Below are 288,358 nucleotides of genomic sequence, written 5' to 3'. Positions count from 1 at the left end.
CATTGGTTAGGAGGGTGGTTTGTTTTTTTAAACAGTCTCTTTTATTCTATTGAAGATTACATGCAATAAGAATCAGATACTGGGGCACTTGAATGGCTCAGTTAAGCCTCTGGCTCTTGATCTCAGCTCAGGTCTCAATCTCAGTCGTTGAGTTCAAGCCCCACTGTTGGGCTCCGTGCTGGGCGTGAAACCTACTTTTAACAAAAAGAATTAGATACTACTCACAAAGTCTGTTGGCCATCTGGTTGTTTCTTTGCTTTAATTGTCTCCTATTACCTAGCAGTAAAGACCCCACCCCAAACCAGGTCATGCTCCCTTAGATGAGTCTTGGCTACAGATAAAGAGATCTGCTTTGCTCTTTAATATCTAAGATGATTAAGAATAATGACCTCTGGGGATCCCTGGGTGGCGCAGCGGTTTGGCGCCTGCCTTTGGCCCAGGGCGCGATCCTGGAGACCCGGGATCGAATCCCACATCGGGCTCTCGGTGCATGGAGCCTGCTTCTCCCTCTGCCTGTGTCTCTGCCTCTCTCTCTCTCTCTCTGTGTGACTATCATAAATAAATAAAAATTAAAAAAAAAATTTTTTTTTAAATAAAAAAATAAAAAAATAAAAAAAAAAAAGAATAATGACCTCTGATATCCAAAGCTAATCTGATATTCACAACTACACCTCAATATTTTTACAAGCTCATCTAATACAGCCAGGACATTTTTTTCTCCTGTCGGATATAAACAAACTGACAGAACACCAGTCCCAAACAAGGTTACTCTGAGGTCATGACAAATGAAACAAGACAAGACTACTTCATAATTTTGATTAAGTACAAACAGAAACAAGGTCACCGTGCCATCCATGAAACACCCAATCACAGGATTACCCTTGCTTTCTGACAGCATCCAATCTAAACTCCTGCTTCCCTAGACTCCCCCCAACTCAGCAACTGAAGCCCAAATCCTATAATATATCATTTCTAACACTCTCTTACTGGGGGTACCCCATGGTTCCCTGCAATGAGTAATAAACCCAACTTATTTTACTAAGTGTGCTTCTAGTAGTCTTTGGCTAAAGGGCACAGACACCTCCAAATACATCTTTTCCTCTCTCATCTGGAACACCAAGAGCCAGGCTGATAGAAATATTACAAAGGTACAAATGTACAAAAATTCTCACCACATACAGTAAGCTACAAACATTTGGCAAGAATAACCCTGCACTCTAGTCATCCCTTTTGTAACTTTTATTTAATTATCTCTTAGAAATGGAATCTCGGGCAGCCTGGGTGGCTCAGAGGTTTAGCGCCTCCTTCAGCCCAGAGCATGATCCTGGAGTCCCAGGATCGAGTCCCATGTCGGGCTCCTTGAATGGGGCTTGTTTCTCCCTCTGCCTGTGTCTCTGCTTCTCTCTGTCTCATGAATAAATAAATAAAATCTTTAAAAAAAAAAAAGAAAGAAAAGAAATGGAATCTCCCAAGCCTGATCCATAAAAAGAAGAAATTGGACTGGAAGGGAATTTCTCAAACTGTGCTCGTTGGGAAACCAGTGTCCTTCAAATGCTGATAGGCGTTTCTAGATAGGATTCTGCAGGAAAACAAGTTTAAGAAACTGCATTTTAGAGTAAATCCCCTCCTACAGCTCTAGTCCTAGCTCTATAAGCTACTTTGAGAGCTTATAGACTCTCTTGACTTAAATCTCAGTTCCTTATCTGTAAAATAATTCTTAGAATATGCTCTGCCCATTCTCCAGTTTGGGGGAGCAAATGAAAAATATGACAGACAACTATTTCAAAAATAGGAGAGCCCTCTGTTCAGGCAAGACAGACACAGCACTGAATCTGCTGAAGAGATCCTTCAGGGCAAACGCCTGGTCCAAAAACCAGGCCAAGAGGATGTACATGTATACTAGAACTAGCATATTGAGGAAGGAGAGGCTGAGTATTCCAGGGCTATGGCTAGGTGATAAACCATCTGAAAACTTGCATAAAAGAGCCATTTATTATATTCACAGATTTTGTAGGTCAAAAATTTGAACAAGGCATCATGGGGACAGCTTACCTCTGTTCTAAATGTCCAGGACCTCAGCTGGGGAAGTTTCAAATCCAGGAGCAACTCAATGACACAAGGTCCATTTGTTTATTTTGTGGTTTTTTTTTTAAAGATTTCATTTATTCATTCATGAGAGACACAGAGAGAGAGAGAGAGAGGCAGAGACACAGGCAAAGGGAGAAGCAGGCTCCATGCAGGGAGCACGACATGGGACTCGATCCCGGGTCTCCAGGATCATGCCCTGGGCTGAAGGCAGGTGCTAGACCACCGAGCCACCCGGGCTGCCCCATTTGTTTATTTTGAAGGCTTCTTCACTTCTATGTCTGGTAGTTGTAGCTGATTATTAGCTGAAACACTTACACATAGACGCTCCATGTGGACAAATCTGAGCTTCTTCACAGCATGGTGGCTGGGCTCTAAGAGAGCAAGAGGAAAGTGGATGGCACATTTATGGTCCATCTCAGAAGTCACATAGTGTCACTTCTGCCATAGTTTAATAGTTAAAGAAGTCACAAGGTTCATATCAGTTCCAGGGGAAGGGACATAGACCCTATTACCCAATAGGAGGAGTGTCAAGGTCACACTGTAAGAAGAGCCTATGGGATGGGAGACATTGTTGTGACCATCTCTGGAAAATACAGCCTCCTACTCTGGGGCAGATGCAAAGTCAATGAAGGAATATGGATTCTTAGAGCCCGGCTAAAGGAAGAAGAAGAAAAAATCAACACTTTTTTGCAGATTTTAAGTTTAGTTGGAAAAAAGAATAACCACAAATAGGAAGGTTTGAGTCAGAGCTAGTTTGGGGAAAAGATTATTTCAAAAGATGTTCCCTGTAGCTCTGCCCTTTGAATTTGGAGATTTGAGCATGTTTATTGGCAGAGATAAGGGCGCCAAGAGGAAGAGTAAAGATAGAAAATTAATAGGGCAAGGTTCTGGAGGAGGCAGATACGACCAAAATACTCAGATGGAGGTGTAATTTCACAAGGAAAAACTCTACTTCCCTGCAACAAGAAGAAACAAAAAGATGGGGAAAACAGCAGAATTCTGACACAGACATGACACTTTGAAATGGAGAGAAGGAAACATGGCAGAACGGCCTATCTTCTAGGGGGAAAAAGGTAAGAAAATCTACTGAAAAAGATGAGATTCCTTAAGGTCCATAAGGAGTAGCAATGACTAGGTGAGATACTGAATAGGACCTCTGTAAGATAGGACTCAAGTTCTTTCTTACTGTTGAACGAAGTTGAAAGACTGGAAAAACTACAATTACCGCTAATGCTGAATGATGGATATGTGGCCATGTATTATACTGTTCTCACTAATTATGTGTATATTTGAAATTTTCATAGTAAAATTTTGATTGATTGATTTACTTACTTATTTTTCAGAAGGCTCCATGCCAGCATGGAGCCCAGTGTAGGGCTTGAAGTCACCACTCTGAGAGAAAGGCCTGAGCTGAGATCAAGAGTCAGAGATTCAACCGAATGAGCACTGAGGTGCCCCTCATAATAAAATGTTTAAAAATATTTTTAGTTATTGAATAATACACTTATCTGTTTTTTAAAAAATATTTTAAATATTTATTTATTTTGGAGAGAGAGAGAGAAAGCATAGGGGGAAGAGAGAGGGAGAAAGAGAATCTCAGACTCCCCACTGAGTCTGGGGGGGGCCTTGACCTTATGACCCTGAGATCATGACCTGAGCCAAAACCAAGTGTCAGATCCTTAACGAACTGAGCTACCCAGGTGCCCATATACTTATTTGGTTTTTTTCAAAGAAACATCCTTACCGGTGGGTTGTCAATAAAAATGTTTCCCTTAAGTCAATGGCTCTCAATGGAGAAAAGATTTTCTCTTTGTCTCATACATATTACTGTCCCATACAAAAGTACAATCAATTCAGATATACCCATAAAATCCTCTGCCTGATGCTTTTTTAAATGCCAGTCACGTACCTTAGTCAAGTTCTGAAATAATTCTGCTTATTTCCCCTAAGAGCACATTATTACTTTTTGTTGAAGTAAAAAAATTCTCTTTATTATCCTTCTTATCATTATTATTTCTTTTTATTATTTCTTAAATTTTTTAAAGATTTTATTTATTTGAGAGAGAGAGTGAAAGGGAGCACAAGCTGGGGCATGGGGAGGGACAAAGGGAGAAGCAGACTCTCTGCCAAGCCAGAGCCTGATGCAGGGCTTGATCCCAGGACCTCGGGACCATGGCAGACGCTCAACCAACTGAGCCACTCAGGTGCCCCTCTTTTTGTTGTTATTATTACTTAAGACAAGTTGGTTGTGCTTTGGCTTCTATTCTATCCTCTCTACAGCTGTACCCAAGTGAAGAATATTATAGGGCTTCTACTCTTGCTAGATTTCCTCCTGGCATTGGAGAAACATTGAGCTGGCAAAATAAATAGCTCAAATCTCAGAAACATATTAGAGTGATAAGGAATCCTGTATGCTTCATAGCTCTAATCATCAACTCATTTATATTCTCAGAGATTGAAGGAAACATATTAAGAAAGGATATTCTTGCCCTGTACAAAACTGTCACAGTCAGCTAGCAAGAAAGATTGAAGACTGAAGAAATATCCATGAAGCAGCCACTTGGTTTCCTGAAGCATGTCAGTGACACCCAGAATTCATCAAGTTCATGGTTCCACATCTTGGATTGTGAAAAGTAACTAGGCAATGTACGTGATTTTGACCTGTAGTCAATATCTCTTTTCTGCATTATATTAGGAATAATGAATTGTCATAAACAGCATGTGACTCAAACCAATATTCTGAGAAAATAGCTAGTGGGTTTTAGAAATTCAATGGCAAAACCTTCAGATGATGATTTTTTGACATACTGCAAGTATCTTAACAGCAGAATAGCCTAGTTTTCTAACTTTAGCTTTCACCAAACTACCCATATGGTGACCAGGCTCCTGCTCAGGTAGAAAGTGCTAGAATGAAAAATGTAAGTAATACAGTGGATAAAAAAAGATCTGAACAGGATAGAAGGAGAGAGAGAGAGAAAACCGGGGAGATTAACAAAAGGAAAGACTAAAAATCGTGGACTCAATAAAGTATGAGGGGTGGAAGGCATCATGCATCCCTTGCTAAGAGATAAAATTATTTCTTTCATAGCAGGACAGCAATACAAAGACAGAAAACAGGAAATGTTTCAGGCAGGTACATTTGGCTAGGCAAATAATGCTTAACTTCACACTCATGGCCTTTGTCAGTAATTGGAAGAATGCAAAAGAAATATTACTGATATCAAACGATAGCACTTTCGGACACCATTCCTCCCTTGATTGACATTAATCACGAGTTACTGTCTATAAAGACATTTTTATTTAATGGAGAAAGAAGGCATATGCCACCTTCTCTTAGCATTTTACTAAACTAGTTCTGGGATTCATTTGCATGTACTACAGACTCTGTCTGGAGCCCTGGGCCTGATTTTGATGTCTTTTGTAAAGACGTATAATACATGACAAATTAGGGAAAAGGGAAAGATTGAGAGTGAAGTTGGGGTGGGACTCATGGTGATTTCTTCTTCGAGTCCCCTTGCTTCCTTAGTGGCTCTCAATTTTATCAGCTGAATATTTACATACACTCTTCATGGCAAGAGAAGAGTCTTCCCATCCTTTCCTTTTGGGCTTTAATGAGTTCCCAAAAGAGTTAGTCAAAGAGTTGGTTTTGGATGGGCCATATGGAGTTGCCACTCATGGTTCTGCCATTGTCAAATCGTCCCAGGAGAAAGCCTTGTCTAAGGCAAGGCATACAAGTACCACATAGCCGACACAACCCCATGGCCCCAATATTGGAGGCAAGGCCTACCATGGTCCAGCTCCAAGCCCTGACAGAGATTAACTCTTGCATTCAAAGAGTGAGGAGTAAATGCAGACATTATTAACTCAGCAAAATTGATTCCAGGCATTGAACATGAAGCAAATGTTGAAAGGCAAATATAACTTTTATGTCCAGGCCTCCCCTACATGGTAGGCTAAATAATGCTCCTCCCAAACTTAACACAGAGAACTTATGAATATGGTGCCTTATATAACACAAGAGATTTTGTAGATGTTATGAAATTAAGAATCTTGAGATAGGAAGACTATCCTGGATTATTTGGATGTGCCCTTTCTATTCACAAGGATCCTTGTAAAAGGAGCACAAGAGGAGTGAATCAGAGTTAGAGAGAAAGAGATATGAAAGCAGAAGTAGGGGAACAGAGAGAAATTGGAAGATGCTACACTGCTGGCTTTTAAGATATAAAAGAAGCCATGAGCCAAAGAATACACATGGCCTCTAGAAGCTGGAAAAGGCAAGGAAACAGATTTGCCCCCAGAGCATCCAGGAGGAATGCAGTCTTGCAAACCCATTTTGGACTTCTGACCTCCAAAACTGTAAGATAATATATTCCTGTTGTTTCAACTTACCAAGTTTGTGGCAATTTGTTACAGCAGCCAAAGGAAACTAATATGCCAACAGCCTGTGCAGGCAAGATGAGATCAATTTATTCCTGGTCCCTAAATTACAACAACGTAAGTCCCATCTCACTTGTCACTAGAAGTCCAGGGTCTGTTTGACTTCTTCCACAAATAAAAGGGAAGGCTCACTCTTTCTGTGAGTTTGCCCTGGTTGTTTCCCATTGACCTAGTCCCCCTCCTGGTTCAAAGCCACTCCTTCCCTCCACCCGTGGGGCCACTGGTGACCCTGCTGCTGGCCACTGTCCTCTCCCAGGATTCACTTACCTTGCATTCCTGCATCACTACTCCCTTGTACTGCTTTGCCCAAAGCATAGTCCTGATCACCTTTCTTAATTTCCAAAGTGAAATGCAAGGCTTTAGCTTGTGGCAAATACTAGTAAAAGTAATAGTAAAACTACAAGTTGAGGAAGGTACAAAACAGAGGTAACTGTCTTAGTCTGGGTTCCCTAGAAGCAGAACCTAAGATGAGAATTCTTGAGCATGTGATTTCTTAGGAGAGAGAAGAGGACTGAAGGAAGCAGGATGGGGCAGAAAGGAGTGAAGTAATCATGAGGTCTCACTGGGAATTCAGCTTTAACCTGATCCCACAGGGAACCCTGGAGTACAACTGCCCCAGAGGACAGTACTACTTTGAAGACAAAGGAGCCAGCCTTTTGTACCTTTGTGTCAGTCAGTCATTGGCCATTGCCACTTGGGATAGGGTAACATAACTGCCCAGATGAGGAGACTCCCATTCTTTTGAGGACAATTCTCCAGAGAAAGAGGCAGCTATGAACTGTTAGCAGGCAACACTCAAAGCAGCTAAGGGACGGGGCCCAGGCCCTTAAACAGAGAGGGATCTGGGTGAGTACCAACAGTATCCACTACAATGATCAAAATAGAGCTCACAACTAGTCCCGGAAGAGCACCTCTGCCAATCTCACTGGCAGTGTCTTTTGTTTTTGTTTTTAATAATAAATTTATTTTTATTGGTGTTCAATTTGCCAACATACAGAATAACACCCAGTGCTCATCCCGTCACTGGCAGTGTTTGAAAGAGTTAACCTTAGTCATCATTTTCCCACTTCCTTTCCACCAACAAAAATGTCTTTGAGCTAGTTCTTCTCTCTGGAGTCAGAGGTTCCAGAGACATTTCTTTCTCCCTTAAAGACATCATCCAATCCTGTTTCAATTCCAGGATTTTCCAAGATGATTGATAGCCCTATTCCCTAATCTTGATCCTAGGACTCCAAGAAGACATCGGCACACAAAAGCTCAACATTAGTTCATTTGACCAAGTCTGACTTACATAAAATTGAGTAATATGCATGTACGGTACCAACAATCCAACCTAAGTTGAGCCAATGTGATTAGCAGGGTTCATTTCCCTTTTATAGTCTTTCAGTCCTCCTTGGGGAGGTGAAGATTAGTCCTCCACTTCATTTCTGTCATACACAAACACCTCCATGAAAATAAGGATTAACATGAAATCTATATTAACTGAAATCTATAAACCCCTTCTTAGGGAAGAATGAATGACAAAGAAGTGTTATTCATACTGTAGGGGACAACCCATTAGTAGTCCTGAGAAAAAACTAATGAAAAAGGGTAGATCAGAAAGGATCAAAATTCATTTCAAATAATAAATGTACATATTTTTTCATGGATGGAGCAAGTCTTTGTTTCACTTATACCTATTCATATATGTACATTCAAACATTTGGATGTTCAGGGTCAGGACATAATTCTTACTATGAGCAGGAATTTTAAAAAGTTGGGAGGGCACTTGGGGGGTGTAGTCTGTTGAGTATCTGACTATTGGTTTCAGCTCAGGTCATGATCTTGGTGTTGTAGAATTGAGCCCCACATCAGGCTCTGTGCTCAGCGTGGAGTCCACTTGAGATTCTCTCTCCCTCTCCCTCTACCCCTCCCACTTGTGCACTCTCTCTATCTAAAATAAATAAATAAGTCTTAAAAAAAAAGTTGTGGAGTGATGCCTGGGTGGCTCAGTGGTTGAGTGTCTGCCTTTGGCTCAGGTCATGATCCTGGGGTCCTGGGATTGAATCCTGTATTGGGCTCCCCACAGGGAGTCTGCTTCTCCCTCTGCCTGTGTCTCTGCCTCTTTCTGTGTGTCTCTCATGAATAAATAAATAAAATCTTAAAAAAAAAAGTTATGGAGAAAAAAACCTTACCAATTTAAACACTCATTTTAATCCAAGCTTCTTGATGTCACTGGAGGTTTAGAAATCTCCATTTATTGTTGTGGGTCTTTGCTTCATGTCTATAGAAAGAGAAAGATCCACTGAATATTTATTTCCCCCAAAATGACAGAACTCTCAACTCCATTCCACATCCTAAAGGTGAACTGAACTCTAAAGGCTGCTTAAAGCTTTGACATTATAACATGGGTTAAAGTGGGTAGAATTATGTCTCCTAAATAGATATGCTCAAGTTCTAACTCTCAGTACCTGTGACTGTGACTTTATTTGGAAATATAGTCTCTGCAGATGTAATCAAATTAAAATGGGGTCATAATGGATTAGGGTGGGCCTTAATCCAGTGATTGGTATCCTTCTACAACAAGTGGGAAATTTGAACACAGAGGCACATACGGAGAACACCAGGGAATGATAGAGACAAATACTAGAGTGATGTATCTACAAGGCAAAGAATGCCCAGGATTGCTGGCAACAACCAGAAGCTAGAAAGTGTCAGAGAAAGATTCTTCCCTAGAGCCTTGAGAGAAAGTATGGCCCTGCTGACACCTTGATGTTGGACTTCCAGCCTCTAGGACTGTGAGAGAATAAGTTTCCATTGTCTTAAGCCACTCAGTTCCTGGTAATTTTTTATGGCAACTCTAGGTAATTAACACATGGCTTTTCCTACTTCTACCCTCAGCACTGTATTTTCAAAGATCTTAGGAAATATTTACATTACCTGTTTAAACATTCATAAAATATCTCTAAAAAAAGATAACCAAGAAACTGACAACACTGGTTGCCTTTGAGAAGGGCTTTTTACTAAAAGACTTTTTACTAAAATACCCTTTTGAATTCTAAATATTTTATTTATTTATTTACTTATTTAGAAAGAGAGACAGTGGGGGTATGGGGCAGGGGGAGACAGAAAGAGAGAATCTCAAGCAGACTCCGCACTGAGCATGGACTCCACGTGGGGCTTGATCTCACAACCCTGAGATCATGCCCTAAGCCAAAACCAAGAGTCAGATGCTTAGCCGACTGAGCCACCCAGGTGCCCCTAACTGTCCAGTCTTATCAAGAAATATCTTTAGTCATCTGCCTCTCTCTTTTAAGCTATTTGCTTGAAGATAGAAAGCTACAATGCTGGCAGCTGAAATAAAGTTGCTCTCCATGATATTCCTTAATTACTGACTTAAATGAAGAGCCATTGTTACACTTCCTCATTTAAAGACTTATCCTAGGGGCGCCTGGGTGGCTGAGTCAGTTAAGAGTCTGCCTTCAACTCAGGTCATGATCTTCAAGTCCTGGGATGGAGCCCTGTATCAGGCTCTCTACTCAGCAGGAAGTCTGCTTCTCCTTCTGACCCTCTCCCTCCGCTTGTGCTGTCTCATTTTCTCTCTCTCAAATAAATAGATAAAATCTTTAAACAAACAAAAAAAGACCTATCTTATGAGCAGATAATTCACATGGATGAATTAAGAACAGCAAACTCATCAGACAGTTTGAGACTGAAACCAATAAGGTATGTGTAGTGAATTATATAATTTGTAGTGTTAGACAAAACGGGCCCGAGGGCCTTTCAACATCAAAGCCTCCGGTAGAGAGGAATGCAAGGCAACTCAGGCCCTTCAGCAAAACACTCCTGTAAGACAACTCTCCACAATATTGGTGATCAATGCATATTTTATGAATCGAATCAAATTAAAAGGCTAAAATGAAGAACAAGAAGAGACTTTAGAATTCTCGAGTGTATGTCCTCTGTAATCCTCTAAAAATGAGCCCCAGCTTCTCCGGGTTGGAATACTGACTTAACTTTGCCATGATTTTTCCATGCCTCAATTTCCTCACCTGAAAAATAGAGTAACCATAATATCTGCCTCTTAGGGTTGTTGATCAGGGGAGGTGCAGTAGATGTAGTAGCTGCAACTGGTGCTCTGCCTGGCTCCATGGGGGGCTCCATCTTCTTTCAGCTGGGATTTCCCAGCTGCCCCCCCTTCTCCGCAGAACTGCCCTGGACTGAGAGCAGCCATCTCCTCCTTCAAGTTACCCAACCCCGCCCATGGTCCACAGCCAATGACCAACTGATATGAGGCTCAAAGGAGACCCTCTCCTCTCAAGACAGGAATAACTCAAGGGTGTGCCTTGCATTTCAGAGCCTCTCTGTAAGGAAACCACTTCCTTGCTCAGCTTCCCTCACTCTTTTCCTTTCTTGCCTTCCTCCCTTCTTACAGGTTATTCCTAAAGAACATTCCTGCAATACATCCCATACACCTGACTTCCTGCCGGGCTCTACTCCTAAAAAACCCAAGCTAAGAGAGGAGGTAAAGAGCCTCAAACGGTATAAAGAGTCAATCATTTTCATTGTTATTACTTAATTATTCAAATTTAGGGCAAGCAGAAAATCAAAGGACCTCTGACATGCTCTAATCCCACCGGAAGGCTTACATAGCAAAGTGGTGATATAAAACCCAAAAAGAAAGAAAATTACTTGAGTGAGTTTACTTCCAGTGTAACACTGAGGAGATAAATCGGGAGCCACAAAGAGCTAGACTAGCCCCACTTAGATTTTGTTTTTTAAGACCTGTGATATAAGGCCGAAAATGAATGTTATGTGCTGCCTTGACATCTGGTAAAATCAGAAAGTGGCCTACATACAAGTTCCTCTCCCCACTCTGCTTTGAAGGATAATGTCCTCTAGTCAAACAATTCTTCTCCTTATTAAAAAAAAAAGATTTTATTTATTTATTCACAAGACACAGAGAGAGAGAGAGAGAGAGAGGCAGAGACACAGGCAGAGGGAGAAGCAGGCTCCATGCAGGGAGCCTGATGCGGGACTCAATCCGGGACTCCAGGATCACACCCTGGGCCAAAATCAGGTGCTAAACCGCTGAGCTACCCAGAAATCCCTTAAACAATTCTTCTTATACAGGGATTGAGCACAGCTCCTGCTTATCCCTGAGTGGTGGGGTGCAGTTCTATGCCAGCCTTTCGAACTATCCAAATGAGCTGGGATGCCTGGCGAGCTCAGTGGTTGAGCATCTGCCTTTGGCTCAGGTCGGGATCCTGGAATCCAGTCCCACACTGGGCTCCCTGCAGGGAGCCTGCTTCTCCCTCTGCCTATGTCTCTGCTTCTCTCTGTGTGTCTCTCATGAATAAATAAATAAAATCTTTAAAAAAAAAAAAAAGACTTAAAAAAATGAGCCAATCACATCCTCGCACAAGAACCAGGGGTTGCCTCATCTTCTTGATACCATCAAGCCTGCTTCTCACAGCCCTGGGTTGTTCACTCTGCTCCTTAATGCAATCCCCATGTAACCCTACACGGCATATGGTATTATTCTCCTCCCCTAGACTGTGAGAATATGTGACCAATAAACTGTTGTCCATCTCATCTACCCAGTGGCTGGTCTTGTGTGTTCAGCCATTCCCAGAACTCTATGGTGGAAATTCCTCTATCACCAATGGGGTGAAAAGGAGGCAATTAAAACAGACCCTTGGGGCAGCCCTGGTGGCTCAGCGGTTTAGTGCTGCCTTCAACCCAGGGCATGATCCTGGAGACCCAGGATGGAGTCCCACGTCAGGCTCCCTGCATGGAGCCTGCTTCTCCCTCTGCCTGTGTCTCTGCCTGTCTCTGTGTGTGTGTGTGTGTGTGTGTGTGTGTGTGTGTCTCATGAATAAATAAAAATCTTAAAAAAAAAAAAAGACACTTATTGGGGCACCTGGGTGGCTCAGTGGTAGAGCATCTGCCTTCAGCTCAGGATGTGATCCTCGGTCTGGGGATCGGGCTCCCTGCATGGAGCCTGCTGCTCCCTCTGCCTGTGTCTCTGTCTCTCTCTCTGTGTCTCTCATGGATAAATAAATAAAATCTTTAAAAGAAAAAATAAAACAGACCCTTATTACTAGGGCTTGTAAGAATTCTTACAGTTTTTTAAACCTCTCCATTGTTTTGTTAAACAAATGGAGAATTATATATTTTCATATATGAAATAAAAAAAAGGCGCGCGTGCACGTGTGTGTGTGTGTGTGTGTGTGTGTGTGTGTTTAAGAAAGATTAGGGTAGGAGAAGTTGGAAGAATGTCTATTTCTGTAGCAAACACAGGAAAGAGGCTCTGTATGTGTATGGGAGGTGGGGGTGGATGAGGCAGGGCTCAGCTCTGGCCAGAGGGAGAAAGGAAGAAATGAACAACTTGATGCTGTGACAAAGTTGTGGCTCAGGTAGAAGCATCACTGCTTCTTGTTACATCAAAGTGCTTCCTACTGGAACAAAAACTAAGATTCAGTGGGAAGAGACCAGTGCTCAAAGGGTAAAGGAAGTAAAGGCACTTGGTCAGAAAAGAAAAATCAATGAGGAACTGGTGAAATATCCATTATTTGTCAAGAAATCCTGACACTGATTCTTATTCATGCAGAATTTGAGAGATGAGATATGGTTTCTCTCACCACTTTTAGCTAAGGTCATCAAAAATCTTGGCTGCCTCTTAAGCGTGCAATATCTCAACCTTGGTATCAGCATAGTTATGAGATCACTGGGGACAAGCTGAAGGAGGTGCCCGGTTTTAGAGGCTAATAGGAGAAAGCTTTCTGATAATTTCCAAAGCAAATCCCTCCTGGACTTCTAATTCAGTTCAACTCATGAATTATGCACTGAGTGCCTCTATTATACAATACCTAATGTACAGTGTTTCTCCATGTGTGCACCTATGATAGATGAGAGAATCTGCCCTTTTAACAAGTCCACAGGTGATTACTGTGTGTGAGAAGTAATACTTGAAAAGATACAACGGAGAAAAAGATACAGGTGAAGCCCTGGCATTAAAATACAAGAGCTCTCTGCCTCTCTCTCTCTCTCTGTGTGACTATCATAAATAAATAAAAATTAAAAAAAAATACAAGAGCTCTCTGCCTCTCTCTCTCTCTCTCTGTGTGTGACTATCATAAATAAATAAAAATTAAAAAAAAATACAAGAGCATTCTTAAAAAAAATTGGTTAGAGGGAGGGGGTTATTGTTAAAAAAAGAAATAAGTAAATTACAAGAACATGTAGACTGAGTCACAGTATTAATGGACCAAGAGGAAGGGCAGAAGCAGTCAAAAAGGTGATGAAGGTGATTGTTCAGCCTCCTGAAAGGTAGGGAGGTTAACCTGGGTTTTGAGAATGAGGAGGATTTAAACAGACACAGAAAGTATTCCACACAATCACGTGGTGATGGAAATGCACATGCAATTCAGCAAATATTCATTAATTACTAAAAAAACACCACCACCAAACATCACATCAAGTACAATGGTTGCCATTTTAATTTGGCTGACGCCCTATTTGAGGGAGACAGTTTTGGTTACAAGTGACAAAAAAAATCCACTTTAAACTCATTCAAATCATAAAAACTACAACTAAGAGGTCCCACAGTATTTCTTCATTCAGGTAAGACTTGACCCTGCAGCTCATGCAATGCCACCAAGGACCTGGTTTCTTCTAGTTTTCTCTCAGACTTCCATGGTGTTGGCACCACCTCAGGGCTTTCACGCCAATCCCTTGGCTTGCCCCTCATTGTACCAAAAGGGCAGCTCAAGTCCAAACCTCCCATCTTCACACTAACTCAGTAGGATGACAGATGTTCTCTTTCTCTAGCCTCTGCCTATCTTTCAGCCCCATCCTGAGTCATGTTCTCACTTGCTCTCTGCGATTCACTTCCATTGGTCTATTTCAAGCTCATCAAATATGCTATCTTACTTCTATCAGAGCACATAGATTTCCATGGTGTAGTCTTCCTCCTCTTTGCCTGGGTAATGCACACTCAAACTTCAGCTCCAAGCTTAAATTTTAGGACCTAAAGTCAGACCTCCTTGCCATCCCCACCTACCACATAAGTCAGCCCCTGGTATAGGCTCTCAACACTAGTGTAGTACTCCTTCATGGCAATATATTATTACAGCCATTTGATCAGTGTTTGTCACTTCCATGAGAACAGAAACTATGTCTGGTTTTGTTCACCATTGTATCCTTAATATCAAGCAATGTCTGGACAGTGGGAACTCAATACATATTAGTTGGTTGGATAGATGGATGGATGGATGGATGGATGGATGGATGGACGGATGGACAGACTTGGCTTCAAAACCTGGCCATGTAGCTAATTAGCCATGTAACCTTCAGCTTTTTTGAGATTCAGTTCTCTCAGTTGTGAAATGAAAAGGTTGGACTAGTTGACCTTTAAGATCTTTTCTGAATTTAAAACACTGAGTTCATAAAGTGTTACGGGCAAGTTTAACCACAGGCATCCCGAAACCAAACTGAAAAGTGATGCTTTTGGTTACTCTGTTATCTTTTCACAAATGTTATTTTTAATCTAATTCTGACTTTGTGTGGTCTCGTGCAGTAGTTAGCAATCTGGAGAAATTAGTATCCTACAACTGTTACCAAGCAGCTGGAATTGTCAGATAGCTAATACGAGTCAGAAAAAGATAGGCTGACAGTCTAGGCAAATGTTAAATGAAATGTTACTGAGAGCATTTTACACATGTTCCTTTCCCCACCCCACTCCACCCAACCTCAAAATTGGCAATATTCAAAGTAAAGGGTTGATTTGGTTTAACGCACTGCTAAAAATAAAATTTCCATCTTTGAGTGATGTTTAACACAAAACATTATAATATTGAAATAGTTTTATTTTGAATGTATAAAATAGCCTGAGTGTATTCAAAGTCATAGAAATTTGACTAGATCTTAAATATATTTCCATTCAGGGTCCAATTCATAGTCATCTATTTGTGCATTTAAAAAGAAAATACAATTCATCTTTTCACTTGACATGCCTATGAAGCACAAAATAAAATTTCCTACCTGCTCCCCCATTTAACATCTGGATCTGAACTATAATCTGCCTATAAATAAGAAATGAGAATTTTGATCAGACAGCTTTGCAATCTGTTCGAAGCAGTCTGGGAATACTTGATTGCATAACAAATCTCCGAGTAAATTAAGTGGTGTTAAGACAGTTTAACTACCATAAAATATTTTATTATATTCTATATCCCCTTAAAAATTTATACTTTATAATGAAGTGATGCAGCCAGAGTCCTGATCCAGAGGAAGCACTACATGGAAATGTCCCTGTAAAAAGGAACTCCCCTTTCTGAGGAAACCGAGGCCCCATTGTTCCTTACATTTCCTCTCCTAAGTGCCTGGGTTAGGAATTGGCTAACTGTTCCCCAAACCCATTTCCATTTCCTCCTTGGCTCCCAAGCAGAATACATTTCCCAGCCTCCTGTGTGATAGAGTCTTGACCAATGGAATAGAGGTAGGAAGTTATACACCCCACTTCCAGGCCCAGCCTATAAAATCCTCCCATGTATCCTTTACCCTCTCTCCTCCCACACGTTGAAGATGGCCGAACTAGGTCAGCCGTGTTTGCTGAACACTGTGTGGGGCAGAGCCTCTCTCCACTTTCTCATATTTTCTTTTTTTTTTTTTTAAAGATCTGTTTATTTGAGAGAGAGAGAGAGAGAGAGAGAGCAGAGAGAGGAGCAAAGGAATAGAGAAACCTGAAGTAGACTCCTCACTGTACACAGAGCCCAACATGGGGCTTGATCCCAGGACCCTGAGATCATGACTTGAGCTGAAATCAAGAGTTGGATGATGGGCAGCCTGGGTGGCCCAGCGGTTTAGCATCTGCCTTCAGCCCAGAGCCTGATCCTGGAGACCCAGGATTGAGTCCCACATCAGGCTCCCTGCATGGAGCCTGCTTCTCCCTCTGCAAGTGTCTCTGCCTCTCTCTGTCTCTCATGAATGAATAAATAAATAAATAAATAAAATCTTAAAAAAAAAGTTGGACGCTTAATGACTGAGCCATCCAGGTGCCCCCACCTTCTCATATTTTCAATCAAATTAGAGCTAGTAAAAGAGGGACTGCATTATCTCATCTCTCATTCTTAGAATCTCAAGCTTCAGAGCACAGGACACTACCAAATCTACAGTGTTGGTTTATTGTCTTTTTTTTAAGGTAACATGAGTTTATCCACCCTACCTGATTGTCATTTTGTTTCAGTAGGTTTTAGCCACTATGAAAACACAAAGGGTCAAGACCAGACCAAACAAATCTCAATGATGGGTCTTGTTATCAATTTTGCTTTTATCAGTCACCATCAGTGGATCACAGAGTGCTCCCCCCTTGAACAGAGGCTCCTTAACCAAGTTAGGATCTATATTCAGCTGCTAGTTACGGAGACTAGAGATAAGAATGGCTTAACTAAAACAGACGGTTATCTCCCTCTCCATGTAAAAGAAGTCCGTAGCTAAGCAGTGCAGCTCGATGGTGTCATCCTGGACCCAGACACCTACTATATTCCTATTCCTTCATTATTAGAGTATGACTACCATTCTCAAGGCCACCTCATGTTCCATAATGGGCACTGGGGATCCGGTCATCACGTCTGTGTTCCAGTCAGGATGAAGGGGAAGGAGTGAAAAGTATAAAGTACACATGCTACCTATCTATGTGTCCCTTTCATAAAAAACAGAAACAGACAAACACCCCACCTTTTACTGTGAAGTCCCATTGCATGCAGACAATTTCAGCATGCAATTCGTTGCCAACACCTTGCTACACAGGAGGCTGAGAAATGGGTTCTTTTAGCTGTGCAGGAAAATATCTCAACTGTTTTAATAGAAGAAAGAAATAGAATACCCCTAGAAGCGGGTCTTCTCTGTTATAGCCATTTCTTAGGTTTGGTTGTGAAAAGAAAGTTTTAATTAAAAAAGATTGATGAGGGGATCCCTGGGTGGCGCAGTGGTTTGGTGCCTGCCTTTGGCCCAGGGCGCGATCCTGGAGACCTGGGATCGGGTCCCACGTCGGGCTCCCGGTGCATGGAGCCTGCTTCTCCCTCTGCCTGTGTCTCTGCCTCTCTCTCTCTCTCTCTCTCTCTGTGTGACTATCATAAATAAATAAAAAAATTTAAAAAAAAAAGATTGATGAGATTTTTCCTGTGCTACCAGATGAATGTGTTCTATTTATGAGAGCTACCGATCGAATTCAACTGCCTTCCATAAATTTGCACATATTGTTTATTGATTGCCCTGTCTATATAACCTATTCATTTTGTACTTTCTTTCCTCTCTGGGTAAAAGTAAATTATTATTATTTTCTTCATTGTATTAGAGGGCTTCTAGGCTACCTACCCAGCCCACCAGCTCCCCTCTGTGAGAAGGGCTCTCTCAGACAAGAGTGGTTCCTGAGTCACATTTATGACTACCTAACCTGCCCTTTGGCCCTTGAACATTCGGGCAGGGATAAAAATTTACCCAAGCTGAGCAGACCTGTTTCTCTCTTATGAGAATGTGGAGCTAGGATCAAATTCACAAGTCAGTCTCCACTGGTCGTTTGGACAAAGGATATGTAGGGTACCTGGGTGGCTCAGTGGTTGAGTGTCTACCTTTGGCTCAGGTCAGATCCCTGAGTCCTGGGATTGAGTATCGCATCAGTCTCCCCGCGGGGAGCCTGCTTCTGTCTCTGCCTCTCTCTCTGTATCTCTCATGAATAAATAAATAATCTTTAAAAAAAAGAAATGAAATGATAGAGGCAGACATCTCCTACCATGTTTATGCCAAGAGAGTGAGTTTGCAGACAGAGGAGAAGGAAGCAGGGATGGTGCAGCCTTTGTTTTGCAAATCAGCATTGTCTGCATTTATCTCCCCAAATATTACATCCAAATAGAGGAACTGGAAGGACCATAAATAGCTGGTATAACTAGTGTCAAGACTGCACAAATGATTAAGACATGGACCCTATCCAGGAATTTATAATTTGCTATCGTAAGTGACTCTCAACCAACTCCAGTATTGTATATGCACATCAAGTCATATCTAGCAAGAAGGAACTCAGATCTCTCAGGTGGAAGATGACTCAAGGAGGGAGATGAGAAGGGGGAGATGACCCCATTGCTTTCTTAGAAGAAGGAAACTCTTTCAAAGGTTTTATTTTTTCCTCTCTGACCTGATTTTTACCTAGTCCCCTGTTTTTACGCATTCTGTATAGATAGCTCCATGGAGAAGAGCATGAAAAAGAATGCCAAAGCAAAGTAAACAAAAGAAAAACATCTATACATAACTATTTTTAGCTAGTTTTCAAATCAAAAAGCTCAGAATTATGCCAGGTTATGAAAGTCTATAAAACTTTTAATGCAGACACAAGAAAAGAGCAACACTTTTTCTTAGTCTTCCCTTTTCACTCTGATCTGCTTTGCTTTAAAAAAAAAAATTGACTTTCCTGCCTTCTGGAACTTTTTACCAGCAGGAGGTGAGAAATCATATAAATTGCTGGAAACGAATGGTAACAGTCAGTCATTTCTTCTATAATGGGCCATTAGATTGGTGTATTTGCATGTATCATTAAGATTTATAGCAAATTCTCTAATGGAATGACAATGCTAGAGATATAGTCTGTCTAATACAATTAAAATGTAGGCTTCTGGGGCAAAATTACTACACATTTTCCTTGGAGGAGAAAAAAATGCCATGAAAATAACAGTGAGAATAAAGAAGCTATTCTGAACGCTTTTGTCCAATTTTACCATTTTTCTATTGTAACAAAAGTCATGCATTTCACATTAGCTGGTGAGTCTTCTGGGGTGAATTTTTTTTTTTTTAATGCAGAACACAGGATAATCAAGATTAGGAGCATTATCTTTTATTTGTTGATGGAAAAGGCAAATGCTTTTGGGGTACAATTATCAGTGAAGACCAATGTTATGTCTCCACAAAAAAGCGTAGGAGCGTTCACCTGAGCAGTGCTTCCTGGTGGCAGATAAAAGCTGGAATTAGGTACAGATTCTCAAAGGGGACGGAACAAGAAGTGAGGCCTTGTTCAGAGACGCACATAGGTCTATCCCAACTTTGAGATTGTTTTTCAAAAGTTTCTGGTGCCAGATTTAATTTTCATGCCTCCTTTTCTCATCAGTACTTGGAACTACTGGTCAAACACCCCTTATCTCCAGTGGAAGGCGTCTCCAGTGAATACTGCTCCCTTCTATTCCTGGAAATGACAGAACTGCCCCATTACTCCTTGCATTGTTGCCACTGCTCCCTGGCATCTGACTCACTCCAGGGAAACCATAAAACCATACGGAAATCAAACCCAAAGTAATTCTACATGTGGAAGAGTTTGGGGAATACCTCCCCAAGCCTGTAGTTTTATACTGATTTTTTAAGTGAATCTAAGCATTTTGGAGACTGTATTTTTTAACCACAATATTAATCTAACATATTAAATATTATGCTTATATTCTACAGAAAGGTAGGAATTATAAAGAGAGGGAAGAGAGCTGGATTCAAAAACCAGTAGCTTTAACATGTATTTTTTTAATTTTTTTTTAAATGAATAACTGAAGTCTGTCTCCTGGCATCAGAAAAACATTGTAGAATATTTTTCAGAGGTGAATTTTGGTTATTTGAAATTTAGTGATATGATGGGTTTTAGCTATATTCAAATGGATCGTTATAAATGGAGTATGGCTAACTCAGGGGTGCCAGAACCCTGAAGGAAAGAAAATATTAAAGAAAAATATGTGGTTTATTACACATGCAGAAGCTTTGAAACTTTCTAAGTCATACTTGAAATGTCTATGGTGTTCTTTATTACAAATGAAGAAATAGAGTGTGAAATTAAGTGAATTACTGAGTGGTCAATCAATTTAAGTACATAAAGTGGAATATTCACTGAACTGGTTACATAATATTACTTATTATGTAGAGAGAGCCATTGTGGAATGCATATACTTTGAAAACAATCCTGAAGTGTGTAAAAGCATGTTATTAGTGCTTTCTGCAGATATTCTCCCAAATGTTACATCCAAGTAAATGACCTGGAAGGACCACAGATAGTGGTGGCTCTAGTGTTAGGTGCCTTCCAAACTACTCTTATTATTATGACCTAACCAATAGAATCTCAAACCGTTCTCTCTCTGGTCCCTTCTATATGGCACATTGAAATCAGCATGCAATTTCATAATTTTTTTTTGTCTACCTCATCCCCAGCCCCACCCTTATCTTCAGTGCATATTCCTGTTTACTTATTCACTTATGAATTTATTTATCAATCTATAAGCAACCTGAGGACAGAGACTATATGTAATTCATCTTGGTATCCTCAGTGCCTGAGACATGGTGGGTATCCAGTAAATGTTTGATGACAGCTTAATTATGAATCTCAGTCATTTGTTAGAGTTGGGATCTTGGACAATAAATGGAAATCTCGGGGCACCTGGGTAGCTCAGTTGGTTAAGTGTCTACCTTTGGCTCAGGTCACAATCCTAGGGTCCTGAGATCAAGCCCCACTTCGGGCTCCCTGCTCAGTGGGGACTCTGCCTTTCCCTCTCTCTCTGCCCCTCCTCCCCACTTGTATGCTCTCGTGCTCTCTCTCTCTCCTAAATAAATAAATACAATCTTTCAAAAAATAAAAAATTAAAATAAATAAATGGAAATCTCTGAGGCTCAGGTCTCCTCATCTACAAAGTGAGGATTAACAATAATACTCGCAAAAAAAAAAAAAATTAAAAAAAAAAACAATAATACTCGCTTACATCATGGAGTTACTTTTAGAAATAACGTTGTCAGAATATTTGGTTTTTATTACATTGTCATCATCTTTATTACTATTATTATTCTCATTATGAATTTTCAACCATTACCCAAGAAAAGTGATTGACTCAGTCCTCTCAAATGTATATGACTGAATTTAAACTTGAAAGATGAAGCTTGACTCATGAGAAGAGGATAATAATGGGCAATATGTTTTCACTGGAGAATCTGTGTTAGCAGCAAGAGCCTTGTTTGTTAAAATTCAGACACAGATACACAATGAGTATGGTACAGGAATAATTGCAGCGTCTCCATGGTTACAAAAACTCTTGTCAACACCCATTGTTCTATTTATACCTTGGGAGACATGTCACCACATTTCTATAAATAGAGTAGAAATTAATTCATTTCAACAATGATCATGTGCAAACCTACAATCCTCTGAGGAATAAAGGAACTGGACTGGAGTATAACGGAGGAATGTGTCATTTAATGGGTGTAATGGGCCACATGTCTGAAAAAGAGTCAACACAGCAAAGAAGAAAGTTTATGAAGGCAAATGAGGCTTCCCAAGATCTTCAGCAAGTGACTGCTTGGGGGAGAGTGATCTTGAGAAGCTGAGCAACCTTATACTCTACTTCCTCCTGACCATTCATTCAGTTGAGATACAAAACAAAATGATGATTGGGAGGTTTCAGATTAAATATGGCAGGAAAAATGATTTTCTAGAAAGGCTATGAAATTAGGAAGAATGAGCAAGATGACAGGAAATGAGAGATGGCCATAAAATTTTGAAAGCTGGAAAGCAGATGGCTAGGTGGTAACTGGAGTAGCATAAAGCTAAAACCTAAGTGTCCACTAGGATTCAGGGTCAGGTAGTAGTGGCAAGAAAAAGCCAATTTGAGTCACAGAAGCCCAGGGATGCTCAAAAATTGGCAGGACCAGGTGCTTCTGAAGGTTTTGTGGCAGAAGGCCAGAAAAGAGCCATAACTGAGGGCAAGGGTGCTGCGCTAAAACCAGAGGGATTAATTCGGTTATTACATTCCAAACAGTGATATGCTCCCAAACCCTTCTCCTACTTGGCTCTGAGAATATCAGCTGCCAGTCACTTAACTTCCCAGGTAGGATAATGATTCCTGGGAAAGCACTCACAGATACTAGTATATGGGAGTCTCCAATGGAACATTCAAGCCCCCTCTTAATCAACCTATGGTAAGGTCCGTCAACCGTCAAGCCTGACCAATGCACAGTTTCCACTAAACTAAGGTTTTCTGTGTTTCACTCCTAGACCACCAAGAATTTTCCTTTAAAGAAAGTTTCTGGGGGATCCCTGGGTGGCACAGCGGTTTGGCGCCTGCCTTTGGCCCAGGGCGCGATCCTGGAGACCCGGGATCCAATCCCACGTCAGGCTCCCGGTGCAGGGAGCCTGCTTCTCCCTCTGCCTGTGTCTCTGCCTGTGTCTCTGCCTCTCTCTCTCTCTTTCTCTCTCTCTGTGTGTGACTATCATAAATAAATAAAAATTTAAAAAAAGTTTCTAACATGAGAGACAAAGAACCAAAATGGAAAAAAAAAAAAAAAAAAAGAACCCAGAGAAAACAGAAACAATGCAGAGTGCAGAGGAAAACTATACCTCATTATAAATAATATCCTAAAACAGTAAGAGATTGCATCGGCCAAGGAGCAAAACAGCATGCTACACAGAAAGAGGCAATCTAAGAAGCAATAAAGAGTTCTCTGAAATTAAAATATAACAGAAAATAAATCAATAGAGAAGTCATATGATAAAGTGGAAGAAATTTTACAAATAGTTAAATAGAAAAGAAAGAAATGGAAAATACAAGCAAAAAATAAGAAAATCAGAGGCTCAATCTATAAGGTCCAAGATTGAACCATAAGAGTTCTAGAAAGAAAGATAAAAGTGGAGAGGAGAGGGACGCCTGGGTGGCTGGGTGGTTGACCGTCTGCCTTTGGCTCAAGGCGTGATCCCAGTCTGGGGATCGAGTCCTGCATCGGGCTCCCTGCAAGGAGTTTGCTTCTCCCTCTGCCTATGTCTCTGCCTCTTTCTCTGTGTCTCATGGATAAATAAATAAAAATATTTTTTTTAAGTGGAGAGGAGAAAACAATAACAACAAAATAATTAAAATTTCCCAAAACAGAATACAAGGCCAAGTTAGTGCCCAAGCACCTTACCCTTGCTAAGTAAGGTATTACTATAAAATTTCAGAACACTGGGTATATGGGGAAGATTCTAAAATCTTCCAGAGAAAAATATAGCTCACAAATAAAAAGCTAAAGAAGCAGACTGGCTAGGAGACAGTGGAACAATGCTATCACAATTCTAAAAAAATAGTTTTGACATAGAATTTTATACACAGCCATCTCATTAATCTGTTTTGATGGTAGTTTAAAAATATTTTCAGACATGTAATATCGCAAAAACATGTAAGGTCTCAAAAACCTCAGGAAACTACTGAGATGTTGTGATATTGTGAGTTATATTTATATTTATTCTTATTTCTTATTAGAAATATATATTTGGTCTTCATCTCAGTCCTGGCACAGAGTTCCTCAAACACTTGGAATCTCCTGTGAGGAGAAAAATAGAGATGTCATCTGTTATGCTAATGAGGTGGCTTTTGGAAAGCACCTAAGGATGGGGGCTGGGTGCCTCTGGAGCCAATCACGTGATTAGAGTAGTGGAACTTTCAGTCCTACCCCCCTAATCTCTGGGGAGGGAAGTGGGGCTGGAGATCAGTGTCTAGTCACCAATGACCAATGATTTATTTCATCAATCATATCTATGTAATGAAGCCTCCATAAGAACACAAAAGGGCGGGACATCTGGGTGGCTCAGGGACACTTGGGTAGCTCAGCGGTTGAGCCTCTCTGCCTTTGACTCAGGGCGTGATCCCAGGGTCCCAGGATTGAGTCCCACATCGGGCTTCCTGTGTGGAGCCTGCTTCTCCCTCTGCCTGTGTCTCTGCCTCTCTATGTCTCTCATGAATAAATAAATAAAACCTTAAAAAAAAAAAAAAAAAAGAACACAAAAGGGCAGTTCTGAGAGCTTCCGGTTGGTGAACATGTGGAGATGTGGGAGGAGTGATGCGCTCAGAGAGTATAGAAGCTCTGTGCCCCTCTCCCCATACCTTGTCCTATGCATCTCTTCCATCTGGCTGTTCCTGAGTTATAACCTTTATAGTAAACCAGTAATCTAGTAAGTAAAATGTTTCTGAGTTCTGTGGGCCACTCTAGCAAATTAATCAAACCCAAAGAGGGGTAGTTGTAACCTCCAATCTATAGTCAGTAGGTCAGAAGCACAGGTGGTAACCTGGACTTGAGATTGGTTATCGGAAGTGGGGGATTGATTTAAAATAAAGAGATAAAGCCCAGAAAAAAAAAAAAAAAAAAAACAATAAAATCAATAGTGCTTGACTCTTAGAAGTGGGCGATGGGTGGAGAAAGGTGGGGGAAGAGATAATTCATTTTCACTGAAAATCTTATAGAACCATATGTATTTGTAAAGTATGATAAAAATTAATTTTTTAAAAACAGCATTGCTGTACATCTTCCATTTCCCCCTCAGATCTACTCTTTGCCCTGCTCCTCACCATCGAGTATCCTGGGAAACTGACTTATGAGGACCCCACTAACAGTCTTAGCTGAATTGGCTAAACAGCAGAGATTGGAGGAAGAGGGGAGAGTGAGCCTAGGGCATTACCGTCACAACTCCCTCTGTATGTTGGCTCCACAGGCTGTCTCCATCCCTCCAATGAAGGTCACAACTCCAATTGGGTGATCCGTAAAGTTCTCTCTCCTCTTGCACTCCAGACCTAATAGTGGTCACAGCTCCACTGATCTATACTCAGGCACTGCACTCTCTCTTGGGATTTCTCTCCACTCTACTCCAACTTTTAAAAACAGATTCTTCATTAAAATTCTCTTCAAACTACCTAATTTGAATGTGTCATGTGTTTCCTGCCAGGACCCTGACTAATCCAGAGCTTTAGCTACATCTGCATCTAGATTGACTAGAAAGTAATGATAATTGTACTTTCTTAACAATTCATGCACATGTCTCTTCATTATAAATCTCTGGAATCATGGGTTTTTCTTAAGACTTACTGTTTTCAGAGTGCCTAGGTGGCTCATTCAGTTAAGCATCTGACTTGATCTCAACTCAGGTCTTGATCTTGGGGTTGTGAGTTCAAGCCCCACATTGGGCTCCATGGTAGGCATGGAGCCTACTTAAAAAAAAAAGAAAAAGAAAGAAAGACTTACTGTTTTGGAGTAGCTATGAATTCACAGCAGATTTGAGAAGGTACAGAGATTTCCCATATCTCCTTGCCCCCACACATGCTCAGCTTCCTCTACTGTCAACATCTGCACCAGAGTGGGACATTTGTTATAACTGATAAACCTATACTGACACATGATAATCACCCCAAATCCACAGTTTACACTGTGGTTCATTCTTGGTGTTGTACATTCTATGGGTTTGGATAAATGTATAATGACATGTATCCATTATTGCAGCATCCCGCAGAGTATTTTCACTGCCCTAAAAACCCACCATGCTTTGCTTATTCATCACCTCCACTCACACACACAACCCCTGGCAACCCCTGATCTTTTTTACTGTCTCCATAGTTTTGTCTTTTCCAAAGTGTCAGATAGGGATCCCTGGGTGGCGCAGTGGTTTGGTGCCTGCCTTTGGCCCAGGGCGCGATCCTGGAGACCCGGGATCGAATCCCACGTCGGGCTCCCGGTGCATGGAGCCTGCTTCTCCCTCTGCCTGTGTCTCTGCCTCTCTCTCTCTCTGTGTGACTATCATAAATAAATAAATAAATAAATAAAAAAAAAAAAAACAAAGTGTCAGATAGCTGGAATCATATAGTATATAGTTCGTGTCATTTTGAGATCTTTTTTTTTTCTAGTTATATACTCATTATAGAAAAATTGGAAAACAAAGAAATTAATCACTGTAATTCCACAAGCCTGAGTCAACAGATATTAACATTTAGGTGTGAAAACCTATAGCAGAGTCATGATTAAAGACCACTTCAGATGGATATTCTTTAGATGATGTTCAATGTTTGTACAGAGAAGAAGTATTGTAAAGGAATGGCAGGATATAGGGATGTTCAGTAGCCCCAGCCTCCATTAATGCTCCCAAGAGTATGACTCCAACCCCCAAATCCTATACTTCACTTAGCTATACTTTGAGTTCACCATCTTCACCTCCAAGCGACCTTGCAAAGTATTCTTCCCAACCATACATAGTGCTGTGCGCGAGAGAAGTTCTGTCAATACGGTTTTCTCCAGTGAAAAAGGTGACATTTCCAATGATGTTTTAGTGCTCCAATGACCTTTTACCCACCCCGCTTCTTAGCCATTTGTACCCCGGGATACTGCCCATGCCTTTCTTTCCACGCTGGTACCAAACTAAGCATGGTAAGAGGAGATCACTTCCGCGTTGGCAGCAGCAGTAAAGCTGAACTAAAACATGATTTGCAATTGTCCAGTTATCCTATAAAAACGTCAGCTCATCTTGTTTTACGGTCACCTCCACCAAAGTTTCTTCGTGAAGTGTTCACAAAGAGATATTAATTTTGATCCATAGCTGGTGTAAGGGGGGGAAAATCAAGTAAGAGTTATAAATACTTTAACTCGGATAAATGGAATGGCCTATAGATTAATGAACCTCATCGACAGAACATACCGTTAGGGAAAAGGAAAAACTTGTGTAATCAGGGAGTCAAAGTCTCCCTGCTGTTTAACTTTATATTGTTATTGCTAAAAGCACAGGAGCAATGGTGACATCTTGTGTCAGGTTAAAAAGTAACAGGATCTTAATTCTTTGTGGCATCTACTGGGAGTACTTCAGAAGAGCCCCAGCTGGCATTCATCTTTAGCTGCTCCTTTCAGCTGCTGATCGAATAATAAAACAGGGGCATTATCTTCTAGGGTGCAGAGATTATGCCTTCAGGAACAATGGAGGCAAACTCCAGGTGGCATTTGATGCATCTACCTGCCACCTCAAGATCGGGGCAACCAGGAGTCCCAGTACAGTTCTTCAACTCAGCCTTTCCTGGTTGCCAGGATATCCTGGGTAAAGCACCTAGGGTCTGGGCCCATCCACCATCAGCCTGAAGCAGCCTGGTGGCAGCTGTGGAGCTCTGTAATAATTGCCCTTGTGATCCAACTGCTTCAGACATTTTCTTGATCTTATTTCCATGGCATGCCTTTGAATGACACGGGGCATGGCTAAAATTTCTGGAACCATTCTGGAACTGCTGGGGAGCCACTGCTCGTAGCAGACACCTGAGGAGCCAAATCTTTTGTTTCACGCACTCTTCATGAGAGCAGTGGTTTCTTAACCCTGGCCACACAAAATCACCTGGGCAGCTGATAAAATATCAACACCTGGGCCCATTCCAGACAATGAACTCAGAATTTCTGGGAGCTGAAGACAGACATTCTTTAAAAGTCCCCCCGTCATACTAGCATGCGACTTTCATTTGGTTCTCTTGCCCTGGGAATCCAGCTGCCATGCTGGAAGGAAGCCCAAGTCACATGTAAAGGCCATGTGCATCCTTGTGTATAAAGATGTAGGCCAAAATTAGTGCAAATCTCTGATTACATTTACTTAAAAAAACAACCAAAAACTTCTTAGGTTTATTGCGGAAGAGAGTATCCTTGTAAAATATATATATTAATTAAAAATTATTTCATTTAAAAATTTTAATCATTAAAAATTTTAATTACTTAAAAAATATGTTGTCATATAACTTTCTAGGAAGGTAAGTCTTTCCTCAAAATAGTTCTCTATTCTTGCCATCCTCAATCCTTCTCCTATTTTCCATGAAACCCACCTCAGTTTTACCTTTGACCTCCTCAATCCACTGAAGCTGCTTTCCACAGTTCACTAATGATCTTCCCATTGCTGAATCCCTGGCTGAGTCTTCTCTTACCTGACCTAGCAGCAGCATTTTGCACAGTCCATAATCCCTCCTCCTTGACACCCACTTCACTTGATTTCCAGGACCCTGACCTCTCTCATTTTCCTCGTCCCACTGGTTGCACCTTCTCAATCTCCTTTGCTGGCTTCCTCTTCTTTTCCTATAATGCTCCAGGGCTCAGCCCTGGCTCTTTTTTCTTCTCTGTCACTCCCTGTACGATCTTAACCTGTCTCAAGGCTTAAAATTCTACAAAATGCCTTTAATTCCCCCTCATTATATCTCCAACCCATACTTCTTTCCAATTCAGGCAGGGTCATCCAACTGTCTAGTCAACGATTCCATGTGACAGACATCTCAAACTCAACATTTCCAAATCCTTTCTCCCCCAACCTTCTCTACCAGCAGCCTTCCCCATCTCAGGTTATGGCAATATCTGCCTTCTATTTGCTCAGGCAAAAAAATCTTGACACATTCCCAACTCCCCCCATTTTCTGCTACCCCATTCAAGAAATTCTAATGGCTTTACTTTCAAAAATATCCACAATCTTATCTCTTACCACCTCACTGGCACCACCCTGGTCCAAGCACCTAGTTTCTTCCCTGGGTAACTGTAACTCTCTGCCTAAACTATAGGTCTCTGCCTGAATTTTTCCTTGCCATACACACATTTAAGCAGCCAGGGTGGATGGAACCTTCTATAACATTTCAGTTCATACCACTATCCCTGCTAAAACTTCTCCATTGGCTCCTCCTTTCCTTTCACACTCAGTGTCCCTTTTCCTGCTCCACATTTTTGGTTTTCTACTGCTAGTGTAAGAGAGGAAGATTTTTCCTTCTACTCTTCTAACTCCTTTGGCTAGTCTAATCATTAAATTGACATAAGAAAGGTTACCAGGAGAAAAACAAATTGTGTCTGAAAGAGTGCCCCAAAGACATGAGACTCACAGGCAGTCAGGCAATTAAGGCTTACGTGCCATCCTGAGCTAAGAAATGGGATAGGGGTTGGGCCTTCAACGGGGAGGAGGAGGGACACCTGGGTGGCTCAGTGGTTGAGCCCCTGCCTTTGGCACAGGTCGTGATCCCCAGGTCCTGAGATAGAGTCCTGCATCAGGCTCTCCGCAGGGAGCCTGCTTCTCCGTCTGTCTCTCTCTCTCTCTGTGTCTCTTATGAATAAATAAATAAAATCTTTAAAAACACACACACACACAAAGAGAAGGAGGATAATTCATAGGACATAAGAAGAGCAGATGTTTGGTAATTCAATGTGTACCCTACCATACACGTAGGTCTTTCAGAGGAGAGTTATTTCTGGCAATAGCTCTTTCTGGGCCAGGCTCCCTCTCTAAATTCTTTTAGGCAGTTAAGGGAAAGGTAAAAGTTTTTCCTTGAATCTGCTGGGTCTTGATTGCCTTCGGCTCAAAATAATCCACATGTCAAAGTGGCACATTTTAGGGTGGCATGCATATTCTGCTCCCCCTCACTCATCTCCCCTTCTAGTATTACATGGTTTGCCTATTTATTGTGTCTTTTGTTTACTGTCTGTCTCTCCCCACTAGAATATAAGCTCTAGGAGGGCAGGGATCTCTGTCCATTTTCTTTGCTTATGTATTCCAAGCCCCTAGAATAATGCCTGGAACAATGAAGGCATTCCTTGCATATTTGTTAAATGAAGGAATGGATGAAAAGAAGGTATTGCTCTGTATGGCAGGATACCATAACTCCATTTACCTACCCCCTTAGAAAAAGGGCATGTAGACAAGATTTGTCTGCCTGCCTGACCCTCCACTTCCTCATGCAAGGTGTATTATCCTCTAGTTTCTCTTCAGGTTGCTCAGGTACACTCCAGTCAGGGCTCCTTTTTCTCATAGAGGTCCAGGCTACAAGATTAGGGCTTTTTCCTCTCCTTCCCCCATTTTGTTGGTCTCTTACCTTCCAGCTATGAATTATCAGCAAATTGTCAACAGGAAAGCCTCCAGTTAAACTAATTCCAATTAAACTAATTCATAAAGGTCTTTATGATATCTTTGTTCACTTTCCCAAATCTCTTCCCTAAACTCCCAGGCTGAGGATGAGCTATGGAATTAGCTTAATTTACCTTATCCATTTGTTCCTTAGCATTATAGTATGTTATTCCCAGGAATATTTGCATTTCAAAGATAAATGCTCCAAAGGGGCAATGCTTACTTGTTGACAAACTTTCATGAATTCCAGACCTCCATTATTCAAGATTCAGAAAAGGAAAAAATAAGATTTTAGCAATAGGAAAAGACAAAAAGAGGTAGTCCTTTCACTTATTCATTCATCAAATATTTTTTGAGCAACTATTATGCGTAGTCACTGTGCAAGGCATTGGGGATAGAGTAGAGATGAAGACAGACTGGGTCACACTCCCAGTGGAGCTCCAGTCAGATATCTGGATTTCAATGCTTTACGTAATGGCTTAACATTAATTAACATTCGTTCACAATCATTAATTTACACTTTTCTTCAAAGGTAAAAGCATGATCTCCTTAATTATTAGACACTGTGATCAGTTTTTCTTTGCTAGTCAAAGTACAAAGTAATTTTATGCTATTAATGAAAGGACCATTAAGATAATCCACAAGACAGGCTTGGGAAGAAAAAGCGTATATCCTAAGCAAAGTCAAAACATTACATTACCACTGAAGGAGAGCAGAAAATGCCACCTCAGAATGTGCCACTTTGATACGTGGATTATTTTGGGCCGAAGGCAATCAAGACCCAGCAAATTCAAGAACAACTTTTACCTCTCCTTTAATTGCCTATAAGAATTTAGAGAGGAAGCCTGGCCCAGAAAGAGCACTATTACCAGAGCTAACTCTCATCTGAAAGACCTACGTGTATGGCAGGGCAAACATGGAATTACCAAACATCTGCTTTTCTTATATCCTGCGAATTGTCCTCTCCCCCTTTGCAAGCCCAACCCCCTATCTCATTCCTTAGCTCAAAATAACATATAAACCTCAATTGCCTGACTGCCTCTGAGTCTCATGTCTTTGGGGCACCGGTACAGACAAAGTAAATTTGTTTTTCTTCTGTTAATTTGTCTTATATCAATTTAATGATTAGACCAGCCAAAGAACCTAGAAGGGAAGAAGAGAACATTTTTCCACCCCAACACGATCAAGTCAGCAAAGGACTTTGTTATTCCTCTTTTCTAAGCAGAAGGGTCAGAAACTGCATAAGCCAAAACTGACGTCTTTCTACATTCCACCTGTGTCGTTTTTTTAGAGTGATATTATGAGTCCCATTGGTCAGGTTGTGAACCTCCTCTGTTCCTTATTTTATAATGTGATTTTCAAGCCTTTCACACCTGACATAATCAGTGAGCCATCTTGTGAGGAAGGCATTGCAATCTCTATTTTGCAGGTGAGGAAATGAGGATTGGGAGGATAAAGGAATTTGCTAGAAGTGCTCACTGCAACATTTTAAAACCCAAATCTTGCTGCCTCTTAAGCTTATACTGTTTTCACTGTGACATGCTGCTTCCTGGATTGAGCTCAAAATTAATAACTTTCTAATTCTGGTGTGAGAATGGAAGGGGCTCTTCCTCATTTGGACAAGAAGAACCAAGAGGAAACTTAACTGGTTCTTGAATCTAACAGTAGTGGAAATAACAGCAGTGATAACAGAGCCTGGGTAAATCGTTTATTTTTTTCCTGCATCTCAGTTTCTTTAGGTGATGAATGGGAATAATGAAAGAGAAAAAGCTCAAAGGGACACCAGGCAAATAAATCTAATGTTTATGACAATTTGACAAAGGAACACTAAAAATTCTTACTAGTTTATTTCTCATCTATACTAACAAGACTATTATAAGAACACCTGGAAACAATAAACAACCAAGCTCATTCACAGACAGGACTATGGATAAGTGAATTGTGGTATATTCACCAAATGGAATATAAGAGCAGTAGTATAAAGGAATGAACTTCAGCTACAAACAGTGATATAAATGAACTGATGAATGTTAGAAACTTGAGTGAAAAAATACTATATACATTACAATGGCATTTTTTATAAAGTTCAAAATAAAGCAAAAATGAACTGTTCAGGAATGCATCTATGATGAAAGTGTTTTGTTTTTAATGAAAGGGAATAGAAAATTCAGAAGAGCAGTTATTTTGGTGGGAGAGGTAAAAATCATGGAGGAGAGCCCAGATATTAATGTTTAAACCCCTGTGTGTTTATATTTTAACATTTTCCACTGTATACATATGTGTCTATACACACACATCACATGATTATCCTGTATACAAAAATATTATGTAATAAAAATTTAAGATAAAAATGTTTTCTCTGTCATGATATTGAGAAGTAAATTCCTAAAAGATCTTAAGACCAACATATTTTCCTTGAAAAGTTCAGAATTTGTAAGGATTGAGAAGGAGGGGTGAAGTGAAGTTTCAATTCTGGCACTAAGGGCTCACAATACATTTCTCCAGCTAGCCTTTAGAGCAGCACTTATCAACTGATAGAGCAGTTTCTTGGAACTCAGGATCATCTTTCCAACCCAACTCTAAACACCTCAGAATTACTGACTGAACTGCCTCATTTAGCCAGCCAGCTCCCTTACACCAAATAAGACCATTTGACATATATGTAATCACCTTGAGGGTTTATCTTTTTTTTTTAAGCAAACTCAACCCCTAAAACATGGGGCTTGAACTCACAACCCCAAGATCAAGAGTTGTGTGCTCAACTTGCTGACCAAGCCAGCCAGGTGCCCCATTTGAGGGTTTATCTTTTGATTCAACACAACAAATCTTCAATCTGGAACACTGGACAAGCCAAAGACCAGGAGAATAATGATCATTATCAGCAATTTCCCATCATTCTTTGTGTCCTTAATGTTACAAGGAAAAAGTTCATGGAAGAACTCAGAAATACTTGGAAAAGCCTTGATTACAATTGAGAGTTTTCCTTTGGACTATAATTCTCAGAAATTATATGGTTTGTTTCCAAGGAGTAACAAAACCATATAGCATGTTTCTGCCTTGGTTTTAACCCCTCTTATCCTCATGTAAGTCTCACTGGCAGAGAAAGTGGGGAGGAGAGAGGGGAAAGTGGGGATGAGGAAGGGAGAGGAGAGAGATAGAAGAAGAAATGGAGAGGAAAAAAGTGAGGAAGAAGAAGGAGAAGGGAGAGGAAAAGAAGTGGGGAGGGAGGGGAAAGTAAAGATGGGAAGGAGAAAAGAATGGAGGGAGGGGCTGGAGGGAAAAATGGGGAAGAGGGAAGACAGGTAGGGAGGTGGGAAGACAAGTGGGAGGAGGAGAGACAGGTGGGGAGAAAGAAAGGAGCCAAGAGCAGGAGGAGAAAGTTACACAGTCTAAGGGACCACTCTTCCACATGCTGTGCTAGATTATTTATTATATACAAGTTATCTCATTGACTTCTCCCAACAACCTTGAGAGGTAAGCCAAGAAACTTGAGACTCAGTAAAGATAGAAGCCTTAAAGTGACAAAGCCAATAAGTGACTGGATTTAACTCTAGATCCTTCTGACTTTGAGACAAAGTTCCTACCAAGTGCCCACCTCTGCGATTTGGAATTCCAGAACAAGGTAATGTACCCAGGAACAAGGGCCTGGAGCACAGCAATAAGATGGGAATCCCAAATACGTGGACATCAGAAAGTTTCACATCACTAAAAAGAAGAGTATTTGATCATTATAGTCTAGTCTTACTAGTGATCTCATTGACCGGGAGGAAGACAAAAGAAATGGGACAGACACTTAATTCTGAACAGCCAAGAACAATCGATTAAACAGAAGTGTGAAGAATCTTTGAAGAAAGAGATAGCATTATCTAAAAATTCAAAAGGCAAGGAAGGTAAAGCTGGATGCAGACTTTTAAGAAAAAAAAAAAAAACATTTCTAGTGATTCACATAAGAGAAAATCACAGAAGAGATAGTATCAGGGACTCCAAGCTAGAAGCTCTAAAAATAAAATTCTGCCTATTTAATAGAATACTAAAACACCACTTAAGACTATAATAGGAAAAATTTTGCTATGAGCTCAGGTATTCAAAAGAATAAGAATTGGCCATACAATCACTCCTAATTCAGGGAAGAGTTCAGGCATCAAAAACAAAGTAAAGGAGGTTAATCAAAAATACAAAAAGAGGGACGCCTGGGTGGCTCAGTGGTTGAGCATCTGCCTTTGGCTCAGGGCATGATCTCGGAGTCCGGGATTGAGTCCCGCATCGGGCTCCCTGCGAGGAGCCTGCTTCTCCCTCTGCCTATGTCTCTGCCTCTCTCTGTGTGTCTCTCATGAATAAATAAAAATTTTTTAAAATACATAAAGAACTTGAACAACTCAACACCAGAAGCAAACAAACAAAAATATAACCCCACCATATAATCTAATTTAAAAACAAAGAGAGGACCCAAATAGACATTTTTCCAAAGAAGATATCCAATCCAGATGGCCAACAGACACATGAAAAAATGTTCAACGTCACTCATCATCAGGGATGCAAACCAAAACCACAACGAGATATCACCTGACACCTGTCAGAATGGCTAAAATAAAAAAGACAAGAAATAACAAGTGTTGATGAAGTGGAAAAAAAGGAATCCTTGTGCACTGTTGGAAGGAATGTAAATTGGTTCAGCCACTGTGGAAAATAGAATAGATATAACCCCAAACATTAAAAATATAAATGCCATATAGTCCAGTAATTCCACTACTGGGTGTTTATCCAAAGAAAATGAAAACACTAATTTGAAAAGATATGTGCACCCCTATGTTTAATGGAGCATTATTTACAATAGCCAAATTATGGAAGCAACCCAAGTGCTCATCGATGGATGAATGGATAAAGAATATGTACATATGCGCACGTGCGCAGTGGAATATTACTCAGCCATAAAAAAGAATGAGATCTTGCTATTTGCAACAACATGGATGGATGTAGAAGGTATTATGCTAAGTGAAATTAGAGAAAGATACCACATGATTTCACTTATTCATGTAACTTAAAAAACAAAACAGATTCCTAAGTACAGAGAACAAACTGGGGTTGCCAGAGGGGAGGTGGTTGGGGGTTGGGTAAAATAAATAAAGGAGATGAAGAGGTACAAACTTCTAGTCATAAAATAAACGGCGTGGGGAATATAGTCAGTATACCGTAACAATGTCCTGTGGTGGCAGAGGATGACTATGCTTACTGCGCTGAGCACTGAGTAATTTATAGAATTGTTGAACCAACGTGTCGTACACCTGAAACTAATATAACATTATATGTTATACTCCAATAAATAAATAAATTAAATATATTAATTCAAGGACTAGGGGCACCTGGGTGGCTCAGTCGGTTAAGCATCTGACTCTTGATTTCAGCTCAGGTCATGAGATCGAGCCCCGTGTCAAGCTCTGTGCTGGACATGGAACCTGCTTAAGATTCTCTCTGCCTCTCCTCTCTCCCCTTCTCTCCCTCTCTAAAAAAAAAAAAAAAAAAAAAAAAAAAAAAAAAAAAAAAAAGATATATAGATGGATATTTATATTATTTCAAGGACTAAAAAGAAAAACAAGATGAAGGTAGCAGAGACCCTGAGGTCAAAGCAGCTCTGGGTAGGAGGGCTAAAGGGCTCCCTTGGTTCTCTCTTGTGTCCCCACCAGAGTGCCTTAGTCACCAGTTGAGAGATCTCCTGTTATACTATATGTTGGCAAATCGAACTTCAATAAAAAAAAATTTTTTTTAAAGAGAGAGAGATCTCCATGGGGGTACAGAGGGGTCCAGGAGAAAGAAATGGGAGATAGCTGCTCAGTAGTCACTGGTGCCCAGGCCTTAAGTCAAAGGAGAAAAGGGAGTTCTTGACCTTTTTGCATAATCCATCCCAGGTTCCCAATGCAGGCAAGCAGTTAGGAACGCACAATATGCAAGGAGTAGGAGCATGTTTTTACCATTTAGGCTCCTCCCAGGAAACAGATGGCACACTCCCAGGGGGTAACTGAGAAGGGTTTAATGAAGAACTCTCTATAAGAACAAGGACAAGGTTAAGGGAAACCAACAAGGAATGGTGAGGTACCCTGGGGTGAGCAACTCCCTGAGAACCAAGCCCCGGGAGAGGGCTGCCCAGGCACCAGAGCCAACCTCAGTACAAGAATGCAGCTAATGACAATCCACAAGGAGGCAGGGAGGAAGTCAGAATATACCACCCACCTCCAATGTACTCCTTGAGCTTCCCACTGCCAGAGGGCAAATGAGCCCACTGATACAGTCCACAGAATAAGGCAAAGAAGAAGGGGAGTAATGCAGAGGGGCAAAGAGAGAGTCACCAGCACAATTATGGAAAAATTATGGGTCTATGCAAAGACTTACCTATGAGGATATTCATCACAGCATTGTTTGTAAAAGCAAAAATATGGAAATGACCTAAACATTAGGGAAAAAATTATGTTATACTCAGATGAGGACAGAGATGATCTTACCTATGATTATATATAAACTGCAGCAATTGGAATAGTGCCTTGCATAGCAAATGCTCCTTAAACATTAAAAACACTAGTGTGGGGGTATAGTTACAGATACAGAAAGACGTTCACAATTCAGTTTACAAAACAGGTTATGGGGCACCTATACAGGGGCTGGCTCGGTTGGTGGAGTGTGTGGCTCTTGATCTTGGCGTTGTGAGTTCAAGTTCCGAGTTGGGTGTAGAGATTACTTAAAAATAAAATTAAATAGAAAAAAAACAGTTACAAAACAATTCCATTTTGTTTGATAGATACCTAGACAGGATGCAGGTTTGGAGAAACCTGCACAGAGATGGTCGGAATGATTAATGATGCTGTGAGGGAAACTGGGTTGTGTTGTGTTATGTTTGTTTTGTTTTTGAGCTTCATTTTCTGATTTTCCTGTAATGAATACAAATTGCTTTGATAACAAGAAAATACATCTTTTTTCAGTCTTATTTATTATAAGACAGTGTTCATTTTCCTGGTGTTTTCCTTTTCCTTCCTTGTGTCATCTCTTGCTCCATAACCTTGAGAGCGGCAGCAGATGGCTGGGCAGGCATGTGGATGGAGGGGAGGGGAGGGAATCCCACCATATGGGAGTCATGACTCACAGCTTTCACAGCTTGTGGAGCACCGAGGGCCAAAATACAGAAGAGTGGCAGAGGCCTCAACAAACCTCCTGTTCCCAAGGCTCTACATCCTAGGAAGCTGAGAATTATAGTACATGCTGACGATGACTAAAAAGTATTTTTAAGCTACATTGGAAGCAAGATGAACAAACAGTGAAGAGTATCCGCGCTAGTGAAAGATGTCGCATTCCCAGATAGCATGGAGAAGTGGTGATTTCAGTTGTGCTTTAAAGCAAGCCATAAATGGGGCTTTCTTCTCCTTGTCTCTGCTTTGGCCATCATCATCATCATCCTCGCCATCATCATTCTTCAATTCTCCAAAGTCATTACCATTATCAACATCTTCAGCCCAGAGAGTAAACTTCCTAAGAGCAATAAATATGCCTTTTTCTTGAAGGTACCCGGAACACTTAACACATGATCCTACATAGGGCAAACTGGAATTGAGTTCACAAGGATAAAGGCACTCTTACAAAATGAGCAGATAACAGGCTGCTGGGAGGAGGAGTCAATACACTGCATGAAAAGTCAATAAAGTTCATGAGCCAGCATCCCAAGAGGTGGGAATTTTTAAGCATGTACCTCAACCCCAGTATATTTATATGCATTTATTTCCAAATTTTATACCTATTTTACTACTATCGTACAATGTCTTATACATTGAGAAATACATATAAGATACAAATTTTAATGAAAAAGGCAATATTTGTTTTCCACGTCCCAATTGATTATTTGGGGGTTTATGTCCCCTGCATGGGAAACCACTGCCCTAAATGACAGAATCAGGATCCAAAGTTTTTGAAACAAATCCATAAAGGAGGCTGTAACCAACAACAGGATATTAAATATAGATGAAGGTCAAATGTTGCATCTGAATTTCCAAACTGAGTCCAAGTTGAGGAATTCAATATGCAGGTACACTCTTGTAATGCCGATACACCACCACCAGATGACTTCTGGCTCTAGTAACTGAATATGGGTGGACTGAGCAATATGCGGCATTTAAAGAAAAGCCAACCTTGACAATTATTCAAACGTACCAGATGGTGCCCTGTTCTTGCTACTATTGCTATTCAACATTGCTGTATTAAATTAGTGTGTTTTCTTTCTAGGGATTTCTTGAAACAAAATAAGGTTTCAGAGGGCAAGAACAATATGTGCTTGCCTCTATCACTTTGGAAAACCTTTTTAATATCAAGGCGACCAGAAATTCTCAATTCCCCAAAAGAGCCCTGCTTTTCATCCCTTTGGGACCAGCATCGTAGCTGTGGGGTTATTAGTTGTGTTGGTTACTGACCGCAGCAGGACGGAGGGAGGGAGGGGACATCCTCCCGTGTGGTTTCCTTGCACAATTCCACCCAAATCTGGATGTCCGTGTCACAATTTCGGAGGCAAATGAAGGAACTTCTGCAGAAACTGCCACCCCCAAAAGGTGGGGTTGGGGTAACCAGAGCACATCCTGGGTAGATTAAGCTTTGGGTCACAACGGCTTTATGGAAGGTGAAGGGGAGCGGAATATGCAAGCCCAAAATGCCTCAGGCCCCTATCCTGTTGGTTAGCTCAACTTGAGTCTCACATCTGGAGCTTCCATACATACATAATTAAATTTGGTTTTCTCTTGTTAATCTGTCTCATGTCAACTGAATTATTAGACCAGCCAAAGAACCTACAAGGGAAGAAGGGGCGAGCTCTTCTCCCCTACGAAGGTAAGGTTTGACAGAGTAAAGGGAACAAAGGCTCTGGAGTCAGGCAGACCTGGGGTGGAATCCGCCCTCAGCTGCCTACTGCCTAGGGGACCCTGGGCAGGCTCTGGCCTCCCCCTCACAAACAGCAGATGGCTAAAGGTCATGGAGTTTTTCGGCCTATGGTAGACGCTGGAAATAAGATTTCTAGAGGACCAGGCACAGGACCCAGGCTCACCAATCACTCAGTCGTGCAGTGGATGTGAATACCTGAGGCACTTGCTAAAAATACAGATATTTCTCCCCTAGAGATTCAGATGTCATAAGCTCGGGGTGAATAAACCATAAACCTGGGTGAACGTTCCGCAATTCCCTGCCTCTGGGGAATCGATTTTGTTAAGCAGCCCCCCTCCTCCCCGAGGTGGCTCTTATTGTCAAGCGGGCGAGGAGTCCCGTTCCGGTGACCGCTGTCGCTGCTATTTGGCTCCTTCCTGTGCACCCCCCGGCAGCACCACTCTGCGGTGCCGCGGCCGCCCCGACTGCCTACTTTTCTTCCCCCGAAGGCGCTGCATTTTCTACTCCACTTCCTTCCTCCCACCTTCGCTCCTCAGTCAACCTGCTCTCTGCCATCTGGCGAGTTGGAAAGGCCCGAGTGGCTGAATTCACGTGAAGGCTTTGAACTGAAAATGACTTACTGAGTTACGCAGACCAGGCATATTTCATAATCAAGCGGTACGAACTGGAGAAATTCATCCCCAACAATAGCAGGCCCAGCCCAGCGGGAGAGGTTTTGAGAAGAGGGATCTCTCAATCCCTGCCCTTGCCTACGTGCTGATTCATTTGCATGTGTGTAGGAATCACTCAGAAGATCTTGTTAAAATGCAAATCATGCTATTATAGACTGTAGCGAAGGTGGGGCCCGAGGCTCCACACTTCTAAGGAGCTCCTGGGTAGTCCGGTGCTGGTGGTCCAAGGACATTTCGAGTGTCCAGGGCTGGGTAGTGGTGCAGAAATGAGAGCTACAGCCCTAAACGGCTGGCAACTTACCCACAGCAAGGGACTACTGTGATCAGGAATAGCTAGAGGCTCTTAACTTAGGAGAGCACCAAGAGATGGGCCTGTTGCCAGTCCGCCCCCACACAACCCACAAACCCCGAATCAGAGCTTTTCGACCTCAACAACTCCGCTTGGTCTTAAACCGAAAAGCGGAGAAGCCATCCCTCAACAACTTAAAAATCATTTCTTTCCACGGGGAAATAACAACTAAGAGCTCCCAAATTTATTGTAAAAGCATTTTATGCAGTTATTTTTAAATCCCATCTAAACAATTAGAAAAAGTAAGAAGAGGTAAGTGCACTTGTCTCGCACATGAAAGACAATACAGGAACACCAAGAGGATTGTTGACGGAGCCAGCGCTCCTGGAACAATGAAAATTTCCATTAGCCTGTGCGGCACGGTGAGCTCCAGGTGAGCTCCACAAACGTAAATGGTTTTGAAAACATTCAACTAGCTACTGCTGTTCGTGTTCTGTAGGAAGTTAAAGCACAGTATGAAACAATAAAATACTGAATGTGAAAGCTGGGAACAATGGAGCACGTCCCGGTGTTCCGGAATTGGGGCCGTGAGCTATTTGCAAAAACCTAGAAGGTCTCTAACAAGGCAGCCACTGGCTGGTCAAAAAGATTACCTGGAGCAAGCTGCTTCACTGCAGCTGGTTTTAAGAAGACAAGTTCCACCTTGGGTGTGTGAGTGTGAAGTCACTGGGGACACTGACATCCAGGCTCGCAAATGTATCACTTGACCCTTCAGCTCCGCACATTTATGTAGAACCAGCTTTGGCACTTGTGCAGATTCAAAGCCTCTTCCTAGAGCAGCTGGAACCTTCTGGAACGACGTGGTGGTGTTTGCTGACAACCCATTTAAAACTGCCACCACCCTCGAGAGGACCCTGGTTATACCCCTCATCTGCAGTCCACGTTGCCTCTTACGCAGAAAGCTTTCCTCCTGTCCCTGGAAACCTGGCTTTTTGGCCTCCAGCTGCTGAGCTACGGGGCTGAGAAAAACAGCCTCAAGCAAAGTCAGCCAGAAATTTTCCCTGTGTCTGCAGTGTTCCGCTTGTGCCCGTGGGAAGATGATATTATGCCCCACCTTACCCCAGCCTAGTCTTCTTTGTATGCGCCAACTCGGTAGATTTTAACCTCTCGTGCCTTTCTGAAGTAGAGAAGACAAAGGAGGAGCAGCCCGTTCGTGGTCTAGCTGGGGACACAATGGGACAATGGTGTAGTTTATCTCTGGTATTCAACACATTACTCCCATGTTTCTTTCATGTTTGAACTTTTGATTGACCTATGACACACATACAGTAAGGTGCACACATTATGTATGAACAGCTCAGCAAATACAAACTGATCCATCCTTTGAATCAGCACCCAGAGAGGAAATGGAGCACGGCAGGATCCCAGAAGCCCCTTTTGTGCCCCCTTTCAGTCACTCGACCCTCCCTGTTCCCTGGCATGACTATCCTGACCTTTTTTTTTTTTTTAAGATTTTATTTATTTATTCATGAGACACAGAGACAGGCAGAGACATAGAGGGAGAAGCAGGCTCCCCACAGGGAGCCCGATGCGGGACTCAATCCTGGACTCCAGGATCACAACCTGAGCCAAAGGCAGATGCTCTACTGCTGAGATACCCAGGCGTCCCCTATCCTGACTTTTGATACTCCACAGATTACTTTGGCGCCTTTTTGGATTTTTTAAAAAATATATTTTATTTATTTATTCATGAGACACACAGAGAGAGAGGCAGGCGCCCTGCAAGGAGCCTCATGTGGGACTAGATCCTGGGACCCCGGGATCACGACCTGAGCCGAAGGCAGATGCTTAACCACTGAGCCACTCAGGTGCCCCTGGATTTTAAATAAAACTCTGAAAACTTTTTTTTTTGAAACATAAAATTAAAAGGTAACAATACCAAATTTTTGTAAGCTGCTTTTTTCATGGTAATTTGAGAGTCCTATTATTAAAGTGTCTTTTTTCAGTCCAGTTCAAGTGCTATGTACTAGACTGTTTCTCCCCAAAATTCATATGTTGAACCCTTAGCCCCTAAAATGACTGTATTTGTAGACAGGAATTTTCGGAGGTGATTAAGGTTAAATGACGTTATGAGGGTGGAGCTCTAATCTAATAGGACTGAGGCCTTAGAAGGAAAGGAAGATAACTCTGCTCCCCCACCCCCACCCCATAATTTACCCTGTGAGGACACAGCAAGAAGGCCACCATCTGTAAACCAGGAAAGAGAGTACTCACTAGGATCCAGCACCTTGATCTTGGACTTCCTCCCAGTCTCCAGCACTGTGAGAAATAAATAAATTTCTGTTGTTTAAGCCCCCCACTCTGTGGTGTTCTGTTAGGGCAGCCCGAGCTGACCCATACATCAATTTTCTTTAAAATGCACTTCATTTTTCTGAGTAATGTGTTTATTCGTGAACACCAGCCTTTACATTTCAAAATAGCACATTGTTTTGCTTTGTGTTTTTTTTTTTTTTCAAAACTAAGAGAACTGGTACAAAAAAATTAACAACACTGCCCAGTAGGACAAGCGGGTTTATTAGATAAACATAATGAAACCTGGTGCACAAAGTGCTGGAACACAAAGACAGGCCAGATCCGTCTCTTCCATGAACTTCATGCTGTTCTCAGTAAGTGTCGGTTATTACAAACCCAAGGCAAATATTAATGGCATCTTTAACATACGTTTGGGTGCCCTGACTTGGTAAGAATGCAGTAAAAGCCCCTTGTCCTTGCTACTGCCTTTGAAATCAGGGTGGTAGCTGCAGCACCTCACGCTAAAAGTAGACATCGAACACATGTTGTTGATTAAAGAGGCCACTGGAGGATTCTGAAGTGTAGCTGGAGCAAGAGAGGTGCCAAGAGGTGGCTCTCTTTAATTAACACTCTGTTGGGAAGAATCGGGCTCCCAGTGGAATCACCCACAGTACCCAAAGAGATTGCAGGGATTCTATTTGCAAGCCAGTGTGACGAGAAGGGTTTCCACTGAGTCATATTTTCAAAAGCCATCATTTCCCCCTGCTGTAAACAAATGCCAATTAATGTGTAGGATGTGACTTTCTTAGAGTCGAATAAAAATAACACGGCAACCGGGTGGTATGCAATTTGCCACTTGTGCTTTTAATTTACAGACCTACTGCATGCCACTTGGGTCAGTCAAAGAAACAAGAAATAATCAGAAAGGTAGGCTAATGGGGAGAATAAGATGTTTGCATATCCGGGTCCTCCTCATAGCTCAAAAGGCACTGTTTGGTATCCTGCATCCAAATATAAAACAAATGATCTGTCTCCAACATAAACTATTTAGACTGAAAACCAGCCAAATGAAAGCAGCTGCCACTAGATTAAAAAGTCATTTTCTCAGCCAACTCAGATTAAAAAAGAAACATTTTATGAACATATTTCTTCAACTCAAGCAGATTTTTATTATTCTGTGTTTCAGCTGCACACAAAAATAAAAACAGCATCTCCTGGCGTGACCATTTGCCAGAAATTTAATTTCAGATAAACAGATGGTGCTAAACTAAAAATATTAGTAGGGTATCATCTGTGAAATTCAAATCATTTTAGTATATGTTGTCCTTAGTCTTTTTTTTTTAAACAAAGACTTTTTTTTCTAAACCTATTACACCAAAATACAGCTAATATTTATGTTTGAGGATGTTGAACAATGAGCAGCTGGCATTTCTCTTATGCTCCTTATCTCTAGGGGCCCTTGACAAGAAAAAGACTTAAAACATGCTGTTCCTTCTTCACTTCAGGGCCCCGAGCTAAATCTGGATCCAAATTTTGAAGACTACAAATTAAAGTTTGAATTCTCTTTCCTGGTGGATTTATTTGCCATTGAACCCTTGAGCATATTTTGTGCACCTGGGGGTCTAAGTTTTATATGGCCCATGCCAGTGAAATGCATGGAAGCAGATAAAGGAGAAGAGGGCTGGCACAACGAATAGCTGAAAGACAAGTTTCCCAAGTGCCATTAGTAATTAAAGCAAAGGGGCACCTGGGTGGCTCAGTTGTTTGGGCGTCTACCTTTGGCTCAGGTCATGATCCTAGAGTCCTGGGATGGAGCCCAGCAGTCAGGCTCCCTGCTTAGCAGGGAGTCTGCTTCTCCCTCTCCCTCTGTCCCCCCCACTTGTGCTTGCTCGCTCTCTTTCTCATTGTCTCAAGTAAATAAAAAAAATCTTTAAAAGAAAAAAAAAAAGCTCTAATGGACTCGAGGCCTGGGTTGGATCAGAGTGCATTTCCATCTTGAGCAGTCTTACCACACACCACACATCAGGTCGAACCACGTGAACTTGAAAACGTTCAACCAGTTTAGACCATCATGTATTTCAACCTAATATATTGAGACTGTTTCTCAAGACCACCTCATTTCTAACCCTGCTCCTAGGACAAGTCAAGAACATTATTCAATAAACGTAATTGAGTACAAATCTAATATTAAGTGGCTATTCTAATATATGCTAAAATACATAAGAATCGGAGTCTACTGCTGCTGCCAGCAGGATCTATAATTATAAATTAACTAGTTTGGATAAAGAAATGGCTTTGGCATTATTTTTCCAGAAAATGAAAGAAGGTCAAGCTCTATTTGGAAATATATTGGTAGCCTTAAAGGGATTTAAAAAAAAAAAAACCTGTAAATATATGTATATTTCTGGATTTATACTACCTTAGATGAGTAATTCTTTACTGCAAGATTTCTCAGCCTTGGTACTACTAGCATTTTGGACAAGATAATTCTTTGTTGATGGTGGGGGAGGGTAGTCCTGTGCACTGTAGAACGTTTAACAGCACCCCTGAACTCTACCTACTAAAGGCCAGTACCAAGCCCCGCTCCAGTTATCACAATCAAAAATGTCTCCACACATTACCAAATGTTGGGGGTGGGGGACATGATCACCCCCAATTAAGACTTGAGAAGACTCCTTCAAGGTCTTTACTCAATGGCCAACCTACCTCATGTGTTTTGAGGAGGAAAAGCCTCCCTAGAAATAATAAAGTACCTCCTCAAAGGTTTTGGGTTAAGATTGCCAGATTTAGCAAATTAAAAATAGAGGATGCCCAGTTAAATTTGAATTTCAGATAAACTTGAAATCACTTTTCAGTAAAACGTGTCCCAAATATTGCACAGCATTTAATCTGGCAACCTTATTTCCAGCTGAAGTTCTAATATAAATAAGTGACTGTAAGCAAATAGATAAATTACTAATTCACGACAGGGGAAAGACAGGATTAAAACAGGATTAAATACTTAGAATGACAAAGATACCACAGTTAGTAGGTTATAGTAAATAAAAGCAGCACATATGTAGGAGCCAGGCAGCTCTGAGCTGGAACCTGACAATGTCCAACCTCCAGTGTGGGAGGGGAGATTATAATTCTGTTCCTGAGTAGTTATGCGAGTAGTACGATGAAGTGAGGTAGCTCATTAAAGATGAAGTGAATGATACACGATGTTTCTAACACTTGGTACTCTCTGGAGGTGTTGGGTTAATGACCCAGGAGTATAAGAGCACCGTGGACAGAACAGGATGCTCATCTGGTACTATCACTACCCCAGATAGAATCTAATAGGTTCCAGGCAGTACCTGCCTGGGGCAGGAGGGGAAGATGAGAAGACTGAGGCTGCCTGTCCACTCGTAGCTGCCTGTCATGCTGAACCACTAATAGCTGAATGATCCACTCAAGGCCCCCTGAATAGGACTAGGAGCATATACTGAGCAGAGAAGTATACAAAGATCAAGAAAAAGAGAATTGCTACCTGACATATGTAGAGCTACAGTGTGCAACACCTAAAAGGCTCTTCTCAAAAGAGCTTTTCACTCCAATTTTCCACCTTGCAATTGGTCTGACAATGTGGAGAATATATTAAGCGTTTTTTTTAAAGCCTTTTTTTAAAAGGTACTTCTCAGGGCACCTGGCTGGCTCAGTTGGTGGTGTATGTGATTCTTGATCTCAGGGTTATGAGTTTGAGCCCCACTTTGGGTGTAGACATTACTTTTAAAAAAATAAAAAATCTTTAAAAAATAAAAAAAAATTTAAGAAAGGTATATCTCAATTTCTTCATCTGCAAAAGGAGGGGGCAGGGCAAATAAACTCTCAAATTCATTCCAGGTTTGAAAAAGTATGTGATTCCTCCCTCCAAAGGCCTTCCTGAAGTCTCAGCTCCTCCTGAAGGGTTCTGTTCTGGAAATCCTGCTAGCACTAGCTCTCCCTTAGCTTTTACTATCTCTACCTGCCATTAAAACAAAACTATCCACCATGAGTTACTTCATATTTTAAAAGATTGTATTACCTATATAAGGTATACAGAATAATAAATGTCTATGTAACATACCAATCTAAGAAATAATGCTGCTAATGTTTCAAGGTCCTTACCGCACTCCTTTTGCCCCCAGCGGTAACCAGTATCTTGAATTTTGTTAATTGTTTTCCTCCTTTGCTTTTCTTAATAGTTTTACAACATCTAAAAAAATAGTTTTACAACATCTATATGTATCCCTAAAAAATATCTGTTTAGAGTTGCTTGCTTTGGGTTTTTTTTTTTTTTTTTAAGATTTTATTTATTAGGGCAACCCCAGTGGCGCAGCGGTTTAGTGCTGCCTGCAGCCCAGGGCCTGATCCTAGAGACCTGGGATCGAGTCCCACGTCGGGCTCCCTGCGTGGAGCCTGCTTCTCCCTCTGCCTGTGTCTCTGCCTCTCTCTCTCTCTCTGTGTCTCTCATGAATAAATAAATAATAAAATCTTTAAAAAAAAAAAAAGATTTTATTTATTAGACAGAGAAAGAGGGCACCAGAGAGCACAAGGCAGGGGAGCAGCAGAAGAGAAGGAGAAGCAGGTTCCCCACTGAGCAGAGAGCCCAGAACCCTGGGAACATGACCTAAGATGAAGGCAGTCGCTTAACCGACTGAGTCACCCAGGCACCCCTATTAGTTCTCTTTGATGTGCATCTTCCACACTAGGTATTGTGAGAGTAAATAAAAATAATTTCTCTGTTTACAGGCAGCAAAGAGACCATTCTCCTCCTATTCCCAACCCTTTTCTCTAAAGACATCATGAATCAGAGTCCTTACTCTAACCTCTGGGATGGAGATAAATCTCTCCAGGCTCCCATTCTGACAATGAAGTTATCTGTAAGATTGAGGGCCAAATAGCCCCTAGATATGTAAATGTATGTACCTCTGAAGTTAGCTAACGGGCCTCTGGAGAGAGGCACAGGAGGCCTTCAGAGAGCTAAGTCCTATTTCTCCTCAGGAGATAGGAGAAGTCATTGTTTTTCCTTCTGCTTTGCTCTATAAAGATTGTGAGATTTTGTCCTAATTTCACAGTCTCTTGCATGGACTACTTGCATCATGTGTTTTCTCTCTCCTCTACATTAGTACAGAAGGGATCTTGCTGGCAGGACTGTTTTATTTTCTGACATATTCTTCCATCCACTAAATTTTTTTTTCTTATTTTGGAGTAAATTTTGATTTGCAGAAAAATTGTGAAGCTGATATAAAGAATTCCCATGTGCCCCTTACTTCCATTCATTGGACATTTTTTTTAGTTTAATACTTAGTATCAGGGGATCCCTGGGTGGCTCAGCAGTTTAGCGCCTGCCCTCAGCCCAGGACTTGAGCCTGGAGACCCGGGATCGAGTCCCACATCGGGCTCCTTGCATGGAGCCTGCTTCTCCCTCTGCCTGTGTCTCTGCCTCTCCTTCTCTCTGTGTCTCTCATGAATAAATAAAATCTTAAAAAATATATATGCTTTAAAAAAATAATAATAGTATCAACTATTGTTTGCATATATGTTATGTAAATTATATATAAACTATACTACATTACATATATCTGCTAATATATACATTTGTATCTGTAAGAGTCTGGGGAAGGAGTTGCTCTAGGTTTCAGTACTTACTATAAGGCCTTAGCTATGTGAAGAAAAGGCCTTAACTATGTGAAGAAAAGCCCTCACTGAATTTGGAGGTACAGGTGAGAGGGCCAGATTGCTCCCTTAAGAAAATGGAAGGAATGTGTGTTTGGCTCCAAAGAGGGACAAAACAGAGAAAGGAAAGAAGAGAGAGAGAAGTGAGCAAGGACACAAGCTCATGTGGAGTTGCAGAGGAGGCCAAGAAATTGTTTTCCAAATCTAGATACCCAATGTTAATTTTAAGTTTTGTCCAATATAATCCAGAGGCGCACAAAATACACGTTTTGGCCAAGTGCCCAGTGGCTTGAGCCAAGACCAGAAACAAATACAGTTGACCCTTGAACAACACAGCTTTGAACTGCATTAGTCCACTTACATGCAGATTTGGTTCTGTAAAGACATTGAAAAGTTTTTGGGGAAAAAAAAAAAAGAAAAGTTTTTGGAGATTTGCCACAATTTGAAAAAAAAAAAAAAACTGCAGACAAAATGCATAGCCTAGAAATACCAAAAAAAAAAAAAAAAAAAAAAAAGAAAAGAAAAAAAAGGAAGAACAAAAGGAAGGAAGGGAGGGAAAGAAAAAGTTAGGTACTATAACATGATAGTACATAATACATATAACAAACAAAATATATCTTAATTGACTTTATGTTATTGGTTAGGCTTCAGATCAAAAGTAGGCTGTTGGTAACGTTTCAGGGGAGTCAAAAGTTATGTATAGATTTTAGGGGTGTCTGGGTGGCTCAGTCAGTTAAGTGTCTGCCTTTAGCTCAGGTCATGATCCCAGAGTCCTGGATCAAACCCCAGGTTCCCTGCTCAGTGGGGAGTCTGCTTCTCCCTCTCCCTCTGCCTGCTGCTCCCCCTGCTTGTGCTTTCTCCCTCTCCCTCTGTCAAATAAATAAATAAAATCTTAAAAAAAATGTGACATGTGGATTTTCAACTGCAAGTGGGGTTGGGACCCTAACTTTCATTTTATTCAAGGGTCAACTGTATTTTATTCTAGAATGAACTTCTATATACAAAATTTTATTCCAAAATATTACAGTTTTATTTATTTTTTAAAAGATTTTATTTATTTATTCATGAGAGATCAGAGAGAGAGGCAGAGACATAGGCAGAGTCAGAGAAGCAGGCTCCCCACGGGCAGGCTCTCCACGGGGAGCCTGCTGTGGGACTCGATCTCAGGACCCTGGGATCACACCCTGAGCCAAAGGCAGACACTCAACCACTGAGCCACCCAGGTGTCCCCCAAAATATTACAATTTTATTATTAAAAGTTATAGTAGTCTGGGCAGCCTGGGTGGCTTAGAGGTTTAGTGCCTGCCTTCAGCCCAGGGCGTGATCCTGGAAACCCAGGATCAAGTCCCTGGGGCTCCCAGCATGGAGCCTGCTTCTCCCTCTGCCTGTGTCTCTGTCTCTCTCTCTCTCTCTGTGTCTCTCATGAATAAATAAATAAAATCTTTAAAAAAGTAATAAATAAAAGTTATAGTAGTCATTATTTAAAGTGTGACATTTTACTGTAGCTACAGAAACATCCAGGCTCAGACAGCTGCTGGACTATTCTTTCAACCATTGTACTACAGGCTGGCAATTTTGTACCAAATAGAGATTCACTTTCAAGTGAAATCAGAGCAGACACATGGTGTTTTTGGCCAGCACTGCCAGCAAGGACTTCTGCTTCTGGGGATGCGGCCACTGATCTAAGTTTCCTTCCTAATTTTGACTAAGGTCAAAATTTACCTCCTAGAGTTAAAGGTTAGGTGGATGGGGACAGTGCCATTTCACTGAAGAAGGATCACCAACCAAGCTTTTGTGCATGGTTTAAAGAAGATAATTTCTGAATATTTTCAGGAGCAACCTTAGGATTGTTTTTCTTGCTCTGGTTTTTTATTTCTAATATGTGTGCAGCACTTACATTGCTTCACATGATTACAGGAGATAAATTTGTCCTCAAACCTTGGATCTGGAAATGTGGCACTGGAGCAAGTAATTGGCTTTCAAGATGACAAAATTATCTCTGAATTTCCACCTGCATCTCAGCTTTCCTTGCATTCACACCAATTTCAGCTTCTGCAGTGGAGAAAAATGATAGAGGTATCTTTCCAGCAGGTCATGGAGAAAATACTTGCAGCTTCAAGGCACATCAGTCTGCTTAACTGCTTCAGCAGCTTCCAGCAAAGAAACAATCTTCACTGCAAGTAACCATTGGTTGTTAATAAGCCCTGTTATGTTGGTATCGTTATCTGCAAAGTACAGAATTAAGGTTCTTTTGTCCAAGTAACTTTCTTTTTTAAAGTTTTTATTTATTTACTTACTTAAGTAATCGCTACACCCAACATGGGGCTTGCACTCACGACCCGAACATTAAGGGTCTCACACTCTTCCAACTGAACCAGCCAGGCACCCTCGAGTGACATTTTTTTTTTTTAAAGCGTGTTATTGCTGCTTTTACATCTTGTTTGACCTGCAGTTTGGGAAGCGCTGTTGTGTCAGCACTTTGCACACTGTTAGGGAAAGGCCTTCCTGTTTATTAAAAGCAACAAGGAATTAAATTAGTGCTTCCTCAACTTTAGTGACCCCCAGGGATTCTGACTTGATAGTTTGAGGTAGGACCCAAGAATTTACATTTCTATTGAGCTCCCAGGAGCCCACACTTGGACTGGCTCTGAGGTCAGTAATGACCTCGCCTCCACCCACTGTCTTCCATTGTAGGTCTGGTTTGCTGAAGGGATGTCCGTCTGCTCTTCTTCATTGTGTCAATTTCTACGCTTCTTTCCAAGGAAACCATTCAGCCTTCTGTTGTTGTTGTTGTTGTTGTTGTTGTTGTTGTTGTTGTTTTAAATAGCAGTATTGAGACACAATTCACATACCATACAAGTCATCCACTTAAAGTGTACCATCCAATGGTTTTCAGCACATCGACAAAGTTGTGCAACCATCACCTCCATATACTTTAGCTATCACCTCCACTTCCCCCTGGCCCCTGGCAACTGCCAAGCTACCTTCTGTCTCCAGGATTTTGCCTATTCTATTCTAGACACAGAAATGGAACTATACGGTCACTCTCTATTCCTAAGTGTTTCCTTGAAGGGACAGGAGCACAGCAATATTTGTCATGACTGAACAAGATTAGAAAGACAAACTCTGTCAGGCACCATTCTTCAAGAAATGAGGCTCTCAGGGATGTTATCTCTTCCTGAGCAGGGTCAGTGGCATTAGCAGTGAAGGTTACTTGGATTTTGAAGGTTTATTATTTGCTGTTGTGGTGAGATCTACTTATTTTATGTGGCCACTACCCTGTCTTCCAACAACAACCCATTCCTTCTTCTGGAGGACTGTCTTCCTTGCTCCAACTGTGTGGTTTTATTGGTGCTGCTAATCATAATACCCTCCTCACAGCTCCCATCACCCCCTCTGCAACCCATGTTATAGACTGAATTTTGTGCCCCCACAAAATTTCTGTGTTGAAATCTCAGCCCCTAACATATGAGGTGGGATCTTTGGGAAGTACTTAAGGCGGGGAGGAGCTGCATGAGTGGGATTAGTGCCCTCCTAAGAGACATGACCAAGCTTGCTTCCTCTCCCTGCACTCTGCCAATGGGAAGACACAGCAAGAAGGTGGCCATCTAGAAACCAGGAAGAGGGGTCTCACCAGGATCCAACTATGCTGGCCCATGAAGTTCCTACTTTTTAGCCTCCAGAATTGTGAGAAATAAAGGTTTGTTGCTTTAGCCACCAAGCTTATGATATCCTGTTATAGCTGCCTGAGCTAAGGCAACCTGATTCATAGGAGAGGGTACATGACCCAAGCCTGCTTTGGATATTTTCAAAACAGCCCTAAGGGAAGAGAACTCTTTCTTTTCAGGTATCTGTGCTGGAAGGATGTGAGCCCTTAAGGTGTCATTAAGCAGGGTTTCAACACCCTGATTGAAACCTGCACAGAGAGCAGAGGCAGGGAAGGAGGTAGTCCTGAGGAGAGGGGGCATCCCCATCTTAATCGTGAAGTTCCCAGGGCCACCCAGGTTCTTGCTTCCCCAAGACTGGTTTGTTGGGTCTGATCTCTATTCTAGAAGTATGGAAGCAGGCCTAAAGGCTCAGAACCAGAAACTTGTGATAAATTAACCTTTACCATCACCAATCTCATGGCAAATGAGGAGTGTGCAAGGTTGTTCTGTGCCCATTTCTTATATCTGGCAAGTAGGCAGGCAGGGAGCCAGGCTCTCCAGTATGATTTACTAAGAGAGTAAAAAGACCTCAAGAGAGGCAGGCGAGAGTTTCTCCCACCCAACAAAATTGTCACTCAGTGCCCACTGGCCTTAAAGGGATCTTGGAGGAATCAAGGATGCCAGCTGCATAGTCTCCTAGAGAAGATGAAGCTAAGTTGCATGAAACTAAGTTTCTGTGGCTTTTCACATCAGAGAAAACACATTCCTTTAACTCTGTCTATGGGCATCTTTCCACCAACCCCATCACTGTCCCACTGAGAAAAATGGTGCAATGAATTATCCCAAGTTCCTTCTAATAGATTCCTTTTTATCTAAAATCCTTTTTGTTTGCTTTATCATTTGTTTTGAAAAGTTCCAACTAATATGACTACTGATGCTAAGAAATTTAGTCACCATTCTGCTTATCTAAAGATAACGCACTCACTATACTTTTGTACAAAATATGACTATATATCATTGTTGAGCAGAACAACGTGCACCGGCTATCAATCCAAGGGGAACAAAACACTTCATACCAGCTACCAGAGGACTCTATGCACTTCTGCCCATTACACAATGGTAATGGAGTTGCCAAGGAAAACACAACAAGGTCAAGCACTAAATGGAATGATGTTTGACTTACCTGGCAAAAAGGGCAAGACCAGTTTCAACAGTTGGGGTCGGTCCCCCACGACCAGCAGGTTCCCTGGGCAGCCAATGCAGGGAAATTGGCCTATGCACACCCCTCTCGAGTCGCAGCAGAACTCTGTCCATTCCCCATGGAGTCTGAAATACTGAAAGCTAGGTGTGTGCCTGTGGGCCGCTGACATACGGGTTTAAGCAGAGTGAAGGAACATTCATTGAGCATGAAACAGGGAAAGCTACTCCCACACAAGGTAGTAAGACAGGCACAGGCTGTGTGGGCTCTTTATCCCTTGGTAAGGAAGTGTTCCAGGTCCAAGGCCCATTCTTCTGTGCCTGAGTGGGGAGCTGTGTACATAAGTCTGCCTTTCTCAACAATAACCGTATCCACTTGGAAACTCTGACTTACAAAGTACAGAAAATGTAACTCAAACAGAATTGGCTCACATAACTGATAAGCTCCAGTAGTAAAGGCCCTAGGCTCCATTTATTTGTGACTCTTCGCTCTGCCTTCCTACATAATAGGATAACCATTTTAAGACCGGAAGCAGGGGATCCCTGGGTGGCTCAGCGGTTTAGCGCCTGCCTTCCGCCCAGGGCGTGATCCTGGAGTCCTGGGATCAAGTCCCACGTCGGGCTCCCTTCATGGAGCCTGCTTCTCCCTCTGCCTGGGTCTCTGCCTCTGTCTCTTTCTGTGCGTGTGTGTGTGTGTGTGTGTGTGTGTCTCATTAATAAATAAATAAAATCTTAAAAAAAAAAAAAAAAAGACCAGAAGCAAAATGGGTGCACATTTTGTCTCTCCCGACATTAGACTCTTCTCTAATTGCACAAACTCAGCATTCTTGAAACAAAAGGAGAAGGGATTAGGCTGCCACTTGTTGGGAGAGGCAATGGAAAAGTCAGCCACATCGACCCCAGTCTCTGTTGGGGCTTTGTTTAGTTTGATAATGGCTGCACTTCCATTCTGAACCAGGTATTATTGATGAATGAACAACAGCTCTGCCCAAGAGAAATGCACAGGCTTCTAATCAATTCATATACAGTTCTTTGAAGGTATTTGTACTTGAGACTTCAAGTCCATACAGAAGCTCCATGAGGCCTGACCCCACAGTATCCATTTATCTCTGGCAGGGACTGGCTCTCAGGCCACCCTCATTCTGTTCCAAAAGAAGCCTTTGCATAACTGTGTTTTAGCCCCTTAGAGGTTTTGTTTCCATTTTCAGCCAGTTGTTTGTTCGCTTGTTATATTCTCTTTCACTAACTTCTGACAGTGTAACTATCTTAGCCTGCCCTCCTCCATTTGTTCTTACAGCTTTCCACCCTCTCCTCCTACATATGAAAACTTAATTTTCATTTTCCAACTATGGAGACACAGTAGCACTTTTCAGAGCCAAGTCAGAGGGTATTGGGAAGGTGAGAACTGACATTTATTAAGCACCAACCATGTACTAGCATTAGAGTAGACTTTTTTTTAATCCATTTAATTCTCAAAAAGTCTGTGAGATAGATAGTTTCCCTGTTTTACAAATGAGGAAATGAGCCCAGAGAAGGTGTGTTATTATTCATGGAGAGTAATGCAGCTGCTTAGAGAAGAGGTAAAAATCTAACCCAACGCCATCTGATTTCAAAGTTTTTCCAAAGCTGTTTTCTTCCTTACCCAGTGACTTCAGTTTTGGCTGTAAGAAAAATCATCTGGAGAGTTAACACACACATACACACACACACACACGCACATGCACACGCACACGCACACGACTTGGGCTCCATTCCTAGACATCCTTATTTTAAATGAGTGGGGCCCAGGCCTCAGCATTTTCCATCAAAGCTCCTTGGAGGAGTCTAATGAAAACCCAGGGTTAGAACAAATTGTAGTAGAACGTGCTTCCTCCCAAACTATATCAATAAATTTCATGAAACACAGCAGAGGCTAGACAGCACTTCAACTTCAACGTCTAAAAATAGCAAATCATTGTACCAATGCACAGTATTAAGGGAAACCCAGAGTAGCTTCACCTGGGATGCCTCACTCATGCAAAGTGTTTATGATAGGCCTGGGACCAACATAACAAATCAAATCCCAGAAGCCTGCTCTCGACTTTGTTTCTGAGCCTGCATATGATGGCTGACTTCTCAGCACATACCACGAATGCCCTGCCCTATATGCTTTCAGCCCGCCCTGGATTCACCTGCAGCTACTGGAGAGGACAGTCTCCTACATGCTGATGGCTCCTCACCTCAGGCAGCAGACCCGTGTCTCTCTACATCTCTGCCTGAGGGCTTTCTCTAGCACCTTTGGAGCTGGCTCAGCCCCATGTACGGCTATCTAGGAAGCGCCAGGGACTTATTACCCCTGGGACAGCCCTTAACCAATGAGGGCAAGAAGCCTGTAGCTAAATACCTAGGGTTCCAAGACTGCTTGGTTCCCCTGAGCTTCATTTGCACTTGGCTAGAATGACTCATGGCTCATCCTTTTTGGTGACTTCCTCCTTTCCTAATAAAGGTCTCTCCATTCCCTTGCTTATGCTTCCTGGGATCACCTCTCCAGTTTACTCTTTGCACCCAAATCCTAGGCTTAGGGCCTGATTTTGGGGGAACCAAACCAGAACAACCTCTAGGTGTCTCGTTTTAACCTCAGGTGTAAATAAGCCTAAGCCAACAACGATACTAATTCACATACAAATACTACTTTATAGGTTACAAAGAGCTTTCTCAAACATTTTGATCACTAGAGGAAAACATTTCCTAATCATCACAAGAGGGTTGTGGGACGGTTTCAATGAGCTTTAATTTCTTAAGAGAAAAGCACACCATTATCATCATAAAGACAGGCATAATTCATTTTTCCCTGTATGCACATACCCTGCTGACTCTATTTGACTCTATTAGTGGGTCCTTCACAAGAAAAATGATCTATTCAAGCAAATATCAGACATAATTTTGTGGTTTTACACAGGGGATGCTCAAGTAATTAGTGCAACAACATCAGTGGGCTGTGGGTTGGTTTTTTTTTTTTTTTTGAAGTTTTATCATGAATAGTCATTCATGCTTCATTATGTAAAATTTTATGTTAAAAATATGTGTTGTGGAAACAGTTTTCATTGAGATAAAAGCAGTTTGACATGGGTCACAGACTAGGGATAACAGATAACATTTTTTTCTGTCCTCCTACAATTTAAATAAAAATGAGATAGAAAGGGGGAGACCACTGGGGTTGCAACATAAAGAATAATATTCCTTGGCCATTACTTTGCAACATACAAAAGATTCTGCTGGGTATTATAGCTTCTAGCAGTCCTAGCTATAGAGAACTTTAGATAAAATTGACTAGCTCAAGGAAAGGATATTATTACTGCGAGAATAAGAATGAGCAAAAATGCACAGCTCTCTCGGAATCTAAATCCCTAACGAAATGGATAATCCTGCAGCAGAAGAATTCGATTGAAGCTATTATTGTCCCTCTGTGCTGAGTCAGGGCTGGCCACCTTGCACTTTTCTTCACAGAAAGTAGGGCTCCTTTTTTAGTGGAATTGCAATCTTTTTTCTTTTTCTCTACAATTTGGACCTTTTTTATTGCTGGTTGGATTTCTATTATTCATGTGGTAAGGAATTTTAAAGCATTTCCTTAAAAACAAGATTGGAAGCTTTAAGTCTATTTAGGAGGGTGCCACCTTAACCAGGTAGTTAAGGTTCTTACGGTTTCATGTTTATTTTTTTAAGATTTTATGTTTAAGTAATCTCTCCACCCAACATGGGGCTCAAACTCACAACCCGAGGAGATCAAGAGTCATGGGCTTTACCTACTGAGCCCGCCAGGCACCCCTCGTATTTACTTTTCAAGAGTATCTAGATGATTTCTTAAAATGTCTAAGCTATAATACCCATAAATGAAGCTTTGAACTTCCAGAGTTTTTTCTCTTAGCCTACTGGTCTCTGACCTTAAATGCACAATTTCATTTTTCTTTTGGGGTCAGGGTTTGGTCTGAGTGGTCATAACAAACTGGGGTACAAAACATATGTTTCCTTATAGAGGCTGATAATGTAAAGGGGCAAACTATTCCTCAGGAAAAAAAATAAAAACAAAACAGGAAAAAGTGCTGATCCTAATTGTATGACTGAGAGAGAGGGCGGGCCAGAAAGTGATGCAACATCTGTCTAGGCTCATTGAATCAAAGGCCATGCAAACCGAAGAGCTAGGGATTTGGAAATACTTCAAGAAGTTTGAGGGGAAGGGAGTGGATGGGTAGAAAAAAGACTAGAAATCAGTGGTGCTCCTAGAGAGAAGTGGAATTTTCTAGTGACTGTCTATTTGACCACCTCAGTATAGTCAGACCTTCTAAAATACATAAAGAAGTCCTGTTTTAGTCCTCAATCCCTACCAGAACATTCTGTATAGGGATGGGGAGACCAGTGGGCTTGGCTCAGCCTATAGTCTAACATTTTAATTCTTGATAATAATAATATGGAGACATCCACATATTAATTAAAAATGGTGTCAATGTTCCAGATCATGTTGGTAATTACTACTGCAGGCTTAAGGATAGATTGTAAAAGGGTAAAATATAAAAAATGTATATATTTGCCCATTTTTCTGAGCCAACTTAGTATGGCATTATCTTGAGGAAGCAGTAAGATGTAATGCTCTTTTCAACATTTTCCTTTGGGACTTTTTCTTCTTTACTATTGGTTTTTAGATTGTGGCTAGAAATCAGTTTTTGGAAAAACTCAAAATGCATTCACATCTTCTTTGAAGCAGATTTTTATCTGAAAGAGTTGATTATTTGTTATCAGCATTCCAAAACATGTGTTTTGGGGGATTATTGCCCTCATCTGTGCTTATTTCTATAATGTATCAAATACCAACATTCTAGTCTGCAAGTGACTTTAAGAAAAAAAAAAAAGGTGTTTGAAATGGATAGAACTGAGATTGATAGAGCAATTTTAGAAAACTGAGAATCAGCTTTGCTGTTTTAGAATCATACAGTTGCCCCATACTGACCTGAATTTTTCTGTATTACTCACAAAGGTATCTTCTTATCTAGATATAGCACTTAAATTTTACCCTGGATTTTGCAACGATTCCTGTTGTTCCCTTTGTTAGGGGTAGACACATATTTTTGATATACGAATTTATGTTTCTAAAGTTTTAAGTAATCAGTTAAGTTCAAATACTACCACATAACACAGAACACTTGTTCGTGTTTTCAAACACTAACTATTACTTTAAAATCATGCCTGCTGTAGCATTCAGATGAGTTTTCTGTCAACACTTGGAAATTATAACGTTCTTGGATGTTTTATTTATCAGCTCCCTTTCTCCTACTGCTGTTTGCATGTTGGAGAAATAGTGCAAGCCAAAAGACGTAAGTTAGAGTCATGGAAACATTATAAATGATGGCAACTGGAGCTGGACAAGGGACAGAGATACTCCTAGGTCACTTTATGCATCTTGTTCTGGGTCTGGCTAAAAGTTAGGTCCTTTGATACCAGCTAAAACTTCAAAATTACTCAGTTGTGAAAATGCAAACCTTAGGAAGCATTCTTCATCTGAAAATCTGTGTTAATGCTAACTGTCCAGGCCCCCAGGAGAAAATCTGGTGAATAAGACTGCAAGAGCAGATTCAAATTTTCTAATGCATGTTTCCCAGTTGGAAACAAATCACTTTTATTACCTTTTTCTTATTTTTTCATTTGCAATTTGTGGACTCATAAATATTATACGTAGTTTAAAACTGAATGGAATTCTATGATTTACTTTTTCATAAATATTTTAGAAAGTAATTGGCTTGTTCTTTGGTGCTTTCCTGATATTGAAGATGAAAAATGTTATATAAGCATTTTGATGGATTTTGAGATTTTAAAAAATTTATGGGTAGGAAGTTGACTCTAGAATAATACCATTTCTGATTTGGTGTCTCAATTGTACTTTTTGTACTCCCACCCCTACCCTCATGTACACATACCACTCATTCATTGCATTATGTATGGCATCTGGAGGGGAACATTCTTAGTGAAAGCTGTTCCTAAAGAGTGGAGGAGAGATATCAGTACCTCAAGCAAAATGTTTGGTAACCAGTGGGTTTTGACTTTGCCAATTTAGAAAGAGACACATTGTTGAAATTTTGACATTCACCTGTTGTGGGATGTTGGAAATACATTCAAGCGCTTGATCGGCTACTTGAATAGCCTCTGGGTTCTTGTTAAGAGCACTAGTGGGGGATCCCTGGGTGGCTCAGTGTTTTAGCACCTGTCTTTGGCCCAGGGCGTGATCCTGGAGTCCCTGGATCAAGTCCCACATCGGGCTCCCTCCAAGGAGCCTGCTTCTCCCTCTGCCTGTGTCTCTACCTCTCTCTTTCTCTCTGTCTCTCATGAGTAAATAAATAAAATCTTTAAAATAAAAAAAAAGAGCACTAGTAACTATTTGCATGTTCATTTCTCTTAAGCTTTTGTTAATCTTTGAAGCAAAAACTAGGTCCTTAAGATTAAGCTTGGATTAATAGATATATATTGATGTGTTAACTGGCCTAGAAAATCCGAGTTTTTTTCCACAGGTGACCCATCTGACCCACTCTGAACATATAATACTGGAGTATTTAGACACCTGTAGGAAAAAAAAAAGAAGAAGAAAAGAAAAGAAGGGAAAAAAATCACAAACCTGGCTTGCTTCAATCTTTCAAAATTCTGATTTTGAATTTGGTATCCCATCCACTCAGGTACCATCTGAAAATCTTATCAACGTGCCATCTCAAGATAAATGGTCTACTGGAAGGGCCTCTGCCTCCCCTCAGGGCCCCTAAGGACAGGACGGACTTCAAGGTGTTCAGCCGACAAGGGTGGTTGCTTTGTACAAATTCCAAGATCAAGATGATCCTCGTCTCGGCAGGGCCATTCCACTGACCATTAATCCAGGTCTTCCTAACTCATGATCATGCACTCCCGACTGGGTGCCTCCTGCACGTCTCAAATTCTCCATGAATACAGAGGAACACAGTCCTTTTCCTGGAGCCAACCCTGGTGATTCCAACTGTACCCTACCCCTAAACACTTCTCTACAGGAAAGGGAAGAGTTGGGAGGAGGGCACATACAAATGCATTTGTGACATTGCCTGTCATATATTTCATTGGTCCTCCTCCCTGTTTCCTTAATAAACCTGATTTACCACTGCATTATGTGCTATGTATAGTATTTGGTGCTATCTTGGGATTTAATAGCTGGTATTCAATGTAAGGCAGATATCACCTGACCTAATGCTAGGATCTTTGGGAAACACAGAAGGGTTCACTCAGGGGTGAGATACATGTTGCCTGGGGTGGTTGGCAAGTTACCTGGCTGAGCTGGAATGACCAGTGATAGGTGATCACAAGGCTTATGCCTAAAGATTACAAAAGCCCTAGAGCAGCATATCTTCAATGAAAGGAAATGTGGGCTGATAAATCTGCCCATAACTTCATCCCCTGGTTCCTTCTCAGCAGTCTGAAGATCCTTTCAAGCCCTAAAGATGACAAGGAAGATATGGAAGGCAGAATAATGGGTTCTAGAAGACATCCATTTCCTAGTCCTCAGAACCTGGGCATATGTTACATTACATGGCAAAGAGGAATTAAGGTTGCTAATTAGCTGACTTTAAAAGAGGGAGGTCATCCTGGATTATTGGTTGAGCCTGATGTAATCACAAGGGTTCTTAAAAGTGGAAGAAGGAGCCAGAGGAGTCAGAGTCAGCTTGCGCTGGAAAGCCACCTAGTGAAGGGAGGAGTGTGTGCAGGGGCAAATACCCCCTGCTCTGTTTGGTCATCACCCAGGCCAAGTCAAGCAGGCCCTGCAAGGCCAGAGCATACAGCCAAAGCAGTTCCTGATCACCTCTTGGGATACTGTCTTGGGGATGAGTGTACTGAGAGCTTCATGGAGACATGATTGGCTCTGTATTACTTTTTTGGACTCTGCCTATTAATAGTGTCTTCTCTAACCTCTGACTTACTGTAGAAACCCTACTTATAAAAAAATAAAAATTAAAAATTAAAAAATTAAAAAGAAACCCTACTTATTTCTGCCCCGGAAAGAAAGCGTGTATTTATTTATTTATTTATTTATTTAAAGATTTTATTTATTTATTCATGAGAGACACAGAGAGAGAGGCAGAGACATAGGCAGAGAGAGAAGCAGGCTCCATGCAGGGAACCAGATGTGGACTCGATCCTGGGACTCCAGGATCATGCCCTGAGCCAAAGGCAGACGCTTAACCACTGAGCCACCCAGGGATCCTGGAAGCATGTATTTAATGAGCCCAGGGAGGAAGGTCTACAAGGTCTGATGCCTGAATGACAGAATCACCATGTATGCACTTGAGAGACACATAACTTCTACCAAGAAAATGTCCCTAGATAACATCAAAGGTAAAAAAAGTTCTCTGATGATGGAGCTCATGGGGGAAAGTGAGCAGTGTCAACTGACAGTCAGTAGATTGGTCTGGGAAACACTGAAAGAAGTCATGATGTAGAAGATCATGTTACTACTATAAGACAAACTAAAGGACCATAAAAAGAAGAAAATATGGGTAATTTTATTTACAAATTTATGTTTAAATCTTGCAAAACAGGAGGGCTGATGGTAATACCGTAGAACATGTTCAGTAGGCAGGTGCTGCAGATACAGAGGTCCTAATTGCCCTGTTCATATAGAGAATTGCCTTACTTTTTATAGTTTTGAAAATTTAGTGACAGAAACATGACTGGAGACAAAAGAAAAATCCATTACTGTGAGGAGCATCACCATATGGACGAGGGCCAAGTAATGGGTAATCAGGTCAGTGGCTTAGGCCTGTGATCTAGGAGTATGAAGATGCAGAAGAGAAGAAAAGCCTTGGGACACAGACTAATGCCAGCTTGCACAAAAAGGCATTTTTATATAATGTAATAATGGCACAGAGGAAACATTCTCTATATCTGAAAAAAAAAAAAAAACAGACTTCACATCATCAACGTTATTTCATTAGTTAAAATCATCACCATTATCATCATTTTTATTTCATCCAATTATCCTTGACTAACCTTCACTATTCATATAACTTCTTGGTAATCCAGCCTCTGCATTATTTTCTACGTCAAATAACTTACATATGTCAAGCACCAACACATCTACAATCATAACTGTATAGGATTTACAGTATATATACTATTATTGTATCTGGGCATTCCTTTCTAGAAGTCATACCTTTATGTTTTTTCATTATTTCATTTTATATTTGTCACCCCAAACTGGCGGACATACAAAATTACTCAATGGGTATTTGTTCAGCCGAATTAAATGAAATGTTACGCTAATATAAAATAAAATCATCAAAACAATTTTTTAAAATGTACAAAGGACTTAAATAGACCTTTCTCCAAAGAAGATGCAGAAATGGCCCATTAGCACATGAAAGATGCTCATCATTAGTCATTAGGGAGATGGAAATCAAAACCAGTGAGATCCCATTTTACATCCACTAGGATGGCCATTTAAGACAAAAATCAAAAAGCCAGAAAATAAGTGTTAGTGAGGATGTGGAGAAACTGGAATCTTCATATACTGCTGATGGAAGTGTAAAATGGTGCAGCTGCTATAGAAAACAGTTTGCTATTTCTTCAAAAGGTTAAACATAAAGTTACCACATAGGCCAGCAATTCTACCCCTAGGTATAGACCCAAAATAATTAAAAACAGGTGTTTGAACAAAAACCTGTCCACAGTCTTCATAGCAGGACTACTCCCAGTAGCCAAAAGGAGGAAACAGCCCAAATGTCCATCAACTGATAAATGGATAAACAAAATGTGCTCTATCCATATAATGGAATATAATTTAGCTATAAAAAAGAATGATGTACTGGCACTGGCTACAATGTGAATGAATTTTGAAAACACGATGCTAAATGGAAAAAAAATAACAGACAAAAAAGGCCACATATTGTATGATTCCATTTATATGAAATATCTAGCATAAGCAAATCCATAGATACAGAAAGCCGATTAGTGACTGCCAGGGGCTGGAGAAGTGGAGAATGGGGATTAATTGCTTAATGGGTATGGGGTTTCCTTTTGAGATGATGAAAAAGTTCTGAAACTAGATAGTGGTGATGGTTGCACAACATTGAAAATGTACTTAATACCATTGAATCACATACTTGAAAATGATTAAAACGGTAAATTTCATGTTATGTTATGTTTTACCACAATTTTTAAAAGAAATTTGAGAAAGAAAGAGCAAAGCCCCCTAATAAGGCATGTCTGTCCATCCTGACCGCAAGGATACCAAGACCTTGCCAAATACCTTGCAGAACTCTCTGTACACTATTTGCACCACATGACTTTGGCCAACCAGCCTAACATCATTAGTAAAGGTACAAGTAAAAGGAAATCTAATGACTGATGTGATGTACTTTGTGACCCCACCATCCTAGCTCCTACAGCTCACCAATTTCCTGTGTGGCTACTTATAAATCATTCTTTGAATATTATAATCAATCACCTGGGAGTAACATCAGGTATACTAGACTATTATTTTTGGTATTGTCTCATATTTAAGAATTAGGAACCCCCCTCTTCCCCACACCCTTCCATTCCTCTAGCGTCTCTCCTATTTTCCAACTGTAGGAATCCAGGGTCTCATTTGTAAGCTTTTGCTGATGGTTTATCATATTCACCAGGGCTCAAACTCCAGTACTTATGGCCAATCAGTGCTGTGTCTTTGTATGTCTCCTTCTCCTTCTTCTCCTTCTCCTTTTTGATCTCACCTCTCATCACTCTCCTCTTCACTCACTACTCCAGCCATGCTGGCTTCCTTCCAATTCCTTATATCAGATGTACCATGCTTCCTCCCAACGAGCTCTAAGATTTGGCACTCCTGCTCTCTCTGTCTGGAAAGCTTATCCCTCAGATTCTACTGGTTCATTTCCTCACTTTTTTCAAATACGTGCTCAAATATCACTTTCCCAGGCAGGCCTTCCCTGACCACTTTATCAGAAATAGCAACCCCCTCTGCCCTTCTCTGGCATTCCCTCCTGCTGTTTATCACCTGCTGATCTCTTTATCTGCTTATTGTGCATCTCCTGATGTCACTCCCTTCCCCTCACCTCTTGGCACTTCTCACTACCTGACAGAGTTATGTGTTTATTTTTGGATTGTCTAGCTCCCCTGGGATATCATGGGGGCTCTGTATTATTTATGTAATAAATCCAGGTTGGCCTTCAGCTCTCCCCTGACCTATTCGGTCAATCAACCAAGAGTTATTGAGCAATCTCTATATGCCAGGCATTGTGTCAAGTCTCTGAGACCCAGAAAATGGAAAAACGTGATCAATGCCGGTAAGGACTAGTGGGAGTGGCTTAGACAACAATAGGTCATAGAAGGGACCGTGATCTAGGGAATGCTGGGGTCTCACTGAAGAAGTGAAAAGGGCTGAGGTTTTCTGAATGCTCAGGAAGGTTTCCACAGATGCTCAGTTACTGAGGTGGAAGAGAACATAGGTCGTTCAAGGAACTGTAATATTCTGAGGCTGGAGCCCCAGATGCAAAGCACTTATCATCATCTGATCCTTTATCATTTATCTGTCTCTTATTCTCTCTCCCCTTACTTCTTGGGCTTATCACCTGAGCAAACCCCAGGAGCCTGGCTGTGAAGGGGCAGCATGCAGAGTTTGACACCTGCAGGTGATGGAGCGGAGCACGTGGTCAAGGAGACAGAAAGGGGGAGACAAGGCAGGGAGCCCAGCAGCTATGCTGTTTGTACAAAGCCCTCATTATTCCTGCTTGCAGATGGCTGCAGTACTTAAGAAAGCTGCCAAGTCAGATTAAAATCAATCAAGAATGTAGAATATGGGTCCTAGGTTCAACAGACAGAACCATGGGTAAGGGAGTCGTTGCTATACAAAAGCCTCCCTGTTTCAGCGTAGGTTGGAGTGGAGCAGGATTCAGGGAAAGGCTAGTTAACCAACCCAGCATATAATTGAGCCTGTTCTTTTCTCTGTTCTACTAATGATTCATTAAGCAGAATGTACCACTCACTGTGATCCAGACTCATGACTTCAAATCAAACAGAGGAGGCCAATTTCTGCAAAGTACAGGAAGGAAACAATCAGTGCCCTGGGCTTGGTTAGGGCAAGAACCCTACAATTGCTGTTCTCTGGGCAAGACGTTCTGGGAAAACTATAGCTTCAGACCTAGACACAGAGCTGGCAGGGAAAAAAGTCTAGGCTAATGAAAAACACATACCTCAGACTTGGTTACCATCACATGAATTTTTCTTTTCAATAAACCTGTACAAAATTACGATGTTAGGACATTTTAGTAGTAGCTAAATGATTAGAGAAAGAAATGGACAACTGGAACTAGATATTTTATTTTATTTTATTTTATTTTATTTTATTTTATTTTATTTTATTTATTTTTGGAACTAGATATTTTAAATAGAAATATTAGGGGCAGCCCCGGTGGCTCAGCAGTTTAGTGCCATCTTCAGCCCAGGGCGTGATCCTGGAGACCCGGGATCGAGTCCCTTGTCAGGCTCCCTGCATGGGGCCTGCTTCTCCCTCTGCCTGTGTCTCTGCCTCTCTCTCTCTCTCTCTCTGTCTCTCATGAATAAATAAATAAAATCTTTACAATAAATAAATAGATAGATAGAAATATTATAGTGTCAAGAAACTAATTTGACCTGTTACTTTAAGGAGAGCGGACAATTGTGGGAAAGTTGCTGTGTGAAGAATTAATAATATTCCCATGCTACTTTATACCTACTATGTACAAAGCATTATAATAGGTCCTTGGCATCCTTTATTTCATTGCATCTCCAAAATAACTTCCCGAAATATATCTTTTTGAAGATTTTTTTTTTTAGGTAATCTCTATATTCAATGTGGGGCTCGAACTTATAACCCTGAGATCAGGAATCAGACACTATTGACGGAGACAGCTAGGCGCCTCTCTGAAACATATATTATTTACTTAATTGAACAGATGAGAAAACTGAGGTTGTGAAAGATGAAGCAAGCTGACTAAGGTACAGAAAAAAGCCAAGATTTAAAGCCTGAGTCTGTCTGACTTGAAGGGCATACAGTTTTGTATAGTGCCCTGAAAAGCTTTCAGGCTTTTGTGACAAACACTGAGTACCTTCCAAAACAAAGCCCTGTTGGAGAAAGTATAAAAATTAGAAAAGTATTTTTACTAGGGGTGCCTGGGAGGCTCATTTGGTTAAGCGGCTGCCTTCAGCTCAGGTCCTGATCTCAGAGTCCTAGACTGGAGCCCTGTGTCTGGCTCCCTGCTCAGAGAGGAGTCTGTTTCTCCCTCTCACTCTCTCTCTCAAATAAATAAATAAAATCTTAAAAAAAAAAAAAAGGATTTTTACTAAATGTGAAATGGCAGCGATGGAAATCACAGTAAGGAAATAGTTCGTTAAAAAAAAAAAAAAAAAGGAAATAGTTCGTTAGCAGTTGCAAAAATGCATGATTCTCCACCCAAATTAGGAGATGCCCACAAGCAAAAAGAAAGCAGTCAAAGGAAAGATTTTTATTTAAGAGAAAAGAAATCACCTCAATTCAAGGTTAAGTCATGAATATAAATGAGGTATAAAATAAGAAAGCATCTTTATAAGAAACACAGAGAAGCTTCAAGAAAAGAGCCCCTCGGTTGAGTGCTTGTGCATTCGGCATTATGAGGGAGAACCAAAGGAAATTCTAGACCTTGGGCACCTATTTCTTTTGTGCCTGACTATTCTAGACTTTTGGTGGATAACTCCTGAAATATTTCGTTTCTGTTTAGGGTGGAGAGAACACCAACACACATACACAAATCCCAAAACAACGGCAGACTTGAAGTGGTCTCTTCAGGATCCCCAAATTGAAAGGAGCCTTAAGGCTCTGAGCCTTCACGTAGCTGGGGAGTCCCCTCCACCATGTCATCTGTTTGAATATCTCCAACCACCGGGAGCTCACCTACTTCGATTCCAGACTCCTAATGCTTAGTAGTACTTGTTCATATGTTATCTGAAATCTCCCGCCCTGTAACTTTCATCTGTTGATCCTTGTTTTCCTCTTGAACCAGACATAATTCAGCCTTATATTCCATCTCTTTCAATGCTGTAAGAGAGCCATCCTTTTGCCCCCTAAATATTTTATTCCCTGGGCTAACCTTCCTTACTCATTTCGGCTTTTGCTCCCGTTTCATGATTTATGGCACCATACGCTATGACTCCTCTGAAGGAGCTGAAGTTGGTCTATGTCCCTCGTGAAATATGTTTCCCAGAATTGAACATAATAAATCAAAGGATGGTAAGATTGATTATCAAAAGCATAGAACAGTCAGAATACTATATTTCTATTTAAACAGCTCAAGATTCCTTTGGGTATTTTTTTTTTCCCCTTTATTTTGTAGCCTCCTCACGCTCTTGGGTCTTACTGGCTTCAGGCCACTGAAATCCTCAAGTCTTTTTTTTCCACACGCTGCCATTTAACAAGTTCTCCCTGTATCCTTAACTCTGGTTCCAAGGATAAAACACTCAAACTTGTGGTACTTAAATTTCATTTTAATAGAGATGGCCACTTATACATTTATTTATGAATTTATCCTGCCTTATTCCAAAAGATACTGGCTGATACATCATCCCTGGGCCAATGCCAGTTTGCAACCTACTTTGTCATCTGATTTATTCACACTCCCTCCCAGCTTCTTGTTCTCCATGTATTGATAACCAGGTCCTCTCAGCCCATATTCAGGTTACTTAAGAAGGACCACGCTAGGAAATAATCCCTGTTCAATTCAGACCCGCAACAAAATTTGCTGATTTGACAAAGACAGATCCATTAATCAGGATTCTTAGGGTAGAGTGGTCATGCTGCTAAATTATCTTATAGCCCATCCAGTTTCTCCATCTCTTCTGCAAGGATGCCATGCAAATCTTTGAAAAATGCCTTGCAGAAATACAGAAACTCTATGTCCACAGAATTCCTTTGATCTACTAGTCTAATAAACATATCACAAAAGAAAACCAAAGCCTGCCTGTCAGGCTGTTTTTTCTTAGTAAATTCATGCTGGTTTAAGGATCTCCTCTTCCCTCCCCTGCAAATTCACACACCACCCATAGGATATTCTTAATGCAGAATTAATACTGAAATCCCTATTCATACTGGCATCACCCACCTTCTCCCCTTTTTGAAAACCAAGACATTTGCCCATCGCCTGTCTTCATGAAGCCCTTCTATTTCCCATAAACTGCAGATGATATTTTAAGGATCTTTTTTGAAAATTGTTTTCATCTTTTCGGTTAAGTTTTGTCCAAACCTGAAGCCTCACATTCTTTCAGTTTGTACCCTTGGAGTGGGAGTGACGGGGAGGGGGGGGCGGGGGGGAAGAGAGAAGAGGTACTGTTTTTAGGAGTGAGAGATGCTGGGCAAACGAGATTCTACTGCAGCAGTGAACCTTCAAATTCAAATACCCTTCGGCAAGTCTCTGTACTCTCGAGTTCTTCTTTCCTGCATTAGTGTTAGAGGTCTGTGCTGTTCTTGTGGTTTGAGCCTTTGATTGCTATCTCCTTCCTCCTGGGTTTTTAATGTGTCTCTTACAATCTGAACTCCTCCAAAAAGCTATAGCCCCTCAAGCCCCTCTTGGGTTACTTCTTCCACTCTTATTAATAAGGGGCTCTCGTGCCTTCATATAGACAACAGTACCTTATGCTGACTTGTAACTGACATTTCTTAGAGGTGGATGTGTTCATTCGGCTTTATTGCTGCTAGTAGGCCCTGATCCCATTTGCACAGTTTCTGTAACTAACGTGGTTGAAAATTAGCCAAAGACCAGAAAACATGAAGCCATCGAGGCCTTCCAAGGTCAATAGGCCAGGAAAGATAAAGTATTCCATTATCAGGATGAAAACTGAATCCTCACATTAACCTTCCTAATTGCTTGCTTACCTTGTTTTTATACTTTCTAAGTGAATAGGAACAAAGCCACTTGCTGTTGCTCTCATTAACACTAATGATCAATAAGTAGAAAATTTTTTTGCTGATTCTTATATTTTGTTCAACATTATGTATGCTTAATTTAGAGCTTATTAGGGCATTGCCAATTTTGCTCATTATCTCCTCTACAAGATGAATGTGTTTCTTAAGCAAGTAGTTAACATGAAGCAACAATGACTGACTCAGTCTTTGTAATTAAGCAATGTTTTCAGTTATATTTACTGCTGGGGGTGAGGAGGGAAGAAGTAAGCATTAGCACTTAATATTGACTTATTTTAGATACTCCCAAGAGAAAGAGGTACTTATGACAAACTCAACGCTGTTAATGAGCAGAGCTGACTTGGTGTTCAAAGAAGTGTTTGCCTTACATCCGCTAAGCTTTTTTGAGGTTCTTTCCACCCATTAAAGTCATGCTTTGAAATAAAATGCCGGTACACACTACAACATGGATGAATCCTGGAAACACTGTGCTAAGTGAAGAAAGCCAGACACAAAGGACCATGCACTGTATGCTTCCATTTAAATGAAATGGCCATAAGAGGCAAATCCATAGACAGAAGGCATATTAGTGGCTGCCAGAGGCTGGTGGGGGAGGAGGTTGCTGGAGAAATGTGTGTGGGGGGGTGGTAATGGCAAAGGGGTATGGGGCTTCTTTTTGGAGTGATGAAAACGTTCTGAAATTGATTGTGGTGCTGATTGCACAGCTCTGTCAATAAACTGAAAGCCACTGAATTGTACATTATAAACGGGTGAATTGTGTGGCATGTGGATCACACCTCCATAAAGCCGGTTTTTCAAAATGACACTCTACTTCTCCTGTTGCCATTATATACCACTTCCCCATCTTCCTTTGGAGTCTTTTTTTTTTTTTAAGATTTTATTTATTTATTCATGAGATACAGAGAGAGAGAGAGAGAGAGAGAGAGAGAAGCAGGCTCCATTCCGGGAGCCCAATGTGGGACTTGATTCCGGAACTCCAGAATCATGCCCTGGGCCAAAGGCAGGCACTAAACCGCTGAGCCACCCAGGGATCCCCACCTAATAGTTTCTTCCTTTGGAGTCTTTAGCAACTGGACCACTGTCACTTTTCCCATCAGGCCCTGCTGCCATCCCAAATGACTTTAACATCCACTACTCAACACCCAGGCCAGTCCCTTCCTTGGTCTTCTCTGCTCCAGAGAGCCTCACCTCTTTGCACTCCGCTAGCCACTCGGCCCTTATTTGTTGCATACTCCACCCTACCTCCTCACCCTACCCTGCCCTGCCTCCCCACCTCTCTATTGACTCTTATCCATCAGCCAGTCTCCCTCCTGAAGCAACAGCTACCTCTCTTTTTCCTCCTCTTTAAACATACACCTCCTAAAAAAGCTGTCTCCGCTTCTCCCTACATATGCTGCAATGAGTATTTCTACACATCACTTCACTCAAATGGCTTTTTTTTTTTTTTAAGAGACCGAGGTGGGGAGTGACAGAAGGTGGAGGAGAGAGAGAATCTTCAGCAGGCTCCAAGCCCAGTACGGAGCCTGACACAGGGCTCGATCTCACAATCCTGAGATCATGACCTGAGCCGAAACCAAGAGTCAGACCCTTAGCTGAATAAGCCACCCAGGCGCCCCTCAAATGGCCTTTTTGAATTCAGTGAGCTCCTTCTGTTTCTCCTTGAATTCTCAGCAATATTTGGCATATTTGACAACTTTCTCCTTCTTACCAGGATCTCTTCCTTTTTTTTAATTTTTAATTTTTAATTTTTTATTTATGATAGGCACACAGTGAGAGAGAGAGGCAGAGACACAGGCAGAGGGAGAAGCAGGCTCCATGCACCAGGAGCCCGATGTGAGATTCGATCCCGGGTCCCCAGGATCGCGCCGTGGGCCAAAGGCAGGCGCCAAACCGCTGCGCCACCCAGGAATCCCACCAGGATCTCTTCCTTTAGCTTCATGACTCTACACACTTTTGGATCTCCTATGCTTTTGGTCACTCCTTCTTGGTCTTCTTTTGAGGCTTTCCCTTGCCTGCCCTCTAAAAGTTAATATTCATGAGTTGTGCCCTGTTATTTGTGTAAGTGATTTATTACTGTGTAACAACCTAACACAAACGTAGCAGTTTAAAACAATATCCATTTATTATTTCTCAGCTTCTATGGGTCAGGAGTCCAGGCACAAGTTTGTTGGGCCCTCTATTCAGGTCTCACAAGCCTAAGGTCAAGGAGTTTAGGGATATATTCTCATCTGAAGCTTGGGATCCTCTTCCAAGCTCATTCTGGGTGTTAGCAGAATTCAGGCCCAGATATCTGATTTTGGAGGTTAAAAAATAAGTTCATTCCACCAGCAGTCTGCCTTTTTTGGGGGTTCCTTCTCTCAGAAAATCATCCCTCATTATCATCCTTGACTTTATGCCCACTCACTTTGCCCCCACATCAAAGCAACCTACACCAATCAATCCTACCTCCTTAAACTCTCCCTAATCTATCTCCCTCTCTTTTTTTTAAAGATTTTATTTATTTATTCATGAGAATACCCAGAGAGAGAGAGAGAGGCAGAGACACAGGCAGAGGGAGAAGCAGGCTCCATGCAGGGAGCCCAACATGGGACTCGATCCCAGGTCCCCAGGATCACGCCCTGGGCTGAAGGCAGCGCTAAACTGCTGAGCCACCTGGGCTGCCCTATCTCCCTCTCTTTATTCCTTGGTCAGGCTACCTTTACCTCTCGTGTGAATTATCCAACAGCTTCCGAACTGATCTCTTAGCCACCAGTCTTTTTTTTTTTTTTATGTATTTATGATAGTCATCAGAGAGAGAGAGAGAGAGGCAGAGACACAGGCAGAGGGAGAAGCAGGCCCCATGCACCGGGAGCCCGACGTGGGATTCGATCCCGGGTCTCCAGGATCACGCCCTGGGCCAAAGGCAGGCGCCAAACTGCTGCGCCACCCAGGGATCCCTTAGCCACCAGTCTTAACCACTGCTGTGGACATTGTGGACCTGCTTGTTCAATATCCACTCCAACCAGCACTTGCAGTGCTCATTCCAGAAAATGAAAACCAACATTCTTTAGCTAGGCTTCTGTTTGTGATATAGACTGTAACAATCGAGTGTACTCATGTAACATTTGGAAGAAGGAAGTGATTTATCATGGAGAGGGGGCCTTGCCTCCACCACATTCAGCTGGCAAGCTTGGTTATGGAAGCATTTGGCTTTCAGTGGCAGTTGTAGAGGGAGTCCAGTGTCTAGTCCATAGCCATATAACTGAAAAAAAGGCAATACCCAAGCATCCATTTCACTGGCAACAGCTTCCTGATTTCTTGAACACAGCAGAGGAGGTATAGTCCTGAAGCCAGCAGCTATGGAGACAGCTTAACATTTCAGCTCACTGATCATGGCAGATACAGTAGTTCCCTGGCAGTCAAGTTCTACAGTATTATTCTGGAAGGCTTTTGTAGAAATTCAGCCTAGATTTTGCTTTTCCAGTCATTTTTAGACTACTTCTGTCAGTATTAATTAGAATGGTTCATTCTATCTGCAACTAAACTTTGACCACTATATATCCTGCAATTAACCACATTTCATCCAGAGAGATCTTTCTGAAACTCTAAAACTCAAAACCTATAATGGCACTGCCCCTGCTTAAAATCTTCCAACATCCCCCAATATCCTTGTAAAAAGCCCAAATCTTTTAAATCTTGTTTGAAAGGTCCCGCATGATTTGGTTCTCTTATCCTCTGCAGACCCATCCTTACCTAGGTACTCTCTGGCCACGATGACCTAGCATTCAGGTCTCTAAGATACTCACATACTCACCTCTTCATCCTTGCCCATGCTCTTTTCCCTTTGTGGAACACTCTTCCCCTATCTTCTTTTGGTTAATTCCCCACCCCCCCCTTTTTAAAAAATCTTGGCCAAAGGCTGTGTCCTCCAAACAATCTTCCCTGACCCCACCCCATATCACTTAAGTACTAAAACTCTGGGTTAGGCCCTCACTTACATGCTCCCACAGCACTCTGGCCTTTCCCCTTTGTTTGTTTGTTTGTTTGTTTGTTTGTTTTTTAGATTTTATTTATTTATTAATGAGACAGAGAGAGACAGAGAGAGAGAGAGAGAGAAGCGCAGAGACACAGGCAGAGGGAGAAGCAGGCTCCATGCAGGAAGCCCGATGCAGGACTGGATCCCGGGATCAGGCCCTGGGCCGAAGGCAGCGCTAAACTGCTGAGCCCCCCGGGCCGCCTTGGCCTTTCCCCTTTGAAATACTTACTCCACTGTATCAGGATTGCCAATTTGTAAACTGTACTTCCCCTGACCTTTAAACCCCATGCACCTGGTCTAAGTTGTCCTCTATTTTATCCCCAGTACTAAGTGCCTGGCCCAGACTTAGGTGCATAAATTCAATGAAGTAATCAAGAAATTGAAGCATTTTAAGCAGAGGATCTAATCACGTTTTACAAAAAACACTCAGGCAGCCATGTGCATTCAGAAGAAATTGTAATGGGATCATGTGGAAGGAAGGGGCTGAGATGGAAGGTCCAGTTTCTTGGTCTGACCAGTGCACTATTAGTGGAAATGGAAAGAAGGATACTTTGCATGCTATGGCAGGAAGAGGGGACACAGAAAATTGGCAATATTTGAGAAGTAATAAGACAGGGGCTTATTACACCTACTTTTGGCATTCCAATTCAATTTTTTCTTTTTTTTAAATTGAAGTATAGTCGTTCAATTCAATTTAATTAACATTTTTAAGTGTCGACTTTATGCAAGGCATAAAGTCATTAGGTTATGTGAGACAGAGAGTAAGATACTGTCCCAATCTCAGAGATTCCAAGGGTTTCAGTTGGCTATTGGAGACACAAAAACTTTAATAGAAGACAGAGCGATAATAGGAGAAGGCACCAAGAGTTTCCATTTGGAGGGGCTGTATGTGTGTAGTTTTTCAGTTGATTTGTTTGTTTTTGTCTAAAGGCTAGTAGTTTATGGGTAATGGTGTGGTACAGTGGAAAAAAGATTGCCTAGAGACAAAACATAGGGATCTTAGTTCTTCACCCACCACTAACAGGTAGTATGATCTTGAACAATTTGTTTAACTTCTCTGGGCCTTAATTTCCTTATTTGTAAAATGAGGTTTTTAAGTGAAATGACCTTCAGATGCTATTATTTCCTATGTTTGTTATGTTTTTTAAAAAATGCAGTATTTCGAAAAATTTTTCAACTCATTCAATGAAAATGTTCATATATTCTAAACAACATTTTTGGATAAATGTTTTAACTGCATCCCATAGTATTTAGAATATATGGACATAATCTGGTCACAAATAAACCATAAACTTTGGTTTCTCAATTCTAAGAGACTATGATCCACTTTGGATAATTAGGGACAATTAGCTGGAATGTGTCTCTTCCCACCCCTATTTCCTTGGCTCTTTCAGCCCTATGATTTTTTATTTTTTCAATTTTGCCTTATCTATCACCCGGTACAAAGGCTAGGCTTTGCCAGAGAATAAACAAACAAACAAACAAACCCTCAAATCAGTTTTTTTGTCCCTTTGATAAATGACTTTTAAACTCCGGGCTCAGACTATAGGAGAATGTTCTTTAAATTTCAATGGAAAGGAGACCCATGAAAGAGCACAAAAAGCAAGTTTAGAATCAAGAAAAATAACTCTCTATTTGAAAATTCACCTGCTTGCCCCATCACTATGGTTCTTACTCTTTGCAACTAACGGTGTAACAACTTATGAGAATGGCCAGTAATGCCAGCAGTTGTGCCGGATGAACCCAGAAAAATCACTGGCTTCATACAAAGTTATTTCTGAGTCACTTGAAGTACAATTGGTGGTAAGTATGCTGGTGGCGGTCTATGTTTCTGCTCCACACAGTCATTCAGGACCCCAGGTTGATAGAGACGCAGCCATCTTAAAAGACTAAAAGACTAACTTCTAAAGTCACCTTGGGTGTCAACAGCGAGGGGACAAAAGTAGGGTTGAGGAGGGAAGGAAGATGGGAGGGGGAAGAGGCTTTCCCGTGGAAAGTTTTTCTGGGCCCTGCCAGATATCACCACATTTCATTAGCCTAATCTCAGCCCCATGGGATACCTAACTGCAGGGGTGGCTGAAGAACAGGATCTCGCTGTGTGCCAAGGAAGGGAAGGGGCAGATTTCGATTGCTACAGAGTGGGTTTCTACCATTTCCAGAGATACTGACTCTGTCTAGCTGTTCCCTCTCAACTCTCTCCTTCCTACCTCATGTCTGTAATTGTTGGCAAATATTTCAGAGGTGATTCCTACTTGGCATGAGTAGCTGGAAAATATTTTTAGAGTAGTGATATTCATCAAGTAAGCATCTGATTTTTATGGTGCAGCCTTCAAGTTTCTCTAAGTGTTCTAATTTCTAACTTAGACTAACACAGTACATTAGTTTGTAAGGGCATACAATGATCATAGGCCACCCTAGTTTGTGCATATAGATTTAGCTTCAGATTCATATAACTGGGAATATTACTCTCCTAATGTTATCAGACTTAATAAGGTCAGCAGTAAAAAAAAAACTCAGATATCAAGTTTCCTTTAGATCATCAGTCTGGAAAGTTCTATCACAATGGCTGGCTTGAGTACTTGCCAGTTAGGTATCATAGTTTTTTTTTGGGGGGGGGGGAGGAGGGGGGAGGTTTTTTTGGGCATAGAGCAGTGGTTGTCAAAGTGTGGTCCCTGAACCAGTGGCATCAGCAGCACCTGAAAACTTGTCAGAAATGCAATTCTCAAGCCTCACCTCTGACCCAGTGAATTAGAAACTCTGGGAGGGGGCCCAAAAATCTAGCATTTTCACAAGTCCTATAGAGAATAACCTAGAACCACTAGTCTAGTTGATTTAGATTACTGCTGAAACATTTCATTCCAAGGACCAGGTCAAAAGAATATTATTTGAAACTGTTTTGTTGAAAACACATTGACTTTTTTATGTTGCTGTGAATTAAGAGTTCTGTGGAAAATTCACAGAATGAAAAGATCACTAAGAGCCCTGGGAGGTTATTAGGGTGAATAGTTTCTAAAGGTATCAGTGATGGAAATCTAAGGTTCTGTGAAGCATCTTTTGGAGCTGCCCAAAAGAAAATGTATTCTTATGCTCAACTGGTGACTGCTCCTAGAATTAGTCACCAAAAGACATGAAATTCTGTGTCAGGAGAAATGGTTTTAGAGCTTTAGGGTACAGTCAACATCTTACTCATCTTTGTATCCCCATTATCTTTCAGAGTGGCCAGCATAGTAAACCATTTTAATAAAGATAATAAAGCAAAAAAAATAAAGATAAAAAGCAGCATAATAAATATTTACATTAAATGAATGAATGGATGGAATAGTCATCTCATGGATTCAGGTTCTAAATAATTTCCACTAACATTCTGGGGTCACTTTGAAAGAAATCCCATTTCAAAAGTTTATTCTAGTTACTATTAAAGAATACTGACTGCCTTATGTAGGTGGCCAGTCTCTTCAGCAGTTAAGAATATTAGCTATCAGATATTAAGAATTCCTCCAACCCCTCTAAGAAAGAGAAAAAAAGTTATGCAAATATAATGCGTGTTCCATTTCTTGAAATATCTATAAAAGAGCTTGGTTACTGCATGCTAACCTTTTCAGTGACTAACTTGGAGCCTCTCAGCCTCAGTGCTGTTGACATTTGGGGCTGGATCATTCTCCGTAGGGGACTGTCCTGTGTGCCGCAGCAGCAGCACCCCCACCTGCCCTGTACCTGGGCACGAATATGACAGCCACAATGTCTCCAGACACTGCCAAGTGTCCTCTAGGGAAGGAGGGGATAAAATTGCTTAGGTTGAGAATCACTGCTCTAGCCTAATATTAAAAGAAGAGTCATTTTCCTGCATTTTATTCAAAGCCCTGGAAATAGGCTTCAGGGAAAAGTGGATGCCACATTTGTCTTTAGCTCACCTTTGAGGGCTTTGGTAGTGACAGCTCTATCTATTTGAAATGATTGGTTCACAAATCCTCATTATTTAAGGCCAGTTTTCTTCTTGGAATCAGTTTATCTTTGGAGATGCAAATTCACAAACTCTAAGCATCTTTTTTATACTTATTATGATCTTCTATGCTGATTGAGTGCTGAATTACATTACAAGGCACTTTAATAATTTCTAAATAACATATAGATGGGGCTAAAGGAATACTGTACAAGTCCATAATATAGTGTTGACACTAACAGAAGTTTTTATCTACTTCATTACAATATTTAAAAAAACAATCTAAGTAGAACCTGCGCTAAAATAAAATGTAATAATAACCTTTAATACATCGTACCTCAAGATTCTGTCCCTGGAAAGAAAGTCACGATTGCTTTTGGAATTTACTTCCTGGTATCTAAAGAATACACTAATAATTCTACTTTTTGGTTTATGTTAGATATTATCTATTTTCTTACTGCTAGTGCATGAGGATTCACCATTATTTCAACATCCCCTCATGTCTGCTCCACCATATCTCAATATAAATGTTACAATTTTTACCTAAATCATCAGTGTTTCACGATGAGCTGACAGTGTACCCAGACATCCTTGTTGACATCCTCATGCTAATATCCCCTCTGTTATTGCCCATGTGGGTATATACTTTAAACATTCCTTCTTTTTTTTCATTTAATGGCATTTTAAGAGGAAGAGGAGATAAAAGCATACGGCCATCACACATTTAACAGGAAACTAAAGCTATTTTTGAAACTTTTAAAAGATTACATTAAAAGTCTCAAAATTTTATCATTAGAAGGCAAAATCCCTATTCCACCCTCACCTCTTGCATTTAGCATAAATGAAAGCTAGGTACTTTTTTTTTTTCCTTTTTAAAAAAAACACGTGCTGTTAATTAGACTTATTGTGAGATCATTTCACTAATATAAATATCAAATTATGTTGTACACCTGAAGGTATAATGTTATATGTCAATTATACCTCAGTAACAAATAAATAAAAGTTTACCAGAAATACTTCATTTGTTCCCTTCTGTATACTTGGGACACGGTTATTTTTCCTACTTAAGGATAGATCAGTTCTTCTTTCTTCTGATCTTGCTGAATTTCCTTTATCTGCCTGGGCCATTGAAACCTGGGAAACATCAGGCAACCTTGCACCATGAAAGTACATGTTCTTGTTCCATGAGAAATGATTTTGTAATGAATGTCTCCTGCACAAAAGAAGTATAAAATCTGATTTTTAATTTTTCATAAAAAATTATTTTTGTATCATTAACAACCAAGAAATCAGGATCGCCCAGATAACAAAAGCAAAGAATGAAAAAAGATACCCTATTAACATGACAGATGAAGAAGATACTAGGTGAGAAGAAATATGTATATAAGAAAGCCTACAATTTGGAAAAAGTGGGAATCAAAGTCAAGCAGTTAATTACTAACAAAGACAGTAACAGTGCTTTTGTCTTTCACAGTGAATGCACAATTAGCACTTAATACTAAGACTGGGGAAAAACCGTCTATAATCTACTGAAAAAGACCATCTGCTTCTATAAATTTTGTTCTTATACACTTGCCAAAAAAAGAGGACATATTAACAAAATAATGGGCCCTGCATTGTTAATTGCTAGGTTGTTTGCAGTTGTGCTGTTGCTATTAGAATTTAATAAGCCATTCCTTCTTCTAAATTAATAAGCAGCCAACATTATGTAATAGCTGCTTTCAGCTGCTAATTATTTTTCCCATAATTCCTTTCCATCTCTACCCTCCACCCCCACCTTTTCTTGGCTAGGAGCACCAGAGACTGCCAATATGTCATCAGCAAGTCTCCTGTCTTCATTTTCAGAACCACAGACCAACATTAGGAGCATAACCAATGACTTTAAACTTGGGGGTGGTTAGCTAGGAACACTGAGGATTTATGTGCTTTGTATAGAAAAAGAGAAAAACGGCACTTGGATTCAGAAGGCAAGTTTTCATTGCAGTCTTCAATCTATCTTTGAACTGACTAATGGCATGTTTTACGTAGTAAGGGAGAAATGGGACATTAACATGTGACTTTGGGGCATGACTGCTCAGGAAGCGAGGGAAATTTGGGCAGGGGGCCTAAAGACCACAGAAAGCCAGCTCTGTGCTTTGTGTTGATCACTTAATAGTCCAGTATACATTATTGTACATATTTGTAGGAAATTTTCCTAGCAGTACAGTAGTGCTTAAAAGGGGAGGTATTATACGTTTTTACTTTGCCAAATAAGGGCATCAAAAATGCTCTCAAATCCCTGTTATATACTATCATAGTTTTATAGACCTTTCACCACAAAAAAAGAGAACAATCTCTAATAAAGGATTCCTTTAAATTGATTAAAGTCAGCTTCGTGAAAAACGTAGCATTTCTTTTTCACTCTGGGCCATTAAAAAATTCTGGCGACTAGGTTTGGGAACCTCTGCAAAAAGGGCACAGCTCAACAAAAGCAATTTTCCAGCTTCCTTTGTAAGAACCTAGGTGACTGGGGTAATGAATAGCATTCAACATGAGAAACCCGTGGCTGTTCAAGCAAGGTCACTTAATCCCATGGGGCTCCCCTTTCCTCATCTGTAAAAGATGAGTCGGACTAGATGATTCATCCATTCTTTTCATTCAAAAAAATACGGATATCCATTATGTGCCAGGCACAATGCTCAGCACTATCGTTCTTAACAAATTTATCATTTTATTGTCCTTATCAGTCAACTCCCACTTATTAGATGTGCTATATGCCAGGCAGTGAACTAGGTTAGGGCGCAAAAAGAATAAAATTCAAGACGTGTTAAATCGGGGCAAATGGACACGTGGGGAATGCAAAACGATTAAAATTCAAGATGTGCTAAACAGAAGCTAATGAACATGTGGGTGAAAGGGTGAACACGTTCTTACAGGGTTTGAGGGTGAGGCTTCATAGATGTAACATTTGAGAGGAAGTGCATGCCAGGCAATGCAAGTCTTCGGCAAAGCTAACTGGAACCCAGGCGGCTTTAGGGTGGGGGTGGGGGGGCGGGGGACGCGACTCCGTGTGAAGGAAGTGGGATTTCAAAGACGAGATGCTGTCGGGGCTTTTCGGCAGAGAACGGACAGTAATTCATCAGTTCCACAGCACTGAGGATAGGCGAGGCAAGCCAGGGAAGAGACACTTGCACAGCTTGGGGCAAAAGGTGTCTAGGGCTGGAGCAGTGCGATGGGCAGGACGAGCTGGATTCCAGGCAGTTTGGAGGCAGAGTAATTGCAAGAGGCGCTCGGAACGCGTGCACGAGCTCCACCACGGAGCAGGCTTGTTTTCCCCAGGGGTGCAGCACTCCCTTTTTCCCCTCACCAGCATCGCGGCAGCCACGCCTCCCTGCCCCACCCTCTTTGGGTGCGGAGAGTTATCCGGGCTCGAACTTGGCTCTTCGCGATCCTGCCCTGCCCTGCCCCGCACAGCGGGGTCGGCAAAGGGCACCGCAGAACCCCGTCCTCCCGCCACCGAGAGCCCCAGCAGCCACCCGCCGGAGCTCCGAAGGCACGCACAGGCCTGCGCAGGCGCGCCGGCCTTGGCAGCAGCCGCTTCCGGGTCACGTGGCCCGACTTCCGGCCCAGACCACCCCTCTCGGTAGGGACGCGGCCAATCGGCTTTCTCGGACGGTGCGATCGCCCGCGCCGCCTCCGGTGCCGTTGGCGACGGCCTAGCGGGTTCCCGCGCGTCGTCCAGCCCGCCCCTCCGCTCGCCGCAGCCCCGGCTCCTCCCTCGTCCGGCCCACGGGGCGGGGTCTGTCGGCTCGCCCTCCCCTCGCCGCCTAAGCCTTTCCTCCGCCGGCTGGGTCCCCTCCCCACAGCAACACGGCTTCTCTTCCAGCGCTCGGCGACAGGGGCTTCCCCTCAGCCGCCGCCGGCACCGCCGCCGCCGCCGCCGCCGCCGCCGCCGCCGCCGCCGCCGGCCGAGCTCCGCCGCGCCCGCGGCCTGCGGCCGCCGTAAGTCCCGGGGGGCAAGCGGGGGCGTCGAGGACAGGGAGCCGGGAGGGAGGGTCGGGCGCGCCCTCCGCCGCCCCGCGGGCGCCCCGACGACCCCACCCGGTGCCTGGCCGCCCGGCCCGCCAGTGGCTCGCGGCGCCCGGCAACTCACTTCTCTCGGTGTCCGCGCCCCTCTCCACTCCGCGCCGCGCCGGGGGATGCGGGGGGCCCCGCGGCACCTGTGGTTCGGGAATCACCTCAAGTTTTGCGGGGCATTTTCGGGAGGGGCCCGCGGCCGGGGCGGGGGCGGCGGAGGACCCTTGGCGCCCCCTGCGCGGCGGCGAATGCCATTGTCTGCCCCGCTCCTAGCCTGTCACCTCACGCGGGCTCGGTCAGTGATGGAGCGCGGCCCCGTGGGGCGGTGGGGGGGCGTCGGACGCGGCCGGACCGAGGAACGCTGGCCCTGAGCCGGCTCCGCGGCGGAGCCTATTGTTTTTAATAGCCAATCTCGAGGAATTGAGGTGCCCTGTGATTTGTGGCAAAAATCAAAGCATTAGTTTTTAACCAGAGGGAAGGAATACTTGTGCTTCGCAACCGGGGATCGTCCCGTGTTAGCACATAATTTATTTTAGAGTGTGTTATTCATTCGTCTGTAAAGTGGTGGGGAGGGGATACAGACCGCCTGGAGCTCGTACTCTTTTCGAAAGCAAACCGCCACCCGTCCAGGTCGTCGGGGTCCTGATACAGGGGTCTGTTGTTCTTAAAGTTCTGGTAACGGGTTTGCAGTAAACGTCCAGGTGATGCTTTACTTGCTGTCCCCCTTCGAACGCAGCTGTCCTAACACGACTTGTATGGGAGGCACTTTGATATCAAGAACATCGTTTATTTTGTGCCGCTGCAGGTTTTAAGTGAGGTGTAATACCACTGTTTTAACTTTAATAAAGTTAAATTGCCACATCATAAATTTCTAAATATCTTGTTGACGCCCGTTTGGATTAGTACAAAAAGCGACAATAATTTCTTAGCGAAATTTAGAGCCGGTTTTATTCTAAATTGGCTGTGCAAATTCCCCCACCCCATATTCAAATTTAAGATGGCATGATGCATATTAAGAATCGGGTTGGGATCTTACTTGTAGTAACCCTGTTAAAGGAACTTATAGCAGTTACAAGAAAAAAAGTGTCTGAATTGTACCTTTAAATGAACTTTTGTTAGAAACAATGCATACCTGTTTGCATTTGGGAAGACCAGTTGGATTACAAGCTTTCCTTTAAAATTAAACATGTAAAACTAATTGACGTATTTGAGGTTCCAAATACATATATACAAAATAGTGTAAGTAAAATATACTAGAATTCAACATCCACTCCATCTGTGGATGCATTTTTTAAAAATTGTTTTAAATGAAGTATTTTGCATAATGTCTCTACATGTGTGTGACTCAATTTTGGCATTTTAAAGGTTTATATTTTTTCATATTGTTACATTAACCCACTTCTTTATTGTGTGCCTATTTATATTGGAATTTTTTAAGTGAAGATGAGAAGAGGTACTTAAAAATCAGGCTCTAATTAAGAAAAATGTGCATCTTTGGGGTTTTTTTGTTTAAAATTTTAGATCTTTTGTTTTCCCTAAAATATGTAAGCATAAACTAAAGAGAGCATTCTGAGCATTGAAAACAAGTAATTCAGCCTGGAACTGGAACAGCCTTGGTGAAAAATAGTAGATCTGCTGTTTGTTTCAAATGTATCTAAACCAGTTGGTATCATACAGAGAGTGTGAAATGTATAGCACAGGTAGACAGTTTTCTTAAATTGCAGGTGTTATCTTTTTCCTCAAAATTTTCACTCAGCTCTTTACCTGGGTTTTTTGGGGGGGTTTTTTGTTGTTGTTTTGTTGTTTTGTTTTTTTGCCACAAGCTGCTTACCACACTTAGGTGGAACAGGGTGGGGTGGGGTGGGGTGGGGTGGGGAAATTTGCATCTGGTGGGAAGATCTTTATACAAGAATTTTCCTGCTATTTTAACTGGCATAGCAATACTGATGGCTGCTAATCATTGGTCAGTTACAGGTCGTGGCCCCAAAGCTTCTCTGTGAAATGTGTCATCTTAATCTTTACCGAGTCAAAGTGTTGCATGTAATCTTGGTTCTATTTATCTTAACAGATGCAGTTTATGTTGCTTTTTAGTCGTCAGGGAAAGCTTCGACTGCAAAAATGGTATGTCCCACTATCAGACAAAGAGAAGAAAAAGATTACAAGAGAACTTGTTCAAACCGTTTTAGCACGGAAACCTAAAATGTGCAGCTTTCTTGAGTGGCGTGATCTGAAGATTGTTTACAAAAGGTATAATTTTTATTTATCAGATAGGTAAAATAGTAGGATCAAATGTTCAGTCATGTATAATGTGGTAATAGACTTTTTTTGAGAGATGACATTTATAAATAATTATTAATAAAGATTTACGTGAAAAAGGTTTAAGTTAAAGCTTTATGTCTTTAAAATAACTGCTGTTTTGATTGATTACCCAGTCAAAAAAATAAAATCAGAAGTCGATTTAAAACTAATTATGTGATTAAAGGCATAAATGATTATTCTTTTTTAATAATCTTTTTAGAAAAATGAATTTATTTCTTTACAGGTGAAAATTGGGTTGTATTTTAAATGCTATAATTCTCTGAATTTAGACAAGCCTTTTCCCTCTACCCCCTTCTTGAAAATCTATACAGTAATGACTAATAACTGACATGCCTTTTTTCTGACTTTTAGAATCTTACTTATGAACACCTTGGATACATAGACCATTTTAGTCATATAGAGGTTTTGAACCTTTGTGTATACACAAGATTTCTTTGTTAGCATTTATTCAAAGAACACTTGTTGCTGTCATGGAGGTATAATTAGATCTGATAATTTTGCAAAGAATAGATTTTTAAATTTTTGATGTTGCAAAATGACTCACATTGGCTTTGAACACTAAGCTTTTTAAAAAATGTACATCTTTATTAATATATGCAAGTCTTTTAATACTCTAAAATATATTTCTCAAGATTAGGCTAATCAGGTTAAAAGAAATATAATTACTTTGTTTCTTCTCCATATTCCCTCTTTTACACATAATTTACTGTATGTAAGATGAGTGTTTCTGCATATAAAAAATTGTCTTCTGTAGGGGAAGTGCAGGGAACAAACAGTATGGGCTGCAAGGAGGGTTGAAGAGAAGTCTGGGTTTTATCTCTTTCCTTTATTCCACTCTAGGTGTGGACTGTGTTTTGTGAGGGAGGTGGCAGAGGAGGTAATGGGGATTATAGGACATTAAGAATGTTCTCAATACCATTAACTCCTTTTTCCAGTAGAATAAATTTAGTCATCTTTGGGTGATTTGGGTTTAGTACTTGTTGAGAAAACTCAGCATTTTAGAGCTGAGAGAGGTCTTGGAATAATCTAGTCAGATGATTGTTTTTATAAAGCTTTTTGTCCCAAGGTTAGAACCTTAAATGAAATAAGTGGAAGTGGAGGTGCTGTCATGAAAACAGGACGCATACCTCTGCTCCCTTGGCCTGTATCCTCTGCATAGGAGATGTTTCATGAGCTTTAAAACCGCCACTGTTGATTAAACTTCAATTTTGTAAAAGGAAGAATTTGGGAGAAGTGACTTGCTCAAGGTCATATTCTAGTTAGTGACTGACAAGAGGGCTAGAAACAGGTATTAAGTGGAGAGGGGAAGGTTTTAAACGGGGATGAAAACAGAGCAGATACACATTTCTGAAAGGATCTTTGTAATTGGAGAATGGGGTGGAGCGGGGAGGGGGTTGTGGAGCGCTGAGGTCCGCCTGGAGAGATCCCTTAGAGGAGACCCTGGCATTATAGTGAAGCCCTGAAGGAAGACTGCTGTGGGCTCGGCCAGCGGAATGAGCTGTTACTACAAGGTAAGTTTTACAATACTTGGTCGCCGCTAGAAACAGGGAAGGCAGTGATTCCACATTTCTGGTTCAGCTGATTGTAAATGTGAGGTAGTAGACACGGTGACTGAGATGCCTAGTTTGCTCGGGGTGAACGTGGAAGTCAGGGCAGAAATTAGGCATAAAGTGGTAGATCACCAACATTCAAGGGGCAGGGAGACGGGGAGAGGGTAAGTTATAGGGTCAGTAATGTCAGGGAAGGGGAGAGAGTTTTGAAAATTAAGTCACCAGTGCCAAATGTTGCAAAAACAAAGTGAAGAAAGAATCTATTAGGTTTTACAGTGAGAGTTCATAAAATGCCATTTGTCGGAACATTTTCAGTGAAATAGTAGAAACAACTCTCGAAGAAATGGGGCGAGGTGTGAAGAGGTGGAGACTTTTAAACAGCAAATGTAGATTATTTTGGGAGCTTTGTCAGATGTGAAGAGGTGGTAACCACCCATAGACATAGGAGTGAGGGACAGGGTTTTTAAAAAGGTGTGAGAGACTTAAGCTTATTTCTAGATAGGGGAAGGAGTCCCCCGTGTGGAGGAGGAAAATACCAGCAAGGGAATCAATCCCAGAAATCGAGATTCCTGCAGCTGAAGGCAGTGGCCTGTTAATGCTGAAGGAAAGCAAGCTCTCCCGTGTTCCCGCATACAGCATTCAGCCCACCCATGTTGGGCCAAGCTTTTTTTTTTCTTAAAGGCTAAAGGGTAATCTAACCCGATTCTGATACTTGTATCAAGTGCCTGTAAATAAAAGGTGCCCTTAAAAAAAAAAAAAAAAGCTTTATTGAGATAAAATTCACATGCAGAATTTTTTTTTATTTTAAGGCGGAAGTTAGAATTTTTAATCTGTTTTTCTATGCATCTGCCCCATTTCATACTGAAAACCTCATATATTAAATACATATTTAAGAACGTATTCTTTGTTGATATAAACAGGTGATTTTTTTTTTCTCCTAGTCCAGCTGGAAGAGAAGACCTTTTAAGCAAAAGAATTCTCACTTAGCTTCTGAGAGAAATTCTGAACCAGCCCTGTTGCTGTTCCCATCACCAAGTGATCTCTTTAGGTCTTCCTTCTTCCATTTGTCTCAGCCACATTCTTCTTGCTGATCATTTCTCATAACATTCCCCCTCTTGGGAAGAGGGTTGGGGGAGGTGTGGATAAGAAGAATATAACTGAAAAAATAGATTGAAAAATCTGAGGACTTGAGTTCTGTTTGATTTTCACCCTTAGCTAGTTTTGTGACTTTGAACAAGTCATTTTGTGTGTGTCTTCTCATCTCTGAAATAAATGCTCTTGAAGATCTCTTAAAGACCTAACACTGGGAGTACCTGGATGGCTCGATGGTTGAGCATCTGCCTTCGGCTCAGGTCATGATCTCGGGGTCCTGGAATTGAGTCCAGCGTTGGGCTCCCCCAGGGAGCCTGCTTCTCCCTCTGCCTAGGTCTCTGCCTCTTTCTCTCTCTCTCTGTGTCTCATGAATAAATAAATAAAACCTTAAAAAAAAGGGGGGGGAAGAAAAAGACCTAACACTGTATGCTTTTTTTGATTCCTATTTTATGCAGCATGTTATGGAAGAGGCACTAGATTAAAGTTTTTCAGTGAATTTAAAAATACATATATCTCCAAATTACTAGTTTGAGAATTTGCCACAGTACTGTATTTTCTTTACTAACAAAAGAATTTTTAATGACATACCAGTGGGTATTGAGAATAGTTTAGTTACATTCACGCACAGTCAGCTGACACATAGCTGGCTGCGGAGAAGTCATGTGTTTTGAATATAAGAATAGGCACTTTCAGATGTTCTGAGTGCCAGTAATTAGAGTAAGCCTTAATCCACTCTGCTAAAAATAACCAAACATACCTTTCTTCTTACTAGTCTATTATTACTTTTACTTCAGATTTAAACTTACAAATATATACTAAGAGAACAAAATAAGCCAAAATTGAATATTTAAAAAGCATTTGGTTCTAAAAATAGGGGTATACTTCAGTTCTCTTGATAGTCTTTTACTAAATCAGCATAACAATTTTTCTCTTCCTCTTCAAAACTCTTAAAATATTGCTTATTCAGTTTTAATTTTTGCCAGGTGCAGGATTACTTTATTTAATACAGTTCCTGGCTGTAGTTTTTAATATGAAACTTGGGTTTTGGAGTCAAATTACCGTTACTCAATTAAGCCTGGGTCTCCTATAAATGCAAGTTAATAACAGTATCTTTCTGGAAGAGTTGTTGTGAGGATTAAAATGGTAAAGCCTTGGCTAACATTTAGTGTCTCAGAGTGAGGGCTCTATGAATGTTATTTGTTAACTATTCTGTTTCTTCCAAGCTTTCTATAAACAGGTGCCTTATAATCCTGATAACTGGATGTTTACCTATAACAAAATTTGTTTAATTGATAACTCTTTTTCCTTTCTGAGTGAAAGCAAACATTTAGGTAGTTTTGCAGGATTTTTTTTTGGCATCGCAGGATGATTATTATTATTATTTTTTTAATTTATTTGAGAGAGAGGGAACAAGTAGGAGCAGCAGGAGAAGAAGGTGAAGCAGGCACTTTGCTGAGCAGGGAGCCTGATGTGGGGCTCAGTCAATCCCAGGATCTTGAGATCATGACCTGAGCCGAAGGCAGATGACTGAGCTACCCAGGCACCCCTATGTTGCAGGATTTTAAAAATAATGGTTGATGCTTGGACACATCAGTCCTGGTGATAATTAAATTAATAGTTCTAAATGATTCACACAATTAAGCACCATTGAATAAGTACTGTTTATTTGTAACTCAGGAGGCCGTACTGTGGATGGTGCAAGCATTAGATTAACAGTAGCATTGTAGAAATGCTGACATTCAGAGTAAAAGAAAGTTTACCCTAAACTGTTAATAAATTCCTTCTTTAATTTTATTTTTTTAAAAAAGATTTTATTTATTCATGAGAGACACAGCGAGAGAGAGAGAGAAAGAGAGACAGAGGCAGAGACATAGGCAGAGGGAGAAGCAGGCTCCACGCAGGGAGCCCAATGTGGGACTTGATCCTGGGACTCCAGAATCGTGCCCTGAGCCGAAGACAGACACTTAACTGCTGAGCCACCCAGGAGTTCCCTAAATTCCTTCTTTAAAAAACATTTTTTTAAAATTTATTTGAGAGCACAGAGTGAGAGAGCATGAGCAGGAGGAGGGGCAGGGGGAGAGGGAGAAGCAGGCTTCTTACTAAGCAGGGAGCCCAGATGTGGGGCTCTGGGGCTCTATCCCAGCATCCCTGGATCATGTCCTGAGCAGATGCTTAACTGACTGAGTCACCCAGGCGCCCCTTAATACATTCCTTCTAATGAGATTATTTAAATAGCACTCTGTTCATGTCAGCTAATCAGGTCTGTTTTTTTATCTACCATTTTTATTTAATATCAGTTCCTTTAATCTTTAGTTTTCTTGATTTGGGGACTTGTAATATGTTATTTGTATCAGTTTCCTCAAATTCAGAACTATTTGGTGAACATGGGTTAGGGAGGATGGAGAGTTGGAATATTCCATGGCTTTTTTTTTTTTTTTTTTAAGAGAGAGATTGTTGAATTTGCGTGAGCAGGGTGAGAGTGCTAGGTGATAGGGAGAGTGATAGAATCCCAAGCAGGCTCCATGCTCAGTGTAGAGCCCAGTGTAGGGCTTGATCTCTGAACCCTGGAGATTGTGACCTGAGCCAAAGTGGTTCACTTAGCTGACTGAGCCACCTAGGTGTCCCTCATTGCCTTTTTAAACAGATACACAGGGCAGCCCCGGTGGCGCAGCGGTTTGGCACTGCCTGCAGCCTGGGGTGTGATCCTGGAGACCCAGGATCGAGTCCCACATCGGGCTCCCTGCGTGGAGCCTGCTTCTCCCTCTGCCTGTGTCTCTGTCTCTCTCTCTCTCTGTGTCTATGAATAAATAAATAAAATCTTTAAAAAAAAAAATAAACAGATACACAAAACAGGGTAGGAAGGAGAGGAAGCACTCTAAAGTTGGAGGTGGGGGATCCCTGGATGGCTCAGCGGTTTAGTGCCTGCCTTCGGCCCAGGGCGTGGTCATGGAGTCCTGGGATCGAGTCCCACATCAGGCTCCCTGAATGGAGCCTGCTTCTCTCTCTGCCTGTGTCTCTGCCTCTCTCTTTCTGTGTCTCTCATGAATAAATAAATAAATTCTTTTTTTTTTATATTTTTTTTCAATTTTTATTTATTTATGATAGTCACAGAGAGAGAGAGAGAGAGGCAGAGACACAGGCCGAGGGAGAAGCAGGCTCCATGCACCGGGAGCCCGATGTGGGATTCGATCCCGGGTCTCCAGGATCACGCCCTGGGCCAAAGGCAGGTGCCAAACCGCTGCGCCACCCAGGGATCCCAATAAATAAAATCTTTTTAAAAAATAGGGCAGCCTGGGTGGCTTAGCAGTTTAGCGCCGCCTTCAGCCTGAGGTGTGATCCTGGAGACTGGGATCGAGTCCCACGTCGGGCTTCCTGCGTGGAGCCTGCTTCTCCCTCTGCCTGTGTCTCTGCCTCTCTCTCTCTCTTTCTCTATGTCTCTCGTGAATAAATAAAATCTTTAAAAAAAATCTTTTTAAAAAATAAATAAAATTGGAGGTGGTGCCCTCTTATGTCCTTCATGCTAATAAATGAACACATTCGAAAGCTTTCTCTCTAAGCCTACAGGAGACCTACCATTTTGAATAACTTAATGTATAAGTCAGGTAGAATGGACATGGCAATAAAGTCGAGCTGTGTATGATGAGGGAGTCCCTAAGGTGGAGTGGGAAAAGGTCTGAAGATCAGATTTCTTGTCCTAGACCAACCACTTGGCAGATCCTATACTCTTGGGCCTCGTTTTTTTTTTTTTTCTTTGTTTTGTTTTTGCCTTCCTCTGTAATCAAGGATTATGGTGCTTGCTGTTGGAAAGATCAAATAATTGGTCTTTATTTTTTTTTTTAAGATTTTATTTATTCATGAGAGTCACAGAGAGAGGCAGAGACACAGGCAGAGGGAGAAGCAGGCTCCATGCAGGGAGCCTGATGCGAGACTCTATCCCGGGTCTCCAGGATCACGCCCTGGGCCTAAAGCAGGTGCTAAACCACTGAGCCACCCAGGGATCCCCAATTGGTCTTTATTTTTATTTTTTATTTTTTTTAATTTTTATTTATTTATGATAGTCACAGAGAGAGAGAGACAGAGAGGCAGAGACACAGGCAGAGGGAGAAGCAGGCTCCATGCACCGGGAGCCCGATGTGGGATTCAATCCCGGGTCTCCAGGATCGCGCCCTGGGCCAAAGGCAGGCGCCAAACCGCTGCGCCACCCAGAGATCCCCAATTGGTCTTTATTTGATCAATGTGATGATAGTGGGTTTTTTTAAAAAAAGATTTTATTTATTCATGAGAGACAGAGAAGCAGAGACCTAGGCAGAGAGAGAAGCAGGCTTCCTGCGGGGAGCCCAGTTCAGGACTCGATCCCAGGACCCCAGGAACACAACCTGAGCCAAAGAGAGACACTTAACCCCTGGGCCACCCAGGTGCCCCTATAACATTGATATTAATAGAGCATTCTGTAAATATTAGACATTCTCATACTGAAGAGTAGGAATTCATTGAATTCCAAAACTGAGATTGTGTGTGTATTATTTTCTGTTAATGCTATGAACAGTAATTGCTCATTGTGTTTTCGAAAAATCACTTAAATGCTTGTCAGTGAAAATTACAGTCGAAACAGACTTGTTTAGAATGTTCTGTTTTTTTGGTAGCGTTGGTTTGGTTTTTTCAACAGCCTTTATAACACACTTAAACCATTTGAAAATGCTCTTTTAATTCTCAAAAGACTTGATCATTGTTTGCTGTGCCTCAAGGTTATATGTTAAGTTTTGGCTTCCTTGGGTCAAGTATAATGTAGTCCCATGTGCTAGAATCCTAATTTGGAAAGAGAATATGAGTTTTCCAATTTTATTATTCAAGGGTAAATAACCTAAACTTTCATTTAACAGATAGACCTTGGAAAATTTGACGACAGGTCACAGTTTCCCCTGTTCTCTTTCTCTAACTTCTGTAATAACTTAAAACTGTTCTTATCTTGGAGTTTATTCCACAGTCCTAGAAACCTCGTTTTTAAAAACAGTTCTATGCTGTGGGAAGTCAAGATAGTAGTTACCCTTGGGGGTGGCAGGTTGTGACCTGGAGGGGCTAGGAGAGGGGATTCAGGAGTTCCATAATCTGTTTCTTAGGGTGCTGGTACTTGGGTGGGTTTACTTTGAAAACCAAGGGGTGGCTCAGTAGTTTAGTGCCACCTTCAGCCCAGGGCGGGATCCTGGAGACCTGGGATCGAGTCCCACGTCAGGCTCTCTGCATGGAGCCTGCTTCTCCCTCTGCCGGCGTCTCTGCCTCTTTCTCTCTCTCGTGTCTTTCATGAATAAATAAATAAATAAAATCTTTAAGAAAAGAAAAAAACCAAGAGTATATGACCTGTGTCCTCTGTTTGTATATTACACTTCAACAAAATGTTTCAGGCATTGCCTTCATGTTGATAGTATCTTCAATGAGTCCTTCGGTCGGAAAGTTTATCTTCTTCCCTGTTTACTTGTAGTTTGAATTAGTCACACAGTGCATTTTGTTTTAATTAAGTAAGTGTATTATATTTCATACAATATAGGACAATTATATTTCTTTCATTATATTTAATAATCGGGTCCAGCTATGTTTTAGAATATTCAGAGAAGGGAGTCTGAAAGAAGAGCAAAATGAGTTACTCTTTCTAGATTTCTGGATGGTATGATTGAATGATCCTTTTTTTGTTTTTGTTTTGTTTTTTGTGTTTTTTTTTTTTTTTTTGCTTTGTACTTTTGAAACACTATATGCATTCATTCCTTTTTTTTTCCTTTTTTAAAAATTTTATTTATTTATTTATGAGGGACACACAGAGAGAGGCAGAGACACAGGCAGAGGGAGAAGCAGGCTCCCTGCGGGGAGCCTGATGTGGGACTCCATCCCAGGGCCCTGGGACCATGACCCAAGCCAAAGACAGATGCTCAACCACTGAGCCACCCAGGCGTCCCAACATTCATTCCTTTTGTAATCCAGGAGGGAAATAATCTATACTGTTGTAAAAGGGGAAATAAACTGTATAAGCATGGGATCTTTCACAATAGGGTATGAAAACATATTTAGAAAACATGATTATAGGGTAAAATTTTTTCCACATTTGCTTTGTTACAGATATGCTAGTCTGTATTTTTGCTGTGCTATCGAGGATCAGGACAATGAGCTAATTACCCTGGAAATAATTCATCGTTATGTGGAATTACTTGACAAGTATTTTGGCAGTGTGAGTAGTATTTTGTTTTAGGAAATTGAATGCCATGGTCTTTTTTTTTAATCTTTTCTGTAACAAGTTTATTATTTGATCGTCTTGGGGATTCTGACTGTTTAAAAATAACTGCAGGAGAGGGAAGGGCTGACTGTCTTTTGCTAGCGTGCTCAGTCAGCTGCCAGAATGAATGCTTGATCCCATGGCCCTACTCATTTAATGATGGTTGTGAGAATGAGATTTAAAATAGTGAAACAGGAAGGAGTTCAGCTGCAAAGATTAATATTCTGGAAGTGCTTTGTATGGAATTTAGATTTGGTAAGCAGTTATAATCACATTATCTAAGAAATGTGTATTTAAAAAGATCAGTGTTTATCAATAGAGAATTATTAAGTTGCTCATGTTGGGAGCTTCCAGAATCAGGTCTTACTTTACTTAGCTTGTAGGTATTGTGTTTCCAAGTACTTGAGATTTTACAATTAAGCTGACTAAATTGGTGATGCTTAGTTATTAGCAAGATTGCTGTTTTTAGAAAGAATTAAGATCGATTCACTCTGATCAGATTTTATGCACTACCCAATGATGGGTAAGTATCTTTTGCTTTCTTCAGTTTTTGACATTGTTTTTCTTGCTTTTCAGGTATGTGAACTTGATATCATCTTTAATTTTGAGAAGGCTTATTTTATTTTGGATGAATTTCTTTTGGGAGGGGAAGTTCAGGAAACATCCAAGAAAAATGTCCTTAAAGCAATTGAGCAGGCTGATCTACTGCAGGAGGTAAGCTAATTGGAGTTCTCTTTAGTAGACCTAAGCATGTTCTGGTATTGCTAAGGAAGTCTCAGTTATGTTCTCTCATTCTTAAAGTTTCAGAAATTACTCTGAAGCATGCTTAGCATGTAGTGTCCATGTGCAATATATTGATTGGGGTATATGTTAGTCACATCAACTTAGTTAATCTGTGGATGGATTGTTTGCTTTAGAGATGGTCTGTCATATTGATGGCCCAGTTTTTGGACCCCAAAACACTAGGGTCTAAACCTTTAGAAGACGGACTAAGAAGGGAAAAGATTCATCTAACAGTAATTTGAGAACTCTCCATCCGTTGTTCCGAATTACTGAAGGTAATGCCTTTTTGCATTAGTGTGGATGGATAATCAGTTGACTGTGAGACTATGGCATTTTCATCCCAGATTGGTTCATATTTTCACCTCATGTCCATTAAGCACAAATGTAGCCAAGCAAATGATAAGTGTTATAATTACACTTTTTGTAGAAATCTCTAATTTTGTGTTAGAAAAACTAAAAAGTATTTGGCCTTTTTCTTTGCTCTTTTTAAATATTTTATTTAACTTTATCTCAGAGAGAGAGAGAGAGACAGAGAACATGCACACACAAGTGAGGGAGGGAGGGAGGGGCAGAGGCAGAGGGAGAGCGAGAATCTCTCAAGCAGACTCCATACTGAATGGGAGCCCAATTTGGGACCCAGTCTCATGACCCTGAGATTGTGACCTGAGCCAAAACCAAGATTTGGATGCTTAACCAACTGTGCCACCCAGGCACCCCTCTTTGCTCTTTTAAAATAGCAAATCATGTTCTGTCAAGTGATTGCATCCTTATTTTCTCTTGATATCCTGAGAACCGTTGATAAACCCCCTTCCCTTTCCAATTTCCACAGTTGTCCTGGATTACTTGTATATTTGTTGTTTCTGGACCTTCAATTTCTGAAGTTTTTCAAAATACTTAAGGATACCTTAATTCAGATACGAAGTTGAATTATGGTTTAGCAATAATTGTGGTTTTAATCAAATAAAAACTAATACAAGGAGAAGGAGCTAGTCAATATAAAAATGTAGTGTGTTTTCATTAATTGCCTTTTTTGTTATTAAAGGAGGCTTTAAATCCATTTTTTTTTTTTTTAAGCATTTCTGTTGTAACAGAAATGTGAACTAAGAGAAGAGTAAACCTCTCTTAACTGTGTGCCTCTACCGGAGGGAGGGTAGGCCTTGGTAATGGCTCTTCATTAGTCACTGACTGGGTCAGTTGTGAGGATTACTCCAAGTTGGGATGATATCATCCAGAACATACATATATTAAATAGGAGATAATACATTGTACATGTATTATCTTGCATTACCAAAACAGTACTTAAGATATCTGCAAAAGTGGAATCTTATTTAAAAAAAAAAAAAAAAAAAAGTGGAATCTTGTTGGCAGCCCTGATACTAGCCACTGTCCGTAGTGAAATAGCTTAGGCCTTTTTTCATGTGTGTACGGTTTGCCACGGTTCTTTATCATTATTATTATTGACTGCAAATATATCATAAGGGAGATTTTTTTCAATGTCTGATATTGTGACCACAAGCTCATATTCTGCTATTGTAAAATTGGTTTTAAAGTTAGGACCTCCTTATTTTGCTGTTTACTAATCAGACTTTTCTAAAAATAGGGTCAAGCCAGAACAGGAACTGGGAATTTTTCATATTTATCTCTTCTCGTTCACTTTTATGTTTTGTTATTATGGAACGGTATTCAGCTCTCTCAGATCCTGGTATTTCTTCCAAGTTCTTCATCATTTCCTGATTAATTACATCTGCCTTAAAACATCTCTAAAATTCTTGAAGTTCACCTTTTAATTTTAATATATTTTTTTTTCTGGAGAGTAGTGTTTAGGGCACTTATCTCTCCTGTGTCTGGATTGTTTTTTAAACTCTACTGAACAATTACTATAGAATTTATAATATGAGAAATATACTAAGTTTACTCTTATAGTTTTTATTGAGGATAAAGAAGTCTGTATTTGTGAGTATGTGTGTGTATCTCCCCTATTGAAGTATCTTAATAGTAAGTAATATCTCCCTTTTTGAAGTAGTGTTTTGGTATCTTTAGGAGAAAGGAGTGGAGAGAAGCATGGGATGTCTGTGGCCCATGTTAAGATTTTTCTTTCCCTGTCTCACCGTAGTTTAAAAAAAAAAAAAGTTGACTACCATTAATTATGGTTTCATATCTTTATTTATTTATTTATTTTTTTGGTTTCATATCTTTAGAAGAGAGATTTGGCCCTATTTCTCATCTATGACTACCTTAATATTTTGTACATAAACCAAAATGATAGTACACTAAGACATTTTCTATTCAATGGTCTGAGTGTACCATTTTTTTAGATTTAGCCATTCAGGTCTCTAGGAGGCAGAACATGGCTGGTCCGCTCTAAGTTTAGAGTGAGTTAGAACATTGCAGGTTAAGGCCTTTCTGAAGCCAAGCTAAAGTCTTTTTGGGGCAGTACGGCTTCAGATGATTCCGTTCAGGTTAACCTGTTACTCATTCAGGTTATTTGCCAACATACTGTCACAAATCCAGGGATGACAAGATGCTTGTTTCCTAAAATAGATTTATTTATATGTTGCTATATGGTACATGTTTACATCTTCGGGTGAGTAAGTATTATGTTCATAAAGTAGGCGGTGGAATAAGATGAGAAAAAGCATTCCACCAACTGCTAAATTTCTTTAAAATTTCCCTTTTACCCAATTTATATAAACGTCTTGTGATTTGTTTTAGATAGTCCTTCATATTATAGGCAAACAGGGCAGACAGTTGATAAAGTAGGTTTTCTATTAGCATATTATATATAGTCAGTAATGAGAACATGTCTGGACACCATGACAACAAAAAAGAACTGTGACAATAGCTGATGCTTACTGAGCACTTAGATGGGAAGCATCCTGTGCTAAACATCAGGATGCCCTGAGAAGGATCATGAGCACCTTTTTAACAAATGCAGAAGTAGAGGCTCAGTGAGGTTACAGTGACTGGTCCTAGCATTCCAAACCCAGATCTGCTAGACTTGGGAGCTGAGTGGAATATTGACCACTAAGCCCTGTCCATGTCTACCCACCTGCCTACCCTATTTGTATATTGTCTTGGCATGTGTATTTTAAACCTTCTGTTTTCAGTACCAACTTCTGTGTTGTTCAGTAATAAAGAGATTCATCATTCTGGAGGTTTTTCTATATGGAACAGAGTAGATTTCCTAAGACAGATGCCATTTTATAGAGTTTTCATTGTCCAAATTATCAATTGTTGGTATTTTTAAATTGGATGTATAGATAGAAATAATATATTTTAAAAATCATTTCTTTAATGAATTTCTCAAAACTCTTGGATTTATAGTAGCTTTATAGTAGCTTTTTGGGTCTTATAATTTAGTCTATGTCATGAATATGATTTTTGCTTCCAATTTTGTAAATGTAGCTGTAAAGACACTTACCTAAATGCAGCCTTAAACTTGTAGAAGTCCTAACTAATTTATTTTGATCTACTTTTCTTTGTATTGTGATTTTTCTATTTGGTTTCAGGTCTTTTACTTGATTATTTCTAAATACCAACGATGCTTCTGAATTTTTAATGAAAATATCTGTTGGCTTAATGATACATGGTAATCGCAAAATGATTTAGATTTTAGCCCTTTAAAGTTTGTGAAATACACATTTCTATCCTTAAAAATATTTATTTTCTTCAGAAAATTTTCTTTAAAATTTCCTTTTTACTCAATTTGCATAAATGTCATGTAGTTTGTTGAGGTAGTCCATCTTATAGGCAAACAGGGCACAGTCAGTGGATAGATTTTCTATTAGCATATTACAGTCAGTAATGAGAACATAAGTATGTATTCAAATTATAATTGCTAAAATATCAGACATTGTGTTTAAATAACCACGATTTCCTTTTTATTTTACTTAGTTACTTGGTAAACAGTGGTTCAGTTTTGACATTTCTAGAGTGAACTTTGTATTCTTTTCGATATTTGGTTCTGTGAATACATAATTAAATTTGGGGGTAAAGCCCAGAAATATCAGTCCATTATCCAATTTTTAATGTTTGCTGGAATTTAACACAGGTTTTCTTAACATGCCACTGGTACTTAACCTGATTCTTAAATTACTAAAGTGCAACATGCTGAGATTACTAAATTGACATTCTTTGCAATACTTGGAATATTTCCCCACCACCAATTAAGTGCCTATTTTAAGCTAGTTTTTTGAGGGGGAGTACATGGGGGAGTGGTACAGTTGGTTTATAAACATAGATTTAATGACCAAGGAAATATAGAGTGCATTTTCTTTGTAAAGTCAGGCACTTACCAGTTTTTCTCTGCTCCTTAATTTTATAGAGCCAGAATGAAGAATGGGGAGGTTTGTCTGAGGATATCTTATGATAAAGAGCAGTCTAAGGCTTTAGTCCTTTTGACCCCCAACTTATTTATTGGTAACTACCAAATTTACCGTTTTTGTGGCATGGATAAAATGGGGTGTTATGCAAAGACTGTTGCACGTGAGATGATTTCAAGTCCTTGCCTGATCCATGAAGATCAAATAGTTAAAAAACCGGGCGTTGGGCTTTAACCTCAGCGGTAGATGCATGATGGTGTTGATCGGCGCTTTGAGATGTGTCAGCCTTTCTTTTTTATACTAACAGCATCGTTTTGAAATTTGTGGGGGTTTTCCTTTTGAGCTTTGTTTGCTGTTGGTATTGTTTCTCACTAAAGAACGTGAGCAATGAAAAATAAGTGAGGTACCAAAAGCAAGCATTACACTCACGAATTTGCTTCTACTTTGAGATGATCCACTTTATGAATAGGGTCTCTTGGATTTGCAGTTGTTAATCTGCCTCGGCTAGAAAGTGGTGCTCTATGGAGAATTAGCGCTGCTAAAATTGATTTGTTTTAGTGCTGGGGCTGCATGATATATCTTAGTACTATGCACCATCTTTGTGAAAGTAATAATAAATCTGTTGGACTGCATAAAAATGGAAAGGTAAGATATCTTAGAAAAATTGATTTTTAAAAATGAATCTTTTGTGACTTAAAATTATTTTAAGTAAATAAGTACTTGAAATACTTAATAACATGCCTTTTAGTATGAAGTTTTTGGGTTTTTTAATTAAAATCTTGCTAATTAAGAATATTTGGGTATGCTAGTCAAACTCAAGAATATTGTACATTGTTTTATAACAGCTAGATGTGTTCAATTTCATACAATATCATTTAACAGCAAAAAGCATTTTGACCTAAATCCTCTTAGGATTTGGCCTAATTAGAAAAACTCCTATGATTCCTTTGTAATTTCCACTGGTGATGTTAAAACTTTCAAGCCTAAACCTTTTTCTTCTAAGTTGGGTTAAAAGTTAACAAGGCTATATATATGCCAGCATATTTTAATTTCTTATAGGTAAATTTGATTGGGGTCTGCTAGAACAAACTGGAGAAGTAAAGGTTTGGTTACATTAATGTTTGAGTGGAAAATACAGAAGGAAGGCAAAACAAATCTTGCCTTTTGTTTTACGTTTTATAAGAAATTTGACCAATGTCCTTGGTCACTGGTTTTTAGGTTGTAATCACTTTGCTGTATGTGTGTTTTTTGAGCACTCTGTTTGTCTGCTTTTCAGAATTTTGAGGGTTCCTCCCTCTGTTTCATTTTAACTTATTTTGAGCCCACTCTTGCTACTCTGGGCTGTTTGTAATAATGAAAAGTTGGAGTAACTTAAAATCAGTAGCTGTAAATCTGATTTTTAAAGATATTTGACAAGAACCCACAGTAATAAAATACATTTTTATATCATAGCAGTTACATGCACATAAACCAAAAAAGTATTTTGTTAACTAATACTTTATTTCTCGTTTTGCATTCTCACATTTTCTATTCTCTCCCTTTTTTCAATGCTGATCCTGATCTACTAAATTGATTGCATGCACCCTAGGATTGGGGCCTACAAAAGAGCCTATTTCTAGCTGTTGGTGGTGATTTTTTTTTCTTTAAAAAATAGTTTCTGAAAAATGTCATGGTTTGAGTTCTTTTTTTCCCCCTACTGACAAATTCTTTAAATTTTTCTTTTGTTGTTTCCTCTGTTGCCTTTTTAAAAAAATAAAGTTCCCATTATAGAAAAATTAAGGTGCAGCCAAGCACCCAAGAACGTTAATTTTACCTACCCATCAACCAGAGACAATTAGATTAATTCAGTGGTTCTCACCTGGGGTGGGGAGTGGGGCAATTATGCCTCCTCATAGAACATTGAACAAATGCCTGGACATATTTTTGATTGTCATGACTGGGAGTGGGGTGCTACTGGCATCTAGTAGGTAAAGACCAAGGATGCCTCTAAACATCCAACAGTGCCCAGGACAGCCCTTGTAGAACAAGGAATTATCCAGCCTCAAGTGTCTGTAGTGCTGTGGTTGCAAAACCCTGGTTTAATTTAACATGATAGGATATTTAAAGATTCCATTTACATTTACAGACCACTACATCTTTATAATATATAGTCCAGAGTATAAATGACTGGCTGAAATGAATCAAAAGTAAGAGGGAGAAAAAAAAACCCCTAAGAACTATAAAAGAAGGACAAATGTTCTTAATAAGAACATGTAAATAGCTATAAAAATCACCTCTGTGAGTCAACAAAATCACCTTTACTTTACTTGATAACCAGTGCCTGGGGAGATCATCTGTGGTTGGCTTTTAGCATCTAACCCACAGCAAAGCTTGTGCGATGTCACTATATAATTTCATTTTCTCAGCAACAACCAAATCAGTTAATATCTGTTAAGGTAATTGAGTTTTTACCTGGAAACAGAATGGAGTATACCCTTTAGGCAATTAGAATATTTTTAAATTTTCTGCTGATTTCCCCATCCACCTTAGGGATTTGATAATTTTTTTTAGAGAGGCACTAGTTTATTTTTTTTTAATTTATTATTTATTATTTATGATAGTCACACAGAGAGAGAGAGAGAGAGAGGCAGAGACACAGGCAGAGGGAGAAGCAGGCTCCATGCACCGGGAGCCCGACGTGGGATTCGATCCTGGGTCTCCAGGATCGCGCCCTGGGCCAAAGGCAGGCGCCAAACTGCTGCGCCACCCAGGGATCCCAAGAGGCACTAGTTTAAATGACCAGAATTTGCGTGTATAGACTTTTATTGTACATGTAGACTTTTTGTTGTTCTTTTGTATTTTATTAGCCTTAAAGAATTTTAGTAAACACCTAGAGTGTGAATATTTGAAATTCAATGATGCAAAGAAATCTGTTATGTTTTGAAAACTCTGATCAAATTTAAAGCATTTCAAGTTATGGTCCAAATGGAAGACCTAGGCAGATGCAATATAGTTACTCTAAAATATGGTTAAAACTATTTCTTTGCAGTCTGAAGTTATATTTACTAAGTAATCTGCTTTTTAATTTATTTTTAAATATTTATTTATTCATGAGAGACACAGAGAGAGGCACAGACACAGGCAGAGAGAGAGAAGCAGGCTCCATGCAGGGAGCCCAATGTGGGACTCGATCCTGGGACCCCAGGATCATGCCTTGGGCCAAAGGCAGATGCTCAACCACTGAGCCACCCAGACTTCCCAGTAATCTGCTTTTTTAATTTAAAAAGTATAATTAACTGCCGGAGAAAGTAATTTGTCCTTAGTATTTTATAACGAATAGGTTTTAGAGCAGGGTTTACAAGATGTAGTTAAGTTATTCCCATCATTTCTAAGACAATCTTTTGAGACATGTAATAGAAACAGCACACTAGAACAGCAGTAGCTATAAATAATTCACAGATGAAAGAAAAAACAAATGGTCCTTTTACATAAAGGCATATAAAAATATGAATGAGAACTTTTTTTCGTTCTTAGATTGGCAAGGATGAGCAACTCTCTTGTCTGGTGCTTGTGAGCACTTAAACTTGTATTCCATTTTGGAGGATTAGTTTGGTGATACCTGTTAACAGTTAAATATTTTGACCCATCAGTTAAATTTTAAGGAATTGCATCCAACAGAAATATACAAATGCACTAAAATTTTAGTATAATATTAAGCTGGTGGGGGCAGCCCTGGTGGCGCAGCGGTTTAGCGCCGCCTGCAGCCCAGGGCATGATCCTGGAGTCCTGGGATTGAGTCCCACGTCGGGCTCACTGCATGGAGCCTGCTTCTCCCTCTGCCTGTGTCTCTGCCTCTCTCTCTCTCTCTCTGCATTTCTATGAATAAATAAATAAAATCTTAAAAAAAAAATTAAAAGTTTAAAAAAAAAAAAAAAAATATTAAGCTGGTGGAACTTCCCCAAATATTAATCAATGGGAAATAGGTTAAGAAAATTACAGTACAGCCACACATGAAACCATTACCTGACTGTAAAAAAGAATGAGATTAATTTCCATGTAATGATATGAAAAGATACTCAAGGTCTATCAAGTGAGAAAAGATCTAGGAGTGGGACATTAATAACTTATTGGCATTAACTCTGAAAATGTTTGAAGCCCCCCCCACCATTTTCTAGAAGTGTAAAACCTGTATTAGAAGTATGAACTTTTTTAATTTATACATTTTTTTAAATGACAAAATGAAACTATGTGAATGTAAGAGTACACATTGTGTTGTTCCATTAGGTAAAATTAGAGTAGAATTTGCTAAAAAGTTTAAAGTGAAGCACTTGCGTGCTTTTGGCCATTTTAGACACTAACCATCTGGCACAACCATATTGCTCTTGCCACTCATTGCTAACTTAATGTAAAAAAAAAAAAAAAATCATTTGACTTTACTAGTGCCCAGAATTGCTGGCAGAGAAAGACTGACACCGTGAGCTGTGTCATCTGAAAGGTACCTTACAAGGGCTTTCAATTCTTCTCTTTTTGTTCATTACTAAACATAGATTTTAGTGAATTTGGACATTCTCTGGCCCTGTGTTTTTTGTTTTTTGTTTTTGTTTTTGTTTTTTAAAGATTTTATTTATTCATGAGAGACACCGAGGCAGAGGGAGACGCAGGATCCATGCAGGGAGCCTGATGTGGGACTTGATCCCAGGACTCGGGGATCACTCCCTGAGCCGAAGGCAGAGGTTCAACCACTGAGCCACCCAGGCTGCCCTGGCCCTTTGGTCTTTAAGCACAGGGAATAGGGTTCCAGGGTCGAGAGTAGGACCTTGGCTACCAAATTCAGTGAGAGGCAATAACAAGGACCATTGTATTCTAGAACATGAAGGCTAGAGGATACTACTTATAGTACAAGAAATAAATGAAACCCTTTCACAAGAAAAACTGGAAAGCAGTAACTTCAAATAACACATACTTATTTTTCATTTAATGTAAATGATTTGCTCTTTGACCACATTGTGTGCTAGAAAGAGACAATCAGGAAACTAGGTTTTCAGTTTTGGATCCAATACCAGTAGTTGACTTAGGCATCATCTCAACAAGACTTAGACCTTCAGATAAGTCTAGCTTCCAGTATCTTACAGTTTCCCAGATTGCTTTAGTTTTGAGTCATCAGCCTATTATGGTGGAGATCTGGGAATTTTTAAGGCAATGGAGCTTGTCTTTGTCTTAAGAATGTAGACAGTTGGAAGAGCAGGTGTAACTTAATTCCTCTCTGCTGTTTGTTAACCTGCACTTCCCACCACCTCTGGCTCTTTTCATAGGGGATTGAGAAGGGAGTTGAGCATACATCATAGATGCATGTGTAGGGGGTGGGGAGCGAACTCAGAGCAAGGGAAGCAGAAATAGAATCAAGGGGCACGGAAGTTGGCAGGGTGAGTGGCAGTGGAAGCACAAGCCTTGGTCTTAGGCCAGACGAATCTTCCTCCTGTTTGGAGGAGATAACTGGGGAAAGCTGTGGTTTGTTTTTTCTTCATCAGTTGGATGAGCCAAATTCTTGGCTTTGAGAAACTATCATCTAGAAGAGAGTTGCTGGGGACTAAGGAGAAAGAGAAGAGGTAGAGGTAGATAACTGGAATAAAATGTTGAGGGTTTGGAATAGACTTAATGGGGGGAGGAAATGAGTGAGGAGTAAAAGGATAGCCCAGAATTACAGGCCCGTTTCAGGTTGAAAATAATGTCTGATTTTTATTCAAAACAGGTCTCCAAAGAACTGGTACTAAGGGCAGTTTGCAATTTGTGTAATACAACTGGATTAATTTTTTCTGTTTTCATTCTGGCCATTATTCCCATGTAATCTAAATCACTGATGTTTTAGTGTATTGAGGAACTCCGCTTGCCCAGTAGTGGAAGAAGAGGGTAGTTCTGGTTCTGCCCAGGACCCCTTGTGTGTTGTGACAGACTTGGCTCTCACCCGCCCCAATTTTTAATTAAACTAATTATTCTATGACTCAGAAGATGTACTAGTTTTTGAGGGCCCAGAATCCTGGAGTTATATTTAATCCACTACAATATTTTCTTGGTTTATAGGAGAAAAAATAACTTGGTTAATAATGGGCATATCTGTATCATTTAGCTTAAAATCAACCTTAAAGGTTAGGTGGTCATTAAGGTATTTATTTACAGCACAACTTTTTCAGACTGTCAAAATTGAGAAATTATTAAAAATACAGTAAAGCAACTTAAAAGTAAAAGGATACGTTATTTTTGTACATCTTAGGGTTTCTTTTTAAAGGGTGTTTTTCCAATGAAGAGGGTTTTCTTCCTATGACGAATATTCTTCACAGTTGATGGATGCTAATTTCTTTTTTAAGTATAATAATATGGATCATTGGCCATAAAGAACAGTTTGGCTTATCATCTACCCTTGAGTTTACTAAATGTAGTGAAAGGTCCATCAGAAATGCTGGGCATGCATGTTTGAGAATGGTCTGTCTTGCTTAGTAAAGTCTCTTCTGGGGAGCATCAGGGGTGTGCTCAGCCCTATTTGGGAAACTATCTTTCTCTTTTCTTTCAATGGGCATAAGCTCTCCATGGTTGGTTTTTACATAGTGTGCATAAAATTAAGAGAGAAAACCTAAAAGATAAAAAGCTATACTATAAAGGCTCAAAGAACTGGTATGTAGGTGAAAGGTTGACAGACTTAAACTTTTCTTGTTCTCTCTCCAGAAAACAGAGAATATGTATCACAGCAAGAGTTTCATGGGGTGTAAGAAAGCGTACTAGAATACGTGCTGGAGTACTGACATGCATCAAAATGTAGTAGGATCTATGAATTCAGTTTGTAATTATAATTTTGTCAAGTTTGTTATTTATATTTTAGGATAAAAAGTCTAATTATACTAAGTCTCAAGGGATAGTCCCCAAACCTCGCTTAACTGATATTTTCATAGGGAATTTTATTCTGATAATAATCCATCTCTGGGACTATTTTTTTACACAAAGAATATTGAAAGAGGTCAGAGGTTCATTGGCCAAAAAGTATTATTAAGTACTGTGAAGCACTAATGTCATTGATACAGATGTAAAGAAATAGAATTCCCCTATGAAAATGAGAGCTTCTATACGAAAATGAAGCATTTGGGGTTTATTACTAATATAATTTTAACTTGCTGGTTCATTCCACTATATCCTGAGTGGAAAAACAAAAGCAAAACACTCTCTTTAAACTGTTTTAAGATTAATTATTTGAGGATTAAAATTTAATTGGCGCTTCTTAGATACTTTTGTATTTAATTGTATAAGGGATCTGTTATATATTTGACCAGTTTACATGACTTTGTAGCCTAACATTTCAAAATGCCAGCTTTCATATTAATATGAAGATATTTTAAAGGCACTCAAATGAGCAGTTTTAAACTTTGAGTCACAAGCCTTTTGGCAGGGGTATAATCCCTCTGAGAGTCTGAAGAGCCATGGGCCCTCTTCTCAGGAAAATCTGTATGTAATTTTGCCACTAGTTTCAGGGGGTTCTTAAAGTCCCTAGAAATCCATCTCTGGGTTGTTTGAAAACCTCACCTCAGGGTACCTCATTGATGTGGGAAACTTCTACTTACATACATTTGTAGGCATAGACATTAAATCTTTTTGGAGAGTTCTCTAAAATCTATCTTGAGGATTATTTAAAAAATAATATCCTTGGTCTCAAAGGCATAGTCTTTGGAATTTTTTTTTTTAAGCTAAGCAAACCGTTAAACACCTCCATTGCTACTTAAAATACCAAATGGGTGACTACTTTTCCACTTTTTCTTGGCAAAGATTTTCCTTTAGGATCTGTAGAAGAGTTTATGGTCACCTGAGGATGTAATGATTTCCATTAAGGGATTAAATTCCTTTACTTCATGTAATAAAATCCTGACATACTTGAAGACTGGCAGGAGGTAGTAGTATTCTAATTGAATTTTCAGTTAACTCAGTATTGACCAGATGATTTTACACTGAAAATCTTTTCATACTCAAGATGAATTGGAACTAAGCACTGTTTATAAGTTAAATGTTCAGCCATACACCAAAGAACGAAAACAAAAATGTAAGCTTCCATTTTCCTTACTGTGCACTAAACATTCTAGGAATCTGATTGTGTCTGTCAGTTTGTACACTGTGTAAGAATATATGCATTTCTTTTGTAGCCACGTCATGAATATTTTAATGTCCCTGTGTACTAAATGACTACTCGTCGTGTATGCAGAATTTCACAGAGGAAATAGAGAGCTGATATACTTATGAAAGAAAATATCCTCAGCTTGGTGACTATCTTGTACAATAGATCATTTCAGAACCAGTACCTTTACGATTGTAATTGTTTTTCCCGTCCTCATTTTTCTTTTTCTGTTTTATTTTCATTCTGTATGTGATCTTGATGTAGTTTATTCCTGCTCACAGCTGGTATAATTTCTTCTTGAAATATGACCTATGAATGTTTTGAGTAGTTCATCTTAAAGACATACATGTCATCATTTATGAACCATCTATGATTAAAATCTTGTAAGAAAAATTTAGCAATCGTTAAAATGTTCACCAAAGAAAATATAGCGGAAACGCCATGGCAAAATAAGCAGTGCCATGCCATGATATATAATGTGGCTTGGTCTTCAGATGTTCGGGGGAGAAAAGAAATTCTATTCAGTGTGACTATTTTACAGCCTCTGTGAGCTACCGTATTCTAATGTATCACATAAAAGTGTACTTGGAAGTAATTTGAGAGAGTAAAATCTGTACTGTTACATAATATTTAAGGGTAAAACAGTCACAGTTCTTAAGTTTGTGATGCCACATTTATTGATCACATTTGTGCTATACAGTATTGAACAGTCCCTTTAAGACACATCAGAGAAAGCGTCAGAAGTGTCTTCTGCAATATATATTGTTCAGTAGGAAGTAACCTTTTCAAAATGTTAATACTGAGTTCTAAGACTCAGTTTAAATACTAATATTTTACTATAGTTTTATAATATCTAAGTCTCCATTTAAATACTTAATGCTTTGTTAACTATGGTATTATACTCTAAATATTAAGACTTTTAATATGACATGCAACTTATTTTATTATAAAAGGAAAAGTACCAAATAATGCAGCGTTTCTATCTAGAGAGTTTAAAGCCTGATTACAGAAGCTATCTTAAGGCATCGATAAGCAAATTCCGAAGTCACTCGAGCAGGTTCAGTGCTGACGGAAGGCCTATGAAAATGTAGACTAGGCAGGGACGCAGAGCAGTTCTTTCGGGTCCCCGGGTCCTGCAGTACGTGGCAAGCACCTGGATGGGCTAGCAAATGAGAGGATGGGCTAGCAAATGAGAAACTTGGCATTCGCCCTTGAAAGCATTGGGAAACACGGGTCCTTCATTTCCATTTTTGTCCTCTGTCCCTCCCCCACCCTGCAATATGTCATTCATCTGGTTTTACTGCTGAATATGCACTGTCTCATGCCTGTTTGCTTTGGATGCGGTGTGCTGAGCTGTAACAAGATGTTGCTTCTTTTATTCTTTGTATACAGCTGCTTGCTTAAAATTCGTAGATTCTGAAATTGCTTTTCTTGCATGTCTAAAATAAAAGTATTGCATGTACTTTGTCTCATGTGAATGACTTTTTTCTTCTTCATCCCTTTTGACAAATAATCTATTTTATATTTTGGTTTTTCCAGGTAATTTTATTAGGTCGTGTTTAAAAAACCCTAAAGTGGTTAATCTGGCAAATTTTCTGAAGTGTACAGTTCAGTACTGTTAAGTATATTCACAGTGTTGTGCAACTGCTGTCCAGAAATTCCTCCTCCTGTGAAACTGAAACTGTACCCATTAAACAATTCTCCATTCCCCCTCCCCTCAGCCCTTTGTAACCACCATTCTACTCTCTTTCTATGAATGTGACTACTTTAGATAATGGTTTTTCCAGGTAATTTTGAACTACAAGTTCAGTGTCAACATGGGAAAATTACATTTGATACTATGAACACAATTTGTAAAAAAAAAAAAAAAAAAAAAAAACCTAATGTACTGTTTGTAGAGTACTCCAGAAATAAAATGTGCAGGTGGTTTCTTTAAACCAGGCCTTTTAGAAAAGGACACATTTTAAATAATGCATATTTGATAAGTAACATGGTTCTCTTCATGAGATGCCATATAGGATTGCAGGCAGTGAGCACAGGGAAATCCGACCAGCTCCACGGAACGGAATGGGAGGCATTTTTACACGGATAAGCGAAGAACGCTAACTGTATAGAATCCAGTGTAGGCATCTATTAATAAATGCAATGAAGGTTGAATAGTGTTTTTAAGAACTATTAACAGTACAGTTGACCCATGAACAATGAGGGGTTTAGAACCACAGTTGAAAATCCACATACAACATTTATCTCCCCCAAAATTTAATAGCCTACTGTTAACTGGAACCCTTACCAATAACCTAAACAACACATCTTTTGTACATGTATTATATACTTTATTCTTACAGTAAAGTAAGCTAGAGAAAAAATGTTAAAATCATAAGGAAAATACGGTAAAAAGTCTGCATATAAATGGACCTGTACAGTTCAAATCCGGGTTTGTTCAAGGGTCAAATGCAAATTATTATATTGTTTCCTTTATTTAAGATGTATGTGATTCAGATTTCAATATATTTCATGTTTAAAGCTAAACATGATACAGAGACTGGCTACATTGTTCTTAGGGATGTTGCATCTTTTTCATTAGACTTTCTTTAAAAATTCTGAGACATGCAAATAAAACAGGAGAAGGCACCTTCATGTGCACATCACCCAGCTTCAACACCCATCAACTCAAAATTCATGGTACTGTGCTTTTGCGTCATCCATTCCACCCCCCACCCCATTTTGGCTCAGGGTTTGAAAGCATGTCCTGTACGTCATTTCATCCCTAATGCTTCAGTATGTATCACCAAGAGACGAAAGTACCACACCCTCCAAAATTAACAGTGACTCCTAATATCTTGTTCCTGGTTTAATTTTTCCTAATTACCTGAAAATTGCATTTCTATAATCGGTTTGTTTGAACCAGATTCCCAACAAGGCTTAACACTGTATCTGGCTGACGTCTAAGTCATTTCATCTTTAACAACTCTTTTTTTCCTTGCCACTTTTTTGTTTTTTTAACGGAGTCACTCATGCTGTAGAATGTCCTTCATCCTGTATTTGGTGGATCGTAATCCTGTGGCAATGTTTAACTTGTTTGCCTGTCCCCCATATATATTTTGATAAAGCCTGGTTAGGCTGAGGTTTGATGGGGGTGGGGCGGCAAGGGCAAGAATACTTCATAAAAAAACCTTTTTGTCACCAAAGCCGATTTTTACCCATTTTTCACTAACCTACTAAAAGGTCATCATGTGAACTTTATACGGAGAGCTGGTTTATAATACTTTATTTAGTACTGAATGCTAAATACCTTCCTGTAGGGTAGGTCTCAATCATGTAATGTTATCAGTTAACATTTTTTGAGCACTTTCTAGAAGTAAGGCACTAAGCCTTCTCTCCCTTAAATGTCTACGTATGAAGGTAAGTACTGTGATCCTTGTTTTCCAAATAAGGAGACAGGCTAGAGTTTATTTACGATTACTCCGTATAATGCTTTACATACAATTAAATCTAATGTATGTATTTATGGTTTAATATTTTTCTTTTCCTTGTTTTGTGCTGTACCACAATTAGGATGCAAAAGTAAGTTACTTTATTATTGGATACTAAAAATTGCATTTTCTCCATTAAATTGTCATGCCTTTTAATGACAAAATTGTTGCAAGAAATACCTGAATTTGACCTGGTCCTCTTTTGTGATGTGCAAAATCAGCCACTCTGGAAAATTTTCAAATAATTTTTTTCTAGATATGCCTGCTTTGTTTTGTCTTCCTTTAACATTTAAAAATGAGTTCTTGCTTGCCCCCCACTGAAGCCACTGGTTGCCACAGGGTGGGTGTGGGGGAACGGGCTGCGAAGGTGAGTTTCTGAAGCTCTGCTGCTAGGGAGAGTAAAGTAAAAAACTGAGTAAAAATGCAGAGGAAGACATTTCTATAAATACATGTGACCAAAAAAAAAGGAAACCATAGAAAACCAACTTATGTGAAGATTCAGAAGAAGAACTTGGGGTTTTTCCTGCTTTTTATTTAGGGGAGACTGAATTTTAACACTATAGGTTACCTTTCCTGTAGCTAATTCGATAGCAATGATTTCCTAAATTGCCAGTAGGTTTGCCTGCTTTTTGTGCGACAGCAGTGGTGCCCAGCACACTGGTAGGTAATCAGTAGGTGTTGAATGCATGCTGAAAATATCCTTCTGTAGTCTCTGAGCTTTGGGGCACAAAACCCTAAATAACCACTGCTCTCAACATCAGAATGTGCCCACATGACCTGCTGCTTGCACTGTTCTCTAAACTTGCACATCCTTCCGTGTCAATTTCCCATTCTCAAGCCTCCCCGGATCTGCTTACCAGAGTCTCACATTTTCCCTCCACAGGAAGCTGAAACCCCACGTAGTGTTCTTGAAGAAATTGGACTGACATAACTCTCCTCCCTTGTTGATGACTTCTTGTGGCATTTCACACACTGTAGATGGTCACTGCCTTCATGTCCATGTTAGCTAATGGTATAAGATGACGTCTTGTCAGTATTAACTGTTTTGCTAAAGCTGCTTCATTCAGGCCTACACAATTTTTTTTTAAGGGAACTTTGGTTAATCAAGGGATAAGGAACTTAAATACAAATTAGAATGATGCAGAAAAAGAAAGGTACCTTTTCTGGATATTTTAAAGTTTATAGAATCTGTTTCTCTCAATCCGATCATGTATCTATGAGAATAACACACAATCAGGCAATATACACTAATTAATCACCGTCTTTGGCAAAGGCAACTGTTAATTAGAATATGAAACCTGGTTTTATGAAACCAAAGACTAGTGTGTAGCATTTCAGTATATATGAGAATAAAGGGAACTGATACATATCAAATGAATTAAAATTTAACTGTTGAGACTTTAAAAAAAAAAAAAGAACCAAATTTATACCAAAGATCCTTATTGGAAACTACATACTTAAAAGGGAATACACAAATGACTAAATTGAAATGATGCGTTTTACACTAAAATTATTTCTCCGGCATTCCAAACCGGGGACGAGGAACAGAGGTTGTTTAATAGTGAGCATGTTATGTTTAAAGCTAAGGAACATTCAACTCGAGACAGATTTTTTTGTAGTCATAACCATTTAGTGACTTAAATGGTTTTTTGATGCCCCCAAGTAAAATGGAAACACTGACCTACCAGAATTCTTCATAACAGTATCTTATGGAAAATGTGTTCTCTTCACAAAGTGTTGCCTAAGTCATTGTTTAAAGCACGAATATTACTCCTGGGGTGCTTTTGCTTCCCTCCACTTGTAAGTGCTGCAAACTTTAGGGCAGCTTCCTTCCCTTCCATGGCACTGCCTAGTTAGCAGAAATCTAAAAATGCAGACACCACCTTTCATGTAAACTTGAGAGTTGAATGAGGTAAAATGGCATTAGTGGGCCCTATGTTTTCTTAAAGCTATACAATTGTTTCAGTGTCACTTTTATACATACTTTAATGTATGTAAACGTATCTTCATGATTTATACTTTCATTTGTATCTGCTGGGCTGGATTAAGCTTTGTTGTGATTGTGACCAATACATATTCAGGCCATGTTAGCACTGTCTTATCACATCACCAATTAGTTGTAATAAATGTTCAATGTACACCACTGTAGTGTGTTTTTATCTTTCTCTTTACAAAAGTCTGTCAAACTATGGGGAGCTGCTGAAAGAATTTTAAAGTTTTTTCAGTAAAATGTTGAAAATTCACCTCCATTTGAAGGTGGTTGCTAAAAGCACACACGAGATAAATGATGGAAGATGTAAGGAGTTTTCATGTACTTTGAGCTCACTGAGAAATAATGTGGCTTCCACGCTGAGAGCTTATCTACACATTTATTTTCAATCAATAAATGCCGCTTTTAAAACCTTGATGCAGTTGACGTTTCTACTTTCTGAATTAGCAACTCTGATTATTCCAGGTAATCAAAGGCATTGCAAATCAACCAGCTCCCCAACCCACGCCTCCCCCCCACCCCCCCCGCCCTCCCGCACTTGGAGGTGCTCACCAAGTGAACCAGTATCTGCAAACTACCGCCTAATATAAGCAGCAACTCAAAACTGGTCATGATAGTTAAGGGACCTCCTAATAACCGCAGATGGGAAATGCTACATATTAAAGCGAGGATAATAAAGAACAAGGCATCAACTACCATCAAGTTTCTAGTCTGATAAAAAGATACTTGCAGACCTGGACAGTCTCCAACACTCAGCTGGCTTATTCACTGAAAACAGGTCTGATGGGCTTCTGCTGGCACTGTAGAGCTGGAATTTTAAAATCATAAATAGTAATCAGGTTATAAGTTTAAGAAACATTAATAACTTTAAGTTCAAAATGGACATTTATCAGGATAATGAACCAGTCAAGTGGTTTAAAACTGTTCTCTGCCTTCCCTCCACACCACAGCACCCATGAACACTGGAGGGAAGAGACCCCATTATCTCATAATTACCTTGAGCACAAGCTGGTGTTGATCCTATTTTGTCCTCCACGACCTATGAAGGCTATTCCACTTGGAATATCACCTTTAATTATGTATATCTTGGCTGTATTTAGGAAAGTAATGGAAAATACTGGATACCATGTTATTCAGCATTAGTGAATCCAGTAGGTAATTACAGAAAATTTTCAAACATTTTTAGGGTAAAGCTGGCATTTGAAGTTGAACAAATCAATTTTTAAAGTGATTTCTGGACCATACTTCCTTTTATAGACTACATACTAAAGAACTCTCATTTTCAACAGATAACAACTCACTCAGAAATCCCAATCTTGAAATTTCTTTCCCTGTCAGCTTCAGTACTTTGTGCATCCTTAAGCCCTTACTTCCAAATCCCAAGTCACCAAATGCCATATACTCTGAAAATCCAGATGTCCAGTATGTCATTAGGTTATGAAGAAAATTAAAAATATATGAACATCTTTTTTATGATCTGAAATCTAAATAATTTTTACCTTAAGTCCTTTTCTCTTCAAAGAGAAGTTTCTCTGACCACTTTTTTAAAATGAGAATTACTTAACACCAGGCAAATTCAGTAGCAATGACCCTAATTTTCCTGAAAATGACAAAAATAAGACTTACCTCTATATAAACAGCTCCCCAACACGCTAAAAGAAAAAAAAAAGATGACGCCCCTAATGGAAAACCTCCAGCTGAGAAGGGGCTGTGAATATGGGACAGGATGGAGAGAAAATAAACCGACTTTACCCTTTCAGTGCTTTAAAACAATCTTTTTTTTTTTTTTAACTATTCTTGGCACTACCATGCCTAGTTTTTTTTTTTTTTTTTTTAAGATTTTATTTATTTATTCATGAGAGAGAGAGAGAGAGGCAGAGACACAGGACACAGGCAGAGGGAGAAGCAGGCTCCACGCAGGGAGCCCGACATGGGACTCAATCCTGGGTCTCCAGGATTAGGCCCTGGGCTGAAGGCGGCGCTAAACCGCTGAGCCACCCGGGCTGCCCAACAAAGGGAATCTTAAAGTCAAAAAAGCTGCTGAGCAACTGCATGTAGAAAAGCCCAACAGATTAAAAATAAAGAGCAAACAACTGAACTTAAGAGCCATTAAATTCAGAAAAAGTGTCAGGCTTAGCCAATACATAGAGAAACAAACAGTTAAACAAAATTTACCAAATCAGCAAAGATTAACTTGGTGGTGTGGGGATAGCAAAACTTATGATGGATAGAGTACATTTTTGGTAGCCTTTCTGGAGGGCAGTTTGGAAATGTCTCAGGAGTCTTATCTCTTGGTGTCATAGAACTGATCCTAAGGAGATGGTCAGAAATGTGTGAAAGTAAGGAAATCCACAACTGGACAGTTTATAGCACTGGACTCTTTAATAGTGCAAAATCAAAGGTAACTTTAAAATCCAACAATAGGGGTATGGTTGAATTAATGGATAGGTCCACGCACAGTGAGAAAATTAATGAGAGACTTGATGAAATAGGAGGTTCTGTGTAGGAAAAGCAAAGCATATTCAAGTGCAGCCATATATGATCTTGGTGCTAAAAAAATGTGTACACACGCGTAAGAGGAGGAAAAAAGACGCAAGCAATGCTCCAGTGTGAACTTTATTGCTAAAGGTTAGGATTACAGGGGATTTTCACGGTTTCTGTGCATTTGATATTGCCTAGGCTTTCTATTCTAAACACACTGATTATCAGAGAAGAAAAGTATCCTGAAGTGGGGTTCTGGCGGACGGTGTACAATCAGTTACGAATAAAGTAAGTTTATTTGCATTTGGGACCCTGAATCGTTCAGTCTCTGCTGCCTGACCTCCTCCTGCCTCGACTCCTGGACCTAGAGGAGCTCTGGCTCCGGCTGCCCCGGCCACGGCTGCGGCCCCTCTTCCTGCCTCGGCTCCGTGAACTGGGCCCGTCGCGGCTCCTCGACAGGTGTTTGTGAGACTTCTTCCCCCGGTGGCTGCTCCTCCTCTTCCTCTCGGCTTCCCCGTTTCTCTTGTAGGAGTGGACCGGGCTGGGGCTTCTTCGCCGCCGTGGCCTCCCATAGTACTCATCGTGGTGACCCGTCCTCTCTCTCCTCTCCGAGCCCTTCCCAAAGGATGAGCCGGTCCGATCGGGAGACAGGTAGATGTCTCTGTTAGCTTCCCAAAACTCATTGTTGGGATTTCTGAACACATGAAGAAAGTTGCAGTGTTTTCCTCTTGGGCACTGGTGTATTTCAAATAAACCTGCAACGGCACAGTGAGGAAATAGAATTTACTGCTGGCCCTTTATCCAGTTTAGAAGGTACACCGCCGACGTTTGGACGTGACAGACCTATCTCCTCCTGCGTATTATTTCAAAGCGGCTTATGTAAATTGATGTCATAGCTCTGGTGCCCAGAACTGCAAAAACATTCAAACGCTCTAACAAACGGCACTGTGAACGGTAACAAAGCAGAAGGTGTTCATTAAGCCGAGTATCCCGGTCCCCGACCGGATGGATGAGGGTGTGGAGTGCGACCGACCGAACGCATGGTGACCACATTGGGGGGTTTTGAGGCCTCCACCGTCCCACTGATAGACGGTGTAGATCCCTAATTCACACCGAAGCGCCAGCCCCTGGGAGTCCCGGGACAGCGCTTGGACAGCGTGCTGGTGGCAGGACAGCTACTGTCCAGAAGGGAGCCCTATCAGAAGTGGAGGACTTTGTATTTTTTCTTTATACTTTAAGGAGAAGATGGTAAACATTGGCCTCATGCTCTTAAATTTACCAAGTGCTTTTAGTACGGAAGATTCTTGTCACAGGTGAAATCTACCCGAACAACTTAGTGGTCCTCTTGAGGCTTTCAAACTTTTTTTTTTTTTAAAGTTCATCAATTCCCCAAATATGTAAAACGGTCAAAAAAAAAAAAAAAAAAAAAAGCGAAGTACCTCCACACCACACATTATATGCGAAAACTCAAAATCGATCCGAGTCCTAAATGTAAGACATGAAACCGTACAACTCTTTGAGGAAGACATACAAGTAAAATCTTCATGACACTGGGCTGAGCAATGGATTCTTGGGTATGACACCAAGAGTACAGCAAAAAAAAAAAAAAAAAAGATAAAACAGATTTCATCAAAATTATAGACTTCTATACTTCACAGGACATCGTCAAAGTGAATGGGCAACCCATAAAATGGGAGCGAATATCGGCCAATCATATCTGCAATAAGGGGCTTCGACAGATGGAAGAGTAAAACCCCATGGTAAAAGGACAACCTAATTAACAAGGGGCAAGGTATCTAAATAGGCCTCTCTCCAAGGAGGACACACGTATGGCCAATCAGGAGGACGCACCAAAGACGCTCAACATCATTAATTACTAGGGAAAGTAGCAAAGTTATTTTAAAAAAACAGGTGAAAGAGTCTCCTGCTTTGGGGGAGCCGGTGTCGCACTCGGAAGCACCTCACCGAAAGGGCACGCCGCGTTCCCATGAACTGACAAAAATAACCGCCGGCAGGGAAACGCCAGTTCCAGCTCTTTTAGCCCGCAAGCTCTCAAACCTCAGACGTCATGGTTCTTCTGCTCTCCAAAGCAAGGAACTCTAAATTCTTGTTTTGCCCCCTTCAATAAATGGTTTTTAAGTGACGGCATCCATTAAGACCAGGCTGCCAGAGATAAAGCCTTCGTAAATTATGGATTTTGTTTAATGAGAGGTTTTAAGCAGGCAAATGTAAAGCCAAGAAAAGTAAAGTGTAAGAGAAGTGCTCCCCTAAGGCCTGGACAGTTTCATCCCTGTTTCCAGAGGAGTTCAACGATAAATAGTTTGGCTGAGCTCGTCTGACGGAAATAAAAAAATAACAAGGCCTTGAGAATTGCTGGCTACTTAGAGGACTGACTCATCTCTGGACTCGGCGACCACAGTCTGATGAGTCAGCCTCACTGCGCCCTGGCCACACCCTACAGCTACAGCCGACCTCTACTGCACAAAACATGTCTTTCAAGCCAGGCAGGAAATGCCATCATGTTTTAAGGTGGCAGGGATGACCGAAAATTCACGAGGGATAGAGATACGGGAGAAAACCCAGCTTGCATGAGGGGAGCCCGTGAGGAGAGGTCATCTTTGACGTGGCCACAAAGAAAAGGCAGCTTCCCGCAAACACAACTCAGGCTTCCTGAAGTTTGAGGGCTCGGGATGAGGATGAGACAGTGGGAATTCTAGCCCCAACTCTGTCACGGAGACGCCGTGACTGCAGCCACCTCATCCACAGCGTGATCTACAAGCTCTATTACAGACCTAAAATGCAAGGGTCTTTACGTAACGGTCTCTGCTCGTCTAGTGCATGAGGCACAAGCTAGGTTTTGCCCCTTTAAGAGACTCTTCTCAGGGTGCCCGGACGGCTCAGTGGGTTGAGCATCCGACTCTTGATCCCAGCTCAGGTCTTGATCTCAGGGTGAGGGGGTCAAGCCCCGCACTGGGCTCCACGCTGGGCATGGAGCCTACTTTTTTTAAAAAAATGGTTTTTTCCCTTAAAAATGTCCCTTTACACAATAGCGGAACTACTGGGGTAAAATCATCGTGTTGTATTTTACCACAAATTGCCATTTTCCATCGGGTCACTGGACAGAATTCGCACTGAAGCTGCCGTCCTGCATACCATCGTCCGTTAAACAGAGAGAGGGCTGCCTGGCATTCTTCTTCCCTTCAAAAAAACACAAATTAAAGGATGCATTTTACAGTAACTTTCTATTATGTAGATGACCCCCACTGTTCATTAACTTTCTTATTAGTTTATCATCAGACCACCAAGTTCACTGCTTTTGTACTAGGGAGTCCTCCTTAGAGCATTCAAGCTCCTGAAGCTCACAATTTATTCAGGAACGCTTTTTTGCTAACCCTCCGAGAGGTTCTGATGCATGGAAATCGGCTGGAGTCAAAACTGCTTAAACCAATAGATTGGACCATTAAAAATGCAGAAGTGTTTCCCATCATCAGAGCCTCTCCTTTCTCAGCTAGGATTGCTGTTTTTCTTATTACAGTGGTTAATTGATCCCATTAGCCACGGCGGGGCCCAGACAAACAGCAGGACAAGCAGAAATGATACACCAACTGCTCTCTTAGGGGGCCGAAGGCATACCAAGATTACACGGGGCTTCGATTTCTGGCTTTTACAATGTACCCTTTTCTGTTCTCTATGCTAGCCACTCCCTTTTCAGTTTGTATTTTAATTATGAAAACTATGTAAGTAAAAAAAATAACCACTGTAAAAGATTCAAAACTATGTTAAGTATACAATGCATGAAATGCAAATGCATTCTCAAGTCCCTTTGGATATCTCTATCAGCTCTTAATATTACATTTTTAAAAATAACACACATGTGAAAGCCATCTATTTAGTGGGAAAAACCCAGACGGCAACATAATTACACTACACTGTGACAAAATGTGAAGATATTTATGTTCAGAATACTTACGATTGATACTGAACATACACATTGCCCCTCAGATGAGGTTCCAAGTTGCAGCTGACCTAAGGAGCAATGAAGAATTTATCATAAAAAAGGAGAAAGAAGAAGGAGGAAAAGAAATCCTCCAGTCATCACAATGCACTTTGTCCAAGGTAACACTACCAAAAGTAGTTAACATTTGAAGATTCCAAAATCCAGCTACCATGCCACTCCCAGGCCTATTTAAGGCATGCTTCAGCACACCACACCATTACAGGCCCCAATTATTTGATGCCTGCTGATCCAGATTCGTTTTTCATGAATGTGAAATGCTTCACACGTACATACAAATACAGAGAACAAAAATCAACCACCCAATTTCAAGATGAACGCTTGCCATTTTCAACTAAGAATGGTTAAATATGCAAAACATTAAAGACCCAGTTGAAAGCCTTCTGCCTAGCGTCCCTTCCCCATCACATGAATGAGCACAAACTAGCCTGAGGCTGGTGTATCCTTCACATTCCAAATGCAAACAAATATACGTGCACCAATCCACACAGACACAAACATGCATATCCATATGTATACAGACAGGCACATACACATACATCTGTGCATAGAATCATACATGTTATGTACAGACATCTATTATAAACATATGGGTAGACTTTATGTGAATATATGGGTATATTTATGTACACGTATGCAAAGAAACCCATATATGTATTGGTAAACAATGCACAGGACTGCTTTGTACATTTAAAATTTTTAACAAAGTATATTTTACATTTTTTCCAAATATCATCACATAAACATGACTCATTTGAACTGTATACTGGGTATATCAAAATACCAAATTCATTTATCCACTCCTCTAATGAGGACTATCATCATTAGATAGGTGCTTTCAATTTTTCAACAAACAGTGCTGCAGTCAGCATTCCTGAACATGTCTCTGTGGATACAAGGATTTCTAAGATGCATGACCAGAACTAGTGTGCCAGTCTGTAGGTTCACATGTATCTTCAACTTCACTAGATATTGGTAAACTTCTTTCTGAAGTGGTTTTACTAATTGACACATCCTTGCCCACTCTTGGTATTAACAGAATTTATCATTTTTTACCTGATAGGTGTAAATAATCTCATTTAATAAGCACTGTTCCTATTATTAGGCTGAGCATTTGATCATTTGTCTTCAAAAATGACAAATCTGGACACACAGATCAATGGGACAGAACAGAAAGCTCAGAAATAAACCCATGATTATATGGCCAATTAATCTATGACAAAGGAGGAATGATTAAGCAATGGGAAAAAGCTTCTCCACAAATGCTTCTGGGAAAACTGGACAGCTACATGCAAAAAAAAAAAAAAAAAAATGAAACTGGACCACTTTCTCACACCATACACAAAAAATAAACTCAAAATGGATTAAGGACCTAAATGTGAGACCTAAAACCATAAAAATCCTGGAAAAGAGCACAGGCAGTAATTTCTCTGACATCGGCCCTAGCAGCATTTCTCTAGGTAGGTCTCCAGAGGCAAGGGAAACAAAAGCAAAAATAAACTACTGGGACCACATCAAAATAAAAAGCTTCTGCATAGCAAAGGTAACAATCAACACAACTAATAAAAGGCAACCTGTGTAGTAAGAGAAGACTTTTGCAAATGACATATCTGATAAAGGGTCAGTATCCAAAATATATAAAGAACTTATATGACTCAAAGCCCAAAAACCAAATAATCCAATTAAAAATGGGCAGAAGACATGAATATTTTTCCAAAGACGAATACAGACAACCAACAGACACATGAAAAGAAGCTCAACATCACTCATCATCAGGGAAATGTAAATCCAAACCACAATGAGATACCACCTCACACCTGTCAGAATGGCTCAAATTGAATAGAAATAAGTGTTGACAAGGACGCAGAATAAAAGGAACCCTGGTGTGCTGCTGGTGAGAATGCACACTGGTGCAGCCACTGTGGAAAATAGCATGGAGGTTCCTCAAAAAGTTAAAAATAGAACTACCATATGATCCAGTAATCGCACTACTGGGTATTGACCCAAAGAAAATGAAAATGCTAATTCAAAGGGATACATGGACCCCTATATGTATAGCAGCATCATTTACAATGGACAAATTATGGCAATAGCCCCAGTGCCCATTGATAGATGGATGAGGTTGTGGTATATATACAATGGAATGTTACTCAGCCATAAAAAAAGAATGAGATCTTGCCATTTGCAACAACCTGGATGGAGCTAGACAGCATAATGCTAAGCAAAATAAGACAGAGAAAGGCAAATACCATGATTTCACTCCTATGTGGAATTTAAGAAAACAAATAAAAAGCGAAAAGCTGAAAAACTCTTAACTACAGAACAAACTGATGTTTACCAGAGGGGAGGTGGGTAGCGGGGCTGGGTGAAATAGGTGATGAGGATGAAGAGTACTCTTATTTTGATGAGCACTGAGTAATGTATAGAATTTTGGAATCAGGGGATCCCTGGGTGGTGCAGTGGTTTGGCGCCTGCCTTTGGCCCAGGGCGCGATCCTGGAGACCCGGGATCGAATCCCACATCGGGCTCCCGGTGCATGGAGCCTGCTTCTCCCTCTGCCTATGTCTCTGCCTCTCTCTCTCTCTGTGACTATCATAAATAAAAAATAAAAAAAAAAAGAATTTTGGAATCACCATATTGTACACCCGAAACTAACACTGTATGTTAACTATGCTGGAATTAAAATAAATAAAAATAGACAAATCCGATTTGTTTTTATTTAATGGTATAAGAAGGTCCTCAGATATTGATACAAATGATCAGCTTTTATTTTCAAAATGAATCTACAATGTTACAAATTTGTTCTACAGTATTTTTGTTAGAGTACTCAAAAAGAGGCACACTCCATAATGATAGTTTATAACATCATCCTTAGAAAGACGAGGAATGCTAGTTTATAACATCATCCTTGAAGACTAAAAAGGCCTTAGGAGACCACATCAGTTTCACCAGCGACCTCAGAGATCATTTAATCCAGTTGTTCCCAAGGACCCATTAATTTTCCATTAATTCAGTGTTTTCAAACTTCTCTTATTAAGAATTTACTAAAGAGCTGTCCATGTAAAATTGCCAATGTGATTAGCATGAGCTTGGCTGATAAAATTCTAAACCGAAGGACAAAAAACAATAAACCACACCGTGGGGCAGCCCTGGTGGTGCAGTGGTTTGGTGCCGCCTGCAGCCTGGGGTGTGATCCTGGAGACCCAGGATCGGGTCCCGCGTCGGGCTCCCTGCATGGAGCCTGCATCTCCCTCTCCCTCTGCCTGTGTCTCTGCCTCTCTCTCTGTGTAGATGAATAAATAAATGAAATCTTTAAAAAAAAAAAAATTAAACCACACCGTGGCTAGCAGGTGCAGCCTGTTCTAAGTAATGCTGTGACTTCCACTAACCAGGTGGAAGTTTTGAAAGCAGCTCTGCCACTGACTTCACAGAAGCAATACAATGTAGGGACCCCACGAGGGAAACCACTGATATAGTCTAATGCCCTCCCTTTCGGGACGAGGCAAAAGCAGGAAGAGGCAAAGTGATATGTGCAAAGGCACAGAGCTAGTCAAACCATGCAGATCCCCCAGCATGCTATGGTGCCATGCGGGGCTGGCCCTGTGGCTCTAGTGATCACTGCTTGTGCTGAGAAGCAGTGTGAAGACCGGGAGGTGCATGGAACACAAATGGAAAGGGAAAGAGAAATTTTAAAAGATTTTTAAAGTTAGGAACTCAGGGGCACCTGGGTGGCTCAGTCAATTGAGCATCTGACTTTGACTCAGGTCATGATCTCAGGGTCCTGGGATTGAGGCGTGTCGGACTCCCTGCTCAGCGGAGAGCCTGCTTCTCATTCTCCTGCTCCCCCTGCTTGGGCTCTGTGTCAAATAAATAAAATCTTAAAAAAAATTTAAAGAGTGGAATTAGAGGAGCACCTAGCCATCTCAGTGGGTAGAATGTTCGACTCTTGATCTCAGGGTCTGAGTTCGAGCCCCACATCGGGCTACCTGCTCAGCAGTCTGCTTCTCCCTCTCCCTGTGTGTGTGCACACGTGCTCTCTCTAATAAATAAAATCTTAAAAAAAAAAACAGTTGTGAACTCACTGTACATTAAGTACAGCTTTGCATTTCATGAGTGCTGATGCTTAGCAGTCGCTCTGCTGTTTCCTGGCTGTTCCAACTTTCCCGTCATTGCTAACTTGCAGGAAAAAAAAGTCACGATTTTATTCCTTTTTTTCTTCCCCCTTCAAATTATGGGGCATTTCCCCCACCCTACCATAGCAAAATCATTCCGGTTTGGATCTGATCAAGTCACAAAGTGGGAGGCCTCACTATGCTAGGATTCGAGCCCGAGGGTCCCAAGAGCAGCTACTAGTACCTCTGCCTTTATTCGTGCCTTGAGGAATGTTTTCCAATAACTGTGTACTCTGAAAGGCTCCTTTTCAGCCGGTATGCTGCATCACAAGCCACAATTTGGGGAACACTATGTTCAGTACTGAATGAATAAAAACAATGTCAAAAGAAGGAATCAAGGTTTCTGTTCTTGGGTAGCTCCAGAATGAATTAGTACCTGGGGTGGAAGGTGCAAGCAAGTGCCATTATCATGCGGCAAACTCAGTAAGTGGAGGGGTGTTACACTGTGCACGCTGCAGCTCTAGGTGAGACCCACTACAAAGGAAGGGACAGCTGCCTTCTCCGTCATATGCAGCCTCTACATGAACGGTGGGATGCCTATCTGCAGGACCTTACGCAGTTCTGATTTCATGTAGTCCCTCTACCGTATCAGCAGTGAGGGGTGGTAGAAAGGGAGAAGGAAGTCACATTTACTGAGAGCCCGGGCGCCCAACTTTGGACCAGGCATTGCACCATCACACACGCCCCGCCCAGGCAGACAGCCTGTGCCCTAGCGCTCATGTCCTCTAGGGCACTTTGGTGGGAAGTGAAGCAGTCCCCTTCTTCATGTGCATCGTGCACACCCACCTTGAACTGGATCACTTTCCCCACGTTCTTGAACTCCGGAAGCACGTCATCATAGAAGTCCAGGAACTGCTGGTAGGTTTCCTCTTCACTGTACTCTAGGCTCGCGTCTGGGTCATAGTCATCCCTTCTGCACTGCTCCATCCCAAACGTTGTAAACATGCTTTTAATAAGAAGTGTGGGGCTCGAAGATGGGAAATTGTGTTTACGTGAACACCTGCATATGAAAGGAGAACTTAAATGCAGCACTCCAAGAGTTAGAAATTGTACATCAAAAGTTCCCTTTAGGGGCACCTGAGTGGCTCAGCCGGTTAAGCGTCTGCCTTTGGCTCAGGTCATGATCCTGCGGTCCTGGGATCAAGCACTGCGTCAGGCTCCCTGCTCAGTGGGGAGCCTGCTTCTTCCTCTCCTCCCTACTCATGCTCTCTCTCATTCTCTCTGTCTCTCACTCTCTCCCATAAAATAAATAAATCTTTAAGAAAAAAACTCCCTTTAAACTTTGAGAGACTTCTCTACAAGTCTCTCTTCTTCACTGCAAGATAATAAACCCCATTCAGATGTCAAAGTGTAACACTGAAACTGACCAATAGATCTGCTCTCGTTAAGATGTCAAGTTGGGAATTACTTCCATGTCCATATGCCATTTGGCTGCCTTTTGATGAAGTTCCCAAAGTGTTACACATGTAAAAGCATAGGAGGAAAGGTCCACTGACATGACAGGCTGGGGTGACGGGCACAAGGATACCATATGTGGGACTCAGGAGGAAGGTGAGAACAATACAATCCTGGTTCTATACAATCTTCAACTAACTCAATGCTTAAAGAACAGGGTAACCTACGAGTTTCGAGCTAATGGAATATTTCAATTTCACATGTGTACACACAGCATTTCATAGTTATCATGGCATTTTTCTATTTCTTCCTCTGATCCTTGCAGCCTGTTAGGACAGTCAGGGCTTGCATCTTCCCCACTTTGCAAAGAGAGAAGCAGAGGCCTAGAGCAGCACACTTATCCAGGGCACCTGGCTGGTAAGAGGGGGCTGGGAAGGCGGGGTTAAGCTACAGTCTAGTGCCTGTCCATCATACGGCATGATGCACAGACTTCCCATATAATGGAGGCTAAGCATTAGGAGGAACGATTTTCTTTTCAGAGTTTAAAGTGCGCCACACCAGGTTGTATGTGAGTAATTTAAGTCTTCTACAGGGGTTTACTTTATTTACTTCCCTCTCTGAAAAGGAGAAGGAAGAGAAAATGTAGTTCAAGGTTCCAAATCACCGGATTTTCCTGATTAGGTTTCTAGTTATTAAAAAATGGGTGAAGGCAAAAATTTTAGGAAAAAAAGCAATCCCCAGAAATAAGGAAGAAAAGAAGCTGAAGAATAAGGCAAGTGTCAGCAAAATCAATTACTGTGAAATGACTAAACGTTTAACTCCCACTCACTTCCCATGTCTATAAACTGACATCTGTGCGCCCAGTGAGACAACGCACCCAGAGTGCCCCCCTGCACACCGCACCCAGCTCAGACATGTGCAGTGTCCAGGAATGTGAAATGTTCTACTTTCCAAAGGACCCTCCTAGATGATTCAGTAGCGACCTTGTGATAGATCCATCTTCCCAAATATAGCTACCAACTGCACAAAGAGTGAAAGTTCAACCTGACCACAAGTGTTAGCAAATCCAAATTTTACAAGTAGGAAGCACAGACAGATTTAAACATGGAACCAATTTAACAGGGTTAAAATTCTGCTCGTGGGATTATTATATCTGAATGAACCTGGCTCTAATTCCTAGAGTGTCAAACGAGCATGTGAGTTTGGCCCAGGGCCCAAGTCCCTGTTTAGGGAAAATCCCCACTTGGCTTGGAGACAGTCCGCACAATCTGTGTATACTCAGGACTAGCCCTACTACAGCCCCTCCTGAGAAGTCGGCTAAGGCAAGAGGTATTTGGGAAGGCAATCTAAAGGTGTGATACCAAACCTGTTTGGTTCCCAGAATCACCTGGAAAGAACCAAGATTTCTGAGGTTCTGTCCCAAACCATCTGTCAAGACCTCAGGGTGGGGAACCATATTTTCAAAGTAACTCCCCACCTGATCCTGAAGGTCAGCCATGTTTGGGAACCCCTGGTTTAGGCCATGCTATGTACTTAAGATGCAGATAACTTGAATCAAGTTAAGATTGCCATGAAATCACAGTTAAGACATCACCCTAGCCCAAGGTCAGCCACTGAACCGTGTGGTCTCCAGATGCCCCTTTGGGCATAGCTAACCCACTATACCCTTTTCTCTTCTTGAGGGAGCTCTCGAGTTGCCCACTACCTTTGTCCTTCACAGATTTCAAGATACATGCTGAAATGAGGCTGCAATCATTTATTGAAGGTCTCTGTGAGAACATTTTCAGGGAAAATTATGTAAGCAGCTGTTAATAAGACATCTATCGAAGTTATGGCCTACCTCCTTCCTCAATGTCTTTACACAGTATTGCATGGGAGAAAGATATAGAACCTAATGCCTGGAAAATCTGTCTTTCCAGAGATACCACACATTCTTCCTTTTTGGTAAGAACTAAATTTCCTCTTGGGCTGTGTTACATTCCAGTGCCAGGTGTACTGCACACTCACAATAACTCACTTTCTCCTCCTTTCCTTGCTTTCCATGTCTTTCACTACACTTAGTGCAATAGATTATGAGCCCTCTTTAAATCACTTCTGGAAACCAGTGAGTTAAAATAGCTATCCTGATATGCAAGTTTTACCTTTCATCAGTGATCATGTTTTCAGGAGGGTGAAACAACAATAAAAAAACCCGGAACTCCCCCTCAAAGCTGTGACTCCAGAAGTATCAGCTCCGGAAAGGTTCTAGAATTGACCTGTGGACTCATGACAAAAACAGAACCACCAAAGAAACACTTCGGTGATGAAGTATCTGTCTGATGATGTGACAAGCCTTAACAGAAAACAACAGCTGTAGGATCCTGGAGCAAGTCAGCATGGCTCTCTCTAAGAGGGGAACAGTCTTGTTGTTGTCTGAAAGGATGGTGCTGCATTTTGTAACTGCTCATTTCATAGAATTGTATTTCACAATTCATCACCCGAATGATGAAAATACCAAACTGCTCTCATACTTTGATGGCAGTGATAGTGAAATTTCACATGCCTATGAAAATATGAAATGTTCCCAAACTAACCTGCTCACTGTCACTATGTCCTTGGAATGACTCTCAGGGCTGTGTGAGCACCTGACGGACTCTTCTCCTTTCCACAAACACACACTGCCCACGGATGTCCTGAAACCCTTCAGGACACACCCCCTTCTCTCGTTCATGCCCATCCACAGGGGAATTTAGAATCTGATGACCACAGTCTTAAGATTCAAGGTAATGTTGGAGATACATCATAAAGGAGGAAACCTGCAGCTAGAAAACCTACCCACACAGATGTGAATTTATACTGAGTCCCCATTGTCTTTCGCAGGTACTTCCCATGTTTTCTTTGCTGGGGGGTGTTTAATGCCAATGATTACTATTTCTTGATGAACTAAGCCTAAGTGTAGGAAACACTTCTAAAGGTAAAAAGGGGAATAAAGTCTCTTCTTCTTTCCTTAGTTCCCAGTTCCTCAAGAGGAGGCTTTCACTACTGACCACATCCTATGAATCCTTTCACAGATATTCTGACTTTACACAACCCTAGTCATGAACCATAAAAGGAACTACGCAGCCTGCATTAGGGGCTCTCAGTCCTAGGGCACACAAGAAACACCAGAGGACATTTCAAAAGTAAGGCTGCCTGCGTCTCAGAGATTTCCTCAACTTGAGGTAGGACATACATTTTTTAAAGCTTTCTAGAGGATTCTCATGTGCACCTGGGTTGAGAACCACTGCTCTTGGGCAGCCCCGGTGGCCCAGCGGTTTAGCGCCGCCTTCAGCCGGGGGTGTGATCCTGGAGACCCGGGATTGAGTCCCACGTCAGGCTCCCTGCATGGAGCCTGCTTCTCTCTCTGCCTGTGTCTCTGCCTCTCTCTCTCCATGTCTGTCATGAATAAATAAATAAAGAAAAAAATGAAAATCCAAGTATAACTTAAAAAAAAAAAAAAAGAGAACCACTGCTCTTAAAAAATATAAAAAGGCATGAGGGCTTAACTTCAAAAAGAAAAATAAGAGGAAGAGAGAGCAAGTTTATATTTTCAAAGAAGGACATGAAACTCATGGCATGGATAATTTTATGAATAAAATAACATGAATGAAAACACAGAGTTTTCTCATTACATACATATGAATCTGCCTATTCACGTCCCTTTCAGGATTAATAGGATCCTAAGAAACAATTAGATGTTTTCTGCAAAATGCTTAGTAATCACCAGATTTTGTCTTGGATAGACTATCATAAATTATTTTTCAACTTTTGAGTTGTTCATTTTTTTTGAGTTGTTCATTCATTAATAAGCCAAATGATAAACATCACCAATGCCTGGCACATAGTAAGGATTTAAATATTTGCTAAAGGGATCCCTGGGTGGCGCAGCGGTTTGGCGCCTGCCTTTGGCCCGGGGCGCGATCCTGGAGACCCGGGATCGAGTCCCATGTCGGGCTCCCGGTGCATGGAGCCTGCTTCTCCCTCTGCCTGTGTCTCTGCCTCTCTCTCTCTCTCTCTCTGTGTGACTATCATGAATAAATAAATAAAATCTTTAAATAAATAAATAAATAAATAAATAAATAAATAAATAAATATTTGCTAAATGAATGAACCGACACTTAGTTCTCCATGTGAATGGCTTGTTTCAAAAACACGGAGCCAAAAGAGGCAGGCAGCCGAGTGTCTCAGAGAATAAGGACAACCACAACAAAATGAAAATACCAGCCAACACTCGGGACAGTGTTTGCCATATGCCTGGCACGGTGTCTGGGTTTGCCCTGCATTCACTCCTTGCAGCCTCACAAACTCCTCCAAAAGGAGAGACTATTTTTCATCCCCATTTTACAGATGAGGAAACTAAGGCTCAGAAGGCTTAAGTAACTCTCCCCAACTGACAGCTGCTTAAGTCAGTTTTTGCACCCAGGCTCTGTTCCTGAGTCCAAGCAAACAGACTGAGAATGGGGAATGAGAAAACTTTTCCTCATTCACTCGGGTCCTGTCTTTCACAGATAGCCTTGGGCATGCCAATTTTTTTAAGTCTCTTCTGTGCATGGTGTTGGCCACTCAAAAATAAGTAAATAAAAATAAATAAAGCCAAGCTGCTCCGGTCTCTTGAAATATGTTCTTTCTCCATCCAAATTGTCCCACGTGGACTCATGCAAGCACAGGAAGAAAACAAAAAGGACAAGGTCTTCATGAAGCTGTAGAGGAATGCAAAGGAAGCCCTATCAGAGAACTAGGCTGAGCCTACCCAGGGAACATGTACAGGAGGAGCAATGTGACTGGAGAAGCAGCAAGAAAGCAGCAGATACCTGACTGGGAACCTCTCAAACTCAAGCCCGTGCTGCACCCCCAAAGAGAACAACCTCGACATTGTGATCCACTGAATTCTGACCCGATAAAGCAAAATTAGTTACCTATCTCCAAATCTGCATGCTCCTGTTTTACTGTAGAATGGACAATTAGCTCGATCTTTCTCCATTATCCTTAAGTCGATGGGTGGTTCTGGGTTTTGCCATGTGGCACCATTTTCCAACTGTTGAAAATAACCGTGACTTTATTGGTGGTGTAAAAATCCATGAAGAACTCCATGTTTAAAATGTATGCAAATATTTTGGCCAAAAATAAAAAATAGATTTAAGAATATATACATTTAGGTCATAACAGGCAATCCAAACTTCACGAACAATTGCCCGGAGACATGCACCGTGTCTTTCCTGGCTCCCAGTCATCGCCCATCATCAGGCGTCAGTCACTGTGGCTACCAGGAACTGTCACCGAGGTCTCCCTTCTGCCCAGCCATTCTGAATGAGGTCAAAGGACTTGTCAGGGAACCACCCCTGAGAGAGACCAAAGTTGCTCTGTAGCAAGTCAAACCATTTATTTCAGGGCAACAGTGTGTGATGCTGCTCACACACACTGTAAGGACTATAAATAATACAGTCCAGAGAGGTGACTTGATACCATTTGCTTTTGCTCATCAAAAAACTTTTGCTGCTGTTGTTGCTGCTGTAAAAATCGCAGAGCTACAAAAGTGATTCTGATACTCAGATGTGACCTAAATAGCTTACCACAAAATTAACATTATACTGGAAGAACCGTTTTTAAAGAAATGTTCACTGATCTCTAATTCTGAATGAAAGATTTGAAAATACCTCATTTTCAGCCTGCTCCAGCATCTTCTGCACAGCTTCCTACAAATGGTGCAAACATAGGACTAATGAAAACCTGCAAGTCAGGAATGTCACGTCTGGTTTCTCTGGTTAAGAATCTCTGTAACAATTAAAAACATAAAAACAAAAACAAAACCCCACACACATCAAAGGTTTCAGGTTCTAATTTGCTTTCTACAGCACAGATCTTCTGAAAAGCTTTCAAAGGACATATAGCTGAGACTGTTTATTCAAATAGGACATTTATTAGCTCCCATTGCAAAACAGTCTTAAATTGTTTCAGTTAACAGTAATACTTAGCATATTTGCTCATATATACCACATTCTAGCTTTTAAAATGACTGATATAGTATCAGAGAATTATTATAAAATGCAATGCTTAGATCAAACATCATCAACACGTAACAGATATTAAAGTATGACATGAACAGCAGTAACTCGGGTTGATGAAAAAGATCAAACTTTTCGGTAAGGCAAAGGAAGTCTTACAATGTGCCAGTAAATTTTGAGCTGTCATTTAAACAAGTTTTAAATTATTCTTGACAGACTTCTCTTCCCTAGCCCCTTAAAGCATTACATAAAAGACTCCTCTGCCTCGCTGCGTACTTGAGAACGCTACCAGGACCCCTGGTTAACTTAACATGCTCACCAGGCAACTCTGGTTCTTCTCCACCCCCAATCACCTGAACACCCCACATCTCCATAAAGGACATTGCCGTTTGCCCCCTTGTTTGGACTAACAACCTAAAAAGAAGAACTGGAATTCCTCTCCTTTTCCTTCCCCTCCCTGTCTGTTCAACCATACACCTCACATCTGTAAACTTATCCTAACTAAGCACTGCCCTCATCCAAACCACCATCATGTCCTATCTGGAACAGCAGTCTTCTAACTGGTCACTCTATTTCCATTCTTGTCTCCTTGGTCACCGCTCCTGTTCTCCACCCCCTGACCTGTCTTTATACAAAAGTTAGAATGATCTGTTAAGGGTATAGACATGAATTAAGTGAAGTCAAACCCTGCTTAAAAACCCTGCTAATGGCTTCCCATGACAATATAAAATGCAAACTCCTCCTTCCAGTCTAGGAGGCCTTACATGATCTGACCCTGCCTACCTTCCTGACCCCTTCCCTCACCACCCACCACTCTCTCCTTTGGTCTCCAAGATTCAGGCATCCTGACATCTTTTCAGCTCCATGCTCAGGCCTCTTCCCTCTGCCTGAACCCCTTTCCCCAACATTTTTGCACTCAGGTGTCAGCTCAAACCTCAGCTCCTTGGACAAGTCTTCCATGACCAGGCAATTTAAAGAAGTACACATCCCTACCCCACTATCACATGACTCTGTTTATTTCTTTATAGCACTTAAAATTATCTTTTTTGCTTACTCATCTGGCTCCCCATCTCAAAAACTCAAGGAGAGCAGGGACTGTATTTTTCACTGCTTTATCTCTATCTACTAGAGAAGTATCTAGCACACAGTAGAAACATGACTGCATATCCCTTTATACATGCTTAGAACCTACTTTATCTTACCTGCCTCTCCATAAGGTCTCACTTGTCTTCCTTTGAAAGAAAAGCCTGTGCTTTTTTATAAGGCTTAACTTTAATCTGATGCCACAAAGGCCTCAATTGAGAACACTCTGTTAAAATGGGAATCGAGGGACACCTGGGTGGCTCAGCGATTGAATGTCTGCCTCTGGCTCAAGGCATGATCCCAAAGTTCTGGGATCAAGTCCCACATCGGGCTCCCTGCAGTGAGTCTGTTTCTCCCTCTATGTTTCTGCCTCTCTGTGTGTGTCTCTCATGAATAAACAAATAGCATCTTTAAAAAAAAGGGGCGGGGGGAATCAATTACTCTATAAAAAAATGACAAGCTCCCAACAATTTCCCTGCCCCCTAAAACATTAGCATGGCCTCGCCTCATCTATAATGCAGCGCTCAAATGAGGGTGTTAAAGATTTGCACTGCAGGGGTGCCTGGGTAGCTCAATCACAGCTGAGTGTCCAGCTCTTGGTTTCGGCTCATGTCCTGATCTCATGGGTTATGGGATTAAGCCCCACATCAGGTTCCATACCCAGTGGGGAATGTGCTGGAGATTCTCTCCCTCTAGCCTTCCCCCCTACTCACATGCTCTCTCTCTCACACATGCTCTAAAATGAATAAATAAATCTTTAAAAAAAAAAACTTGTGCTGGATTTAACATGACTAAGATATAGACAAATGCATTTTATTCCATGATGAAGTGATTAACTACCCACTTTTATGCTATTCAAACTTGGGAATATGAGAGAAAAGATACATCCTGATGAATCAGTCAAGGAATGATGAGCTGTGGGATCTTGGAAATAAATACACTATGTTAAGGAATAGCAGCAAAATAAACCAAAGCATTCTTTAAAAGATCCTGGAAGATATTGTACATATACCTTATAGATTCTTTTTTTTAAATAAGTGACTATGTGTTAGCTACAACGGCCTTTATAGCCAAGTTGGAAAAGAAGTCAAGATTTAGCAACAAAAAATATTTCCTAATTCCTCAGTATGGTAATTCCTGATTCTTTTTGGTCAATTCATTCTTGCTGACATGTCATAAACAGTTAAGTGTTTTACTGACTAAGTCAATGTGGACATGACACAAAATATTCTGTAAGTGGGTCAGCCCATATACAATGGAACCTCAGAGAAACACTTTGGTGTGAATGTCAAGAGCTAGAGCAAAAAAACATTGGCCCAAGAGTGGGACAAAGTGTAAAGCAGGGCCAGCTGCCTGTTTTTCAAAATAAAACCAATAGAGTTTAATTGGAACACAGCCACAACCATTTATTTACATATTATCTAAGGCTGTTTTCATAACCCACCAACAGAGCTGGATATTTGCAACGGAAACCATATTCACCGTAAAGCCTACAATATTGACTCTCTGCCTTTACAGAGAAAGTCTGCCAATCCCTGGTATAAAGGGGAAGTGGAAGAAGCTGAAGGAAAACCTTAATTTAAGGTATCTGCCACTGCACAGACCCAAAGAGGAGATAAGGAAACTCTAGTGTGTATCTGTGTTAACGCAGGACCCTGCCTAAACAGGGAAACGAAGCCCCAACCCTGTGATGCCTGCAGCTTACTCTGCAGCCCACCCAACAGCATATCTGTGCACCGAGAGGATACGCAGTGCGTTTATCCTCCTGTGACAGGAATCACCTCTCTTTCTCTCTTCTCCTGCAGCTTCTGCTCCTCCTCTTCTCTCTCTCTTCTCTGCTGCTCTTCCCACTCTTCCTTTAACTTTCTCTTTACCGGAAAAAAGAGAGAAAAGGAAAGGTAATTCTTGTCATTCACTTTCCAAAAACACTTAACATACAGGGCAGATAAATGAAAAACTTTAACACTGGTGAAATGGCTAATATCCATTTTTGTTAAGTTCAAGATCTATAACTCCTCCTAAGAGCTATTTTAGTTAACTAGTTAGTTGGCCATCTGATTAACCTCCTACCTCTTGTTCTTCCTGCCGTTTTCTAGCCGCCTCTTCCTTTTCCTTCTTTCTTCTGAATTCTTCTTGTGCCTTCTGCTCCCGAAGCAACCACGCTTCATGTAATTTTTGCCTATCAATGTAATGATATAATCAAAAAAGAAATGAGCACTAATTTACAGTTACATACAATGATAGCAAAATGACATATTTGAGAATGATTAAGGTATCATGAAAGATTTTCTAGAAAGCAGTTAAGTGGAGGGATAAGAGGAACAGGCTATGAGTAGTGATCTCAGAAAAACACTACCTCACTAGCTCTCTTCCCAGAGGGTTAACAGGTGAAAATCACCACTTCTATATTTCCTATCCATGACATCTTTTATGTAGAACAAGGACACTATGACTCTCTCTTTAGGATGACCATTGTGATGTTTAGGTGTCGATAAAGATGCCAACAAATCTCAAAGCACCATCTAGCTTTTCACGTTCAGGAGGTCCTACCCTTCCTCTTCTATGCATTTTACAAGCAGCAAATGTCAGACTGCGGCACTTTGAAAACCCAGCATCTACTGCCCTCTATCTTCACACTGCTCCTCTAGACAGGTAAGAGCCTCCTGTAGCTTGTCCCCAAACACCTAAAGTGCTCCAAGAAGGGAATATAAAACTATATCTGATCCTGTCTTTAAAACAAAGAAAGCTAGGGGTTTGAAGATGACAAGGAGTCATACAAATAAATTAACAGGTGTCTAGTTTACTTTTTAAAATGACCAATTATAAGCAGATCTTATCTTAAAATGGCAAGCATCTCAGACATCCAATATCACAAGTTTCTAATTGAAAGATGGGTTACATTTCAAAAGTTGAAAAGCCAATCAGGTGTTTAGAACCTAGATTGCATTTTCCCACTTATTTTGTAAAAGGGAAGTGAATTACAAGAAATGGCTCTGTATCACTTCAGCAACTTTAGGCATTAAATACAATTTTATGTATGGCCGGGGAACCTATTCACAATTTCAAATACCCTATGGGAAAATATATTTAATTTCCAGGAACACATCTTTTAACCATGGTACAGGCAGGCACACTGCAGAGGTCAATGTTCCTGTGCACATTGTAGGTTATGTATAGATGTTTCAGTGTGTAGAACTCTGATTTATAAACCTTTTGAGGAACATATTAATTATATATAAACCGAACCAAAGTGCATATAAATCTAAGACCTCAAAAGAACAAAATGTTACACACTTTAAAATTTAATAACCTGAATATACTGCCAAGAACTAAAACTGTAGAACTCTGCTCGCATGGCTCCACCAAAACCCCTGCACTAGGAGGACTTGAGGAAACTCTAGCATGGCTTCCAGCCCAGCAAAGAGCAAGGCTGTGTCCTCCGGCTGATCCCTGACCCCAACCCCTCCTCCTCACCCTCGTTAAAATGCCTGCCCCAGAGAGCTCAAAGCTGAGAGAGCTCAAAGCTGCCAGGAAAATGGACTATCTGCTCTAGCTAACACAGGATCATAGGCCCCTGCCCTTCCTTTCATAGAGCATTTACTAAAAAAGGCTTCTAATTATGAATAAGTCTGTCTCAAGGACCTGGGAGCCATTACTGGGAAATGTCCCCTTTAAGAAAGACAAGGCCTGTGTCCCAGTGTCTGTGAAAGGATAGGATGCGAACTTCCCTATCTGCCTGCTAACAAACACAGCTGGCCTAGTCACGTTTACGTGGACCAACCCTTGATACTTCCCCACCTCTCTATTTCTCCAGGGCCCCTGCACAAATCAGAATGGGGCTCTACTCTTGCCCCTACAGTCAGGGGTAATGGAATACAACCTGTTCTCACGACTTTAACGTCTGCCTGTGTTATTCTCTGATGCCATACCTCTGCTTCAAGGCAGTATGTAAAGCCATACAGTATTTCCACAATTAATTTTCCTGCTTTTCAACGACATACTATCATGTAACTTGTGCAGGAACAAAGATCAAAGGAACACAAAGATGGGGTTATCTGATTGAAAAGAACTGCAAATAAATGAGAAACCAAAAAAATGACTCCCGTATTTCATACCATAAATGTCATCCTCATCATCACAGAAATCTGGACCAACCAGAGTTATTTACAGCACCTCCTATATACTAACATGATGTTAAGTGCATAAAATTGCCACCTCATTTCATCTCCCCAATTCCATGAAGCAGGTACTAGGACTGATTTTATTTCCATTTTGTCTCCATATTTAAGAGGAGGAAATTAAGGCTTAGGGGGATAAGCAACTTGGACACAGCCAGTAAGTGGCAGGGCCAGGACTGGAATGCAGTTCTGGCTCATCAACTCCATGTTTTCAATCGCTAGTACATTTTCTTTTGGCAGTTTTGCTGACTGCACCTGTTTATGTGCTTAGGTGGAGAACGGGAGTGAATTACATGCAAAGAAACCACATTCCCTACTAAACAGCTAGAGAGCATCTATAAAGTTTTTTTTACTCCTGTTCAAATATATTTTTTTATTGTGGTGAAATTTACATACCATAAAATTTCGGATTTTAACCATTTTTAAGTGCATGGTTGAGTAGCATTAAGCACATTCACCTTATTGTGCACTACTGGAAAAAAAAAAAAAAACCCTACCCCCTGAAAAATAGTAAGAGAAAAATTAGAAGATTTTCATCATCTTGGGATGGAGGAGGCCTTTTACAGTCCATATACCATGGTCAGGTATCAAGATGAAAGCTGATGACGTGAAAAACAAATTACAGTAAGTAATGCCATTAAGTCAAGTTAGGACTGATGACAAATATGAAAAGAATACATCACACATTTAATAAAGAGTTAATAATACCCTTAATCAGTAATAACCTTGCTTACATAACAAACTTAAAACAGTGTATCCCAAAAGAGAAAGCTGCAAGACTTAAGAAATATAAAATAGGTAATGAGATATATTCAAAAATACACAAACTTACTAATTGAGAAATGTACATTTGAAACAATGAAATGCATCTTTTCACTACAGGAGTTTTAAAAACTGATGCCCAGTTTGAGTAAAGAAGGTATAGGAATCCGGGCACCTCAATTTACTGCTGGAAGAGCTGCAACTGGGATGGCCTTTCTACCCAACCACCAACAGTTTACAGGTACTTATCCTATAATCCCAACAATTTCACTTCTAGACATTTTCCTGAGGTAACAACTGGGCAGTTACCAAAGATATATAAGAATGGATACTCATGGCAACTTTGTATAGAATTGTAAAAATACCGAGTATAAATTAATAGGTGTTATAAAGAAGACCCAAACTAGTTCATAAGGACTTTTAATATTTACTTTTTTCAATTTTTTTTCCCCACATTGGATGTGGAGCCCAACACCAGGCTTGAACTCACGACCCTGAGATGAAGACCTGAGCTGAGATCAACAGTCAGATGCCCAACCAACTGAGCCACCCAGGCGCCCCAAGACTTCAAATAAAACTGAGTTCATGAGAAGTGCTCCAATCGCTGCTGACCTCTCTATCTCCAACAGCTTCTCTTCTTCTAGGCGTTGTTCTTCAATAAAAGCATCCTCTTCCTCCTTCTGTAAGAGTCCTAAGGGAATTTAAATGTTTCATTAAATGAGCTGAATATTGTAAAACCAATGATTAAAAAAAAAAAGATAAAATCTAATCTTTACAATTATGGTAGGAATGTTTTTAAAGTCTTCTAATAGGAAGGGCTCCAACCAACTAAATTTGAAACAACTGTGAAACCCGAAAAGAATAATGGTAGATAACACATTAAATTTAAAAAATCGAAAAAAAAATAAAAATAAAAATAATAAAAAAATTAAAAAATGGTGGTTCTACAGGGATTCTCAAAAAGGCAATGGGCTATGAAAAGGAACATTCATCTTTACAGAAGAATGGCAACTAAAAAATGTAGAAAGACTGTAGTAGAAAAAGTCATCATTTTTGCAACCCCCACAGTAAGAACTGATTTTTTAAAAAATGCTAAAAACATTGGATAAAACCTTATTGGGAAGAAGATATTTACTTGCACCATCGCAAAACACCAGCCCACATGTAAGTACTGATTACAAAGGGGAAACATTCTATACAAGGGAGCCAGATGATTGGCAACATTTTGACCACTTGCAGCAATACTAAGAGTAGAACGACCTGACATCATAGTCTCCCTGATGTGGGTAATGAGAGGTACACAGCATCGGTTTTGTAGTATTTGCCATAAGGAGTGTAACTTGAAGCTAATCAGGAGAAGACAGGCTACTCCAGAATGCAGGGCATTCCACCAGACAACTGGCTTGAGCTTTTGACAATAATCAGTCTTGTTTTTTTTTTTTTTTTTAAGATTTTATTTATTTATTCATGAGACACAGAGAGAGAGAGAGAGAGAGAGAAAGGCAGAGACACAGGCAGAGGGAGAAGCAGGCTCCATGCAGGGAGCCCGATGTGGGACTCGATCCCGGGGGTCTCCAGGATCACAACCCAGGCCGAAGGCAGTGCTAAACCGCTAAGCCACCGGGGCTGCCCATCAGTCTTGTTTTGAGCAAGGTCAAGTATGGCCTGCATCTCACACCACTGAATTGTTGTTCCTTTGCTTGGCTACAAGTCTGATATAGTGCTCCTTATTCTAAGGAGATGCAGGCTGAAGTATTTAGGGGTGAAAGGTCATGACATTGGCAACTGACATGCAAAGGGTTCAGAAAAAATATGGACATATGTATCCATCTATATAGGGAGTAAAGCAAAACATTAACACTGGCAAATCTGGATAATGGGTTCATGAATGTTTACCATTTTTTCAACTTTCTGTACACTGGAACATTTTCAAAATAACACAGGAAAATATTTTTATTTCTTGTTTTTTAATTTTTTAAAAGGATTTTATGTATTTATTCATGAGAGAAACAGAGAGAAGGAAGAGACATAGGCAGAGGGAGAAGCAGGCTCCCCTGGGGAGCCTGATGCAAGACTCGATCCCAGGACCTCGATCTGAGCCAAAGGTATATGCTCAACCACTGAGCCACCCAGGCATCCCGGGAAAATATTTTTAGTATAATAATTATATATATTATTATACATATATAATATAGATTCCTATTCCAAATTTAAATTTGGGGGGAAAAGGAGGAAAACTGAAGTGAAGGAAATATAACAGAAGATCTCAGGGTTAAAGGAAAAAGATTTTCTGTCTGTCATGTATGTTGAGTATAGTTCTAATCAAAGGCACTCCCAGTCCTAGGTAATTACAATTTACTTTTCTTAAGCAAATAAACTTTATTATCTCAGCATCTGAAATCAAAATAGGTTTAAAAAAATTTAGTGTAAGTTCTAACTCACACAGAATAAAATCTAATTATTCAGATTATTAAATGAGCTAATGTACATAAAGGACCTTCGAGAGAACCTGGCATAGGGCCTATGATTGACTTACAGAGATATGCCCATAAACTAGACAGTGCCTGGCATAGCTGCTACTCAAAAATATCTGTCTGACTCACTCAACCCCTCCATCCTCCCAAAACCAAGCTGACACTCCTTAGAGGTGATCACTAACAGTACCAGGTATAGCATTTGCTCTACACATACATACAAATATATGCAAAGACACATGTAAGTATAGTATACCTAATTGTATCATACATACAATCATATGTATTAGAATCATGCAACTTGATTTTTATTCTTAATGTCACCTTAATTTCTGACAAGGCAGCTCATCACAAGCTATTTCAAGTAGAACTGGATGCTAAAGAGGCTATCTGCAAATGAGGTCAAAATTCCAGAAACTCCTACCACTCATTTTCCAACTTGGTCTTACAGCAATTCTTATAGACTATGTCCCTATTCTAGCCTTCTGGGTATTGGTTGCCCATCCAATGTGTGCTACAATGAACAGCAATGTTTGGTAGGCCACACTATTCACGAAGCACCACTGAGTAAATAATTAGGAGTTGGAGTGGGCCAAAGTAGGAGCAGTAGTCCAGAGACAAGTACTTAGACTTAGATCTGCCATTAGCTGTATAAGCCTGATGCAGTCACTGCATTCTTCAACTGACTAGACTGCCAAAGGACATGATCCCACCCACACCTCTCCACAAAGGCTCACTCTGAAAGCACTCTGTGAAGTCAAAAGGGGAAAAAAAATTCAACACAATACAAACAATAGTTCTAGGATTTAGAACAGGGGAGAAAATGATTAAGAAGTTAAAAAAGAAGTTATATTGGAAAAACACAGGCTAAGTTAAAAAAGGTAGCTAAGATTATTGAGGGGAAGGGGGGGCACAGACACCAAGGGCATCAATAACTCCAACCTACTCTTTTTTCCTTTTGTTTTTTATCCCTGATGCTTTGTCCTGCCTTTAGTGGTCCAGTTTTGAATAAAAGAGAGATGGTAACAGGTCACAGGTAAACACCCTGCTCCTCCCATTCTAAATATTCCAAGTATCGCTTCTAAAAATAATCAAAAAGTAATTAACATGTCTACAACTATGTTTCACATGGCTAGTGAATACTGAATACTGGTTACTTGAGGCCCTTGCCTGTGGACTGTAAGAATTGTCTAGATACATTATTGCAATGTACACAAGTACCAAATCATTACAAAGTAATCAGTTATATGTCAAAATAAATAAAAAGGTCTGAGGATTGCCTGGATAGTCTAGATGCAAACATAACACAGTACTGCTGTGCGATTTCAGTGCTTCCATCCACATTTATAACTAATATATAATTTTGTAAATTAGTACTAATTTTGCTGTATTAAACAGGCAGGTTTAATATATATTTGTTAGATTCTGACACGTGAAGGATAAATGATACCATAGCCAGTACAGATGAAGGTGCCACAAGCACTTTAATAGGAAAAACAACTGGCAAATAACCAGAGGGCAACAGTAGTGGCACTCCCAACTCCACTCAGTACCATATTCATGCTGTAAGCTTGTTTTACCTCATTCCTAATGTTACATTAATCTAAATTTGAATTTTACTGGATGTGTAATTTCACTTGGCTTTATAACCTGTACATGTATTGTTTTATAGTCTAATAAGAGTTTCATATCTGGTTTTATGCTTGTGTATATTTAAATGACAATAATAATTTGAGTCAAAGGGTCTCCCATGTTACTGAAGTTTGAGAAAAATTTGCAAAATGTGTAAACCCCTCAAGTCCTGCTGGTTTTAGATGGAAGATATTCGCTGAATACTTACTATGTGCAAGGGCTGTGCTAGCTGCTGTAATTCATGATGTCTGCACCGGTAATACCAGATACTTCATAAATACACACAATCAGGGATTGATTTACCATGACGTCTTTCCCCCTTTAGTACTTTAATATCGTTTGTGAAATGGGTCTAAGATCACTTTATTTGGAAGGCAATAGGCGCAGCGATTTTCAGCAGGTCAGTACTTGGCTTCCTCTGGCACTGGGGCTTCAAGTTAGGACGGGAGCGGAGAGAGCAATTTCATACACAGAAAACGGGCTAAGGAGCCGGTTACCTGAGTCTCTCAATCGAGCCAGTTCCTGCCGTCGTTTCTTTCGTTTCGCCTTTTTCAGGGCAGCCCTGTACTTTTTGTGGCTGGAAAATTGAAACAGGCACACACTAGCGTCAATTGACCGCACCTGCGCCGCTGCCAGAGCGTGCTCACGCGCCCCCCGTCGCCCCCCCGTCGCCTCCCGCCACCTAGCCGCTCTGAGTGACAGGAAATCGCTCCGGTGCCCGGGAGTGAATTCTTATTTCCCGTGCTTTAATTACGGAACACGTATTCACTATCGCCTCGCCATTCCATGACCAGCCGGCAGGTCTTTTCCATTCCGCCACCTGTTCACCTCCTCGCATTACCTCAGCCCACAGGCGCCCCTGACAGTCCGGGGTGCATCAAGGGGAGGGCTCGAGCGGCAGCAGTGCCTCGCCTGCTTGGCCCAGCTCCCCTTTCCTTCCGGCTTGCACATCCTTCATCACCAGGCTCGGCTGGCCCCGTCCCGTCTTCTCAGCGGCTCATTACCCCCCCAACCCAGCTTACCTTGGTTTCTCCGGAAACATCATCTTCTCGGGAGCCGCCATCTTGCCAGGGCCACCACACCCCCAGCACCCCACCCGTAGAGGTGGCCGGAAGAGGCGGGATTAAGAGCAAGGGCGCGGCCGCGCGCAGGCGCAAGGGGGGGTCGGGGGGGGGAGCGTGCCTCCGCCGGGGAGGACCAAGTACGGAAGACGCCAGGTTCCGGGGGGCGGGTAGTCTTCCAGAACGCCCACCAACAAATGTCTTCTTCCCGAAAATTCTTTCGTGTCCCTGAAAGTAATTCTTCCCTCCTAGCGCTCCCCCACTGCCTTATCACTGCCTGCCCCCACACCATAGCAGTCTGTCTTGTGGCCAGGAAGTTAAAGTCCCATTTCTTTCTCGTTCCCATCCACTCACGAAACCTCGTCCCACTACGTCACTCGCCTTCCGCGGGCCCACCTATCAGCCCCTCAGACGAACTCCAGACTCCGCCCCGTTCTCGTCGTACCTGCTACCTCAGAAGGGAAACCCAACACCTGGGCTGTAAACGCCTGACTTCTGCTCCCAAGGAATGTGCTGTCTAGAGGCACAAAAGAACCGACACATTGATAAATATGGTAGAGGGAACGTAGTTTACTTAACAGGCCACCGGGGATTCAGGGAGAACTTTCTGATGCCTGAGTTTTCAGGAAGGTAACGGCGAGATTCCCGGGTGGGAATGGCAAATGCGCATAAGCAAAGGCACTGAGAAGTGGAGCAATGTGGAATTGGTCGCAACCGCAAAAATTTTTGACCATCGAATTTAAAGGGAAGTTCCAGAGTATCAGGGAACACAGCGAGTTCGGATCCCTGGTGGCTCAGCGGTTTAGCGCCGCCTTCGGCCCAGGGCGTGATCCTGGGGTCCTGGGATCGAGTCCCACGTTGGGCTCCCTGCATGGAGCCTGCTTCTCCCTCTGCCCGTGTCTCTGCCTCTCTCTCTCTCTCATAAATAAATAAAATATTTTAAAAAAAGCAACAGCGGTTGAGGTGGCTTGGGCCTGGGTTATGTAGAACGGCCTAGCAAATTATGCTAAGAAGCGTTAATTACGTTCTGTAAGCAACAGGAAACCATCTAAAAGCTTTTAAGTTGAGGTTTGTTGTCCCATTCATGTCTTAGGTAAATTACTCTGGTTTGCAATATAAAGCTGCAATATCACAATCTAGATGAGACATTAAACTGGGACAGTGAAAATAGGATTGAGAAAGTAAAATCAGCCCTGTCAATAATCAGACTGTGATGTACATATACAAGGGCAAAGACAAGAACAAGAAAAAAGAATGCTTCTCTTGAGGACATGCTGTAGCTACAGAATGATTAACAACCTCCATATTTTGAGGAAGATTGGATAACTTCCCTGGCCTAGCTTTGTTCCTTTCTCCTCCAACTCAAAATCACTGAGCTACCCAATTACTAAACTGCACCTGCTTCTCCTAGTCCATCCTTGGAATCACTCAGCAAACCCCCAAACTGCATAAAGCCTTGCCCTACTCCCTCTTAGAGAGATACTTGGAATAATATACCTCCAAATTAAATTTGTCTGGCTCAGTGCATCAGTAATTAGTGTCATAGACGCTTTGGGATTGGACAGATGAGGAAACTCAAGCCTTGGCTCTCTGAGTAAACTCTTTTAATGTCCAGTCCCGAGTTTTCTCATCTGTAAAAATCAAGGTAGTGGTAATAGTTCACAAAGGCATGCTCTATGTTGGCATAATGCCTGGCAATAGTGTCTCTGACACATTACCTGTTATTGCATCATCTTCACTTTGACAACTCCCCTACCTCAAGAGTAGGTTGGTACTTGTCCTACATATGCTCCCAGCACAAGTATTTCACCTTTTATAACTCCTGTCACACTATATTATAGACTCCCTTGCCTTCACAAAGCTGCTTCTTGCAATAAATTTTAAATTCCTTAAAGGTGAACACTTGGTAGTTATAGCCCCTGATTAGAGAATGCCCTGAGAGGCAAAAAATGTAGCGGTGCAAATCACCAATTTTGCTGGTTCCTGTGACCAGGAAACTCATTGAGAATCATTGAGAATTGCTGCCATTCTAAAAAGTGTTACTGTGTGGGTTCCTATAACATTTCTTATGACTTGGACCAGAATTTCATGTCAGAACAATAAGTAAGAATGTCTTCTAGGAAGGGTGCCTGGGTCACTCAGTTGGTTGAGTGACTCTTGATTTTGGCTCAGATCATGGTCTGGGTCATGAGATCTAGCCCCATGTTGGATTCCATACTCAGCAGACAGCCCCATGTTGGGTTCCATACGCAGCAGACAGCCTGCTTGGGATTCTGCCCCTTCTCCCACTTGTACACACTCTCTCACTCTCTAAAATAAATAAATCGTTAAAAAATAATGTCTTCTAGGAAGATGCTCCTAATTAAAAAAGGATACAGATTTATATTTTATTATGACCTACAAATTAATATGAATTAAATTTTATAGGAGTTAGACATTTATCCCTAACAACCACTGAATTCATCTTCATGCACAAGCTTGAATTGTGCAAGTTAATGTCATTACATAAGTTATCCTGAAAGCCAATTTCATCTCAAACTATAGCTACCATCATTTGCATTTAATAAACCATTAGATAAAAATAAGGTATGTATAAATTTCATGCAAAGATACATTGTACTATGATATCCTGATAAAGAGAACAAAACTATCTTTATTCTGCAACATAACATATATTTTTCTTGGTTCCTGACATACAACATCAACTTATTCTCAAGTATGTACATTTTAGTTTATCTCCCTATCTATGGGAAAAAAGCCTAAATTTTGATTTTACATCATCAGTAGAAAATAGAAAACAAAATGACTAAAGAATGATCCATAAATGTATCTTACATTTATTGCAAGCATAAAGGGAGAGCAAGAAAAAAAAATGTCTACTTTCTGAAAGCCAGGATGGGACTCTGAATTAGCTTGGGTTTTTCTTGCTCTAGTAGGACTATGGTACAGGATTCATACAATGGTCAGTGCAGAAATTCTCAGAAAAGAAGATTCCACTTCTCACCTACCATTAATTTCAGTATTAATCACCCAGATTTATTCAGGTACATACAGTGGGGTCTCAAGTCCTTTCCAAAAGTCATTGCTATACCAAGTGCTTTATATATTCTCCAGATTATAGTTATTACCTAAGATGATAGCAAAATAAAATACTTAAGGTAGTATATTAATATGAAAAGTACATATAAATCTATGCTTATACAACTGATTAAAAGAGGAAAGAATTGGGGCACCTGGTGGCTCAGTCTGTTAAGCGTCTGCCTTCGGCTCAGGTCATGATCTTGGGGTCCTGGGATCGAGCCCCACGTCAGGCTCCCTACTGACCAGGGAGTCTGCTTCTCCCTCTCCCTCTGCCCCCCTCAACTCATGCTCTCTCTTCATCTCTCCCAAATAAATAAAATATCTTAAAAAAAAAGAGGAAAGAACTATGCAGCAATAGTGGTTATTACTCAATTCTGGTGATGAACTCTAAGCAACAAAACTGCTGGTGGTTTGAGAAGGAATGCTGGCAGAGTCAACATCCCCACCTAGAACCCAAACCAAAGTACCATTTCTGAAGAGGGGTTGAACTCAAAGATCAGGAATCAGAAAGTACAAAAATGCGGATGACAAGGGTCTTAGTCCTTTTGGGCTGCCATAACAATGTACCACAGACTGGGGAGCTTACAAACAACAGGAATTTGTTTCTCACAGTTCTGGAGCCTGGAAGTCCAAGATCAAGGTCCCAGCAGACTCAGTATCTGATGAGAACTTCCTTACCGGCTCATTGATGGCCATCTTCTTGCTGTGTCCCCACATGAGGGAAGGGGTGAGAGAGCTCTCTGGGGTCTCTTTTATAAAGGCACTAATACCATCACGAGGCACCACTCTTATGACCTAATCACCTCCCAAAGTCCCCACCTCCTAATACCATCACTTTGGGGGTTAGACTTCAACATATGAATGGAGAGGGGAAGACATAGACATTTAGGTCCTAACAAAAATGCATTACTGTTTACATGTAAAGTGGCTAGTATTGTTTACGTGTACTCATTGATTGGTTAAAACAATAGGCTATTCGCTTAAACTATATCCATTTTTGATTGATAAAATTTTGTAGGAAAGAATTGAACCAGTAAAGTTGAATTAAAAAGACAATAGAACATTAAGTAGAATAAGTATCAAGTAAATAATGTTGGTTCTTCTAGTGGCACAAAAATACCTAAAATGATCACAATACTGTAATTTTGCTAATATTCTACCAAAAGAAATGTGTCCCCCAGTGAACAAGGGAGAGACATCTTCCCAAACGTTCTTGAGGTAGATGCCTGCTTTTAGAAGAGCCACCTTTACCCTACCCCACACAGCCCTGGAAAGGAGAAAAGGGCTGACAGCTTGTCCTATTGGTGATGTCAGGATATTGTGCCCTGATTTGACAGAAAGAGGTGAGCTGAGAAGCGGGTGCCTTTTGTTTTCCTGCTTTTTTAAATAAATCTGTTAGTTTTCCAGTCACTTTCTGATCTACATGGTAAAGGATGTCTCACTAATTTTACATTGTACATACTAAAAAATAAATAAACAAACAGCTAATAGGAAGAAAAAGCCATTCAACAAATATTAATATTGTAAAGAAAGCATTTTATTATAGTATTTAATGAAAATGAGGAGCAGTGTTCATACAAAATTCTTTCTCAAGCCCTTTGACAGACTTCAAGCCCATTTTCCCCCTTTGAGTTCAGGAAGATACAAGTAAAACACTTTTGGAGGCACAAAAGACAAAAAGTTTCTTGTTAGGTTGTATCAGTAGCCCTGGAATCTGAAGCACCCCTTTGGAGGTCATACGACTAAGGCACGGGCAAGGAGGAGGAACCACATTTCCCTAAGGCAGTTTCTATAACCTCCATGGAGAAGGTGACCAAGAATTTATTATGCAAACCATGACATGGTTGAGAGTGAGAGGACGCTGTTAATCACACCAGAACACCAGGTGCAACTGAATCAGGTATAGCAAACTGGACACACCCAATAAAAACAACCTTTGTAGCTCTAAGATATAAGGGCAAATCAGGCATTGGTCCATTGGTTCTCACTCCAATTTGGAAGATTCACTGCAACATAATTTTGCACCAGGAGTTTGCAAAAGGCCTAGGAAGAAGGCCCATGTGCTCTGGAAAATGCATATCTTATGTGTTTACCCTTTTAAAGGTAACTGTGGTTTGAACAGATCAATTAAATAAAATTAAGATATACATTTTCCCCCCACAATTATCTTTTTAAGAATTTTACTCATTTTCTTTCCAGAAAAGGAATGCACTCTAGAAGCGAATGCCTTCATCCTCTCCCTTTTTTAAGAGCACATAGCTCCCCAAACTTATACATATAGCTCCAAGCTTATTTTTTTCCTACTGAATGTATTATCTATTGTTAATTGTGGTAAAATACACATAAAATTTACCATCTTAACCTTTTTCAGTGTAGAGTTCAGTAGTGTCAAATCTACTCATCTAACCCTGCCTTTGCAGATCAAATGATTAGCATCCTAATGAAAGGAATACTACTAGTAAATGCAATATGAGTTTGAACACAGGCTTATAGGCAACTAGAAATATTCCAAGATATTTAAAAGCAAAGGCAGCAATAGCATGGATTCCTCAGAATATGTAGAGTTCTCTAGATTTTAGCCTGTTAAGTTTCTCTCCTTGTTACTGTAGCAAGTCTTCTAAGCTATTGTATAAATTGGCAAGTTGAGCACCTGCCTTGCATAGAACAATGTAATAAAGTTCAGCAGTTCAAGGGAAGCCATGAAGCCAAGATGGTTCTGTCATAGTGGAAAATATTATATTTTATGAAACAGTGTACAAACAATGCAAAATAATACTATAAACTATAGATTTATATTACTAGTCTTTTGAAAAAGATTTCTATAAATATGTCATGAAAGAATTTTAAATTCTAGGCCCTTCAAGCATTTTCTTTAAAATGTTCTGCATACGCTTTCCATATGATCAAGTATTGAAGTAATATATCTGATCTTCAGAAGTGAAAATAGAAAAAAAAAAGTGGAAAATAGAAAAAAAAAAGTGGAAAGTAAATTCTTGTTTTTTCTATCTTGTAAGTTAATAGTAAGTAAGTAAGCATATCATGTACTATGAATGACAACGAAAGGTCAGGACAAATATATTCATTGGGAAGGCCTTATAAAAGAATATACATTCATGTTTTGAAATAAAATATATGTAAAACCATGGCCAATGTTCAGCTAGCCAGGAAGTACCAGCCTGGACTCTGAGGCTATTTCTGAGAGGCCTGCCTTCTGAAGGATCAGTGTCTGTGTTCAATTGTTCAATATTTTGATTACCATCCCTACTTATAGCTCTATAGTTGTTCCAGTTGTTCAATATTTTGATTGCCATCCCTACTTATAGCTCTATAGAAGTACTAACTGATAAACATAAAAAGACAACTCAGAAATATCAGACATGAAAAGACATTACAATTATCAACAGGCTGCTGTAGGAGAAACTTGAGTCTCTTGCTGCTACTTCAGCATTAAACATCGTTATCAATAAAATTAAGAACTTGTCTACCAAAGAGCTTTCCTCAAAGACTCATGGGAGTACTGCTACACAAGAAATGCATGCCTCTAATTATTATTAAATGCAGGTGTTTCAAATAGTCTAGTTGCAATTTTAAAAAAGCTATTATTTATTAAAGCAAAGTACTGCCCAGATATGAGCATCTCAGGGGGTCACTTGGCTAGTTGAAGACTGGGGTTTCGCTTGTATATTCAGTACATAATCATGACGGAAGGAAGAGCGGACAGTGCGATTCATCAGGGGCTGGAGGGGGCGGAAATTGTCCACCATTCTTTTCTCCTTCTCCCCCTCTGATGTGAAAAGCAGAGTCCGAAACTGCTCAAGCTAGAATAGAAGTAGGAAGCATAAAGAATTTCAATAAAGTAACAGCTTAACTTCATGAATAAATTACTTTCAGTTTTACAATTGTGAAACATTCTGCCAACAATACACAGAACAACTTATTTCTGGGTGGGAATGCCTTCTCTGCTGGACAGGGAATAAAATGTGTGGGAGGAGAGTGACAGGAGGTGGTAAAGCCGATGAGGTACTTGGGGTCTGAAGAGTGGGGGTCAATGGCCCAGTCCCCCATATATTGGCCATTTGCCAAGGACCAGGTACTTTATCTTTGATTCCAGGAGCCCCATCTTTAAATGGGGAAAATAAGTAGCCTACAGGATAATATAGGGAAGGACTGATACCTATAGTAACAGTGCCAAAAATGTTTTGTTTCTTTAAAATGTAGCCGAATCATTAATACAATGTATTTTCATTGCTCCAGACCTGGGCATTGTGGGAAAGGTGGCGCATGTGAGTATCTTCTTAACAGGCAGTGGGATGCCCCCTGCCAGCACTGTCCAAGAGAGCTTTCTGTGATGATGGAAGTGTCTTCTGCATGATTCATTATGGTAGCCACAAGCCACATATGGCTACTGAGTGCTTGAAATGTGGCCAGTGCAACTAAGGGACTGAGTTTTTACGTATTTATTTATTTTTAATTTTTTAAGGTTTATTTATTTATTTTTTAGTAATCTCTACACCCTTCGTGGGGCTCGAAATCACAATCCTGAAATCAAGAGTTGCATGCTCTACTGACTGAGCCAGCCAGGAGCCCTGTAACTGAATTTTTTTTTTTTAGATTTTATTTATTTCTTAGAGACACAGAGAGAGGCAAAGACACAGGCAGAGGGAGAAGCAGGCTCCATGCAGGGAGCCCGATGTGGGACTTGATCCTGGGTCGCCAGGTTCACGCCCTGGGCTGAAGGCGGCGCTAAACTGCTGAGCCACCCGGGCTGCCCTGTAACTGAATTTTTAATCTGATTTTTATTTTAATGTACTTATATTTAAATTTAAATGGTGACATGTGACTGGTGGCTACTGGATTGGACAGTACAGTTCAGATGAAAAGGAGCAGCCCCAAATCAAGGGCCTCTTCTCTAACATGGCAATGGCATCATTCACCCCTTGGCTTTCTGAGCAACCATATTCTGGAACACTTGACTTCAAGCCAGGCCATAAAATCTTTTCACAGCATTTCTCCTCACTCAATCAGGCACGCTGCAGCTATGGAGAAGACAGTGTGAAGGCACAGTAGGCAAGCATGTGAAGATTTGTTTGGATCAAAGACTTCAGGTCAAGTACAGCTGCAGAGGCAGGACTGTGACCAGGAGCAAGTACCAAACACAGTAACTATACATGCAAATTACACATATATCCTCATAAATTAATAATGTGTCCAAGTAGTTAAGATTTATTTTTATTCAGCTAATTGCAAAAGATTAGAAATAGCTCAAATATCAATAATAAGTTACATTAGATCTATAAAATGGACTATATCTAGTCACTAAAAATGATGTTGGAGATAATGTTATGATCTATAAAATGTTCCACATATCATTGAGTAAAAACAGGAACAAAATGGTAGGTACAGAATGATTCCATTTGGTTAAGAAATTTATGCATATTTGGGCAGCCCGGGTGGCTCAGCGGTTTAGCGCCACCTTCAGCCCAGGGCCTGATCCTGGAGACCCAGGATCGAGTCCCATGTCAGGCTGCCTGCATGGAGCCTGCTGCTCCCTCTGCCTGTGTGTATGTGTGTGTGTGTGTGTGTGTGTGTGTGTGTGTGTGTCTGTCTCTGTCTTTGTCACTCATGAATAAATAAATAAAAATCTTCAAAAAAAGAAATTTATGTATATTTATACAGATAAAAGACCAAAAGGATTTATGTTTATCTGTATAGACAAAACAACCAGAAGGATTTATCCAATGACCAACACTGATTGCATTGACAGGTGACTAGGATTATAGATGGCAGCTAACATTTCTTTTCTTACTGAGTTTTCTGTGTTGAGATTTCATTTGAAACCTCCTCACATGGGCCACTGACCCTCTGATTTACTGATTTTACAGATTTATTTTTCAGTGTTAGGTCAATTTTTAAATATGAAGTATAGACACAGACTAAACGTATACGCCACCAAGCCCAGGCTTATGGACAGTTAAGCTCTGTATTTTGTCATTTGTTTTTGGTAGTTCTCATCACACAGATTTTAAAAAATTACATGGTCTAATTTACTAGTTGCTTTCTTTAGGACTTCTGGTTTTGATATATAGTTAGAAAAGCTTCCTCCATTTGGAAGTATAAAAAGATTTCTCTATGCTTGTCCTAGCACTTTTATGGTGGAGTTTTTAACATTGAATGTATTTGGAATATATTCTTGTATGAGGTCTGAATGGTGGGTCTAACTTTTCTCCCCCAAATGTCTAACAAGTTGTCCCTCAACAGCATTTATGAGAGACTCTCATCTTTTCCCCCATTGAAATGAGATGCTACCTTTACCACAAACTCAATTCTCATATGTACTTGGATGTATTTCTGAACTTAATCACTTTCTCCCCTCCAGTGATCTCTTTATTTGTCTGCCAGGGCCACACTACTATTGAGGCTTTATAAATATGTGGATCTAATCAGCTCTCATTTCCTTTTTTTTTTTTTTAAGTATTTATTTATTTATTTGAGAGAGAGAGAGAGAGAGAGAGAGATGGCCAGAGACAGCACGAGACAGGGCTCTATCCCAGAGGCAGGGCTCTATCTCAGGAGCCCAATATCATGACCCAAGCTGAAGTCAAACGCTTAGCCCACTGAGTCACCCAGGCGCCCCCCACCCCCACCTCATCTATCATTTTCTCTTTCAGAATTTTCCCTGACTATTTATGCTTGTTTGTTTTTCTGCATGATTTTAGAAATAGCACATCTATCTAAAAATCCTATTGGCACAGTAAATGGACCATATCAAACTTATGGGGAATAAACAATGGAGAATAACAACTGAAGGAGAGGGGCACCTGGGTGGCTCAGTGGTTGAGTATTGGCCTTTGGCTCAGGTCGTGATACTGGAGTCCTGGAATCAAGTCCCACATTGGCTCCCTGCATGAAGCCTGCTTCTCCCTCTGCCTGTGTCTCTGCCTCGGTGTCTCTCATGAATAAATAAATAAAATTAAAAAAAAAACTGAAGGAGAATTGATATCAAAGGCGTCTTTATGCTGTCTTCTGATTTAATAGCATGGTATCAATTTTATGAATTCTTTTGTATCCTTCAGGGATGTTTTAAGATTATATGCTAAATTTTCTTGTTAAGCCTACTTCAAGGCATTTTATCTTTTTGTTTCCATTATAAATAGTGTTCATTCTTCCATTATAACTTTATATCATTATATCCTTTAACTGATTGTGATTTATATATATTAAATGTATTGATTTCTATAAATTAGTATTATACCCCACTAATTACTGAATTACCTTATTTTTGAGGTAGTTTTTTTTTTTTGAGGTAGTTTTTTTATTGTTTCTCTAATGTGTTTTTTCTTTTTTGGTGTAATCATATTGGCTACTTCCAGAACATAATACAAAATTGTATATGGTAATAATATTTCCATATTAAGCATACTATTTATTTTTGAACTGAGAGCAATCCCTTTTATCAATTTAGGGAAATATCCATTCATTTCTATTTTATTTAAACATTTAAGAAACTGAGGGGCCCCTGAGTGGCACAGTGGGTTGAGCATATGACTCTTGTTGGTTTTTGCTCAGGTCATGATCTTGGGGTCATGGAGTCAAGCCTTGCAACTGGGCTAGGGCTCTGAGCTCAGTGAGTAGCCTGCTGAACTTTCTCCGTCTCCCTTTCCCCTCCCTGCACATGCACTCTTTCTCTCTCAAATAAATAAACCTTTTTTAAAAATTTAAAAACTGGGGATGCCTAGGTGGCTCAGCGGTTGAGCATCTGCCTTTGGCCCAGGGCGTGATCCTGGAGTCTCGAGGTCAAGTCCTACATCGAGCTCCCTGCATGGAGCCTGCTTCTCTCTGCCTATGTCTCTGTCTCTCTCTCTCTTTCTTATGAATGAATAAATAAAATCTTTTTTAAAAATTTAAAAACTGAATAGTGAATTTTGCTAATGCCTTTTAACATATAGAAATGATTATATGATTTTTCTATGTAGATTCACAGATATGATGAATTATACTAATATCATTCCTAATAAGGAACCATCCTTGCTTTGTTGGAATACATACTACTTGGTTGAAGTGTATTATTTCTTCTAATGTACTGCTTGCTTCCTTTTTTAAAAAAGATTTTATTTTTTAATTGTCAGAGAGCGAGCAAGAGAGCACAGCTGGGGGAGCAGCAGGCAGAGTGAAAGGCAGGCTCCCTGCTGAGCAAGCCCAAGACAGCTTGTGCTCTCTTGCTCACTCTCTGACAATTAAAAAATACAATCTTTTTAAAAAAGGAAGCAAGCAAAAAAAAAAAAAAAAAAAGGAAGTAAGCAGTACACTAGAAGAAATAATAATACACTTCAACCAAGTAGTATGTATTCCAACAAAGCAAGGATGGTTCCTTATTAGGAATGATATTAGTATAATTCATCATATCTGTGAATCTACATAGAAAAATCATATAATCGGGCAGCCCTGATGGCGCAGCGGTTTGGCGCCGCCTGCAGCCTGGGGTGTGATCCTGGAGTCCCATATCGGGCTCCCTGCATGGAGCCTGCTTCTCCCTCTGCCTGTGTCTCTGCCTCTCTCTCTGTGTCTATGAATAAATAAATTTAAAAAATAATAAAATTCTTAAAAAATAATAATAATAAAATTCTTAAAAAAAGAAAAATCATATAATCATTTCTTTTTTTTTTCATATAATCATTTCTATATGTTAAAAGGCATTAGCAAAATTCACTATTCAGTTTTTAAATTTTTTAAAAAGATTTTATTTATTTATTCATGAGAAAGAAAGAGAGAGGCAGAGACATAGGCAGAGAGAAGGAGTGAAAGGCAGGCTCCCTGCTGAGCGAGCCCAATGACATGGGACTCAATCCTAGGACCCTGGGATCATGACCTGAGTTGAAGGCAGCCGCTTAACCAACTGAGCCACCCAAGCGTGCTTGTACTGCTAGCTTATTTCTCATATATTGTTTTTGCTTTCTTTAAAATATATTCTTCAGAGGAGCACCTAAGTGGTGAGGTTGATTAAGCATTGGACTCGGTTTCAGCTCAGGTCATGATCTCAGGGTTATGGGATAGAGCCTTACATCGGGCTCCACACTGGGTATGGAGCCTACTTATAATTCTCTCTCCCTCTGCCCCTCCCTCTCTAAAATAAAAAAATAAATCTTTATATATATATATATATATATATATATATATATATATATATTCTTCAATCTTTATTTTTTGATGCAAGATTTGATTGATGTTGGTATCAGCTATCCTGGCTTCATAAAAAAGATTTTAGAAGCTCTTGCTCTTGTGAAAATGCTTTGTAATTAATAAAAAGCCCATAGAGCAAGCATATACAAGTATTATTGTAGTTTAGTTAAATTATGAATTAGACAGGATTTTGTGCATTGACATAGTAATCACCACTTAAACTTACTTTTTTTTATAAACTTAATTTTTAAAAAGAAAATAAACTCTGAAGTTCAAAACATCTGACTTAGAATTTCTGGACATTGTTGGATTCTGTCTTTATCCTGAAGTTCCAGAGCAAAATTTCCTTAGGATTTTAAAGGGTTTTGAGCACATTCATTTCTAGCCTTCATTCTTCCTTTTAAAAGGGCCTTGTTTATATAGAGATTCATATTTATATACAAAATACACAATGCATAAGACATATGTCATTGCCAAATATGAAAGTAAAAACCTTGTTTCCTCAATTTTAACTCTTCTCTCTAGTTGATTTGAAGCCTTCTCTAATTTATACCCAAATTTTAAGACAAGATGTTAGCACATTTTAATAAAAATGTATAAGCATTACAAGATGTTAACAACTGATGCCAAAGTTGGAGCCCAGCCTTATTTTTAAAGGGACAGACTAGCATTTCCTCATACAGAAATGTGGAAAGAACATACCTGATCATGATCAACCTCTACGGGCTGCTTCTTAATGATCCAGGTGACAGACTCAGAGAGTGGAGGGGTAGTCAGGGACCCCGAGTAGGTCCAGTAATCTGGGCAGGCAGGCATCAGGCAGGAAGGATCGAATGACCCAAATTCCACAAGGGTGTCCTGGCCAAGAGAAGGGGTCACCGAAACTATCATTCAGCGTGAAAACCACTCAGGAATTGCAAGACAAGACCCTGATTCCTGGGGAGTCTGGGGACCAGCACTGGTCCAGAGGAGTTGCAGGTACCTCTGGGTGCCTAAGGACAGAATCACACCCATGCTTTGTTCTTACATATAATCCACTGTGCAAGGTTCTCTTTTTTAAAAAAGAGACATAACAGATTTTAATTGAGACATAATTGACAACAGTATAGTCCTGACAGTCCTCCACGGGAACATGGCAAAAACCACCTTCTCTGCCCAGTCTAGTGAGTTTGCTGCAGGTGGTCTGCTCTGACCTCTTTGGGAGGCATCAGGTGGTAGCTGGTGCATGAACAAAGAGGCTCCTCTTTTTCAAGAAAAAGGAATAGAGTTCTCCTTTCTAAAACACAATGCAAATTCAGGGGAGCCAGGCCCCTGGGAGGAAAGGGGAGACAGAGAGAAGGGAGGAAAAAGAGGGAGGTGGAGGGGAAGAGGGAAAGAGGTAGTGGGGAGACAGCCAGGTGGGTGGAGGTGGGGGGAGAGAGAGAAGATATGGACCCCCAGGGAACAGCCCCTTTGGGATCCTGAATACTGGACAGTTAACCCTGGGGCCTGCACAAAGGTAGATCCTGAAGGATATGGGTAACTGTTCTTTACAGCTAGCCAAGCCAAGGTTCTGTCAGACTCTTCTCTGCCCCCCTGCCTGTGAGAGGGCAGGTAGAGTCAACAGGGCTGCTCTGGGTGCTTCCACTGGGACTCAGAAGGAGCAGAGGAGGGGACAGCGCTGTGTTCCCGAGTCCCTGAGCGCTGGGGCATGGCAGCAAAACCAGAGGTCAGTGCCCACCAACAGAATCACTTCTGTGGCCTTCAAGGTGTCCCAGGGCCAGGGGCTCAACACACGCATCTTTTTTTTTTTTTTAAGATATTATGTATTTATTCATGAGAGACACAGAGAGAGAAAGGCAGAGAAATAGGCAGAGAGAGAAGCAGGCTCCATGCAGGGAGCCCGATGCGGGACTCGATCCCGGGACTCCACGACCTCGCCCTGGGCTGAAGGCAGATGCCCAACCACTGAGCCATCCAGGGATCCCCCTCAACACACGCATCTTAAGTAGCAAGTTGTCTTCCGGGGCAACTTTCAAAGTGCCTTGTCAACGTCTCCACTCTGAGATCAAATGTAAGATATGTTTCAAGTGATTTAGGGAGAATAGTATTACCTTATGCTTGATTGATGGCAAGGTATCCACCAATTTCTGTAGTTCTTGGTGATGTTTGCCTAACTAAAGAAGGAGCAAGGAGAAAATATTAAAAACAATTGACATTCACTTTTGAAATCGTAACAGAATGTGAATTAAAATTAGCCACCTGGTGATTACATAAAAACAAATCAATCACCCTATTTAAACTACACTTAAACTGATAATTTAGATCACTATAAACATCACAGAATTAAAGTAGACACAGAACAAATGAGCAGGCTGTTTGCTGACAGGGTCAGCGTGCCTGCAGGGAAAAGTATCCCTGCTCCATTTAGATATCAGTTCTTGTGTTGAAATTTTAATTAATTAAAATTAAAAATTGTTCCACAAAATAGCCACATTTCAAGAGCTCATTTACGTAATGTGGCTCATGACTACTCTATTGGACTGCATTTTTATACCATTTGAAATATATTCATAGCAATCTTGTATTTTAACCATTGTTTTTTCTTTCTTGTTTTCTTAAATTGAAGTATAGTTGACACACAATGTTACAGTAGTTTCATGTGTACAACATAGTGATCCCACAAGTCAATCATTGTTTCTTTTTACCCCACTATAGTTAGATTTTTTTAAAGATTTTATTTATTTATTCATGATAGACACACAGAGAAAGAGAAGCAGAGACACAGGCAGGGAGCCTGACGTGGGACTCGATCCTTGGTCTCCAGGATCAAAACCTGGGCTGAAGGTGGCGCTAAACCGCTAAGAGGCTGCCCCTCAGATCTTAATATCACATTCTTACCTTTAAAAATACTCCTATTACAGCCAAACCATGTTCTTCTAGTGCTGCATCCTCAAAGTTTTCAAATTTGACTGCATTCCAATGCACCAAGTGCAGCTGAAACACCATTAAAAGCAGGTTTGACACAGGACCATAAAGTATCACTCCAAAGCAAACAGCCCTATTCAACACATCATATTTTAATATGTTTCCTCACCCAAAATAAAGCCACTGAGAAAAGCATACACCAATCTGGTGCAAAATGAGATAGAAATAAATAGCAGGAAGAACTGCATGCAGGAACAGTAATTAATATTCCTCTTTTTTTTTTTTTTAAATGATAGTCACAGAGAGAGAGAGAGGCAGAGACACAGGCAGAGGAAGAAGCAGGCTCCATGCACCGGAAGCCCGATGTGGGATTCGATCCCGGGTCTCCAGGATCGCGCCCTGGGCCAAAGGCAGGCACCAAACCGCTGCGCCACCCAGGGATCCCAATATTCCTCTTTTTTTTAAGATTGATTTATTTATCTTGGTGAGGGAGAAGGGGTTGAGGGAGAGGGAGAGACTCAAGCAGACTTCATTACTGAGTGCGGAGCCCAACATGGGGCTGGATCCCAGGACCCCGAGATCATGACCTGAGCCAAAATCTAGAGTTAGCCGCTCAAATGACTGAGCCACCCAGGTGCCCCTAATATTACTTCTGAATAGTGGGATTTATCTGGAGAAAAATAAAACGAATACAGCAAGGTGAGGGAGTAACGTCTGTCCATTCCCATTCTGATTTGCATTAAACCATCATATCAAAAATCCATTTGCATCTTAAGGAGGGATGTTTATATTGAGAGAAATAGATTCTCTCCATGGGAATTAGACAAGAGTTGAAGACAAATTTCTTTGAGGGATAACCACTTAAAACACGTTTTTTTTTTTTAATTCATGAGAGACACAGGCAGAGGGAAAAGCAGGCCCTTCACAGGGAGCCCAATGTGGGACTTGATCCCAGATTCCAGGATCACGACCTGGATCAGCCAAAGGCAGGCGCCCAACCGCTGATCCACCCAGGCGTCCCCACACGTGTTTCTTTTTAAGGTATCATTTAAAACTAAATTAAGGGGAAAATTGTAAGAAGAAATTCTATTTCCCTTTTTTTTTTTAAATTTTTATTTATTTATGATAGTCACACACACAGAGAGAGAGAGAGGCAGGGACACAAGCAGGCTCCATGCACCGGAAGCCTGATGTGGGATTCGATCCCGGGTCTCCAGGATCCGCCCTGGGCCAAAGGCAGGCGCCAAACCGCTGCGCCACCCAGGGATCCCTCTATTTCCCTTTGCATTTCCTATTCCTCCCTACAAATTATTTCTTGTCCATCATTCATAAATGCATCATCACCCAGTTTCCCAAATATACCCTCAAGGTCACAGTTCACTTGTTCGTCTCTCCTGAAATGGACCTTGCCTCCAAGTTCTGTTGCTTTTATTTCAGAAATGCTTGTTAAATCTTGCTCTTTTTCTCTAATTTTATCGCCACAGCCTTCATTTAGGCTGCTACCAATTCTCACTTGGATTAATTCAACCTGGTGGCCCTGCATTGTTGCCTTGGTTATAACTTCAGGCTTTAATTTGAGCCTAGCTTAGAATTCTAGAAGGATTGTTTTAGGATCTTTTTTTTAAAAAAATATTTTAATTATTTATTTGACACAGAGAGCAAGAGAGAGAGAGAAAACACAAGCAGGGGGTAGGAGAGGCAGAGAGAGAGAGGAGATGCAGGTTCTCTGCTGAGCAGGGAACCCGACGCAGGGCTGGATCCCAGGACCCCAGAATCATGACCTGAGCCAAAGGCAGTAGCTTAACCATTGGGCCATCCAGGTGCCCCACTGTTTTAGGATCTCTTTTTTTTTTTAAAGATTTTATTTATTTATTCATGAGAAACACACAGAGAGAGGCAGAGACATAGACAGAGGGAGGCAGGCTCCTTGCAGGGAGCCCGATGTGGAACTTGATCCCAGGACCCCAGGATTACACCCTGAGCCAAAGGCAGATGCTCAACTGCTGAGCCACCCAGGTGCTCCCTCCCCATTTTAGGATCTGAAGGTTCACTTCTGCTCTATCATTTGAGATGAGAGTAGATTATCATTTTTACACGTATAAACTGGGAATAATCAAATATGCCCGAGGGAGCTATTTTGCATTTATCGGAATCACCTGATTGTTCCTGAGACTGTCTTAAAAACTCAGCACTATAAAAAAAAACAAAAAACAAAAAAACAAAAACTCAGCACTATCCCCACTTCACAGTTGTCACTGCTCCCAAGCTGCTCAACATACCTCTGCCGGGTAACATTTGCTGTCCACAGTATGCTCAGAGCCCCAAGCATCGATGGCCCCCCAGTGAAAATGGAATTGCTTCAGTCGGTAGTTGTCCTCCAGGGGTCCTCCCTTGATAACTGAAATGGCACATCCAACAATTCAGGGGACAGTTTTTCACACCATGGAGGGATGTGGGGCAAAGGCCAGATCTTTGGGTGGACCTTCTATATGAACTGTCGTAAGTGGAGTGCACTGGATTAGATACAAGTGTATATAAACTTGATTTCCACAAAGTCAATACATGGATCAGGACACAACCTGTACTCTGAAAGACACTGAGATTTAACTACACTCCAAGCTACCTACAACCATTAAAAGCCAATTCTTGACTTATTTTTATATTCTATATTTACTGAGCCCACTTTTTTTTTTACAGGGACATGAAATAGTGTAAGGGTTTTATTATCAAAGTCTTGTAAAACATTTTTAGAAACTGTACATCAACATGGCAGACTGTAGCCTTACTGTATTTTTTACCGCACAAAAGTGAAGCTTGAAACTCCTGTAACTAAGAAAACAGTTGCCTAACTATTTTGCATTTCACGTGGGATCACTGTATGGATTAGATTACTATGGCAGTAATACTAACAAATTCATTGGTTTTATGCTTGAGATCAAATAAAAAGTATAAAGTAGATCTGTCTTATTTTAAAAGCTTAATGAAGGTCAATTTAAAATGTACTACCTCCTTTTTGCAACACTGAGATGACAACAAATTAATAAAAGGATGGAAAACTGAAAATCAGGGCAAGAGATAACTTTCTTTTACAGATGGACTCAGCGTAGGCAGATGGCTTTCACTGATGCAGAGGTGAAATAAATTATTTCAAGAAAAAAAAATTCCAAACACCTTAATGAAAACATATACAACTCTACTTCAGAATACATTTTTTTTTAGCCTTTTTATTTATTTATTCATGAGAGACACAGAGACAGAGAGAGGCAGAGACACAAGCAGGCTCCATGCAGGGAGCCTGACGGGACTCGATCCTAGGTCTCCAGGATCAGACTCTGGGCTGAACCGCTGAGCCACCTGGGTTGCCCTACAACTCTACTTCAAATTATGCTATTTACTTACCACCAAAGACAGTTTCATTTGAAATCTTGTTTCTATAATTAAAGGCTAGTAGGCCATCCAAAAATGTGAACGCATGTATAAGCTTTTAAAGTTAAACAAAAACCACAATTTGACCACAAGACTTAAAGGATGATCTCTTTCAAATGTTCATTTTCTGATGTAACTATAGTAATGCTAATTTGTCATGTCAGCAAACAAGACCGTAAGTAGATCCATCATGTTGGAGGATTTTAATAACATTTAGGATATTCCCGCCACAATTAACATGGAATCAGTGCATTTCCTATATGGCTCTATCACTGCAATGAGTCAAATTCTAGAAATATGATAATTGAACTTAATATAAGGAGATCATACAACATAAACCATCTATGCATTCTGTAGATACACGAAGCATTTGTTTTGTTATGAAGCAGCACCAGAATAGTAAAACCGCTTGGTTACACAATCAGATTTCACCCTGTCAAGAACTGGTTACTCCTGAATCATTTTCCACAAGCTTTACAATGTAAATAGCTAATATCAGTATCAGCTATGTAACCATTATAACTCAGAGCTGTATTCATCTAGGTTTGAGACGAACAAATGCAGCATTAAGAAATCACACAAAGCAACGGCACTGGTGCATGAATCCAGTTGGCTCCCCCAAGAAGGCAATATTTGGCCACTCACAATCATGTCTTCTTCAAGATGATCATCTCCATTCACTTTGGATTCTCTTAGTGAATCACCAGTTCGCTTTCCCACAGAACATTCTTTTGTTTTAGGGGAACTTGGTTCTATTGGTTTCTTCTTTTCTCTCTTTCTTGCTGTCATTCCCTTGTTCCTCCTCATCCTAATGCCATGTGACTTTTACATCTTTGTCACTCTCTGATTTTTCATTCCTGATCATCCTTTTCCCTATCTTTCCTTTTCTTCTTCTTTCTTGTTGATTTTTCTCCTTCATCTCTGCTTCTTTCTTTGTCTTTTTCTTTCTTCTTCTCCTTTTTGTCTCCTAGGGGATGATGAGAAAGATACTTTCCTTTTAGGCGACCCAGGCTTTTTAGGAGATCTTGTGCCACTCATACTTCACTGTTGTCTCTCTCTGCTTGTACTTCTGGAATGTCTGGCTGTGCTATAACTTTTTGGTGGTGTTTTGGAACGGTCCTTTTCTTGATCTTCTTTCTTTTTGTCCCTGGCTTTTGGGGTGCTCCTTGACCTTCTACTTCTCTCTCTGGAATGAGATCTTCTCTGTCTTGGACTTTTGAATCATCACCTACTCCTTGACTTAGAATGTGATCTCCCTCTTGATCTGCTTCTTGATTGCCTGTGCCTAGAAGATGAGGGAGTTCTCTTCCTAGAACATGATCTTGACCTTGAGTTACTGTACCCATTTTTTAAGTGCAATAAAATGCAAATTTCTCTTAGCATATTTATCCAATCCAAACTCCTAAAACTGGGCAGCCCTGGTGGCTCGGCGGTTTAGCGCCGCCTTCAGCCCAGGGCCTGATCCTGGAGACCCAGGATCAAGTCCCACGTCAGGCTCCCTGCATGGAGCCTGTTTCTCCCCTTGCCTGTATCTCTGCCTCTCTCTCTCTCTCTCTCTCTAATAAATAAATAAAATCTTAAAAAAAAAACTCATAAAACTGAAATATGGGGACAAAAGACATGCCCTTTCTTTTTTATACACTGATACTTTTTTTTTCTTAAGTAAACTCTGCACCCAATGTGGGGCTCCAACTCACGACCCTGAGATCAAGAGTTGGTTGCTCTACCAACTAAGCCAGCCAGGTGCCCCTTGCTTTTCAATTTTGGAAGATACTAGTGTTTCTCTCCCTTTCATTGAAATGGAATAAAAAATTTACAAGTGAAAAATTATCGCCTATCTCTCTTTGAACAAAGTGAACAATCTGAGTCATCCACACTCTACCACTGGCCTCACCATGTTGGATAATACGTACCTTCTGTTTAGAGTTTTCTAAACTAGTGAAATCAATACATTAAATGCAAAATATTGAGAAAAAAAATGAGATTTTAAAATCACCCTTCTTCGGGCTTTGGGTTGTGCTGATTTTTTTTTTCTTGAATTTGCTAACACATATTAATTAGTTCCTCCTTTCTTCCGTCTAATCCAACCCTGGTGATGTCTGTCCATGGTTAAACCAATACATCAGCATAAAGCCCACCCATCTCATCTATCTTAGTGATCTTTAGAGTTTCTTGCATCATTAGTTGAATTTTATGTATGACTACAGCAATCCCAAGGACCAAATACACTGGATATGTCATGCACTAGTCTGCTATCTTACTGCCTTTTGAAAATATTTTACATAATTTCTCCTTAAAAAAAAAAGTTTTCAAAAAGGTGAGCAAAGACACCAATGACCACTTTTTTTTGAAGGGCAGGGGAGGTACAGAGAATAATACCATATGATTCACTAAATTAATAGGAGGCACGCTGAAATAAAAAATTAATTATCTTCCAAAAACTTGTTTTTCTATGCCAGCTCCATATTGTGAGCTTGACTTTGGCAAATATTTAATCTGATCTGTTTCATGAAATTGAAGTTCTTGTCCTAAGTTAAGATACCTCAACCACAGCCCAGTGTGAGACCCAGAGCGAGAGTACCCAGGTAAGCTGCATCAGATTCCCCATCTCTGGGCATGGTGTGCAGAACTCTCCATGTACCACCTCCTGCCTACCTCAGGACTTGCTTGTTTCTTCCTTCTTGCTCTTTACAGAGTAAGACCTAATACAAGCATGGCACTGCCTTGAACTTCCACCTCCTCATGGACTGCCCAGGTGTCACCTCTGCCAGGAAGCCTTCTCCCACCAGACCCCACTTGAACACTTCCCTAATGGCATTTAGCATTCTGCATTAGTATTGTCTCTTCAAGGGGATGTCTCCCCACCATGCTATAAGCTCCCTAAAGACAGCAACCATCCCTTCTTCCTCTTTCCATTCTGAACACCTGGCAAGTGCCTGGCACTTAGAAGATCAGCAATGAAACCAGGAACTAAAGAAGCAGACTGCCAACTGTCTGTTGGGTTTGCTAATTGAAGTATCACTGGTTTCCTCAGCAAGAGTGAGGAAAAGGGTGGGGTCAGGTGGGGCAGAAGTGAGAGGGGTGAAGTGGAGTCAGCAAGAAACAGGCACAGAGGGGAGACAGAAGGTAGTAAATTAGAAAGTAGAGTAGTCATAAGACATATCAAACAAATATATACTTATTTGAGGTTGTTGACACTTTGTTCTTTCAATTTTCTAAGATGAGCAAGGATTAAACTTGTAAAAAATTAGATAACAAATATAAAATACCCAGCCTAGCACTGGGCCTATGGTGAACAATCTACGTAGTGTTCACTCCCTTATTTTGCTTTTAATGTGGAGGTGAAGGAGCTAGCAGAGGAAGGGATGATGAAGGAAAAGGCGGTACACAAGCCCCATACAAATCCAACTAAATGCAAGGAAATGGACATGAAATGTTCTGGGGTAATGGAAATATTTAAAAAATTGGACTGTCCTATGCTATAAATTTGCTAAAAATCATTACATTGTTTTCTATAAAAAAGTAAAGGCAGGACCAAAATTAGGAAGGAGAACTTCAAATGTCTGTGGAAGCATGCTTCCTGGGTTTACCAGTGATGCCCTATAAAAGTGTTAAGTGACCTAAGATGTGGCAGAAAGCACCCATAGGAGAACAACAGGACTCATTTCTTCCTCTCTTTGAGGCCTGGTGACATAGCCAATGAGAGAGAGTACTTTGAGAGGAGGTGAAATTAGAGATCATTCATGCGCTTCAAGCCCAGGCATAATTTAGTGTCCTTCCCCACAATATTTTCTATCCCTCACATACACTCATTAAAAAAATTGAACTGTGTCCTACTCAGGGGAGCCAAATAACAAAACAATACCCAGCGAAGGGCAGTGGTATGAGATGCTCACATACCTTCTCTTATTTTCCTTTTAATTTCTGTAAGGTTGGTGGTGATGTCCCTCTTTCATTTCTGATTCTAGTAATTTGAGTTTTATTTGTTTTCCTTGGTCCACCTATCTAAAAGTTTATCGGGTTTGTTGATCTTTCTGGAGAACCAACTTTTGACTTCACTGATTTGTGCTCTGTTCTTTATTATGCCCTTCTTTGTGTTTGCTTTGGGTTTAGTTTGCTCTTCTTCTATCCTTAAAGCTAGGTTATTGATTTGAGAAATTTCTTCTTCACCAATATAGACATTTTCATGTCTAATTTCCCTCTAAGCACTACTTTTGCTGCATCCCATAAGGTTTGGTATGTTGCCTTTTTGTCACATACCTTCCCCAAACCCTTTCCTTGCATACTTTATCCCGAGTCTTTGTAAAGCACACTGCAGCAGCATTTCCTAACTTTTAAAAAATTTATAGACATTGATATTTATTAGCTCCTTTCTTTTCTAGAGTTAGAATTGGTTCTTGCCTTTCTTCGTTTCTAGGAAGTCTTTGCTCTCTTTTTCTTTATGTTTTATGTTCATTCACTCTTTCTTCCTCTTTGAATGCTATGAATTATTTTGCAACAGCATGGAGAAATAGCAATGAAGAATAAGCAGGAAATAGCAGGCAGTCACTGAAATGTGGAAAAAGAAAGAGATAGAGAAAGTTAGGTACTTATCAAAGGTTAATGGTATCTTAAAGAAAATGATTATTAAAGCATAATAAAAAGGGGTTACCTATTTTGGTCTTTCCTAACAAAACAAGTGGAAAATTAGAAGCCTCTCTACAATTTTTCTTGTATATTTTGTAAAAACAGTGTGACACTGACACACCTAGGAAAGGTAACATCAAGGAATGATTTAGTTAGTTGTGTTGGGGGGTATCTTATGAGTTATTATGAGGAAAATGCAGGTCATTTGTTTTCTACCTGAGATTGACCAAGCAAATGGTTAGATAAGAATTCTTGAGTCTGAAAAATAAAACAGAAAGCTATTTGCTTTGAATGATCTGGAGATTAACTTACTTGGTTAAGAAACTTACTGAACAACTTCCCATAATTTCCAACTCAGTGAAGCAATCATATATTGGAAACACACAGTCTCTACTGGCAAGGTCAATAGAAGACTGACCAACATTTAGGATCCTCAGAAGGAAAAAAAGAAGGTTGCCAGGGACCTAGAGAGCATTATTTAGACTTGAGAGGATTACTGCTCATCCCGAGTACACGTATGAGAGTTGGTGTTTACAGACTAGGTCTGCCCACTAGTCTAGTTGGTAGGAGTAATGGTAGAACTCGACAGTGACAAGGGAAGCTCATCATCATGCAAGATGGTCATCTGGATTGTAGGAATTTAGGTTGCTGTTCTGAAGGTTCCTGGAATTCTTATATGTAATGTAATATTATAGGCTTCCAGTTGAGATGGGGGCATACCAAAGGGTTTTGGAAAAATTAGGAAAGATACTAGTAAATCTGAGAGGAAAAGGAAATAATTCCCATGGGAGGAGCAGTCTGTTTGGGGCTGAGCCAGAGGGCCGTGTCTAAGTATCAGAGCATCACTAGAAAAATGCAAAGACAACCAAGATGCACTTGAGAATCCTAGAGCCAGGATAGATACAGGAGGGAACACTTCTATTTATGCGTGAGGTTACACTTTTGACTTCATGCATTCATACTTTCACAGGCTAGTCTTCTCATATTCATAAGAGAAAACTAATTTCCTAAAAGGTTTGTCAATCTCAGCTCTAATGATATTTGAGGCTGGGTAACTCTTGGTGAGTACTGTCCCATGTACTGTAGTTTTTCCTCAGCAGTTTGACTTTCACCTACAAGATGTCAGTCACACCACTACCCCACCCCACCCCATCCCACCCCTGCAAGTGTGACAACTGAAAATGCCTACACATATTGCCAAGTACCCCCAGTCCTAGGGGAGGAAGAGGGGGCAAAACTGCCACTGGTTGACAACTACTCTTTAAGATATACTATTTCAAATAATAATCATTTCAGACTAAGACTACTTGATGCCATCAAATTTGGCTTGAAAAAAAGAAGAAAAAGAAAAAGGAACCCTACATGAAATTAATCACATTCTGTGTTCAATAGACACAGAGATAAACTCTAGGATAAACTAAGAAATCATTCAGATTAGTTTATACCTGGGTAATCGAAAACCAGAGAAAATTCAAAAGCAATATAATATTTGGGTTTGAAAATCTCTTTTAAATTGTGTTTCTGATAAACTAGGTAACACCTTTTAATCAACAAAATTAACAGATTGTGAGTTTTTATTTTTCTGTGTAGAACTAGTTGTCAAGACTTTAACTTCATGCACACATGAATATTCTTTTTGCCCCATTTCAAAGGTATTGCAACTGCTCACTTACATCTAAATAGTAGTACTATTTAATGTAAAAATATCTTGTAAAGTCAGTAATCAGAGAAAATTAGTACATATTCAATACATACAAATTTCAGGCAAAGCTCTAATTTCAAAACCTATCTCCTATCTATACATAGCAATATACATACTTATTAATAAATACTACCTTTACTAGAAGAAAATGTTTATAAAAACTAGGAGGGTGCTGACACGTTGTGTTTCGGCGACAGGCAGACAGACGACAGGCAGACGTAAAAACTAGGAGGGATTTTTTTTTTTCAAATGTTAAAAAAGTAAATGCAAAGAGTCCCATGCCACTGCTCAAAGAGGTCCACATTCCCATGGAGGCGGTGTGGTATGGCCTGTGCTGATGCTGACACGATGTCTTGAACTCCAGACAAGACCACCAGTCTGGCTCTCACCTGATTTATCTGTAGAATCTTCAAATTCCACGAGGAAAGAGTACCCGTTATTCCAGACATGGAGGCAGGTGGTCGGGTCGTAAGAGATGGTGAGTGGTTTTAAGGCAGGATCGAAGACGCTGTCCCTCCACCGGATGTTGATGGGCGACTGGCGCTCACCCACCGGGACCAGGTCCACGCTCTCCCAGAGTGGGTGCACTAGGAGAAAGCACATCGGGGCTTATGGTCAAGACGTCCGCTATACGGGATCACACAGCAGGTGATGCCAGTCGTGGGGGCTGCCGAGGATGATGGAATTGAAGCCTGAGGGATCAGCCACGCGGGGGCCGATGGCACGGACCAAGGCCGCTCAGAGCAGCGGGCACAGGGGCAGCCTGCTGCGTCGTCAGCGCAGGCAGCTCGGCCCACCCCCTCGGCTCACCTAAACCAAGCGCTGCCGGGCGTCATGCCAACAGTAGGACGTGCCAACAGTAGGACGCGTGCAGATGAGCACCGTGGGGAAGGAGCGTGGTCTCCAATGAGGCTCTTTTCTTTCCCGATAATTTTCTGAGCCCCACCCACCAAACCAGGTTTACATGCAAATACAGAGCCATGCAATTTTCCCTCGTGGATCTCTTTTCAACAAAGGCCATGGGGGAAGAGGAGGAAGAAGTTTTGGAAAGCAAGTGTTCACCGAAGCACTCTACGTTTTTCATTGCTTGGCTAGGAGAAATAAAGGCTTGCGTGGCATGCGTCTGTAATTTAGCTTGCAATTTTGAAGATTTCTGGATTTACCTAATTATTGTATTATATTATTATAGGCTTCCGACTGAGATGAGGGCAACACTCCAGGGTTTTGGAAAAATGAAGGAAGGTACTGATGAATCTGGGGGGGGAAAGGAGTGATTTCTTCTTAGTTTGACAAATGCTTACCTTAGGAATAACACTGCCACTCATTTTACCACCAAAAAAAAAAAAAAGAAGAAGAAAAGTTTTTTAGGGGGTAGAGGGCGAATAGCAAAGCATTACAATCTGGAACAAGCAAGCTATGGTAAAACCACAGACAAGTCCAGAGAGCAAAGGAGAGGGCTGCTCCTTTACAGAGTGAAGGAGGAAGGTAGGAAGGCCTTTAGAAACAAAAAGTCCACTGGAGGAATCTGGGAGCTGGAAATATAGTGGCTTCTCATTCACAGCCTGAGTTGTAACTGTTTCTCACTGGCTGAGCTCTTGCTGGGGAAGAAGGGGCAGTCTTCCTTCCTCAGGCTGAGACAGTGGATTAGTAGCTGAAGTACTGTCCCCGTGCAAGGTTTACTTCTTCCTGTTGGGTCTGCAACTGACTAGGAGACCTCCTGACTCCACTACAGGTTAAGGTGTACACACGGAATTGTCCTGATTTTCCTACAGAGGGTCAAGCACCGGGTCTTCATAGTAAGTCCTGGATAAATCTCAGTGGATTACCTGTAATGCACATAGAGCTGTTGAGACATCCATGCATGATGGATAGAACTACATGTGTAATTTGGGGTGCCCCTGTGCTCTGCGCCTTAGGAGCACCACAGATGGGCAAAACCAAGACCAACAGGAAAACCAGAAGAAATGTGCTTCAAGATAAATCACTACCAATGACACTCTGTACCTCATTCCACTGCTAAGAGCCTAAGGATTTGAGAAAGTGATGAGGTAGTTGCCACTCAGTCAATCTAGCATGTGTCTAGTGGGGTCTCTGACACTCCACTTGTCTTTTTTCTTTTTTGTTTTTTAAGATTTAATTTATTTACTTGAGAGAGAGAGAGAGAGAGAGCGCGGACACACAAGAGTGGGTGAGGGGCAGAGGCAGAAGCAGACTTCCTGCTGAGCAGAGAGCCTGACATGGGGCTCCACCCCAGGATCCTGAGATCACCACCTGAGCGGAAGGCAGAAGATGCTTAACTGACTGAGCCACCCAAGGCTCCTCGACCCTCCACTTTTCATAAAAAAAATAATAAACAACAGAAATACACCCCTGGTTTATTCTTAGAGAGAAGACATCTCTCTTATTGAGGTAGCTACCCCAAATTCATAAATTGGAAATTCAAGATCTTAGCCTTGTCATTTTTGCAAAAAGTGCCCCGGCACTATAGACAAAGCATTCCGGCAGTTGCCAGAACAGTGATTCGTAATGGAGGGAGCAATTCTGTTCCTAGGGGTCATTTAGTAATGTCCAGAGACATTTTTGGTTGTCACAGCTGGAGATGGGTCCTACTTACACCTAGGGGTAGAAGCCAGGGATGCAGCTAACTATCCCACAATTCATAGGAGAGGCACCCACAGGACAGAAATGTCTGGCCACAAATAGTGCAATAATACCGAACTTGAGAAATCTTGGTCTAGAGCTAAAAGCTATAGGCAGATACAAGAGAGTATTCTCTTTTTCTTTTTCTTTTTCCTTTCTCATATAATGCAGTACTCCCATTTCTAGAGAAGTCTGAACCCAACGTCTTTGGTATTTTCCCTTAATGTAAAAGAACTAGTGAAGGACAAGAACTTATTTTAGAAAAGAATGACAACTTTCCGTTCATAAATCCTGAGTGAAAAGTACATACAAATGGGTGCAAGACATGGGGATCCCTGGGTGGCTCAGCGGTTCGGCGCCTGCCTTTGGCCCAGGGTGTGGTCCTGGGGTCCCGGAATCGAGTCCCGCGTCGGGCTCCCTGCATGGAGCCTGCTTCTCCCTCTGCCTGTGTCTCTGCCTCTCTCTCTCTCTCTCTCTCATGAATAAATAAATAAAATCTTTAAAAAAAAATGGGTGCAAGACAGTCACAATCTGATTACAATGCAAGTTCCTTGCAGACAGGAGCCATATCTTCCTCCTCTTTTTGTTACGCTGCAGTGCCTTATTCAATTTATGTCCTTTAATTTTAGTATTGATTATCCATCTGCTATTGTTGGGATAAAAAGCTGTATTTCATTACTTGTGTGATATTTTCTAAAGTTCTAGAAACCTCTGGAACAGCCCTGATTCAGTTGTACTATATTTTGTTCTGACTTTTAAAATTTTAGTCTCAATCTGGTTAACATACAGTGTCGTATCACTTTCAAGTGTACAAGATAGTGACTCAACAATCCCATACACAGGATGCTGTACTTATCATGACAAGTGCCCTCCTTACTCCCCATCACCTATTTCACTCTACCCCCTGGCAGCCTTCAGTTTGTTCCCTATAGTTAAGAGTCTCGTGGTTTGGGATGCCTGGGTGGCTTGGCGGTTGAGTGTCTGCCTTCAGCCCAGGGCATGATCCTGGAGTTCCGGGATCGAGTCCCACATCAGTCTCCCTGCATGGAGCCTGTTTCTCCCTCTGCCTATGTCTCTGCCTCTCTCTGTGTCTCTCATGAATAAATAAATAAAATCTTTTTTTTTTTTAAAAAGAGTCTTTTTGTTTATCTCTCTCTCTGTCTCCTTTTTACCTTTGCTTATTCGTTTTGTTTCTTAAATTCCACATAGGAGTGAAATCATATGGTATTTGTCTTTCTCTGACTGACTTATTTCACTCAGCATTATACTCTTTAGCTACATCCATGTCATTGCAAATGGCAAGATTTCATTCGTTTTTAGACTGAATAATATTCCATTGTATATATATACCACTTCTCCTTTATCCACTCATCTATCGATGGACACATAGGCTGCTTCCACAATTTGGCTACTGCAAGTAATGCTGCAATAAACATAGGGGTTCATGTATCCATTTGAACTAGTGTTTTTGTATTTTGGGGTGCAATTACTGGATTGTAGGGTAGATTCCTTAATGTTTTGAGGAGTCTCCATATCGTTTTCCACAATGGCTGTACCAATATGCATTCTCACCAACAGTGCAAAAGGGTTCTTTTTTCTCCATAAACTCACCAACACTTGTTGTTTTTCGTCTTACTGATTTTAGCCATTCTGACAGGTGTAAGGTAATATCTCATTGTGCTTTTGATTTGATTTTCTTGGTGATTAGTGATGTTGAGCATCTTCTCATGTGTCCATTTGCTATCTGTACGTCTTCTTTAAGAAATGTTTGTTCATGGGGATCCCTGGGTGGCGCAGCGGTTTGGCGCCTGCCTTTGGCCCAGGGCGCGATCCTGGAGACCCGGGATCGAATCCCACATCAGGCTCCCAGTGCATGGAGCCTACTTCTCCCTCTGCCTGTGTCTCTGCCTCTCTCTCTCTCTCTCTGTGACTATCATAAATAAATTTTAAAAAAAAATTTAAAAAAAATAGGGATCCCTGGGTGGCGCAGTGGTTTAGCGCCTGCCTTTGGCCCAGGGCGCGATCCTGGAGACCCGGGATCGAATCCCACGTCAGGCTCCCGGTGCATGGAGCCTGCTTCTCCCTCTGCCTGTGTCTCTGCCTCTCTCTCTCTCTCTGTGACTATCATAAATAAATAAAAATTTTAAAAAAATTAAAAAAAAATAAAATAAAACTTGAGCGATTTAAAGCATTAAAAAAAAAAGAAATGTTTGTTCATGTCTTTTGCCCATTTTTAATTGGATCATTTGGTTTTCTTCATATTGAGTTGTATACGTGGCCTTGTATATTTTGGATACTAACCCTTTGTCAGATATGTCGTTTGCAAATATCTTCTCCAATTCCCTAGGCTGCTTTTTATTTTTGTTGATCATCTCCTTTGCTGTGGAGAAGCTTTTTATTTTGATGCAATCCCAATAGTTTATTTTTGCTTTTATTTCCCTGGCCTTGGAACACATATCTAGAAACATGTTGCTATGGTGATGTCAGAGGCATTACTGCCTATGCTTTCTTCTAGGATTTTTATGATTTCAGGTCTCACACTTAGGTCATTAATCCATTTTGAGTTTATTCTTGTGTATGGTGTGAGAAAGTGGCCTAGTTTCATTCTTCTGCATATAGCTGTCCAGTTTTGCCAACAGTATTTCTTGAAGAGTCTTTTTCCCACTGCATATTGTTTCCAGTTTTGTTGAAGATTTATCATATAATTGTGGGTTTATTTCTGGGTTTTCTATTCTGTTCCATTGATCTGTGTCTATTTTTGTGCCAGTGCCACACTGTTTTGATTACTACAGCTTTGTAACATAACTCGAAATCTGGAATTGTGGGGCATCTGGGTAGCTCAGTGGTTAAGCGTCTGCCTTTGGCTCAGGTTTGTGATCCCTGGGTCCTGGGATTGACTCCCTCATCTGGCTCCCACAGGGAGCCTGCTTCTCCCTCTGCCTATGTCTCTGCCTCTCTGTCTCATGAATAAATAAATAAATAATAATAAAAAATCTGGAATTGTGATGCCTCCAGTTTTAGTCTTTTTCAAAACTGCTTCAGCTAGTCAGAGTCTTTGGTAGTTCCATATAAGTTTTAGGATTTTCTGTTCTAGTTCTGTGAAAAATGCTGTTGGCATTTTGATAGGAATTGCATTAAATCTATGGAGTGCTTTGGGTTGTATAAACATTTTAAAAATATTTGTTCTCCCAGTCCATGAACATGGAATGTTTTTCCATTTCTCTGCATCACACTTCAATTTCTTTCACCTATGTTTTACACTTTTTAGAGTACCAGTCTTTCACCTCTTTGGTGAGGTTTATTTCTAGGTATCTTATTTTTATGTAATTGTAAATGGGATTGTTTTCTTAATTCCTCTTTCTGCTGCTTCATTATTAGTGTACAGAAATGCAACAGATTTTTTTTAAAGATTTTATTTATTTATTCATGAGAGACACAGAAATAGAGAGGCAGAGACACAGGCAGAGGGAGAAGCCAGCTCCAAGCAGGGACCCGGACATGGGACTCGATCCCGGGTCTCCAGGATCACGCCCTGGACTGAAGGTGGCGCTAAACCGCTGAGCCACCAGGGCTGCCGGCAACAGATTTCTGTACATCGATTTTTTTATCCTGTGACTTTACTGAAATCATTTATCAGCTCTAGTAGGTTTTTGGTGGAGTCTTTACGGTTTTCTATATGTAGTATCATGTCACTTACAAATAGTAAAAGTTTTACTTTTTTTTTTTTAAGATTTTATTTATTTGAGAGAGAGAGTATGAGTGAGGGAAAGGGAGCAAAGAGAGAGGGAGAAGCCGACTCCTCGCTGAGCAGGGAGCCAGACACAGGGCTTGATCTCAGGATCCTGGGATCATGACCTGACCTGAAGGCAGATACTTAACCACTGACTGAGCCACCTAGGCACCCCATGAAAGTTTTACTTCTTGCCCCTCCCTCCGTGCCCGCTCTTCCAGCTGCGCGCGCAGGCCCTGCCGGCTCCTGCACCTTGTAGGGGCTGGGTCTGTGGGGGCCAGCAGTGCCCGAGCTCGGATGTCTGCGCGCGCCGTGCTGCACATAGGGGACATGGTCAACCCAGCGAGTCTGCCCTTGAGGGAACCACTGGCGCAGTGGGGAAGGGGCAGTGCAGCGTGACCCAGAGCGGTGCGCAGGCTTGGTCGGAAGGACCGGGCAGGGTCCCTGGACCTTGGGACCAGAGCTGAGACCTGGCTAACCGTGCCGGGGAAGCATTTCAAGCAGCGGGGACAGCCTAGGCCAAAGTCCTGGCGTGAGACTGAACACAGGGAGTCTGGAAACCCGTGTTTGAGGTGGGATTCCTTGATTGAATCTGGTAGTCCAGAGATCAAGATACCTACATTTATGGATGAGGAAGTCCAAAATCTACTCATCAAGATGACAGGCTTGAATTTGCAGAAGGTTTTTAAGCCAGCTATACAAGAACTGAAGCCACCAACCTATAAGCTAATGACCCAGGCACAGTTGGAGGAGGCTACAAGAAAAGCAATTGAGGCAGCTAAAGTACGATTAAAAATGCCACCAGTTCTGGAAGAACGAGTGCCAATAAATGATGTGTTAGCTGAAGATAAGATATTGGAAGGAACAGAAACAGCCAAATACGTATTTACTGATATATCATATAGCATACCACACCGGGAGCGTTTTATTGTTGTCAGAGAACCAAGTGGCACACTACGCAAAGCTTCTTGGGAAGAACGGGACAGGATGATACAAATTTATTTTCCAAAAGAAGGCCGTAGAGTTTTAACACCAGTAATTTTCAAGGAAGAAAATCTTAGGAACATGTACAGCCAGGACCGACATGTTGATGTCCTCAATCTCTGTGTTGCCCAGTTTGAGCCAGATTCTGCTGAATATATCAAAATTCATCATCAGACCTACGAAGACATAGATAAACATGGGAAGTATGACCTTTTACGTTCAACAAGACACTTTGGTGGAATGGCTTGGTATTTTGTAAATAAGAAAAAGATTGATGGTTTACTGATTGACCAGATTCAGAGAGATCTAGTCGATGATGCCACCAGCTTGGTCCAGCTATATCACATCCTCCATCCAGATGGCCAGTCTGCTCAGGAGGCCAAGGAGCAGGCTGCTGAGGGATTACATTTAATTAAGGTCTTTGCAAAAACAGAAGCACAGAAAGGAGCATATATAGAATTAACACTACAGGCTTATCAAGAAACAGTCATTAGCCATTCTGCAGCTTCCTGAAAACATTTTTAAAATAAATTTCATTTTACTAAATTGTAAAAAAAAAAAAAAAAGTTTTACTTCTTAATTATGAATTTGGATGCCTTTTATTTCTTTTTTGTTGTCTGACTACTATGGCTTGGACTTCCAGTGCTCTGTTGAATAAAAGTGAGAGTGGACATCTATGTCTTATTCCTGACCTTAGGGGATAAGCTCTCAGTTTTTCCCCATTGAGGATAATGTTTGCTGTGGGTTTTTCATACATAGCTTTTATTATGTTGAGGCATGTTCCCTTTAAGGGCTTTTATCATCAATGGTTGTTGTACTTTGTCAAATGCTCTTTCTACACCTATTGAAATGATCATACGGTTTCTATCCTTTCTTTTACTGATGTGATGTATCACATTGATTGATGTTCGAATACTGAACTACTCTTGCATCCTGGGAATAAATCCCAGTTCATCATGGTGAATGATTTTTTTTTTTAGTGTATTGTTGGATTCTATTTGCTAGTATTTTGTTGAGGATTTTTGCATTTATATTCATCAGAGGTATCGGCCTCTGGTTCCCTTTTTTATGATGTCTTTTCTGATTTTGGTATCAGGATGTTATTGACTTCACAGAATGGATTTAGAAGTTCTTCTTCTATTTTCTGGAACAGTTTGTGGAGAATAGGTACTAACTATTTAAACATTTGATAAAGGGGCACCTGGGTGGCTCAGTCAGTTAAGCATCTACCTTTGGCTCAGGTCACAATCCCGGAGTCTTGGGATTGATGGAGGAACACAGGGCTAGCTGAGGACAAAGCACATTGACAAGTCCTTGAAACAGGGAGAGTGACTGATTTAGTTGTAAGGACACCTGGCACAAAGAGACCTTGCAACTCCTTCCCCTATAAGATACTTAGACTGTGGCTAAGGGTTTGAGAATTCACATACTTCAAAACTAGTTCATGAGGGTCTCCTGTAAAGACTAGGCAAGAAAGAAACTAACAAGAAGATCGCCAAGACGATCTCTCTTTTCACCTTGACTTGTCCCTCACACTGCATTCAGGAAATGCCCAGAATCTACCCTCGCCCAGGCAAACACCAGCCGCCCAAAACCAGGCCTATCTATTCCTTCATTGCTCCGTTAGGATCTTAACACTCCTATCAATTTATGCCCTTTGATTCACAATTTCAGCTTCTGGAAAGTTTTTCTTTCCCCAACCATTTCCTCCTTTAGCCCAAACCATCCCCCCACCAGGGGCCCTTGATTACTGTCACCCTAGTGAAGACAACTTTGCCAAAGGTTTGTTCTGCTAAGGATAATTCACATTTTGTCATCTCCTCCTATCCTCTTCCTCTATGTTAACAAAATACAGATTGAAATGATATCTTGGTAGTTGCTCATACTTTCCCTCAAAATAGGAAGAGGACTAAGTGTTCTGACTAATAGGGCCTTCATTTTAAGGGGAAAATGAAATAAACAGAAACAGTAATTATATTAACTACGGTTTCAGTGAGCAGAGCTACACAGTCTTTATGAAGGTGTCACTAATATACAGCTGATGAGCCACAAAATCCCTGTAGATTCCATAGTGGTAATGTGCTTGGTTCTAGCTCTTATTTGTAGGACTGGTCCTGGCTTTGATTTATTTTGTGCTTGTACCACCCTATGCCTCCGTTTGTCCCTCTTTCAACCCCCAACACATAGAAAGCACATTCCTGTCTTGGCCCCTCAGTTCCTGCTCCTCCTCAGAAATCAATTTCCACTCATTCACCTACCCCGTTATCTATAGGTCTTGGGCTTAATTGTCACCTTCTCAGTAAAATGTTCTCTGGCTACTCTCTTATAATATGATCCCCTCTAACTATTATTTTCTAATCATACTACTCTGATAGTTTTCTTTCAAAAGTTTTATTATACTAGTGTAGTTAATATTATATTCATATGAAGGATAACAAATTATGCCCCTGTAGGGAAGGACAAATAATTTTCCCTCTAAGCTTCTAGGTCCTTAGCTGAGACATTCCCCCCACCACCACTGTAACAAAAAGACAGATTGATAGGAAAAACAATTTTTTAAAAAATTATCTACTTTCTGACCAGAGACCCACAAAGATATGAGACTTACAAGGCAGCCACGTGATTGAGTCTTAAACACAACTGGAGCTAAGGAATGGAACAGGGCTCTGAGGCTTCAAAGTGGAGGAGGGCAATTCACGGGGAGGTAAGAAAATGTACTGAGAGCCAAGTGCGCCTTCCCAAGCAGGTAAGTCTCTCTAATGAAAAAGCTGTCTCTGGTAATGGCTCTCTTCCTGGTACAGCCCCCCTTTTTAACGTAAATTTCCCTGACAAAAGGATAACATCTACTCTTCTTTCAGAGCTTTTCCCGTGTCTGAAGTTTCTCAAAATAATTAGCTCAAAATAAGCCTTCTGCCAGAGGCATATTTTGGGGTGGTGAAGGGGAGCATAATATACATCCCATATGTCTCTTTGGCAGAAGGCTTATTTTGAGCTGATTATTTTGGAAACAGCAGACACAGGAGAAGCTCTGAAAACTGAGTAGAAGTTACTCTTTTTGTCAGGGAAATTTACATTTATAAGGGAAATCTCCACGTGTGCCAGTGTCTCTGTCTCTGGACTAGGAAGAAGAGGATGACTCTAAATCACCAGCAGCTCTCATCGGTGGAGAAGGCTGGACTGAAATTTACGCAACAACCATGCCCATGTTTACTGTGCTTTGCTTGGTGACCTACCATAACTGTCCCCCTCAACATCTTTTTTTTTTTTTAAAGCATCTTTTGCCTTTAGCTGAAGATAGTGTTTAAGGTGATAGCTTTGGCTATCTTGGGGAGCTTCTCTATTTTCCTAGGTCTCTCTCAGGTACATAGGAGGTGCACATGTTACTAAACTTGTATTTGTTTTTCTTTTGTTCATCTGTCCTTTATTATGGGTGGTCTCAGCCAAGAACTCAGAAGGGTGGAGGGAAAATTATGTGTTCTCTCCTACACATATACACGTGACTATCTGCCTCCCCCACTGCTCTGCAATCTACAACTGAGCTGGCTTTCAATCACTGCTTGTGCACTGAGTGTATAAGATAAAGAACATCCCTGGGAAGAGTCCAGTCCCGTTTTATCTTTATCCCTATTACCCTACTGATCATCACATTACCTTTTTCTTTAAGGATCTTTCAGGTTTCTCTCTTCCTTGCCTTGCCATGACCAGCAGCCCAGGTCAGGCCCCTAGACCTCAGACTTCATACCATGCCCCTTGGTTTCTTTTCCTGCTCTCTCATTCCCCTCTACTCCATCTTTCCAGACTTTGATTTTGACATTTTCTCCCACTGCTCTGACAGTTCCTCCTTTTGAACTCACATCATGTTCATCCTTGCCCTTTTCACACTCAACCATTGCTCCTTCAGTGTGCATTTGCTTTATCTGCCTCCAGGGCCTGTGTCAAGGCCCGTGTCTTAGGGCCTGTGTCCTAAACTTCTTCTGCAACCTCTCGGCTGAAACTGGTACCAGGCACAAAGAAGGCACTTAATGCTTATTTTATTGATAAAGAAAACCAAACAAGTTGATACCAAGGCGATCTACCTTACACTCAGAATCTCTCCAACCAGGCAAGCAGGTTTAGGTCAGAAAACTTCCTTTTTTCCGTTAGGAGCCACGAGCAGGCCACTCCAAGATGGGCCACTTTGACATGAACCTTATTTTGAGTTAAAAGCAATCCAAACCCAGGGGATCAGGAAAAGCTCTTTACCTCCCCCTCAACAGCCTGCTTTAACAGGAAGAGAGCTATTAACAAAGATGCCTCCTTACCTCGGGGACTCATCTGCATAATAGGACAACCTTTGTTTTCTAAACATCTCCTTTCACCTTCACACTACTGGTTTTCCTCCCCTTTGTGTCCTCAGGCTTCTACTCCTCTCTTTAGCTTAAATAAGGCTCAGGTTGCCTCACTGTCTTTGGTATTTCCTTGTCTGTGTAGATTCCCCTTAGGTTTTAAATTTGATGTTCTCCTGTTAATCTGTCTCATGTGAATTTGATTTTTCATCCGGCTAGAAGGATCTGGGAGGGTAGAAGAAATTCTTCCTCCCCAACAGTTGGCATAGTCGGCAGGATACTTTAACTCACTAGATGGACACCTCTTGCCCTGACACTGCCACAGTTAAGAGAGCCTTGGGACATCTGACATTCAGCCAGCAGAAAGTGAGATTTCTTATCATGTCAGCCTCAAAGAATCTCTGCCTGTAGAGTCCAATGGAATAAGGATGGTAAGAGTCCTTTTTCTCTCTTTCTAAATTTAGATTAGCAGGAGAGAAAATCTTTGTGGGAAATATTTGTCCTTGAGCATAGTGATTCTGGAATTTAAATAGAATACTCTATATGGTTACTGATCCATTTCCTCCCAGAGATGGTCTTTGCTTTCTTTTGTCTATATCATTTGGTACACACATCAGGTAAAGCCTATTGCTAAAGGGACATCTTAGAAGACAAAGCCACAAAACTGGTGGGCATGGGCTGAGCACTTAAAAGTTATTAGAATTGGGTGCCTGGGTGGCTCAGTCAGTTAAGTGTCTGCCTTTGGCTCAGGTCATGATCTCAGGTCCTGGGATCGAGCCCCACATTGCTCCTGCTCAGTGGTAATTCTGCCTCTTCCTCTCTGTCTCGCTTGTGATTTTTCTTTCTAATAAATAAATAAATACAATCTTTAAAATAAGATAAAATAAAAGCTATTAGAGCATTCACCACAAGAAGACTCCCATGACAGGATCAGTCAGTCACAGAATGGGTTACATTTTCACTAGGTCACCTGCCAACCTCAAGAAAACCATGCATCAGAGTATACTGTAAAACAGCCCAGTCCCCAACCCTGTGGCACCTCCTTCTTAGATATAGTGTGTCTCTAAGAGACCCAAGACCTAGCCAAGACTGTTAACGAGTGAATATTTTTCCTTTCATCTTATTCTATGTCCTAAAAGCTTGGATATATGACCATTGAGAACACTCTCTTTGGTCTCCACCATCCAGAGTGTGCTTACCAGGGTACACCTTGGTGGTCAGTTAAACAGACTGGGAATGGAACTCAGATTCTCTCTGTCCAGCTGTGTCGGCTCCCCAGGTGTTTGACTTGAGAGGTTCCAGTCCAGAGGAACCTTTGTCATTTCAATCCTTGTTGTTTGTTAGTGCTGGAAAGTCCCATTACAGTATCACCCACCCCATATCACAGATTAGTAGGTCTGTGACTAGAAGCATCTCACAATTTTGTGGGAGATTGGAGATACCGTTTTCATCACACCATCCTTACTGTTTGTGCAACAAAGGTCTTTGCTTTCTTTTTCTTTTTTTTAAAGATTTTATTTATTTATTTTAAAGAGAGAGAAAGAACATGAGCAGGGGAAGGAGCAGAGGGAGAGGGACAAGCAGACTCACCCTGAGCACAGAGCCCAATGTGGAGCTCGATCTCATGACTCAGAGATCATGACCTAAGCCAAAATCAGGAGTCAGACACTTAACTGACTGAGCTACCCAGTCATTCCAGTCTTTGGTTTCTTAGACTAATTTTGGGAGTAAACTTCTGGATCACAGGGACAGGTCACCCTTGCCCCTTTTTTTTTTTTTTAAGCATTCAAAATCTTTTTAATAACAAGGCAGGATCTGGGGTTAGTTTTTGTAGCCTCGGCTGGCCCTGAGGCCTCTGGCACGCTCGAACTTCCGGCCCTTGGATCTCACGTAGGGTTTGGTGTGGCTGTGTGGGGTTCCTGGGGCCTTGCCAAAGTGTCTGTACACCTCTTGGCCCTTGCGTGGACCAGAGAGTAAGACGGTGCCACAGCCCTTGGGGGAGTCCAGGGCCAACTGATAGAAGGTGAGGATCTTGCCTCCAGCTTTGAGGATGCGGCTCCGGGCACGGCTACTCACGCGCAGTGCACACACCTTCAGCTTGGGCACCTCCTGGACACGCACATCATCCGTTATAGTCCCTACAACCACAGCTGTTTTGTTTTCCCGGCCAGGCAGTTTCATCTTCCGGATCATCCGGGAAAGGGACAGAGGTGGCCGGTTGGTGCGACTCATGAACAACCTCTTCAACACAACCTGGTTAAAGGTAGAGTTGGTTCGTCTGGCCAGACACCTGTACAGCTTGACCAACAGTCTCAGGTAGATGTCCTGGCTCTTGGGCTCCTTGCGCCAAACCTTTCGGTCCTTGTTGTGGCGGATGTCGACTCCCATGATGGTGCCTCCTGCTCAGCCAGGTCCGGAAAGAAAGAACCCTTGCCCTTTTTGAATGTATCTTGCTATTAATAGATCCTACTCATTAATGGCCAGACAATGGAACCTTTAAATTGGCTATATATTTTAAAAATTTTTTAATAAAGATTTTTATTTATTTATTCATGAGAGACACAGAGAGAGAGAGAGAGAGGCAGAGACACAGGCAGAGGGTGAAGCAGGCTCCATGCAGGGAGCCCGACGTGGGACTCGATCCCGGGTCTCCAGGATTGCCCTGGGCCGAAGGCAGGGGCTAAACCACTGAGCCACCCAGGCTGCCCTAAATTGGCTATATTTAAAAGAAAAATATACTTTATTGAGAGCTCTCACTTGTCTTATTAGTATAATGGCTAGTCTTAGAGACTGCCTTGATAAGATAAAATCACAGAAATTAGACTTAAGAATTTCTTTTCCATATAAGATTTACAGGGAGCACTCAGGTTCTCTAGGTTCAAAGTATACATGTCTTCATGTAAATGCTCAAAGCCAGGAAATGAATTTAACAAAAGTATCTGAGACTGGCAATAAGGCTTGCTTTGCTCCTACTTCCAAGGATTGATAATCAGGCTCTGCCAGCTTCAGGCATTTCAATGCAACCTCCTTTGCAGATATATCCTAGACCCTCTACTACAAAAGAATTCATGTCTCCTGGACTGCAGCAAGGTGTTTTAGATTATAAAGCCCTTTAGCCTCCACTTTGAAAAGATCCTACTAAATTTATAGATTAAAAAGAATGACTATCACAAACCCTCTTCACAGGAAATAGGACCAAAATTTCTCTTAGGCCCTCTTACAAATGATCTGCAAAAGGCCATTATCCAGGGATAATTAGAAGCCTACATTGAATTATGAACCTAGAAAGAAGGGTTAAAATAAAAAAAATAAATAAATAAAGAAGGGTTAAAATGCTTTGTTAAAGCTTAAAATGTTAAGATGCTTTACAAAGATAAAAATCTTTTGATTCTTATTTTAGTTAAAAACCTCCCTAATAAAAAGAAGCAAATTTAGTTAAAAAGATAAATCAGTCCTTTGATATCCAGGCTATAATCTAATTCTTAGAGGAATTATTAAAAACAACTCTTTGTCTTACAAATCTCTACAAATCGAGAAATGCAACTCCAGAAGCCAGTCAAAGAAAGCCCACCTATCTTTCTTTACCAATCCCCAAACTTCACCTATTCCTCTCAAAATGTTTATGGATATTATGAAAGATCAGGATATTAAAAAAGAAAGAAAGAAAGATCAGGATATTAAAACAGTTGTCCTCTACTTTATAAAAGGTAAGTTTTAAATCACAATTGCCCTGTAACTCTGGGGAAAAAAAACAAACAAAAAATTTTTTGCATTCTTCTTGTCTCTTCTAAATCATAAGTCTTTAAAATGTAAATACAGGGGCACTTCGGTGGCTCAGTGGTGGAGCATCTGTCTTTGGCTGGGGTTGTGATCCTGGGGTCCTGGGGATCAAGTCCTGCATCTCTCTGTGTGTCTCTCATGAATAAATAAATAAACAAAATCTCTTTAAAAATAAAATGTAAATACAGCCCACAATTACCTGGAACTGAAGAAAAAAGGGAAAAAGAAGTTTTTTAAAAATACAAACTTCTAGAATGGCTTTGGTACTCCAATTCTAGCACCTTTCATAATAGACAGATATGCACCAAATCTCCACTTTGGAGAAAATGTGGATGTTTTCTCTGCCTTTGTGATGTAAATTTCCTACTCCCATCTTCTCTAGGACCTAAAATCCATTCTTTTTATTTTTTTTTAAGATTTTATTTATTTATTCAATTTATTCATGAAAGACACAGAAAGAGAGAGGCAGAGACATAGGCAGAGGGAGAAGCAAGTTCCCTGCAGGGAACCTGATGTGGGACTCGATCCCAGGACCCAGGGACCAGGACCCAAGCCAAAGGCAGACACTTGGCCACTGAGCCACCCAGGTGCCCCGAGCTATTCTGTGAAATATAAACAATTAAGGAGAAGTTTAGAGAAAAGTACCCCCCCCCAAAAAAAAAAGGTGGGGAGAGGTATTTGGAAATTGTGTCTTTAATATCCCTTCCACAAATATTAGTAAGAACAAAAGCTAGAAGACTGTTTGGATTTTGTCTGTCTATATATGTCATAAATGTTGGATATTTTCTCTATCTCTGGATGGTATTGTTAAAATTAACTTGTAGAAGAGCTCTATTTAGTTGGGTTTGAAGGCAAGGGCTTTTAAGAATTGAGCATTCCATTCCAAAACTCTGAAAGATAGAAACTCAAATTTTTTTTCAAGTTTATGTGATCTGGGAAAATACTCAGTACTAAGACTAATTTAAGGTTGTTGGTTTAATTAAAATAAAATTGCCGCGAGGCCCTATAGCTCAGGGGTTAGAGCACTGGTCTTGTAAAATAAAATTGCCTTTAGAGTTATGCGTTAAATTTAAGACTTTTATCTGTGTTTAAGGAAGGTCAAATGGGTTCTTGTATCTGTTGCAAATTTGTCAAAAATATTAGAATAAGGGTTAACTTTGTCTAATGCCTCATGAAGTTTTGTAGGTAATCTGAACGTAATTGTTAAGAACAAGGAGATTAAATAGATATAAATAAGACTAAAAGATTTATAGGTAAACTTTTGGGTAGCTTCCAAAACGTTTGGCAACCTGAAATTTTGGAATTTTCCTGAGTCAGATGATGAGCTGAATTTGTTGAATATCTGCATAATTTCCAAGTAAGATAAAATAACGAAACATTAAATAATAAACATAGGTCTATTTTTGTCTTATTGCAGAGAAACTAAAAATAAATGTGGTTTTATTAGTAAACTTGCCATGTGATTTAAGAAACTATACAATGTGAGGCAGTCCAGGTGGCTCAACGGTTTAGTGCTGCCTTCAGCCCAGGGCTGAAGATCCTGGAGACCAGGGATCAAGTCCCATGTCGGCTCCCTGCATGGAGCCTGCTTCTCCCTCTGCCTGTGTCTCTGCCCCCCTCTCTCCTTCATGTGTCTCTCATTAATAAATAAATAAAATCTTAAAAAAAAAAGAAACTATACAATGAAAAAAATGCTTGTTTCTAGAAATTATGAAATGTATTCATAAATTTGCTAATCTAAAGAATGCTGGTATAACAAAAGTTTACAGTTGCTTAGTATTAATTTTCACTAGACTCTAAGGTTCCTAAGAGTTAAGAATTGTAATAAATATATTTAAGACTACTAGAAATAATAAGAAAAACAATTCTGTATGTAAGAAAAGTAAGATTTGTGTTTTGGAGAAAAAATATGGGGAATGGGAATACATTTTTTGATGAGGGAAAAGAAATTTTTGTCCTAAAGTGAGACTGATTATTTAAAGAAGGAAAACTGGGCAGCCCGGGTGGTTCAGCGGTTTAGGACCAACTATACAGCCCAGGGCCTGATCCTGGAGTCCCGGGATGGAGTCCCAGGTTGGGCTCCCTGCATGGAGCCTGCTTCTCCCTCTGCCTGCGTCTCTGCCTCTCTCTCTCTCTGTCTCTCTCTCTGTCTCTTATGAATAAATAAATGAAATCTTTTTGAAAGAAAAAAGAAAGAAAGAAAGAAAGAAAGAAAGAAAGAAAGAAAGAAAGAAAGAAAGAAAAAAAGAAAAAAAAGAAAGAAAGAAAAAAAAGAAAGAAAGAAGAAAGAAGAAAGAAAGAAAGAAAGAAAGAAAGAAAGAAAGAAAGAGAGAAAGAAAGAAGGAAAAAAGGCAAACTATGAATGTAACTCAGGAAAGTTGAAGGTTTATAAAGAGGGAATCTTTAAAAGGGAATTTTGTGTATGGTTAGTACTTGTTAAAACTAGAATAAATTTAAGTGAGTAAATGGGTTTTAATGTCAAAAATACACTAATGCAAAGTTAAAATTCTTGTTTTCTCTTTGTTAAAAAACTCAAAATTTTCTTAAAGTATTGATCTGCTCTTAATAAGATATTGTAAATGTTTTTATCTTTAAAGTTATCTTCCTACAAAACAAGGATTTTATAGCTCGCCAAAATAATTTCCTATGTTTATCAAGTGTTATGTTATTATCTTGAAGTGTTGTATGTCAGAGAAATAATCACATTTCCTTGCCACCTGCATCATAATGAACTCTAACCAAATCTTTAAACATTACCATTTTTAACCGTTATCATTTACAGTCACTGTTTTACACTGATGCCACTGCAAACGTATTTCATCTTCAGTGAAACTCATAGACAAGATTCATATAAACTCATAGAAAAGGACAAGTTTCTGATAACCTTAGGATCATAAACCTGAACTAGGTAAGAATTTCTAAAACTAGGGCAGCCCTGGTGGCACAGTGGTTTAGTGCCACCTGCAGCCCGAGGTGTGATCCTGGGGACCCAGGATCGAGTCCTGCAACAGGCTCCCTGCATGGAGCCTGCTTCTCCCTCTGCTTGTGTCTCTGCACCACCCGCCCGAATAAATAAAATCTTTAAAAAAAAAAAAGAATTTCTAAAACTAGTGGAAAAACTGGATTCAAGCAAAACAAAAACATGGGACTGAATGAACTGAAGATGATAACTATAATTTTTTGCAACTTTCATTTAAAACATTTCTGACTTTTTTAAATGGTTTGTTTTTCAAGATTAAAGAAATCTTTTCTCTGAAGCTAACTGACCTAAAATAATTTGATAAATTACATCATTATAAGCAGTATGGAAATATAGCAGGAACGAATTCTCCCTACCTGAACCCTCCAGAATTCAGAAACTTTGTTAATATTCTTATACTTTCTGGCCTTAAGGCTGTTAAAAGTTCAATCTAGAAATTCCTTACAAAAAGTTCCAGCAGGAAGAACAAATATTCTTAAAATGTCTCTACTACTCAAAGAATCCACACATTTAATGTAATCCCTATCAAAATACCAACAGCATTTTTCATACGGCTAAAACAAGTAATCCTAACATTAACATGGAACCACAAAAGACTCCAAATAGCCAAAGCAATCTTGAAAAAGAAGAACAAAGCTGGAGGTATCACAATCCCAGATTTCAAGATACACTATAAAGCTATAGTAATCAAAACAGTATGGTACTGGCACAAAAGTAGACACATAGATCAATGGAACAGAATAGAAAACCCAGAAATAAATCCATGATTATATGGTCAATTAATCTTTGGCAAAGCAGGAAAGATTATCCAAAGGGAAAAAGTCTCTTCAACAAATGCTGTTAGGAAAGCTGGTCAGAGACATGCAAAAGAATGGAACTGGATCATTTTCTTATACCGTATACAAAAATAAACTCAAAATGGATTAAGGACCAAAGTATGAGACCTGAAATCATAAGAGTACAGAGTATCTTCAAATAGAAGAGAACACAGACAGTAATTTCTCTGACATCAGCTGATGCAACATTTTTCTAGATGTGTCATCTGAAGCAAGGGGAAAAAATATAAAAATAAACCACTGGGACTACATCAAAATAAAAAGCTTCTGAACAGCAAAGAAAATGATCACAAAACTAAAAGGCAACCTATGGAATGGGAGAAGATATTTGCAAATGACATTTGATAAAGGGTTAGTACCCAAAATACATAAAGAACTTCTACAAATCGGGGACCCCTGGGTGGCTCAGTGGTTTATTGCCTGTCTTCGGCCCAGGGCATGATCCTGGAGTCCCAGGATCGAGTCCCACATCGGGCTCCCTGCATGGAGCCTGCTTCTCCCTCTGCCTGTGTCTCTGCCTCTCTCTCTCTCTCTCTCTCTGTGTGTTTCTCATGAATAAATAAATAAAATCTTAAAAAAAAAAAGAACTTATACAAATCAACACCTAAAACCCAAAAAATACGATTAACAAACAGAAGACATGAACAGACATTTCTCCAGAGAAGACATACAGATGGTCAACAGATACATGAAAAGATGCTCAACATCACTAATCATGAAATGCAAATCAATACCACAGTGATATATCAACTCATACCTGTCAGAATGGCTAAAATAAAAAACACAATTAACAAGTGTTGGCAAGGAGATGGAGAAAAAGGAATCCTGTGCACTGTTGGTGGGAATGCAAACTGGTGCAGCCACTCTGGAAAACAGTACAGAGGTTCCTCAAAAAGTTAAAAATTAGAACTACCATATGATCTAGTAACGGCACTACTAGGTATTTACCCAAAGAATATCAAAACACTAATTTGAAAAGATATATGCACCTTTATGTTTATTGCATCATTTCTTACAATAGCCAAATTATGCAAGCAGCTCAAGTGTCCATTTATAGATGAATGGATAAAGAAGTGGATACACACACACACAAAACGGAATATTACTCAGCCATAAAAGATGAGACTTTGCCATTTCCAACAACATGGATGGAGCTAGATGGTATAATGTTAAATAAAGTAAGCAAGTCAGAGAAAGACAAACACCATGTTCACTCATGTGTGAAATTTAAGAAACAAACCAAAAGAACAAAGCAAAAAAGAGACAAACCAAGAAACAGACTCTTAACTATAGAGAAAGCAAAGAGGATTTAAAAGAACCTACATGGTCACAATCACTATTCTTGCAGTGCTTATGTAAATAATTAGGCCAAGTTTTTAAAACTAGACTTATTTTGCAAACAAATGTTCATTTGGTTATTTTTGGTAGAAATCAGGGTGATTATAGAGAGACAAAATATGTTTGAATAACATACCTGTATAAGTACTAGATTCTTTTTTTTTTTTTAAGATTTTATTTATTTATTCATGAGAGACAGAGAGAGGCAGAGACACAGGCAGAGGGAGAAGCAGGTTCCATGCAGGGAGCCCGATGCAGCACTCGATCTCGGGACTCCAGGATCACACCCTGGGCCAAAGGCAGGCGCTGAACCGCTGAGCCACCCAGGGATCTCTAAGTACTAGATTCTAATATTTGTTATAAACAAGGCTAGATCCTGACTTCTAGTTCCCCCAATGCCTTGCTGCAATTCTCCAAACTAAGGTTTTTTTTTTTCTTTTTCTCCCTCCTTTCTGAGTTGGATTAGAACTAAAGTTTCCCTTTTCCCAAAGCCCTACAAGCAAAATATGAACGACTTGATATAAACTTAAGAGAAATCCCCGCAACAGCTCATGTGTAGATAGTCCTCATGCCTGCTATTCTATGGGCCACTCAAAGATCACCAGGGACACTCGAACTACACACCAGGAAGTTCTGGTACCACTGCCCGCTCTCACTCTGTCTGAACGTGCTTCAAGCTTGACATCTAGAAATCCCTCCACTAGCTATCCTCAGAACTCAAAAATGGGTTTATAATTTGATTCAATCATTAACCATTGCTTTTCTTCCGTTCCCATAGAAATGCCTATTGTTGAGTACCTGATTACTTGAACCAAAGGCCTAATTTTGAAAACATATCTGCATCACAGTGGAGATGAAATGAACCTAGCTGAACTGACCTATGGTCAGGACTAAGACTGGTTCATTGAGATGGACAATTTACCAGCTCAACTTTTACTGTGTGAAACTTCGGGAAAGTTTCAGAGGAGCGAACCATAGGGGGCAAGGGTAGGTTGCCCCAAGATAGGCCCCTTTGGCACGAATGTTATTTTGAGTTAAAAGCAAATAACCCCAGCAGAAAAAAAGCTTTTTGGAAAAAGCTTTGTACCTCTCCTTTAACTACCTGCTTATACGGGGAAGAGAGCTACTAATGGAGATTCCTCTTCACCTAGGAGACTTACCTGCATAATAGGGTAATCTTTGTTTTCCAAACATCTCCTCTCACCTTTCTGATAATGACCCTCCTTCCCTTTGTATCCTCAGACCCCTACCCTTCTCTATCGCTTATATAAGCCTCACATTGCCTCACTATCTTTGGAATTTCCACTTCCATGTGGGTTCCCCTTACATATGCTATTAAATTTGATTTCTCCTGTTAATCTGTCTCATGTCAATTTGATTCTTGTCTGGCCAGAAGGATCTTCAAAAGCAGAGGAAATACTTCCTCCCCAATGGTCCACATGATCACATCTACCCATTTCTCTCTCATTTCTTAAAATCCTACAGGCTCTAAAGATCACTTCCAGCCCCTTCTCAGACAACCCCAGACTACATTAAGCATCCCTTCATCTGCTGATATTTCTTGGCATCTATTCTGTACCTGCACTGCCTAATAAGGTAACCACTCATCCTGTGTGATTGTTTAAATTGAGGCGTGCTATAAATGTAAAATACCTAGGGACCTTAAAGACATAATACAAAACAAAGAATGCAAAATATTTCACTTATAATTCTTATATTCATCTCATGTTAAAGTGGGCATATTTTGGATATGCTAGGTTAAATATTTTTCCTCCTCAACAAATATATAGGTAAAAATAATTTTACCTACTTACTATATTTTATCTATGTATTTGCTATATTAGAATGAGTTTCCCCCAGTTTTGAGATGTAATGAACATATTATTTGTTCTTTTTTTTTTTTATTTATGATAGTCACAGAGAGAGAGAGAGAGAGAGGCAGAGACATAGGCAGAGGGAGAAGCAGGCTCCATGCACTGGGAGCCCGACGTCGGATTCGATCCCAGGTCCCCAGGATCGCGCCCTGGGCCAAAGGCAGGCGCTAAACTGCTGTGCCACCCAGGGATCCCTATTTGTTCTCTTTTAAATGTGGTTATTAGAAATTATAGAATTGCCTATATGGCTCATTGATGGCTCACATTATTTATTCACTGGACATTGTTGTTCTACACCCTCATTGGTTTTTACTCCTGTGCCTTGACCTGTTACTGTCCTTTTTCTTGAGATGTGTGATTTCTTCGTGTAACTGAAGATCATCCTAATAGGCCTATGGTTGGGCACAGTGATAGGATTCACCATTGCTAAGGATGATCACAAATTGTCTTCTCAGAGCATGAGAGCTGAGGCTGAGCCCAGGTAAGCGCAGCATACACATGGAGTTCTCATTCTCAGTACACTAAAGCCCACAGTTCCTCGGCTCTGTTCAGAGCTATTTGTTAGCTCCTTGTTGCTGCCAGCTGCTTGTTGCTGCCTAAACCCCTGGAGCTATTAATAATTCCAGGGGGCTATTAATCAGCCTATTGTTTCTTAAGGTTATTTGAATGTTAATGAGAGATTCCATCTGGCACATCCTGAATCTCTATTACTTAGGGATTATCAGAGTTCTTAGTGAAGACATTGCAAAACAAAAATTTTAATACTATTGTTCTCTAGGAGTTTTGCCCTTCAAAAATTTTTTTTCTTAATTAGATAATGTGAATCTTTTTTTTTTTTAAGATTTATTTATTTATTTATTCATGAGAGACACAGAGAGAGTCATAGACATAGGCAGAGAGAGAAGCAGGCTTCCTGCAGAGAGCCTTATGTGGGTGGGACTCAATCTCAGGATCCGGGATCACTGCCTGAGCCAAAGGCAGTTCAACCACTGAGCCACCCAGGCGTCCCTGTTCTTCAAAATTAATTGGACAAATAACAGGAGAATTTTCTAACACAGTTCAGTTATAATACAGACCAATCCTGTCACATAGAACTTTCTCTGATGATGGAAATTTTCAATATGGTAAGCGCTAGCAACATGTAGCCATAACATTTTAATAAATGTATATTTACATGAGGGCAGCCAGGGTGGCTCAGCGGTTTAGCACCGCCTTCAGCCCAGGGTGTGATCCTGGAGACCGGATCGAGTCCCTTGTCAGGCTCCCTGCATGGAGCCTGCTTCTCCCTCTGCCTGTGTCTGTGCCTTTCTCTGTGTGTCTCTCATGAATAAATAAATAAAGTCTTTAAAAATAACTAAATAAATAAATTTATATTTACATGAAAATACACACATGGGACTAGTAGCTAGATTTTATACAGTGCCATTCTATTTCACATTGTCCTAAAAAAATATTTCTCTTCAATCTAAAAGTAGAGATCATGAACAATAAAAATCAATGAAATAATAACAAATAGGGCCCCTGGGTGGCTAAGTCAGTTGAATGGCCTGCCTTAGGCTCAGGTCATGATCCTGGGGGGGTGTCTCTGCTCAGTGAGGAGCCTGTTTCTCCCTCTCCCTCTGCCTGCTGTTCCTCCACTTGTGCTCTCTCTCTCTGTCAAATTATAAATAAAAATCTTTTTTTTAAATTTTTTAAAAAGATTTTTATTTATTTATTCATGAGAGACACAGGCAGAGGGAGAAACAGGCTCCATGCCAGGAGCCCGATGGAGGACTTGATTCTGGAACTTCAGGATCACGCCCTCAGCCAAAGGCAGGGGCTTAAGAGCTGAGCCACCCAGGTGTCCCTATAAATAAAAATCTTAAAAAAGAAAAAGAAATAATAACAAATAGCAAATATGTACCATTTCAATTCTAGATGATCGTTTTTATATTTAATTAGATTAAGAATTAACAATATTTTTGTTATGGTCTAAGATCTCATATTTGATTTTTTAAAGGATTTTATTAGAGAGAGAGAGAGAGAAATCAAGAGCAGGAGGGAGGGGCAAAGGCAGAGAGAGAAGGAGAAGCAGAATTATCACTGAGCAGGGAGCCCATCATAGGGCCCAATCCCAGGACCCTGAGATCATGACCCCAGCAGAAGGTAGACACCTAACCAATGGAGACACCTGGCGCCCCTCATGTTTAATTTTTTAAGACTATTTCTCCATTAATTTATTTAAGGTACAGTGATTTCCCATTTGCCCTTGCCCCCACACATGCAGCATCCCCCATTATCAACATCCCCCACCAGAGTAGTACATTTGTTATCATTCATGAACCTATAGTGACACATGATAACACCCAAAGTCCATAGTTTACATTGTGGTTCACTCTTGGTGTTATATATTCCACAGGTTTGGACAAATGTATATTGACCTGTATCCATCATACTATAAAGAGTATTTTCACTACCCTAAAATCCTCTGCTCCACCTATTCATCCCTCCCTATACTCTAACACATGGCAACTATTGATCTTTTTATTGTCTCCATAGTTTTACCTTTTCCAGAATGTCATACATTTGGGGTCATAGAGTATATAACCTTTTCAGATTGACTTCTTTCACTTAGTAATTTGCATTTAAAATTCTTACATTTCTTTTCAGTGAGGAACAAAATCCCATTGTCTGGCTATGCCACAGTTAAGGTATTCATTCATCCTACTGAAGGACAACTTGGCTGCTTCCAAGTTTTGGCAATTATGAATAAAGCTACGAAAAGCAGCCATGTGCAGGTTTTTGTGTAGATGTTAAGTATTCAACAATGCTGAACAAATAACAAGGAATATGATTGCTGGCTTGTATGGCAAGGACATATTTCATTTAAAAGAAACTGCCAAGTTATCTTCCAAAATGGCTGTACCATCTTTGTATTTTCACCAGCAATGAGTAAGAATTCCTGTTGCTCCACAGCTTCATAACCACTTGGTGTTATCACTATTCTGGATTTTGGCCATTGTAATCGGTGTGTGGTGATTTTTTTTTTTAAGATTTTATTTATTCTTTAGAGATACGGGCAGAGGGACAAGCAGGCTCCCTATGGGGATCCTGATGTGGGACTCAATCTCAGGATCCCGGGATCATGACCTGAGCCAAAGGCAGATGTGCAACCACTGAGCAACCCAGGTGCCCCTATCATCTTGGGTTTAATTTGCATTTCCCTGGTCACAGATCACACAATGGGGCTTTTTATACTCTTATTTGCCATCTCTATATATTTGGTGAGGTGTGTGTTAATAAGATCTCTAATCCATTTTTTAATTAGGTTTTTAAATTAGATTTTCTTATTGTTGACTGTTCGGCTTTGTTTCCTAATCTACTATAACCCTAAATTTTTCATGTGACAATTAAAATAAATGTCAGTAGAAGATATACTAAGTGAATTTGATTTTATGTTCATCTTGGGTAACAGGTGCAGGCTTTTCTCTTTATTTTATCATGTTCCAAATCCTCAAGTTAGGATTGTCAACACTGTCTGCTACTTGAGATAACAGCAAACAGCAATCTGAGTTGACAGCCAACGATTCCCTGAGAGGTGGGGAGCAGAGTGTGAAGGTGAAGCATAGAGCACAGACAGGCTCTAGTAAGACACTGCTTTCTGAATTTGCCACAGCCTCCTCCTTTCTTATTCTGCTTACCCCTATCTTAAAAATGGCCAAACATCTGAGGGAGGCGCTGAGCCTTTGATGATGGTAAAGATGGTAATGATGAGGGCAGTGGGGGGGGGGGGGGATGCCCAGTGGTTTAGCACCACCTACAGCCCAGGGCCTGATCCTGGAGACCCGGGATTGAGTCCCACGTTGGGCTCCCTGCATGGAGCCTGCTTCTCCCTCTGCCTGTGTTTCTGCTTCTCTCTCTCTGTGTCTCTCATGAATAAATAAAGTCTTAAAAAAAAAAAGGCGGTGATGATGATCATCAATAGTACTAGAAGTAACCTGCCAACACAGTCCTCACACTGTGTGGCAGGTACTAGCAAAGGGCTTTCCATGTTATCTTTTCTAACCCTCAATGATCTTGGGTTGTTCTTGGTCACAAGTGTGCAATGGGCCTTCTGGTGGGGTGTTAAGTTGCCAGACATGATGCATATTGTCTTTACAACTGATCAGCAGAAGGTCTGGAATTTAGGAGCAGGACATGCTCAGTGGCTCAGGGCAGCTGAGACTATAATATTCTCTCCAGTGAAAACAGGGAAAGTTGGTGTTATATGCCAAAAGCAAAATCAAATCATAATTGTTACCTGTTTTTCTTATAACTTACAAACCAGAACATCTGATGTGAAAAATTAATTAAGGAAAGTCCACATCTCCCCAAGCCACCACTTTTTGTTTTAGTCAGCATCAAAAGAAGCAAACTATCCTAAAGACATATCTATCTTGGATTTTAGACCTTCAACTTTCAACTCTCTGTTGAAAAAAGTAAAACTTTAGTAACTACATAAACATGACTAATTTTTTCCATTTTGAGCCTCAGACCACAAAATGCCAGTGTTGAGAATAAGCCAGTCCTGGTAGGATGTGGGTCTGTTGGTAGGAAGCCACACCCAGCAACCAGAAATTTATTATGACTCCAACCAGTTCATTTGAATAAGAACACTGTCATTGTTGAACAAAACCAAGTAAATTTATAATAAAAATGTATTTATGGAGGAGTTTCAAGTCCTTGGATTTAGCTAGATTAGCACTACTAATTTAACAGCATTTCTTGAGATGCCTGGGTAGCTCAGCGGTTGAGTGTTTGCCTTTGGCTCCAGGCATGAACCTGGAGTCCCAGGATGGAGTCCCTGCAGGGAGCCTGCTTCTCCCTCTGCCTATGTCTCTGCCTCTGTGTGTGTCTCTCATGAATAAATAAATAAAATATTTTAAAAAGTAATTTAACAGCATTCTTCCTTACATTTTTTGATTATGTACATATGAAGTCAAAAGAGAACAAACCAAAAGAGAAAAAGTGGAGAAACCTAGACCTAGAAGGAATCCAACATTTGAAAAATCTGTGTCAATTCTTTTAAAATAATGGAAAATATGAAAAATTCCTCTTTAACAATATATTAGCCATTTTACCTCTCCACATATTCAAACTCATCTCTCCACAAATGAACACATTATTCTCTCCTATTGTCCCACTGATTCTTAAGCAGGGGCAGTTTTGTCCTCCCCAGAGCTCATTTGGTAATGTCTGATGACATTTTTGGTTGTTACAACTGGGTGGGGGGTGCAACCATCATCTAGCAGGTACTGGGGAGGGATGCTGCTAATCAACCTACAGTGCACACTGCACCCACAACAACACAGAATGACCCATCCCCCATGTCAGTAGTGCCTCGGTGGACAATCCCTGCACCACAGGGACACGGCAGGGAACCAGTATTTCAGGAGGGGGTTGAGATGCAAGAGGTTTCAGGAAAGACCATCTGCTGCCTCGATTAATATGCTGTGGGGTTTTTTTAAAGATTTTATTTATTTATACAGAGAGAGAGAGAGGAGGAAGAGACACAGGCAGAGGGAGAAGCAGGCTCCATGAAGGGAGGCGGAACTTGATCCCGGGTCTCCAGGATCACGCCCCAGGCCAAAGGCAGCACTAAACCACTGAGCCACCCGGGCTGCCCAATATGCTGTGTTTATGCCAGAGCCCATTTTGGTAAGCTGGTCAACCAGAATGAACTCTGCAATTTGTGAGTTGAGAAAGAATATTTCAGATTGTGAAGCTACTGACCTGCTTACAAACATTAACATGCAACTTTCAGAACGTTAAGACTCTCAGAAATAGGGCAGCCTGGGTGGCTCAGCCGTTTAGCGCTGCCTTCAGCCCAGGGCGTGATCCTGGAGACCAGGGATCAAGTCCCACGTCGGGCTCCCTGCATGGAGCCTGCTTCTCCCTCTGCCTGTGTCTCTGCCTCTCTCTCTCTCTGCATGTCTCTCATGAATGAATAAATAAAATCTTAAAAAAAAAAGACTCTCAGAAATAATTTGCAGTCTGTGGATCAATGTTTGTAAGAAGACTGTTGCTAACAAAAACAATACAGAACAGATTCCAAGCTATTTGAAACTGGAATACGTCTCACCCTATTTCTGCATGACATCATTTTCACATGTTAAACCTTGTCAAGAAAACGACTTTCCAAACCTTTTTATGATAATCATTTTGCAATATATGTGTATCAAATCAGCACATTGCACACCTTCGACTCACATGAGGTTATGTGTCAATTATATGCCAATAAACTTGGGGGAAAAAGAATTTTCCACGTTTATTTTAGAAGACAAATAGAGAAGCAAGTAATTATTCTCATGGTTCTGAAGGCACACAATCCCACTCTGGAATACCACTGACACTATATGGATAAACACAGGACACGTGACGACTGTCATGCACCCCCAACCTCTCACTCTCTTTAAAGGAGCAGTGTACTCACAGGCTCGGTTCCGGGTTTTGTATGTGCAGGTGTAGAGGCTGCAGGGCCTTGCTGGCATGAACGTGGGGATCTGGAATCTTCTCCAAAGTGACCTGCATGGAGAGGCTTGAAGAATGGCCCTCAGGCTACTCATCACCACCATGATTAGCCTGAAATCTTGCTTGGGGCCCCAAATAGCTTGTAGGAACCTAATAACCTAGAGGCAGGAGGACAGAAGAGGGAAAGCTGTAAACAACTGAGATTGGCCATCAAGTGGAAACCTCTAAACAGAATAACATTCAGACTAAGAGTACACACAGCAGGGGAGGGAGGTGGGAGGGTGGGGCTGAGGGGGGAATGAGTCAATAGTTTATCCACTTCTCTTCCTCAAATTTATTCGTCACCTCACTGGCAGGATCTGGATGACTGATTCAGGAGCCCTGCCTTTCCTTTAAGGTTAGCAAATATTAGAGGTCGAGAGACATCATCTTTTTTTTTTTTTTTTTAATTTTTATTTATTTATGATAGTCACACAGGGAGAGAGAGAGGCAGAGACATAGGCAGAGGGAGAAGCAGGCTCCATGCACCGGGAGGCCGATGTGGGATTCGATCCCGGGTCTCCAGGATCGCGCCCTGGGCCAAAGGCAGGCGCCAAACCGCTGCGCCACCCAGGGATCCCGACATCATCTTTTTATACACAAGAATGTAAAGACTGCTTATAGTAATTTCTTAAAATTAAAAGAACATTTACTCCTTGAAATCCAAATTAGATATCCAGCATGGTGTTTACATGTAAGAAGTAACTGAAGATTAAAGCTCCTGGGTAAAAAAAAAAAAAAAAAAATCAATCTGTATCGGATTGCTTTTAAAAAACACAAGGATCCATCCTCTCAAAAATAGTCATGAGCAGTTTTGAAATCTAAGCTTAAATACTGTGACTCTGTCAGTTGTATGTATGACACTATATCCCTTGATCATGGGGGAAATGGAGGTTAATCCTGAACTAATCTGTAAGGAGATTCAATGTGAATATTCATGTATGACTGCATTAATGACCCCTCTACCCCTCACAGGTCCCAAGTGAGAGTCTCAGGAGACAATGATTTCCATGGTCTTTAGAAATTACAATATTAACTTTCACTGTTTCTTTCCTGCCATACTCACCCCCTAATGCTTCTTCCACTTTTCCTGAAAACTCCCATCCCTATAGTAAGTGAGCAAACAAGGTCAGAAACGAAACGTTTTTTCCTGATTATACATTCACTGCAGTATAGATTTCAAAGCGTTTGGAGTGATTATTTGAGATGCATTCTGGCAGTTGTTACGTACACTGCTTGAGCAACTGTGAGTGAGGTTTGACTGCGTGGCCCTGTGCCCTGGTGCTGCTGACCTCAGCCTCATGTCCACCCCTTGCTCTTGCCTGCACAGCAGCCACATGGACTCTGTTTCTTCCCTCTCCCGAAGCTCCCTCCAGCCTAAGGGCTTGTGCAGATGCTCCTCCTTCCCTGGACCACTTGTCCTCCATCTGCACCTGGTTAGTTCCTCCTCTCTCCTCAGGTGTTCCGCTCCAGCATCACTTCCTAGAACCTCCCCTGACCACGGGCTCAGCCCAGCGCCCTCTTCACCTCCCTCACGGTGCTTCTTGCAGTTGAACACCTCCTCAGGAACGTACATTGTGACGCCACCTCCCCAGCACCCCAGCCCCGTGGCAGTAAGGGCCGTGTCTGTCTCGGCCGCAGCCGCATCTCTTGGGGACACAGGGCCTGGCACATGATGGCCGCTCAGTGACCTGGGCACACTTCCTCGGTGATGGAGATGTGCATCCCGATTTCAAGGACTGCAAACTGTGAAGTGGTGGCCAGCATGTTCTTGGACAGTAGGAAGGGCTCTCCCTAGAGGCCACCATCACCCAGTTGTGGGGTTACTTATACTTCTGAAACACTTTTAAATGCTTGCCGTTTCAGACGAGGGCCTCGCATCCCCACCTCTCAGACGTGAAGGACCCCCAAAGTTCTCCCCGACCTGCAGGGGGAACACACCCAAAGATGAACCTAAGTTGGTCTCACAGGGATGGAAATTCTGCTGTAAATGCTTGTACTTCTGCGCTGATTGCTATTTCCTTTGTTCCAGGAACCATGCTGGGGGCTGGGATGCAAAGCAGAACAAGGCACGAACTGGACCCTCCACGTGTGCAATTCATTTCTCCCCCTTGGAGCCTCCTGAAATGCACATCATATGGCAAGGAAAACCATCCAGGACTCCTCAGGTTCTGCCTGTGGCCTACCAGAGACCTCTCAACTGTCTGGCCGTGGTGGTGGGCAAGCGGGGGCCCAAAGTCACAAAAAGAAAAATTATGATCCCTAGCAATGCTGAGCAAAGAGGCAAATGTTCTTATTTCACCCTTCCCTCCTTCACTTACTTCACTGCTTGTAATTAGCCGTGAACTAGCTCTTCTCCCCTGTACTGCTGCCCTTGACTCCGCTAGATCTGAGCTAGAGAGAAGGCTTCACCCAAGGGAAAGGAGAGAACAAAAAAATCACACCTGAGCTGTGTCCACTGAAAGCAGGAAGCAGAGTTGCTTCCTATTAGGGCCCTGAAAGGAACAAAGGAGGGCTCCGGGCAGAACCCTTTCTAACCAGCAACAAGCCATGTGTCGGGACAAGTACTGTAAAGTGTGGCAAGTAGCCAGCCTCTTGGCCCGGTGCCATGCACTCTGTTGCATGTATCACTTTGCCAATGAACACACCGAACACAGGGAGCAAAGACGCATGGTCACTACATTAACAGGGACCAGTCAAAAGTTCCAAATCTCATGGAGGCTCCTCAACTGGAGTCATTAAACCAGAGACACCTAAGGTATGTCTGTACTGGGATCCCTGGGTGGCACAGTGGTTTAGCGCCTGCCTTTGGCCCAGGGCGTGATCCTGGAGACCCGGGATCGAATCCCACGTCGGGCTCCCGGTGCATGGAGCCTGCTTCTCCCTCTGCCTATGTCTCTGCCTCTCTCTCTCTCTGTGTGACTATCATAAATAAATAAAAATTAAAAATAAAAAAAAAAGGAGTACACTTTTCAAAAAAAAAAAAAAGTATGTCTGTACTGCCAGTAGATGTCAGAAATTCTCAACCCAGGTTAAAATCACTTTTATTTATTTTTACAAGCATACTTATATGTATATATATTTGGGGGGGGCATGTCAGTATGTACATTTTTTAAGACATGCAAAAGCCTGACTCAGGATTTCAAACACAGACTGATAATAAACTTTCAAGATATTATCTTGATAATGCCTTGAGCCAACTAAAAGTCCCTCATTTTCAAATACCTTCATTAACCGAATTAACTGAGCAGGCTTAAGGAATGATGGACCATTGACTACCTCATTTCAGAATCTATCTCCTTTTTTCCCTTAATTTTTTACTTTGGCAAACCGCAAATTTGAACAGTGGAAATACTGTAATAAAACCACCTATGTAAATAAAAATTAAAAAAAAAAAAAAAGGGGATCCCTGGGTGGCGCAGCGGTTTAGCGCCTGCCTTTGGCCCAGGGCGCGATCCTGGAGACCCGGGATCGAATCCCACGTCGGGCTCCCGGTGCATGGAGCCTGCTTCTCCCTCTGCCTGTGTCTCTGCCTCTCTCTCTCTCTCACTGTGTGCCTATCATAAATAAATAAAAATTAAAAAATAAATAAATAAAACCACCTATGTACCCAACACTTTATTTCAACAATTATCTGTTGGTGGCCAAGCATGTTTTATTTATACCCTCCCTCCTACCTCCCCTCTCTGTATAACTTTGAAGCAAATGGCAGACATCTTAGAAACCTGTCCACAATTATTTTCCATAGGAAAGTATCTCCAAATTAATTTATAGTTTCTTCTCCATAAAAATCATCTGTAGGAATTAGCCTCTGGTGATAGTTTATGGACAGAATATGAAAACTATCAATTTTCCAAAAATAAAAATATCACAAAAGCCCTGTAACCCAACACTTCGTCAGTGTCCACCTACCCCTTCATGTAATCATTTCACTTTCCTCTTGATATCTCCACCCTAATCTTGGATGAGAGCTGGTATCAAGAACTGTATGCTTCTTTCCAGTCTTATAAGACTAACTTATAAGACTTATAAATGATTGTGTGACTTATCATTTCAGATCAGCAGAGTAAAAGGATTACATGAACTGAAATATCTAAGAGGAAGGTTTAATGTACACCTTTCATCTTATGCAACAAAGAATCCAGAAACAGAGGAGCAGGAGAAACATGTGTTTAGTAACACAGTACAAGAGGTGACTGCAAAGGGTGTAAGGGTTAAGAAAGCTCCCAGAAAGAACTGGTAAGTGTTGTGTAAAGGAAAGTTATTATTCAAATTGAGTTTGCTAAAATGCTCCCCTTGCTATAAAAGGAAATACTAAGAAAATAGAAGGCAGTTTGGGATGATTTTTAATTTCATGTTTTTCGTTTTCTTTCTGAGACAATACCATCAAACAATTCCAACTACACAGTTTTCTCTCTGATAAAATCAATTTGACAATAAATTGAAATTTTAATTGCTAAGAGGCACGGGGAAACCGTGCCTGAATTTTGTGCTTCTTTCCATTGACTTGTGTTCCTGAATTGAAGCAAAAATGAGTGATTATCTCATGCAAAGCACTGGGCTGGGTGAAGATGGAAAAAGTCATGTTTTCTCCTCTACCCCACAAGCCTGGCTGGATGAAGATGGAAAATGTCATCTTTTCTCCTCATCTTTTCTCCTCATCTTTTCTCCTCTACCCCACAAGCTTGCAATCTATAAAAAAAGGTTACTAAACAAGTAACCTTTCTTGGTTTTTTAGTTACCTTTTTATCGTATAGTAAAATATGCATAATATTCATCATTTTAACCTTTTTCAAGCATACAATTCGGTGGCATGAAATACATTCATGATGATGTTGTGTGACCCTCACCAGTATCTATACCTCAAACTTTTTCATCATCCTCAACATAAACTCTATACCCATTCAACAAAAACTCCCCATTCCTCCTCACTCTCCATCCCCAGCAACCTCTGTTCTACTTCTGAGTATTTGCCTATTCTAGATAGTTTATTTAAGTGGACTCATACAATATTTTCCCTCCGAGGCTGGCTTATTGCACTTAGCATAATTAAACAAATACTTCTTAAAGGCCAGATGCGATGACAGCTCTGACTTAATTCAATAAGAACATAGAGGGCAGAGGCTCTAAGTTTCAGGAGGGTGGGGAGCATCTGAACCATGTGTTCTAGGAGAAAGACAATTTTAACAGGAGGGAGAGGTGGGGGGGGTAATGTCAGGGATTATGAGGACATTTCTGGAGGCAGAGGTATTTAGAAGTCTTAAGAGGGTAATTAGCATTGAAATGGACAGGACCTTGGTTTTATTCAATAATCCCAGTGTTAGAGGGAAGTTGGCCAACATGTGGAAAAGGACTCCTTTATGTTTACAATCTAGATAGAAAAAGAGACATAGTAACTCCCAGGAAGACAATAAGAAGTACAGGGATACTCAAAAGAAGGGACTTGCTCTTTTGTCCTTCAAAAGAAACATTGTAATAAAACACAGCAGAAGGCATGCTTAACTGCCAAGGGAGTTGTACAGACAAGTGGCCACGAGCGTGGCCCTGTGTAAGGGCCTGTATGGGCATCTGAGGCACGTAAGCATGGTGCCAGAGAAGTCTGGGTGAGTGATCCTTGGTCAAGCTCCACAGAGCCAGAGCTGTGGTCATGCCTTGGGGCAATGCCTCGCACTCTGCAGTCATGCTGTCTGTGCACAATGCTGGGGCTGGTGGCTGATGACACCTGGCCCAGAGAAACTGTCTCCTGCCTCTCTAGGGCTAGAGGTACACAAAAGCTCCAGAGTGCCTGCTATCACCTCGCCCTCTCCTTCATCCTCCTTTACAAAATCCACTCAGTGGTGGGTTGCATGTAGTGGTATGGAAATCCAAACCTCTGTCTGTCTCCTAAGAATGCTGCTGACCTCGCTGCAGTGGACACAGACGCTGAAGATAACTTTTTGTGTGTTTAGACAAAAAGAAAAAACCCTGTTTTGTAACAAAGCCAAGTGTAGCTGGCTTCCCACCATCCAAAGTCTGTCAGGAATATGTGCTAAGGCACTAGCCACACAGATGCCCAGATGACACACAGTTGAAGGTAGAACTGGATGGGGATTTGAGATTAACTTGAAGAATAGCAATTTCCTAGACTGGAACACCCTCAGGTATTATTCCATATATACAGGACAGTTTCTGACAACTCCATGTGCAAACACAGGATGGAACGGAGTACGCAGAATGGAGCTAGGAAGTCAGTGACAAGATTCCTTCAACCATCCTTCGTTCAATCCATCACTCTTTTATCATTTCATTCACCAGGACATCAATCAAACATCTATTAAATGCCAGACACTGGGGCAGCCTGGGTGGCTCAGCGGTTTAGCGCCGCCTTTAGCCCGGGGTGTGATCCTGGAGACCTGGGATCGAGTCCTGCGTTGGGCTCCCTGCATGGAGCCTGCTTCTCCCTCTGCCTGTGTCTCTGCCTCTCTCTCTCTCTCTCTCTCTCTCTCTGTGTCTCTATGAATAAATAAATAAAATCTTTAAAAAAAATGCCAGGCACTGTCATAGGATCATTGGGGGAATAAAACAAAGTTCCTACCCTTGTGGAACTTACATTCTAGTAGGGGGAGGCCAACAATAAACAGCAATGTAATATATTAAGTCAGTTGTACAGACAATTGAATTAAGTAGAGTAGGGTAAGGTAAATTTGGAGTGCCACTGGGAAAGGAGTGTTGCATTTAAAATAAACTGCTCAGGATCCCTGGGTGGCTCAGAGGTTTAGCGCCTGCCTTTGGCCCAGGGCAAGATCCTGGAGTCCCGGGATCGAGTCCCACATTGGGCTCCCTGCATGGAGCCTGCTTCTCCCTCTGCCTCTGTCTCTGCCTCTCTCTCTCTGTCTCTCATGAATAAATAAATAAAATATTTTAAAAATATATAACATAATAAACTGCTCAAAGGAGGCCTTATTGAAAATTGGGCAAAAGATTGAAGGAATGAAGGAATTAGTAATAGGGCTATCAGCAGGAAGGATACCCCAGGAAGAGGGAATTGCCTGTGCAAAGACTGAAGTGGGGATGTGTCTGGCACATACAAAGGGATAGTAAGGCGGCCAGCATGGCAGGAATAGTGTACTAGGAGGAGGGTAGTAGGAGATAAGGTGGAGAGGTAATGCATGCCAGATCGTATAGATTTCTAGGCCACTGTAAAGGGTTTTTTTCTCTAACTCAGGATTTCTCAATCTTGACATTATTGACATTTGACCAGGTAACTCTGTTTTGAAGTTGCTCTATACATTGTAGGGTGTTGAGTAGCATCCCTGGCCTCTACCCATTAGATGCCAGTGAGTGGCACCCTCCCTCCAATTGTGACAACCAAAAATGTCTCCAAACACTGCAGATGTGCCTTGGGAAAGGTGAATCACCTCTAATTGGAAACCACTGCTCTCAGTGAAATGGGGACACAGTGCAGTTTTGGGAGCACAAAAGGGGCACCATCTGATTTATTTTTTTAAAAGATCATTCAGGCTGCCCTACTGGAAATCAACTGGGATGGGAAGCAAGAAGGGAGCAGGGAGATCATTCAGGAAAATCCAGGGTCTTGGAACAAAGGATATCTGGGACGCCTGGGTGGCTCAGCGGTTGAGCTTCTACCTTCAGCTCGGGTCATGATCATGGGGTCCTGGGATCAGGTCCCACATTGGGCTCCCCCAGGGAGCCTATCTTCTTCTTCTGCCTATGTCTCTGCCTCTCTCTGTATGTCTCTCATGAATAAATAAATAAAATCTTAAAAAAAAGAAAAGATGTCATAATGGAGGTGGTGAGAAGTGCCTGGGTGTTGGCTATATCTTGGAGAGACTGCCAGGGTGATGAGAAAGAAAGGAGTCAAGGATAGCTAGAAGATTCTCGACCTAATCAACTGGTAGGATGGGGTTGCCATGAACCAAGAGGAGGACCACAGTGTGCAGTAAAGGTTTTGGGTGGGACATCAGTAGCTCAGATTTGGGCATGTGGGGCAGCCCAGGTGGCTCAGTGGTTTAGCGCTGCCTACGCCCAGGACGTGATCCTGGAGACCTGGGATCGAGTCCCATGTTGGGCTCCCTGCATGGAGACTGCTTCTCCCTCTGCCTGTCTCTGCCTCTCTCTTTCTTTCTCTGTGTCTCTCATGAATGAATAGATGGAATCTTAATTAAAAAAAAAAAAAGATTTGGGCATGTGAGTTTGAGATGAAATTCCAGTAATCCAAGTGAGACAATATGAAACTCTGACCCAGGAGAATAACAGTAGTAATGTACCACAGCTCTTTGTATTCAAGAGATTATCATTTTGGTGAAAAACACAAGATTTGGCACTCAACCAGAAGAGAGAAAAGGGAGGAAAGTGAAGAAGGCCCTGTGACTTTATGAATGGATGATGCTGGTGGTAGAATGAGGATGAATGCCTGAAGAGAGAAACAAGCTGGCAAAAGGAGCAAGTGGGAAGGAAAAGATGACAGTCTTTCTGCTAATCCTATGGATTAGAGGTCCAAGGGGGCAGTGGGAGGAAAAGTCTAGAAGAGTTGCCAGGGCAGCTCTGCTGCTCAGGAGAGATCACAAGGCTAGAGAGAGATGGAAAATCCTCACCTCTTCCCCAAGGAGTAGCAGGTGTATAGAGGGAGACTGACAAAATGGAGTAAGGCGGCCAAGAGACAGAAGGAGCAGTCAGAGACAATCAAGGAAGGAATAGAGCATGGAAGGTCAGCAGTGAGGAAGGTTCGAGGAAAATCCCAATAAACAGAAACTCAATTTAGCTAATGCTAGGCTATAATACCTATAGTAAGACATGAGGTTATTTACACTAAAGCCTAAAGCCAATCCACTCTGTTACATTAAAATTATAATTTATTGGTAGGTGGTTATTTAAATGTACCTATGGATCTCATAAAACCTAAGCTTGTAAAACCACAAATAATATTTACCAAACATTATCCATAACAATGAACTACTAGCATACATTACAAAATTTCACAGAAAATTTCCTTACTTAAGTTTGTCTTTAAGATGGGACTGTAGCCTGGATGGGTCTCATGAGTGCTAAGCCTTTTGTACTGTATGCCTTTGCTATCATTGATTATTTATATATGTCCTTGGCTTTTACTAACATGTCCTTTATCTGCTGTTTTGCAGACAGAAATGTGTGAAAAAAGAAAAATTCTAAAAGCCTTTAAAGAATCATTCATAAATTATGTATTCATTAAATGACAGATGGAGCTGACCATTGAACAACACAGCTGCACTTATATGTGGGTTTTTTTCCCCAATTAATACAGTATAGTACTGTAAATGTATTTTCTCTTCCCATGATTTTATTTTTTTTTAAGAGTTTATTTATTTATTCATGAGAGACACAGAGAGAGAGAGGCAGAGATACAGGCAGAGGGAGAAGCAGGCTCCATGCAGGGATCCTGACGTGGGACTCGATCCTGGGTCTCCAGGATCAGGCCCTGGGCTGAAGGCAGCGCTAAACCGCTGAGCCACCCGGGCTGCCCTTCCCATGATTTTCTTAATCATATTTTTTTTTCTCTCGCTTACTGTATTGTAAGAATATAGTATATAATACATATAACATACAAAACAGGTGATAACTGATTATGTTATTGGTAAGGCTTTTGATCAACAGCAGGCTATTAGTAGTTATGTGTTGGGGCAATCAGGTTTTAGGTAGAGTTTCAACTGGGCAGGGGGTCAGTGCCCCTAATCCTGTGCTGTTCAAGGGTCAACTGTAGTTTGCACTCTGCCCAATTAAACCATTTATATGTATGCAAAACAGATGGGAAAAAAGTACTCTAACCAAAGGTTACAATCACATTGAAAAAAATTCCTTGATTCTGATCAGACTGTCCATTTTCTCACCTCCTGAGCTCAAAGGAAGCCAGTCTTTTGCAATGCCCTGAAATGTAAACGAGAGGTTATGCTGTCAGGTCCCAACTCAGAAAGTTGAGCTTCTTCCTCTCACCTACTTCTTCCCGAAGACCATGATCCCAATCTGGGGTTGCCAGAGGTTTCAAAATACATTTGTAGTAACTGTTTTGTGTGCTGCAACTAAGTGCCCCAGTGCTGCCAGTGAGATGAAATGAATTTTCCTCCTCCCACCAGATTTCCAAAATATTCAAGTTCACTCATTCACTCACAATTCACTCAATCTTTATTGAGTCCCAGTGGTGAGTGGTCACAACGTTTTGCTTGGCTCCAGGGAGAACAGGGCAGGCGTGTACAGGCCCAGAGAATGGTGCCCTTGCTGATCCTGGCCTTTCAGGGAATTTCAATGCTGGTTCTGACAATAAAAATTATCTGAGAAAGGCCCCAGGTAGCAGAAAGTTTTTCCAACATATCCATGAACAGGGACCATTTTGACTGGTGTGCAGAGGCAGATAAGGGGTAGGGTCTGGTGCAGCTTCCCTCATGAGGGAAATCTGGCTACTCCACACTTATTGCAGCAAGGTTTTTAGTAGGAGAGAGGACATGGCCAGATTAGCAGTAAAGGATGAAGAAGGAGAAGCAGAAAGCAATGTAGTTTTCAGTGGTTAGGAGAGAACAGGTTCTAACCCAGTTAAGGTGTACACATTAACTTCTTGTATTTCTCAAACTTTCCCTGGGAAAATACAGAAGAGGGGAGGGCACTTACATTCATATTAAGGAGCTGCCACCAGCCTTAAGGTAGTAGCATTTAATACCGAATGCGACAAAGACTCTTAATTATTAAAAATGTTTGTACTTCAGCGGTTCTCCTTCAGTTCTGGGGCGGGGCACAGAACAAAAAGGCCAGAAGTAATTGCGGAATAGAAAAGGCTCAGATTTGTCCACGTGACATAGCTGTGATGCTGCTCCCCTGGCTTGGAGGTGGCTGTGACTCTGTCCATAGACCCTGGTACAGTCGGGGGCGGGGGATGGGGGGAATACAATCCAGAGCCAAGTTAGTCCCAGCTTGTCGCGCCTCGGTTGTTGTCGCCGAACTGCAGTATCCGATTTTGTAGCCTTTACTCCTGTGTCCAGAGGACTGGAGTTTTTTGAGTTAATTCGCATCCAACCACTCCTGGTAACACCCCCTCTTAGGGAACTGCCCTCACGCACGGGACACCCCCCTCCCCCGCCAAATTCCCTCAGACAGCTGTTCCCCGACAAGTGCAATGGCACCCTAAGGAAGGTGCAGCCACCCGGTGGGTGACTCCCACAGTAGAAGGGGGTTGCGGGGCGGGGTGGGGGAGAGCGACGCCGCGCCGAGACCCCCGCAACACTCGCAGGACCAACAGCTGTGCGCTCAGGCCTGGCGGGGCGAGGCGGCGGGGCGTGAGGACGGTCCCGGCCCTCCCTGAGCCCGCATGTCCCCGCTGTGGCCGCCACCCCAGTCGGCCACCGGCCCTTACCTTAGAGTTTCGCCGGAGCGCGAACCTCGGCAGCTAGCTGGAGCCCGGGACCCGCCGCAACTGCGCGGGGCCATCATAGCCACGCCCCGTCTTCACGCCCCACAGCCCAGGCCACGCCCCTCCCCTCCGAGCCTCCCCTCTTGGGGCCGGGACCACGCCCCCTCGCGTCCTTTCGCGCCGCCCTGGCCACGCCCCTCCAGGCCCTACGGTCCGTGGCCGAGGCCGGGCCGCGCCCCTCCCGTCGCAGCCACGCCTCCTCGCCCGGGCCACGCCCCCGGGCTCCTCCCCCCCCCCCCCCCCCCCCCCCCCGGCCGGCTGGGCTTGCTGCGGGGATCCCGGGTCGCGTGGGCGGCCTCCCTAGTCTCTAGAGAAACCCTCCCGGGTCTGGGAACTGAGCGCCGGCGACATTTTGTCCGGTGAAATCAGACTGCAGGCTTAAGAGCCTCGTCTAGAGAATGACTTTCCTCGGGTTTCTCCCATTTCCAAACATCAATACTGAAGGTACTGAGAGCAGGTGGCTCAGGAGGGAAACAAACATTGGACGAGTCCCACAACTGTGTCCCTTCCTGTTGTTTTCATGTCCGCTTTACCCGAGTTTCTTGCGGCCAGTTTCCATGTCCGATCTCCAATTTGGAGCTGCTCCTTCCAGGCAGTTTTCACATCCTCTAAACCAGGACGATGGACCAATGTTCCTTCTAGTCCCTCAGCCAACCTTAAGTGCTACACAGAAGAGTGGAGTAAACACAACTCCTGTATTTCCTGATACACCCTTCAGAGGCCCTGGCTTGAGCGCCCAGTGAGCTCTGGCTGTCGCCAGAGCTCCAGGCCTGTGGAGACACCGCCACACTGACACTGAAACTCTGGTTGCAGCCCTGTGTGCACCCTGACATCACTCTGCTGGCCTTATTCTCTCCACTTACAACTCTAGGTTCACAAGAGAAATATGAAGCTTATAACCAGCTTTTCTACCCCAGTGCAGAAATCTCTGATTCACTCATTCATTTATTCAAATCCTATTTTTTGAGTACATGCTCCCCTAATAAAGAAGATAACCTTCAAGGAGCTTATAGTCTAAAGTTGTCCCAAGCTGGGTTTGGATGTGACAAGAAATGATGAGAAAGAGAAGGTGTAGCAAGGGATCGATAGGTGCAAAAGCATTTGGTAAGCACATGTCTTCCTGATTTGATTCGTAGGAATTTTTTGGGGTAGCAAACATAGGAAGTCAGTTTTGCAGGACTTAGTACACTTCTTCACACTATAAATTCTCAATCAATATTCACTGAATACTTAACCCTTTTCACATGTGTGGAAACATAACATTTCTTTGCTCTCAGCAGTAAGATTTGCTACATTTATTTCTTCATATGCCAGGGATACATATTTTATGATAGCATATTTAGTTACTTTTTCTTTTCTTTGCACTCCATTCTATTTCTGGCTTGAAGATAGTGGAAATATTTAAAATGCTACGCTACAAAGAACACAGAGAAAAGAACAACTTTTAACAAAACAGTCCTATTAAGGTCATCCAGAACCCTAAGAACCCTGCCTCATTTATAAAATGTTTCAACTGTCACTCATTTTTGCCTAAAAAAATGAACTCACCGAAACTGGCTCAAATACAGCCTGTATAAACTACTGAGCTGATTTCTATAGTGAGTTCTACGTCACCTTCCTCCACAAATAATCTGAGGCAGCTTATTAAAATATTGACATTACTGGATAAAACAAATAGCTGAAGGAGCCAGGGAAAGGGGAACTTAATGTAAGGAAAATAAAGCAGCCAACGATAAGATTAGCATTTCAGTATACAGGCCACCAGATCCAGAGCAGTTGTTTAATTTGGGACAAAGATTTGCCCCTAAGCTTTTGAACAGCATCAGAAACAAAGAAATACCGAACGTTTTAAGGTTTTCCAGTGTTCTTAAGATAAAATCAATCTTTTAGATATTTTTAGAAACACATTTTTTCTTGAATTTTAGCCCTGAGAAAAATCCTGTTTTCTCATATAGAGAGGATGTAGTGAGCTAAGTGGGAAATAAGTGTTGTGAGGAGTTAAACACAGGTCCTCTCAATGTAAGCTGTTGGCACAAACCCAAAGCACACCGTTTTAAATCAATTCTATGAGCCATCAAAACTTTTCTGTTTATCCAAGTATGCAGGCCAATAGGTTTCAACTCATATGTCAAGTTTGAGGTGTTTGTCGGGGCTTCCCGAATAACTGTGTTGAGCTTTGTAGCTTTCTCTAGGCTTGGAAGGAAAAAGTTCTGTGACTAATTAGCAAAGTCTGTCATGGGTGCGGGCTGGATGAGTGGCTGCATGCAAAAACCTATCTGACAGCTTCGATTTGCAGAAATAGAGGTCTCTGCATGCAGAACTTTTGTGTAGTAGTCACTCCAAGTCAACAATTCTCATTATAGGACTTTTGATAAATATCCAACAGTGGAGTTCGTTATCCTTTCTCTCTCTCTCTCTCTTTTTTTTTTTAAGATTTTATTTATTTATTCATGAGAGACAGAGAGGGAGACAGAGGGGCAGAGACACAAGCAGAGGGAGAAGCAGGCTCCATGTAGGGAGCCCGATGTGGGACTCGATCCCGGGACTCCAGGATCAGGCCCTGGGCCAAAGGCAGGCACTAAACCACTGAGCCACCCAGGGATCCTTCGTTATCCTTTCTCAATCTCTCCCACCCACACCAGTCTCCCCTGTTCTTCCCTGTCTCAGCGCATTTCCTTTGCTGTTCCCATCATTTGGACCACTCTTTACTAGATTTATATGACTGATTTTTTTCTCAACATTCAGCTGTCAGCTAAAAGGTTGTCCCTTTAGAGCTGTCTTTCCCGACAACCACATCTGAAGTTGTATCCAGAGCCTCTCCATCTGCACTGAATGAACGTGAGGGTCACCTGGAGATCCTGTTACAATGCATATCTGACTCTGATTCTGGAGTGTGACCTGAGATTGTGCATTTCAAGCAATTGCTCTGGAGATGCAAACCTGATGTTCCACAAAACACGCTTTAAGTAGCCGCCCCATTTCTCTATCTCTGTTACATTATCTGTTTCATTTTCCTCATGGGGTGTCTCACAACGTGCAACTATTTATTTTCTGGTTTGTATATTGGATTGTTTGTGGGTTGGTTGTTTACTAAATGTAAATTCCCTAAGAGCTGGGACTTGGACCAGTTTGTTCGACTTTGTATTCCCAGCACTTAACACAGTACTGGCCCACTGGTAGGGGCTCCGTAAATATCGGTGAATAAGTGATGTTCAAGGTTCATTGATTTCTTCATCTCTTCAGTTCCTGCTTATTGAATACTTAACTGCTCATTTACATACCAGGAAATAGACTATAAAGGAAAAATGGCAGTGCTCCTCGAGTACCAGTTCAGGAACTGCTAGTTACTGGCCCAAGCGGAAATAAGAAACTTGAACCAGAATGTAAATCTGATATGTCATTAAACACAGTGCTCAGTTAAGAGGGCTTTTTTTCATGGCAAGGCTTTTTTGATGACAGAAGCAATGAGTTGCTTTTCCTCCCAGGGCAAGAAACTCTGGGGAGAAGGAAAGATTTTAAGCGATAACAGAGAATTATGGGAGAGACAAAGAATTTGGGGAGACTAGGTGTGATGCTTAATTTTCTGTTTCAACTTGGTCAGGCCATAATGTTTAGATATTCTGTCAACATTAGTCTAGATGTTACTATTAAAGTTTTTTTTTCTGGGGCCCTGGGGTGGGGGGTGAGATTAGCATTTGAATTGGTAGACTTTGAGTACAGCAGATTACTCTTCATATTGTGAGTGAGCCCCCAACCAATCAATTGAGAGCCTTAATAGAACAAAGCCTGACCTCCTCTGGAGGAATTTTGCCAGCCAACTGTTTGGACTCAATTCTACTCTGAGTCCCAGCCTGCAAGCTTACTGCAGATTTTGGACTTAACAACTCCATTATCATTTGACCCAATTCCTTAAAATCAATCTTCCTGTCTGTCTGTCTGTCTGTCTCTATATATACATATCTTGTTTATTTAGTTTTTCTGCAGAACTCTGACTAATACCCAAGCTATTACAGAAAAGACTGAGAGCTGGCCCCTTCACCTTGGCCTTGGCACCTGAACTCAGTCCTAGTCCACGGGATACTCCCTTGGCTTCTCCTCTGATCCTTCATGGCTATTCCCATTCCTCTTAAGTTAAGCCCCTCTACTCTGGCTGACTGGACTTTTCTTTTTTTTTTTTTTTTTTAATTTATTTATGATAGTCACAGAGAGAGAGAGAGAGGCAGAGACATAGGCAGAGGGAGAAGCAGCCTCCATGCACCGGGAGCCCGACGTGGGATTCGATCCCGGGTCTCCAGGTTAAGCTGACTGGACTTTTCTTACCCGAGCCTCTACCCATCCCTTCCCCCTGCCACACTCCTCCTTTTCCTAGTCAACCCTGGTGCTCCACCGTGGCCACCACAGCCTGGTAAAGCTCCTAACATTCCATCTAGGCCATGTCCTTTTCCTTCTTATTGCCACAAGCTAGGCCCTCTGATCAAAGTGGTGACCACACAGCTACTACCAGAGCCATGAACCCTGTACATCTAAATAGAGATGCCCACTACCAAGGCACCACAAAGAACCTTGGGAAACATACAATTAAAACAAAAAATGGGCAGCCCCGGTGGCTCAGTGGTTTAAGCGCCACCTTCAGTCCGGGGCGTGATCCTGCAGACCCGGGATCAAGTCCCACCGTAGGGCTCCCTGCATGGAGCCTGCTTCTCCCTCTGCCTGTGTCTCTGCCTCTCTGTGTCTTTCATGAATAAATAAATAAAATCTTCTAAAAAAATAAAAAAAATATGGGGCACCTGGGTGGCTCAGTCCATTAAGCATCTGCCTTGGGCTCAGGTCATGATGTCAGGGGCCTGGGATCTGCTCAGCGTGGAGTCTGCTTCTCCCTCTGCCTCTCCTTCTATGCCCTCCCTCCCTCTCTCTCAAATAATTAAAAATCTTTATTAGGAAAACAGATAATACATGAAACAGAGAATTGTCATTAAGAACAGAAACATGTGAGATGCAGGCATTTTGAGAGAGAGAAGGAATTGTGGGAAAAACAAGGTACTGTGGGAGAGACTGAGAATTCACCCTTTGTGCTTGCCTGTCTTTTCTGCTTTGCCACCTTTGTTCCTCCATGACTACCATGCCTCCACCCGGCAGCCCACTTTTCCCACCCACTTTTTCCACTATGGCCATTCCTCAGATGGTTCCATGGCACCTTGCTCTCCATTCACAGCCACTCTGTGCTGCATCATTGCCATGCTCCCTGCCTAGGACCCACAGATAATTATAGGAAACATCAAATTAGAAGAGAATTCTGGGAGAGAAAGACAGTTGTTGGAGAGAATGAAGCATTTTGGGAGAGAACAGAGAATTCTGGGCAAAAACAGAATTGTGGGGAGACCTCTAGATGGCATAATTGTCGAAGAGCATGGAAGACTGGGAGAAAACAATCATGAGAGACATGAAGGATTGGGAAGAACATGGAGGATGGTTGTGGGAGACAACAAGAATTGTGGGAAAGACAGGAATTGTGGGAAAAACAAGGTATTTTGTGGGGGAAAAACAAACAATTCACCTCCTCCTGAAGTACTCATACCCTTACCCATGCCTCTCCTGCAAGACCACCCCTAACCTTCTGGCCATGCCCTCACACTATGACTCATGCCCTCTTTCCTAGGTTATGCGAATTTTACTCCTTCATGACCACACACCTCTATTGGGCAGGCCTCCTATGTTGGTAGGGGCTCCGTAAATATCGGTGAATAAGTGATGTTCAAGGTTCATTGATTTCTTCTTCATCTCTGATGCTTAATTTTATGTTCTTGTTCTTCTACCCAACTGTCCTGTATGGGCCATGCCTTTCATCTTCTGGCCATGCCTGTCTGAGTCATATCCCACCCTCCTAAGCCACGCTACTTCCAGCACCACAATGCCTTTCTTGCTGGGGCCACATGCAGTTTGACCATGATCACACCCCTGTGCTGTCATAGTTGTGCCTTTTACCTGCATGCTGGTAAGAATTGTAGGAAAGAACAACCAATGGATGGGTCAGTAAAGAAATTTAAAAAGAAGTCAAAAATATTTTGAGACAAAAAAATATTTTGAGATAAATGAGAATAGAAATACAACATGCCAAAATTTATGGGATGCAGCAAAAGCAGTTCTAAGAGGGAAGTTTATTTATTTATTTATTTTTAAATATTTTATTTATTTATTCATGAGAGACACAGAGAAAAGCAGAGACATAAGCAGAGGGAGAAGCAGGCTACATGCGGGAAGCCCGACGTGGGACTCGATCCTAGGACTCCAGGATCACGGCCTGAGCTGAAGGCAGACACTTAACCGCTGAGCCACCCAGGCGTTCCTAGAGGGAAGTTTAGACTGATAGATACCAACATTAAAAAATAACAAAAATCTCAAACACCCTAACTTTATACCTCACAGAACTAGAAAAAGAACAACAAATGAAGCCCAAATTTAATAGAAGGAGAGACAAAGAGAGAAGAAATAAATGAAACAGAGACTAACAAGATGATAGAAAAGATAAATAAAACTAAGAGCTGGCACATTGAAATGATAAATTGACAACTGAGGTAGACTCACCAAGAAAAGATGAGAGGGCTCAGGTAAATAAAATCAGAAATGAGAGAGGAGACAACACAACTGATACAATAGAAATACAATGAAAAAAATTAAAATAAAAAAATAAAAAGAAATTCAATGGATCAACAATTACATGTCAACAAATTGGACAACCTAGAATAAATGGATCAATTCCTAGAAACACCCGATCTTCCAAGACTGATGAAGAAACAGAAAATCTGAACAGATGGACTACTAGTGAGGAGACTGATTCAGTAAACAAAAGCCACCTCAACGACAAAAGTCCAGGACTAGATGGCTTCACTGATGAATTTTATCAAATATTCAAAGAAGAATTAGTATCTGTCCTTCTTAAATTCTTCCAAAATATTGAAGAGGAAGGAAACTTCCAAACTCATTTTACAAAGCCAGTATTACCCTGATACCAAAACCAGACAAGGACACCACAAGAAAAGAAAATTACAGACCAGTATTTCTGATGAACATAGATGCAAAAATTCTCAATAAAATTTAGCAAACCAAGTTCAACAGTACACTAAAAAATTATACACCATGATCAAGTGGGATTTATTCCAGGTATGCAAGGATGATTCAATATCCACAAATCAACAACATGATATACCACATTAACAAAATGAATAAAAATCACATGATCATCTCAATTGAAGCAAAAAAAAACACACACACACACACAAAATTCAGCATCCATTTATGATAAAAACTTGCAACAAAGTGGGTATATAAGGAACATACTTCAATGTGATAAAAACCATATTTGACAAGCCCACAGCTAACATCATACTTAATGGTGAAAAACTGAAAGCTTTTCCTCTAAGATCAGGAACAAGACAAGGATGCCCACTCTCACCACTTTAATTCAACATCATATTGGAGATCCTAGCCAGAACTATTAGGCAAGAAAAAGAAATAAAAGGCATCCAAATTAGAAAGAAACAATTAGAACTGTTTGCAGATGGCATTTTATATGAAAGCTGTAAAGACTCTACCAAGGGGCAGCCCAGGTGGCTCAGCGGTTTAGCACTGCCTTCAGCACAGAGCATGATCCTGGAGACCTGGGATTGAGTCCCACATCAGGCTCCCTGCATGGAGCCTGCTTCTCTCTCTGCCTGTGTTTCTGCCTCTTTCTCCGTGTCTCTCATGAATAAATAAATAAAATCTTTTAAAAAATGCAAAAAAGACTCTACCAAGAAACTGGTAGAGTTAGTCAATGAATTCAGTAAAGTTGCAGGATACAAAATCAGTATACAAAAATCTGTTACATTTTTATAGATTAATAATGAACAATCAGAAAGAGAAATTTAAAAAAATCCAATTCATAATTGTATCAAAAAGAATAAAATACCTAGGAATAAATTTAACCAAGGAAGTAAAACACCTATACATGGAAAACTGTGAGATTGATGAAAGTAACAGAAGAAGACACAAATAAATAGAAAGAAGGGCACCTGGATGGCACAGCCAGTTAAGCATCCAACTGTTGGTTTTGGCTCAAGTTGTGATCTCAGAGCCATGAGATCAAGCCCCATGTCAGGCTTCATGCTCAGTGCAGAGTCTGCTTGGAACTCTCTCCCACTCCCTATGTCTATTTGGAAGAATTAATATTGCTATAAAGCAATATTATACTAAAAAAGCAATAAAGCAATCTATAGAGTCAATGCAGTCTCTATCAAGATTCCAATGGTGTTTTTTTTACAGAAATAGAACAAATAATCCTAAAATTTGTATTAAATCACAAAAAAAACCCAAATAGCCAATGCAACCTTGAGAACATAAAACAAAGCTGAAGGCATCACATGTCTTGATTTCAAGCTATATTGCAAAGCTATAATAATTACAACAGTATGATATTGGCATAAAAACAGACACATAGATCAATGGAACAAAATAGAGAGCCAAGAAATAAACATACATGTATATGGCCAAATAATTTGTGACAAAGGAGTCAAGAATATACAATGGGGAAAGGACAGTCTCTTTAATAAATGGTGTTGGGAAAACTGGACAGCCACATGCAAAAGAATGAAATTAGACTACTGTCTCATACCATTCCCCCAAATTCAAAATGGCTTAAAGACTGGAATGTAAGACCTGAAACCATAAAAGTTCTAGAAGAAAGCATAGATGGTAAGCTCCTTGACATTGGTCTTGAGAATGATTTTTTTTATCTGACTCCAAAAGCAAAGACAAGAAAAGCAAAAATAAATAAGTGGGACTGTATCAAACTAAAAAGCTTCTGTACAACAAAGGAAACCATCAACCAAATGTAAAGGCAACCTACTGAATGGGAGAAAATATGTGCAAATCATAATCCGCTAAGCAGCTAATATACAAAATATATTTGAAAAACTCATACTATTCAATTGCAAAATAAACAAACAGACAATTTGATTTAAAAGTGGACAGAGGGGCAGCCCTGGTGGCGCAGCGGTTTGGCTCCACCTGCGGCCTGGGGTGTGATCCTGGAGACCCGGGATCGAGTCCTGCATCGGGCTCCCTGCATGGAGCCTGCTTCTCCCTCTGTCTGTGTCTCTGCCTCTCTCTCTCTGTGTCTATGAATAAATAAATAAAATCTTAAAAAAAAATAAAAGTGGACAGAGGATCTGAATAGACATTTTTCCAAAGAAGAGATACAAATGGCCAACAGGTACATGAAAAGATGCTCAACATCACTCATCATCAGGGAAATGCAAATCAAAACCAAAATGAGATATCACCTCATGCCTGTCAGAATGGCAATTATCAAAAAGACAAGAAATTTCAAGTGTTGGTGAGGGTAAGGAGAAAAGAGAACCCTTGTGCACTGTTGGTGGGGATATAAGTTGGCGTAATTGCTATGGAAAACTGTATAGAATTCCTAAAAAAATTAGGAATAGAACTACCATATGATCCAGCAATTCCATTTCTGAGTGTTTATCCAAAGAAAACGAAAATACTAATTTTCAAAAAGATAAATGCACCCTCATGTTATCACAGCATTATGTACAACAGCCAAGTTAGGGAAAGAACTTAAGTGTCCACTGATGGGATTGAATGGATAAAAAATTATGATACATACATACGCACGCAAACACACACACAATGGAATACTATTTGACCACAAAAAAAGAATGAAATCCTGCCATTTGCACACATGGACCTTGAGGGCATTATGCTAAGTCATATAGAGGAAGATAAATACTGTACGATCTCATATGTGGAATTTAAAGAGACAAGTGAGCTCATAGATATAGAGAACAGACTGTTGTTTGAGGTGAGGGAATGGGGTCAATGGGTATAAGCTTCTAGTTATAAAAAAATCATGGAAATGTACGCGTGGTGACTATAGTTAATAATACTGTATTGCATATATGAAAGTTGCCCATTATGAGAGTAGATCTTTAAAGTCCTTATTCTAAGAAAAAAATTTTATAACTATGTATGGGGGTAAATGTTAACTACTTATTGTGATGATCATTTTGCACTATATACAATTTTTTAATTTTTTATGTTATTTTATTTTTATTTATTTTTTTAAGATTTTATTTATTCATGAGAGACACAGAGACAGGCAGAGTCATAGGCAGAGGGAGAAGCAGGCTCTCCACAGGGAGCTCGATGCGGGACTCGATCCCAGGACCCTGGGATCATGACCCTGAGCGAAAGGCAGATGCTCAAACACTGAGCCCCCAGGTGCCCCCATATATACAAATATTAAATCATTATGTTGTACTCCCCAAACTAATATGTTATATGTCAATTATACCTCAATAAAAAAGGATGGTTAAAAAACAGGAATTGCAGGAGAGACATGGAATTAAGCAGAAATGTGGGAGAAACAAGAATTATGAGGGAGAAAGAAGCAGTATGGGAAAGAATGAAGCATTGTAGGGGAGAATGGAAGATTGTGGGTTATAATGGAGAACTGTGAGTGAGAACAAGGAATTCTGGGAGATATAGAGACTTGAGGAGGGATGAGGAATTGTGGGAAAGACAAGGTATTGTGGGATGTATAGATAAATGATCTCTTGCATTGCTCCCGACCTTCCTGCATGAGCAATATCCCTCCCATTATGGCTACACTCTTGTGGTCCATCTGGGCCACCCTTCTATTACGCTCCCTCACATCTCTCTGGTCTCTGGCTGTCGCCCCAACACTTTTCTGTAATTCTTTATGTCCATGCTTATCATTTCAAAGCCATGTCTCTGGACTCCACTGGGCCAATACTTCCTGTTCAGATCACACTCCTACCGCTGGCGATTCCTTTCATTCACTCCTGGCTGCTTCCTACCTCCCAATACACTTATTTTTGGCTAGGCTAAGTCCTCCAAGCTCAGCTGTGAGCACACTTCTATCTAGGACCTTGCTTCTAATTCTCTGTTATAAATGAGCCTTCACCCAACTTGCCAGACACCTTCACTGAAGGTCATGTTTTTGTGACCCACCTGCACCATGTCCCTACCAGTCAGGCCATGACAAATGGGCTCAGTCCTAACACATTCCCTTCTGCATTCAACATTCCTCTCCCTCCAAGATCACTCCTCAGGCTGGCCTCTGTGTTAGTCAATGGTCACTCCCCTCCCATCATAGCTCTACCCCATTCACACGCACTGGTAATGCCCCTCTCATCCAGCCATGCCCCTCTCAATTGGGCTATCCCTTTGTTCTCTGCCCATGCCACATCCTTGCAACCTGCCATGGCCATGCCCATCCGGTTCCAGGAAAGCTAGGTACACTCTGTCTCAACCAACCCTACTGTGCGTGCCATACTTCCTTTGCTTCCCCACTGGCAAGACCTGGTCCCTGGTACCTCAGAGAGTGCCTGTGGGTGGGGAGTGCTGAGGTCCTGAGAAGCCTACTCAGGCCCCAGGGCTTGGTTCCAGTGGCATCTGTATAATGAAATGAGGGCATGGACCCATGATCCTTGTCTAAAATATAACTTTCCTCAGGTTTCTCCTAGCTCAAAACACCATGACTTGATGAGAAGCAATGTAGTCGTTCAGTGGGTGAACCCAGCTTGTAGATGGGTCACAGAACCATATTCCTCCCAGACAGTGTTCATGTCCATTAAATCTGTGTTCCTTCTAGCCAAGTTTCATGTTCTCTAATGTGACCCGGAAAACCTGTTCCTTCCAGTTCTTCAGCTGACCTTAAATGCTAGACAGATGCAGGGAGTAAGTAGCAACCCTGCATTTCCTGATATCTCCTCCCAAAGACCTTTCCTAGGCACCCAGGGTGCTCTGGCTGTCTAGGGACAGAACTGACATTACCCCACTTACACTGAAACTCCGGCTGCAGCCCTGTGCTCTGAGATCACTCTGCTAGCTTTGCTCCCTCCATTTACAACTCTGAGTCTGAAAGAAAAAAAAATGAAGAGGGTATATAAACCTTTTTTCCCCATCCAAAAGTCTCAGAATGAACACTCCTGGGGCCAAGGTCCTCTTCATTATCCATTCAGTCACTCATTCACTCAAACCATATTTATCAAGTACTATAGTTCAGTGACTGATGAGCCTCAAGGAGCTTATAGCCTGAAATTGTCCCAAGTTGGGTTTTGAAGATAAGAAATGACTGGAGAGTAAAGGAAGGTGTGTTATGGGAATTGATAGGTGGAAAAGGACTTGGTAATGCTAACGTTATTTTGTATACTGGGACTCACAAACTGGATGATGCTCCGGTGGCCTGGCCCACAGCACAAATCTAAACCTAAGTCAGCCTGCACTTATGGGAAATATCTGCCAGGGTGACCATGCCAGTCACGATCCTTCAGCTCTGTTTTAGCAAGCCTACCTTACTCTAGAAAATAGGACCCGCCAGCCTTATAAAGAAATCCTTGGCTTCCTAGCCAATTGTGCTCTGTTCCAGGGCTGCCCCTACTAATGCTCTATGAAACTCCTCTTGCCTGAAATCCATGGGGAAAAATGCTCCCCTGCTTGTGAGGCACTATACTCCCTAATCCATGTATTGTTTTCCCTTGAATAAAGGACATCAAACTTGTTACTAAATTGTATTATTTTTGTCATTTGACAATAACGACAGGCCTACTTAATCTGATTAGCAGGAACATTTGGGGCAGAAAAACATAGGAAGCCACTTTAGTCATATTTACTAGGGCTCCTTTCTCGATGAATTCTCAATAAATCTTCACTGAATGTATATCCCTTTTTAAAAAAAAATATTTTATTTGTTTATTCATGAGACACACACACAGAGAGAGAGAGAGAGAGAGAGAGGCAGAGACACAGGCAGAGGGAGAAGCAGGCTCCATGCAGGGAGCCTGATGTGGGACTCAATCCGGGGACTCCAGGATCAGGCCCTGGGCCAAAGGCGGCGCTAAACCACTGAGCCCCCCCACCCCACCCCGGGCTACCCACTGAGTTGCTTTTTATGTAGTTAGCAAGAGATTACTTCTTCCACAAATGATCTGAGGCAACTTATGAAAATATAGACAATGCTAGATAAACGAAATAGTTGAAGGAATCAAGGAAAGGGGAGCTGAAAAGAAAGAGAACAGTGCAGCTAGTGATAAGATGAGCAAGTAGACAAGCAGTTAGATCCTGAACCTCCCCCTTGTGAGCACAGAGGAAAACGTCCTTGTTAAAGGCAGGCCAGAGATTTGACTATAAAACTGTGAATGCCCATTGAAAGAGAGAATGATAACCATTTTAAGGTTTTCCAGTGTTCATAACATAAAAGCTAGGGTTTTTCTTTGATTGATTTTGGGAAGTAAAGCTTTCTCAATCTTTAGTACCAAAAGAAATCCTGATTTCTCATAAAGATTATGTAGCGAGCTAAATGGGACATAGGTGTCATAAAGAATTGCACAGTTCCCCTTTCATGTAATTCATTGCTACAGTCACAAAGCACAATGCATGAAACCATACCCAAACTTTCCTGTTTAACTAAGTAAAGCACACAGGTCCTGAATGGTCTGGCCTAATCCATGGTACAATTTAGATTATTGTTCCCCAGGACGGCAAGTAGGTTTCAACCCACATTTCAACTCTGATCCATTCATAGTAGCTGCCTGAGTAATGTCTGGGAAGTTTCGCAGCTGAAGGAAGGAAAGAAGAAGGAAAACATTTTGTGATTGATCAACACTATGGGATGAGTGAGTGGCTGCAAGCAACAACCAATCCAGTATCTCCGATTCATAGGAATAGAGGTCTTTACAGTCTTCCAGAAACATTTCTCATTAAAGGGCTGCTGCTAACTATTCACACAGAAGAAAGTATAAGATCATTGTCGCTGGCCAAAACTTAAGGGCAGAAGCTTTGAGATATTCATTTATATGCTTTCTACATCAACTAGGAGGAGGGTGGTTTAAGATTCTGTTATTAAAATGAGAGCTTCCAGCCAAAGTGGTACATGGTCTGATGCCCCCTCTCCCTCGTTATGAAGGTTGGCAAAGGAAGTACATCTGGACAGCGCTAACGACCTCTGGGTAAACTCCTGCAGGCAGCCCAATAGGCAATCAAAGACTGAATCCTACTTCGTGCAAGGCTGTAAGATTTTAGCCTAGAAAAGCAAGCATTATGTGTCCAGACCATGAAAAACTTTCCGGGTAACATCTAAGAAGCAGTGTAAATAATTAAACCTCTAGGAGAAAATATCAGAAGGCTCCGTACCATCTCGCTTTTACTACATCAACCTCATGATTTATTGGTCTTCATTCACAGGATGAGACACACAGGCACTCATGCATTTCATTGAAGAAACTGTTTTTTATTTTTTTATTTTTTATTTTTTTTTTTCAGAAGAAACTGTTTTTTAAATTCCCACTTTAAGAAGATGATGTTGGCAAAACTACGCTCGGTTTGTCTATTTTTTGTTTCCAAGCAGTAGTGATTCATTTTCATTGAAGTAAGACAATGTTAGCCTACGACAAATAAGTCAAAGTTCATTATGGTTATGGCTGTAAAATTAGCCTACAAAACTTTTTTTTTCTCAAAGATTTTTTTTATTTATTCATGAGAGACATAGAGAGAGAGAGAGGCAGAGACATAGGCAGAGGGAGAAGCAGGCTCCATGCAGGGAGCCCGATGTGGGACTTGATCCTGGGTCTCCAAGATCACGCCCTGGGCTGAAGGCTGCACTAAACCACTGAGCCACTGGGGCTGCCCTAGCCTACAAAACTTGATGAGCCTTTTAACTGTCACAGTTTCATAAGATTTTCTTGTCCTAAAAGGGAGCATAAAATATCAGGATGGAGACAAAAATATTCCAAAGCCTTGTTTATGATAGATCCTGGAAACTGTTTTGTTTTTTCTGCCTAGGAATGAGAAAAAAAATGTATTGGGCTTCATAGAAATCAAGTTTATGATTAGGATTAGTCAATTCAATTGTGTTCAACAGATATTCCTGAGCCATTAGAAATACAAAAAATGAGGGACGCCTGGGTAGCTCAGGTTGAGTGTCTGCCTTTGGCTCAGGTTGTGATCCTGGGTCCTGGGATCGAGTCCCGCATTGGGCTCCCCACAGGAAGCCTGTGTCTCTGCCTCTCTCTCTGTGTCTCTCATGAAAAAATAAAATCTTTAAAATAAAAAAAAGAAATGCAAAAAGTGAAACAAATACAGTCCCTGTTCTCCAGGAAGTTTCAATTTTGTAGGACACAAAAGCAAATCACATTGGCAACACCTGCACATACAAATGTGAAATAAATACTATGAGAATGCAGGAAAGGGAGAGAATACAAAGTTAGCAGATTGGACAAGTCAGTCATAAAACTCAACCAAAAAAGCAAAAAAGAGGGGGGGAGGGGAATTTTCTCAAAGTAGTTCATTGAGATAGATCTGGAATAATGGCTAAGACGTTCATAGGTTAAAAAAAAGAAAAAAGAAAAGAAGGCTCACGGTGTTTAATTCAAGGAAGCAGGTGTGAAAACAAACGCATACGAAGGACAGAGGTGAGATGGGGCTGGGTGCAGGGACTGGAAGGTTGGAGGGCTCAGGAGGTGGGGCGGGGGGCGGGGGCATCGGGGTAGATGCACCTGAAGAGCCAAGTTGGGTTCAGGTCTCTGAGGCCCAGGAGTTTGGACCACCTGCCACAGGCCCCGGGTGCTGATGAAGATTTCAGGGTGGCAATGCCTCCCCTGTAAGTGCCAGTGTGAAGGGTGTTGGAAGGTGGGCGCGGCATTCCAGGGCCCGGGCGCTGTCCAAGGTCCCGTCGGACTGGCGCCACCAGGCCTGAACAGCCAGGCAGGGCCTGGGAGGCTGCGGAGGCGGGAAGGCCGGGGCCCAGGGATTTGCAGGAGTGAAAGAAGCAGGCCAAGGGGACTTGGGAAGTCATCTGTCAGCCACGTGGGCCTCATGCCACCGTGTTCTGGACCTCCGTGATTGCGCCCGCCTGGAAGTGACACCTGGACTTAAGGGTACAGGAGATGTGGTTCAGGTGTACCCCTTCCACACCGTTCCAGGGGTTCACATTGGGAACAGATGGGAGAGGAGCAGCAAGGGGTGGAGCGGCTGCTAGCTCACCTGTAAAGCAGTTCCTGAACTCATGGAGCCGGGAGGGAAAAATATAACGTCACCAGTGTGGTCCCTGAAGAAGCTCCAAGAAGGACAGCTTCGTTGGGATGGCAGTGGGGGGGGGGGGGGGGGTTGCAGCTGGTAGGAGATCAGACCCCGGGGGTGGTCCAGGGACCCTGGAACAAGATTGGGTTTGGAGCGCATGACTGGGCGCCGGGGCCACAAGAAAGAGGTGAGCCCTCAGCTGCCTCCTACCTCATTGTCCTGAAGGTTGCTCATCTTTTCTGCGTCTCCAAGGGTGACACTTACTACACATACAGCTATGAGGTTTTCCTCAGCGTATGACATGTGACTTATTTATTTGTACATGTGAACAATAAAAGTAATGATCCCAATTTGTCAAGGTGTCATTGCCAAATATGGTCTCCAATATACTATATCCTAAGTTGCTGTTTCTGATATTGGCAAACTAGGAAGCAATATGTGATCCCTTACCCAAAAGCATCTGCGCAATGCAAGGGGCCCCATTAGGTTAAAACAGAGTTCCCTGGCCCTGGCACTAGTGACATTTAGGGTCAGATAACTCTTTGTTGTGGGGGGCTGTCCTGTGCATTGTAGGATATTTAGCAGCACCCCTGTCTCTACCCACCCATTAGAAGGCCATTGAAGTCCCCATCCCTGTCCCTCAGGGCCACACCTTAACAACCAGAAATGTCTCCAGACATTTCCAGATGTTCTTGGGGGAGGGGGTGCAAAATTGCCCCTGATTAAGAACCACTGAGTTAGGGATGCCTGGGTGGCTCAGCAGTTGAGCTTCTACCTTCGGCCCAGAGCGTGATCCTGGAGTCCCATAATCAAGTCCTGTATTGGGCTCCCTGCATGGAGCCTACTTCTCTCTCTGTTTGTGTCTCTGCCGCTCTCTCTCTGTGCCTCTCATGAATAAATAAATAAAATCTAAAAAAAAACAAAAAAACACTGAGTTAAAATATAATAGGTTTGCATAAAAGCAAAAATCTTTTATCCCCGTATGTATCTTAACCTGATGACAGCTTGAAGAGAGTAGAATCATTTTATCACCTCTATAAGTATTCTGGAAATGTTGGGATATTTATTATAAGTCTCTTGAAATTGTTTATTATATACATACATCAATTTCATTCCAATTAAACGATGAAGAATCACACTTGATTAAAAATCTACAATTTCAGGGTACTTGGCTGTATCAGGGAAAAGTACTGGGAGTTTATGTATTTTCTGCAGTGCTACATTTATTTGAGTGGCTACGTTAAGAAAAGAGTGACCCGGTGGCACAGCGGTTTAGTGCCGCCTACAGCCTGGGGTGTGATCCTGGAGAGCCGGGATAGAGTCCCATGTCGGGCTCCTTGCATGGAGCCTGCTTCTCCCTCTGCCTGTGTCTCTGCACGCCCTCCCCCCCCATAAATAAATAAGTAAGTAAGTAAATAATAGATTAATTAATTAATTAATTTAAACAAAAAAGAAAAGAGTGACACTCCACCAAACAAAGACAGTTGGCCTAGAGGCACCTGGCTGGCTCAGTCAGTAGAGCATGCAACTCTTGATCTCAGGGTTATAAGTTTGAGCCTCATATTGCAAAGTAGATTACTTAAAAATAAAATCTTAAAAACATCTATGACTTCTATTGTAGAAAATTAGTGAGTGGTGCTAAATATAATTGAGACACTAGTTTAAAAAATGCAGCCTTTTTACCTTATGAGAGGTTTCCATACTCAGTGATTAAAGGTTTTATTTGATTTCTTTCAAAGTGTCACAGCCAGACACATTTCCCAAAAACCAATAAAAATGTGCAGGGGCACTTGGGTGGCTTAGTTGGTTGAGCCTCCGATGCTTGGTTTCGGCTCAGGTCATGATCTCCTTGGTCCTGGGACTGGGCCTTTGCAATGGGTTCCATGCTCATCAGGGAGTCTACTTGAAGATTCTCTCCCTCTGTTCCTCCCCCCCCCCACCATGCTCACACACACTCTTTCTCTCTCTCAATCTCTCTCTCTAAAATAAATAAATAAATCTTTTAAAAATGTACAGAGTAAAAAATAATAATAAAATAAAAATGTACAGAGTAACATAATATTTTATTTTTATTTATTTTTTAAGTAGGCTCAATGCCCATCATGGAGTCCAACACAGGGCTTGAAATCACAACCCTGAGATCAAGACCTGAGCTGAGATCAAGAGGTGGATGCCTAACCAACTTAGCCACCCAGGCACACCAGAGTAACATCATATTTTAAATGGTTTCACAGTTTTCTGTAGTAGATTTAGTCCTATAGGTTTAATAAATTTCTGTTTGTGATAATTAAGTGGAATAATCAGGGTCAAAATTCAAAAAGGACATTGACCTCTACTACCTCTTGTTTAATTGCAAGTAAATGGAGTATACATATGCTCACATGCTTTTTACAGAGCTATGAACTTTTAAAAGTTATCTTGCATGAATTAAATGAATGATAGATACATATGTCTGCTTTCCATGTGATTTCTTTTTTTAATTTTTTTTATTTATTCATGAGAGACACAGAGAGAGAGAGAGGCAGAGACACAGGCAGAGGGAGAAGCAGGCTCCATGCAGGGAGCCCAACGTGGGACTCGATCCTGGGTCAGCAGGATCACGCCCTGGGCTGAAGGCAGGCACTAAACTACTGAGCCACCCGGGCTGCCCTCCATGTGATTTCATATTTAATTTACCCTCCAGGGCAGTAGATCAATGTTATGTATGAGAAACTGCTTTTCAATAGTGTTGTGGAGTATGAAAATACACAGAAAAATCAGTTTCTTTTTCCTGTCTTAAGAGAAACAGTGCCTTCTGTATTGCTCATTGCAACAGTAACCTCAACTTTTTATCTTTGTTCTCTAAACTCCAAACATTGGCAGTAAATAGTAACATATTCAGAATGATTGAAACTGCTTTGTCATCATTATCACTGTTATTGATAGGTTATTGGGCTTATATGTGGAACTGCTCAAATGAGCATTGTATGAAGCAAATTACATAAAGATGACTCCTTTGAAAGTTCACTACTTAAAACTTGTACATAGTAAATTTGTGCAAGATATTAAAAGTTATAAGAAAGTAGAGATAGTATTTGAGAGGCAATAATCCTAGTGTCCAGTTCCGTTTTCCATCTATTTTATTGAGATCTCCATGATGCTATTTATCTTTTTTTAAGATTTTATTCATTTATTCATGAGAGACACACAGAGAGAGGCAGGGACAGAGGGAGAAGGAGGGAGAGGCAGAGGGAGAAGCAGGCTCCCCGGGGGGAGCCTGATGCAGGACTCAATCCTGGAAGCCCAGGATCACACTCTGAGCCGAAGGGAGATACCTCAACCACTGAGCCACTCAGGCATCCCTCTATAACACTATTTAACAATTAATTTATTTTTAGTACTTTCTATGTAATATGTGACTTACGGTGTCTTTGGATTTGAAATCAAGTTATGAACAGTGTCTCATATTTGTCACTTGAGCTTTTGTCTTTCTATTCACCTGACTGGACCTATAAAAGTTGACATTTTGAATCATGACATTTTGGGCTGCACATCTGACATTGTCTTTTGTTGTTGTTAAGCAAATCCAAACATAAGAGTACATCAGTGCATAGTCAGAAATTTGCTTTATCTTGACATAAAAATCTTACTACCTTAAGAAATTGTATATTTCATAGCTATTTAATATTATGATAAATCTGCTTTATTTTTTTTAAGATTTATTTATTTATTTTATGATAGACATAGAGAGAGAGAGAGAGGCAGAGACACAGGAGGAGGGAGAAGCAGGCTCCATGCCGGGAGCCCGACGCAGGACTTGATCCCAGGACTCCAGGATCGTGCCATGGGCCAAAGGCAGGTGCCAAACCGCTGAGCCACCCAGGGATCCCCGATAAATCTGCTTTAAAACAATATGAAAGTCATCTATATTGCTTTTATTGTAAAAAAGGAAATTTGCCTTATGAGCACAGTATTCATTTGTGATTCATTTTAAAAGAATATTGTTAAAAAAATAAGAATATTGTTAGATGCTTATTTGAAGTTATGAATGAAATATCTTTGGATATTAGTGGGTAAATTGTACAGACTTCCTCTTATAAATTCTAAGATTAAAAATGCATCAATGTACTTCAGATTAATAAGAATGCTATTTAAAATAAGATATATACACATATATATTTAGTTAAATTTGAAAGGAACTTAGAAATGTACAAAACATTTCATCCTTTTCTAATTACTGAGTTACAGAAAAAATTAAAACTATAACTATTTTGAAAATGAATAATAATGAAATCACTGTACGTCTACACTTCTTATGTCACATGGCCAAAGAAATAAGAGGAAAATTCACAGCCACAGATATTTTCATTATTAACTAAGACTAAAAATAAATGAGCTTACTTACTAGTCAATTCAAGAGTTACAAACAGGGATGCCTGGATGGCTCAGTGGTTGAGTGCCTGCCTTGGCCCAGCAGGTGATCCTGGAGTTCTGGGATTGAGTCCCACATCAGGCTCCCTGCATGGAGCCTGCCTCTCTCTGTACCTGTGCCTCTGCCTCTCTCTCTCTCTGTGTCTTTCATGAATGACTAAATAAAATCTTTTTTTTTTAAGTTACAAACAGAACAACAAAACAAGTATAACAACTAGAAGAAGGACTTGATAAATATAAATAAGATGGATAAATCAGAACACAGAAAGAATAGAAAAAAAAAATCTAAGAACATGTTCTTTGAAAAAACAATACCAAAGAAATAGCAAAATTTCTGGCAAGTCTAATGGAAAATAAGAAAAAATTAATGTATTCACTAGCAAATATATAAAACATGGAAACAAATATAGATTTTTTGGGGAAATAGTCTATACAGCTAATGAAAATACTGGAAAATCTGAATGAATGAAATGACTTTCTCAGAAACTGTAGGGAATCTAAATGGACTCAGAAAGAAGTATTAAATCTGAAATAACTAAACAATGGAAGGAATGGAGTTTTCAAAGAACTTGCCCCAAAAATGCATGGTCCAGATTATTTACCTGTAAATTTTTTATTTTTATGCTTTTCAAATATTTCACTTTAAAAAAAAAAGATTGGGATCCCTGGGTGGCGCAGCGGTTTGGCGCCTGCCTTTGGCCCAGGGCGCGATCCTGGAGACCCGGGATCGAATCCCACATCGGGCTCCCGGTGCATGGAGCCTGCTTCTCCCTCTGCCTGTGTCTCTGCCTCTCTCTCTCTCTTTCTCTCTCTCTCTGTGTGACTATCATAAATAAATTAAAAAAATTAAAAAAAAAAGATTTTATTTATTTATTCATGAGATACACACACAGAGAGAGGCAGAGACAGGCAGAGGGAGAAGCAGGCTCCCTGCAGGGAGCCCAATGCGGAACTCGATTCCAGGACCCTGGGATCACAACCTGAGCCAAAGGCAGACACTCAACAACTGAGCCACCCAGTTGCCCCTTGAATATTTCTCTTCTTTTCTTTTCTTTTCTTTCTTTTCTTTTCTTTTCTTTCTTTCTTTTCTTTTCTTTCTTTTCTTTTTTAAGATTTTATTTATTTATTCATGAGAGACACAGAGAGAAAGAGAGGCAGAGATACAGGCAGAGGGAGAAGCAGACTCCGTGCAGAGAGCCCGACATGGGACTCGATCCCAGGTCTCCAGGATCACACCCTGGGCTGAAGGCGGCGCCAAACCGCTGAGCCACCTGAGCTGCCCCTCCTTGAATATTTCTATACACAGAAAATGTTGGAAATATCTTTGCACGATTTTCAAGGTGATATTATAATGACAAAAAAAGAGAATCTTCAAGATTAACACCTGAAAAGGAGCCCACATGCTATTCTTCTTATGAAAATAGGTCTAAACATCTGAGGGGAAAAAGTAGCAAAATAAGTCCAGTAGCATGTTAAAAATAAACAAACTGAGTTTATAGAAGGATTGGATCAATGTAAAGAAATGTATTAGTATAATGCACCAACTGGTAGAAACCCAATGATTATACTGATACTGAGAAGGCAATTGATAAAGCTCAACATTGATTATTGATAAAAAGAATTTTTAGTAAGCTAGAGATACATTATATTTAAAATGACTCACAAGATCCTGTGGAAGAAGACAAGGGTCCATGTTTTTCCCACCATTACATCAGCCCATTCTGATAGTGTCACTACAATGAGACAAAACAAGAACATTGCATCATCGGCTCGGTATTATTGTTGAAAAGTAAAAGAAAGAATTTGAAGTATGTTTACATAATATGAAATATAGGATTGCTTTCCAGGAAAATTACATATCATAAATTAATTTTTTAAAAATATTTTATTTATTTATTCATGAGAAGCACAGAGAGACAGAGGGGGGCAGAGACACAGGCAGAGGGAGAAGCAGGCTCCGTGCAGGGACCCCGACGTGGGACTCGATCCTGGGTCTCCAGGTTCATGCCCTGGGCCAAAGGCAGCACTAAACCTCTGAGCCACCCGGGCTGCCCAAAATTATATATCAAATTGAAGGGAAGAGGGGCACCTGGGTGGCTCTGTCGATTAAGCCTCTGCCTTTGGCTCAGGTCATGATCCCGGGGTCCTGGGATGGAGTCCTGCATTGGACTCCCTGCTCAGCAGAGAGCCTGCTTCTCCCTCTCCCTCGGCCCTTCCCCTGCTCATGCGCGCTCTCTCATGTTCTCTGTCTCTCTCTCATCTTTAAAAAAAAAAAAAGATGTCATTTATTTATTCATGAGAGACACACAGAGAAAGGCAGAGACATAGGCAGAGGGAGAAGCAGGCCCCATGCAGGGAGCCTGATGTGGGACTGGATCCAGAGACCCTGGGATCACACCCTGAGCTGAAGGCAGCCCCTTAACTGCTGAGCCACCCAGGCATCCCAAATAAAATCTTAAAAAAAAAAAAACAAATTGAAGGGGTGAACTAATAACTGACAAAGGATGTGCAAACACAAAAAATTTGAGAAAAATGAACACTTTGGCACAAAAAAGGGCCAAGGATCAAATAAGCAATTTACAAGAAATACAAATGGCTGTTCAATATGTAAAACGTTCCCCTTTACATGAAACAAAGAATTGCAAATCAAAGCAGTATTCATACACTGCTATTCCGTGTGTACTGCCAGAAGATTTTTGAGGACCATGGTATCTGGTGCAGGATGCTGGAAAATGAACATGCTTATGCTGCAGAAAATATGTACACTGATATAATACTTTTGAAAAAGAAATTAGCATGTATCAAAATTTTACAGTTTTGCATAACTTTGAACCCCAGAATTTAAATTTTAAGATTTTATACTGAAGGTATTGTTACAAATGAGCAGAAAATTGTTAGCCTCCAGAATATTTATCACAGTATTTTTATTACAGTAAAAAAAAGAAAATTAGTTTTAAAAGCATGTGATTATGCCCATAAAATGAACACATTAGGCAATCATTAAAACTTTATCATAGAGGAACATTTAATGATGTGGAAATACATTCAAAATATACTATGAAGTTCAAGGGAGAAGATGACAAAGTTTCATAATAGTGCAATCCCGGTGTTTTACTGAGATATAATCAATGTATAGCTGTGTGTAAATTTAAGGTGTATCATGTAGTGATTTGATACATTGATATATTGCAATATAGCATTAGCTAAAACCTCTGTCATGTCACATAATTGTCATTTCTTTTTTGTGGTGAAAACAAGATCTAGTCTCTTAGCAACTTTGAAGTTGACAATATACTATTATTGACTATAACCACTACACTGTACATTAGATCTTCAGAACTTATTTATGTTCCACTGGCAAGGCTGTACCCTTACACAACATTTGCCCATTCCCTCAATTTTCCTAACCCCAGCCCTTGGTACCTACAGTTCTACTTCCAGTTATTTAGTAAGAAGAAACCTATCTGTATTTATGCACACACACACACACACATACACACACACTCAAAGAAAGACCAAGAAAAATATGTTCCAAATATTTAGAAAAACATTAACAATGGTCAGTGATGCTGATGGAATTACAAGTGGTTTCTACCTTTCTCTTTTGCCTTCTCTGTTATTTTCTTTTCTTTTTTTTTTAATTTTTATTTATTTATGATAGTCACACAGAGAGAGAGAGAGGCAGAGACATAGGCAGAGGGAGAAGCAGGCTCCATGCACCAGGAGCCCGACGTGGGATTCGATCCTGGGTCTCCAGGATCGCTCCCTGGGCCAAAGGCAGGCGCCAAACCGCTGCGCCACCCAGGAATCCCTGTTATTTTCTTTTTTTTAAAAAAAATTTTTATTTATTCATGACAGACAGACAGAGAGAGGCAGAGACACACAGGCAGAAGGAGAAGCAGGCTCCATCAGGGAGCCCCCCCTCCCACCCATGTGGGACTCCGTCCCCGGACTCCAGATCACACCCTAGGCCGAAGGCAGGTGCTAAACCACTGGGCCACCCAGGGATCCCCCGTCTCCGTTATTTTCTATAAAGGACTTGCATTGTTCTTTTCTTTACCTTTAAAAAATGATACAACAAACATTGGGAAATCATAATTCAAAAGGGAAGATATTTTATTCTTTTCCCAAAATGGCTTAATTCAGCATTTTACTGTCTTCAATCCTAGTCACATAACTGATTAAGCAAGAGCAAAAGAGAAACGTTTGATATGTTTATGAAGTTTAAGGCTAAAGGGAGAGCGAATCACATTTGTCTTTAACATGGCTTTTTTCTCTGATGCAAATAATTAGCTTTGTTATAATCTCCAACTACTGGCTTTTGCTTCCCATGAGGACTTTATCTAGTCTAACATTTCCCAAAATAACTTCATCTAGTCTGACTTCGTTTTCAGGGGTAAATTATGTGAGCTCTCCCTTCTGGGAAATTCCCATTTCACCTAATAGTGAAATTGCTAGAATGATGGGCCTAAGTTTTGGCCACCTCTCCCTCTAATCCAACTTTTCCTGACCCTGTACCCTTGCCACCAAGATGAGGGAGAGGAGAGAAGCTTCCTCAGGTGGACTTACCAAACAGAAATGGGTCCTCTCTGCTAAAATATCACCCATCTAGGAGGGGGAAATGACAGGACTCTCAAAGTGTTGCAGAAGTGTAGTTGTTGGGCAGCCCTGGTGGCACAGCGGTTTAGCGCAACCTGCAGCCCAGGGGGTGATCCTGGAGACCCTGGATCGAGTCCCACGTCAGGCTCTCTGTATGATGCCTGCTTCTCCCTTTGCCTGTGTCTCTGCCTCTCTCTCTCTCTTTGTCTCTATGAATAAATAAATAAAAGTCTTTAAAAAAAAAAAAAAGAAGTGTAGTTGTTGATCTTTTTCTCACGGCTGCTTTGAAAATCCAAGTTTTCTATTTAACATCAGGGTCACCCAATCTCATTTTTTCCATTCTGGTTTTTAAGCAACAAGGTGGAATTTGGGGACTGAATTCAGGAAGAGGCAGTGTGGTAGAGAGGAAAGCCCTGACATCCACTGCCTGGGGGGGCTTGGCTTCTATTGGCATCCATAGAATGCCCACTAGGGGAGACTGTCTTCTGCTCATTATGGTAATCCTCAGAGCATCTCTGAGGCTTTGTTGCAATTTCAGTTTTGACCGATGATGACCAGTGAAGACCCAGTGCAGTTCAGTGTGGTGGAGACAGGGTTCAAGTGACACCCCTTCCCTTCCTCCCATTGCCACCAATGCCTTAAACACCGGATCCTCAGTTCCCTCATGTGTAAGATATTATAACAACAGCAACTGTGAAGGTGCCATGTTGAGGGTGAGAGAAATAATCCAGTAGATCTAGTTCATGGCAGGAAACTCTTAATGACTGTGTTCTAGCAGCACTGACTAATGTAGTTGCTAGTCACATGTTTCTTTTTTTTTTAAGATCTTATTTATTACACACACACACACACACACACACACACACACCACAAATAAGCAGAGCTGCAGGCAGAGGGAGAGGGAGAAGCAGACTCCCTGCTGAGCAGAGAGCCTGATGCGGGACTCAATCCAGGACCCTGGGATCACGACCTGAGCCAAAGGCAGATGCTTAACCAGCTGAGCCACCCAGGTGCCTCGATAGTCTACAGAAATTAATAGAACATTCCATTTCTCATCAGCACTAGCCCCCCTTTCAAGCGGTCAATAGCTACCTATGTCTGGTGGCTACCGTGTTGGATAGTGCAGATGTAGAACATTTGTATCATCACAGAATGCTCCATTGGACAGCACTGTTCTGTATCATGAACTTTGAATTTACACCACCACCAGAGCTTAGGGCTGACCAAAAGGATTCCCTTTGAAGTGGAAGCACTCCCCGGATGTTTATCTGTGCAGGTGAGAGTCAGGTGAGGCCCTTGGAAGGGCATCCTTTGTTCACCAGAGATAGAAAGGGGTGATGTTTGTTTTCCAAATTAAGATAGCCTATCTAGGAGCCAGCTATCTTAGCTCTGAAAAGATGGAAAGTTGGAGCGAGGGAAACGTCTAGAGAGGGCTCTGTTCTTTCCACAGTGCCCTCAGCCCGGCAACGACAGGAGGGGCGGGAGAGGATTCTGGCTTTGAGTCAGCAGAGGAAACATTCTCTGGAGGTAGAGTTCAGAAAGGACAACTAATCTGTTTTCCAAATAGATTTTCGTAAATAACTGACAGGGGATGGGCTGCTTCTATCTCAGTATTAACCCAAATAATGGATTTTTTTTTAAAGATTGTATTTATCTATTCATGAGAGACACAGAGAGAGAGGCAGAGACACAGGCAGAGGGAGAAGCAGGCTCCTTGCAGGGAGCCCGATGTGGGACTAGATCCCAGGTCTCCAGGATCCCGACCTGAGTTGAAGGCAGATGTGAGGTGAAGGCAGACGCTTGACTGCTGGGCCACCCAGGCGTCCCATCAAATAATGGGGTTTAATCATGAAAACTTCTAGGTTGCTTGCTTGTTTCTCTGATATTCTAATCCGGATCACAGAATGGCTAAGGCAGCTTTAAGTGGAGGGCGGAGTTTGTTTTCTTTTTTCCTTTCTCTGTTTGCCTTGTATTTTCCACTCTGAAAGAACATTATGGCCTCATTTCCTGGTGACTACGATTCAAGTTGAACTCTGTGGAACAGGTATGTCACCTTGAAACTTGAAATTAGATTAAATTTTCAGTCGTCTGATTGGCAAGCCTTGGACTTAAAGAACTTGGCAACTTGCTAAATTTGCAGAAGCGTCACAGCTTAAACGTTGCGCCTCTGTTTTAGGAGTTCGGAAAACAACAATTAAATTACCTATGATGATTGATGTTAAAGTTTCCAGAGTATTTGGGGCTGATTTGTAGTTCTGTTTTCTGGTTATTGAAGTTGCATTAACTATTAGCACTTAGCACTGGATGGCGCAGTTTCTCATCACATGCTGCTCTTTCAGGGGCTCCGTAGTCACCTCTGTCTAGCAGCTGCCATACTTGACAGCACAGAGAGAGAACATTTCCATTACTGCAGAAGGTTTCATGAGATGGCACTGGTCTTTATCATTAACATTGATTTCATTAAAGGACCAGACATTAAGGCTGACCACAACCACTCCCTATGCAAGAACATGCTTTTCAAGTGAGCTTAGTATCAGACCAGCTTAGGGAGCTGAAGTGTAGGATTTCATGTCTACAAACTTAAGAAGCAAGACCGTTGTTAATCAGGAATCAACACAGACTCTATTTAGACAGGAAAGTCTTGTCAACAATGCTGTTATGGGGATAGGCTTGCTCGTGCAGATGAAAAAGGTAAACTCAGTGCAGCACATGCAAATAAAAGTGCTAGCTTGCTGTCCTTGGAGCATAAATTTATGTTGTCTTTTAGATTATGGGGGATATAATATGACCTGATATTCTGGGTTTTTTTCATTGCTTGCTCTTAAATTCAAGAGAGTGAGCTGGCTGGTGATACACAAGAGTTGGGTTTTGGTCACAGAGCAAAGAGTTAAGGTATTCAGATCAGAACAGGATCGACATAGTTCTAGAGGACATATCCTGCTAATGGAACCAGTTATCTTTGGGTAATTGTTAAAGGATTGAAAGCCTGTGCAATGGATGAAGCACACAGCCACTACAGCACTCAAAACATTTCAAAGAGATGGGCTCTGTGCATAAAAGGAATCAAGATGTACAATATAAGATAGGATAAGGAAAGAGTTACCAAAGCTAAACATATGTATACTCTATGCTCTGGAATTTCGCTCCTGGGTAAATCCTCAAGAAAAATAAAGCATATGGAAAATACATGGACAAGAATATTCATAGCAGCTTAGCTGCCTGCTGTGCATATACTTGGCTCATAATAAGTGCTCAATAAATGTGAAATTGGATTGAATCTTTAGATTTCATGTTTGGCTTCACAGATGAAGAGACACATACTAGTTGTACATATTTATTCATCAGTTTGGATTTCTAACCTACACTATGGGTTACTTTAAGCAAAGCCAATTTATTAACAATTTCCATTTCAATCTATTATTACTTTAATAAAATATCAGATTGAGCTCTTTGGGATAATTTTTTTCAAGTTTTTATTTAAATTCCAGTTAGTTAAAAAACAGTGTAATATCAGTTTCAGGTGTAGAATTTAGTGATTCATCACTTTCTATACAATAGCTGGTGCTCATCACCCTCCTTAATCGCCATCACCCATTTAACCCATCACCCCACCCACCTCCCCTCTGGTAACCATCAGTTTGTTTTCTATAGTTATGAGTCTGTTTTCTGATTTGCCCCCTTTTTTTCTCCCTATGTTCATCTGTTTTCTTTCTTAAATTCCACATATGAGTGAAATCATACGGTATTTGTCTTCTCTGACTTATTTGGCTCAGCATAATACACTCTAGCTCTATCCACATCACTGCAAATGGCAAGATTTCATTCATTTTTAAAAATATGTATTTATTTATTCATGAGAGAAAAATAGAGAGAGAGAGGCAGAGACACAGGCAGAGGGAGAAGTAGGCTCCACGCAGGAAGCCCGATGTGGGACTCGATCCCAGGTCTCCAGGATCACACCCTGGGCTGAAGGCAGCACTACACCGCTGAGCCACCCGGGCTGCCCCGATTTCATTCATTTTTTTGGCTGAGTAATATTCCATTGTCTATATATACCATATCTTCTTTATTCATCAGTCAATGGACATTTGGGCTCTTTCCATAATATGGCTGTTGTTTTTTTTTTTAAAGATTTTATTTATTTATTCATGAAAGACACAGAGGAGAGAGAGAGGCAGAGACATAGGCAGAGGAAGAAGCAGGCTCTATGCAGGGAGCCTGATGCGGGACTCAATCCCAAGTCTCCAGGATCAGGCCCTGGGCTGAAGACAGGCACTAAACCACTGAGCCACCCAGGGATTCCTTTGGCTATTGTTGATAATGCTACAAATGTTGGTGTGCACGTATGCCTTCAAATCAGTATTTTTGTATTCTTTGGGTAAATAGCTAAGAGTGCAATTGCTGAGTCATAGGGTAGTTCTATTTTTAACTTTTTGAGGACCCTCCATACTGTTTCCCACAGTGGCTGTGCCAGTTTGCATTCCCACCAACAGTGCGAGAGGGTTCCCTTTTCTCTACATCCTCACCAACACCTGTTGTTTCTTATGTTGTTAATTTTAGCCATTCTGACAGGTGTGAGGTGGTATCTTATCACAGTCTTGATTTCTATTTCCCTGATGATGAGTGATGTTGAGCATCTTTTCGTGTGCCTCTTAGCCATCTGAATTTTTCTTTGGAAAAGTGTATTCATATCTTCTGCCCATTTTCTAACTGGATTATTTGTTTTTTGGGTATTGAGTTTTATAAGTTCTTTATAGATTTTGGATACTGACCCTTTATCAGATTTATCATTTGCAAATATCTTCTCCCATTCTGAAGGTTGCCTTTTAGTTTTGTTGATTGTTTCCTTTGCTGTGCAGACTCTTTTTTTTTTAATTTTTATTTATTTATGATAGTCACAGAGAGAGAGAGAGAGAGAGAGAGAGGCAGAGACATAGGCAGAGGGAGAAGCAGGCTCCATGCACCGGGAGCCTGACGTGGGATTCGATACTGGGTCTCCAGGATCGCGCCCTGGACCAGAGGCAGGCGCTAAACCGCTGCGCCACCCAGGGATCCCGCTGCGCCACCCAGGGATCCCTGTGCAGAATCTTTTTATCTTGAAGTCCCAATAGTTCATTTTTGCTTTTGGTTCCCTTGACCCAGGAGACATACCTAGTAAGAAGTTGTTGGGACACCTGGGTGACTCAGCGGTTGGGCGTCTGCCTTCAGCTCAGGATGTGATCCCGGAGTTCTGGGATCAAGTCCCGCATCGGGCTCCTGCATGGAGCCTGCTTCTCCTCCCTCTGCCTATGTCTGCCTCTCTCTCTGTGTCTCTCATGAATAAATAAATAAAATCTTTAAAAAAAAAAAAGAAGTTCCTATGGCCAATGTCAAAGAGGTTACTGCCTATGTTCTCCTCAGGAGTGTTGATGGTTTCCTGTCTCACATTTAGGTGTTTCATCCATTTTGAATTTAGGTTTTTTAAGATTTTTAAATCTCAAAATTAATTAATGAAGAGAGCACAAGCAGGAGGAGGAGCAAAGGAAAAAGGAGAGAGAGAACCTCAAGTAGACTCCATGCTGTGAAACCCAATGTAGGGCTTGATCACATGACCCCAAAATCATAGCCCGAGCCAAAATCAAGAGTTGGATGCCCAATCCCCGAAGCCAACCAGGCCCCTCATTTTGAATTTATTTTTGTGTATGGTGTAAAAAAGTGGTCCAGTTTCATTCTTTTGCATGTTGCTGTCCAGTTTTCCCAACACCATTTGTTGAAGAGACTTTATTTCCATTGGATATTCTTTCCTGCTTTGTCGAAGACTAGTTGACCATATATGTGGATTCATTTCTGGGTTTTCTATTCTGTTTCATTGATCTATGTGTCTTGATCACTATAGCTTTGTATATAACTTGAAGTCCAGAATTGTGGTGCCTCCAGCTTTCCTTTTCTTTTTCGTGATTGCTTTGGCTATGTAGGGTTTTCTGTGGTTCCCCACAAATTTTAGGATTGTTTGGTCTAGCTCTGTGAAAAATGCTGGTGGTACTTTGACAGGGATTGCATTAAATGTGTAGATTGCTTTGGGTAGTATAGATATTTTATTTTATTTTATTTTATTTTATTTTATTTATTTTGTATAGACATTTTAATGTCTAATTGTTCTTTCAATGCTTTTCATCTCTTTGTATCCTCTTCAGTTTCTTTCATAAGAGATCCATAGTACAGATCTTTTACCTCTTTGGTTAGGTTTATTCCTAGGTATCTTACGGTTTTTGGTACAGCTGTAAATGGGATCAATTCCTTGATATCTTTTTCTTCTGCTTCTTTATTGGTGTACAGAAATGCAACAGATTTCTGTACGTTGATTTTGTATCTTGCGACTTTACTGAATTCATGTATCAGTTCTATCAATTTTTTGGTGGAGTCTTTTGGGTTTTCTAAAATGAATATCATGTCATCTGCAAATAGTGAAAGTTTGACTTCTTCCTTGCCAATTCGGATGCCTTTTATTGTCTTCTGTTGTCTGATTGCTGAGGTTAGGTAGTCCAGTATTATGTTAAGTAACAGTGGTGTGGGATTGGACATCCATATCTTATTCCTGACTATAGAGGAAAAGCTCTCAGTTTTTTCCCCATTGAGAATGATATTAGCTGTGGGTTTTTTGTATATGGCCTTTATGATGTTGACGTATATTCCCTCTCTCCCTACTTTGCTGAGGGTTTTTATCATGAATGGAGGCTGTGCTATATCAAATGCTTTTTCTATATCATCATATGGTTCTTATCCTTTCTTTTGTCAGTGTGGTGGATCACATTGATTTGTGACTACTGAACCACTCTTACAACCCAGGAATAAATCCCACTTGATCATGGTGAATGATTCTTTTAATGTACTGTTGGATATGATTTGCCAGTATTTTGTTGAGAATTTTTGCATAAATGTTCATCAGAGATATTGGCCTGTGGTTTTCTTTTATAGTGGAGTCTTTGCCTGGTTTTGGAATCAGGGTATTGCTGGCCTCATAGAATGAATTTAGAAGTTTTCCTTCCATTTCCATTTTTTGGAATAGTTTGGGGAGGATAGGTATTAACTCTTCTTTAAATGTTTGGTAGAATTCCCCTGGGAAGCCACCTGGAACTGGACTTTTGTTTGTTGGGATATTTTTGATTACTGATTTAATTTCTTTGCTGGTTATTAGTCTGTTCAATTTTTCTATTTCTTCCTGTTTCAGTTTTGGTAGTTTATATGCTTCTAGGAATTTATCCATTTCTTCCAGATTGTCCAATGTGTTGGCATATAATTTTTCATAATATTCTCTTATAATTGTGTTTCTGTGGTGTTGGTTGTTATTTCTCTTCTCTAATTTGTGATTTTATTTATTTGAGGTTTTTTTTTCTCTTTTCTTTTCGATAAGTCTGGCTAAGGGTTAATCAATTTTATTAATTTTTTCAAAGAACCAAAAAAAAAAAAAAAAAAAACCAAAGAACCAGCTCCTGGTTTCATTGATATATTCTACTGTGGATTTTTGTTTCAGTATCATTTATTTGTGCTCTAATCTTTATCATTTCCCTTCTTCTGCTAGCTTTAGGCTTCATTTGTTGTTGTTTTTCTACCTCCTTTAGGTGTAAGGTTAGGTTGCTTATTTGAGATTTTTCTTGCTTCTTGAGGTAGGCTTGTATTGCTATAAACTTCCTTCTCATGACCACTTTTGCTGCATCCCAGACTTTTGGACTATCATGTTTTCATTTTTATTTGTTTTGCATGCATTTTTAAATTTCTTAATTTCCTGGTTGACTCATTCATTCTTTAGTAGGATGTATTTTTTTTTAAAGATTTTATTTATTTATTCATGAACGACACAGAGAAAGGCAGTGACACAGGCAGGGAAGGGGAGAAGCAGGCTCCATGCAGGGAGCCCGATGTAGGACTCCATCCCGGGTCTCCAGGATCACACCCTGGGCTGCAGGTGGCGCTAAACCGCGGCTGCCCAGTAGGATGTTCTTTAACCTCTATGTATTTGTGGTCTTTCCAATTTTTTTTTAAAAGATTTATCTATTTATGATAGACAGAGAGAGAGAGAGAGAGAGAGAGAGAGAGAGAGAGAGAGAGAGAGAGGCAGAGACACAGGAGAAGGGAGAAGCAGGCCCTTGCCGGGAGCCTGACGTGGGACTCGATCCCGGGACTCCAGGATCGCGCCCTGGGCCAAAGGCAGACGCTAAACCACTGAGCCACCCAGGGATCCCCCTCCAATTTTTTTTCTTGTGGTTGACTTCAAGTTTTATAGTGTTGTGGTCAGAAAATATGCATGGTATGATCTCAATCTTTTTGTACTTGTTGAGGGCTGATTTGTGACCCAGTATGTGATCTGTTTTGGAGAAGGTCCCATGCGCACTTGAAAAGAATGTGTATTCTACTGTTTTAGGATAAAATGCTCTGAATATATATCTTAACTCCATCTGGTCCAGTGTATCATTCAAAGCCATTGTTTCCTTGTTGATTTTCTGCTTAGATGGTCTATTGATTGATGTAAGAGAAGTGTTAAAGTTCCCCACTATTATTATATTATTATTCATGAGTTCCTTTATGTTTGTTATTAGTTGTGTTATATATTTGGGTGCTCCCAAGTTGGATGCATAAATACTTAAAATTGTTGGATCTTCTTGTTGGATAGTCCTCTTTATTATGATATAGTGCCCTGCACCTCTTATTAGAGTCTTTGGTTTAAAATCTACTTTGGGGCAGCCCCGGTGGTGCAGCGGTTTAGCGCCGCCTGCAGCCCAGGGTGTGATCCTGGAGACCTGGGATCGAGTCCCAGGTCGGGCTCCCTGCATGGAGCCTGCTTCTCCCTCTGCCTGTGTCTCTGCCTCTCTCTCTCTCTGTGACTATCATAAATAAATTTTAAAAAAATTAAAAAAAAAAAAAGGAAATGCTCCAAAGGACCAATGGAGATATTGATGGCAAACGTGTTAGGAAGGAAAGGGATGTACTAGACTTAACTATAGGGTAGGGTGGGGACTTCTTTATGTTGAACCATCAGGGGAAGGCCTCTCTGATTCAAAGAAATGTTGTTTGTTTATTTATTTTTTAATTTAACTTCAAATAAGTAACGTATAGTGTATCACCCAGTTAGCCCATGTTCCCATCCCCCCTTCACTCCAGCAACCCTCAGTTTGTTTCCTATGATTAAGAGTCTATTTTGGTTTGTCTCCCTCTCTGATTTTGTCTTGTTTTATTTTTCCACTCTTCTCCTATGATCTTCTGTTTTGTTTCTTAAATTCCGATTATAAGTGAGATCATATGATCACTGTCTATGATTATATTATATATTATATTATATATATATATATATATATATAAATACCACATCTTCTTTATCCATTCATTTGTTGATGGACATCTGGGCTCTTTCCATAGTTTGCTATTGTGGACATTGCTGCTATAAACTTTGGGGTGCAGGTGCCCCTTCAGATCACTATATTTGTATCCTTGGGGTAAATCTCTAATAGTGCAATTGTTGGGTCGTAGGGTAGCTCTACTGTCAAATTTTTTAAAAAGTTCCATAAAATTAACAAGTCAGGAAACGACAGATGTTTGTGAGGATGCAGAGAAAGGGGACCCTCTTACACTATTGGTGGGAATGCAAGCTGGTGTAGCTATTCTAAAAAAAAGAGACAACATTTAAGCTGAAGCTGGATTAGCCAGAAGCAGCCTTCAAGGGGAAAATGTTCCAGGAGGACATGGCTTTTGGCAGGATGTCCTCAGTGGAGGGAAGGGCTGATCTTGCTGCCAGGCAGTATGAGTGCCAGCAACACTGCTGTCAGGAGGCTGAGTGATGAGGGCTGCCTAATGAATAAGGATGTGTTTAGGATGCAGTTCAATGGCTGAGCCCTATTCTCCAGTACTGCCATAAGGAAGCCTGCATCCTTACAAAAACAGGCTTCCCCTGTGGGAAAGGGTACCACAAAATGCAAGACAAGATTGAAAACAACTTTGTAGAGACACTGCCTCTCTCTCTCCAGCATGAGGGTGGATGGAACACACCAGCAGTTGGCAACTGCCTCAGGTTTTAACTCTTCTACCCCAAAGGGTCTTTGGGTGCCAGTGAGGGACAAAAATTAACCCTGGAGATAGCTGCTATGGGATGAATGGCATTCCCTGAAAATTCATATGCTCAAGTCCTAACCCCTGGTAGCTGAGAATGTGATTGTATTTGGAGATAGGGTCCTTAAAGAGATAATTCATCTAAGATGAGGTCATATAGGTGGGCTTTAACCCAATATGGTGTTCTTACAAGAAGAAGAGATGAGGACACAGATGTGCCCAGAGGAAAGCCCAGGTGTGACAGGAGAGGACAGCCATCCACAAGCCAAAGGAAGAAGCCTCAGAAGAAATCAGCCCTGACCACACCCTGATCTCAGGCTTCTGGCCTCCAGCACTGTGAGAAATTACATTTCTGTCATTCAAGCCACAGGGTCTGTAGTGTTTGCTACAGCAGCCCTAGCAGACTAGCCCAGTGGCAGATATCCATTTCCGGGATGGCTTCAGGGATCCAGATCTGGAATATTACTGTTTATTACTTATTTTTCCTCATTACTGATTTTATGAATATTGTAGAAAATCTGAAGACACCAAGATGTACAGAATTGAACAGTAAAAAGTAACTCACTAAAGACAATCAAATAAAGAGAATAATGAATAGTCTCGCTTTCATTCTGCCTTTTACCCAGTCCTTACTACAATATCTCTTACATCAAGCTTGAGCTCCTCCAGTGATACAGAGCTCAGGATCTCCCGAGGATGCTTTGGCATACTTGGCAACCAGTGGTTGGCATATCCTTGATCCAGGACACCCTTGACTGACTATGCAAGAGGATGTTTTTCCTGGAGAGAGGTCCTGGCTGTGTCCATGCAGGACAGGTGGGACAGCTGAACTGGTCTAGTCACCTTCACCCAAGCAGGCAGTGGGAGAGAGAGCTGGAGGGTCAGAGGGGCAGGGGCTGTGGGCCTGCAGAGAGGGCTGTGGTGTTTCCACTCCCTTCCCCACAGGACAGGACCGGGTGGGCATGGGTTCCAGCCCATATGCACCATGCAGCCAGGTGGGGTGCTGACAACTGCATCCGTTCTGATGAGCTGTGGCACTTGCCACACTAGCAATCATGCGCTTTGAGTGATACCTTTGCTTGTGTCCCCGTCTACCTCACGTCAGACAGAGAATCACTCACAGAGAGTGGAGCTGTCTGTAGAAGAGAGACTGGCATATTATTTCCCCGTCAGATGCTCCCCAACGTGCACGATGGTGAGCCCAGTGCCTGAGGGCGTAGGTACCATGAACAGAAACAGAGCCTGCCTTGTAGCTGGAGAAGTCTAAAGGTGGAAGGCTGATTCAAGCTCCAGTGACTGGGTTGAGAGAGGAGAGCTTTGCAAGTAGTCTGCCCTGCAGTGTGTTCCTGGGACCAAGTGAAGGCTGCAGGAGGGAGCTGGAGGGACCCCCTGCCTTTGGGGCTGAGAACCCACTGCAGGGAAAGGAGGAGGCGGTGACGTGAGGCTGGGAGAGCACCACTGAAGGCCTGGGAGTGGGTGGGATGGAGGGAGGTGGTGAGAGTGCATCGCCCACGTCAGGGAAGATGCAGTGTGGAGGTGCCCAGGCAGGTCCCCAGGGGCCCCACAGGTGCTCTGAATGGAGAACCTGAGGATGCCCACCACAGCAGAGGAGAGGACCCCCACAGCAGAACAGCCGGGGGGGGGGGGGGAGGGTGGTCCGCAAAGAGCCCTGGCTAAGGATAAGGAACTTTGCTGTTTCCTTCTGTAGATGCCCAAAGCTCTCTCCCCTCTTCCTTGCCATTCCTAGAGGAGCGAGAATGGAGAGGGTGGGGGGAAGGAAGTGGAGACAGGCCGGGCTGGGGGGAGGAGTGAGCAAAGTAAATCAGTGGAGCACCCCGCTTAGGCCGCCACTGCTGGATGGAGAGGAGCTGTGTGCCAGAGGCAGGAAGACAGCTTTGATCCCAGTTTCAATCCCACTGCCCTCAACTCTTTCTGAAGTCGAAGTGACTGGAAAGCTCCACCAGTTGCTGCAGATGCTGCCAAGGAGTGAAGGAGAAGGAGCTGACAGGGCAGCCCAAGGCAAAGGGGTGAGAAGCAGAAACCTCTGCGCATCGTGGTCTACTGAGGCCGGCCTGGGGAGCTGCATGGCTGTGGTTGAATGCACAGACTTGAACCTGTCCCAAAGCCTGCTGGGATCAAGGTGACAGGGAAAACCGAGGCTCACACAGCATCGCGCCCACACCGAGGAAGCCGGGCCTGGGGGCCATGATAGGAAAGTGGACCAAATGTGACAAAAACAAGACAACTCGTTCAATGTCCTTACTTAAATCTTGATATCAAGTGGTTTTCTTGCTACTACTTGGATTTAAAAAAAAAAAAAGATTTATGTATTTCAGACAGAGACAGCAAGTGGGAAGAAGGGCAGAGGGAGAGAGAGAATCTCAGGCAGACCCTGCTGAGCATGGATCCTGACCCAAGGCTCTACTTTATGATCCTGAAATCATAACCTGAGCTTAAATTAAGAGATGGTCACTTAACCGACTTAGCCACCCAGGAGCCCCTGACTCCTGGATTTTTTTTTTAAGGAGAAAAGAAGATGTTGAAAAAATTTCAATGACAGGACAGGAAGTTCTGATTTCTTTTTTTTAAATATATATATATTTTTTATTTATTTATGACAGTCACAGAGAGAGAGAGAGAGAGAGAGAGAGAGGCAGAGACACAGGCAGAGGGAGAAGCAGGCTCCATGCACCGGGAGCCTGATGTGGGATTTGATCCTGGGTCTCCAGGATTGCGCCCTGGGCCAAAGGCAGGCGCCAAACCGCTGCACCACCCAGGGATCCCCGGAAGTTCTGATTTCTTTAGACCAGGTTACATGAAGATTTCTTATGAATTTGAAGAAGATGGCAACTAGGTGTTTTCAAGTTATTACAATAAGATTTAGGCCAGATTTAAAAATAGTTTCACAGAAATTTTTAAATGTTGAGGGTTGTTTCTAGGGAAATATAATCTAAGGGTAAAGTCTAATCTACTTCCCAAGTAAGTTGGGAAATGTACTTTGGCTTTAGGGTAATTTATACTTTTGCAAGAGAGGGAAAAGTCTTACTGAGGCATGGCTTTTTTTTTTTTTTTTTTTTTTCTGGGCTCCACAGTGTAGGGTATGGAACCGATTTCTTCCTCTGCCTAATTATTCAAGGATAAGTCTTATGATCTAAAAGGGACAACATGCTGTCGTGTCCACAGTAAGGGGACTAATGGTCTTGTGCTTGTAAAACAGCAGCCCAGTTCCTATTTAGTCCTTTGATTTCCAGAAACAAGAGCCTGATTCTTACCACCCCTTGGATGCAGTTGGATCCAGTGTCTGGCGCCGTTGATGAGAAATGGCAGTGGAGCCAAATTGTAGAGGATTAGTATAAATCCAGGGCCTTCTACACTTGAGGAAAGGGAGTGGACATTTTTACCTTTTCAGGGATTTGCTTGAGAAGCCATTAGGATATGTACAGATATTAGTACTTTGTAAAAGAGTTGAACAAAATGATTATTGAAACAAATTCCGATAATTCCATCAGACCCCCCTATATTTACAATCTTGAAAATGTAGGATTTCTGTTTATTTGTGCTCCTGGCATTTCATTTACTTAATTTTTTTAAATTCAAGTGAAATTGACCTACCACATTACATTAGTTTCGGGTGGACAACATAAGGAAGTGATATTTGTATAGACTGGAAAATGATCACCACAAAGTCTAGTTAACATCCATCACTATACATAATTTTAGGATTTTTATCTTATGATGAGAGCTTTGAAGATTTTAGGCATTTCAGTTTACTTAGTACATCAAAACAAACTTAACAAAGACAATTTCAGCTCAGTAGCTGCTTGTTGCTTAATTTTTCATTCCGTGTAAATCTTAGAAGACATTCAGTGTGGTCACGTTGGGTAGAAAGACCAGGGAGAAGTCACACTAGATGTACATAATCCACGAATGGGAGAAATTTATATCTTTTGGGTGCTAAGTAAATCAGTACTGAATTAGCCTGTACAATCATGCCTCATGGTACTTCCATTTCAGTACAAACTTCCCTCACATTTACACTTCCTCTGGGTCACCCCCATCTCGCTGTATTCAGGGGTGTTCTGTTGCTGGAGAGCTCGGCTGTCATTGTGTTGTCTGAATAGCTGTGTTGAGTAAACAATGATTTGGGAGAAGCAACCTCCCTCCTTTCCCCCCCTTTCCTATTTGGTCGTGGCTCAATTTACTTTCTTGGCTTGTCTCTCTTGAGATATCATAGAAACGAGGGAATTCATTTCTCCATTCTATCCATCCATCAATCCATCCATCCATCCATTTCTCAAGGCTCACTGAGTGCCCAGACAGGCCACATGGCAGGAATACAGGGGCTCCCAATACAGCATAGACTTGGGCCTTGCTCTCATGTCCCAGGGCCCAGAGAAGGCTTGTGTTGCAGATAAACTAAAGATTTTTATTTTTTATTTTTTTATTTTTTATTTTTTATTTTTTTTTTATTTTTTATTTATTTATTTATTTTTATTTTTATTTTTATTTTTATTTATTTATTTTTTTTATTGGTGTTCAATTTACTAACATACAGAATAACACCCAGTGCCCGTCACCCATTCACTCTCACCCCCCGCCCTCCTCCCCTTCTACCACCCCTAGTTCGTTTCCCAGAGTTAGCAGTCTTTACGTTCTGTCTCCCTTTCTGATATTTCCCACACATTTCTTCTCCCTTCCCTTCTATTCCCTTTCACTATTATTTATATTCCCCAAATGAATGAGAACATATAATGTTTGTCCTTCTCTGATTGACTTACTTCACTCAGCATAATACCCTCCAGTATTTTTTTATTTTTTAAAGATTATATTTATTTATTCATGATAGACGGAGAGAGAGAGAGAGAGAGAGAGAGAGAAAGGCAGAGACACAGGCAGAGGGAGAAGCAGGCTCCATGCTGGGAGCCCGACATGGGACTCGATCCTGGGACTCCAGGATTGTGCCCAGGGCCAAAGGCAGGCACTAAACTGCTGAGCCACCCAGGGATCCCCAAACTAAGGATTTTTAATAATCACCCAGGTGACTCCACAGCTGATAAAATTAAAGAGGGTATTCTTTGCTTGGAGACAATGAAGTTCATATCAGGGCAGGGATTAGAGACCCTCCTGACAAGGACTGTGGACAAGCCACATGACATCTAGAAGCCCTTTGCCCTTCCGACTGTCCTGGGTCTGTTCTCAGGTGGGGTATGGAATGTTGTGAGCCAACTGAGGCATCTCAGGAAGTATGTCTCTACTTCTTTGGTTTTGAATCTTCTGTTGACTCAAGACACTATGACCTTGGTGTTGAAGGGTCTTGGCACTACACTCCTGCACTTCTGGGAAGGGTCATGGAATCTGGAAGCCCTTGCAGTAGGAGCGCTTTTCCTCACATCCCTAACCATACCGGCTAACCTATGCTAGTTGTGAGTACCCTTTTGTGAGTGAGTGAAACATGCTTAACATCCAGGTGCTTAAACCTCAGGCCTAACTATCGGAGTACAGTGCACACAAGAAAACAGTGCCCACCCACCCATTTCTCCCCCTTCTTCTACCTCAGTAGACACTCCCCTGATGGATCTCGTGTCAATGGCCATAGAAGAGGTAGCTCTGTACCGCCTGGGTTCTACCTCTTGTTGGTCCTCTGTTTCTCACTCCTGGGGGAGCCAAGACATCATGGTTAATTTCTCAAAGCATCATCCAGACAAGGAGGAAGCTCCAGTTCACGAGTTTCTCTGTCTTCTACAGCCTTTGCCATACAGCTGTCTCCAGAAGCAGGGTGTGCTCTCCCCTGGCCTTTCCCACAACCTCATCCTTTAGCAAGTGGGCTTACTCATGACTACTTCAACTGCCTGTATCTGAACAAAGTATAAAAGCTTCTCGACAATTCTATTTCTATGGTTGGTATTTGTTGAGCGGAAGGTTACTTCCTGTTTGCTAAAAATCCTAACATTCCTTTTACTGGAGGAGCCACCCTGTAGGAGGGATACTTAATATTCTTTAGTTGAAGACCCTCAGCAACTAAAATTATTCCCCTTTCTCGCTCATGTGACCTTGCACAAGTGATGGAAGTGGTGCTTCTTGGGCCAGGAGAACAGGGGGTGGCTCCCTGATAAATCCTTGATATGTCTGAACACGTAACAGAACAAATTTCCAAAAATTTTACATAAGTATTAAGACCACTCCTATGCTGAAGGCTATCAATATCTTGCATTTGAATGACTCTTATTTTCAAAGTACACTTGTATGTTATCTCCTTATCAATGAAGCCAGTCAAAACTATTATTAATCCATTGCCTAGTTTTATTCTTGTAGGTCATTTTACTGTACTGAGGCAGCTTTAAAACTGTTTTGCTCCTGTATTGGTGTGTGTTCAATGAGAAAAAATACATTTACGTTTACAAAAGACTTGCAGACATAACATAAAGAGATCCTGTGTACCAATGGTCCTCAACCTTGGGGGATTTCTTCCCTGCACTGCTCCCGAGGATATTTTGAACTGTCTGAGGTTCTTAGATTTTACAATTGGATGTGCTGCTGACCTGGAGCATGTAGAGGCTGGGGATGTGCTACACATCCTACAAAAGAATAGACAGCCTTCCACAAGCATGACTTCTCTAGCCTAAAATGTCAACAGTGCTCAGCTTGAGAAACTCTGCTGTAGACTCTTCACCCATTTCCCTACGGCCATTATATGAAGTGACCCTGATACATAAAAATTAAAGAACTATCATTATTTTTTTTTATTTATGATAGTCATACAGAGAGAGAGAGAGAGGCAGAGACACAGGCAGAGGGAGAAGCAGGCTCCATGCACCGGGAGCCCGACATGGGGCTCGATCCCGGGTCTCCAGGATCGCGCCCTGGGCCAAAGGCATCATTATTTCTTTTTTCAAAAAGATTTTATTTATTTACTCATGAGAGAGACAGAGAGAAGCAGAGACACAGGCAGAGGGAGAAGCAGGCTCCATGCAGGGAGCCCGATGTGGGACTCCATCCAGGGACAAAATGCCACCAGCACCCTCGTGGACACACTAGGATCTGAACCCCTTTCTAGCAACTCATGGAGCATGAAATGCCTTGGCTCAAGTCTAGCAAATGGCAGGGAGTAAACCTCAGGACACACCCTTGATTTTTAGAGGATATTTTGTATCTAACAGCAGCTGTCTACGTTGAAAATGTTGAGCTTAGTGTTTTCGGCAACAATTTGAACCTCCTAGAAATCTTTGTATCTAGGTAGATAAAATATTTTCAATCTCTTTGCGGAGGTTGAAGTTGCCGAAAGCAGAAGTTGCCACCAATGGAAACCCTGAGGAACAGAGTTGAACTGGTAGTAAAGGATGGCATAGTTCCAAGGCGATGGGGACCCAGGAAAGTACTTGGGGCACAGTGGTGTTGGTGGAATTGTATGTGTCCCTCCTCCTCCTCCCTTATTTTTCTTTATTTTATTTATTTATTTATTATTTATTATTATTATTTATTTTTGATGGTCACACACAGAGAGAGAGACAGAGAGAGACAGAGAGAGAGGCAGAGACACAGGCAGAGGGAGAAGCGGGCTCCATGCACCGGGAGCCCGACGTGGGATTCGATCCCGGGTCTCCAGGATCGCGCCCCGGGCCAAAGGCAGGCGCTAAACCGCTGCGCCACCCAGGGATCCCCCTTATTTTTCTTTATACCTCTTTATACTTCTTTGCACCTGCTAGTGTGTCCATTTATTTACTTGTTTATCTTCTGTCTCCACCTCCTTTAGAAAGCAAGCTTCATGGGAGAAGGGACTTTGTTTACAGCATATCCTCTGACTCTCTGCAGGGGAATGCGTGAAAAACAGCTTGACTGTTTCTGCCAGTAGAGGTCACTGTCCCTCGGAGATTCTCCACCAGTGTGCCTCCCCCCGCAAACCCCCCACCCCCACCCCACCCCGCCTCGCCCCCTTCCTCCACCCCCCACCATCCAGCCCACCTCCCACCTCGCCCTGGCATATTTGGCAATGATTGGAGCCATAGTTGTATTTTCACCATGTGAGTATGCTGCTGGCCCCTGGGGGCTGGTGGCCAGGGATTCCGCTTAAAGCCTGCAAAGCAGGGGACAGCACCCAACAAACAACGGTTATCTGGCCCCAGATGTTGCCAGTGCCAAGGTAGAGAATTCATGGTGCAGGCGAAATCCCACTACGCGTACCTTTGAAAGAAAGACAAAGACACTGTCTGATACTAAAGTTGCTTATTCTTCTTGTTAAAATAGAACAAGCACACTGTTTTCACTATGGAAACTGGGAAAATAGGGGAGAAGCAGGCCTTCCTGGTAGGTGGGGTTCCAGGGCAGGGCAGGGCAGGGCAGGGCAGGGCAGGAGGAAGGCAGAGGTTTTGGCAGCAACGGTGTGTCTTGAGCGTGGGCCCTGCAGGATCAGCAGAGGCGGGTCTGGGGGCCTGGGCAGAGGCGCAGGCTGCGGTGGTGAGGGCTGGCTGGTGGTGTCGGTGCCTCGCGTAGGCGCGGGGGGCAGCAGGGTCAAAGCACGGCGGGTTTGAGTGTCAGGAGGTGGTGGCGGCGGCGGGACTCTGGCTCGGGACACAGGGGGGGCCCCCGGGCTGCGGGTGTCGCGGCAGCAGGTCAGGCAGGCCCCCCAGGTGGGTGGGTGTTCCGCTAGACAGGCGGGGGCCAGGAGCAGAAGCCTCTTCTCAGAGGCCCAGGCCTGGGCACGAAGATCGGGACCACTCCGTCTCTCCAGACGGGCCTGAAGGCAGACGTCCTGGCCTCTGCATTCAGCTTGCGCCTCTTGGCGTGGGGGGCTTCAAACCAGAGCGGCCTGTGGGTCCTCTTCTTTCCTCTGCTGCGTCGGCTGGGGGCCCTGAGCGGGCTCTCCTCGGCGCGGGGGTCCGGGTGCTCCCGGTCGGCTGGAGCCCCGGAGACGCTGCCGCCTCTGCTCTCGGGAGAAGGGACGTTGACGGTCACCACGTTCCAGATGTTCAGGAGGCTCTGGGCTTTGCAGAGCCAGGGCTTGGCCCACGTCTTGCGAGGCGAATCCCGGTCGGTGAGGATCTCGAGGGGCGGCCTGCTGTGGAAGCGCCTCCAGGGCTTGGGGACCACGACGCCCTGGGCCCGGGCGCGGCCCCAGCGGGGCGGCAGGGTGGGCAGCGGCCTGCGGCGGCCCCACAGCTCGCGGTAGAAGGAGAGCACTTGGCCCTGACCCAGGCCCAGCGGGCGGTGGGCGGGCCCGGGCCCGGGCTGCGCGGCGGGGCGCGTCCAAGCGGGGCGCGGCCGCGCGTCCTTCGTGGTGCCCAGGTACGAGCTCAGGTAGCTGCCCATGACCGCCGGCCGGCGCGCTCCGGCCTCGCCTCTGCCGCGGGAAGTCGCTCCCGCAGGCGCCCCCCGCGTCCGTGTCCGCGTCCGTGTCCGCGTCCGCAGCCGCGAGGCGCGCAGGCCCAGGGCGACCGTTGACAGACGCCCCTCGTGGGAACCCCGCGTCACCGGTCACGGGTCCTGCGCGAGCTGGGCCAGCGCCTGGCGGGCGCGGCAACTGCCGGGGGCGCCGCGTGCTCTCGAGGCCGGGCACCCCCGCCGCCGCCCGCCCCCCCCACCCCCAGCTCCCCACGCAGGCCCGCGGCGCCGGGCCTAGGCAGCGCGCCCAGGAGGCCTTTGGCTTCGGCCCGGACATTTGCACGGACGAAATGCACTCATTTCCGTCAGGTCCTCACAGTGGCAGAACGTGCGCACAACGGCACTCGGTTTCCTTACTGCAAAAATGCACGGAGGGCACTTGGACGCTCTTTTAAAGAAAGAGGAGCTTATGTTTACCCCTAAAGGGCACGTGCGCTTCCGTCTTCCAGGCTGCTTGCTAATGCCCCCTTGTTTTGCAATTTTGCTCTCGAGGAAATGGTGACGGCCCTTCAGGATTTATGCTTTAGCCCCAACAACGTTCATTTATGTGGACTCTCCTATAATTTTCAGCCTTCTTACAGTCCTAGAAAGTGTTTTCTGTGTATCCAAATGATTTTCCTTTTTCATTTCTATGGATAATGATGGAGTAGAGTCATATTTTCCATTAGTACTTGAAAACATGTGACATCCACAAGTGTTCAAGGGCTGCTGGGTAACTGATTTTAGTCCTTACGTTTAAAGTCTGTTTAAGTTGGTGTGAATCAATCTCTTTTTGTGAAAAATTCCCTCAAAAGCCCATGCAGAATGCATCTGTTGGGCTGGCTCCAATGATCGGATGAGAGATATAAAGGAGAAGCCAATGATAAGCCCAAAAACAGGCAACAGATTCTATCCAGAGCTGAGCGGGATGGACAGCTCAATGTTGAGGATGCTAAATATCGCTTAATGAAGACATTCTTGAGGTTTTCCCTTTTTTTTAAACTAGTTTTACAGGTAGAGTTTAGTGATTCATCAGTTGCATATAACATTTAGTGCTTATTACATTTAGTGCCCTCCTTAATGTTCATCACCCAGTTACCCATCCTACCCCTCCTCCAGCAACCCCAGTTTGTTTCTTAGAGTTAAGAGTCTCTTATGGGGGGTGGGGGCTGGGTGCCTCAGCCAGTAAAGCACCTGCCTTCGGGTCATGATCCTGGGTCCTGGGATTGATCCCCATGAGCCCCAAGTTGTTCGGCTTCCTGCTCAGTGGGGAGTCTCCTTCTTCTGCTTCTCCCCCTGCCCATGTTCTTTCTCTCAAATAAATAATTTTTTTTAAAAAGTCTCCTATGGTTTGTGTCCCTTTCTGATTTCATCTTATTTTCTCTTTCTTCCTTTGTGATCCTGTTTTGTTTCTTAAATTCCACTTATGAGTGAAATCATGTAATTGTCTCTCTGTGACTTTCTTTGCTCTGTGTAATAACCTCCAGTTCCATCCATGTTGTTCCAAGTGGCAAGATTTCATTTTTTTGATGGCTGAGTAATATTCCATTGTATGTGTGTATATATAGTGTATATATATACACAGACACATATATACTATGTCTTCTTTATCTATCCATTGATGGACATCTGGGCTCTTTACTTATTTTGGCTACTGTGGACTTTGCTTCTACAAACATTTGGGTGCAGGTGCCCCTTCAGAGAGATACCAAATGTTTTGGGATTCAGGGGTGTGGTTATCTGATGGGTAGCGTTCTCCACTCACCACTGAAATGGGGGGGGCAATTTTTTATTTAAGGAATGATCCCCAGGTAGATGATTTTTAAAAGAGAAATTCTTATGATAGAAATAACTCTTCATAGATACCTATCTCTTCAGGTGGTCATAGCATGAGATTGGACAGTCTAATCCCATTGTGTGTGGATTTCTTATAATGTATTTTTCTTTCAAATGTCCTCAGGAGTTTTCCTATCTGCAGCACAACAGAGTGTCATTCTGGTTTGTAAGTAAAGAATCCTCCAACAAATCAGTTTTCTGCTGGTGAGCTATAGGGAATAAGAAGTGAATCACCCCTACCTATGCTTTTACTGGTAAACCAATGTGTTAATTAAAAGCCATTTTCACACTGAAGAGGTTTCTTTCACACACTAAGCGGTAAAGGATTTCATTTATTAGTTGATATTAAAGATTAGTACATATTAGTGGTGCTCAAGCAGGGGTGAGCTTGCAGTAGACATCAGAGAATGTATGGAGGTATTTTTGGTTGTCACTCTTTGGGGTACTACTGGCATCCAGTGGGTAGAGGCCAGGGATATTGCTAAACATCCTATAATACACAGGACAGTATCTCACAATGTAACTACTGATATATTTATGATGACCACATGAAACTTATGGAGAATAAACAACTCATGGAAAATTACAACTTAAGAACGGACATCAAAGGTGTCTTTGGGATATTTTTCTATTCAATACCATAGTATGCATTTTATTTGAAATAGTTTTTGTGTCCCTTAGGAATATTTGACAGTTTTAACATTTCAAGTTCATCCGAAGGTATTTTAGTTTATTAGTTTCCATTATAAGTAGGGTTCTTCTGTTATATCTTGTGATTGACTGTCACAGGAATTGAGGTCTATAAATTAGTACAGTACTCCAATAATGTTCCTCTCATTTCTTTTTTTTTTTTAAGATTTTATTTATTTATTTGACAGAGAGAGAGTACAAACGGGGGGGGGGGAGCGGCAAGCAGAGAGGAAGAAGCAGGTTCCCACTGAGCAGGGAGCCGATGTGGGGCTCCAGCCCAGGACCTCAGGATAATGACCTGAGCCAAAGGCAGACACACGTAACCAACTGAACCACCCGGGGAACCCTCCTTTATCTTACTTTGCCTAACTTTATTGGCTGCTACCAGAATTTAATCAATTTAATATTTAGTATAATAATTATAGTGGAGTTAGTAGATATCCTTTCCATACCAGTCATACTCTACTTCTGAGCCCAGATTAATCGACATTATTAACTTAGGGAATTCTCATTTGTTTTATTAAAAAATTTTACAAGACATACATGATGATGCCACCTGGGTGGCTCAGTTGGTTGAGCATCTGATTTGGGCTTTGGTCATGATCTCGGGTCCTGGGATTGAGCCCTGTGTTGAAGGCAGACACTTAACCAACTGAGCTACCCAGGAACCCCTAAATGAATACAACCTTTTAAAAAATACATGATGAATTATCAAATATATTTTAGGAATTTATGAAAATATGAGTTTTCCCTTTAGCTTTGCGGATGGGATGTAATCTATTGATCATAAGTGTATGATTCCTAATACTGAATGATCCTTATAACTAGAAAAAATCCTATGTGGACAAATCCTACTAGAAAAAAATCCTACCTAATATACTGGTGGATTCTAACATTTTATTTAGTTTTTTTCCTAAATATTCTTGACAGATATTACTTTAGGGGCTTAGTATTTACTTTTTGGGGAGTGCCAATCTTTGGTGGGTTTTGGTTTCATTGTTGTCTTGGCTTCATAAAAAAGAACTTGGAAGCTTCTGTTCTTGTAAAAATTTTTTTAATCAGAATTCCAAAAAAAAAAAAAACAAGTAAAAGCAATTATTATTACAGTTAGTTCATTTTTGAATTAAACATTTTGTGAGTTGACATAGTAACCACCACTGAAACTCTCATTTCTTTTCTTCTTTTTAAGATTTTATTTATTTTTTCATGAGAGATACACACACAGAGAGAGAGGCAGAGACACAGAGGGAGAAGTAGGCTCCCTGCGGGGAGCCTGATGTTACTCGACCCCAGGACCCCGGGACCATGATCCAAGCCAAAGGCAGATGCTCAACCACTGAGCCACCCAGGTGCCCCTAAACTTTCATTTCTAAATGAAGAACAATTACCAAGTAAAAACCTCTGACTTAGAATAAAATTTCTGTATTTTTGGGCTCTGTCTTTACCTTGAAATTTCACAGTAAGTTCTCTTAAGAAAATTAAGGTTTTTGCATCAATACAGAGAATAAACTCTGAATTATATTTGCCAGAGGGGGGACACCTGGGTGGCTCAGCGATTGAGCATCTGCCTTTGGCCCAGGGTGTGATCCTGGAGTCCCGGGATCGAGTCCCACATCGGGCTCCCTGCACGGAGCCTGCTTCTCTCTGCCTATGTCTCTACCTTTCTCTGTGTGTGTCTCTCATGAATAAATAAATAAAATATAAAAAAAAAAGATATTTGCCAGAGGGGAGGGAATATCAGGGATGGGGGGGATGAGAAAAACGGGTGAAGAGGAGTGGGAGGTACAGGCTTCCAGTAATGAAATTAATAAGTCATGAGGATGAAAGGTAAAAAGCACAGAGAATATAGTCAGTGGTATTGTAATAGACTTGTATGGTGACAGATGGTAGCTACACTTGTGGTGAACACAGCATAACATATGGATTGTCAAATCACCATGTTGTACACCTGAAACTAATATAACATTGTGTATAACCTACACTTTAATAATAAATGAATAAAGAAATATCAAAGGGTTTCCAGCCTTCATTTTTTCCATGTAAAGGTCTTAATTTTCAGAGATTCTGCACAATGCATATACAGTAAAACACGTTACTATAAAATGAGAGCAAAAAGCTTATGTTCCTCTATGTGTTAACTCCTCTCTGGTTAATTTGAAGTATTTCCAATTTCATGTCCAAACTGAGACAATGTTATAGCACATCTTAATAAAAATGTATAAGCATTACAAGATGTTAACAACTGATGCCAAAGTTGGAGCCCAGCCTTGTTTTAAAGGGACAGACTAGCATTTCCTCATACAGAAATGTGGAAAGAACATACCTGATCATGATCAACCTCTACGGGCTGCTTCTTAATGATCCAGGTGACAGACTCAGAGAGTGGAGGGGTAGTCAGGGACCCCGAGTAGGTCCAGTAATCTGGGCAGGCAGGCATCAGGCAGGAAGGATCGAATGACCCAAATTCCACAAGGGTGTCCTGGCCAAGAGAAGGGGTCACCGAAACTATCATTCAGCGTGAAAACCACTCAGGAATTGCAAGACAAGACCCTGATTCCTGGGGAGTCTGGGGACCAGCACTGGTCCAGAGGAGTTGCAGGTACCTCTGGGTGCCTAAGGACAGAATCACACCCATGCTTTGTTCTTACATATAATCCACTGTGCAAGGTTCTCTTTTTTAAAAAAGAGACATAACAGATTTTAATTGAGACATAATTGACAACAGTATAGTCCTGACAGTCCTCCACGGGAACATGGCAAAAACCACCTTCTCTGCCCAGTCTAGTGAGTTTGCTGCAGGTGGTCTGCTCTGACCTCTTTGGGAGGCATCAGGTGGTAGCTGGTGCATGAACAAGGAGGCTCCTCTTTTCCAAGAAAAAGGAATAGAGTTCTCCTTTCTAAAACACAATGCAAATTCAGGGGAGCCAGGCCCCTGGGAGCAAAGGGGAGACAGAGAGAAGGGAGGAAAAAGAGGGAGGTGGAGGGGAAGAGGGAAAGAGGTAGTGGGGAGACAGCCAGGTGGGTGGAGGTGGGGAGAGAGAGAGAAGATGTGGACCCCCAGGGAACAGCCCCTTTGGGATCCTGAATACTGGACAGTTAACCCTGGGGCCTGCACAAAGGTAGATCCTGAAGGATATGGGTAACTGTTCTTTACAGCTAGCCAAGCCGAGGTTCTGTCAGACTCTTCTCTGCCCCCTGCCTGTGAGACGGCAGGTAGAGTCAACAGGGCTGCTCTGGGTGCTTCCACTGGGACTCAGAAGGAGCAGAGGAGGGGACAGCGCTGTGTTCCCGAGTCCCTGAGCGCTGGGGCATGGCAGCAAAACCAGAGGTCAGTGCCCACCAACAGAATCACTTCTGTGGCCTTCAAGGTGTCCCAGGACCAGGGGCTCAACACATGCATCTTAAGTGGCAAATTGTCTTCTGGGGCAACTTTCAAAGTGCCTTGTCAACGTCTCCACTCTGAGATCAAATGTAAGGTGTGTTTCAAGTGGTTTAGGGAAAATAGTATTACCTTATGCTTGACTGCACCATATCCATCAATTTCTGTAGCTCTCTGTGATATGTAGCTATAGAACAATAAATGAGAAAATATTTTTAAAAATGAGATCTTACTCTAGTATTGTTATAGAATGTGAATTTGAATCAGATACTTGGTGATTACCTACAAACAATTTACAGTACTCAAACTTCACTTAGGCTGAAAATTTTGGATGTTACAAACATCACTGAATGAAAGCATATATGCAACAAATGGGCAGGCTGTCTGCGGCCAGGCTCAAGCCCACAGGGTGCAGGGAAAGGTGGCCCTGCTGTTAGCCTTGCCCTCTGAGCCTCCCTGGCGCTTGGCCTCCAGGGGTGCTGGTGGCTGAAGCTCTCCCAGCCAGCCCATGGTGTGGCCCAGCTCTCAGCTCCCGCCCAAGTCCTCAAGGACTCATTCAGGGTGCCTCAGTGTTATAACAATGTGTTCCAGTTTCTGTTCGGTGCTTTGACATCTGAAGCCTTTCTGACACAAGAGGGGTTGTCCCTCCCAGGGCTAGCTAATTCCAAGAGAGAACAAACACCTGGGAGAGTGCCCTTCATAAGGAAACCAACCAATCCAGAGCCCAACCACCTCCTTTATAGGGTTCTTACATGCTGAGTCACTAGTCCTGTGCCCTAACCTCCCCAGGACTAGGTAGCAGACAACTAGGGACAACCTCTATACCCTAGAGCCTAATGAAATTATTCAAAGCGGCCAATCTTCAGTCCACTTACACTATCTTATGCATCCCTTCCCCCAGAAACCAAAACAGGCTCTCATCCACGATTTCTCCTCCTTCCCTTTGCCTCCTGGCCATCCCTGGTGCTTCCCCAGGTGGCCTGCCTTCTGGTTTTAGGGACTGTAGGATAAAATGCTTCTTTCATGACAGTCATTTCCATGTCTGTATGTTTTACCCTACCTGATTAAAACAAATCTTGGGTACCCTTAAAACACTCAGACTCCAGAGCTTGCAGGAGGCTGCACCTGCTGAGCCTGCAGGAGCTCAGAGGCTCTGCACAGAGTGTGGTCCACAGATTTTCAATCCAGTTCTCCATCTGTCAGCGCTGTGACCTGGCAGGAAAGCACTTAACTTCACTCAGCTTTGCTTCATCTGAAAAATGCAGATGATAGTATCGTCATCAAAGACCTCTGGGGAAGTTAAATGAAGCACTTAGCAAATATATAGTCACATGGCACTCATAAATATTAGTTTCTTTCCAGATCACTTCCCAAAGCTGTTTGACTTTATGTTCTTATGCCATTTAGAATATATTAACAGATCTCACATTTTAACCATTATTTATTTAGCATTATCTGCCTTTATCCCTTTGTAACAGTGCCTACAAACAGAAAAGTAATGTAAACTACAAAGGTAATTTTCAAGTTTCTAGGAGCCAGATCTAAAAAGTTTAAAGGGGCACCTGGGGGGCCCAGTTAGTTGAGTGGCTGCCTTTGGCTCAGGTTGTGATCCCAGGGTCCTCGGATTGAGCCCTGTGGCAGGCTCCCTGCTTGGTGGGGAGTCTGCTTCTCTTTTTCCTCCATTTGTGTGCTCTCTCTCTCTCTCTCAATAAATAAAATCTTAAAAAAAAAAAAAGTTTAAAAAAAGGTGAAATTACTTCTGATAACATTTTATTTTGCCAAATACATTGAAAAGATTGTCAGTGTAATCAATACGAAAAATTACTGACTTTCCATTTTTTTCCACAATAAGTCTTAAAAATCTGTTATGTATTTTACACACAATGCATCAAATTAGATGTTAAATTTTCATCAGAAATACTTGATTTGGGAGCACCTGGGTGGTTCAGTCAGTTAAGCATCTACCTTTGGCTCAAGTCATGATCTCAGGGTCCTGGGATTGAGTCCTGCTTCGGGCTCCCTGTTCAGCAAGGAGCCTGCTTCTCCTTCCCCACCCCCCCACCCTCCACTTGTGCTCTCTTTCTCGCTCTCAAATAAATAAATAAATAAATAAATAAATAAATAAATAAATAAAATATTAAAAACAAAACAAAGAACTACTTGATTCAGATTTTACTTGAAAATATAGATGCATATACTCAAGTTGTTCCAAACATTCCAAAAGTTTTCAACAACTGAATTTAGTAACAGTTTTTAAATTTAATTAAAATAAAATTAAAAAAAATCCATTTCCTCAATTACACTAGCCACATTTTAAGCTTAATAGCCATACATGCCTTATGGATACGATATCGGACAGCACAGTTTTTTTATATCATTTGAAATGTTATTTGTAACGATTTTGTATTTTAAGCATTGCTTATCTTACCAGTGTATTGATCCCAATATTCTTAAGTAACAATATCATAATGTTCAATCTTTCCGTTCTAGAATACAACACATCATTTAAAGTTGGTAAGATTTTTTTACCTTTAAAAATATTTCTATTATAGGGGCATCTGGGTGGCTCAGTTGGTTAAGTGTCCAACTCTTGATTTTGGCTCAGGTCATGATCTCAGCATCATGAAATTAAGCCCTACATTGGGCTCTGCACTCAGCAGGGAGTCTGCTTGTTCCTCTCCCTCTGCTCCTGCCCTTGCTTGTGCTCTCTCTCTCTCAAATAAATAGATAAAATTTTAAAAATAAAAAAATTCCTATCAGAGCCAAACCAGCTTCCTCTAGTTGCTGTATCCTCAAAGCTTTGAAATTTGACTGCATTATGAAACAGCAAGTGCAGCTGAAACACTATTAAAAGAAAGATTAATGCCCGACCCTACAGGATTGCTTCAAAAGAAATCAACAGCCTTATTCAACCTACAATATTTAAACGTTTCCTCACCCAAAATAAAGCCACTGGGAAAAGCATATGATAATTTTTTTAAGATTTTATTTATTTATTCATGAGAGACACAGAGAGAGGCAGAGACATAGGCAGAAGGAGAAGCAGGCTCCCTGTGGGGAGCCTGATGTGGGACTCGATCCCAGGGCCCTGGGATCACGACCTGAGTCAAAGGCAGGTACTCAACCACTGAGCCACCCAGGCACCCCAGCATATGACAATCTGATACAAAATGAGACAGAAATAAAGAAAAGGAAGCAATTTATGCAGGAGCAACAATTAATATTACTTTGAAATAAAGGGATTTATTTGATGAGAAAAATAGTATTTACATAGAAAAGTGGATAATATTTCAGTGAGGGATCAACATTTGTTCAATTCCCATGTTGATTTGCCAGAAACACTAAAGTCCAAGATCCATTGGCTTATCAAAAGTAGTAAAGATGCTTATCTTGAGAGAAGCAGATTCTCCCCATGGAAATTAAATAGGAGTTAAAGACACAATTCTTTGATGGATAACCACTCAAAATGTATTTCTATTTTTAATGTAATATTTAAAATTAAATTAGGGGAGAAGTTGTAAAATATATATATTTGTTATTTCCTTACATGCTCCCTATACTTCCCTACAAATTATTCCTCATCCATGATTCATGACCTTTCTAGCATCAGCATCCCCCCCAGCCTCCCAAGTGAGACGACGACTCAAGTATGTGGCTAACTTTGCCTTCTCCTCCCTTGAAGAGGAGTCTGTCTCCAGGTCCTGATGCTTTTTATGGAAAACAAGATGGAGTCAGTCAAGTCAAGCAGGGGCCTGTGTCAAGCAATGATGGGAGCAGTTAAGGGCAGTGCAGCGACCAGACAGCACCGAGACCAGCACCAGCTGACAACACCCCAGAACCAATACCAAGCAGAAGCAGAGGAGGTCTGCAGGGGCCCAGAACTGGTGATTAAATCCCTTTAGCAAGAGAGGACTTCTGCAGCAACATCAGACTCCTGAGAATGACCCCTCTGTGTCTGAGCAATCGGAAAAGGCAGCCACCGCCAAGGGCTGTGCCCGATGTGTCCCCCAACAGAACTGAGCCCCTCCACCGGACCCATCGACGCCCCAGCTCAGGGGTGCGCCCACAGCCCGACTTCGTGTTTGGCCCAGGAATTTCCTGCTCCCACCCCTCCTGTGGTTTACTGTGTGGCTTGTCTTCTGTCCTGCTCTGCGCACGTGTAAGAAGCCAAGCTAGCCACGTGGTGGGGTGTCCTGGAGTGTGGACTCCTCACCCGCTTCACAATCACGTTACCCTTGCTCGGTGACCGACACCATGGAAAGAGACCGCCCACAGGTGCACCTTCCGAGTGTGCTCAGGACACCTTTATTTTAGAAATGCCTTTTAAAAACATGCTTTCTCTCTACTTCAATTGTTACAGGTTTCATTTAAGCTCCCACCATCTCATGCTTGGATTAATCTGACCTCGTGGACCGGCACTACTGACTGGGTTAATCTCAAAAAATAAAGCAATTTACTATTTAAATGAAACCATGCAAATAAATAAATAAATGAAACCATGCTGTGCCACACTGTCGCGTAAAAATAACCAGTACTGATGAACCTATCTCCCATCTACCCCCCAAGCTTCAATGATCATCATTCTTCTTCCTGTCTCTCCCTAAAATGCACAGTCTGCATTCCGGCCACTTCGTTTTTGGCCATTTTCTGAACATCTGCTTTTGCACATGATTTTCCCTCAGTCTCCAATGCTCTTCTGATTAATCCTCTTGACAAACTCCGACACATCCTTCAATACTCGAGATAAATGTCCCCAGATAAAGGAAATTCTCAACTTTTAATATTTGTGGGCCCTGCTCCTGGGCGCCCAGGGAAGCTCTCCTTTAACATTTACCAAGGTCAAAATGACTCAGCAAACCCTCAGAGTATGAGCTCTCTTTCTGCCCTGAGCACACAATGTGTATCTGCTTTGTTAAATAAAATAGCCAAAAGGGTGCATTCTGAGCACAACAGATAAGAGGAAGCAAGAACTTCCCTGGTCCTCTCCTGGTTATTAAAGTCATACAGCTCTGCATATACTAGAAATTTAAGGGCTGCAACCTCCTGAAACATCGATCATTTGTAACTTTTTAAAAATGTTATAACTTACATATATAAAATGTATATAACCCTTCATCAAATGATCCTTTAGAGAAGCACTATCCTCTTTGTGAAGGTGGTGTTTCCTGGGCAGCTGTCCTCACTTGGGCTGGAATAAAACTCCTTTTTTTTTTTTTTTTTTTAAAGAAATTCTAAAAGGTTCATTCTGCATTGACACCTCTCCTTGGGTGAAATCATAGACTCCTCTGGGCAATCTACATCATCCCCTCCTCTGTGGTGCCACAGCACTTTTAAAAACCCTTTCTCAATCACACTTGCTTTATAACTCTAATTTCATGCATGCATCTCTCACTAGACTTTGAATGCTGGGAGGTCAAGAATCTACTTAGCATTCCTGGCACCTGCTGCAATGCCTGGTACATGGCTGGCACGCAGTCAATACAGAATGAATAAATAAATCACTAATTGACAAAATACATACATGTTATTAGCTGACTAAAAATGTAAAGTGTCTTTTTCTTGTTTGACTCTGCTTTTGCTCTGCATTGCAATCTTATCATTTAAAATCTGGCTAAACAGTATTACTATTTAATATAGGAGCTATTTGTAATGTCAACAAGCAGAGGAAGGTTAGCACACATTCAACACGCACAGAAAACAAATTTCAAATGAAAGTAATTCAAATGAACAATAAATATATATGTAAAATTTCAAAAAAATAAATTCAAATATAAAATTTTAAATAAAAATTTAAATATAGAATCTATCTATATTTACCTACCTATCCATCTATAAATAGAAAATACCACTCATACCAGAAGGAAACATGCACAAAAATGAAAAGGGACATGGTTCATATACTCAAAAAACTCTAATGGTGATGCAGCAATTTCACTTTGGGGTATATATCAATGGAAAGAACATTTTGGAAGATATTTTGTACACTCAATGTTCATAGCAGCATTGTTCACAATAGCCAAAAGGTGGCTACAACTCAAGTATACATAGATAGTGAATGGATAAACAAAATGTGGTCCATCCATGCAATGGAATATTATTCAATCTTTAAAAGGAAGGAAATTCTGGGGCACCTGGGTGGCTCAGTGGTTGAGCGTCTGCCTTTGGCTCAGGTTGTGATCCTGGGGTCCTGGGATTGAGTCCCACCATCAGGCTCCCTACAGGGAGCCTGCTTCTCCTCTGCCTATGTCTCTGTCTGTCTCTCCGTGTCTCTCATGAATAAATAAATTTTAAAAAATCTTAAAAAATAAAAGAAGGAAATTCTGACACCTGCTATAACACAGGTGAACCCTGTTGACATTATGCTCAGTGAAATCAGCCTGTCATAAAAAGGCAAATACTGTGTAATTCCACTTATGTGAGGTATCCAGTAGTCAAATACAGAGACAGAAAGTAAAACGGTGAAACGGTCACAGCCAGAAGCTGAGGGAAGGGGAAAAAGGGGAATTATTGTTTAAGTAATAGGGTTTCGTTTTGGAAAATGGAAAGTAATAGAGACAAATGGCAGTGCTGGTTGCATGACAGTGTGACTGTACTTAACACCACTGAACTGAATGCTTGCAAATGGTTAAGATGATAAATTCCACGTTCTGTGTATTTTACCACACTGAAGAACGAAAAGCTAAGTGCAATGCATCCCATGCCACTGCTCAAAGAGGTCCACGTTCCTATGGAGGCGGTGTGGTGTGGCCTGTGCTGATGCTGACCCGAAACTGTCCCTTCAACTCCAGACAAGACCACCGTCTGGCTCTCACCTGATTTACCTGTAGAATCTTCAAATTCCATGAGGAAAGAGTACCTGTTATTCCAGACATGGAGGCAGGTGGTCAGGTCGTAAGAGATGGTGAGCGTTTTTTTTTTTTTTTTTTTTTAAGATTTTATTTATTTATTCATGAGAGACACACAGAGAGAGGCAGAGACACAGGCAGAGGGAGAAGCAGGCTCCATTATAGGGAGCCCAACGTGGGACTCAATCCTGGGTCTCCAGGATCAGTGAGCGGTTTTAAGGCAGGATCAAAGACGCTGTCCCTCCACTGGATGTTGATGGGCGACTGGTGCTTGCCCACCGGGACCAGGTCCATGCTCTCCCAGAGCAGGTGCACTAGGAGAAAAGCACATCGGGGCTTATGGTCAAGACGTCCGCTATACGGGATCACACAGCGGGCAATGCCAGTCGTGGGGGCTGCCGAGGCTGATGGAATCGAAGCCTGAGGGATCAGCCACGTGGGGGCCGATGGCATGGACCAAGGCCGCTCAGGGAGCACTGGGCACAGGGGCAGCCTGCTGCGTCGTCAGCGCAGGCAGCTCGGCCCACCCCCTCGGCTCACCTAAACCAAGCGCTGCCAGGCGTCATGCCAACAGTAGGACGTGCCAACAGTAGGACGCGTGCAGATGAGCACCGTGGGGAAGGAGCGTGGTCTCCAATGAGGCTCTTTTCTTTCCCAATAATTTTCTGAGCCCCACCCACCAAACCAGGTTTACATGCAAATACAGAGCCATGCAATTTTCCCTCGTGGATTTCTTTTCAACAAAGGCCATGGGGGAAGAGGAGGAAGAAGTTTTGGAAAGCAAGTGTTCACCGAAGCACTCTATGTTTTTCATTGCTTGGCTAGGAGAAATAAAGGCTTGCGTGGCATGCGTCTGTAATTTAGCTTGCAATTTTGAAGATTTCTGGATTTATCCAATTATTGTATTATATTATTATAGGCTTCCGACTGAGATGAGGGCAACACTCTAGGGTTTTGGAAAAATGAAGGAAGGTACTGATGAATCGGGGGGGGGGGAAGGAGTGATTTCTTCTTAGTTTGACATATGCTTACCTTAGGAATAACACTGCCACTCATTTTACCACCAAAAAAAAAAAAAAAGTCTTTTAGGGGGTTGGGGGTGAATAGCAAAGCATTACAATCTGGAACAAGCAAGCTATGGTAAAACCACAGACAAGTCCAGAGAGCAAAGGAGAGGGCTGCTCCTTTACAGAGTGAAGGAGGAAGGTAGGAAGGCCTTTAGAAACAAAAAGTCCACTGGAGGAATCTGGGAGCTGGAAATATAGTGGCTTCTTCTTCTTTTTTTTTTTTTTAAGATTTTATTTATTTATGTTGGAGAGGATGTGGAGAAAGGGGAACCCTCCTGCACTGTTGGTGGGAATGTGAACTGGTGCAGCCACTCTGGAAAACTATGTGGAGGTTCCTCAAAGAGTTAAAAATAGATCTGCCCTACAACCCAGCAATTGCACTGCTGGGGATTTACCCCAAAGATACAGATGCAGTGAAACACCGGGACACCTGCACCCCGATGTTTATAGCAACAATGTCCACAATAGCCAAACTGTGGAAGGAGCCTCGGTGTCCATCGAAAGATGAATGGATAAAGAAGATGTGGTCTATATACACAATGGAATATTCCTCAGCCATTAGAAACGACAAATACCCACCATTTGCTTCGACGTGGATGGAACTGGAGGGTATTATGCTGAGTGAAATAAGTCAATTGGAGAAGGACAAACATTATATGGTCTCATTCATTTGGGGAATATAAAAAATAGTGAAAGGGAATAAAGGGGAAAGGAGAAAAAATGAGTGGGAAATATCAGAAAGGGAGACAGAATATGAAAGACTCCTAACTCTGGGAAACGAACTAGGGGTGGTGGAAGGGGAGGTGGGCGGGGGGTGGGGGTGACTGGGTGACGGGCACTGAGGTGGGCACTTGACGGGATGAGCACTGGGTGTTATTCTATATGTTGGCAAATTGAGCGCCAATAAAAAATAAATTTATAAAAAAAAGATTTTATTTATTTATTCATGAGAGACACGGGGGGGGGGGGGGGGCAAAGACACAGGCAGAGGGAGAAGCAGGCTCCATGCAGGGAGCCCAACATGGGACTCGATCTCGACATGGGACTCGATCTTGGGACTCCAGGATCACGCCCTGCGCCAATGGCAGGCGCTAAACCGCTAAGCCACCCAGGGATTCCCCTGGCTTCTCATTCACGGCCTGAGTTGTAACTGTTTCTCACTGGCTGAGCTCTTGCTGGGGAAGAAGGGGCAGTCTTCCTTCCTCAGGCTGAGACAGTGGATTAGTAGCTGAAGTACTGTCCTCGTGCAAGGTTTACTTCTTCCTGTTGGGTCTGCAACTGACTAGGAGACCTCCTGACTCCACTACAGGTTAAGGTGTACACACGGAATTGTCCTGATTTTCCTACAGAGGGTCAAGCACCGGGTCTTCATAGTAAGTCCTGGATAAATCTCAGTGGATTACCTGTAATGCACATAGAGCTGTTGAGACATCCATGCATGATGGATAGAACTACATGCGTAATTTGGGGTGCCCCTGTTCTCTGCCCCTTAGGAGCACCACAGATGGGCAAAACCAAGACCAACAGGAAAACCAGAAGAAATATGCTTCGAGATAAATCACTACCAACGACACTCTGTACCTCACTCCACTGCTAAGGAGAGTAAGAATCTGAGAAAGTGATAAGGCAGCTGCTACTCAGCCAACCCACTCTGTATGGCAGGTTCACAGAGACCCCTTTTTTCATAAAAAACAAAAAACAAACAAACAAAAAAAACCCCACCCAAAACCCAGAAACTTGCCTCTAGTTTACCTTTACAAAGGAGGGATTTGTTTTGCTTGGGTAGCTGCTAAAATCTAAAATTCAAAATCCTAGCCGTATGGGTTATTTTTTTGGGGGGGGGGGAGGGTAGGGCAAAAATGAGATAGAGAGGGCTCTCCTGACAGTAGACCAGTGGTTCTCAACAGAAGGGAGCAACGCTGCCCCCAGAAGACATTTGGCACTATCTAGAGATAGTTTTGATTGTCACAACTGGAAGAGTGCTGCTGACATCTAGTGGATAAACGCCAGGCATGCAGCTAAACATCTTAAAATGCACAGAATTACAGGACCCCAACCATCAATGAAGTTGAGAAACCATGGTCTCTGCAAACTTAGGGCATTTTTTTTTTTTTAACGATTTATTTCCATCTTTGCCCTCCATCTTGTCGCCTGACCTGTCTCGGGCTATGTGTTATGGATCCCTTGGAAATTAATATTCATACCTTAGAATAGCCAAGGCCAGAATGTGAGGTTTGCTTCAGCCTCTCACGAATCTGTCAGAGATGACACAGTCTCTTTCCCTTCCCTGACACACAGATGGTGTCACAAGGTTAAATGTTAGCTGTAAAATTAGGTGTGTGCCAACCCTTTGAAATGCATGTGAATCCTCTGCCCTCACTACAGTGCCCCCTGGGAGTCTCCTCACTCTATAAAATCTGTGGACCAAGGTCCAGACTTTGCAAATAGCTAGCTGTGTCTCGCTGGATTGTCACCAGCTTGATACCTTGCAGTAAGTTACTCTGAATAAAACTCTGTGTAAACTGTACAGAGTGGCTTGCTTTGTATTCTGGTCTCGAAGTGCCTTCTCAGGTTGGGGGAAGCTTTACTATCCCTCTCCCACCTTCTAACACAAGTAAACAGCCCCGATTGAGTTTTCAAGGTGCCTGGCACAAAGAGACCTTGCAACTCCATCCCCTGTAAGACACTCAGACTGTGGCTGAGGGTTTGAGAATTCACTCTTCAAAACCAATTCACAAGGGTCTCCTGTAAAGACTAGGCAGGAAGGAAACTAACAAGCAGATCCCCAAGATGATCTCTCCTTTCGCTTTGACTTGTCCCTCACACTGCATTCAGGAAATGCCCAGAAATGCCTATTCTCACCCAGGCAAACACTGCCCCCCCCCCAAACTGGGCCTATTCCTTTGTTGCTCTGTTAGGACTGTAATGCTCCTATCAATTTATGCCCTTTGGTTTATAAGTTCAGCAGCTTCTGGAAGGTTTTCTCGCCCCCATCACTTCCTCCTTTGGGAATCCAGACCCATCCCCCCATCCCCCCCTTGGTGGCTGTCACCTTAGCAAAGCCAGCCTTTCCCAAGGGGTTTGTTTTGCAAGATAAACTGTTGTGAGAGATACATTCACATTTTTGTTCTTTCCTCCTGTGGGAGCTAAGGGCAGGCCACCCCAAAATGTGCCACCTTGGCATATTATTTCAAACCACAGTTACTTAAGAAACAGCCAGTGCAAGAACACTTGGAACCCCCCTTTGCCTCCAAAAAGCAGGAAATAAATCTCCCCTGTGGAAGGTACCTTTCCCACACCAGGAGGTAAAGAGACAAACCTTATCACCAGAGACAGGAAATTCAGAGCTGAGAAGACTGTATAGACAACCTTTGCTCCTTTTACTAATTTACTACTCCAGCCCAAATTCTGTTTAGAATTCCTTACTAATTGAAGATCCTCAATAATACGTTTTCTTTGTCCTGCCAATTCCCCACAGAGTTATTGTTTCTTTGTCAAAACAGTATAAATACTGTCCACTTTGGTCATTTCTTTGTTTGTTTTTTAAAGATTTTATTTATTTATTCATGAAAGACCACACATACACATATACAGAGAGGTAGAGACACAGGCAGAGGGAGAAGCAGACTCCATGCCAGGAGTCCGATGCGGGACTCAATCCCGGGACTCCAGGATCATGCCCTGAGCCGAAGGCAGGCGCCAAACCGCTGAGCCACCCAGGGACCTGGTCATTTCTTTGGATGACAATTTTACTACTGGGTCTCTGTGTGCATGTAATTAAACTTTGGGTTTTTTTTTTCTCTTGTTGATCTCTCTCATGTCAATTTAATTTAGTCCAGTGAAAACTTTGAAGAGTAAAAGAAAAATTTCCTCTCCAATACTCCCATCATCTTCCTCCACATTAACAAAATACAGATTGAAATTTACAGTTGCTTACACTTTTCCTCAAAATAGGAAAAGGATTGAGTGTTCTGATTAATAGTGTCTTCATTTCATTTTCAGGTTCTTCTCTCATGGAGGAAAATAAACAGGAATGGTGATCTTATCAACCATGGTTTCAGTAAGCAGAGCTACACTGTCGTTAGGAAGGTGTCACTAATATACTGCTAATGAGTAACAAAATCCTTGTTGGTTCCATAGTGAAAATGTGCTTGGTTCTAGTTCTTATTAATAGGAGTAGTCCTGGTTTTGATTTATTTTGTGTTTGTATCACCCTATGTCTCCAGCCTCAAGATTGTCCCTCTTTCAACTCTTGAAACGTAGAAAGAGCACATTCCTGCCTTAGCCCCTCAATTCCTGTTCCTCCTCCTCAGAAATTAATTTCCACTCATTCAGCTCAGGGCTGGCTCCTATTATTGGCTTATCACCTCTTCAGTAAAAGTGTCACCTCCTCACCTTTTTGATTATCCTATTATATGAACCCCTCTCTTTTTTTAAGTCATAACATTCTGATCTTTTGCTTCAAAACATTTATTACACAGGTGTAATTATCATATGCATGCATGCTTATTATCTGCCTCTCCCAGTGTTGTATCAACCCCAAGAAGAAATGAAGTGGTTTTTTTTTTTAATCAATGCTTGTTCACTAAACATGTAAGATAAAGAGCATTGTTGAGAAGGTTCCAGTCTTCTATCATCTTTATTCCTCTTACCCTAATGATCACATTACATTTTCTTTAAGGATCTTTCATGCTAAAAAAAAAAAAAAAAAAAGGATCTTTCATGCTTATCTCTTCCTTGCCTTGTCCATGACCAGCAGCCCAGGTCAGGCCCCTACACTCTAGACTTCATACCATGTCCTTTGGTCTCAATACCCTCTACTAGGTTTTACCATCGGACCATTTTCCTAAATTACCACCTTTATCATATTGTTCCTGTTTTTTTTTTAAGATTTATTTATTTATTTATTTATGAGAGACAATGAGAAAGAGAGAGAAGAGAGAGAGAGAGGCAGAGACACAAGCAGAGGGAGAAGTAGGCTCTTCGCAGAAGCCTGATGTGGGACTCGATCCCAGATCCCAGGATCATGACCTGAGTCAAAGGCAGCCACCCAACCACTGAGCCACCCAGATGTCCCATGCTATTCCTATTTTAAAGTCTGTATGTCAAATCCTAATTTGTGTCCAGTGCCAAGGTTTTCCTCTGAGGAACCCATCTTAGCCACCTAAATTTCCTTTCTCTTCATTCTTCCCAAACTCTGGTCTTGCCATGCTATTCCCCTTGGTCATTCAAAATGAGATATGCTATAAATGTAAAATACCCATTGGGCTTTGAAGACTTAGTACAAAATAAAGAATGTAAACTATTTTGATGATTTTTATATCAATTATACGTTAAAGTGATATTTTGGATATACTAAGTTAAATATATCAGTAAAATTAATTTTGTCTGTATACTATATTTCATCTATATATTTCCTGTATAGAATTTCATAATTGAACACATTTATTTGTTTTTCCTTCAGTTTTACTGACATACTATTTGTTCCTTTTTAAATATGGTTATTGGAAAATATAGAATTGCCCATATGGCTCGTATTGGTGGCTCACATTATTTATCTATTGGACAACCTCACTGGCTTTTTCTCCTGTGTCTTGCCCTGTTACTGTCCTTTTTCTTGAGATGTGCGATTTCCTCATGTAATTTAAGATCCCTAGTAGGCCTAGCTAGGGCTGGGCACAGTGATAGGATTCACAGGGACAGCTTCCTCCCACAGGATATTGCTAAGAAAGATCACAAATTGTCTTCTCAGAGCATGAGAGCTATAAAAGACATTCTGATGCTGAGCCCAGGCAAGTGCAGCATACACATGCAGTTCTCAGCACAGGAGACTAAAGCCCACAGTTCCTGAGGCTCAGTGTTCTAACACTCCTTATAGCTGCTGACACCCCTGAGGCCATTAACATAATTTCAAGGGGCTCTTAACCAGTCCATTGTTTCTCAGGATTATTCAAAAGTTAATAGAAGACAACACAGTCGGGGTATCCCAGCTTGTTTTATCTAGGGATTAATAAAACTTTCTGTTAAGACATTGTAAAACAAGCTTTTTAATACTGTTGTCCAGGCTTTGTGTTCATCAAGGTTTAATAGGAGAAATAATAGAACATTTTACTAATACAGTTATGATACAGACCAGTCCTATCAAATAGAACTTTCTCTGATGATGGAAAGTTTCTTTTTTTTTTTTTTAAAGATTTTATTTATTTATTCATGATAGTCACACAGAGAGAGACAGAGAGAGGCAGAGACACAGGCAGAGGGAGAAGCAGGCTCCATGCAGGGAGCCCGACGTGGGATTCGATCCCGGGTCTCCAGGATCACGCCCGGGGCCAAAGGCAGGCGCCAAACCGCTGCGCCACCCAGGGATCCCCTGATGGAAAGTTTCAATATGGTAAGTGCTAGCAATATGTGGCCATAAATTATAATAAATTTACATTTACATGAAAATACACACATGGGTCCCGTGGCTAGATTTTATATAGTGCCATTCTATTCCATGTTATTCTAAAAAAATGTTTCTTTTCCTTCTAAAAGTAAGGAGATCATGAAGAATCACTGGAATAACAACAAATCTGTACCATTTCCATTCTAGTTGATACTCTTTATGTTTCATTAAATTAAAAATTAACATTATTAAATTTATTTTCCTATGCTTGAAGATCTCTAACATTTTTTTCCTGTGACAATGAAACTAAATTTCACTAGATGATATACTAAGTGAAATTGATTTTATCTGCATATTGGGTAATAGATGCAGGACTGTCAATGTTTACTGTCTGCTACTTGAGATAACAGCGAACAGCAATCTGAGTTGACAGACAACGATTCCCTGGGAGGTGGGGAGCAGAGTGTGAAGGTGAAGCGCAGACATAGACAGGCTCTAGTGAAATGCTGCTTTCTGAATTTGCCATATCTTCCTCTTTCCTTTACTCCTCATTCTGCTTACCCCCATTTTAAAAATGGCCAAATATCTGAGGGAGGCACTGAGTCGATAATGATGATAAAGACGGTGATGATGATAATCATAGTACCAGAAGTAACCTGCCAACACAGTCCTCACTGTGTGGCAGGTACTAGCAAAGGGCTTTCCATGTTATCCTTTCTAACCCTCAGCGATCTTGGGTTGTTCTTGGTCGCAAGTGTGCAATGGGCCTTCTGGTTACTTCCTATTACGGCCCTGAAAGGAACAAAGGAGGGCTCTGGGCAGAACCCTTTATATCCAGCAACAGTGGGCTGTTAAGTTGCCAGACACAATACATATTGTCCTTACAACTGAAAGGCAGAAGGTCTGGGATTTAGGAACAGGACATACTCAGTGGCTCAGGGCAGCAGAAACCATAAAATTCCCCCCAGTGAAAACAGGGAGGAGGGCTGGTGCATCATTCCAAAAAGTAAAATCAAATCATGATTGTCACATGCTTTTTCTTAGTAACTTACAAATAAGAACATTTCAGGCAGCCTGGATGGCTCAGCGGTTTAGCGCCACCTTCAGCCCAGGGCCTGATCCTGGAGACTCAGGATCCAGTCCCATGTCAGGCTCCCTGCATGGAGCCAGCTTCTCCCTCTGCCTGTGTCTCTGCCTCTCTCTCTCTATCTCTCATGAATATATACATAAAATCTTAAAAATAAATAAATAAATAAATAAATAAATAAATAAATAAATAAATAAGAACATTTCATCTGAGGTGGGAAATCAATCAAGGGAAGCCTCCACAACTCCCAAGCCACTACTAAAAGAAGCAAACTATTTTGAAGTCATTAGCATATTGAATTTTATACCTTCAAATTTCATCTCTTTGTAAATAAAAACAAACAAAAATCAAGAAAAACTCCCACACAAACACAAAATATTAGTAACTAGACAAATACTATCATTTTTTTTCCCTCAATTTAAGCTTCAGACCGCAAATGTAAATGTTGGGAATAAGCCATTAGAGTAATATGTGAGTCTACTGGTAGGAAGCCACCCCTAGCAACCAGAAACGTATGACTCCAGTCAGTTTATTCTAATGAGAACAGAGTCAATGTTGGAGAAAACAAAATAAACCTAAAATAAAAATATATTTATGAAGCAGCTTTAAGGCCATGAACTTAACCAGATTAGCATTACTAATGAATTCATTTTCTTATGCGTAATATAGGGTTAAAGAAAAGAAATCTAAGGAGGAAAAGTTAAGAACCTGAAATTTTGAAGCAAGCCAACATTTGAAACTCTGTTAACTCATGGAGAAAAGTGGGAAATATATAAAATATTCCTAGCCTTTTCTTTAACTCCTCTCTCCACTAACACATACGCTATCCTCCTCCTACAATCTCGTTGGTTCTTTACCAGGGTTATTTTGTTCCTCAGTGGATATTTAGAATGTCATTTAACACCTACAGTGCACACTGCACCCACAACAACACAGAATGACCCATCCCCCATGTCAGTAGAACCTCGGTGGACAATCCCTGCACCACAGGGACACAGCAGGGAACCGGTATTTCAGGAGGGGGATGAGATACAAGAGGTTTCAGGAAAGACCATCTGCTGCCTTGATTAATATGCTGTGTTTATGGCAGAGCCCATTTAGGTAAGCTGGTCAACCAGAATGAACTCTGCAATTTGTGACTTGAGAAAGAATATTTCAGATTGTGAAGCTACTGACCTGCTTACAAACATTAACATGCAACTTCCAGAACATTAAGACTCTCAGAAATAATTCGCAGTCTGTGGATCAATGTTTGTAAGAAGACTGTTGCTAACAAGAACAATACAGAACAGGGGCAGCCCCGGTGGCACAGTGGTTTGGCGCCGCCTGCAGCCCAGGGCGTGATCCTGGAGACCCCGGATCAAGTCCCATGTCGGGCTCCCTGCATGGAGCCTGCTTCTCCCTCTGCCTGTGTCTCTGTCTCTGCCTCTCTCTCTCTCTCTGTCTCTATGAATAAATAAATTTAAAAAAATCTTTAAAAAAAAATACAGAACAGGTTCCAAGCTATTTGAAACTGGAATACGTCTCATCCTATTTCTGCATGACATCATTTTCACATGGTAAACTTTGTCAAGAAAACGACTTTCCAAATCTTTTAATGGTAATCATTTTGCAATATATGTGTATCAAATCAGCACATTGCACACCTTCGACTCACATGAGGTTATGTGGCAATTATATGCCAATAAACCTGGGGAAAAAGAATTTTCCACGTTTATTTTAGAAGACAAATAGAGAAACAAATAGTTATTCTCATGGTTCTGAAGGTACACAATCCCACTCTGGAATGCCACTGACACTATACAGATAAACACAGGACACGTGACTATCATGCAACAGCAAGCCTCTCACTCTCTTTTCAAAGATTTATTTGAGGGCAGCCCAGGTGGCTCAGCAGTTTAGCACTGCCTTCAGCCCTGGGCGTGATCCTGGAGACCCAGGATCGAGTCTCACATCAGGCTCCCTGCATGGAGCCTGCTTCTCTCTCTGCCTGTGTCTCTGCCTCTCTCTCTCTCTGTATCCCTCATGAATAAATAATTTTTTTTAAAAAAACAAAAATTTATTTGAGAGAGTGAGTGAGTGAGCATGGATGAACAGAGAAGGGGGTATGAAGGGGCAAAGGGAGAAGGAGAGAGAATCTCAAGCAGACTCCAAGCTGAGCCTGGAGCTTGAGGTGGGGCTCAATCTCACGACCCTGAGATCATGACTTGAGCTGAAACCAAGTCGGACACTTAATGGACTATATCACTCAGGTGCCCCAACCTCTCACTCTCTTTAAGGCAGCAGTGTACTCACAGGCTTGGTTCCAGGTTTCGTTACGTGCAGCTGCAGGGCCTTCCTGGCATGAACGTGGGGATCTGGAATCTTCTCCAAAGTGACTTGCATGGAGAGGCTTGAAGAATGGCCCTCAGGCTACTCATCACTGCCATGTTTAGCTTGAAATCTTGATTGGGCCCCAAATAACTTGCAGGAACCTAATAACCTAGAAGCAGGAGGACAGAAGAGGAAAAGCTGTAAACAACTGAGACTGGCCATCAAGTGGAAACCTCTAAGCAGGACAACATTCAGACTATGAGTACACACGGTTGGGGGAGGAAGGAGGGCGGGCTGAGGGGGGAATGAGTCGGTAATCTACTCCTCTTCCTGAAACTCACTGGTCAACTCCAGGAGGATAGTCTCTTTAGCTGTGATGTCCACTTCCCACTCCTTCCTACACAGCAGCCACATGGACTGTTTCTTCCCTCTCCCGAAGCTCCCTCCAGCCTAAGGGCTTGTGCAGATGCTCCTCCTTCCCTGGACCACTTGTCCTCCATCTGCACCTGGTTAGTTCCTCCTCTCTCCTCAGGTGTTCCGCTCCAGCATCACTTCCTAGAACCTCCCCTGACCACGGGCTCAGCCCAGCGCCCTCTTCACCTCCCTCACGGTGCTTCTTGCAGTTGAACACCTCCTCAGGAACGTACATTGTGACGCCACCTCCCCAGCACCCCAGCCCCGTGGCAGTAAGGGCCGTGTCTGTCTCTGCCGCAGCCGCATCTCTTGGGGACACAGGGCCTGGCACATGATGGCCGCTCAGTGACCTGGGCACACCTCCTCGGTGATGGAGATGTGCATCCCGATTTCAAGGACTGCAAACTGTGAAGTGGTGGCCAGCATGTTCTTGGACAGTAGGAAGGGCTCTCCCTAGAGGCCACCATCACCCAGTTGTGGGGTTACTTATACTTCTGAAACACTTTTAAATGCTTGCCGTTTCAGACGAGGGCCTCGCATCCCCACCTCTCAGACGTGAAGGACCCCCAAAGTTCTCCCCGACCTGCAGGGGGAACACACCCAAAGATGAACCTAAGTTGGTCTCACAGGGATGGAAATTCTGCTGTAAATGCTTGTACTTCTGCGCTGATTGCTATTTCCTTTGTTCCAGGAACCATGCTGGGGGCTGGGATGCAAAGCAGAACAAGGCACGAACTGGACCCTCCACGTGTGCAATTCATTTCTCCCCCTTGGAGCCTCCTGAAATGCACATCATATGGCAAGGAAAACCATCCAGGACTCCTCAGGTTCTGCCTGTGGCCTACCAGAGACCTCTCAACTGTCTGGCTGTGGTGGCAGGCAAGCGGGGGCCCAAAGTCACATAACTGAAATTGAGGATGCACTGAACACACATGTCATTTACAGATCGGAACTTTTTTCTGCATATCATCTTTCTGAGAAAAGCGTAAGGTACAAAAAAAGCACATTATGATCCCCAGCAATGCTGAGCAAGGCAGAAAAGTTGATTTCATCCTCCTCTCTTCATGTATCTCACTATTAATTGACTGTGAACCTGCTCTTCTCCCCTGTTTTGCTGCCTCAAACTTGCCAGTTCCAATCTAGAGGAAAGAGGGCTATACCCAAGCGCAAGGAGAGAGGAAAAAAAAAAAAACAACAACACACCTGAGCTGTGTCCACTGAAAGCAGGAAGCAGAGTTACTTCCTATTATGGCCCTGAAAGGAACAAAGGAGGGCTCCGGACAGAACCCTTTATGACCAGCAACAAGCCATGTGTCGGGACTATTGCAAAGTAAAGGGTGATAAACAGCTAGCCTTGCAACCTGGTTCCACGCACTCTATGGTATACATCACTTTGCCAATGAACACACTGAAGTATGTTAGCCAGTTGGGCTGCTCTACCAAAATGCCATAGACTGAGTGGCTTAAACAACAGACAGTTACTTATTTTGCACAGTTCTAAGGGCTGGAAATCCAAGATCAACGTTCAGGCCAATTGGTTCCCGGGGAGAACCCACTTCATAGCTTGCTAGACAGCTACCTTCTCACCGAGTCCTTACATGATACACAGCAAGCTCTGGACTCTCCCTTTTCTTTAAGGACACTAATCCTATCATGTAGCACGATGACCTGATAACCCTAATTATGGTCACAAAGCCTCCGTCTCCTGGCACCATTCGATTGGGTGTTAGCGCTTCAACAAGTGGAGATTCCTTTAACCATCCTTCATTCAATCCATCATTCTTTTATCTTTTCATTCACCAGGTCATCAATCAAAGGTCTATTAAATACCAGACACTGTTCTAGGATCATTAGAGGAATAAAACAAAGGCTCTACTCTTGTGGAACTTACATTCCAGTAGGGGGAGCAGACAATAAATAGCAACGTAATACATACGTAAGTCAGCCATATAGACAATTAAATTATGTTCAAGGAAAAGTAGAGCAGGATAGAGTAAATTTGGAAGTGCCACTGGGAAAGGAGTGTTGCATTTAAAATAAACTGCTCAGGGACGGCTGGGTGGCTCAGTGGTTGAGTTTCTGCCTTTGGCTCGGTGTGATTCCAGCGTCCGGGATCCAGTCCTGCATCGGGCTCTCCACAGGGAACCTGCTTCTCCCTCTGCCTGTGTTTCTGCCTGTCTCTTTCATGAATAAATAAAATCTTTAAAAATAAATAAAATAAAGTCAACTGCTCAAAGGAGGCTTTATTGAAAATTGAGCTAAAGATTTAAGAAATGAAGGATTTAGTAATAAGGCTATCAGCAGGAAGGATACTCCAGGAAGAGGGAATTGCCTGTGCAAAGACTGAAGTGGGGACGTGTCTGGCAAATACAAAGGGATAGTAAGGCGGCCAGCATGGCAGGAATAGTGTACTAGGAGGAGGGTAGTAGGAGATAAGGTGGAGAGGTAATGCATGCCAGATTGTATAGATTTCTAGGCCACTGTAAAGGTTTTTTTTCTCTAACTCAGGGTTTCTCAATCTTGACATTATTGACATTTGACCAGGTAACTCCGTGTTGAGGCTGTCCTATACACTGTAGGATGTCGAGCAGCATCCCTGGAGGGAATGAAAAGGGAAGTAGTTGTTGAAGAAGGCCCCGTGACTTTATGGCTGGATGATGCTGGTGGTAGAATGAGGATGACTGCCTGAAGAGGAACAAGCTGGCAAAAGGAGCAAGTGGGAAAGAAAGATGACAGTCTTCCTGCTAATTCTATGGATTTGAGGTCCAAGGGGACAGCAAGAGGAAAAATCTAGGAGAGTTGCCAGGGCAGCTCTGGTGCTCAGCAGAGAGCATGAGGCTAGAGAGAGATTTTCATTCCCCAAATAGTCAAGAATAGTGCAGCTCTTTACTAAGACCCAGAAAGGAGGGTGGGTGTGGTGAACTTTGGTTCATTGTCAACTCCAAAGCAGGCTGAGAACAATGACAGTTCTCAGGGACCTGCAGGGGCAGGTTGTGGGGCAGCTTTTCTCACCAGAAATATTGGACTTCTCTCCATATTCCGGTAAGACTTTTAAATAGAGTGGAGATGGCCAGATTAGCAGTAAAGGACGAAGGGAAAGCAGGAAGTAATGTGGCTTTCAGTGGCTGACAGAAAATTAATTCCACCCAAATTAGTGGAATTCTTCGCTATCGTCCTGCATTTCTCAAGCTTTCGCAGCAAAATTAAATGAGAAGGAATTACACTGATAATAAAGAGTTTCCAACAACAACAACAACAACAAAGAGTTTCCAACAGCTTCAGCACAGTAGCTTTTAACTCATGCTACAAAAAAAGCAGAGCCACCAACAACGTTCATGTTTTGTGGGTTCTTTCCCTCCAGATCTGGGGCAGGGCAAAAAGGAAAAGGAGACAACTGAGTAGAGAAAACTCAGATATGCCCACCTGACAGAGCTAAGCTGATCCCCTGCCCTGGTGTGGCTGTGACTCTGCCCATAGCTTTTGGCATGGCCAAGGGGCGGAGAGCAAAGATGCAGATGTGAGTGAGTCCCAGGCTGCTGCGCCTGGGTTTCTGGAACTGCAACCCCCCACCTCCCAAAGTGTCTGGGACAGCTGATCTACCGTTAAATGGACAAGCTCCCAAGGGGATGTAGCTGCTTGGCGACCTTCACAGTGGAGTAACAGGGTCAGAGTAGGGAAAAAGCGATCTCCTGCTTCCTCCTCCCCGCTCTACAGAGAAGCCCGGCGGGGACTGCAGCCATCCTCGCGGAACCGCCAGCCTGTTGCAGCTTCAGGGCCCATCACAGAGCATGGTCGTGAGGGGAAGAGGGCGGTCCTCTCTAATACGGCCACGCGTGCCCCCTACTCCTTATGCTGTAATCGCCGCCGGATCTTACCCGAAAGTTTCCCTGACCGCGGACCCCTCCGCTCTGCACCGAGGAGACTCATGCGCGCGGCCATCTTGGCTACGTCCGGTTACGATTCGCCACGCCCCTCACGCCGGGTACGTCATCTCGCTTAATTACGTCATGCCACGTCCCCGTCGCCCCGGCCCAGGTCTCAGACAAAGCAGTTAAAGTCCTTGGGCTCGCTCACCGCGTCGGAGCCAGAATCTGCTCTCCATGCACCCACAGCCTGGGTCTGCACCCGTTCTCTGCCCTGGCTACACCGCTACTGCTGTTGCTCCGGGCCTGAAGTTGCGGCCGCGCGCTTGCGCACTAACTTGGCCCCGCCTCTGCCTTCTGCCTGGACCCACCCCCGCTTCGAGCTGGCGCTACTCCGGGGCCCCGCCTCTCCACGGGTCTTCTCCACATCCTTGTTATCCCTGGGATCAAGCTCATTCCTCTGAACCCCTTGTGCCCACGTTCCTCCTTTCCAGTCTGGTAATTCCTCTGCCCTTTGCTCGAGCTCACCTCTTCCGCAGTCTCGGCCAACTCTGTCAGGCCCTTACAAGCGGTCATGCCCCCCCCCTTTCACGCACTAAGTCCACCTTTTTCAGGTTACGCCCCTGGGCCCTGCCTAGGCCACGCCCTTCCCGACTGGGCCGTCGCAGACGCTCTTTCCCACGGTGTCCAGGCCCCGCCCCTCACGCCGGGTCACGTTCCTTCCCTGCTTTCCACGGGCCTACGTCATGGCCAATCCCAGCGCCCCGCGGCACGACGCGAAGATCCACATTGGCCGCGCCCCCGCAGCGTCTGCGCATTTGTGGCGATCAGTCGCGGCCGCTCCCTGGGTTCTCAGGACCTCCGGGTTTGCGTCGGCTACGACCGGGCCGCGCCTCCTGCTCTCCCTCTGCTGGCGGAGCTCGGCCCCGAGAAGCTGCTCAAGAGCGGGCGGGGCCCTTGTGTTTCCGGAGAAAACCGACCACGCCTTCGAGCTAGACGTCAGTGGCGTTTATAGTGAAACAGACCTTTGTATCTGTGATCTTCGTCTAAAAATAGACTTTGTTCATATTTCTCCCAGCTCCAAACCACAACTTCACGAGCAGAAACCGAATAGGTAACAACTAGGCACTGACTGGAACTGTGTTCCTACCAGGCTTCAACCAGCCTTAAATGCTAGGCATAAGCACACCCTACCTCCTGACATTTCCTTCAGGTGACTTTTTCTAAGCACCTGCTGCCCTCATGCTAGCTAGAGTCTGTCCAGACAGCACAACACTTAGACCCGTGTTTGCAGATCCCTGCCCTAGGATTAATCTTCTTTACTCCCTCCGTTTATAAGCCTGTGTCCACAAGAAAAATTGGAAAAGGTTACCACTTTTTTTTCTGTCCAGAAGTCTCTAAATAGGGCACTTCGGGAGGCAGGGCACTTACCATTAGCCATTCAGTTATTCAATTTTTAAAAAGATTTTATTTATTCATGAGAGACAGAGAAAGGCAGAGATAAGCTGAGGGAGAAGAAGGCTCCTCGCAGGGAGCCAGAAGCGGGACTCGATCCCCAGAATCCGGAATCATGCCCTGAGCCAAAGACTGATGCTCAACAGCTGAGCCACCCAGGTGTCCCCAGTTATTCATTCGTTTAAATCGTATTTATGGAGTACTAAATTCCAGTGACAACACAAACCTCAAGAACTTACAGGCTGAAGTTTTCCAACTTGGGTTTGGATGAGACAAGAATTGAGAAAGTTAAGGTGTGGTAAGGGGGTTGGAATAAGTGGACAAGGCCTTGGTAAGTGCTGCTTTCTTTTTGTAATTGAGGTATAACATTATATTAGTTTCAATTATACAGCGTAATGAGTTAGTATTTGTGTATATTGTGAAATGATCACAGTAAGTCTAGTTAGCATCCATCACAATCATAGTTTAAAATTTTTTTCCTGTGATGAGAACTTTTTAAGATTTACTCTTGACAAATTTCAAATATACAGTACAGTATTATTAATTATAGTTACCATTCTATACTTTACATCCCATGCATGATTTACTTATCTTATAACTGGAAGTTTGTACCTTTTGACCCCCTTTACCCATTTTGCTCACCCAACTCCCTGCCTTTGGCAACCAATAATTTGTTACAAGTTCAGTTTTCTGTTTTTGTTTGTTTTTCAGATTTCACATGTTAGTGAGATCTTACCGTATTTGTCTGACTTATTTCACGTAGCATAATGCCCTCCAGGTCCCTCAGGTTTTGTTTTTTCTGTTTTAAAGATTTTATTTATTTATTCATGACACACACACACACACACACACACACACACACACACACAGAGAGGGGGGGAGGCAGAGACACAGGCAGAGGGAGAAGCAGGCTCCATGCAGGGAGCCCGACGTGGGACTCGATCCCAAGTCTCCAGGATCAGGCCCTGGGCTGCAGGCGGCGCTAAACCGCTGAGCCACCTGGGCTGCCCTTGGTTTTGTTTTTTTAAGAAGCAGGTTTTCTTGATTTTCCAAGGGAAATCCTGATTCCTCATCATGATGGCACTAGGAATTAACTCGGAGACAAATGCCAAAAAGATTTTTATGTAGATCCCCTAAATGTAAACTGTTGCCCAGCATCACAAAGTATTGAATCAATTCTATGAACCGTCCCAACTTTTTTGTTCATTTGACATCACAGGCCCTCAGTGGTATGGCTTTATTCAGGGCAACATTTAGATCATTATTCCCCATGATGGCGAGTAAGTTTCAATTTGTCACCTGACTAAATAACTGTTAGGAAGCTTTATGGCTGAGTACACAATCAAAAGGAACAAGTTCTGTAGTAGATTAACAACGTCTGTCGTGGGCAGGATGCTTGAGTGGCTGCAACAACCTATCTGTCATCTTTGACTTGTGATAGAAGTATTGCATCCATATCTTTTAGGCAGTCCTCATAAACAACATTTCTTACTATAAGCTATTCACGATTTTCAGACAGTAAAAGGGTCAGGATCATTGTTGCTGGTCAGAATTTAAGGGCAGAAATTTTGACATGTTGGTTAATTCATATGCTTTGTATATCAATTAGAATGAGGATAGCTCAAGATTCTGTTATGAGAATGAGAGCATCTAACCTGAAAGGTACATGGCCCAATGGTCCCTCCACCTTTCTATATAGGTTGGCAAAGGAAGTACCCATAGTGAGGGCTAAATGTGACTAGGTGGCACTAACTGGAAACCAAATGGAAGGTGGAAAATAGAAGGTGGAAAATACTACTCCATAGAGCATGGCTGTAATAATTTTGGAAAAAATTATAACGTGCCTAAACCATGAGAAAACTCTTAATATGCCACCCAAGCAACATTGGAAAGAGTTAGATCTAGGAAGAAATATCAATAAGATCTTGCTTTTACTACCTGAGACTATTTATTTGTTTATTAAGATTTTATTTATTTCATGAGAGAGACAGAGAGGCAGAGACATAGGCAGAGGGAGAAGCAGGCTCCCCATGGGGAGCCTGATGTGGAACTCGATCCCAGGACCCCAGGATCATGACTGAGCCACCCAGGTGCCCCCTGAGACTGATTTTAATGCATTGATCTTCATGCATAAGATGAGACACACAAACCCACATGCGTTCCATTTAAGAAACTGTCCTTTAAATTCTTAAGAATATAAAGTAGGCAGAATTACACTCACTCAGCTTGTCTAAATTAATCTTTATTTCTAAACAGTAGTGATTAACTTTCTCTGAACTAGAAAAATGTTACCCTGTGAATAAAAAGACTAAGTTCATAATGGTTATGGCTGTTGATTAACCTACAAAATTTGATGAGCCTTCCAAATACTGTAGCTTCAGATTTCTTTTCATCTTAAGAAGGGCATAGGTATGGAAGTGGAGATACAAATATTCCAAAGCCAACTGTTCCTTGTTTAGCAGATACTAGAAGTTGTTTTTCTCTGACTAGGAAAGAAAACAATTTGCAGTGTACCTCATGATTTTTTACATCTGCATTCTTGAGCTTCTTCAAATGTTAGTTTATGATTCAAATAAGTAAATTCAGTTCTGTTAAGTTATCAAATACAGCCCATGAGAAATGTAAAAAAAATTTTAAAGATTTTATTTATTCATGAAAGAGAGAGAGAGAGGCAGAGACACAGGCAGATGGAGAAGCAGGCTCCATGCAGGGAGCCCATTGCAGGACTCAATCCCGCGACTCCAAGATCATGCCCTGGGCTGAAGGCAGGTGCTAAACCACTGAGCCACCCAGGGATTCCTGAGAAATGCAAAATTAAACCAAATATAGTCCTTGCTCTCCAGAAACTTAAAATTTGTAGACACAGAAGTAAATCATGTTGACAATAGGTGCATGTACAGATGTGAACAAAATGCTATGGGAACTCAGGAGAGAGAATAAAAAGTTAGTGGATCAGACAAATGTAAAACAAATAACAAAAACAACAAAAGAAAGTTTTCTCAAAGGAGGTGATATTTGAGATAGACCTGGAACAATAAGACGTTTAAAGGTAAAAAATGAAAGTTCATCATATTGAACTGGAAACAGTGTGAAAGGAAACACACAAAGGACAGAGGTGGGATGAGTCTCACTTGCAGGGACTGGCAGGTCAGAGGAATGGAGGAGGGGCCATGAGTGTAGGTGCATCTGAAAAGCCAAATTGGATTCAGATCTTAGAGGCCAAAGAGTTTGAATTCCCTGACCCTGGGGTGCTGAGAAGATTTCAAGTGGGAATGGCTTCAATGTAAATGACAGAAGAAGAAAGACAGTGGAAGGTAGAAACAGCATGCAATTAGAGTGAGTTTTACATGTGCCTATACTTACTAAGCATCAGCTGTTGGATTGGCAGCCCATATGTGCCCAGTGCTCCAGCAACCAGGCATTTATTCTCATTAGCCATCTTAGTAATAAGATAAATGAGTTTATTTTAATAATAATTTCAGAATATGGAACAAATGATGTTAACATAAGTATGTTTGATTTTTACATACACACACACACACACACACACACACACACGATTCCCTTATAGCTTTTGTTTTTCCTTTTGTGAGTTACTTCCATTAAACTCTAATACAGGGATCCCTGGGTGGCGCAGTGGTTTGGCGCCTGCCTTTGGCCAAGGGCACGATCCTGGAGACCCAGGATCGAATCCCACGTCGGGCTCCCGGTGCATGGAGCCTGCTTCTCCCTCGGCCTGTGTCTCTGTCTCTCTCTGTGACTAACATAAAAAAAAACAAAAAAACAAAACTCTAATACAGGGAGAGAAAAGTTACCAGATGAAGGCTTAAATAATGTTTCTGAAATTTGCAAGATGTTTACCAATATCTCTGGCCTCTACTCACTAGATGTCAGTTAACAACCCTCTCCAATTCATGACAACTGAAAATGTCTCCAGACATTACCAAAATGTCTTCTGGAGGAAAAAATACAGCTTTCCACCCCCCCAATTTTAAGAACCACAAAGTTAAAATATAATATTTTTCACTATAGACAAAAATATATCTTCCCAAGCATCTTAATGCTGACAATTTGAAAAGAATAAAATAATTTTCTTACCTCCTAATTATATTGAAAATTAGACTAATTACTACAAACGTCTTGACATGGTTTATTATATGGTTCATCAATTTTATTCCAATTTAAATGATAAAGGGCCATATTCCAAATTCTACAAATTCTATTGTGCAAAATTGAATGGAACCATTAGTTTGAAAAGTGCAAGCTTTTATGTTATAAAAAATTTGGGGGGGGGTACCTGGGTGGCTCAGTCGGTTAAGCATCTGCCTCCGTCAGCTCAGATCATGATCTCAGGGTCCTGGGATCCCTGTTCAGCAGGAAGTATGCTTCTCCATTTCCCCCTACTTATGTGTATTCTCTCTCTCTCAAATAAATAAATAAAATCTTTAAAAAAATTTATGGGTTCAGCTATTAAAGGATTTTTTATATTTTTATTATGTCACAGCTAAATACATTTCCCAAAATCCAGTAAAAATATACAGAGTAAAGTTACATTTGAAATGATTTCACAGTTTACTGGTTTTAGGTATTCCAGGTTTACAAAATACATATTTATGACAATGAAATGGAATAATCAGGGTCAAAATTTATTTTATTTTTTTTCAGGGTCAAAATTTAAAAGCAACATTGATTGATTGCAAGTAAATGGAGTATTCATATGCCCACATGCTTTTACAACTCTGATGAACTCTAAAAGGCATCTTGCGTGAATCAAAAGAGTGACACACGTGTTTTCTTTTTGTGTGATCTCATATTTAATTTACCCTCCAGGGCAGTAGATCAATAGTTATGTGCTGAGAAACTGCTTTTCAGTAGTGTTGTAGAGTATGAAAAAACACGGAGAAATCAATTTCTTTTTCCTGTCTCAGGAGACTCAGTGCCTTTTGTATTGCTCATGGCAACAGTAATCTCAACTTTTTATCTTTGTTCTCTAAACTCTGTTGGAAGTAAATAGTAACATGTTCAGAATGATTGAAACTGCTTTACTTGTCATCGTTACCACTGTTACTGATAAATTCTGAACCTCCTATATGTGAAATTGCAGAAATGAACATTGTATGAAGCAAGTTTGGTATGAAGTCTCTGGAGGTTTAATGCTTAAAATTCGGTGTGAAAATAAAGAGCAAGTTTGTGCAAGACTTTTAAAAGTGGAGGAAATCCCCAGTATGTTAAGAGGTAAGAAAAGTAGTATCTAGTTCTGTGTTCCACCTATCTTATAGAGCTATCAAGCTCTTTGATAAGTTTTAGCTGTTCTAAGTGACCCCATACCTTGCAAGAGTTTTCATATTTTTAAAAAGATTTTATTTATTTATTCATGAGAGGCACAGAGAGAGAGAGAGAGGCAGAGGCACAGGCAGAGGGAGAAGCAGGCTCCCTGCAGGGAGCCTGACGTGGGACTCGATCCGGGACTCCAGGATTATGCCCCGGGCGGAGGGCAGGCGCTAAACTGCTGAGCTCCCAGGGATCCCTGAGTTTTCATATTTTAAGTTGAGTCATTGACAGTGTCTTATTTTATTGTCACACTTTTTCTAGTCACCTGACAGGATTATAAAAGTTGATATTTTTCATCATTGTATTTTCGGCTGCTATTAATTTTGCTACTGTCAAATACTTTTCTTTTTTTTTTAATTTTTATTTATTTATGATAGTCACAGAGAGAGAGAGAGAGAGAGAGAGGCAGAGACACAGGCAGAGGAAGAAGCAGGCTCCATGCACCGGGAGCCCGACGTGGGACTCAATCCCGGGTCTCCAGGATCGCGCCCTGGGCCAAAGGCAGGCGCCAAACCGCTGCGCCACCCAGGGATCCCTGTCAAATACTTTTCTAAGCAAACATTGGGATATAGGAAAATTGAAGTTATAATTACAGGCTACTTAGAAAATAAGTATGAGTTCACTGTACATCTATATTTTTTATGTCAGGTGGCCAGAACAATACTCCAAGGAAAAATCATAGCCATAAATATTTTCATTATTAACTGAGAAAGACTAAATATACATAAGCCTATTTGTCAACCCAGGAGTTATAAGAAGAACAAGAAAACCAGCATAATGACAACAGGAATAAGGATTTAATAAATAAAAATAAGATTGATGACTCAGAAAGTAGAAAAAAAAGACTTGAAAATTAAGGTCTAGATCTTATTCTTTGGTTAAGCAACAAAACTAGACAAACCTCTGGCAAGAATAATGGAAAATGAGAAAAAATTAATATGAATACTAGAAAATACAAAGGGAATATAGCAATGAATATAGATACTTGATGGGAAATACTGTATAAAGTCCATGAGAATACTGGAAAATCTTGATGAAATAATGATTTTCTTGGAAATTGTGAACAGTCAGAATGGACTCGGAAACATAGAACCTGCAGTAAATGACAATATAAGAAATAGCAGTTTTGAAAGAACTCTTCCCCCCAAATATGTATGATCCAGATTCTTCAACTCTGCATTTCTTCTGCAATTTTCTTCTACATTTTAAAGTATTTGCAAACATAGACGATGTTAGAAATCTTTGTATACCATTTTCAAGATGGTAATATAAAGGCCAGGAAAAAAAATGAACTTCAAGAATCAGAACTTGAAAAGGAACCTAAATGATATTCTTCTATAAAAATAGGTTTAAAAACCTAAGGAAACACAGCAGTTAAGGCCAGAGGCATGTTAAAAATTATCAAACTGAGCTTATCTAAGGGTTGGATCAATGTAAAGGAATTTATTAGTAAAATGCACCAAATCATAAGATCTCTAGGATCATATTGATAGACACTGAAAGAGCAATTGATAAAATTCAACATGAATTCTTGATAAAAAGGATTTTTGTAAACTAGAGATAATAGGAGACTTTCTGTCTCACAACACATGAAGTTTAAAGTGACCCACCAGATCATGTGGAAAAGCAGCAGTCCCATTAGAGTAAGGAAAACAAGGGTCTGTGTTATTCTGCCATTACTATGCTGACAGTGCTGCTACAATGAGACAAAACAACAGCATCACACAAGAACGGGCAAGAAGATCCAAGGCTGAGGCAGGTGTGTTTCAGCTCTCAGGATGTATTACCACTGGTCATTCATACCAGCGGTATTACGGATATTTTGTATTTTTTCTCTTTGGGCTTCTCTGTGTTTCCTGTACAGAACTTCTATTGCTCTTTTTTCCTGTCTTTTTTTTTCTCTGTCATTTTTCAAATAAGACAACAAACATCAATAAAGTATAGACTAGAGGAAGTAAAGGATAGCGTAGGGAATGTAGTCAATAAAATGGTAATAACTGTGTGGTGACAGATGGCAACTACACTTATTGTGGTGAGCATTTGTAATGTATATAAACGTATATAAATGTAACATTCTTTGATACAACTCAAATTCATATAATGTATGTTCATTATATTTTAGTTAGGACAAATTTTAAAAATCATATTAAGCACTAATAGAGGGCCTGGCACATATAAATTGTTTAATGGTTAATTGTATTTTGAAAAGAGAGAGAAATCATAATCAAAAGGAAAGAGACTTCCTTTGCTTGTCAAAGAATGGCTTAACTATAATTCAGCATTTTACTGTCTTCAATCCTAGTCACATAACTGATTAAGAGCAAGAAAAATGTTTGATACTTTTATGAAGTTTAAGGCTAGAAGGAGGCTGAATCACATTTGTTTCTAATATAGCTTTGTTCCCTGATGCAAATAATTAGCTTTGTTATAATTTCCAACTACTGGCTTTTGCTTCCCATAAGGACTTTATCTAGTCTAACATTTCCCAAAATAATTTCATCTAGTCTGACTTCGTTTTCAGGGGTAAGTTATGTGAGCTCTCCCTTCTGGGAAATTCCCACTTCACCTGATAGTGAAATTGCTAGAATGATGGGCCTAAGTTTTGGCCACCTCTCCCTCTAATCCAACTTTTCCTGACCCTGTACCCTTGCCACCAAGATGAGGGAGAGGAGAGAAGCTTCCTCAGGTGGACTTCCCAAACAGAAATGGGTCCTCTCTGCTAAAATATCACCCCAGCTAGGAGGGGGAAATGACAGGACTCTCAAAGTGTTGCAGAAGTGTAGTTGTTGATCTTTTTCTCACGGCTGCTTTGAAAATTCAAGTTTTCTATTTAACATCAGGGTCACCCAATCTCATTTTTTTCCATTCTGGTTTTTAAGCAACAAGGTGGAATTTGGGGACTGAATTCAGGAAGAGGCAGTGTGGTAGAGAGGAAAGCCCTGACATCCACTGCCTGGGGGGGCTTGGCTTCTATTGGCATCCATAGAATGCCCACTAGGGGAGACTGTCTTCTGCTCATTATGGTAATCCTCAGAGCATCTCTGAGGCTTTGCTGCAATTTCAGTTTTGACCGATGATGACCAGTGAAGACCCGTGCAGTTCAGTGTGGTGGAGACAGGGTTCAAGTGACACCCCTTCCCTTCCTCCCATTGCCACCAATGCCTTAAACACCAGATCCTCAGTTCCCTCATGTGTAAGATATTATAACAACAGCAACTGTGAAGGTGCCATGTTGAGGGTGAGAGAAATAATCCAGTAGATCTAGTTCATGGCAGGAAACTCTTAATGACTGTGTTCTAGCAGCACTGACTAATGTAGTTGCTAGTCACATGTTTCTGTATAAATTAAATTAATAGAACATTTCATTTCTCATCAGCACTAGCCCCCCTTTCAAGCGGTCAATAGCTACCTATGTCTGGTGGCTACCGTGTTGGATAGTGCAGATGTAGAACATTTGTATCATCACAGAATGCTCCATTGGACAGCACTGTTCTGTATCATGAACTTTGAATTTACACCACCACCAGAGCTTAGGGCTGACCAAAAGGATTCCCTTTGAAGTGGAAGCACTCCCCGGATGTTTATCTGTGCAGGTGAGAGTCAGGTGAGGCCCTTGGAAGGGCATCCTTTGTTCACCAGAGATAGAAAGGGGTGATGTTTGTTTTCCAAATTAAGATAGCCTATCTAGGAGCCAGCTATCTTAGCTCTGAAAAGATGGAAAGTTGGAGCGAAGGGAAACGTCTAGAGAGGGCTCTGT

At 41.5% G+C, this 288,358-nt stretch overlaps 5 protein-coding genes, 2 long non-coding RNA genes and 1 pseudogene across 15 annotated transcripts; 4 read left to right on the top strand and 4 right to left on the bottom strand.

The window, feature by feature from the left end:
- The first annotated feature begins 80,698 nt into the window (after nucleotides 1–80,698).
- On the top strand, nucleotides 80,699–111,183 carry AP1S2 (adaptor related protein complex 1 subunit sigma 2). Of its 4 annotated transcripts, XR_003132022.3 has the most exons (6): nucleotides 80,699–80,775; nucleotides 82,919–83,097; nucleotides 91,917–92,025; nucleotides 92,647–92,784; nucleotides 97,178–97,272; nucleotides 109,660–109,797. XR_003132022.3 is itself a non-coding variant. In XM_025437256.3 (5 exons), the coding sequence occupies exons 2-5, from the start codon at nucleotides 82,919–82,921 to the stop codon at nucleotides 109,705–109,707; spliced, it is 474 nt and encodes a 157-aa protein (XP_025293041.1). In that variant the 5' UTR covers nucleotides 80,699–80,775; the 3' UTR covers nucleotides 109,708–111,183. The 4 variants fall into 4 exon arrangements, 3 of the variants coding, with proteins under 3 accessions (XP_025293041.1, XP_025293050.1, XP_025293038.1); XM_025437256.3 differs by lacking the exon at nucleotides 97,178–97,272 and having other exon boundaries at nucleotides 109,660–111,183; XM_025437265.3 differs by lacking the exons at nucleotides 97,178–97,272; nucleotides 109,660–109,797 and adding an exon at nucleotides 105,332–106,765.
- A 2,183-nt stretch (nucleotides 111,184–113,366) lies between these two features.
- Nucleotides 113,367–140,386, bottom strand: ZRSR2 (zinc finger CCCH-type, RNA binding motif and serine/arginine rich 2). The gene is made up of 11 exons (XM_025437234.3): nucleotides 140,001–140,386; nucleotides 139,476–139,555; nucleotides 135,485–135,563; nucleotides 132,003–132,111; nucleotides 131,714–131,800; nucleotides 128,502–128,540; nucleotides 127,764–127,882; nucleotides 122,221–122,434; nucleotides 117,218–117,273; nucleotides 116,336–116,445; nucleotides 113,367–114,002 (listed from the first exon to the last, which is right to left on the bottom strand). Exons 1-11 carry the CDS (start codon nucleotides 140,039–140,041, stop codon nucleotides 113,569–113,571), a joined length of 1,368 nt encoding a protein of 455 aa, XP_025293019.1. The 5' UTR covers nucleotides 140,042–140,386; the 3' UTR covers nucleotides 113,367–113,568.
- A 4,249-nt stretch (nucleotides 140,387–144,635) lies between these two features.
- Nucleotides 144,636–278,525, bottom strand: CA5B (carbonic anhydrase 5B). 6 transcript variants are annotated; one of them, XM_025437170.3, is made up of 12 exons: nucleotides 278,344–278,525; nucleotides 273,521–273,707; nucleotides 256,902–257,093; nucleotides 255,974–256,028; nucleotides 254,786–254,941; nucleotides 193,897–194,092; nucleotides 165,348–165,545; nucleotides 157,484–157,602; nucleotides 155,178–155,273; nucleotides 154,391–154,453; nucleotides 153,000–153,155; nucleotides 144,636–146,938 (listed from the first exon to the last, which is right to left on the bottom strand). In XM_025437170.3, the coding sequence occupies exons 5-12, from the start codon at nucleotides 254,897–254,899 to the stop codon at nucleotides 146,759–146,761; spliced, it is 1,122 nt and encodes a 373-aa protein (XP_025292955.1). In that variant the 5' UTR covers nucleotides 254,900–254,941; nucleotides 255,974–256,028; nucleotides 256,902–257,093; nucleotides 273,521–273,707; nucleotides 278,344–278,525; the 3' UTR covers nucleotides 144,636–146,758. The 6 variants fall into 6 exon arrangements, with proteins under 6 accessions (XP_025292955.1, XP_025292949.1, XP_025292987.1 ...); XM_025437164.3 differs by lacking the exon at nucleotides 278,344–278,525 and adding an exon at nucleotides 277,828–278,165; XM_025437202.3 differs by lacking the exons at nucleotides 165,348–165,545; nucleotides 278,344–278,525 and adding an exon at nucleotides 277,828–278,165.
- LOC125754707 (serine/arginine-rich splicing factor 11-like) lies at nucleotides 158,409–160,145 on the bottom strand (annotated as a pseudogene).
- Nucleotides 165,635–172,849, top strand: LOC112651783 (28S ribosomal protein S22, mitochondrial-like). Its single transcript, XM_049107587.1, has 2 exons — nucleotides 165,635–165,741; nucleotides 171,733–172,849. The coding sequence occupies exons 1-2, from the start codon at nucleotides 165,635–165,637 to the stop codon at nucleotides 172,823–172,825; spliced, it is 1,200 nt and encodes a 399-aa protein (XP_048963544.1). The 3' UTR covers nucleotides 172,826–172,849.
- Nucleotides 178,404–179,080, bottom strand: LOC112653245 (ribosomal protein L18-like). Its single transcript, XM_025437220.3, has one exon. The coding sequence runs from the start codon at nucleotides 179,023–179,025 to the stop codon at nucleotides 178,459–178,461; it is 567 nt and encodes a 188-aa protein (XP_025293005.1). The 5' UTR covers nucleotides 179,026–179,080; the 3' UTR covers nucleotides 178,404–178,458.
- On the top strand, nucleotides 232,210–260,350 carry LOC118353639 (uncharacterized). Its single transcript, XR_004812887.2, has 2 exons — nucleotides 232,210–232,549; nucleotides 259,446–260,350. It is a non-coding gene; the product is annotated as an uncharacterized LOC118353639 (long non-coding RNA).
- On the top strand, nucleotides 265,606–276,179 carry LOC125754708 (uncharacterized). The gene is made up of 3 exons (XR_007409491.1): nucleotides 265,606–267,813; nucleotides 269,971–270,144; nucleotides 274,644–276,179. It is a non-coding gene; the product is annotated as an uncharacterized LOC125754708 (long non-coding RNA).
- Nucleotides 278,526–288,358: the final 9,833 nt, after the last annotated feature.

Source organism: Canis lupus, chromosome X, assembly GCF_003254725.2.
Source record: "Canis lupus dingo isolate Sandy chromosome X, ASM325472v2, whole genome shotgun sequence".
Classification (NCBI taxonomy): domain Eukaryota; kingdom Metazoa; phylum Chordata; class Mammalia; order Carnivora; family Canidae; genus Canis; species Canis lupus.
The sequence above is the reverse complement of the archived record's forward strand: the minus strand, read 5'-3'. Positions and strand labels throughout refer to the sequence as shown.

Excerpts from the sequence above, each read along its gene's own strand:
- LOC112651783 (XM_049107587.1), top strand. The coding sequence starts at position 165,635 with ATGATGGAATTGAAGCCTGAGGGATCAGCCACGCGGGGGCCGATGGCA. Across the intron at positions 165,742-171,732 it reads CTGCTGCGTCGTCAGCGCAG|AGCGGTGCGCAGGCTTGGTC; the intron begins GCAGCTCGGCCC and ends AGCGTGACCCAG.
- LOC112653245 (XM_025437220.3), bottom strand. The coding sequence starts at position 179,025 with ATGGGAGTCGACATCCGCCACAACAAGGACCGAAAGGTTTGGCGCAAG.
- ZRSR2 (XM_025437234.3), bottom strand. The coding sequence starts at position 140,041 with ATGGCGGCTCCCGAGAAGATGATGTTTCCGGAGAAACCAAG. Across the intron at positions 117,274-122,220 it reads GGAAAGTGATCCAGTTCAAG|GTCAGCTGCAACTTGGAACC; the intron begins GTGGGTGTGCAC and ends ATTGCTCCTTAG. Across the intron at positions 116,446-117,217 it reads GTGTATGTTCAGTATCAATC|GGAAGAAGAATGCCAGGCAG; the intron begins GTAAGTATTCTG and ends GTTTTTTTGAAG.
- CA5B (XM_025437170.3), bottom strand. The coding sequence starts at position 254,899 with ATGCCTGCCTGCCCAGATTACTGGACCTACTCGGGGTCCCTGACTACC. Across the intron at positions 155,274-157,483 it reads GCAAATGTTACCCGGCAGAG|CTGCACTTGGTGCATTGGAA; the intron begins GTATGTTGAGCA and ends ATGGTGTTTCAG. Across the intron at positions 146,939-152,999 it reads TAGAGGTTGATCATGATCAG|CTTGAGCAGTTTCGGACTCT; the intron begins GTATGTTCTTTC and ends CTTCTATTCTAG.
- AP1S2 (XM_025437253.3), top strand. The coding sequence starts at position 82,919 with ATGCAGTTTATGTTGCTTTTTAGTCGTCAGGGAAAGCTTCGACTGCAA. Across the intron at positions 83,098-91,916 it reads CTGAAGATTGTTTACAAAAG|ATATGCTAGTCTGTATTTTT; the intron begins GTATAATTTTTA and ends GCTTTGTTACAG. Across the intron at positions 92,026-92,646 it reads TTGACAAGTATTTTGGCAGT|GTATGTGAACTTGATATCAT; the intron begins GTGAGTAGTATT and ends CTTGCTTTTCAG.